This window comes from Adiantum capillus-veneris, chromosome 25, assembly GCF_014529385.1.
Source record: "Adiantum capillus-veneris isolate H3 chromosome 25, ASM1452938v2, whole genome shotgun sequence".
Lineage (NCBI taxonomy): Eukaryota > Viridiplantae > Streptophyta > Polypodiopsida > Polypodiales > Pteridaceae > Adiantum > Adiantum capillus-veneris.
The window spans coordinates 55,371,916-55,660,273 of record NC_140955.1 but is presented as its reverse complement, the minus strand read 5'-3'; the positions used below and the strand labels follow the sequence as shown (position 1 = coordinate 55,660,273).

The 288,358-nt window shown below is 42.9% G+C and overlaps 3 protein-coding genes across 3 annotated transcripts; 1 reads left to right on the top strand and 2 right to left on the bottom strand.

Annotated features, from left to right (window-relative positions):
* Positions 1-41,432: 41,432 nt before the first annotated feature.
* LOC147424927 (uncharacterized) lies at positions 41,433-42,051 on the bottom strand. Its single transcript, XM_086499604.1, has 2 exons — positions 41,872-42,051; positions 41,433-41,702 (listed from the first exon to the last, which is right to left on the bottom strand). Exons 1-2 carry the CDS (start codon positions 42,049-42,051, stop codon positions 41,433-41,435), a joined length of 450 nt encoding a protein of 149 aa, XP_086355730.1.
* Positions 42,052-53,845: 11,794 nt separating this feature from the next.
* TAF2 (TBP-associated factor 2) lies at positions 53,846-186,797 on the bottom strand. Its single transcript, XM_086499548.1, has 25 exons — positions 185,979-186,797; positions 146,215-146,620; positions 145,966-146,111; positions 142,063-142,129; positions 141,687-141,880; positions 138,178-138,331; positions 137,994-138,078; positions 112,449-112,540; positions 111,292-111,405; positions 111,129-111,182; positions 110,973-111,041; positions 105,869-105,966; positions 105,079-105,426; positions 104,919-105,006; positions 104,696-104,821; positions 104,564-104,620; positions 103,235-103,314; positions 103,117-103,159; positions 102,955-103,041; positions 102,770-102,859; positions 75,220-75,278; positions 74,929-75,019; positions 55,678-55,846; positions 55,354-55,531; positions 53,846-55,182 (listed from the first exon to the last, which is right to left on the bottom strand). Exons 1-25 carry the CDS (start codon positions 186,113-186,115, stop codon positions 53,946-53,948), a joined length of 4,269 nt encoding a protein of 1,422 aa, XP_086355674.1. The 5' UTR covers positions 186,116-186,797; the 3' UTR covers positions 53,846-53,945.
* A 94,913-nt stretch (positions 186,798-281,710) lies between these two features.
* On the top strand, positions 281,711-284,169 carry LOC147424925 (uncharacterized). The gene has a single exon (XM_086500135.1). It carries the CDS (start codon positions 282,091-282,093, stop codon positions 283,699-283,701), a length of 1,611 nt encoding a protein of 536 aa, XP_086356261.1. The 5' UTR covers positions 281,711-282,090; the 3' UTR covers positions 283,702-284,169.
* The last annotated feature ends 4,189 nt before the right edge of the window (positions 284,170-288,358 follow it).

Below are 288,358 nucleotides of genomic sequence, written 5' to 3'. Positions count from 1 at the left end.
TGCACTTATAGAAAATGACACATGGACTTTATGTTAGTTGCCTCCTGGCAAATAGGCCATTGGTACAAAGTGGTTTGACAGGTTAAAACGCAAGCCGGATGGTGAGATCGATCGCCATAAGGCTCGAATTTTTGCAAAGGGTTATGCACAGCAAAAAGGTATAGATTATGAAGAGACTTTTTCTCCCACTTGTCGTATGACTACTGTGCATTTTCTATGTGCATTGACAGCTCATTCTGGTTGGGATGTACATCAATCAGACATTGTTAAGTCTTTCTTGAATGGTGAAATATTTGAGGAAGTTTACATAACGTAGCCTCACGGTTTTGATGTACATCAATCACACATTGTTACTACTTTCTTGAATGGTGATATATTTGAGGAAGTTTATGTAATGAAGCCTCACGGTTTTGTCAAGAAAGGACAAGAGGACAAAGTGTGCTGATGTAAGAAGGCTTTATATGGGTTGAAGCAATCTCCTCGTGCTTGGTATGAGAGAGCTGACACTCATTTGGTCAAACGAGGCTTTCGTAACAGTCCAACAGAAAGCACATTGTATGTAAAGCGTGAGGGTAATGTACTTCTCATTGTGGTTCTTTATGTAGATGATTTGTTGATCACTGGACCAAATGAGAGACATATTGCTGAATTTAAGGCTGGTTTGAATGCTACTTTCAAGATGAAAGATCTGGGACTGTTGCATCATTACTTGGGCATACAATTTAAATGTGATGGTGGTATTGCCTTGTGTCAGAGAAAGTTACATAGAGACATTGCTATGTAAATTTGAACTTGAGGATTGCAAACCTATTGCCACTCCTATGGAAACAAGTTTGAAATTGAGTCTTCATGATGCTGGTGATCCTACTGATGTCACTCTTTACCAAACTGCCCTTGTTGGCTGCCTCATTTATGTATGCAACACGAGGCTGGATATTCAGTTTGCAGTCTCACAGGTTAGCAGATTTATGCATACCCCAGGGTCTAAGCATTGGCAGGCTGTCAAGAGGATTTTCGCTACCTTAGTGGCACTTTACATCTTGGCTTGTTTTATCCCAAGGGGGGATCATTGCCGCTAGACTTACATGCTTTTTCAGACTCAGATTGGGCTGGTTGTTTTGACATCCGAGTGTCCACAAGTGGTTTTTGTTTCATGCTTGGCAGTTCATGTATATCATGGTTGAGCAAGAAACAACCTATTGTGGTGAGTTCAAGTTGTGAAGCTAAGTACAGGGCAGTCTTCACAGCTACGGTTGAGTGTCTATGGCTCAGATGCCTTATGGTTGATTTGGGTGCTAGACAGGACACTACCAAAACTATCTACACTGATAGTCAGAGCGCATTGACAGTTGCGAGGAACCCAGTTTTTCATGATCGCAAAAAGCACATTGATGTGCATTACCACTATGTCAAGGAGAGGCTCTCAGCAGGAAAGGTCAGCTTGGCTTATGTGCCAACACAGGACAACCTTGCAGATCTTTTCACAAAGGCATTGTCTTGTGAGAAGCTTGAAGCTTTCCACAAAGCTTTGGACTTACTCCCCTTTGTGGACTGATCATGTCCTCAGGTCATGGCACTTCCCTTTACTCATGTGCCAACTCTTGTTCACCGCATCACTCCAGGGGGGATTTGTTACCATATACATGTGGTAGTGATGTGTGTGAACACACTAGGACCACCTGGGCATTTTTTCCCTCTTTAGGATGTTTTTCCCCCCGTGCATTGTATATATGCCCATCACTCTAGGGCTATCTATCTTTCCATTGCACACTAAGTAATACACTCTCTATTGTGTGCCTTGAGCTTCCTTCATCTTCTCCAAGCTGTGTGTTTTTCTCTGCAACCCTAATTCCAACAGTTCCCATCTTGTTTACACCTTTCGGTATGTGAAACATAAGCGAGCCCCTCCTCGCCATATAGGTTTCATTCATTTTTTTGGCATATTGAATTAGAGAAGAAAGGATTACAGAGTGTATTCATAAGAGTTCGATCCATGGTGTGAAGGATTGATTCGATATTTTGTTGCCCTCTAAAGGTCTCAGTATCATAGGGATGAAGGTCGTTCAATTCTTGTTGTTTTTTTTTATGTGTTTTCAAAAGAGCCTTAAAAGTCTTGGAGAGAAGTGAAGAGAAATAATTATGTCCTTTCAAATAGTCTTTCTTGATAGCTTCATTTAGGTTTTTCTTTTAAAGAGGTGCAACAAATGATTTGAAGTTCGAAACATAAATAATCTTTTGAAAACTTTTGATTCTTTTTTGTGTACCACAAACCAATTTTAAAATTAAGAACCCAGACACATTCCATATAAGCAAGGCCACCCCTTTGTATAGAATAAAAAAAAGGTCTTCTCACTTTCCAATTGCAAAAAGCTTTTCATTTTCTCACTCCTTTACTTTTGCATTTAGATGTTTCAAAAGGAGTTTTTGTTTTTTTGGCCAGCTAAAGGCCTTAGTATCCATATGGGTGAAAGCCTTTCAAATTTGTTTGCTTGACATGTGTCCCTTTAAAAATTGAAGATAAAGAAAGCATTTCCTTTCAAATGCTATTTCCCAAATTTGCTTTCATTTTCTTTGGCATGCTGAAAAAGACTAAAGAACAAAGGATTAAAGAGTCTCCATAGGAGTTGGATCCATATATGATGTGAAGTATTGATTACATTTTTTAATTTATACTCTCCCTTGTAAAAAGTCCTTTTATTTAAAAATTTCACCAAGATTCATCTTATTAAATTATTAAATTGATTTATTATTCTCTATGTTTATTAAATCTATCCTTTTTAATGATAGCATTGATATATATTTTTATTTTGTCTTTAATACGTTTTTTGATTTTATTACTTTATAATTTTAGCCTTAGTATCCATATGGGTGAAGGCCGTTCAAATTTGTTTGCTTGACATGTGTCCCTTTAAAAATTGAAGACAAAGAAAGCATTTCCTTTCAAATGCTATTTCCCAAAGTTGCTTTCATTTTCTTTGGCATGCTGAAAAAGACTAAAGAACAAAGGATTAAAGAGTCTCCATAGGAGTTGGATCCATATATGATGTGAAGTATTGATTACATTTTTTAATTTATACTCTCACTTGTAAAAAGTCATTTTATTTAAAGATTTCACCAAGATTCATCTTATTAAAATGATTTATTATTCTCTATGTTTATTAAATCTATCCTTTTTAATGATAACATTGATATATATTTTTTATTTTGGCTTTAATACGTTTTTTAATTTTATTAATTTATTTTATTTTGTTTTCAAATAATAATGTACAATGTGCACCGTTTATCTTATTAATTAAGTACGACTTTTTTTTATATAAACCATTTGAGATTATGGTTGGGTTCACCAGAGGCGATGAAAGACATTAAAAAAAGAACGCGCCTTCACCATGGAGGTTGTCCATTGGCACAAAAGGAAATTATACTCTGAACCCACAAAAAATTTAACAAGCCTTTCTCCCTCAGAAGAGCAGTTCTATCATGTACAAAATGTGGAACAGTGTGATTGAATTGAATCCAACAGTTACGTACTCAACAACACTACCACTACACTACAGCTCATTGGATGTCAAAATTAGTCAAAATCATACAAAATAAATTTTATAGAGCTACCTCCGTCCCTTGTGAATGAAGAGAGAGGTGGAAGAAAGAGTACAAGGTTTTTGCCGTCGACTCTTCTAAATTTAGCTTGTTTATGTATAATAAATAATAAAATGTATATTTTTATTTTCATTTTATTTTGTTTTCAAATGATAATTTGCAATGCACATCTTTCACCTCATTATTTAAGTGAAGTTTTTTCTAATATATAAACCATTTGTGATTTTATATGTATAATAAATAATGTAATTTTATATTAAACAAAAAAAAAATAACGTGATTGTAGGCACTCATTGAAACTTATTCTTTAAATCTCATTCCTCGCTTAACTTAGCAGGCCTTTGTGTCTCTTCACCTTGTTTTCATTTGTGGAGACTTAATTAAGATATTTTTCTTAATTGTGGAGATTTAATCATTTTATTTTTTCCAATTGTGGAGACCTAATCACTTTGAAAATGAAACATTTGGTGAAGGGTTTTGATTTTTAATTGTATCCAACAAGAACCAAAAAATGCAAAGTTCTTTACAGACAAGGAAAAAAGAGTGAGGCAAGTTAATGCAATGCCCTTTGTAGATATAAAAATGTGTTAATCATCTCATATTGTAATTAAATTTTAAACCCAAAGGTCTTGTTTGAAGTAGATTTTTAAATCTCTCTCTCTCTCTCTCTCTCTCTCTCTCTCTATATATATATATATAATCATCTCCTCAAATACATTAACTAGTTATGAAACAAGGTGAAGTTTTCACAGTGGCCTTCCAAAGGAAAGGGTGAGCATTGCGCGGTCACAAAGAGAGAGGCACACACACACGCACGCACGTGCACACACACGGAGAGAGGCACGCACGCGCGCGCGCACACACACACACACACACACACACACACACACACACACACACACACACACACACACAGAGAGAGAGAGAGAGAGAGAGAGAGAGAGAGAGAGAGAGAGAGAGAGAGAGATGGTAACCCCTACTGTGCATGGTAGATTTACAAAATTTAAGCTAGTAGATATTAACTGCTATTTATGATTAAAAGTGCGCAAATTTGAGCCTTAAGAATTAAGGTACAACAAAATAGCAATGGGTGTTTATTATTTTTGATTGAAAAATTTTCACAAAGCTTGGAAATTCACATGTTAAAAGATTTTCAGCTATCAATTGCTGGCCTATACATTCGCTGAAAACCTTGATAAATTAAGACCTTAAGAATTGAGAAGATATAATTATGAAACAGTGCTTTTCTCACTTTTTGTAAACAATGCACTTGATGAGTGATCTTGGCCATAGCTATATCCCACGACCCATATCACAGCACATTCACTAGTCATTGTATTTGAGAAGATAAGATTTTGAAACTTTGAGGGCATTTGTCACTTGTTAACTTTGCCTGTTTTGTACGATGTACAATTAACTCACTATGACACTCATCTTGGCCATGGCCATGTCACTCTCAAAAAATCGTCATAAGTTTGAAGACAATTTTTTTGTGAAAATTTTGTCAACATGATAGAGGTGTAGTATCATCGAGAGGAAATGAGCTCTTAGAATCTAAAAACAAGTTTGGACAAAGGTTTAGAACCCCCAGGGAAGTCACTCATCACAATCTTCTAATATTATGTGTGTTCAAGGTATTATTAATAATAATACTCCAATATACATATTATATTTACAATGTGGGCCTATTTAACCCTAATGTATACATAAACGTATACATTCTGAACTATTAATAATTCTCTCCAGTTAGCTCACATGATATGATGCACATTTTGAAAAGCGACCACCTTGACAAAAAACTATTTTAATGTGACTACCAAATTGAAAATAACCATGGAAGCCGGCAGTGTGTAAGTTATTGTGTGGGGGTTGTTTTGTTCCTAGCTCATTGTAGAGGCCAAACGGAAGGTCATGGCAGTGTCAAATATACCTTTGAAAACATGGGTGTCCATTTTGATGCAACCATTTCTCCTTTTGGTCCCCTGTTGAGATAGGTCTAGAAGCACATATCTATATCTTAACTCTTGTCATACGTGCTTTGTCAAGTGAAGGTTGTCCAGGTTATGGAGGTTGAAAGACATAATCTCTGATACCATGTTGCCTTTAGGTAGCCATAGCAGAAGAGTAGCGTAGATCTTGGAGAAGCACAAGTAGAGAGAGAGAGAGAGAGAGAGGGAGAGAGGGAGAGAGAGAGAGAGAGGGAGAGAGAGAGAGAGAGAGACACTATGTACACGAGTTGAAAAGAAGAGAGATTGTTTTATTAAATTGAGAGAACATATAGACTTATATTATCTAACTACCATATTTGCATGCAATTCTGGCCTTTGAGTTAGTGCATGATTTAAGAGGCTAAATCCATTAATGGATATGCACTTGATTTCCCCAACATCTTCTTCTTCTTCTTCTTCTCTCTCTCTCTCTCTCTCTCTCTCTCTCTCTCTCTCTCTCTCTCTCTATTTACTTCATACTTCACAATTCACATGGGATTAAAGTTTCATTTTGGACTTGGAGCTTCAACTCCTTTCATCTCCTAGAATACAATCTCTACTTTTTTCTACACTCTTCTATGGCAATGTCTTCCTCTTATGTTCTAGACTTTAAGGCTAGATACTTCACCATTGAGTTTAATCTAAGGCTAGATACTTCACCATTGATAAACTCAATGGCACCAACTACAATGTGTGAAAACTAATGCTGATGTAGCTCAAGCTTTGGAAGATCATGTGTGGAGATGAGAAGAGACCCAAAGAAGAAGATGACTATGAAGAACATCCAGGAAAAAACATTGTAGATTATCCTCTATTGTGAAGACTATCAAGTACAAATGGTTAGAACTCTCCCCACTACCAAGCAGATATTGGATTTCTTCAATTCAAGTTATGAGCACACCAATCTTATATATCAGCCCTCTCTATTTAATAGATTGGTTAATAATACCATGTAAGAGGGCCAATCCATTATGATGAAGTTCTCATATTGAAACTAGCTATCCAAGAGGAACTTAAAGATATGCTCTTATTGACATATCTACTTTCTTCATGGAGGGCATTTATCACAACTCAAGCGACTTTCAAACTGAAATTTCAAGGACTAATGGTCAAAATCCATTCAAGAGGAAGCTCTACGAGAGCAAACTAATGGTGGCAAGAAAGTGGCTTTGGCTACTTTTATTCAACACAAACAAGAAAGGTGGTTTTAATTGCCCCTTTTAATCATTCATTAGCAACAATTTTAAGTATCATAACTAGAAGGCCCGGGCCGTAATCGCCCAAGGAATGCCCCATATAATACTCTACAGTGCACTATTTGCCATAAACATGGTCATTTGGCAAAGGATTTTTTATCAAGGTCAAGGCAAGATGGACATCAACATGGTCAAAGGAAATTTTATTGATGCTAGTGGATTCATCGAACGGGCACCCACCTAGCCGGACACTGATGGATGCGGAGTGTGCAAGAGAGGGAAGGAGAGAAGGGAAAGGGGATGGAGAGAACACAGTCCTGTTGGTGAAGCATTAGAGAGTAACTACTCTCTTCTCCTTATTCTCCTTATGAAAAAATAATAGAGTAAGTGGGCGGGCGCCCGCCGGGCATGGGGCTTGAAACCCTACAATTTCCTACTTGAAGGCCAATGTGGCCCAAGTGGCTAAAGAATGTAGGAGCTACTGTGTAAAAATGTATAAAACCGTGAAGCATGATTGTAGCTTCACCCTACACCCATCATCTCTATGCAATGTGCGAACCACTTTGAGGCTAGGCTCTTTGTTAGAACATCCGCTCGGTTTTCATCCGTGTGAACTTTGACTAACTCAACACATTTGCTAGCCAAAATAACACGTACCACATGATACCGACCTCTATGTGTTCTCACTTGGAGTGAAACTCGGGGTTCTTTTCTAACGCAATCGCACTCTGACTGTCACAATGTAGCACTAGAGTCTGGTGTATACCAAGGTCTCCCACTAGACGAGATAACCACACAGCTTCCTTACTAGAACTAGAAATTGCAACATACTTTGCCTCAATGGTGCAAGACAAAGTGCAATTTTGAATACATGATCTCCAAGAAACTGCCACTCTACCAAACAAGAAAATGTAGCCAAATGTGGATTGCCTAGTGTCCACACAACCCGCATAATCCGAATCAGTGTATCCGACTATGGATGCATCACAATTCTCAAAGCGTAAGCACTTTCTAGCTGAACACTTGATGTATCTCAAGATGTGCTTCACTACTTCCCAATGCTTCCTACCTGGATTTTCCATAAACCTACTGACCACTCCCTTTGCATACGCAATGTCTAGCCATGTGCTAACCATGGCAAACATAAGACTGCACTGTCAAAGGATACAACACCTTTGCCAACTCTGCCTTTTCAGCATCTGATTTGGGACAATCATGTTTGCTATGTTTTTTATATGCTGCCATTGGGGTACTCAATGCTTTCCCGCCTTGCATATTAAAATGTTGCAAGACCTTGTGAATATACTCTTCTTGTGAAAGTTCAAGTATACGACATTTGCGATCTCTCTTGATACGCGTATAAAGAAAGTGATGTGATTTGCCCAAATATTTCATATCAAACTACTTGATTAAGGCATCCTTGAGAAGTGCAATCTCATCTTTTGACTTCCCGGATATGGGCATATCATCCACGTACAAAATCAAAATGATAAGGGAACCATCGTTCAACCTATTTGTGTACAAGCAGTGATCCTCTTGGATTCATATGTAACCTTGGACTGAATGTACTTATCAAACTTGATGTACCATTGCCTTGAGCCTTGCTTTAATCCATACAAAGATTTCTTGAGTCTACACACCAATTCTGCCCGTGTTGGCTTCTCAGGCTTTTTCATGTAAAAATCCTCTTCAAGATCCCCATGAAAGAATGCTATCTTCACATCCGTTTAGACCAGTTCCAAATCCTCAATGGCTACTAGACCAAGCACAAGATAATCATCTTGACCACTAGAGAAAATATTTCATCAAAATCGACTCCTTTTGTTTTCTTGAACCCTTTTGCAACCAATCTTGCCTTATACTTAGGCTCGGGATCATCTGTGATATACTTCTTCTTGTACACCCGTTTGCATGGCAATGCCTGTCTACTCACAAGTAACTATGTCAAATCCCAAGTTTCATTGGCTAAAAATCGAGTTATACTCAGATTGCATAGCCTCTTCCCACTTCACGCTATCGTCCATTTGATTGGCCTCTTTGTAGCAAGTGGGTTCACCACAATAAATGACTAGCAAGTACTCCCAATCCTAGCTCAAAACGCTCAGATGCATGAGTAGATCTCCAAAGTGCTTGACTGCCGGATTCCACTCTCTTTGGAGCAATGTGTGTGAGTAATAGTGGAAGGTGCATCACTAGCACGTCCAACATTCTGCCTAACTAGCGGTGAGTAAACATCCTCAAACCGTACTCTACGATACTCAATGTCTTTCACTAAATTTTTATGCATCTTAGAATCATTGAATATCACATGTGAGCTGCATATAACTTTCTTAGATTCTGGGTGCCAGAGACAATATCCTAGCTCTCAGTCTACACCATATCCAATGAAGATGCACTTGTGTGATATGGGGTCTAGCTTTTGTCTAAGCGCTTTTGGCACATGTAAGAATGCCTCACACCCAAATACACGTAATATGTCATAATTGGGCTCTTTTCTCGTCCACATCTCCTACGAAACCTTGTACTTTAGTGGTGTACTAGGTGATCGATCGATCAAATAAGCAGCCGTCATAACAGCTTCTCCCCAAAATTCTTGTGGTAAGTTGGTCGTAGACAACATAGAAGTGATATGTTCCTGAATGTCTCTATTCATTCTCTCAGCCACACCATTTTGAGCAGGTGTGTAAGGCATGGGAAAATGTCTTCTAATGCCTCTTTTATTGCAAAAGTCCTTGAACTCGGAAGACATGTGCTCGCCTCCATTGTCACTGTACAAAGCTTTAAGCTTTTTACCTGATTGGTTCTCAACCAATACTAAGAACTTCTGAAAGACACTAAAGACATTGCTAGTAGAGTCGTCTATAAACGTTAGGAATTATAATGCTCCCCCTAGAGACTAGACTGACATAGGTCCACACAAGTTTCTATGAATGCGATCTAGAGGACTCTCTAATTCCTTGTCCAAAGGTGCTAATGTCAACCTAGTCTGTTTTCCATAGATATAATGCTCACATAAAGAGAACTTGGAGTAATCCAATCTAGGGATATAACCAAAACTCTGCAAGACTTTCATTCCCTTTTGACTCATACATCCTAGCCGGCTATACCACAACTCTGTAGACGACAGCTCGGCTACACAAAATAGAATTCTTTTTCATAGAAGAGACATAAAGTGAGTACAACGAGTCAAAATTCTAGCCTTTAAGAACGACCAGATTTCCCTTCTTGATAATCCAAGAACCATGAGCAAACATGGTAGTGTAACCCAAATCATTCAGCTGGCCAACTGACATCAAACTCTTTTGTCAACTTGGGTACATGTCTGACATTGTGTAGCATAAACTCAGTTCCATTACGCATAGAAAACTTGATGCTGCCCACACTGCATATATGAAGCTCATAAGAGTTGCCTAGCTTCATCGTGCCATGTGTGGCAGTGTATGTAGAAAACCACTCCTTGTGAGGAGTCACTTGAAAGCTAGCACCTGAGCCCACAATCCAATTCTACGCATAACACTCATCATGAGCTAACAACGCATTAGGACTCAAATAGATGTGAAAATCAACACATCATTTGACACTTCATAAACTTTTTCAATGGTTGGGTACTCAACCACATTAAGCTCTTGAATTTTCACACTGCTTTTAGGTTTGTTAGACTTTCCTTTCTCTTTGCCCTTCTCACACTACATTGTGCGGAAATCTTTCTTCAAGTGTCCCTTTTTATGATAGTAATAACACTCTACATTTTTCCTGTCTTTGTCGCGACTCTCGCTATGACCTTGCCTGCGATCTTGTGAACGACCACACTGCCTTTGCTTGTCACAATTTCCACAAGCCACATACGCATCACCATGCCCACTCACATCAAGAGATTGACATCAAATCTTCTCACTGAGAAACACACTAGCAACACCACTGGAATCTAGCTTGTCATTGGGTTCTTATGAATGTGTTGAAGGTATGCCGTGATGATGGTAGCAAACATAGCAAGAAAATGGCCTTCATTTCGTCATCGAAATTGAGACCTTTTGAAGCAAGCTATGAAAACACATTGTTGAACTCATTCAAGTGATAACTAACAAAGATGCCTTCTTTCATGTTCATGCGCATCAATTTCTTCATCTAGAAAACCTTGTTTGAGGCGTTGTTGCCATCCCATGCCTGACATAGAGCATCCCATAAATTTTTGGCATTGGTTTTATCCATTATGGTAAAGTAAATGGATTCACCAAGGTGTAGGAAAATGGTTTCCAATAGCAAGCTCATTCAACATATCCCACTCATCATTAGTTTATGCATTCTCTCTTCTTGCACGCAAGGGTGCTATCAAGTCTTTGTTGATCAAATATCTTGCATACGTTGCCACCAAATGACAAAGTTTGAGCCATCAACTTTTGAATGTAGTACTCTTCTCTTTTGGAAGCACTATTCGTAGCCATGATTAAGAAAATGTAGCCAAAAACTTTACGGCGAGTTTCCTGGGACAATTTCAGCAGAGTTTCCCTAGAATAGGAGAAAAAACTCAAACCAAAATGTAGTAGAATCACTGTGTAAAAACAACTAGAAGTGCAAAGAACGCATAGAACGGACTCGCATAAAATTTCCGCTAGAGTGATTCAAAACTCAACTCAAAAAATGCATAAACTACTCAAAAGAACTATTGGGTATCATCTACTCAAAACCATTGTTGTATGACTGCCAACTCGCCATCAAAAGCACAAAAAACCGTCCAAATACATGTCATATAGCGAGGGTACCGTAAGGAGGGAACTCCAGCTACCTATATCACCGAAGGTATCTCAACATTTGAGAATACCCTAGCTCAATGAAAACCTCATCTATCAACCCTCCAAAGGCTAATGCAAAAACAAAAGGACTAGCCACACTCTCAGAAAGGGCTCTTCTCGTCCAAGTCTCAGAAAGGGCCGGAAAAAATGCCAAAATAGCCAAAAAATGGCTCCAATGGGTAGTACACGTACATGAGTGACCGTGCTCAAACAAGCACCAAGAATTGTTGCATGCAATAAAAGTGATCCCTGCAGGGATATCTACTCTCAAAAGAGCTCAATAGCACTATGTGTGCTAAAGTGAGCATGCATCTGTCAACGCATCTGTCCACAGAGAAATTGCTACCGAAATGACTACCAAAATTGCATCAAAGGCGCTGTGTCTGTCAGTGTCTGGTAACTTGGAGAATTTGTGTGTAGACGGGCTTAAAAACCCCCTGTAACCTACATGTCGATGTAGATAATGTGCCAATTTCTACTCCCGAGCAAAAATGCTCTAGTCAAATAGCCACCAAAGGTGATCGGAGTTGAATCAGTGCCATAGAGCACGATCGGTGCGCTCAGTGCCAATGTCGGGTGTCACTCCTCTATGGTAGAGACACCTCACTCGTGCATGTCGCAAGCATAATTCACCTGAAAGCCACTGTGTCTCTAAGTGTCTGGTAACCTGGAGAATCTATGTGTGAACGCGTTTAAAAACCCCCTGTAATCTGCATGTCGGTGTGCATATGTACCGATTTCTGTCGTTTGGCGAAAATGTGCTAGTCGAATAGCCACCAAAGGTGCCCGGAGTCAAAACAGTGTCGTAGAACATGTTCGGTGCACTCGGTGCCGATGCCGGGTGTCACTCCGCTATGGTAGAGGCACCTCACCTATGCATGTCACAAGCATGACCGTCCGCAGGAAAACGCTCGTCCGCAAGAACACTCGGTGTTAGGGTCGGATGTCAGAAATTCGCCGCAATGAGAGGTGATGTCGAGCCGATGTTCAATCGCAAGAATTGGTGTCAAAATCGATGTGCCGGTGCGGAGTGGCAAGTCATCGATGTTCGGTGTTGAGGTCGACGGACTAAGGTCGATACTGTCTGTGAAGTCGATGTTGGAACGGCTATTTGTCGATGTCAAAGCCGCCTCTCGTCCTCGGACGGGGGAGTTTCCTGATCCCGAAGACAAAGCCCTGGAATGGCATCTCATTCAATCGCTCGCTTTCTCTCACAAATCGGCTCTCACTCTCTTTTTTGAGAAAAATCTCTTTCTCTCACAGCTCTCTCAGCTTTGCCATCATGCTTGCTTTTTTTTTCTCTCTCTCTTCAGATTGGTATGAGTGGGGTCGGAGAGTCAGGGGCCGAGGGTCGAGGGCTACAATGGAGCGGGCAGTTGGGTTTTCGAGGCGAATTGGCAAGATCAATCCCTTGCATACCTAAGGTATGTGTGGTCAACAATTAAACAAAAACTTTAAGGCTCTGTCAAAAGGTCTGCACATTGGCAAAAATGACGAGCCTGACGAGCTGCAGGCAGAGGGTGTGTGTGTGTGTGTGCGCGCGCGTTGGCGCTGGTCAGTGTGCCTGCTCGCTATTGCTAGGGTTGTCCCTTATTCTCCTTAAGAACAAATAATAGAGTAAATTGGCGGGCATCCGCCCACAAGCCAGCCACGGGGCCTGAAACCCAACAGACATGTAGCGGGTGGACACCACATTTGTACTTCATTACTTTTTCAAGCTAGTGTGTAAATTTTGATTATAGAGTAGCAAGTCAATTTGTTGAGTTGTAATTCTATCATGATATGTGTAAAGGCCCATGTGAGCTGGCCATTGGCCATTTAAAAAGCACTAGGTACAAAATTCAATAACATTAATGTGAAAAGGAGGGCTTATCTTTTGGAGAGAAAAGATCTCTGATGTACGTACGCTCATGCAGCTTCTCCGCATTGATTTGTAATCAACATAACTAATGATTGGGTAATCCATTTTCAATTTCAAAACTTGCATTGTGTTCTTCTTTCCATGCTCTTTCAATCAAGTGTAAGCATTGTCAGTTTTGTTGTTGTTTGCGACTATGTGCCTATGAGCCTAATCTTCATAATTGAGTGCTTAAATCACTATTTTTTGAGGTTTTGACCATAGGAGAGTGTTCCTAGACCTTGGGGCGACCTTTTTGGATATTGCTGCTTCATTTTTTAGGACCTTGATCATGATTAATTGTGATTTTGGTACCTTGCTAGATTGCAACCAAACTTGGTAGGATAGTGCCCTTAGACCGTCTAGACCTCCTCCTAAAGTTTTGTTGCATTTCGAGTTTTTTCAAGTGCCGAAATGGCATGACGACCTAGAGTGGTGAGAAAGGACATATTTAAATTTTTCGATCATTGAGTGATTGATTTCTTGTTCACTTGATGTGTTTGCTTGTAAGGTTCACTTCTTGAGGACTGACAACTTCAAAGAGTTTTTGTGCCCCATCCGAGTCACTTCCCTAAGTATTGACATTATGTTCATGCCCGATAGCTATGCTATGGATGTCTGTCGCGATGACCCGCTAACATTGGTGCCATTGTCAGGAAATGATCCTCAGATGATGAGTGACCTAGTGCGTATTTACAACGTTCTTTTCGAAATATTTGTCTTTCCATACCATTTACACCTTAGAAATGAAGTAGCTAGACATGGGGTTTAATGTTTGGTAGAGTCTAGAAGTCGAGGACTTACTAGATCTATTCTCAAGAGTTAAAGAAGGTTGTGAGTGAGATAGCCAAAAGCATTTCATTCTTCAATTTTCTCGTTACTTTCAAAGTGATCTACCACTTTTTTGTTTTGACTTTATTTTGTACCATTTTGTCTTCTTCCTAGTTTCTTTCCAGCACATAGGAGTAGTAGGATACGTGGAAACCAACACCATCAAATTGGGCTCAAAAAATCGCGGAAAAAAGATTGAAAACCGTATGTTGGCTAAAAACAACCATAACTCTAAAAACTAAAAATTTGATGGTGGTAGAGACTTGAAAATTGATCCAAGCCCAAAAATTTGTGGATCAAGGGCATCACAAAGCTCGGTAGAAGCAATCTAGAAAGTTTCACTAGAATTTGTGGAGGAACATGGATCACGAGATCCATGTACCTTAGGGGCCATTTTTGTAGAAAAGTGATCAATGACATTGAACGAAAAACTCAAAAATCACATCAAAATTGGTTGATAGGGAAAAATTAATTAAAAAAAGGGTTTCAGACACAAAATTGACATATTTTGAGATTTTGTGATCCCACTTCAAAAAGAAATGGGGCATTGGCATCTGCAAGGTATAGGCAACCAATTGGCCGAGTTTCATGCTAAAATAATGTCAAAGGTGGATCACGATCCATGTACCTTTTCATCATTTGAGACTAAGATTCGACCAATGGATAGCTGATACCATTTGGAACAAATTTTCCAAAAGGCACAATAGCAAAAATTTCCAAAAAGTTGGTCAAAAGTGCCAAAATAAAAAACTAGTCCAAAATTGCACGACAACCACAAAATTCCACTTTTGATTTTGCAAAAAGTGAACCAAATTCAAAAAAAAAGTTGGAGAATAGCTTCAAAATGGCAAGGACTACTAGTAGCTAACCAAGTTTCATATAGAACATGGATTGATATAACTCATCATCATTTTTGGATGAGATTTAAATAATAGGTAGTTGAGATATAGACAAACACTTTTTCTAAAATAAGCATTTGCAAAAAAGTTAAAAAAAAGTCGTCAAAAGAGCCAAAAACAGAAGATTGTCCAAAACTACCACAACAGACTCAAGATTTCACTTTTGGTTGGCAAAAACTAATCCAAATTCAAAAAGACTTTGGGAAGCTACAAACATCATAATCTAGTAGGCTCACCAAATTTCAAGTCCAGAGGTGACCAAACATGGATCACGATCCATGTACTTAATTTGAGTTTTGAGACAAAAACTATACAATCATTTAGCAAAGACCATTGTGAACAAAACTTCCCAAAGGAGGGTTGCTCAAAAAGTTCAAAAACTGGGTGAAAAACGCCAAAAACGCGTCAAAATGGATAACAGCCAAAACAAACATGGGGATTGGCTTTTAACTGACCTAATCAAGTCCAAACCACACAAAAACCATATAGCTAGCTAGCATCAGGGGACAAAGAGCAAGTTGTGTATCAAGTTTCCTCACCTTTTACCACGAAGATACATGGATCGTGATCTATATTTCTTTGTCCCAGATTGAGACAAGATTTGCACCTTAGCTAGAGCAAGTCACAAGGAGTCTAGTAGTCTAAGTTTGGATATCAAACCCCCAGTCAAAATCCTGAGATAACCAAGTACTCTACAAAGTACAAGATCTAACCTAATTTCCATTCCAGAGGTCCAAATCCAAAAAAAATGATATCATAGCATCTACTAGTCATGTTGATCTTGATGGTACCAAGAAAAGTCAATTTGGCCTCCAAACATGGATCATGATCCATATATCTATAGTGACACTTTGACCTGAAGTTTTCTAGATTAGTAGTACACACATAAGGAAACATATCCCCAAGTCTATTTTAGGGAAAAAATGAGCAAAGTTGGGTTAAAAGACATCACGAACCATAAAGCAGACCTATTGTTGGGTATCTAACCTATCAAAACAACTCCAAATTCAAAAAGATTTGAGATTTAGCTTGTGGACATAGAGAAATCAACTCCAAATGTGGTTGAACTTGGATCACGATCCATGTACCTTCACCTCAGAATTTGTTGAAAATTGATGTAGAGTCTGTGCATAACCTTGTCAAGCTACTGCCAAAATTTGGAGTGAGAATTTAACTAAGTAACATGGATTGAGATCCATGTGCCTCTTCATAGTGGGGGTATCCAACTTGATGAGCCTATAGACATATTTGAGTACATCACAAGTCTCAAGTTTGGGCTAAAAATACCTTTGGGAGACCAAGATACAAGCCAAAGTTCCTGTGTCCTCGTTCTAAAATTGTTTTGAGTATTGTTTCAAGTGCATTTTATCAAAATTGCTCTAACGTTTGATACACAACTCCAAATTGAGTTAGGTATAGCAAGGAAGAAAGCTTGTGTGCAATATGACACACTTGAAGAAAGTTTTGATTTTAAAGATGAATTTTTTCAGGTTTCCTAATTTCAAACTTTTAGGGTACTTAGAACCAGTGTCTAGAGATTAAAGGATCACATTTCTTAAGAGTTTGGAGTGAGCCTTAGCCATGAAAAATTATTCAACACTGGGGTTTTCTACTCAGCTTGGAGATATGCATCTAGAGGAAAGGCATCCATTGATCAACAAACGGAACATGAGATTCATCAAAACCAATGAAGCCATGAGAGTTCTAACGGATTATGCTCATGAGGGCTTGTATAGGTTTACAAATGGGGATCAACATACCTTCTACAAGTGCAGAGAACCCAATGTTGGGGAAGTGACAGCCCATAAGAATCTTTATGCATTCACGTATACAGATGCCCAAGGAGTACAAGTTCTAATGGTAGATTAGTATGGATGAGAGTACAAACTTGTTGATCCAATTGGCTTAGAGAGAGATACATATAAGGTTAATTTAATCTCCATGTACTTTCAACCAAGTGTCAGACATAGATTCCAAACAATGATGGCAAAGCATATGATAGAGAGGATTCCACCAGGATTTTCACTGAGATGGAAAAAGAGAGCGAGAGATGCCCTTGTGAGAGACCCCAAATCAATTATATGAGACCATATAAGTGGCCACATGTATCAAGACAAAGTACAATCAGTCAGGGGATACATATGCTTATGTCTCACTCTTCAAACAAGTTTTAAGACTTGAATAGATTGTGGATTTCCACACTGAGTGTTGGAATTAGGGTTGCAGGAAAACACACACATCTTGGAGAAGATGAAGGAAGCTCGAGGCACACAATAGAGAGTGTTTTACTGGGAAAAAACATCCTAAAGAGGGAAAAAATACACCAACGGTCCTAAGTGTGTTCACACACATCACTACCACATGTATATGGTAACAAACCCCCCAGGAGTGATGTGATGAATGAGAGCTGGAACATGAGTAAGGGAAGTGCCATGCCCTGAGGACATGATAACTCCACAAAGGGAATAAACCCAAAGCTTTGCGGAAAGCTTCGAACTTCTCACGAGATAATGCCTTTGTGAAAAGATTTGCAAGGTTATCCTGTATTGGCACATAAGCCAAGTTGATCTCTCCTGCTGAGAGCCTCTCCCTAACATAGTGGTAATGCACCTCAAAGTGCTTTGTGCGAGCATGAAAAATTGGGTTCCTTGCAACTGCCAATGCGCTCTTACTGCCAGTGTAGATAGCATTGGCAGTGTCCTGTCCAACACCCAAATCATACATAAGGCATCTGAGCCATACACACTCAAATGTAGCTGTGAAGACTGCCCTGTACTCAGCCTCACAACTTAAAGTGGTCACCATAGGTTTCTTCTTGCTCAACCATGATATACATGAGCTGCCAAGCATGAAACAAAAACCACTTGTGGACGCTCGCATGTCAAAACAACCAGCCCAATTTGAGTGTGAAAAAGCATGTAAGTTTGGCGGCAATGATCCCCCCTTGGGATAAAACAAGCCAAGATATAAAGTGCCACTCAGGTAGCGTAAAATCCTCTTGACAGCCTGCCAATGCTTAGACCCTTGGCTATGCATAAATATGCTAACCTATGAGACTGCAAATTGAATATTCGGCCACATGTTGCATACATAAATGAGGCAGCCAGCATTAGTTTGGTAAAGAGTGACATCATCAGGATCACTAGCATCATGTAGACTTAACTTCAAACCATTTTCCATGGGAGTGGCAACAGGTTTGCAATCCTCAAGTCTAAACTTACATATAGTGTCTCTATGTAACTGTTTTGACACAAGTCAATACCACCATCACACTGCTTAAACTGTATGTCCAAGTAATGATTCAAAAACGCCAAATCTTTCATCTTGAAATTAGCATTCAAATCATCCTTGAATTCAGCAATATCATCCAATTTTCTGCGCTGTGTTTGTGACACCAAAGCATATGTCAAACAGTCAAAAACACGCATGTGATCAATAGATGGCTTTTTATCATGCCATGCTTCATATGGAGTCATAGACTGCAATGCTTTTGTAGGACACCTGTTGAGTACATAAGTGGCACACATGACAGCCTCGAGCCAAAATGAATGTGGTAAAGCTTGAGTCTTGACCATACATCTTGCCATTTTCATAAGAGACCTATTTTTCCTCTCAGCAACACCATTTTTTTGAGGCGTATACGGCACTATACATTGGTTTTTCATCCCACAACTAGCCAAAAATGCATTAAATTCATGAGACATATACTCCCCCCCTCGATCGGAATGGAGGGTGCCCATAGTACAATTTGAGACATTTTTAGCCATAGCAAGAAATTGCTTGAAGCACATGAACACTTCACGCTTACCTTTCAACGGAGTACTTGTGCACGAAGGAGACTTTTGAGACAATGTGAGGTAATGTGCTTTGTAGCACCACTGTCAAAATATTTTAATGCAGTCTGCATTAAAATCCCATTGTGCATCAACGTCAGCATCAGAGTCTCCTTCCACAGAGGACTCCACAATGGTTGCATTTATAGTGGAACCAGCATTTGCAATGGAACCACCCTCTTTCTTCTTAGCCTCGTTGGACTTCAACTTAGGACACTGCTTGATCAAGTGATCATTAGCCTTACAATAATGGCAACACATCTTCTTTTTGACATTACCACTAGAATTTCCATACGAATTGTTGCCAGTAGAAGCATTAGGAACATGTGATTTTCCACTCGCAGCAGAACCATAAAAAGTGGTTGCATTGCTGTTACCACCCTTTCTCTGAGACACAATAAAAGCCTATTCAATTGTACGTTGTCTAGTCCTTTTTTTTTTTTTTCAAAAGTGACTCTTGCAACAACAAAGTGCACAATGCATCAAAGTTGACAACTTCAGGATTTCCTTGGGTCATAAGTCTCCAAGTACTAGCAAAAATCTGGTAACAGTCTGGCAAGGCATCAAGAACAGTCTGCACAAGGGAACTATCTAAAATGACTTCACCTGCAAAAATAAGTTTCTCATTGATATCCTTGACACCAGCAAGAAAATTGTCCATATCATCTTCCTCATGCATAATCTTCGACTCCAGCTCTTTACACAACAATGCAATTTTTGCCTCATTGTCGCTTGCATAAAGACCAGCTAGAATATCCCAAGCTTGTTTTGCAGACTTCATTGAACGAATGTGAGGATTAATGGTGCACTTCACAGACAACACAATCAATGCATGAGCCTGCGCATCCTTTACATCCCAATGAGCGTGTTCTGCCATAGACAAAACAACTCTAACAACAGCAATCCTTGCAGCACGACCTGCAACATCCTCAACATTGCCTACATCCTCAGAACCAGGACGTACATCAATGCCCTACACAATATTTTAAACACTCTTTGACATAAGAACATGTTGTATCATGTAAGCCCACATAGGGTAATTGTCCCCATCCAATCTATCCTCAACAACAAACATCTTGAACACATATGTATTGTTGTCAGCCATGGTAAATGTTGCACCTGATGTGAAAACTGCCCAAAAAAGAGGATAAAAAAAGTGGGAATACGTGCTATATATCACAAACCATAGAAGACTATAAGGGACCTATTATGCAAAAAACGGCATTGACAAAAAATTTGCACAAAATGACAAAATAGCCTGTAGTGGAAATGTAGACCGAAATGAGCCCGAATCAGAAATCTTAGCAGACTAAGCTTTTCGAACTGCTCTTCGAGCTGACCCAAAAAAATTTGTCAATCTGGGAACACTCACCAAAGATCACTAAAACTGGAGAAAGTGAGCAAGTGTGTGTTGAAGGTGCTAGCAACTAAGCCCGGGAGGACGCAACCTGCTCTGATACCAATTGTTGGGATTCGGGTTGCAAGAAAACATACACAGCTTGGAGAAGACAAAGGAAGCTCAAGGCACACAATAGAAAAGTTTTACTTAGTGTGCAATGGAAAGATTGTTACCATATACATGTGGTAGTGATGTGTGTGAACACACTACCACATGTATATGAACCCCGGCGGTCCTAGTGTGTTCACACACTAGGACGGCGACACACTAGGACCGCCGGGGTATTTTTTCCCTCTTTAGGAGGTTTTTTCCCTCGAGCATTGTATATACGCCCATCACTCTAGGGCTATCTATCATTCCATTGCACACTAATTAACACACTCTCTATTGTGTGCCTTGAGCTTCCTTCGTCTTCTCCAAGCTGTGTGCGTTTCTCCGCAATCCTAATTCCAACAATTTGTATCACAGCAGGTTGCGTCCTCCCGGGCTTAGTCGCCAGCTGTTCCAGCACACGCCTGCTCACTTTCTCTGATTTCAGTGAGGTTTGGCGAGCGTTCGCAGGTTGACAAATATTTCGGGAAATCTCGTAGAGTCGAGTCTGCTCACATCTTTGATTCGGGATCATTTCGGCCTCCGTTTCCACTACAAGCAGGTCTGCATAGGCAATTTTGTCATTTTGTGCAAAATTTTTGTCAGTATCGATTTCTGCATAACAGGTGCCTTACAGTCTTCTACGGTTTGTGTTATATATCACGTGTTGTTCCCACTCAGTTTCTCCTATTTTCGGACAGTTTTCGCATCAGGTGCAACATTTACCATGGCTGACAACAACACAGATGTCTTCAAGATGTTTGCTACTGAGGACAGGTTGGATGGGGACAATTACCCTATGTGGGCTTATATGATGCAACACGTTCTTGTGTCAAAGGGCGTCTAGAATATTGTGCAGGGCATTGATGTACGTCCTGGTTCTGAGGATGTAGGCGATGTTGAGGATGTTGCAGGTCTTGTTGCAAGGGTTGCTGCTATTAGAGTTGTTTTGCCTACGAAAAACAAGCTCGTTGGGATGTATAGGATGCGCAGGCTCATGCATTGATTGCGTTGTCTGTGAAGCGCACCATTGTTCCTCACATCCGTTCAACAAAATTTGCTGCTATTAGAGTTGTTTTGCCTACGACAGAACAAGCTCGTTGGGATGTATAGGATGCGCAGGCTCATGCATTGATTGCGTTGTGTGTGAAGCGCACCATTGTTCCTCACATCCGTTCAACAGAATCTGCAAAACAGGCTTGGGATATTTTGGCTGGTCTTTATGCAAGTCGCAATGAGGCTAAAATTGCTTTGCTGCGTAAAGATCTGGAGTCGAAGATTATGCATGAGGAAGATAATATGGACACTTTCCTTGCTAGTGTCAAGGATATCAATGAGCAACTTATTTCTGCAGAGGTGAAGTCATTTCAGGCAGTTCCCTTGTGCAGACTGTTCTTGATGCCTTACCAGACTTTTGCTAGTACTTGGAGACTTATGACCCAAGGAAATCCTAAAGTTGTCAAGTTTGATGCATTATGCACATTGCTGCTGCAAGAGTCACGTTCTAGAAAAAACAGGACTAGGCAGTGTGCAGTTGAACATGCTTTTATTGCTTCTCAGGGAAAGGGTGGTAACAACAATATAGCCACTTCTTATGGTTCTGCTACAAGTGGAAATTTTTTTGTTTCTAATGCTTCTGCTGGTAGCAATTTGTTTGGAAATTTTGGTGATAAGGGCAAAAAGAAAATGCGTTGCCATTATTGTGAAGCTAATGATCACTTGATCAAGTCGTGTCCTAAGCTGAAGGCCAAAGAGGCTAAGAAGAAAGAGGGTGGTTCCACTGCAAACGTTGGTTCCACTACAAATGCAGCCATTGTTGAGTCTTCTGTGAAAGGAGACTGTGTTGCTGATGTTGATGCAGAATGGGCTTTTAGTGCAGAGTGCACTTACAATCCTGTTGTCCATGATGCATGCTTGTCAGTTGCTGCAGATTCACGTGTGTGGTATTTTGATAGTGGTGCTACAAAGCACATTACCTCACATCGTGAATTGTTCACCTCTCTCGAGTCTGTACCTCATGTGAATTCATTCACTTGTACCAACAATGCCTCTTATCCGGTTCAGGGAGTCGGAAAGAATGTGCTTACTGCTGCAAATGGTAGTTTCTTCACACTTGTTGATGCACTTTATGTACCTGGGATCAAGAAAAATCTCTTGTCTGTATCCGCACTTGCTAGACTTGGACTTGTAGTCAATTTTGTGGATGACAGATGTACAGTTCATGATCTCACTTTTGGTGATGAAATTGTTGCATCTGGCCGTTTGTGATGTGGGCTGTATAAGCTCACTTTGTATAACAAGTGTGGACAAAATTTTGCAAATGTTGTTGCAGATTCAAGGGCTATTTCAAATGCAAAACTTTGGCATGCACGTTTTGGTCATCTGAATTTTGCTAGTTTGCTGTGTTTGCAGAAATATGATACAGTTGCTTCTTTGTCGCCTCTTGAAGCACTTGTCAAACATGTTTGTGAAGGCTGTATTTTGGGTAAGATGCAACGGTCTAAGTTTCCAAAGGATGGTTCAGTTCGGGCCACATGCAGGTTGCAGCTTGTGCATGGTGATGTTTGTGGGCTCATGCAAACTCCATCCTTGGGCAATTACCTTTACTTCGTGACTTTCATTGATGATTACTCCAAGCATGCATGGGTATTTCCACTTAAAGAGAAGTCCGAAGTTTTTATGTGCTTCAAACAATTTCTCGCTATGGCTGAAAATGTCTCGAAATGTACTATGGGCACCCTTCGTTCCGATCGAGGGGGGGAGTATATGTCTCATGAATTCAATGCATTTCTGGCTAGTTGTGGGATAAAACACCAATATAAAGTGCCTTATACACCTCAACAAAATGGTGTTGGTGAGAGGAAAAACATGTCACTTATGAAAATGGCACGATGTATGGTCAAAAGTCAAGCTTTGCCACATTCCTTTTGGATTGAGGCCATCATGTGTGCCACTTATGTACTAAACAAGTGTCCTACAAAAGCTTTGCAGTCTATTACTCCATATGAAGCATGGCATGATAGAAAGCCTTCTATTGAGCACATGCATATTTTTGGTTGTTTGGCATATGCTTTGGTGCCACAAACACAGGGCAGAAAACTGGATGATAAGGCTGTCAAATATATTTTGGTGGTTATAGTGCTGAAAGAAAATCTTACAAGTTGTATCATCCGCAAATAAAACGTATTTTGGTTTCATGGGATGTAGTGTTTGTGGAAGATTCTATTCAGCTCTTGCTATCATGTACGAGAGACAGTAATGTAAGCTCACATGACATTTCTGACACTTTGTTGCCTCTTTTTAGTGGTGGAAATACGGATGTAAGTTCCAATGAGGCAAATGTACAGCCTATGGGGGTTTCTGAAAATGTTACAAATCAGCCTATTACTGATGTAGATGTACATGATGTACTTGATGAGGAAAGGGCTGAAAATGAGCAGGCTAGAGGTATGCCAAAATGGCTGGTGCACACTTTGCGTGACAATAAATTAGATGCACCTTTGTCTAGCCATACTCGTTCAGGCTCTCGCCATGCATCTTATGCATCAGATTGTTATGCTTTGGCTGTGTCTAGCCTACATGATGTTGAGGAGCCTCTGTCCTTTGATGAAGCACAAAAGTCAAAAAATTGGATGGTTGCCATGCAATCAAAATATGATGCACTTATAGAAAATGACACATGTACTTTATGTGATTTGCCTCCTGACAAAAAGGCCATTGGTACAAAGTGGGTTTACAAGTTGAAACGCAAGCCGGATGGTGAGATCGATCGCCATAAGGATCGACTTGTTGCAAAGGGTTATGCACAACAAAAAGGCATAGATTATGGAGAGACTTTTGCTCCCACTTGTCGTATGACTACTATGCGTTTATGCCTCGCATGATGCAGACATTCTTAACGACCTGCACATTAATACGCACTCTAAAAACACTTTTCACTTGCAACATTTCAAGTACACCTCCATGAAAAATGATGACTTCCATGCAGCCATTGACAAATTAAATGACCAACAACGACACATATTTGACGACATAATACGAATTCAGCCCAACAAACAAATACACCTCTTTCTCACAAGAGGTGCAGGAACAGGAAAAACATTCACATTACTGTTGTTAGTAGAAGCATTGCAATGATTTTACAACCATAGAAGCGCACTAAGTCCAGAATCTCCAACAGCATTGCTAATGGCATACACAGGATAGACAACTTTTAATATTGGTGGCACCACAATCCACTCAGCACTTCACTTGCCTCTAATTACTTCTACACAAATAAGATTGAGTGCCAAAAAGTTGAATGCGCTTTCTCTCCTTTATAAAGACTTGAGACTTGTAGTTTTCGATGAGGTCTCCTTGATAGGTTCAAGCGTGTTCTCCATGGTTGACTCCCGTTTGCGAGCAATCAAGCGCATTCACGATAAAACGTTCGGTGGATTGGATGTCGTTCTTTGCGGTGATCTATGTCAGGCAAGCCCTGCTAAGGATACCTGGATCTTCTCGCAAAAACATACGCTTTTAGAAGCAATTTTCCCATCATATTGGCACACTCATCCACAATGCTACGAACTTACACTAACAATGTGACAAAATGATCGAACATTCATAAATGTTCTTAATAGAGTTCGAGTTGCACAACATACTTCTGAGGATTTGGAATATCTTAACAACAAGTACTATAGACCTATTCCAACCAACCGTCAAGTTTCTCATCTGTTTTACTCCAACAAAGAAAAGGACGCTCATAATCTTGCCATTTTCAATCAAATGGAAGGAACGCCACAAACTTTCATCGCTATTGACAAAAGAAATAACTCATGCAACAAAACAATTAGCATTCCTGCAGATCCCAAATCCACCGGAGGATTGCATTCCACACTCAACCTAAAAGCAGGCATTGTTATCGAGTTATGTGCAAGGAACTTGGATATTCTTGATGGATTGGTTAACGGAGCAGAAGGGGAGTACAAAAACTTTACCAAAACAAGCAAAAAAACAATAATTTGGGTTCATTTCTCCAACCCTCTCATTGGAAAGAGAAAACGCTATGAAAATCAAGCATTGTATTCATCGACTATTAACAAAGAACGGACCCCACTAGAATGAGTCGTTCGTGAATTCCAAGTTGGGAAAAGCTACTTGAATATCATCTCCAGATACCAATTCCCATTGCAACCAGCTAGTGCTCGAACAATTCATCGCTCCCAGGGTCTTACATTGCATACACTAGCCTTCAATCCTGAACACATAAGAACACATGGTCTCACATACACAGCATCGTCACGCGTTTGAGACCCAACCAATCTTTACCTGCTCAAAAGAATACTAGCTTTCCTTATCAAGGTCAATTGACCTGTACTAGAAGAACTAGATCACCTAAAAGCACAAGCTAGATGGATCTCCACTCAAAAGTCATTAGAAGCTTACTCAAACACACATATCATAATTCAATCTCTCAACATTGTGTCCTTCAATAAACACATAAGAAAGATTACAACAAATTCCATCCTCATGACATCGCATGTACTTTGTTTGCAAGAGACAAGGCTAACAAAAAAAATACCGCATCCAATACCAGACTTTCTACAACACCAATTTAATGCAAAACTGGGTATTTCAATTCTCCACCGAGAAACACTAATGCACTTTGACCATGGAAATATTTCTTGTCCGGGAATTGAGATGTTGCATACAACGATTAAGTTCACAAACAACAAAATCATCAAAATAGTTTCCCTTTACAATTCGCCTTCAACAAGGCTAACAAATTTAATAGACGCATTAAAAACATTGCTTCAACAACACACTATGGAAATTCCAATCATTATCTTGGGTGACTTCAACATTGACATTAAAGTTTCTAATACTTCCTACTACCAGCTTTCCTCTTTCCTAAACAAATATAACATCCGACTGTTGGTAAAAGATGTTACAACTATCTACGGATCTTCTTTGGACCATATTTGGGCGAGCTCTGCAATCTCCGAATACGGATCAGGATCCAGCTACATGTACTGGACCAATCACTCCGCGACATACATTATGCTACCTTCTGACCACCTTTAACATAGCCACTCCCCATTCATTCATCATCCTGTAGGCCTCTGTGATCTCTCACCTTGTTATTTCACTTTTTATTTGATAGCCTCACATGGCTTGACTTTTCTTGCATTCTATAGCTTAATTTCAGTTAGTGTTTGGGAAAATCTCTTTTATTAAGCGGCCGTCGGCTGAGTTTCATCATCGCAAAGAAGCAAACCAGAAATACTAGCAAAAATTTTAAATTTCGTATTTTTGAACTCTTTTCTCACATATTTCACATGTTTTTCTTCCCTTTACCATGATTTACAATCAGATAGTCTCAAATTTCAATCTGTTCAAGGCAAAGCTAAGGCAATCATTTCCCGAACCAGAGTTAGAAAAATACATTTTTCTTAATTGATCAAAACAAGGGGAAACATGAAATTCTCTCGGTTTTTAGGTCAAAATTTGAAGCTTTTGTCGGTAATTACACTAAAACTGTGTAAATCTGCCAGTTTTCTTAAAGGCAAGCTCAGAATCTAGCTGAGATTTTATAATTTCAGCTGGTTAAAATACACTCGACCCCGGGTTTTTTTCTAACTTTGCCCTCTCCCCTCTCTGAGTCTCTCTCTCTCTCTCTCTCTCTTGTTCAAGTTTCAACTCTCTCTCTCTCTCTCTCTCTCTCTCTCTCTCTCTCTCTCTCTCACACACACACACACACACACACACACACACACATAGTGCACACTAGTGCTAAAAAAAAAACTTATTTGCAAGCACTTAAGAAAAGCTATAAATGCAAAAACTATGAGGTTTTTTCCTTAATCTTGAAGGCATTTTAGAAAAAAAAACACCAAACTCCCCAAAATTTATAGGTTTTTTTCATCCCCAAGGTTTATTGGCTTTCTAAAAGAAGCCTCAGAGGAGAGTTGAGTTAGGCATACTTTCAATATTTTTAGTGATGATTTAAACTTACCTTAAATGTTATTTGGGTTTTAAAACATTAAATGGATTTTTTTATTTCACCTTTCATTTCACATCATGACATGTCTTGACTTTCCTTGCATAATTCTAGTAAATTCTATACATACATACATACATACAAATATATATATATATATATATACACACACACACACATATATATATATATATATATAGATAGATATATGTATATATATATTAACGAGTTCTTTTTATTTTACCTTTCATTTCATAGCCTCACATGGCTTGACTTTTCTTGTAGTTTATAGCTTAATTTCAATTAGTGTTCGAAAAAGTCTCTTTTATTAAGCGGCCGTCGGTCGAGTTTCCTCATCGCAAAGAAGCAAACCGAAAATATTAGCAATTTTTTAAAAAATTTGCAAATTTGAACTCTTTTCTCACATATTTCACCTTTCCCTTTATCATGATTTGCAATGGGCTAGTCTCAATTTTCAATCGGCTCAAGGCGAAGCTAAGGCAATCATTTCCCGGACCAGGGCTAGAAAAATACAATTTTATTAATCGATCAAAACAATGGGAAACACGAAATCCTTCTGGTTTTTAGGTCAAAATTTGAAGCTTTTGCTCGGTAATTACACTAAAACTATGTAAATTTGTAAGTTTTCTTAAAGGCAAGCTCAAAATCTAGCTGAGATTTAATAATTTCAGCCGATTAAAATACACTAGACCGCGGTTTTTTTTCTAACGTTACCCTCTCTCTCTCTCTCTCTCTTTTTCAAGTTTCAACTCTCTCTCTATCTATCTCTCTCTCTCTCTCTCTCTCTCACACACACACACACACACACACACACAGACACAAATAGTGCACACCAATGCTCGAAAAAAAACTTATTTGCAAGCACTTAAGAAAAGCTATAAATGCAAAAACTATGAGGTTTTTTCCTTAATCTTCAAGGTATTTAGAAAAAAAACACCAAACTACCCAAAATTTATAGGTTTTTTCCATCTCCAAAGTTTGCTGGCTTTCTAAAAGAAGCCTTAGAGGAGAGGAGAGTTAGCCATACTTTCAATGTTTTAAGTGATGATTTAGACTTACCTAAATGTTATTTCGGTTTTAAAATATTAAATATAATTTTTTATTTCACCTTTCATTTCATATCGTGACATGTCTTTACATTTCTTGTATTCGATTGTTTTAGAATGCCAAAGTGAAGTTTTTCCTTGCGCGCGCGCGCACACACACACACACACACACACATATATATATATCACCTTTCATTTCATAGCCTCGCATGGCTTGACTTTTTTTGCATTCTATAGCTTAATTTCACTTAGTATTCAAGAAATTCTCTTTTATTAAGCGACCATTGGCCGAGTTTTCTCATCGCAAAGAAGCAAACTGAAAATACTAGCAAAATTTTTTGAAATTTACATTTTTGAACTCTTTTCTCCCATATTTCACATGTTTTTCTTCCCTTTATCATGAATTACAATCGGCTAGTCTCAATTTTCAATCGTCTGAAGGCGAAGCTAAGGCAATCATTTTCCGAACACTGATTCCAATTAAACTCAACCTAATGATTATAACAGTTTCTTATTGTTTTAGGATGCCACTGTGGCCCTTTCACTTGTTTTTTCGGGGGGTTTTGTTTGTTTGGGGGGCCGGGGAGAGAACCGTATTGGGTTCTTTAAAAATAGGCAAGGAGTGCATTCTAAACACTACTCAACTCCCCCCTTTATAAAAGACATACGTCTGCACTATTGTACAAAATGTTTTACAAGCATAAGATAAACACCATGAAGGCATTGATTAAAACCAATATAAAGAATTTTATTTTATTTTTGGTTTAAAACTTTCTCTCTATTTATCGGTGATGGAAAATGTTGAGTAGCATTGGTAAAGCACCAATTAAAGGTATGGAATTATAGACCATAACGAAAAATGTTGCTCTTTGTTACCTATTTGACTATGGTAGAAGCAAAGAGAATCGAGGATTTATTAAAGAATCAAGATGGAAATAGAAGAAGAGGATGATGAGGGAGAAACCCTACCCAGTTAGGCTCAAAAGAAAAGAGAAGAGTTGCTTAAAAAGCAAGATTAGAAGCAGCAATGGCTAGAGAGCTCCAAGAGAGGCAGATTTCAACATGTACAACACTATGGTCATCCTTAAAATGGTCTACTTGGTGCTCCCACAAAACAAACATACTTCCACATAAACTAGGCATCGTTTGATCCCATTATCCTAGCTTTGTCTTCTTGAAGTCACCAACACAGAAATTCATAGTTGCTACAAGATGCGCCTCCAAAATGATAGGCATGGGCCATATCATATTGCCACCATGGTCATAAGTGTCTTTTTATTTATAACGAAAAAAGTTCAAATATTTAAGATCTTTCATGTGATGTTTTGTTTCACATATAAGGGCTATGAACATGGCCTATTATTTGATACAAAATTATTGACGCTCATAGTGATGCATGCAAATTACACCGTGTCGCTTCATTGTTCACATGCAAGACCCCCCCCCCTCCCTCTCTCCCTCCATGGGTAAGAATCTCTCTTTCTCTTTCTCATTTGGCTGTGTTGTGTGTATTTTTGCAGGTTTGTTTGGGTTTTGGCTTTTGCACTGGGGGATTTGGCAGCCATTGATATGCATTGTTGCTCTATATATATATATATATATATAGAGAGAGAGAGAGAGAGAGAGAGAGAGAGAGAGAGGACAAGGGGATAGGTATAAGCATGAAGTGGTGCTTATGGTTCCCTTTCACAAAAGGAACATGCTTTTGTAATAGGAGTAGAAAAGAGTGGTGCAATGCATTAATTCTAAGAAGCTTATGTTGCATGCAAGCTTTGGTGCATATTTATCATACACTCCGTAACTCTCTTTATGGCCTTACTTTGAATGGGAGGTGTCTTACTCACACATGTTTTCGAATGTTTTCGAATGCATAGCAGGCTCACTTCATGGATTTTAGATGACACATAATAGATTTTATGCCATTTGTGGTTAATTGGAATCTCAAGGCCAAGGTACTTGAATCTATTCAAGTGACCCATGATTATACAAAATGAATGGTTAAAATTCTCATTGTTGTGAGAGTTTTTACACACACATGCATTTGCACACGTGTGAAAGACGACAATGCGGAAGTGTAGAGAGAGAGAGAGAGAGAGAGAGAGAGAGAGAGAGATTGCCCTAAATCAACCACCTTAAGCAATGCATTACATTATTATGCAACGGGAGCTACTGTGCTCCCTTTATACCACCTCCTCATGCTTTTTCCGACTCAGTACCATGTCATATAAGTAAAATAAATACCTATTAGATAATTATATAACGGGGGATGGGGTGCTTCTTCTTTACGACCACCTGGGGTCCTTAACACTAGTTTGGTACCTGGACAATGAAATGTCTTGTGAACATTATAATGTCCTAAAACTTGGAAAAAATCATAGGTCATTTATATGCTCCAAACAGTGTGAAATGGATTTTTTTTTGGGAAAGCTACCAATGGAGAAAACTTATATATATATATATATATATATATATATATATATATATTACAATTTCAATGGACACATGAATGTCCCCTGTTTTTTTTTTATTTTTGTCATGCCCACTCATATTGAATGATTTTTTTCCCAGGTCAAATGAAGTTTGTTTGTCACAATACTTTATGTGCCACTCTATATACTTACAAACACTACATATTCATGTAATTTAAAGCCAACAAATTTCTATATATATGATTTATACACCACTTACTAGAATTTACACACACTTTTGTAGACATGGTATTAAAGAACCTTTTATTTACTAAACGTGACGATCGATACAATGGCAGAAGTCATGGAAGAGATGCTGATGGAGATCATAGCAGACATGATTGACATGACAATGGAGATGGTGGTCGACATAAAAAAAGGTACAGAATACAAAGAGACCATGACAAAGAGGATGAGTATAGAAGAGATCATAGGCAAAGGGATGTTGATTGACGAACTCAGAGAGCACATCGCTATTGAACGAGACAATCAACATGATGGCAGAAGTCCAAAAGAGATGATAAGGTAGGCGAGCAAAGGCTTTTAAATAAGCTGAGCACTACTAAAATGACAATTGACTTAATGAAAAAAATTGTAGAAGAGATGATGATGAGGATTGAAATAAACATGATGATGATCGACAAGGGAGAAGGTATGAAAGACGAAGAGACCATGTAAGAGACGATGACATAGAAGAGATAGTAAGAGAAGTGAAGGTGATTGAAGGACTCATGAAGCACATCGCTGCTAAACATGGTGGTCCACACGATGGTAGAAGTTGAAGAAGAGATGTTGATGGACATCACAGTAGATATAATTGACATGATGATGGAGATCACGGTCAATATAAGAGAAGGTATGCAATTACAAAAAGATCGTGACAAAGAGGACAAGTATAGAAGAGACTGTAGACAGAGAGATGGTGATCGAATGACTCAGAGAGTGCATCACTATTGAATTTATGACAATCGATACAATGGTATAATTCGCAAAAGAGATGATGATGAGGATCATAGTAGAAATGATCAACATGATAATGGAGATATCGGACAACATGAGAAAAGGTATGCAAGATGAAGAGACCATGTCAGAGAGGATGATTATAGAAGAGATCATTGGTGCAATGATGGTGATCAAAGGACTCACAAAGCGCATCGCTCCTCTCCGCGATAGTCTTAGAAGTCGTAGAAGAGATACTGATGGAGATTTCAATTGTAATATGATGGACATGATGCTGAAAATTACGGTCAACATGATAGAAGGTATGAAACACAAAGAGACCTTGACAAAGATGATGAATACAAAAGAGATCGTAGCCAAAGGGATGGTGATTGAAGGACTCACAGAGAGCATTTTTGTTGCGATTGACATGATGGCAAAAGTTGTAGAAAAGATCTTGATGAAGATCACAGTAGACATGATCAACATGATGATGGAGATAGCAATCAACATGAGAGAAGGTAGGAAGGATGAAGAGACCATGACATCAAGGATGAGTATAGAGGAGATCACAGTGAGAGGGATGGTAATCAAAAGACTCACAAAGAGCATGATGATTGTCACTATAGAGATGGTACTGCAAGATTGACATCATGATAGAGATTGGGGCCGACATGAGACAAGGTATGAGAGACATGGCTTGTGTAGCTTGTGGGATTCATGATCAAAAGTTTGGATGAATATCAAAGAGATCATAACCAAAGGAAATGTGATCAAAGGACTCAGAAGGAGCGTGAATATGGCCCTGATAAACACAGAGACCAAGGTTGGAAAGATCAAAGATGATACTCTAGATATTCAAAAGGGTATCAACCAAATGAAAACTCTTGGATCATGGATGCTTTGCGTAGGTTGCGGGTTTTGTGAACACTCCGTGCACTTTATAATAACTAGGTGAGGACAGTGCCACCTCCCTTTCGTATGTGCCTATGGTTCACCTCCCTATCATATCTACCTATGGTTTTTTGGGCCACAAGCATACAAGCACATAATACATTGATCATGATCTTCTTCATCCAAATAATTTTTTTTACTATTACAAATATCTGACTTTTATTTTTCCATTCTTGCCAAGTTTGGAAGATTGGTAACTTGTTTACACATGCTTTGGGACCAATTTTTGACACAAAATACAGGTACATAGCTACCCTTTTGGGGCATATTCAATGGTGGTTTATTGCACGAGTGCGACTTGAATCAAACTATCCTCTACCAAGTGATCATGGCACATTAGTTGCAATCTAAGATGTATCTAATAGGAAGCCACATGCTAGGGTGTCCATGGTAGCTTCTTCATCACATTGAGCTTCTTATATATGTCCACTATGGACTGCAAATAGGGTGTTAAAGTTTATGCATCTCAAGTGAAAGCCCAATGTGATCCCATTATTTATGTTTCTTTTATATCTTCATTTGACTTATTTGACATGGAATTGGGTCAAAAAATCTTGAGGGAAGGTTCTCAACACTAGTTTGGTACCACAATTGGACATTATAGTGTCCTTTTTGGATCATTTTGTAGAAATACCAAGCTAAAATCATAATGAATTTCTATCAACTTACATAGTGTGTGACTTTCCCCATAGGTATACTACACAATTAAAACACTACAAAGTTGTTTTGAGAATCACTATTTGACTCATCCTAAAACTTTGTAGGCATTATTTTGTTTATGCACACATCTAGAGTAGCCAGTATATGCTCCCAACTAAAAGGTTCAAACAATTCTTCAAGAAATGGTTCTTTGACATAGTATTTATCCTCCACCGACCGCTCGAGGATACAATATTTCTTTCTTTGGTTTTTGCATTCAGATGCTCCGCACATCCAAACATGTGCTTGTTTCATAAACCAAGCAGGCAATTTTGTTCCTAATCTCGTAGTTACATCAAAGTCGTACTCCGGTTCAATCTACACCTCTGTAACTATGGTCCTTTGTGTTTACCCTTGTGTCTCAATTAGATATGGTCATAGCCCCAATTTAACCATTTTAAGTTGCCTCATGAATGGACATCCCAAAATTGACATCAAAGTTGTTGCTCTTTCCAAAATCCACTATTGGAAAGGTATGCTCGTACTTGATTTCACATGAGGATACTATGATATAGTCCAGCATACCCAAAGATCTTTCTACAAACCCATTTGAAAGTTGTAATTTCATTCATGTCTTCTTGAGAGCTGGTCTCCCCCATTTTTCCCAAATTCCTTTTGTAGCAATGACCACTCTAGTCCCACTATCCGTACAGCAAGCATTTTCGCTCCTTTGTGTTCTAGCGACAAGGTGGTGTCTCCTTCTTCTCCTTCACAATAATCTCCCACCTTGTTTACAAGTATTGGTTGTGCTTGTAGTTTCTTTGGAGCAACTTTACTCATTTATTCATCTAAGGAGATGTCTCGATGATGAATTTTGAATCCCATCTTCTCTAGATTTTTGCTCACTTCTCCCCATAAGTGGGTTTTGATTTTCAGCTACTTCAAGAGACGAAGTGTGCATTGTATAGGAGAAGACATCAATTTGTGAAAGCTTTTGGTATTTATCACTTTTGGTGTTGGCTTCCATTGAGATGATACCACTCTAATCTCAGATTTCATTTCGTGTTTTCCCATGAAAGAAGCTGGTAGAGTCTGTAGAGAGTGTGGCTTGCTCTCTTCAGATGCTATAGACCCAGCATCATCGTATAGAGATCATATATCTCCAAGATAGAACTCACGATCCATATTGATCTCAATGATAGGTGCAGACTGTAAAGTAGCACCACCATATTTCCTATTTCAATTTGTCTCCCATAAGGATTGTGGCCACCCACGACTCGTCCACTTCAGGAACTAGCTAAATCTCTTGAGTTTTGGCCTCATCCGTTGTGTTTGCAACCACCCTCGTATCCCATGGCTTTTCATTTCTTGATTTGGTAGGATCTCTTCTGTTGTTTTCTTTTAGTGCACTTAAGTTCACATTTTCTGGCACATACACTACTAGCTCAGGGATTTTCAATGTTTCTGGTTGCATAAGAGCTTGAGCTATCTCTATGAGCCTTTTGCACATTTCCATTTGTTTTGTTTCAACCTCCGGATGCAGAGATGTCTACAATCTTTGTTTTAGTGTTTGGTTGTTTTTTCAACCTCGCCTCATAGGCTTACAACATGGCATCTAAGTGCTCGTTCACTTTCTCAACCAAGATTGAACATACCGATGATATTTTCTTTCTCCATTCGTTCCCTATTTTCCTTTTCTAATTTCAATTGCTCTCTGAGTTGCTAGGACGATTTTCTCTTCAACCTTTTTGCTTTCATTCTTTCTCTTTTTTCTCCAAGTTTTTCTTCTAAACCACACTAATATACTTTTGATTTCCGTTTGAATAGGCATTTTGTGTTCAACCTCCATGGGTACGTTTCTGGCAGCTTCTTGGGCTTGAGCTTGAGTCATCATATTTATACGAACGTTGGGTTCCAACTCATATCTACTTGAAGAAGGCATCACTCCTACAAAAGTTCATTGTCGCTTTCCCCTTGTTGTTTGGATGTTTTGGACAATTAGGAATGAGATATGTAACATCACAATCTAAACAATATACAAATTTTTCTACATTTTTTGCCTAATGAGTACAATCCCTTGGCCAATGGTTGCCTCCACGCTTGTAGCATGGTCCCATTTTTGCATAGCTGGTGGTGCAACCAATGGTTGTTCCTTCCTGGCACACAATAGAGAGTGTATTACTTAGTGTGCAATGGAAAGATAGATAGCCCTAGAGTGACGGGCGTATATACAATGCTCGGGGGGAAAAACCTCCTAAAGAGGGAAAAAATGCCACGGCGGTCCTAGTGTGTTCACTTACATCACTACCACATGTATATGCCCTGGAGTGATGCGGTGAACGAGAGCTGGCACATGAATAAAGTGAAGTGCCATGCCCTGAGGACATGATCAGTCCACAAAGGGGAGTAAGCCCAAAGCTTTGCGGAAAGCTTCAAGCTTCTCACGAGACAATGCCTTTGTGAAAAGATCTGCAAGGTTGTCCTGTGTTGGCACATAAGCCAAGCTGATTTCTCCTGTTGAGAGCCTCTCCCTAACATACTGGTAATGCACCTCAATGTGCTTTATGTGAGCATGAAAAACTGGGTTCCTTGCAACTGCCAATGCGCTCTGACTGTCAGTGTAGATAGTGTTGGCAGTGTCATGTCCAACACCCAAATCAGCCATAAGGCGTCTGAGCCATACACACTCAACCGTAGCTGTGAAGATTGCCATGTACTCAGCCTCACAACTCAAAGTGGCCACAATAGGTTGCTTCTTTCTCAATCATGATATACATGAACTGCCAAGCATGAAACAAAAACCACTTGTGGACACTCGCATGCCAAAACAACCAGCCCAATCTAAGTCCGAAAAATCATGTAAGTCTCGCGGCAATGATCCCTCCTCGGGATAAAATAAGCCAAGATGTAAAGTGCCACTAAGGTAATGGAAAATCCTCTTGATAGCCAACCAATGCTTAGACCCTGGGCTATGCATAAATTTGTTGACCTGTGAGCCGGAAAATTGAATATCCGGCCTCGTGTTGCATACATAAATGAGGCATCCAACATCAGTTTGGTAAAGAGTGACATCAGCAGGATCACCAGGGTCATGAAGACTCGATTTCAAACCTATTTCCATGGGAGTGGCAATAGGTTTGCAATCCAAACTTACATAGCAATGTCTCTATGTAACTTTTCTGACACAAAGCAATACCACCATCACATTGTTTAAACTGTATACCCAAGTAATGATGCAACAGCCCCAAATCTTTCATCTTGAAAGTAGCATTCAAATCAGCCTTAAATTCAGCAATTTGTCTTTCATTTGGTCCAGTGGTCAACAAATCATTGACATAAAGAACCACAATGAGAAGTACATCACCCTCACGCTTTACATACAATGTGCTTTCTGTTGGACTGTTACAAAAGCCTTGTTTGACTAAATGAGTGTCAGCTTTCTCATACCAAGCACGAGGAGATCGCTTCAACCCATACAAAGCCTTGTTACATTTGCACACTTTGTCCTCTTGTCCTTTCTTGACAAAACCGTGAGGCTGCACATAAACTTCCTCAAATATGTCACCATTCAAGAAAGCAGTAACAATGTCTGATTGATGTACATCCCAACCAAAATGAGCTGCCATTTTCCTATAATGAGGCTTCAGTCTTACAAACATTGTACAAAAGAATTCTAAGACTGAAATTTTTTTGTACTTATCATTTCATTTCTTCCAAAGCCAGCTGTCTTTTGAATTTAAAAGTTCAATTATGTCATATTATTTATGGTAAAACAGCTACACACACACACACGGATTGGTGTAGCATGTTGTTATTTCCTTGGTATAGCTTGCTGAATATGTTGGCATGGGTACATTTGGTGACTCAACGGGCATGAAATTCACTGGGTAATTTTTTTTAAAAAAGTAGGTGGTACCTTAATGGTACATATCCCTTGGTTATTAAATGGTTAAGTGGGTTGGGCGTGTTGCCTGGCTCTGTAAAATGCTATCTTCTTATGCTTAATATTGAGGTGGTTCCACACTGGCGAGTCTGCACTACAAAACTCCCCTCTATATAAATCACTCCATGTACAGGATTCTGTCAAATGTTAGTCTTCGTTATTGGTCCAAGGAAGGTATAACAAGCATTGTTCTCTATAGTGGTCTTCTGGGTTTTCAAGAATGTTATATTTCACGAATCTTATGATCTTAGCTTTGCGCAATGGTTTGTAAGTCGTTCCGTCTTGTTTAATTGTTGATGCATATTCAGCCAAGCATAGATGATGGAGTTTTTGGTCTTTCAGCATATTTATCTATAATTTTTTGGAAGAATATGTTTGTGTCAAATGAGTCTAGTTTTTGTAGACATGCTTTCCTTTGAGAACTAATGCATGTTGATCAGGAGGGTTAGTACTTATGTATACAAAGTCACGAGTTGTAGTATGGAGTGGTAATGATAGCGCTATGTAAGATGCTTGTTGTACACTAATTTGTTGTGTGTTGAGAATAGTGTTGCCGACCTTATGTAGCCGCTCAATTGTTGTTGCGTTGTTGGCCACACAAATATCAAATTGAGATTTTATTGCTGCTATCAATGTGTTGTCAATTTTTGTCATGTTTGATGTGCAATAACTTGCTTCAAGACGAATTGAATATCAGTGTTTGCGTCCCATAGTGTTGCAATTGTGGGGTTGAAAATTTTTGTATAAATGTCCTTCATGTTTTGTTTCAAGAAGATTGTTGCTATGGATAGTGAGTTTGTTATTGCCAAAGTATTTCTTCGAATGTCAAATGCAGGCTTTGTAGCCATTCCTCAAAGGAAATTCTAGTTTCAGTGGGAAGTTTATTGAGGCTATTTTGAATGCATTTAAAAGTTTTCTTGTTTCTCATCTAGTTGTCGTAGTCATTGCTAGTTGGTCTGAGAATGATTGTGAATGGCATGGGGAACCTTCGGAAGGCAAAGCGATAGGATTTACCTTTCTTGAGGCAAGTTTTTCTATGATGGTGCGCTTGTATTTCACAAAGGTCTGATGGAAGCTTGGAGTCGTCTGTACTTATGTACCTGTCTACCAATGCCACAATAGCATCATCTGTGTCATGTTCGAATATAGGAGCTTGTTCAACCCATAAAAGACCATGATCATGCTCGCTGCCATGGCTTTGGAACTCTGTCAAGAAGAAATAATCAAGATTTTTTCCGCATAATTTGCTATCGTTAAGTAGTATTATTTTCATGGCTGTGAAGTGGTTCAGGTGAAGCGAGCTATTGTTATTGAATCTGTTATTGAATCCTCTACGAAATGAACTATTGCTTTCATCGCTATCTTGTTTAAGCGGCACTATTGTTCCAAGGCATCAACAAGTTTTTTCCAACGTTTTTCAGCTGGAGAAAATGTCACAAAGAAAGTTGGTGGCCCTAGTTGTCGAATCATGCCGAAAACCTTTTTTTTAATTTTTCTTTGTAATCTAGCGAGGTACGAAGCGCTTCGAAGTCTCTGTACCTTAGTTGTGACGACTACTTTTTCTATGTTTGTGTCCTGACAAACATGTCCAGCAGACAAGGTTCCTCCCTCAACTTTTGCTTTGCATAGGCGTATCCAAATGGAGGATAGTATTTTTTGTGTCATGATTTTCACAGATTTGAAAAATAAGTTTTCGATGTTGAGGGCAAAACGTCTATCTTTGTGCATGAGCTCCCATTTGGCTACTGTTTGGTAATTTTTAGATACATGTTGGTGGTATTTTCTAGGCTCTCCAAAGAAGATCGTAGGAAAACTGAGCTCCTCACAGAACACATCATCAAATAAACCAAGTGGATTGTTCCCCTATGATGGTGAGACATAAAAAAATTTATTGTTGTAATCAACAACTTGCTCTGTAGTAGTGATGTTGTGCAGGAGCACATCAGTGTCAATAGCTTCCTCGTTCTCCATCTCGTATGTGTTTGTGTCTAGGGGAAGTGATGAGTGTGAGATTTCTTGAAAGTGTGCAAGCCATTTATCATTTATGGTTAAGTTTTCCTTCTTATACAAAGAGGTATCAAGAAGAGCATGTGTGGCCTTTAGTGTCAGCAATGCTCTAAGAAGGCCAGATAAGTAGCAATGTGTGTACTCGAGCTTGCATTTGAGCCCTATCAAGACTGAAGCCTCATCTTGGATAAATCGAGGGAGAACTTGTTGTGTTTTTTTTATATTTGCAAGGACATTGACAACACTCCCTCGCAAACCATATTGGCCATCATAAGTTAGTTCTCGAATCTTTGCGAACGGTATGCGGATGGAGACCAGGCGTGCTTCGACATTGTTCAGTTTTGCAGGACTGGCGAAAGAGGGTCGTTAAAGCCCAATGCATGCAACCTCTCAAACGGCAGCATAGATTTGTTTGTTTTGCGTTTGCATGCACGGCAACAGAATAGAGAGGAGCATCTTTTTTGTTTTCCATCTCCAGCATGTAAGCACAGTGGAGGAGTGAAATGCGTGACTTGCGAGCGGAAAAACAAGCGGCCACACTTTTTGCATGGATATGTAGGTGTGTCATTAAGCCTCTTTAGGAATTTTTTTACAATCTTGTTTTTTGGTTGTGGATGAATGGAAGGATGTTGCTGCAATGAGGCAGTCTCTGTGAGCTTTATATGCCTTAGTCGCTTCAATTTTGTTGTAATTGCAGAGTGTGTATGGACACAAAGTGGTTGCTTTTCAATAAATAGATCTGCAATTTGAGTAGCTGGTTTATGCATGTTCTCTCTCCACAAGTGGGTTAATAAATCGCACTCTTCAATTGTCCAATGGACAAGTTTACGACGTGATTGTCAAGTCGTGAAAGCATAATAGATGAAGCCGATAATAGATCCATCTATAATTAGAAGTCCTTTTTCAAACTGTTCAATTGATTTTCCAACTACTTGTTTTTTGTTGTGTCCACTTGTAGCATTGTGAAGGATTACGGTAAGTGTTTTTCCGAATTTGTGAGTGAAAATATTGATGACTTTCATTGTGAGACTCATCGATGTTTTACAAGTATCATATAGAGCATGAAATTGTGTAGCTCTTTCAGTGAATGACCCTAGCTGTGATCCAAAGAAGAATGAAGCTGAAGAGTGCGTGATTGTTAAGTGGTTCTCAAACAAGCATTGTTGCATTGTGAGTCTAAATGACTCAAATCTTAAGTTTGTTTCCAATACACTATGGAGTGCTAGAAACAATTGTTGATTAAGAGGATGTGTTTGCATAAATAGCATGTCAATGTCTATCGCTTTTGGAATACTGAAACCAGTAGGATTTTCCATTATAGAGAGAGGAAGAGAGCAGTGTCACACAGAGAGAGAGAGAGAGAAAGAGAGAGAGAGAGAGAGAGAGAGAGAGAGAGAAGAAGAAGAAGAAGAAGAAGAAGAATGTGTGTGTGTGTGTGTGTGTGTGTGTGTGTGTGTGTGTGTGAAACCTACTCAAACCAGTAGGATTTTCCATTATAGAGAGAGGAAGAGAGCAGTGTCATAGAGAGAGAGAGAGAGAGAAGAAAAAGAAGAATGTGTGTGTGTGTGTGTGTGTGTGTGTGTGTGTGAGAGAGAGAGAGAGAGAGAGAGAGAGAAAAATTTTTGTGTATCTATGTGTACCTATTTGTATTTGATTCTAGATCAATAGAGAGAGAGAGAGAGAGAGAGAGAGAGAGAGAAGAGAAATACAAAAAAAATTTGAGTTCTCAATTCGCGGAAGAAGTGAACAATACTTACAAGCATAACCACAATACTTAGAACCACAACCAAAAGTGTGCAAAAGCACATTACAAAGAAGTAGAGGATGGAAGCATTGGTTTTTTTTTAGGATATAGTTAGAACAAGCAAGCAAAGTAAAGGGTAGCTAGTACTGAAAGGCAAACATTCACAAGACTAAGATTCAGTTTGATACGCCACCACGTGACCACTCGCGTTGATTTTGAAACGGCCAAACTGTGAGGTTGTTGCCAAGGTATCTCTTGCCTCAGAAACGGACTCAGCGGAAATTTGGTTGAAGGTTCTATCCAATGCAAGCACTAAATCCACTGCTGCACCAATAACTTGCACATCAAGAAGCTTTTTGTCTTTTGTTGCAATACGTGCTTCCAGCTTCAGTGTTGTGATTATTGTGGTCTTGTTATTGCAAGATCCACAATAAGGTGCCTACCTAAGTCTATACACTTTTGTGGATTTACAATTCCGACAATTCTTCTCCAGCAGCATACTATTGAAGTTGACGAATCGGAGGGTGCCAACAACCTAGACAAGGCAACTATCTAAGAAAATGAGAGAAGTCACTTCTAATTTATCACTATATGCTATATGAGTGTACCTCACGATTGTAGCCCAAATTTTCGGTTTGAGCCTGAAAGATGGCGGCAAGCTCCTCTCTTAGGCGTGCACTACGAACAGGCACTAGAATTGTAACATCCAGTATTGACAAGGTATTGGCCTTGGCAGGGAATGCACCGATGTTTCTTGCAACGCACATCACAGGGCCATCAACAACCATTTCTTGAAACAATTGTTGGCAATCATCTTTGCGAGAGTTCACAAACTCAGCTACTACAAGAAAAGATTAAATATGGAAACAAAATCAAAAAGAGCATCAATATATCATGGAAGATTTTAAATGTATAATAAAAGAGCAGAAAACAATAAGCAAGATAGGTCAATTCTTACAAATGCCCTATCTGAAGGGAGAGGACCATTTGCAATCAGAAGGTCACCAACAGACCCACCAAATCTTGACTACGAGTTGTGCTTTATTAAAATAACAAAAGCAAGTGTGCTCAATTAAGAACGTCCACTCGAAGATTGTTGTGCACCTATCTCATCAAGGAATGCATGTATCTTGCAATCAGGGGCGAATGTAAGAGACACCGGGAAAGGTTCCGTTGTGCTTACAACAGTAGTAGCATCGATGTACAAGGAATACGGTGCTGACCCCCATCTGCCCTATTTTTACGTCTAACAACTCGGTTGTCAATGTGAACAAAGTCAGCGAGGCGGAGCTTGTTGATGTAGAGCTCTATGTATGGATCATTGATCACCACAGTAATAATGTCGGTGCATTCTTCATCAACCAAGTCGAGCTTCAAGTAACAGTTGTATTTCAGTTGGTCAAGACCAACTTTGTAGGTCCCATATAGATTCAATATCCGGCCCTCAATACAGAATCGTGGGCTTCAGTCCAAGATATCAGTGATCAAGAATTGTGGGAGAAGACTTTGAGGAAATGGAACAAGTGCTAAGATCAATAAGCTTCTTATCTAGTTGAAATGATTCACCCAATCCATACAAGCCAGAAGGTTGAACAGAAGGCTCAATTTTAATCGGGCTCGGAACGTTGGCATTGTTAAGAGGTATGTCCTCAATAGGGTTTGGGACAATTGTTGCTTGGAGTGGCAAGCAAGGCTCAATAGACAAAGGCTCAATATCAAGATGTGTTGGCTTGTTTAGCGCATGGGCTGGAACAACTGTTTCAACATATGGTTCCTTCTTGATATTAATGTGCTCCACCACAGGTTGCTTGTTTACATAATCCAAAAGATAGCAACAAAAACAAACAACTCTATGAGTTGATGAAATCGCTCTTAGAAAGACATGCTTTTCCAATAATGAATGCTCACATGCAGAGTTCATCGGGTCATCCAAATGAAACAATGCGCGTGCATTAGGCTTGTGAGGCCTATGAAGGTCCTGCTTCGATCTTTTGTGAGGTGCTACTGATGTGCAAGCAGTTGGGGGCGCGTCAGAACGTTTACCGCTTGAGTTAGGAGTACCTTCTGCCAACCTTCAAAGCTCTGTAGAAAATTAATTATGAGCACTTAACGCCTTCCATATATAATGAAAAGTTTAATAATGATAGGTAGAAACACAAGCAGTCATTTGTCACACGAACTATTGAAGGTGACAACCTTGCCGTATAACTACTCCTTGTATATCAAACCACCTAGAAGACAAAGAGGTGCTTTCAATTATAGGAAGGTAGTAATTATATGAGAGTGGCAAATATTGTTGTGATACAAGTGTATGTATGTCTGTGTGTGTTGTAGAGAGAGAGAGAGAGAGAGAGAGAGAGAGAGAGAGAGAGTCAATGATTATGCGGCGAGAATGACGAGATATTAAGCACCGTAGATGACATGACAGAAGACAAGATAATAATTATTATCCTCATATATTACATAGGTAGCTTAGTTATGATGAAAGGAAGTTCGATACAAAATATGATGACCACAAGTCCATAGATGGCCTATTGAAAGGAGAGCATGTTGACCAAGTATGATTACTCAAGAGTGGCCTACCAATTGGCTTTTTAAAAGCTAGCAAACCTAAGAAACGCTTGTATGCACCATAGATGGCCTATTGAAAGGAGAGCATGTTGACCAAGTATGATTACTCAAGAGTGGCCTACCAATTGGTTTCTTAAAAGCTAGCAAACTTAAGAAACGCTTGTATGTATTCGCAAATATGGAGAAGAGGGCATGGACCTAGAACATTGATCTTTGAACTACATATTAGAAGGATTGTAGTCGTGCAAGCCTATGTTCATGGAGAGAAGCCACAATGTGGAGACGCGAAAGAAATCTTAGGTGTGTCGCACAGCACATGCATATGAAATGATCAAGCCATTTCAACCTTTGAGCCATATAGTAGAAGGATTGTAGCGGTGTAAGCCTATGTTCATGGAGAGAAGGCACAATGTGGGAATGCGAATGAAAGCCTCGTTGTGTATGCTCATTGCTTAAACATGTCGAGGGTTATGAAAGCTAGATTTTTAAAAACCAAGAGCGGCTTGGTGGAACGTGAGCAAAAAGCCAAGACTACACAAGCACTCATCAATAACAAGACAAGACGACAAGATGAGAATCCGCGAAGCAACCATCACATTTCCATAACAATAATCAAAGTAAGCATAATTAAACAATAATATCGAACAATCTTTCATAATGCCGATCAACAATAGATTCGATGATACAAATTCTTAAAGAGTTTGGCCAAGCAAAAAACGGTAAATAGAACAAGACAAAAATCTTCATTAGGTCTCACCGCCTTCAAAATCCATTCTGTCAGTACCATCAGACTCTCCAGTGCTTACATACCATTCTCGGCCTTCATGAGCAAAAGAACTCCCACTGTTTTGTTTGGAAGCCATTGCCAAACAAAGTAATTTTAGCACAAAGTATTTTCACACAGTTCTTCACATACACAAAGGCACAACAATGCCTGCTTTTATAGACTTTCACAAGAGGTCTTCAAAAGTGACATTCAATTCAGCTTCAACAAAGGCATTTGTTTATTGTAGGCTGAAAGAGCACGTTTGCCATCTTGGCAAATTGAAACAAAGGAATTTCCTCTTGGCAAAGTCAAGGTCATGGCATGTGGAAAAGAAAGGTCATGGCATTTAATGCCTTGTAAAGCTATGCATCCTCTCCACCACTGATAGGATTGGACAACCACCTTGTATTTTCTATGGACAATCATATCACATTCATGAAGCACTTTATGTCACCTATACTTCCATTTAGAATGACATTGTAAGAGTTGCGTCCCACTGGGCGCATGCAGTGCATAGGAGGTAGATCACTATGCGCTACAAACCCCCGACTTGTGGGACGGCTCTCACATGCCTTCTCATGAAAGCATCTCAATGAAAGAATGTGGGGACCTACCAGTTTTCGTCAACAAGGCACGAGTCTCTCTATGCACTATACAATGAAGCAAATTTTTCAAATTTTGGCATAGACAGATAGAGAGAAAGCACGAGTAGCATGGGCAAAAAGAGAAATATTGAGAGGGATTGCGCGTCCTCTTGCGCGTGTGCGTGGGGGGGAGGGGGAGGGGCGCCCTCCCTTTTTCCTCAAGGCATCTCCTATGATTCTGTGTTTTTTTTAAATAAAATTAAGCTGTAAGACATATTCAAATGTATAGGTGGACATTGGTCCAATTGTCTTGGCCCTTGGAAAAATTCAACCTTGACTCTCATAAGTTAAAATTACCAAAATACCCCTCTAATTTGTGGAAATTCCCAAAATACCCCCAATATTTGGTTATAAATTCCCAAAATGCCCTTCAAATTTTCCAAAATTCCCAAAATACCCCTGGTCGTGAGATTAAATTTCTCCAAAGATAAAAACATTTCTAGCTTTTTATAAGAAGACTTATTGTGTATCAATACAAGATGCCTAAACTAGAATTTGACTTTGTTACGTATGCTTTGGAGATGAAATGCTTCATTATTTTGAGATATAATTGTCTTTTTTGCAAGGTAATTTGTGAAAAATTACATGTTAAGCACTAACAAATGGATGTCAATTGTCAAAAAGGAATAAAGATTAGAAAATTTTAAACTATTCAACCAAAACAAGGGTATTTTGGGAATTTTTTAAATTAGAGGGGTATTTTGGTAATTTTCCCTAATCATTAATATCTTGCAGACAGGTAATTTGTATCTTATTTGAGACTATGCATGTGCAAGTTGTTGGGGGCAGGGCTAGAAAAATACATTTTTCCTAACCGATCAAAATAAGGGGAAACTTGAAATTCTCACGGTTTTTAGGTCAAAATTTGACGCTTTTGCCGGTAATTACACTAAAACTTGTGCAAATTTGCCGGTTTTCTTAAAGGCAAGCTCAAAATTTAACCGGGCTTTTATAATTTTAGCCGGTTTTTAATGCTCACACATTGGTTTTGGGGGGGTGGGGGAGGGACTTCGAGTTTCAATTGTCAAAAAGGAATAAAGATTAGAAAATTTTGAACTATTCAACCAAAATACCGCTCTAATTTGTGGAAATTCCCAAAATACCCTTCAAATTTTAAAAACACCCCCCAATATTTGGTTGTAAATTCCCAAAATGCTCTTCAAATTTTCCAAAATACCCCTTGTCATGAGATTAAATTTCTCCAAAGATAAAAACATTTCTAGCTTTTTATAAGAAGACTTATTGTGTATCAATACAAGATGCTAAAACTAGAATTTGACTTCATTACGTAGGCTTTGGAGATGAAATGCTTCATCATTTTTAGATATAATTGTCTTTTTTTGCAAGGTAATTTGTGAAAAACTACATGTTAAGTACTAACAAAGGGATGTCAAATGTCAAAAAAGAATAAAGATTAGAAAATTTTGAACTATTCAACCACATAGAAAGAAGGGTATTTTGGGAATTTTTGAAATTTGAGGGGTATTTTGGAAATTTCCACAAATTATCATCATGACTACTCTTCAACCAAAATAGAAAGAAGGGTATTTTGGGAAATTTTTGAAATTTGAGGAGTATTTTGGAAATTTCCACAAATTATCATCATGACTGCTCACACATCTCGACTTGCAATATAACGGTCATCGAAAGAGAATAAACTGAGATTACTTCATATGGTTACTTTTCTCTCTCTCTCTGTCTCTCTCTCTCTCTCTCAGGTCATTGTGATTAGATTGCTAGGCAGTGTCGTGCTTGGCATTGCTTTGGTTTCCATTAATCACCTTGTAAGGCGCACTCGCAGCACGCTTCCATATGCGCCCCTGGGGCATGCGCTGCGCGGCTACAGCCCTCCCCTCTTCCAGGCGCTACAGGCGTCCCGTCCCGTCTTCCAAGCGCTGCAGGTGTCCCGTCCCTCTTCTAGGCGCATGCGCTGCAGGCGTCCCCTCCCCTCTTCCACGCGCATGCGCTGCATTTAAGGTAGCTGGCCACGCACCATGCATCTCCACCCTCGAAAACGAACGGCCAGCAAAATGCCCGTTTTCTCCACCAGACCCCTATGGCCTCTGCAGGCCAAAAAGAACTCATTAATATATATATATTTATTTATTTATTTATGTGTGTGTGTATGTACACACATATATGTATGTATGTATGTATGTATAGAATCTACTAGAATTATACAAGGTGAAACTTCACATTGGCATTTTAAAAACAATCAAATGCAAGAAAAGTCAAGACATGTTAGGATGTGAAATGAAAGGTGAAATAAAAATATCCATTTAATGTTCTGAAAAACGAAATAATATTTAAGGTAAGTCTAAATCACCACTGAAAACATTGAAAGTATGCCTACCTCATCTCTCGTCTAAGGCTTCTTTTAGAAAGCCAAAAAGCAACGAGCAACAACATGACCCAAGATAGGAAAAATGATATTGATGGAAAAATGTTATTGATATTGATTTGCAAGGCCGATTGAAAATTCTATAATGTTGATGGACTGTTGCTACTAGAAAAAACGTTAGAGGGTGGTACTATTGCCAATGAAGTGTTGGGCACTAGATTGTTGATGATAGTAACTTACTTGCTTGGTGACCCTGGGATTATTTTCATATGGTATGCAAGTGAGGTATGGCCAACCTCGTTAGAACCCCAAAACTTGGTAAATGCTAGCTAAAATGTCACTAATAAGATGTTGTTAAAACTCATTATAAGAGGTGCTTCACATGCAGGTAAATACCTAGGATGGGTATCGTAGGCTAGAATGGAGCACTCCCCAGTGCGTACACCTAGCAAACACCGGTCGTGCTCATGTGCAATCAAAGGGTACGCAACTACTCTTACCTATCTGTACATGCAGTTCATGCATACTTCAATCAATAAACATGGAAAATGAGGTGCATTCATTGATCATGAGTTAGGAAACCATAAATTCATAGACCATCTCTTCTCTTTTTTATGACTAGAAAAGGACTATGCTTTCCAAAAGATTGTGGATAGAATGCACATGAAAAAGGTGACGGAGTGCCAAACTTTTCAACTAGTGCTAGCCAAAAATGTGATCTAAACTTGGCTTTTCTTCCTAAAACAATCAACTTTGGCAAACCATAAAGAGAATACCAATGCTTGATAAACAATCATGCTAATGCTTGTGTTGTGATTGTAAGTGCCAAGGAATGAGCACACAAAACTTGTTGATATGATCTACAAGGGTGAAACACTGTGTAATCCTTGAATGCAATCTTTCTATCTATCCTAAAGTGATATTCATACTTTTGAGCTGACCCATGAGTGGATTATGTTCATTGTGTAATATGGCTTTCGTATGAGAAGGTAACACACAAAGACAATGACAAAAATATAAGAGATCGTCATGAATGAAAGACTCAAAATATGCATATTGAGTTTTCATGCTATCAAAAGATACTTCCTGAGTGGGTACTATGGACCTCGACTCAGGAGCTAAGATATGTCCTTTGCAACTAACTGCATTTGCAATTGGGTAAGCTTTATAGAAACATAATCAATCAAACTACCTAATTGCTCAAAAGTCTGGGCCCATCGCTCCTAAATGCACTAGGTAGAGATTGGAGCCACTTGAGGGCTTGATGATCTCTATGAATTATTAAATCTCTAGCCTATAAAAAATGCTTCTCATGTGGGTAGAGAATGAATGACAGAGAGAGGTTCCTTTTCATGAAATGACTGATTCTTTTTTGAACTATTTCACTATTTATTGAGTTGCACAATACAATTGTACCCGTCCAAACCAAAGAGGAAAGCGTCCTTGAGATCCTTGTCTCACTTACACATTTGCAAAATACGGTTAGAAAAGGACGTAATGAGAGTCCCATTTTTTTTTAGACCGTGCCAAAATCCTCTTTCATCCAATCAAGATATTGTAAGACAGTGGCTTGTAATTCGTGGGATGCTGAAGATGCATGGCCATCTGCGCCTCTTGCTAGGCTTGATACCAATTAATGGCATCACCCAACAATTACATGATAGCGCTAAAAATTTTATCGTTACTACTAGCAAAGTAAGCATTGAATTGATGCGATGAAGAGTAAATTGCAAAAGCATCCATCTTACCCTCATACACATTGAAAGTCAACTTTTTCATGACTAAATTTTTGGAGTCACCATCTCTAACCGGTCTACATAATGACTCGCCAACCTCTTTGGGTGAATCACTCTTGGAAGAAAGAACTTGAAAGACCAACTCTTACATGCATTGGTCTCTTAGTGCTTCATGCTCGAGATCTATATCAGCCGCAATGCGTTGAGCTTCACATTCCCTTCTTAGAACCATTGTTTTCCTTTCGACTACGGTCCACTCAGCTTCCTGGTGTAGCATCAATTCCACCCTTTTCCTTTCAATTGTGGCTCATTGAGACTCTTGTAGCATCATCTCCCTCATGACTTCCATCCGAGCCTCCATAGGGTCTGGTGCAATCCATGGTGTAGATGGGAATGGAGGATCTAGAAATGGCCCTCTTGGTGTAGATACTTCTTCTCCCCACCTAGAGCTTCATGACCTTCACACAAAGTATCCATTCCGCTTCTTGTGACGACCATGCACAAAGTATTGGGCGCTTGAAAACTTGGGGTTCTTTGTACTTGGTCTACTTGCAATATGGCATAAGAAGGCTTTTCTCTTACACAAGCTTGTAATCCGTGGGATGCAAATAAGTACCTAAACCAAGTACTATAGGCTAGAATAGAAACACTTTCCACTATGTGCATCTAGTAGACACTCGTTGTGCTCATGTGCAATCAAAGGGTATACAACTTCTCTAAGAGACTGGGCATGCAGGTCTTGCGTACACGCTCACAAGGGTGTCAAAACACTTTCTAGACTCTCCTAAACTTGAGAAGTAAGAGTTAGCTTGTCCGCATGTACATATGGTTTAGCTTGATAGAGTAATCTTTATTAGTTTCTCTACATCATATGCATCGAACTCTCCCACCTTGTGTGGGATCCCTTTCTCGGCTGGATCATTTCGGTTCATAAATGGACTTATTGGCGTATATTGGTTCATAAGATCCACTTGCTATAACAATAGTCGCACAAAGAGCCTATTTCACAAGCATGCATTCTAAACAAGTTGGCCTTCAAATAATCAAAATTTCTAAGAAACAATTGAATATCATTGAAGATGGTATGATCATGTTTGTGAACATTGGCATGTTATGTTTGTGAAAGAGATACTATACAGTCATATCCATGGATAGGTGAGTTGTAGTCTACTTCTATTTTTAAGTCCTCTTAAAGAATTTTATTCGACTCTCACATAGCTTTCATTTACACAAATCTAAAGTCCAAGCAAGGAGAGTATGTTGAACCAAGAGTAATTCGTTTCCTGCTTCCATATTTGATGCTCAAGGATCGATACAATCACACTACAGCCTAGAAAGACTAGTTGGAAATTTGTCAATAGAAAAGAGTTTCCAAGCAATAAACATCACAGTGCATCATCCATACTGATATCAAGTGACCATACATGAGCGCACAATGTGCTGGCAAGAATCCCACAAGTGCATGTCCAAGTCTTTACAAAATCCATTGTGAACACTAGTTTGGTACCAAAACAGGACACCTAAGTGTCCTTCGAATGATGCAAATAAAATATTATTTGCATTAGGGAAGTCATCTTCAAAATCCCTCTTATGGAGTTAGAATATGTGACCTAGGGTGTCTTCAAAAAATGTAACCTTGCAGTTTACGATAAGGAATCACACCTTAGACTTGTGTTAGACTGGGACTCGATTTTGAAAGAACTACCTCATAAGCCAGGAGAGAAAAAATCACTAAGCCTTGTGAATATATCCCAAGTAATTATTTCGTGTGTCAAATATTTTGCCAAGTTTCACATGAAAAAACAATTCAATTGAGTGTCTAAAATAGTAGGAAGTTGGGTATGTTTAATACACCACTTTGTAGCATCCATTTGTATCAAAACCAATACATGGTTTTAATCTGTTCGCATGCTTTTTGAGGTGCAACAATGCCTACTTTACCCATTGAGAGCTTAAAGCCCCTTAGTAAGCAACACATGTTGATTGCTTCAAAATGTCAAAATTGTACACAACAAAAATTATGGATTTACATATGGGGTCATATGCACAACATTCCCGAATAAACTTGCAACATTTTGTCTATATAGCCAAGGTACATTGTACAAACATAATTTGGGCACCTAAAACCTTTCCTTCATGGTTGTTGAGATAGAATTTAGAAACTTCGAAAATTCAATGCTATTGAAAAACTAAGATAGCGCTCAAGTAGCAACATTTACTAAAGCTTGGGACCCCAAAAAAAATGTATTAACTTGATTTTGACCTATATATATTCTTTGATTGTCAATTTGCACTAACACAACCCTAGTTTTATGGAAGGACCTTTGGAAGGCCAAAATTTTCCTCGTTTTCAACATCTTGGCAACTATGAGATTTTTGTTATAGCTCACAACTTAGGAACTAGGACCTACAACTGTTTTAAAACCCCAAGTTCTACCAATTGACTTTTAGGAACGTAAAGAAGATTCACCAAGAAATTACAGGCATCATATGGGATTTTTGACAAAAAAGCTTCAACTTTCAAGTGAGAATATCTTGTCAAATTCCTAACATAGCTTGTGTTTTGACATGATGAAAAATCCCCTTAACTTTTTGCCTGGTAACCGACCTACGAGGGAAACAAGGGGCAAAAATGTTGCTTCTAGGTTACACCAAAAATTCCAAAGTTTTCGTGAGAAAATAGGACACTTCATTGTTCAATTACTAAAATAGTGTTAAGATTTTTGCTCAAAGCCATTGCATTATACGACAAACTACCCACCCAAGCAACAAATTTAAAAGGCCAAATACCTTATCCAATCAAATTAAGGCTAAGAATTCTCTTGTGGGCTTTACCTCCTTTCTAGACGCTCCTACGCTATAAACTTACTGACAAAAATCCATGTACAAAGTCAGTTTGTGTTGTTTTACTCTGATGAGAATAAGACTAGAAGTATAGCTTCACCATATGAGCCTTAAGTAAGATCAAATCATCACTAGGGCACAAACATCATAATGATTGCACATGGATCCTTGAGGACAACCAAGTGATGAAGGATGTTATACATGTACAGAGGTCCTCCCTAGAACCTTTTTGAAGCTCATCCAAGTGGCTTCAAATGTGGGCAATTTTACCGTTTAAAAACTTGGCCCTCATTCTGTAGATTTTAATACACCTTAGCAAAGTTTGTACTTGGGTGCAAGTTGCAACCCTTAGGGTCTCCCTTCAATGAGCAACTACAGCTCGCACATCATTCAATACCCCGTGTTACTTAGTCCTGAGGGAAGGCTTGGCGGTCCTAATCATCGTTGGGAGATCTCAAAAGAGTGAACGGACCCTGAAGCAATTTCTCACTTTCAAAATTCTTCGAGAGAGAACAAAAAAGTGACTGATATTTGAAACATTTGTTATCACAAAAAAATATTATCTTTCTTGAAAATAAGTGTACCAATGAACTACATAGATTATAATATTTTTCAAAAGCATAAATAATAATGACAAAGAAACAGACTTGGAAGCATTGTAAAAAATTGAGGGGGGGGAAAAAGTGACCGAGAGTGAGAGAGGAGATGTGTCACCCAATACTCAATGCCCCTCTTTAAATAGAGAGGTAAACAAATGTCAACACAATCTCACAAGGGCGTACAAGAAATAGTAAAAAGGAAAGTTAAGTACCATGTGACACTTATGAACAAGCTTTATCCGATGGTCCACAATTGCACACACAAAATGCAACCCTGTACTACGGCCTTATGCAGTCCCATAAGAAAATCAAGTATATCACGTAAGTAAGATTCTCAACATGTGAACTTCTTAGAAAACAGCGAGCACGCCAAAATGTAACACAAACGCAAATACCCTAAAGGCTGTAGTATAGAGTTTGAAGAACAGATTCATTGATACATAATAGGACTAGATGCCATGATTAAGGCCTCTTCAAGTGCCCCAAGATGCTGTTTGAACATTCCCACAAAGATCAAGTTTTCAGGAGCTAACACATTGAGAATCCGCCTTCAAAGACACTGTTATTTTGAACATGCCTCTTGACTTACGTAAGCCAAGAGAACACCCATACGAACATTGTAGGGAGCAAATGCCCACCAAGGATCAAGAGGACAACTGCAATGCATTCTCTAGTTGCATGAGCTAACAACCAAAGAGTTGCTGCAAAGGGACGCCAATATATCTCCAACATGGATAAACTGGGAAAGATATAGTATATCGGATACACATTCAATTGATCGATCGATAGCTACAGCGACATACAAACTTTGTTGAAAAGTTCCGTTTCATTAACACAAGGAGACGGTCATTATCCAATCATACGACAGATAAGGATATGGGATTAGAGTATCGAGAACAGCTCGCTCAAAGCTTTCAGCGATGTGATCAACCTTGAATGTAGTCCATGCACTTGGTAAGCTGCGAGTCTGACATGAAGGCTCACCTCACAACATTCGTGTATACCGCAAGACTCAGGGTGAATGAGACAAAACGTGTGCGTGTTAGAGAGAGAGAGAGAGAGAGAGAGAGAGAGAGAGAGAGAGAGAAAATGAGAATGAGAATGAGAATGAGAATTACAGTGCACTGCACTTAAATTGCAATGCGTACCTCAGGATTACATGTGGTCAGCTCATGACTATTTTACAACCGCTTGATTTTCAAGCGAACTACAGTGTCCGAAGTGCCTACTGAAGGCCTTGGTGGCAAAATTTTGATACCAGAGATGGGTGCAGCTGGTATGCGTGCAGCTTCTTCCTCATTTCTTTGAGGAGGCTGCTGTTGTTCTGGCTTTGGGCCTTGTAGTTGTTCCTGCTGCCGCAGTTGTTCCTGCATTTGCTGCAGACGTTTTCTCTCCTTCTTTAACCGCTTTTTCTCTCGATACTCGGGGTCATTACGCTTGTCATGAGAGGATGCGCCATGCTTGTGCTTATCCTTTTCCCTCTCCCGCTTCTTGCTCTTCCGCTCCTCTTCCATTCGCTTCTTCTTTTTCTGCTTGTTTGCGGCACCATCGTCTGCATCACTTCCGTTAAATCGGAGGGACCCCTCATTTTCGGGCTTCACCAATTGACCATGCAATTTAGTGTCAGGGGACCGTCTTCCTTGCGAATACTCAGATTCTTGAAAGACATCATCATGCTGCTGAGAGACAGAAGCCTCCATAGCCGATGCACTTCTATCAGGAACATCTACATTGATAGCTCTACTTCCTCCGAGAACATCTAGAGTGTCGGTTCTTTGACAAACTGCAGCTTCATTCAAGCTAATAGACTTCTGTCGCTTTCTCACTTCACCATTTTTACCAGAACTCCTGTCAGTAGAAGACCGCTCTTTCTGCACTGCAACTCTATCAGAACCATCACTTTCCTCCTTGACTACCATATTACCATACATAATACTATGCGGGCTCTCAATAGCTGGCGCCTCTTTCTTCATATTCATATCAACAGAAATGGAGGAGCTCTGTACAGCTCCAGTACCTTGAACCTCATCTCTAGTATCTTCAAGAACATTGTCCTGGGTTGATACTGTCGGTTTTAACTTCAGTTTCAAAACCTTTACTCTTCTCTCACTCTCCTGCTTTCCACTGGATGTTGTGCTCATTGTCTGGAAGGTATCTCTCATGGGTTGAGCTCCAGTGTTGACGAGGCGTATTCGAAATTGTTCAGCTGGAGTATCCGGTGTTTGCAATTGCTGTGGTTGTATGGCCAAACTTCTGAATTGACCTGCTGGAGTTTCAGGCTGTTGCACTTGCGGTGCTTGTGCCGGTGCTATGTTAAGCTTCTGCTCCTGAGTAGACGGATTCTCGACTGGGACTGCTTCCTTGACAGCTTGTTCATTCCTTGCATTTCGCATTTCCAGGCGAAACAAAGTAGCTGGCCTGAAAAAAAACATGGACCTCTATGCTATGCTTACCATCAAATTGAGCACTGAAAAGAGAATGTCTCTCAAGGAAATATGCACGCTAAGAAACCAATGCAGGTTGTCTCATTGTAAAGAAAGCATTCCATAAAGGGGGTAATCAAAGAAGAGCATTGATCTAAGAGCATACCTTCCAGCAAGAATTTGTAATATGCAGAATACATGATGCCGTAGAACGGCATTGCCAAATGCTTCCCTGCTCTGCAGAAGAAAAATAAGGCGAAAGAGTGTTGTATTCTGCACAGAATCTTTCAATTCTTCCAGTAAAGCACTAAGGCGCACAATAAACGCGAACAGATTTGTTTGCACTGCAAAGGATAACAAAACGTCAAATGGACCAATCAAGAAGTTTAAAAATTCTAAGAGAAGAATCCACGAGACACTCAAACCCCTTCTGCAGCTACCAATTTGAATCTGCTCAGTATCTATGTAAAAAGCATAAATGCTAACGCACCTCTCATTGATGGGTCCTCATCAACCAGCTGGAATGCTAGATTAATCCCTGAGTCAAGCCCTTTAAAATGAATCTCTAACTCAAGCAATGCTCTCAAGACTACTGATCTGACTTTCCAATGAACTGTTTTTGTATCTTTAAATGGCAACAAAATTTCTTCAATCTGATCCTGCATAGGTTGGCAAATATTGAGACCCAAACCAAAGCCTAAACAACACTCACACATCCATGGCAAGCAAGGCTCTGCATGTCACAACACAAAGCATACTCAAAGGCAGAAAAATATTTAACAAGCGAGACCCGTCAATGTAGTGGGATAGGGCCTTCAATTATGAGCAAAAATCACACATAATAATCCAGGCTGAAGCCTAGTAATCATCCTAATTGACATAAATTAGTCAAAATTAAACTGAGAAGAGCAATTACATGCTAATCTAATATGCAAGTGCAAAGAAACTGAATGGACAATCGCAATTGGCTAGGAGAGAGTGCCAATGCAATCTAGCTTAGAGGGATTATGCATGGGATCTAAATAGATTAGGAAGCACTAATTTAAGCCATACTTTGATACCACTTGATAGGTTAAGGTGGATAGGTTAGTGTGCCATTCATGGCATAAGCATGATTAGGATAGAGTTAGCTTAGGGCTTGATATTGGGCACACAGTACAATAGAGTATACTTGCAAAATAATAAACTTGATTTTTATTGCGCATAATGTGCCTCTATATAGGCATATACAAAGAAGTAGCCTTTTGCCACATGAAGCATATGTGTGGCTGCTTATGCACAAACACAAGTGGCTATGATTTACACATGAATTGTAAGAGGTTCTTCACATGGGTTATTGACACGTCACTTTTCTAGATGGAAGAGATGTCCCGAAAGCTATCCTCAAAGGTGCCCACATCTAGCCTATAAGAGAGATGCAGTTGAAATTTAACCAATTTGCAGAACCTTTCGAGGGGGCCTAAAATTAGAGAGTATATAGCTTATAAGTTGTACCACCAACTTATGGTACCCCATCCGAAGGGGCCCAAGGGACAAAACGACAAGAAAATTGCGCAAGGATGCTGACGCGACAACGTTGTAAAAACAACCGGCGTTTTTCGTTGATTGCTGACATGGCATCGTACAGATTTGCGAGATTTGCATTGGCTGCCTTGAGCGCTAGCTTTTAGAACTTGAAGCTTTTCTGGTACTACTCTTGAAGCTCTCTGTTTGGGCATCCCTTGTAGTGTTCTTAAGAGCCCTTGGGCATAGAAACAAGGGACCCGGGGACGTGGCCCTTTTTGGTAGGGACGCAACGGGGGACGCGGGACGGGACGAGGGGACGCGACGGGGACAAGTCCCTCACATGGGACGCAGAGGGGAAGCGGGTCCCCACTGACACTTGCAAGCGGGACGCGGACAGGGGACCCCACACCCTTTTTTTAGGCTTTTCAGAGTCTTGAGCTATATGCCAATGTCTCCCACCAAACTCTTCCAACCCACTCTTCACTTGTACATCATTACTTTTTCCCCTTTGAGTAGATGATTGATCATCACATCAACATGTGCAGCGCGTGCTCGCCGCTTTCTTACCGCATGTTATATTTTGGTATTTATGAGTGCAAACCCCACTTTTTCTTTGCAATCTTGTGCTCCTAGTGTTGTCTAGTATAAAACAAGTGTTTTTTGACATGCGTCCCTCGACCCGTCCCTTGTTTTGCCACCTCCCCATCCCCGGGACCCGTCACGTCCCCGTGTGACTATGCCCTTGGGACCTCACTCCGTAAGGTATCTGGATGCAGAGTCTGAGAGCAGAGGTCCCTCGAGGGTTGTACCTTGTTGAGATCAATAAATAAAGAAATACCAAAAGGGGCACCGGTCTTTGCGGCCAATGCTTCTGGGCACAAAACTCCGTCGTGCCGGGTCAACTCTCTCTCTCTCTCTCTCTCTCTCTCTCTCTCTCTCTCTCTCTCTCTCTCTCTCTCTCTCTCTCTATCTATCTATCTATCTATCTATCTATCTATCTATCTATCTATATAGATAGATAGATAGATAGATAGATAGATATTGATTTCTTGCTTGGAGTTTCCAAGCCTGTTATAATGGTATCAGACCTCAAAAAGATTCTTCTTCTTCAGAGGATCCGACCCCTTCTGCGACGCGCACAAATTCTTGAGGAGAACATGACAAAACACTCGGCCCCAAACTTATTAGCCACTCCCACCCTTCATACATCACGCATCCGGCGCCCTCCCGTCTTTATCACTTTGTCTTAAAATGCATAAGCCATAAAGAACCCCAGATTACACATGTTCTCGCAGACAATCTAGCAGAAATAACACCTCTCAAGGGGGGAAGTGAAGAAAAGTTGCAATTTGGCGGGGGAACTGAAGAAAAGAATGAAAATTTGGACAAATTCTTCGAGGCAAAGTTTGCCAGAGCGCAGTACAAATGTCAACTGCACGTGTGCACGTGTAAAAAGACTAATACTCAAGAGACCCAAGATTTGGGAAATACCTAAAGAATTACCCGATTGACGAGATCCATTCGCGATAAATGAGGCCATTGATTCTTCTTTCAAGTCGGGAGGAAAGCTGAAAGGACAAACGAGGGCACAAAAGCACAACCTATACTCATAGGAAAAAAAAGAGCTCCACAGAACTCTTGAATACAAGATGAACCAGAGGACTACCAGAAGATAAGTTAGAGAGTTCCAAAGCAATCGACGAGCACGCAAGAAAAGGAAAGACGAAAGCTCAACTAATACTAGGTTTTGGAGGAACCGTTGAACCTTATCAGATGGACCAAAGTATCGTGTTTTGCAAAGCATGGAGCAAAGTGCGAGACCAGAAAGCCCTTATCTTCTCTAATGGAGGAGCCAAGGCCAACTTCATTTCAACCGAATTGGCGGCTCGACTTGGAATTACGCCCGAGGAAATGGGGCCAATGGTCGAGGTTGTTCTAGCGACCAGGATGGAATGTTTCCATTACACTTGTCATTGGCAAGCGATGTTTGCATTGTCAGGGGTATTTAGGACGTCAGCACTTTTACATCATGCCTTTGGAAGGGTGTGACATCCTCCTAGGAATCCCTTGGTTCAACAAGAACAAAGTCGTGGTCGATTATAAGACAAGGAAGGCCATCTTGAAGAATGAGAAGGGCAAACTTTAAAGAGATTGTACTTGATGTAAAACAGAAAGGCGAGTCTGTCCCACTTGATGAAATCCGATCTTTTTGTTTATTCGATCTTCATGAAAGATGTTGCTAATTGGACTACTTTCTTATTTTTAATGATTAAATCTCTTTTTTAGGATATTTTATTATGTGCACTAAGAACTGTTAAAAGATAGTAGCTACAAGAACTGCCATCAAGAACGGACAAACTCAGATGTGTCATTTGATGGGTGACGGTAAACATCGCGAAGGAGTTTCCGTAAGTTCGGTGGAAAGGGCCGGGTTACGAGTGCCCCTGATGCGTCACATGATGGGTGACGGGTGCATCAGTAAGGGGGCATCCCGTAGGCTAAGGAGGAAATCCGAACTGAGTAAGAAAATACGCGTAAGAACGCAAGCATAAGAATAAAGATGGGTTTAATGAAGCTTTTTACGAAAAGCAGGAACATTCGCGGGAAGGCAGATGCTTTCCCGCGAGGAGTCTGTGTCTGCATTGCATCTATGTCGTATCCTGCACCCGCGGACGCCTGGAATGTGTTCGCGTAGCATTGTTTTCACTAATTGAGTGAGTTTTTAAAGTTTGAACAAGTTCACACTTTATTTTATAAAGTGGCCGGTCACTTTTAAGTGACCAGCCCTTTTATTAATAAAATAAAGCAAGCAAGGCTCTTAAAAAAAAGCCGGAAACAGCAGAAAGTGCTACCGCTGGGATTCTGGAGTAGAGGCTGGCGACAGAAAGTGCAAGTGTTCGCGTGACGACTGAGTACGGAGGTCGACTCACCGAGCAAGGAGCGACAGGTATAAGGTGTTGATACGCATTGAGAATTGTTGCTTTGTGTGGTTTGTTTTGCAAGAATCTCCCGTCTTACGGGAAGTACGGTTTCACGCCTAAGTCCCTTACGGGAAAGTACGGCTTCGCGCCTAAGTCCCTTACGGGAAGGAACGGCCTTGTGCCCAAGCCCTTTACGGGAAAGCACGACCTTCGGGTCTAAGACTACAGAACGGAGGGGTTTCCTCGCGTTCTCGTGCTTGTATAAGAATTCTCCCTGAATAAAAGAATACTATTAACGGGATGGGACCAGCCCATCTTCTGGTCCCCAATACTGTGTCGATCTTCTCCCTTCTCTCCCTTTTGCAAAGTATTTTATTTTTCAGATTTCTAAGTGCTCGTGTACGCTCCCGTTTTGTGACAAAAGAACTAAGTGATAATCAAAGGTCAAATATGTCTGACCTTGAAAACTAACGACAATATTTTTTGCAAGCTCAGCCTGCCTGTTTCTTGAAGGCTTAATAGGAGTGTTACCTCTTGCACGTCCAAAAGATCATACGATTGATTTGATCTTAGGCTGTACACCACCGAAACAGCCACCCTCCAAGGGCGACATCTTACTTGCAAGGAATTGCACAGACATGGTGGTCTAATTTCTCTACGACATGGGTAAAATTCAAGAGAACTTTCACGTCAACTTGGATATCAGACAATATGAAAAAGAGATGTCATTATAACTTGGCATTGTTTGAATGATTAAGAAAGATACATTGGGAGACTACTACGAGAGCATTGTCTGTAACACAAGTTTGACTCCATTCAGAGAATTATGGGACACGCTAAGCAAGGATTTGGGATGCATACCGGCTCATGGATAGGACAATATCCATCTTGTTAGGGCAAGTCTTCCAATTATGAGAACGAATTGAAGAAGTCGGATAACAGATCATCATTCCGGAGTAATACGAGAATCAATTGGTAACGCATCTAAGGATTCCAATGAACTTAGGGAACCTTATGCAAGATCATCAGAGGATTTCAGAAAAGAAAGAGAAAAATAATGAAAGAGCTTCAAGAGAAGGGTTTCACTCAGTCGAGTACACCACCATCAAGACCAGATTCCCTATCCCAAGGATCGACGATATACTCGACACACTTCAAGGGTCTACTTGCTTTAGCACAATGGATTTGAAGTGCGGATATCATCGAATCCGAATTGCTCCTGGAGACGTCTACGAGAGAGCTTTAAGGACAACTTTTGGTTTGTACAAATATTGGGTGATGCCATTTGGCGTTACGAATGCTCTGGCTACATTCATCCGCATTAATGGATAGGATTTTCAGGAGTACTGATCATTTGTGGGCACTTTCTTTGATGACATCATCGTCTTTTCCAAGTGTGAGGAAAAGATGAGCGACGCGAATTTCGCTTTTGAAGAGAATGCTTTTTTTTAACAAAAAAAAAGGAAACTTGAGAGAGAAGAGCTTTTGAGCTCTTATGCTTTTTATTTTAAAAGCTTTTGGGGCTCTGCTTTTGGGCATCCCTTGTATCTTTAAATAAGTGGTGAGGGCTTCACTTCTCAGAGCATCTGGACGCAGACTCTGAGAGTGAAACCCTAACCGCTCTCTTGTACTTTGATGATTGATTAATACAAAAAGAAATACCGAAAGGGGCGCCAGTCTTTGGGACCAATATCTCTAGGCACGGAACTCCGCCGGGCCAGTGTATATCTATTGTGATCTGTGACTTGTTTTGAAGTGGTTATTTGGTGCTGTCGCGGTTGATTCTTGACTTGGAGTGTCCAAGTCTGTTACACTTGTCACAGAAGTAGCTTTGAAAAAAAGCACATGAGGTGGGCTAATATTCTATCACAGCTTCATTTCTAGATGGTCCATGTTCAGGGACAGAAGAATTTAGTGGCAAATGCGTTGTCTCGCAAGCCCTTGGTTCTCGCTATTTCCACGATCAATCATCTAAGCTTCGAAGATATGATTGATCAATACGCCACTGATCTTGATTTGCAGATATCTTTCACCGGATACAGTGGGGAGACAGTTGCAGGCTATTCCATGCGGGACGGCTACTTGATGTGGAAAATGATGTGTCTTACACAATCTTTGAGGGAAAAGGTTTTGAGAGAATGCCATCGTCCACCTTTTTTGGGCCACCGTGGCATAGATACCACCTAGCAGGGTGTTGAACGTTACTTCTATTGGCCGAGGCTCAAAAAGCATGTGGACGAGTTTGCTCGCAATTGCTTAGTATGCCAAAAGGCCAAGTTTGAGAAGCATAAGGCACCAGGAGTTCTACAGCCTTTACCCTTACCACCATGTCCCTGGGAAATCATTGCCATGGATTATTTTTTTTATCTTCCCAAGACTCAAAATGGGCATGATGGCATTTGGACAATCATCAATAGATTCAATAAGCAGGCCCATTTCATTCCGATAAATAAGACAGTTAAACTTGATCAATTGCTGAGACTATTTGTTTCAAAGATTTTTTTAATGCATGGCATGCACGAGTCTATTGTTAAAAACAAAGACCCCCAATTTACTAGTTCGTTTTGTAGGGCAATCTAGGCAACCATTGGCATGCGGTTGAAGCTCTCATCCTCATTCCACCCAGAGACAATCGGGCAATCTGTGGTAGCCAATTTAGTGGTTTTGGATTTGTTGAAGTCTTATAATTAGGATCAGAAGACTCAATGGGAGAAGTGTTTGCCCTTGGTAGAGTTTGCCTATAACAACATAGCTCATTCATCCACGGAGGAGGACCTAGTAGATACTCCTCGGATACTAGAACTTTACCTTGAGGCTTTCAGTCTAGCTTTCACTATTCCGAGCGATCCTCGAGATCAACAGGGTTGAATCTGGTGCAGACGGGACTATCCCAAGAAGAGAGTCACTCCGTTTCTTTGTAACAGGTTACCCAGATGGAATAAAGTCACTCATTTTTCTTTGGATTTCAGGGATAATAATGGGCTGATAGTATTCTGTTGCATGACTTCATGAACGAAATACCTCAAGCTAGGAACTCCTGATATGGATCTCATTTTTTGTGCTCTCTCATGTGAGTAGTGTCTAAGTGGATGTTTAAAAGACACAATGTTTCGGTCTTATGATCCTTACCTTGAGGCTCTTGGTCTAGCTTTGACTATTCCGACAGATCCCGAAGATCAGTACGGTTGAATCTAATGCAGATGGGACTGCACAAGATTCGAGTCTCTACGCTCCTTTGTCACAGGTTACCCAGATGGAATAAAGTCACTGATTTTCCTTTGGATTTTAGGAATATTGATGGACTGATAGTATTCTGATGGATGACTTTATGAAAGAAGTACTTCGAACTGGGAATTCCCTACATGAATCTAATATACGTGTGCTCTCTCATGTGACGAGTGTTTGAGTGCATGTTTGAAAGACGAAAATGATTGCAGCATTTTGGTCTTGTGATTCCCGATGAGATGGACATGATAGCAATAAGAATTAGTCAATCTCGACATCAATGAGATCTGGGATAGATCTAGATGCAATTGCTAAACATATTGCTGATAGATCATGATCCGATATCTCAATGGATTAATATGTGATGAATGTGATTTGAATGTTCAGTGACTCTCGTCTTTGTGCAAGTGCTGGATTTGTGTTGTCTAGTGCGTTGGTACTTAGAGTCAATCTCTACTGACCTAGTTTCTCGCTTATGTTGGTTTTGCAGGCGTAATCAAATGCGATTACAATTCTTTCAAGAGGAGGGTATGTCACAAAGTGATGACGTAGCATGACTGTCACGAGGACGTGCCAATTATTAACCATGTCACAGAGATGTGGCAACTGCTAACCTTGGTTGTTGGTTTCTTTCCAATGGGGTTTATTTTATTTGTTTTGAGACCCTCTTTTTGAAGTAGCAAACGGTTGGACATTGTATGGCCAATGTGAACGATACATTCACCCGCAGACGGGAAGTGGTCGGCACTGGAATTCGTATGGTAAGAGGATGTCTAGGCTCAGAGCAAGATCATATAGGTCCCTCCGTCGCACTTAGCAAGTTGGTGGATACTACAAGGTGAACTCAATTAAGGCGTAAAGTCAAGGTGGGACTACCAACAAAAAGTATCCGACAGTTGGGCCACATTGCACTTTTGGATGCGGTTCCAATGAGGATAGATGGTCAGAAGACAAGTGGGAGCCTAACGGAAGCATCTCCTAAAATTTAGGGAGCTGCTATTTTGGGCCGTGAAATGTGTTCGCATCATTACCTTCGGTATGACTAGGGGAACATTTTACAACTCTGCCGCGAAGTCAACTGGACAACCGGTCAGGATATTTTTAAGCGGCAAACCCGAAACGGGAAAATGCTTGAAAATGCGCCAAGTGTCAGTTTTTCATGGACTTTCCTCCTACAGAAAAATGGGCGCTGATTTTTAAGCTGGGAGAGGCCTCATTTCAGCTTTTGTCACAGGTTAAGAGCTATGGAGTGCTTCCTTTCCCTCTCATGTACAGTGTGGTGCTTGGAGTGATGCCCTGCACGCTACACACTGCTCTCTCTCTCCCCTACGAGCAGTATGTTATGCCCCACTAGTGGGCTTTTCATTTGACCAATGTACAGTTATGTGGGTTCATGCGCGATTGCCGAGGCAAGAGCCTCTTGCACACGTACTGGATTAGCTAGCGGCTAATCCCCCGCAGGTACAGGTGAATTCGGAGAGGTTTCACGCTAGAAATCTCGTCCGATTCAAAGGGCAAGTAGCCCTATAGGTGCAGGAGCTCGAGGTCTTGCTACTGATGCGACCGGCACGCGAAACGGAGCCCAAAAACAGGGAATTACAGCCTGCTGTGTATTTTTGCAGGTTTAGGGTTTCGGCCCTAAACGGACCCTAATACCCCCAGGAGGTTCGGGGACGCAAGGGGACCGCTGTACAGGTGAACTGGCGCATTTTCGGGACAGAAAACAGAGAATTAGGCGTGCTGCAGATTCTCACCAGGTTTTGCAAAGTGTCCGTATGCGTCGGGAAAGTCACCTATTGTGTGGGAATACTGACTGTGAAGCGTCCTAGTACAGTTATGCTGCCGAAATCGGGCCAGACCAAGCGTTTCTTAGCCTAGATTGTGCGGGGCAGCTTGCGGAAGATCACAGGTTTTATTCCCTTTGATAAAGAATAAAGAAATACCAAAAGGGGCGCCAATTTTGGGGCCTACTGGTTGTCGGTGTAACTCGGAGCATTCTAGCTTCCGAGCCGTGTGTGTGATTAAGTGTTAATTCCCGTCGCAGGGTCTCCTTTGCAAAGTGCTCTCTGTGTGTCTAAAGTAAAGAATTTCGGGTGAAAGCCAACGCCTACCGCCCTACAGGCCGGTTTCATGGTTCCATTGCCGGGACATCAATCACTTTTTCCTTAAAGAGTGAGTCTGGATTGTTTTGGGATAAAGACACGAAGTGCAGGAACACGGGGATTACACTATGGCCGACAAGGGGAAGGGAATTATGGAAGAGGGTTCCTCTTCAAAGGACAGGCAGGAGATTCCTATGGTTTTTGAGATTGGCGAGAGCTCACGGCCACATCAGTCTGTACATCCTGTCAACATGAATGTCCCTCCAGTAGTACAGGGCTTTATGACAAGGCAACTTGAGGATGGTGCGTTCAAGACTCACTTAGTTGCCGCGGTGAATGTCTTTTCGCAGCTGGTGCAGAATCCAAGGTTTATGGAATTCTTGCAAGTGCCACCAGTGCAACAGCAAAACAGGCAACCTACGCCGCGTACGGAGCTTGTTGATGCACAAGCCCAGGTACTTCATGTGACGCAGGAGGAAAGGGAACTGTCACAAATGTGGGCACCACGTGCCAATAGAAAAGAACAGACTGAACACACTTTTAGCACTTCAATAACAACTGTTCAATAACAACTGAACTGAGAGAGAGAGAGAGAGAGAGAGAGACGACACGCGACACGGAGTGGCGAAATTCCACCCCAGAGAGTATTGGCCCCAAACCTTGGCGCCCCTTTCGGTATTTCTTTATATTACTGCTGATTCGCAAAGTACAACAGCCGGGGAGCACCTCCTCTGCAATCTGCGCACTGAAGAGTGCCAGAGAGGGCCCCCAAGGCTCATATTTAAAGGCCCAAAGCCTAAAAGCATCAAATATGAAAAGCTGACCCCAAAAATCACTTTCAAATCCACCGCGAATTCCGGGACGTCCGTACAAGTGCCACATCATCATATTTTGATGTGCAAAGTCTTTTGAGTGTGTTCTGCTTTATTTTTAAAGCCTTTATGCCACTTGGGGCCCCATCGGACGGGGTCCCCATAAGTTGGTAGGGCTTCTTTTGTTGCTTGTTCTTCTTAGGGTTTATAGAATTAGGGTTTGCAGGTTTTAGGGTTAGGGTTTCCAGAATTAGGGTTTGCAGGTTTTAGGGTTAGGGTTTCCAGAATTAGGGTTCAGCAGTTAGGGTTTCTGGCAAAAATTAGGGTTTGCAGGTTTTAGGGTTAGGGTTTTCACAATTAGGGTTTCAGCAATTAGGGTTACCACGTCCTCACTCTGTGACACTTCTTCTACTGCTTCTTAGGGTTTAGGCCCCTCGGCCGGCATCTGTAAGTTGGCTCCATTCTTTAGGCTTTGACACGTCAGCAGTTTGTTACAGGAACACTCGCATGTTGTGGAGTCACGGGCTCCAAAGTAGGTTCCTCTCGTGCTTGAACAGGTGGCTAGAACGCCTATTCCACAGGTTATGCCAGTTCAGCCCGCCACCTTTCAGAGCCAGCATGCTATCTTGAATGGACAGGCAGCTGGATACCAGGCTATGCATTCAGTTTTTCCACCACCCTCGGTACATCCTGGGTATTTCGGGGGTGGATCAGTGTTCCAAAGAATGGCTGGTTATGCATATGGAAGTCAGCCGTACATGCCAGGAATAGTGTTCGGGGGTATGCAAGGCATCATGCCAAACCCCATGTATGGTAGTATTGGCATGCAGCACAGTTTTCAGAGCAACCACGGCCAGTTTAGGGTGCTACAGGGTCATTTTGGCATGGCTGGTTTTTCTGGACAGCAGCCAGATATCGCACCTCTGACGCAAAATGTGAATGGCCAACACGTGCCGATCATGCCTACTACAGTGCCCATGTTGCAAACCATTCCGTATGACAATTTGGGGGCACTAGAGAAGCCGAAGGCTTACAAAGAAGGTGGTGCAGCGGTAAAGTTCAGTACCTTCAATGGTTTCGAGGACAAGACAAAGGCACTCACTTTCCTCTAGCAGTTTGATACAGCTTATGCGGGAGGGAATTTTACAAAGGCCTCGAAGGTCAAGAAAGCTGCCACTTTCTTAAAGGACAATGCGCTTACATGGTGGACGACATTGTTAATGCAAGGACAGGCACCCGCCACTTGGGTTTACTTCAAGCAAATGTTTGCATCTGCTTAGCTATCAAATGAATTTGAAGCCGATGTCCTGACAGATTGGCACCAGCTTACTGCAGCTTCGTGCAAGAGCTTGCTGGAGTACAATAGGAGGTTTTGTAAAGTGTTACTCTCAGTGAGCTCCTACAGATTTGTGCCATTGACAGAGCAGATAGAGAAGTATTATTGTGGGCTGCCTAAAGGGCTTCGCGATTACTGTACAAAGAACAGAGTGGCTACCCTTACTCAGCTTATGGAAGTTGCGAACACTGGTCTTGCCTTGTTGGAAGGAGAGGACAGTGGATTTCCGAGCAGTCACAAAGGAGGGCAGCAAAAGAAAAATTCAGCGAAGAAGCCTTTTGTGAAAACCGCTCCTGATGCGTCACAGGGGTCAGAAAAGGCCACCAAAGACAAGGATTCAGCCGGGACTCCCGGAGCACAGGCAAAGAAACAGAAAAGTAAGCCTTTTGTGCGCAAGTCGCTCAAGGAAAAGAAGGTCCTAATGGCTAAGAACAAATGCTTTATATGTGAGCAGCCTGGTCACTTTTCTATCAATTGTCCACAAAGGAAAAGGCCAGCTGACTCAAAGGATAAAGAAGACCAGAAAGGCAAGAAGCCAAAACCCACAGCAGGTTTAGTGCCAGACATGGTGGGTGACAGGCCCAGCACAGATGCCAGTGAGTTGTGCAGGGCATGGGGTAAAGTTAGGGATCAAACGGCACTCATCTTTTTTGATCCAGGTGCCAAAGCCAACTTTATCTCACCAGAGTTAGCTATGAAGCTGGGCATCAGAGCTGAAGAGATGGGGTACACAGCAGAGGCAGGGTTGGCATGTCCTGGCCACTCAGAGTGTGTTACTCCCATCATTGGAAAACTGCGTCTGCATATTCAGTCGTATGTGGACACTGAAGAGTTTTACATCAAGCCGCTGGAAGGTTGTGACGCCTTGTTGGGGATCCCGTGGATGTTCCGAGTGCATGGAGTCTTGGATGCCTACAACGAAAAGATCACTGTACAGCATAGGGGCAAAACTCACATCTTGGCTGTAAAGCTTATAGGAGAGTCAATCCCTATTGTATCTGCTTCTGCTATCACTTCTGTAATAAAGAATCATCTTTCTGTGTACTTGATTTTTGCACGTGATGTCTCAGATAGTGATTAGTCAAATTTATCTGTGTTAGATAAAGAAAGGTCAGCATTTTTGCAAAAGTTTAGTGACTGTTTTTCTGATTCATTACCGTCGCAATTGCCGCCAGAGAGACCTGAGGACCATCGGATAGATTTGGTGCCAGGGTAAATAGACCTCCCTACAGGGTTAGTGCGGCGCAGCAGAAAGAGATTATGGGCCAGGTTGAGGAGTTATTAGAGAAGGGCCTGATTCAACCTAGTTCTTCACCCTTTTGCTCCCCAGTGCTCCTAGTGCAGAAGAAGGATGGCTCATGGCGCATGTGTATTGATTACCATGCGTTGAATAAGAATACCATCAAGAATAGGTTCCCTATTCCTAGAATTGATGATATTCTCGATCGTTTAGAGGGTGTTGTAATTTTCAACAGGATAGACCTTAAGAGTGGGTACCATCAGATTCGTATAAAGCCAGAGGATGTGCACAAGACTGCGTTTAGAACGACATTTGGTCTTTATGAGTTTCTAGTGATGTCGTTTGGGCTAACAAATGCTCCTGCCACGTTCAACAGAATGATGGACCGGATTTTCCGCTCGCATCAACAGTTTGTTGGAACGTTCTTCGATGACATGATAGTGTATTCGAAGAATGAAGAGGAGCATAGGCGTCACTTGACCATTGTGTTCGAAGAGCTGCGCAGTCACAGGTTACTTGTCAATCCTAAGAAAAGTGAATTCTTCCTCGAAGAGATCCACTTTCTAGGCCACATAGTCTCAAAGGATGGTGTTAGAATAGATCCCGCAAAGGTCGAAGCTATCAAGACATGGCCAGACTTGAAGACTGTGCACGATGTCAGAAGCTTCTTGGGATTGTGTTCCTACTATAGAAGGTTTATCAGAAATTTTGCAGAGATAGCATCGCCTCTTCACGCATTGCAAAAGAAAGAAGTCACTTTCAGATGGACCCAAAAAGAGATTTCAGCTTTTAGTCTCTTAAAGGAAAAGTTGACTTCAGATCCAGTTATTGTTTTGCCAGGTCTCAGGAAGTCATTTGTGGTCCAGTGTGACGCGTGTGGCAGTAGCATCGGAGCAGTGCTAATGCAAGATGGACGGGTAGTAGCTTATGAAAGCCGAATTTTGCAAGGGCCAGAGAGGACTATGCAAGTCTATGAGAAAGAGCTCTTGGCCGTGATTCATGCGCTTTCTAGCTGAAAGCACTACCTCTTAGGTGCTGATTTTATTGTCCAAACAGATCACCAGACCTTGCGATACTTCTTGACACAGTCAAAGTTATACTTCTTGACACAGTCAAAGTTATCCGAAAAGCATATGCGATGGGCAAACATTCTTTCCATGTTCCACTTCCAAATTATGCATGTGGAAGGCAAGAAGAATGTTGTGGCTGATGCGTTATCAAGAAAGCCACAAATTTCAGCTGTGTCAATTCCTTATCATTATAAGTTAGATGACATGAAGGAACAGTATACTGCTGATGAAGATTTTGCAAGGATCTTTGAACAGTTACAAGAGGGCCAACATCACGAGCACTACCTCCTCAGAGATGGTTTTATGATGATGCATGGCAGTCTTTGTGTCACTAGGCCACTGCGACATAAGGTCATGGAAGAGAGTCATGTCCCACCGTACGCAGGGCATCATGGCATTGATACAACAGTTAAAGCGGTAGAGTCATTCTTCTATTGGCCTACCTTGAGGAGAGATGTGGATGCCTTTGTGCGAGCATGCATAGTTTGCCAAAAGGTCAAGTTTGACAGGCAAAAGGCACCAGGGTTGTTACAGCCACTGCCGATTCCGGATAAGCCATGGGAAAGCATTGCTATGGACTTTATCTTTGATCTTCCAAGGACGCCAATAGGGAATGATGGTATATGGACCATTATCTGCAGCTTCAGCAAGCAGGCCCATTTTATCCTTGTCAAGAAGAAGATAAAATCTGATCAGATGGCACGCTTGTTCATGTACAATGTGTTTAAGTACCATGGTATGCCACAATCGATTATCAGTGATCGTGATCCTCGCATGACCAGTTTGTTCTGGAGAGGATTGTTTGAGAACATGGACACTACGCTCAAGTTTTCGTCTTCGTTTCATCCACAAACTGATGGACAGTCAGAAGAGGCTAATTCTATTGTCTTAGATCTGCTGAAATGCTATGTGTCAGATAATAAGGGCAAGTGGGAACATTATTTGCCTATGCTTGAGTATGCGTACAATAATACGGTGCATTCGTCTACTGGCAAAGCACCTTTTGAGATTGTTGAAGACGGCAAAAAGGTTCCTCCCATTTTGCATACAAAGGACAAGATCTTTGAGGCAGATCGATATGTTGAGAACATGGATGAGATGTATAAGAAGATTAAAGTTGTCTTGGAGAAGACTCAGGCAAAGCAGAAAAAGGTTGTTGATCGTCACCGTCGTGAATTGCTACTATCACCTGGTGATTGGGTTCTGTTAAGGTTCGAAAAGGCAAGGTTAAAGAAGATGAAGGGCAAGGAACGGCTGTTTCCTAAGCTCAGCATGCGTTACTATGGGCCTTTTCAAGTGCTTGACAAGATCAGCGATGTGCCTTACAGACTGAAACTGCCTGATGCGTGGAAGATTCATAATGCGTTTCACGTGAGTCTTCTAAGACCCTTCGTGGGTGATGTGCCAGAAGATATGCCAGTTGAGGATCAGCCAGGAGTTGAGGAACTTGATGAGATACTGGTACCTGACCAAGTTCTGGCACATAAGGACAGAAAAGTTAAAGGACAAGTTGCAAGACGCTATTTGGTGAAGTTCAAGAACTATCCGCCTATGGATGCAAAGTGGATAGAAGAGCATGAATTTTCAGAGTCACCAAATGTATTGCAGCTTTACCTTCAAGCCTTTGGGTTACAGCCTACTTATGCCCCAACCCAACGTGTGCAAAGGAGAGGTAATGATAGAGCTAGTACATCAAATGTACATATGAATTCAGTGCCATAGATGGAAATGGCAAAAGTATGAAGGCCTCATTAAGTCATTTGTATCTATGTATGTTACGACCTTTCTTGCGGATACATGCGATGATAAAAGAGTGTTGATAGCACAAGATCATCAATGGCGTGTATTTATGGTATGCAATCGAGGACGTTTGCGATTTCAAGAGGGGGGTATGTCACGAGGACGTGGCAGTTATTAACCATGTCACAGAGATGTGGCAACCGCTAACCTTGGTTGTTGGTTTCTTTCCAATGGGGTTTATTTTATTTGTTTTGAGACCCTCTTTTTGAAGTAGCAAACGGTCGGACATTGTATGGCCAATGTGAACGGTACATTCACCCACAGACGGGAAGTGGTCGGCACTGGAATTCGTATGGTAAGAGGATGTCTAGGCTCAGAGCAAGATCATGTAGGTCCCTCCGTCGCACTTAGCAAGTTGGTGGATACTACGAGGTGAACTCAATTAAGGCGTAAACTCAAGGTGGGACTACCAACAAAAAGTATCCGACAGTTGGGCCACATTGCACTTTTGGATGCGGTTCCAATGAGGATAGATGGTCAGAAGACCAATGGGAGCCTAACAGAAGCATCTCCTAAAATTTAGGGAACTGCTATTTTGGGCCGTGAAATGTGTTCGCGTCATTACCTTTCGTACGACTAGGGGAACATTTTACAACTCTGCCGTGAAGTCAACTGGGCAACCGGTCAGGATATTTTTAAGCGCCAAACCTGAAACAGGAAATGCGCCAAGTGTCAGTTTTTCATGGACTTTCCTCCTATAGAAAAATGGGCGCTGATTTTTAAGCTGGGAGAGGCCTCATTTCAGCTTTTGTCACAGGTTAAGAGCTATGGAGTGCTTCCTTTCCCTCTCATGTACAGTGTGGTGCTAGGAGTGATGCCCTGCACGCTACACACTGCTCTCTCTCTCCCCCCTACGAGCAGTATGTTATGCCCCACTAGTGGGCTTTTCATTTGACCAATGTACAGTTATGTGGGTTCATGCGCGATTGCCGAGGCAAGAGCCTCTTGCACAAGTACTGGATTAGCTTGCGGTTAATCCCCCGCAGGTACAGGTGAATTCGGAGAGGTTTCACCCCAGAAATCTCGTCCGATTCAAAGGGCAAGTAGCCCTACAGGTGCGGGAGCTCGAGGTCTTGCAACAGATGCGACCGGCACGCGAAACGGAGCCCAAAACAGGGAATTACAGCCTTCTGTGTATTTTTGCAGGTTTAGGGTTTCGGCCCTAAACGGACCCTAATACCCCCAGGAAGTTCGGGGACGCAAGGGGACCGTTGTACAAGTGAACTGGCGCATTTTCGGGGCAGAAAACAGAGAATTCAGCGTGCTGCAGATTCTCGCCAGGTTTTGCAAAGTGTCTGTATGCGTTGGGAAAGTCACCTATTGTGTGGGAATACTGACTGTGAAGCATCCCAGTACAGTTATGCTGCCGAAATCGGGCCAGAACAAGCGTTTCTTAGCCTAGATTGTGCGGGGCAGCTTGTGGTAGATCACAGGTTTTATTCCCTTTGATAAACAATAAAGAAATACCGAAAGGGGCGCCAATTTTGGGGCCTACAGGTTGTCGGTGTCTGCTCGGAGCATTCTAGCTCTCGAGCTGTGTGTGTGATTAAGTGTTAATTCCCGTCGCAGGGTCTCCTTTGCAAAGTGCTCTGTGTGTGTCTAAAGTAAAGAATTTCGGGTGAAAGCCAACGCCTACCGCCCTACGGGCCGGTTTCAATGACCATCTAGGCGGACTCCGGAAGGCAGGTCCAACTCTTAGAGAAAGATGCAAATGAAGTTTTACCAATTTGCAAAACCTTTAGAGGGGCCTAAAATTAAAAAGTCTGAAGCTTATAAGTTGTATCAACTTATGGTACCCCATCCGAAGGGGCCCCATGGACAAAAGAACAAGAAAATTGTGCAACATTGGAAACGCGACATCGCTGTACAGACAGGCCGTGTTTTTCGTTGACTGCTGACGTGGCACCGTACGGATTGGCGTTATTTGTGCTGGCTACCTTGAGCGCTAGCTTTAAGGCCTGGGATGCTTTTGGAACTTGAAGCTTTTCAGGTACTGCTTTTGGGGCTTTGCTTTTGGGGCATCCCTTGTACTGTTTATAAGAGCCCTTGGGGCCTCACTCTGCAGGGCATCTCGACACAGAGTCTAACAGCAGAGGTCCCTCGAAAGTTGTACCTTGTTGAGATGAATAAATAAAGAAATACCGAAAGGGGCGTCAGGCTTTGGGGCCAAAGCTTCTAGGCGCGGAACTTCTCTCTCTCTCTCTCTCTCTCTCTCTCTCTCTCTCTCTCTCTCTCTCTCTCTCTCTCTCTCTCTCTCTTATTTTATCATTTTGTCATTTCATTTTGTTACTCTTGACTTTGTATCAGATCCACCACATTGTAACGCTATGGTCTCATAGGTCATTTTGGCCTTTTGAAGACGTTAATATAACATTTCGTTTCGTTTCTCTCTGTGCGTGCATGCGTGTGTGTGTGTTAAAGTTCAAAGATTTTGAAGTTTCTGATCATGTGTTGCTATTGATTTCTCGCTTGGAGTGTCCAAGCCTATTACAAAGGCTATGGCAAAAAGACAAGTCTAAGAAGAGGGAGACTATGGTGGGATAGGCTAAGGCGGTTGGAGAGGCCATGGCAAAAAGAAAGTCTAAATTACCGAGTATTGCAGATTCTTGCGGATGCTCGAGTCAGCCTGTCCTCAAGGAAATCAAAACATACGTACAAGGACTGTAAGCTCAGGGTGGTCTGTGGGAATCATAGGATATAAACCACGACGGTGGTGAATAATGCCAAGTAATCCAACCATGTGACACTATAAGGAACGTAGTGGTATATACCCATCGTCTCAAGAAAACGTGGCTGCCATGGAGGAGCTGGGTGAAGCATCCCACTAACTACGAAGAGTGTGAACTATGTCTAGATACCACTAATTGTATCCACAGAAGTGGGATCCTCTTTAACAGCATTAGCTAAAATGAGCTCGCACGGGTGAGACTCAAAAGCATGTATAGTATCTGGCAGCATATCCAATGTGCGACAAATGTCTGTCAACAAGGAAATGGGATCTTTTCCTTCCCCCCAACAAGTGAGGTGGGAACTTCTGGACTGTAACAACTAGAAAATTAAACCCCACAAGACAAGACCTGTGCAGACACCCACCCGACATAGGAGGTCACACACTGCACGCCTTAACATATGCGCATGTGGGCAACCCAACGACAGTGGTTAATAGCCTCATCTACATGTAAGGTGCAGCACGAACAAGAACGCTCATAGCCAACATTGCCAGCCCAAGTGCCCACCAGGAAACCAGCATGAACGATCAAACACATGGCATAGAGTAAACCGAGGCTGATCTGCAAATCCCAGAGGAAGGACCAAAATCTAGGCCAAGATCCAGCCAAGACTCCAATTATGTAGGCCAACAAGCCAAACTCTTGCTGCAGCAGTAGAATATGGCGACCAATGCTAGAAGAATACTTAAGAAAGGAGACTACCTGGTGGATTTCCGCAGTTGAGGGCCAGCAGCACTCCGCAGGGTCCATAATTTGGATTCAACAGAAAACCCTAACTCTAAATTCCATCACCACACCCCCTTGTCTGGTTACATGTAAGTCAATCAACTCCCATCACAAACACCCCCCACGCAGTTGCTTTTTTCCACACGACACAACTGAAAATTTGTACAAAACTAATCTTACTTTAGCATGCCCCCATGTGCACACCTGAACGTATGCACACCCCCACAACCTCGACAGAAGTTCAGAACAAAGATAAACATGATTACCATCCTACCAGTGGCAGCACAACAGAGAACTTTAAAGCCAATTTGGTCAGTGTCTGAATGCAGCTCGTAGTCAGCAGATGGTTGTAGCTAGGCATTATTCTGGAAAAAAAGAAAAAAAACATTGTAAATGGAAACTTGACAGATTCACAACAGCTACTTAAGCTCTACCTCCTGCTGCACCCTCTTAACATACCATTTTTTGTCTGACCTCTTCCACCTACCCAACCTAGCCCATCCCTACTTTCCTATACTTAAAAGAAGATTTGTCATTCCCTTCCTTATGCTCTCAATTACAATACCTGTCATACTGCAGAAATCTATCAAAGCGCTTTAATATCCGTGATAATGCTCGAATACTCTGGTTCAAAAGAAATAAACAAAACAATAGAATATGAGCGGTCTGCCGCGAGGGGTGGGGGTAGCGGCAAGTGCGGGATGAAATGTTATGCTGAACAGAATATAAGAATGTTACTTCAGTTCATGACCTACACAAAAGATTATTTCTTCTCTATTTCACCCAACATATTACTTAGACCTTCAACTAGAGGTGGCAAGCATTCAAAGGAAATCGCCAAGGTAGCAACAAGAACTCGGTTGTCAATTGTACTCAAGTATGATAAGACACAGTTGTAAAGGAGCATGAAAATACACGCATAATTTACATCCCTTGACCTAATAGATGGAGGGTTCTTTTCACCTGAATTAAATGACAGACAAAAATAAACCTTCCATCTAGACAGTAACATTCACATATGCTCATATGGGATTATTGCCATCAGCATGGGGCTTATCCAGAACAAAAATATGTAAAAGACATTCCCCCCTCCCCTTGTAAGCTCCTCTTTTCAAACAGCTTCCATGCGAGCTCAAGGTTTTCAGAGCACATAGTCTCAGACACATATTGATGCATTAACGAAACACTCTCCATGGAAGAATCAGGGAAACGGATTGCACACATTATGAAAAAAACCAATCCTAGGGCCAACACTCTTAGGTCTCCGAATTCCATTTACTTCAAGGAGAGAGGTGCAATGACACAATTGCACCCAATCAATGCTTACTACCGTCCTTTCTGCACCAGACATGTTATTTGATAAAAACATCCGTATGTATTTGGCTAGTCAAGCTAGGGGCTGGCCTCAGATTTTCTACAATAGACTTATGACTCCAACTGATCCTATTTATCACTCGCCTTAAATTGGGGACCGAGGGGTACTAAACATGCAAACCGCATAGAGCAGGGGAGCATCCATTGCATTTTCCCTGTGCTTTTGAGATACTTCCTATGGTCGGACTTATAGATCAGAAATGTTTGGGTTGCAGATGTAGCCCTACACTTTAGCTCACGACCAATGTATTCAAGGGAGCCATGTGAACAGCTTTGAAGCCTCCTTTGCAGGCTTCAGAGAGTCAGCAAAGCTTCTAAGCCAGCTTTATCACCTGCAGCGTAAAGAAAGCTAGCCCCAGAATAAGTGTATCCTTTATTCTTGCTGTCCTGAAGCATACACACACATGCAAACTTGAAGCTCAGCTCAAATTTTAGAAGGATTCCAACATCAGCTTGTAAGATGCCTTCTTTAAAACACAGATGCAAAACAAGCACTTTTATGTATTGCTAGTTTTTTCAAAAAACAGTTAGAAGCAAAGAAAAGGAGTCTAAGATTGCGACGGGAACAAAGTGATCACAGATCATGACGAAGGCATTTAGCCTGAGACGGCCATCAGAGCTAAAGCCAGCCGCTAAACACACAACAATCAGACATGGGACATATTTTACTTTGTTTAGCCTCATTGCTTGACAGGCAATGAGGCTAGACAAAGTTTGAGAGGACTTACACCTAGCCATCGTTTTTTGAAACCGGCCATAGGGCGGTAGACATAGGCTTTCACCCGAGACTTTACTTTACTTTAATACACAGAGAAACTTTGCAACTAAAAACCTATAACGGGAAATGATACTTCAAAGCACACACGGCTCAAAAGCTAGAATGCTCAGAGTAGACGCCAACAACCTGTAGGCCGCAAAAACTGGCGCCCCTTTCGAACTCGCTAGAACTCGCTTCCAAAGACATAAACCCTCTGTTTCCAGTCCAAAAACAGCAATTACAGCTTGCTGTATTTACTGGTTTTTACCATGTTGTCAGCCCTAAATAGTCCCGGAACTGTCCTCTAACAGTGGGGCACTATTCCCAATGCTTCTGGCATCCATACGGCTGCAAACAGTCCAAAAATAGCGCATAACCAGCGCTGAAAATGCACCTATAACTGAGGTTATCACCCTCACCAGTGCCTACTTGGAGTAGCAATTAGGTCAAGGATACTACGCTCCTTGATTAAACCTGTCTGTGTCCCATGTATAATGCTCTCTAGAACTGGTTGAATCCTCAAACTCAAGAGTCTTGGCAAGAATTTTGTAGGCTGAGTTGAGGATGATGATGGGTCGCCACTTTCAAATCTCATCCAAGGAAATGACACCCTCACTCATGCTGCCAGGCATCTCTCATGTGTGCAGGATGTACTAAAAAGCGCTGCAGAGATCTGAGCCAAGCAAGTCCCAATACTCTAAGACAAAACTGGGAGTCAAACCATCCTCATTTGGGCAGCTATCACGGGGAAGTGCTATGAGGGCCACATGGAGGTCCTCTAGTTGAAGAGGCTGCTTAAGCCTCTGGCGTATCTCTTGAGTCACAAGACAAGGCATCTGTGCCCATACCTGCTCTTTGCAAGCATCCTGACGCTCTGATTGAGGCTCTGCTGAAAGCAGGTCCCAGTAAAATTCGGTAGGAATTGCTCACATGTCCTCAAGCTCTGAAGCAACTGACCCGTCAGGCCTCCTCAACTCGCTGACCCTTGCATGCGTATGCCGGGGTCACACTGCCTCAAAGAAAGCCCGTGTCACTCTGTCACCCATTTGGGTCCACTGAGATGCCTTCCGATGAAAGGCAAACTCATGGCGCCTCTCCTCTGTGCTGGCAAGCTCCTGACGAGCTTGCTGCAACCGCTCCTCCAACCAAGTACTGTCTGGATGCTGCTCCTGTATCCTCTGCAAGGAAGCAACGCCCCAGCGGCGGCGCTGCTCCTCTCTCGTTGTAGCCAGGCAGGCCATGGACTCCTGAAGAAAAAGCTGATTGAGCTGAGCAAGTCCAATAGCCACCCTGTCAGCAGGAGAGTCCTGCATGGCTAAGCCCTTTGTCCAAAGAGCCACCACTCTCTCTCTGAGCGTAGAGTCCAGCAAAACCCTCTCAGGAATACGAAGCATCGTGCTCTCTTTCCTCTGTCTATCTGTCATTATGAGGATCACTGGTGCATGGTCTAAAAAAGTACCGGCCAGAATACAGACTGTCCCACCCAAGTCACAAAAGTGGTCACTAGAGTGGAAGAGATCTATCCGAGATAGATTCACTCCTCCCACTCTACGGTCCCAACGAGAGAAGGCCAAACTGTTAGGGGGCCTCACAAAGCTCCACACATCTGAAACCCGCAGTGTCATACAAAAGCTCTCCCAAGCTGCCAACTCACCTCCATGCACAGTAGTATGGCTACCTCCAATCCTGTGAGAGGGGTCCTCCAACATGTTCAAGTCACCCAATCAAGGTAGGATGAAAACGTACATACGGATCCGGATCCTATCGTACGAATTTACTGTACGATCTGTACAGTACAAATCGATCCGTACCTGGCACTTTTTTTTTTGGAAAAGCGTGGCTGAGGGTTTTTGATGCATTTTTGCTAACTTCTAAGCAACCAAAGCAGTTCTCATTTGAGCTTTGATATGCATGTTCAATCATCAATGTCGTCTAAACTTTAAAGTCTCTTGCAGTAGTTACACAATATGTGGTTGTCTTGTAAAACATGTCTTCAAATGTCTCTAGAAGTTGTTGCCCTCTCTTGTTTTTTTTACAAGAGTACGTATTTTTACGTACATAAATTTTTCTCTTGTACGGAACAACGTACAATACGTACATATATGCCACCTTGCCCCCGATGCACCATTGCTCTGCCTGTGGCAGAGACTCAACAGCATAAGACCAAAATTCTGCACGTGCACTCGCCACATTGGGCGCATAGATGTTGAGGACGCCCACGAGGCAACCCTGAACCAGCATAGTGATCCATTGAGCCTTGCCTGACACAATAACCTCTCTGCTCACTATGGCTTGCATACATACATCTCCGTCGATGCCTCCAGATCCAAATGCAGCTGACCAAAACGTCTCATAGCAACCACGCAAAATTTGACCACATCGTCGAATGGGACTCTCACAAAGATGATGCTCTTGTAGCATAAGAATGTCAATCTTACCACCCACAAGGCATCTCTAAAGCCCCTGACGCAACCGACCCCTCTGACACTGAAACTGGGGCCCTCTTAATCCCTGCACATTCCATGAGATGATCCTCATGGAGTCAAAGAGAGAAAACAGCTGCTGCCACAGCAGCCAACCTCGCTATCTTTGAGGCCGGTTTGGATGGGGAGTAGTCCGCATTCGAACGACCTCTAGACAAGCCAGATAGGAGTGACTATTGCAAAAGGAGATGCTGCAGTGGGGCTGTCCCTCTCGAGCCACACGGCTCGAAATGAAGGCACTACCAAGAGATCGCCTCACGGAAAACGCGTGTCCAATCCCCTGCCTCTGAGGAGGAGTGGAGGAGGGGTGGAGAGATGAGGCTGAGGGCTCCATCAGGGAGAGATGAGGGGCGGAGAGATGAGGCTGAGGGCCCCACCGGGGAGAGAGGAGGGGCGGGAGGCGGCGATGGAGGTGGGGAACGCGGGAGGGGTGGAGGAGGCGGGGAGGCGGACCAACATCATCTCGAGGGAGGAGGAGGCGGAGGAGGAGATGAAGTGGATTGCGCCTCCTTAGGCGGGTCTTGTTGAAGGGGGTCAAAACGGTTTCAGTCGGAACCAAGTGTTGCTCAGCTGCAACAGGTCGACCACCAAGGGGAGCAATGGGGCAAGCCCACCCCTGTCGGCGGCGGCTAGACACTTGTGCCAACCGTCAGTTGTCTGATCGTTGGTCTCAGTCGAGGTACCAACATGTGTGTCGTGAGTGTCTGGCTGTTGAGCATGCTGAGCCTTGGAAGACTGCGCATGAGCTGTGGGTCGAGGTCTCTTGCGAGGAGAGGCCTTTGCCTAATGGCCCATCTGTCTGCAAATGAAGCACTGATTCGGGAGGCCCAAATACTCCACGCTCTGACGAAACCAATTATCACTCACCCGAGGTAGTAGGATGACCTTCGGAAGAGTGTTGGTGTCTCGAACCAGAACACGTATTGTGGGGGTGTCGACCGCCTTGGCAACTACAGTGGCTGTCGTGCGAGGTGTCTCCAGGACGGTCCCAATCTCTGAGCCTATCCTGGACAAAAGTCGCAAGTACTCCCTCCTTAAACCGGGAAAACGGACAGAGATGGGTAGGTCTGTCTGCTCTACCAGAACATCAATAGCTGGATTGAAACCATGCCTCCACTATCGAAAGTGGGCTCAAACTGCTCGGATGACCAAGAGGCTCATCACAATGCCCTTGGTTGCCATCTCGGAGGTCTCGAATTCTATCTGAAAGTAGCCGCGTTGGAGGAACTAAACATCCAAGATCTTGCCCACCTCTGCGAGAAGGCAGGCCTGGAGAAGATCCCACACCTCTCCTTTGCTGGGTCTGGTGCCGAGAATCTTGCTGATGACAGAAATCACTTAAAGGCGTTCTACCTCTGCTGCGAGGCTCGCTTGCTCTGTCGGCAAGAGAGCAAGTTGGATGGTGGGCTGTGTAGGGTTGGGCGAGGGGCCCTCCTGACAGTCCCTCTCAGGTGGAGCATGAGCCTCCATCAATGTATGCTGCCTTGAAGAAAAGGCGAAGAGTCATTGATGAGTGGTGGCCTTCTGTGACCGAGTACGTCGAAGGAGATGACGACTTCAGCCGAGTGGAAAACAGGGGGGGGGGGGGGGGGAGAGTGGCGATGCGGAGAGCGCGGGATTGCGAGGCTTGGACATGCACGCTGAGGCATGGTGAAAGGGATTGAGGCGTGGCGGGCGCGCTCGGGCTGCCTGCGCGCTTGTGTTGACTACGAGCAGGGCAGGACAGGACATGTCAGCGCGAGACCAGCTCGGGGGGGGGGGGAGGGCGAGGGCGAGGGCAACAACGAGCAATTCTTCGCAATATACAATTGAAGAGCCGCAACTCTCCTTTCTGCGGCTACTTGCAAGAGCCTACAAGAGTACAATCGGAGGTTTTGTAAATCATTGCTCTCAGTAACCTCCTACAGGTTCGTGCTATTGACAAAGCAGATAGAGAAGTATTGTTGTGGGTTGCCTAAAGGGCTTCGTGATTACTGCACAAAGAACAAAGTGGCTACCCTCACTTAGCTTATGGAAGTTGCCAACATTGGTCTTGCCCTATGGACTAACGAGCGGACATGCTTGCAGGAGCTATGTCTCCCAAGCACCAAATAGATTAATCATCCATCTTGGATTGGTGTCGTAGAGAGAGGACAGTGGATTTCCGGGCAACGTAAGAGGGGGGCAGCAAAAGAAAAATTCAGCAAATAAGCCCTTTGCAAAAGCAGCTCCTGGAGCATCACAGGGTCAGAAAAGGACAACAAGGATAAGGACTTAGTCGGGACTTCTGGAGCGCAGGCAAAAAAATAGAAAAGAAAGCCTTTTGTGCGTAAGACGCTCGAGGAAAAGAAGATCGTGATGGCTTAGAATAATTGCTTCGTATGCGAGCAACCTGGTCACTTTGTTGCAGATTGTCCACAAAGGAAGAAACCAGCCGATTCAGATGATAAAGAGGACAAAAAAGGAAAGAAGCCTAAGCCCACGGCAGGTTTGGTTCCAGATATGGTGGGTGACAAGCCAAGTACAGATGCCAGCAAGCTATGCAAAGCTTGGGGTAAAGTCACAGATCAGATGGCACTCATCTTCTTTGATCCAAGTGCCAAAGCAAACTTTATCTCTCCAGAGTTAGCTATGAAGTGGGCATCAGAGCTGAAGAGATGGGGTACTCGACAGAGGTAGGGTTGGCATGTCCTGACCACTCAGAGTGTGTCGCTCCCATTATTGGAAAACTCCGTCTGCATATTTAGTTGTATGTGGACATTGTAGAATTCTATATCATGCCATTGGAAGGGTGTGATGCGCTACTGGGAATTCCGTGGATGTCCAATCGAAAGATTTTTAAGCGGGAAGCCCAATGCAAGGAAATTGCATGCATGTGTAAAGTGGCACTTTTTGGCCAAGTTACCAAAACTGTGAGGAGGGGGCGAGTTGAAATCAGCAAGGGGCGCATTAGTTTCGTGGGATAGTTTCCTGCGACGGTAAATTACTCTTCTTCTCGGGTGTGTATGTGGGTGTCTGTTAATAAAAGGAGGAACCTTTCTATCACCCAAGTGTGGTAGATTGGTTATACCATTTCCCTCTTGAAGAACAGGTCTTGAGTTCGACTCTCCTCTTGGATAGATCTTTAAGGTCACTTGGGATAGTTTCCAAGGATGTTAAAATACTCTTCTTCTCGGGTGTGTGTGGGGGTGTGTGTTAATAAAAGGAGAAAATGGTAGAACCTTTCTATCACCCAAGTGTGGTAGATTGGTTATGCCATTTCCCTCTTGAAGAACTTGTCTTCAGTTCAACTCTCCTCGTCGGATAGATCTTTAAGGTCTCTTGGGATAGTTTCCTACGACGTTAAAATACTGTTCTTCTTCATCTTCTTCTCTCTCTCCCCTACATGCAGTATCGTGATGCCCCACGAGGGCTCTTCATTTGACCTATGTACAATTGTGTGGTCTTATGCTTCTGTGCCGAGGCAAGAGACTCTTTGAGCAGGAACAGGATCTTTACATTTTGGGAGGCTTCTGCCCTCGCTCGCCTCCGTAGTGAGGATCTCGTGATACTTCTTCTCGACTTTGAGAAGGCCTATGATAGAGTTGACTGGGACTTCTTGGAGGCCACTCTACGCAGGATGGGCTTCTCAGATGCTTGGATCAGAGGTGTCTCAGCTCTCTACAGACGGGCACACAGTCTCGTACTGTTGGCAGGTGGCAGAGGAGATCGCTTCATGCTCACACGTTCAGCCAGACAAGGCTACCCTCTTGCCCCCTTTCTCTTTCTATTCTATACTGAGGCGATGAGCAGATTTTTGGTTTCACAGCAACGTGGTTTACGTGGCTTGGCGCTCCCTATTCGGGGCCACGAGTTGCTACATGCTGAGTTTGTAGACGACTCAGCTTTGTACTTCGAGGGCCAAGAGGCCAACCTTCAAAGGTATGAGCAAGCGCTTGAGGCCATTTGTTATGCATTAGGCGCACAGATCAACTCGAGAAAGACAGTGGCGTTCTCGGTTGGTAGCGCTCTTATGCCAAATTGGCTGCCAGGTGAGGGTTTCAGATAGATTCCCCCGAGACTGCAATTCGATACTTTGGCTATCAGGTTGATTTGGACTTGTCCCCTGAGCAGAAAATTGCTCCCCTCCTCCTCTCCATCAGAAGGAGGCTATTACATTGGGGGTTCGCACGTCTTTCCTTGGCAGGCAGAGTTGTAGTGGCCAGCCAGGTGTTGTTGGCTACTATGTGGTACATCACTTCTTGCTGGCAATTTTCGAGTTCCTGCATCAGTCAGCTACAGAGGCTAATCAGGAACTTCCTTTGGTCAGGGCACGACACTCAGATAGCCCGAGCCAAAGTGGCCTGGCAGGTCATCACTCTTCCTTGTTCTCAGGGAGGGTTGGGGTGTCACAAAGTGATGACGTGTCTGCCCAAGAGCATGCGGGAAACCCTAGGCCTGACTGCTGCTGAAAAGCTTGATTCTCCAAATCCTAACCCTAAAACCTGCAAGCCCTAAAATTTGCCAAAAACCCTTAACCCTAACCCTTAAACTTGTCCTAAACCCTAACCATAACCCTAGGCAGCAGGGCAGAATTACCGAAAAATGCGCTGGCATGCTGATGTGTCACCGTACGGAATAAAGCTGATTTTTTTGCGCTGATTTTTCAGTCCAACGATGCAAATTGGGCTGTTTTACTTGCTCTACGCAATTTTACTTTATTGCTCCACGCAAGGGGGGGGGGGGGGGAGAGAGAGAGAGAGAGAGAGAGAGAGAGAGAGAGTTGCACTGCTTTATTTTATGGAAAGCACACAGAAAGAGAGAGAGCTTCTGAGAGAAGCATTTTGCTTTTAACTGAAGCTTTTGGGGCTCTGCTTTTGGGCATCCCTTGTAATCTTTAAATAAGCGGTTTAGGGCTCACTCTGCAGAGCATCTGGACGCAGAGTCAGAGAGTAAAACCCTAACCGCTCTCTTGTACTTGGACATTGATTTTAATACATAAGAAATACCAAAAGCGGCGGCAGTCTTTGGGGCCAATATCTCTAGGCACGGAACTCCGTCGGGCCTGTGCAAATCTATTGTGATCGGTGAATTGTTTTGAAGTGGTTATTTGGTGCTCTTTGTGATTGATTCTAGACTTGGAGTGTCCAAGTCTGTTACAGTGGTATCAGAGCACGGCCGATTTCTCTTCTACGGGAAATCTGATCCCTATTTTTTTTTCGAAACCTTCTGATCACAAGCAATATTCAAAGAAAGAATTAGAAGAGGTGGTTGATGCACGGATTGCTCAGCTTTTTGACACACAAAAGAAAGCCAAAAGGCACGGCAAAAAGCAGAAGAAAGGCACTAACTTCCCGGGTTATTTGGGTCGTCAGTCAACATTTGACAAAGCAAAGAAACAGAAGAATCGTGTTCACTTTGAAGGAGTACTTCTTCTTCTTCTTCTGACAGTTCTTCTAGCTCTTCAGATTCGAGCGAAGAAGACAGAAAGCCAAAAAGCGAAGCAAGAAACAACGCTTCGGAAAGGGCAAGAAAAAGGCAAAGAAGTCTAGATCTCGCCCAATGATTGACAGTTCTACTGAGGACTCGTCTACAGATAAGAAGAATTTTTATAAAGCCAACCAGTATGACTTTCTGGAAGATAAAAGCAAGAAAGTCCGAGAGTTTAAGGAAGGTGGACAGTCGATCAAATTTGACACTTTTACTCAGATGCTTCGAAGGCTGTCTTTTATACAGTAGTTTGGCATCGCTTTTGCAGGAGGACGCTACTCAAAGCACTCCAAGATTCGGAGAGCTGCCTCTTACTGCAAGGGGAATGCTCGCACCTGGTGGTCCATGCTTCTTTTAAACAAGACTGCGCAAGTTAAATGGCTGAAATTTAAGAAGCTTTTTATTTCTTCTTGTTTGACGCAAGAGTATGAACGCGATATACGAGCTGCTTGGAACCATCTTCGGATGACCATGAGAGATACAATAAATGCTTACTGTGAGAGATTCTGGAGCTCTTTTCTACCCGCCTCTTCATTCAAGAAGATCTCATTCAGAGAACAAATTCAGCGATTTACCTTGGGCCTACCTACAGAGATCCGAGATCACTGCTTGGAACAATAGTCAGCTTCTATTCACGAGTTCATGAGTCATGCGAAAGGGGGCTTTGCCATTCACTCTGGCAATCTGACCTACCCCACCGATGAGGTCATGACACAACGAGCCGAACAGACTTCAGCGAATGAAAGTAGAAAGAGAAAGAGGAACCCAGAAAAGAAGGATGCACGACCCAAGCCTACTCCTGAGGAGAGAGCTCGCTTCATCACCGAGGGAAAGTGCTTTGGATGCGGGGAACATGGACATATCTCCGCGAAGTGCCCTAACAAGGCACCAAATGAACAAGATGAAGAAAGGCCAGAGAGTTCAAAAGCAGCTGAGACGTGGCAGAAAAGCCAGCTAAAAAGTAGAAGTGGTACCACATCGCGTGGGACATGAACCGAATCAAATGAATAAAGTATAAACTTTGCCGCTTTTAGGGCAAAGTGAAGAATCAGAAAGATCTTTTGAAGGAGCCAAGGCCAACTTATGTTACTTGGAACTGGCGGCTCAATATGGAATTACGCTCGTCAGACTGACACCACAGGCGGAGATAGTTCCACAGGCACCCGGATAGGGGATGTTGCCATTACACCGAGCCTTGACAAACTTTGTTTGCAATGACACGGGTGTTCAGGGCACGTGAGTGACGTTCTACTCGGAATCCCTTGGTACCACAAGAACTACGCCATGGTTGAGTACGGGCCGAGAAAGCGACTTTGACAAATGAAGGGCTCAGAGATTGTACTTGATGAACTTCAGTTTCTTTACTCATTCTTAAGAGAGAACTGAAAAATGAATAAACGTCAAATATGTTTTGACCTGAACAAAAGAACGCCAAGATTTTTCTCCACATTGATGTCGTTGCTTATTAGAGGGCCTAAAGATCATACCATTGATCTAATACAACACCAACGAACCCGCCACCTTACCGTGTGAGCCGAGCACAGAATGAAGAGATAATGAACCAAGTGAAAGACCACTTGGAAAAGGGTCTTGTCCAACCTAGTCATCAGATTAGAAATCGCACAGGGAGACGTCTACAAGACAACTTTCCAGACGACTTTCGGGTTTTTTGGTGATGCCTTTTGGCTTAACCAATGCTCCTACGACATTTAACTGGATGATGGACACAATTTTTCGAGAGTAAACGCTATTTGTTGGCACTTTCTTTCATGATATCATTGTTTTCTCCAAGAATGAGGCAGAACACAGAGATCATCTACTTCAGCGATACACTTTTTGGGACACATTGTCTCACCAGCAGGAGTGCAAATGGATCCGGCCAAAATAGAGATTATCCGTGATTGGGCCGATTTGAAGAATGTCCATGAAGTTAGAAGCTTCTTGGGACTGTGTTCGTACTACAGGCAGTTCATTCCAAAGTTTGCAGAGGTTGCTTCCCCTTTGCATATCTTGACACAAAAAGGAGGCCTTTCTTGTGGGGACCCACAGAGGTGACTGCCTTTCAAACATTGAAAAAGAAATTGACTACAGGACCAATTTTGACTTTGCCGGACTTGCAGAACTCATTTGGAGTATATTGTGATGCTTGTGGTCGTAGTTTGCGTGCGGTCTTCATGCAAAAAGGCCATGTCATTGCTTACGAGAGCCGATTGTTCTCAAGGCCGGAGATACGCACAGATTTATGAAAAAGAGCTTTTGGCGGTTATCCATGCTCTTACTCAGTGGCGGCATTACCTACTCGGAGCAGATTTTACTGTCTTTACAGACCATCAAAGTTTGCGGTACTTCTTGTCACAGAAGCAGCTTTCAAAAAAGCAGAAGCGGTGGGCGAACATCTTGTCACACTTTCACTTCCAGATTGTCCATGTGCAGGGACACAAGAATGTGGTGACAGATGCTTTGTCTCAGAAATCGTTGGTTCTAGCTATTTCCGCGATAAATCATAGAAGCTTTGTAACTTAATACTGAAGCCAAAGGATATAGAGAGAAATAAATAGAGAGAGAGAGAGAGTGAGTGTGAGAAGATCGACACAGTACTAGGGACCAAAAGATGAGTTGGTCCCCCCCCTAAAGAGAATCCTTTATCAGGGAGAATCTTTTTACAAGCACAAGAACCGGAGAAAACCCCTCCGTTCTAGTTCTCTGACTCGATGGTCGTTTCTTCCCATAAGGGAAATCCGAGAGACAAGCTCTCAATCCTTTTTCCGTCTGTACTCGGAGTCGAGATTCCGTAGACAATTTCCGAATTCCCTTCCCGGAATTCCGAAGTGTAGGCCGTAACCTTCTCGCTTCTCCTTCGCGGTGAAGTACCTGCAAACACACGCAAACACGCGACAACAATTCGTATGGCCAATCCACAATAGATCTTGCGACGGAAAAGCGACTTTCATGCTTCATAATCTCGTGATCTCTTGCGTTATCTGGCGACAGAGTCTTCTCTTGCTGACGTTGGTAACTCCCTTTCAGTGAGGGCATGTGGTGCTTTTATAGCTCCTTGGCCACGGCACGAATAGCTGCTCGCGTAGAGATCGCGCCCGTGTTTGTTTTTTCTTCTTTTTTTTTCTTTTTTTCTTCTTTTGGTGCTGCTCTACCCGAAATAGAAAGAGAGAATTCGCTGACTGGTTTTGTTGCTTTATTTTCTAAGTGGCTGCCCACTCGTTAAGTGGACGGCCGGCATATTTTAAAATTGGTCTGAACCTGCCCAAAAACTCAATAAAACCTTATAAGTTTAAATCAATGCTTTTCAAAACACTTCCCATGCATCCCTGGATGAAACCACATGCACAAATGCAATGCAGACATAGATTCCTCACGGGAAAGCGTCTCCAGTGAGAAAAACCCTCTCACTTAAAATTCCAATAATTCATTTAGAATTATTTTCTTGGTGTTCCAAGCGAGAAAACCCTCTCACTTATAAATCCAATAATTCATTTAGAATTATTTTTCTGTCAGATAAAGCCAATTTAGCAAACTATTATTCGCGATGTCTTCCTTCACAAACAAAGTCTATGATCACCTTAGAGAAGTTTCTTGTTTGGAGTCGTCCCTCAACGTAGGCAGACGGTTCCAATCCGAAGATTCCTTGTGCACGGCGGCACTTCATTCCAATCTTTTCCTCCTGCGAGTTATTACCACTAGCAGTGTTTTCTAGACGCCCATTAGAGTCTCTTCCTTACAGAATCATAAAAAATGACGCCTTGCAAAATCTCAAGCAGATAGGATTCTAGCCATAGCATTTTCTGAACGTACGTTCAAACCTGGTTCACAATAGAGCGAACCCTCTTTGATTCTTACCATTTCGAAACAGTTGGCGAACTATATTCTTACGAACATAATAGTTTGAATTTATTCCAGCAGCGTGTAAATGCTACTTGACCTGCTCATAGAGAAACATATACCGCAACCAAAAGTTGCTACTGTAATGGTAGAAGCACATAGCGTACTCAATGATCAACGACCATCAAAAAACCTCTTCTCGGTAGAGAAACTCAAATTCCTTCTACCAAACACATCTCAAATAGAGATTCTCGTGTCGGAATATCCTTGCGCGCAAAAAGGCGCTCAAGAGAGTATAACAAACTCTCGTCCAATTCCTGATCTCATTCCGTTCAGCAGAAAAAAAAAATCAATTGGTAGATTACCCACCTTAGCATAGGTCTGCATCTTCGTGTGTTATCCATGTACCAAAAGGTGTACAAAATTTTTAAGTTGTGTGAAAGTTTCGGTGAACCTGGGAAATTACCTTCCCTTCGTAAGATCCTTAGAGCGAAGACACTCAACTTGACGATCCCTTGGCTCGATCTTAGAGCAAAACCCCCTCGTCAAATAAACTAGGATTTCAATCCTTGGATTCCTCGAGCACAGGCCGTAGTCGTCGCTTGTTTCTTCCCTCGTAAAGAGAGTGTTCATTCACTTGTGCAAAAAGCACTACGATATCTTCCCTTACCGGGTAGGGGGTGTGGGCTTAAAGTACTCAAGTTTCATGAAAGCTTTTCTTTGCTTGAAAGCTCAGAATGGTTCCTTCATAATTTACCCACAGTAGGAGGTATCTATTCGAGAATTACCGGATCCCATATCAATAGTTGACCTTCCGGCTAGTTAAGCAAACCAATTCATCTTAGAAAACAATGTTTCAATTTGATCCTGCTCTCATAAACACTCGAGAGTGAGTAGTCCCGGTTAGACATAACCATGGTCCATACCTCGTGCAAAAGAGCAAACAAACACAATGCACTTTATGATTTCCGCAAAGATGTAACTTTGATCGAAAACTTGCCCCCTCACTTAAAGTTCGAGGGTCTTCTATTCAAGAACTCGAGAGTTAGATTGAATTGCCTTACTCCAAACTTCCTGTGTTCAATGGTTCCCGTCCCACTATGGGGATTGGATTCTATGTACACTTTCAACTTTTATTGTTGACTCTACATACTGCTGCAAAGTATTTTACAGATGCATCTACAAAATTCGGGCAAAGTCCATTGTTGAATTTCTTCATCTTTCCTCCCTCAGAGGGGGTCGAGAGGGGAGCTACCTTGGCAAGAGTGAGCAACTACTTGCTTTGTCTCGCTCATATTCCTATTAGGCAAACCGATCCCAATCTTCTTTGATGCCTTCCTCAAAGCGTAGAGGAAAAAGAAATTGTTGAAAAATTCAGCCTTGAATTAAATCTAAGTCTTGATATACGTTCCTTGCAGAGCTTTGGTATACCACCAAGTACTTGCAATCCCCCTTGTGGTGTTTGGTCACATGTCTCACCTTCAACGCTTTTCAGAAATTGCCGCTTGCAAAGGCAACTTCAAACTGTCGAATGAAAGCGGTAGCTTTTGGGACATCTTCCCATCCGTAAAAAGTATCAAACTTGACCGAAGTGTTCTGAGGTCTAAAGACCTTCTTCATATCCTTCCCGAAATGACGCGATTTCTTGGCTATGGTTTTGGATTGATGTTCATGGATATTTTCTAGATTCTAAAGGATCTTGAGCATTCCGCTCCTTGGATTCTCTAGGATCTTGAGCATCATGCTCTTGTCGCCTTCTCAGAGAATCCCAAGTCTTGTATCGACTTCTTGCAAAGAGAACAAAAATTTCCAACTCTGCGAGCTTTTCCTGCAGGACTTAGGTTTCCGCCTGCTTATTTCTCTCTTGGCTTGTCATGGCTTCTTCCCGTATCTTCCCAGAGTCGTCCTCCTTTACAGAGAAAGAGAGGAGACCATGCTCTGATACCACTGTCACAAACGGGAGCGCATAACAATATAAAATATACTCGGATAAATAGAATTTATCACTTAATACTGAAGCCAAAGGATATAGAGAGAAATAAATAGAGAGAGAGTGAGTGTGAGAAGATCGAGACAGTACTAGGGACCAGCAGATGGGCTGGTCCCCCCCTTAAAGAGAACCCTTTATTAGGGAGAATCTTTTTACAAGCACAAGGACCGGAGAAAACCCTTCCGTTCTAATTCTCTGAATCGATGGTCGTTCCTTCTCGTAAGGGAAATCCGAGAGACAAGCTCTCAATCCTTTTTCCGTCTGTACTCGGAGTCAAGATTCCGCAGACAATTTCCGAATTCCGTTCCCGGAATTCCCAAGCGTAGGCCGAAGCCTCGCTTCTCCTTCGCGATGAAGTACCTGCAAACACACACGCAAACATGCGACAACAATTCGTATGGCCAATCCACAATAGATACCTGTCACTCTTGCGACGGAAAAGCGCTTTCCGTGCTTCATAATCTCGCGATCTCTTGCGTTATCTGGCGGCAGAGTCTTCTCTTGCTGACGTTGGTAACTCCCTTTCAGTGAGGGCATGTGGTGCTTTTATAGCTCCTTGGCCACGGCAAGAATAGCTACTCGCGTAAACATCGCGACTGTTTCTTTTTTCTTTTTTTTGGCGCTGCTCTACCCGAAATAGGGAGAGAGAATTCGTTGGCTAGTTTTGTTGCTTTATTTTCTAAGCGGCTGCCCACTTATTAAGTGGGCGGCCGGCATATTTAACATTGGTCTGAACCTACCCAAAAAATCAATAAAACCTTATAAGTTTAAATCAATGCTTTTCACAACACTTCCTCTGCGTCCCTGGATGCAACCACATGCACAAATGCGACGAAGACATAGATTCCTCGCGGGAAAGCGTTTGCTCTTCTCGGAAAACTCGTTCAAATTTTCCGCTTTTTAAGAAAAGCTTCTCAAAACCCATCTTTATTCTTGTCTTGCGTCTTTACGCGTATTCCTCTTCCCAGTTCGGATTTCCTCTCGACTATGGATATTCCCTTTCCGATGCACCCGTCACCCACCTTGTGATGCATCGGGAATACCCGTTACCTAGTCCTTTCCTACCGAAATTACGGTACAATCCCCTTCACGATGCTCTATGTCACCCATCCTATGACGCATCAGAGATGTCCATTCCCGGATGGTCGGATACTTCTTACTGATGCTCCCTGTCACCCATCTGATGTGACGCATCAGAAGTACTCGTTCCTAGTGGCCTTACAGATATTCCCGTTCACAGTGCTCCCGTCATTTCTTTGAATGACGCACTAGGGATACTCTGTACTCGGATGTCTCCAGTGAGAAAAACCCTCACTTAAAATTCCAATAATTCATTAAGAATTATTTTCTTGGTGTTCCAAGCGAGAAAACCCTCACTTATAAATCCAATAATTCATTTAGAATTATTTTTCTGTCAGATAAAGCCAATTTAGCAACAAGCTTCGAAGATATCGTTGCCTAGTATGCCACAGATACAGATTTTGAAGATATTTTCACACGGATAAAGGATGGGGAGACAGTAGCGGGATACTCCATTCGGGAAGGCTACTTGATGACAAAAAAAACCATGTTCTGCATTACAAAGCCATTGAGGGAAAAGGTTATGATTGAATGTCACTGTCCACCTTTTATGGGTCACCGCGCTACCACCATGAACGGGGTAGAGAGATACTTCTTTTGGCCGACTCAAAAAGGATGTGGAGAGTTTGTGTGTAGCTGCTTAGTATGCCAGAAGGTCAAGTTTAACAGGCATAAGGCACAAGGATTGTTACAGCCTTTACCCATACCCACCCACCCCTAGGAAAGTATTGCAATGAATTTCATTTTTGATCTCCCTAGAACACAGAATGATCACGATGATTTTCCGATTACATGGCATGCCTGAGACGATTGTCTCCGACAGGGACCCCAGATTTACCAGTTTTTTGGAAGGCAATTTGGGAGAACATTGGCACGCGGTTGCAGTTCTCGTCATCGTTCCACTTGCAAACTGACTGGCAATCTGAGATTGCCAATTCAATGGTTTTAGATTTATTGAAGTCTTGTGTATCTCGGATTTGAAGACTCAATGGGAAAAGTACTTACCTTTGCTGGAATTTGCCTACAATAACACAATACACTCTTCGACGGGGAACGCGCCATTTGAGATTGTTGAAGGTGCAGCGAAGGTTCCACCCTTCCTAAGCACGAAAGATAAGATTTTTGAAGCAGATGAATATACGCGAGACTTGGATACGGCTTTTGCCAAGGTTCACGAGACTTTGCAGAAGTCTCAAGAACGACAGAACAGGCAGCGGATTGCTATCATCGGGACTTGAAATTGAAGGAGGATGATTGGGTGCTCTTACGTTTTGAGAAGGAACTCCTAAGAAAGAAAAAGAGAAAGGACAAAGGAGAGACTTTTTCCAAAGCTTAGTATCCGATACTACAGACCTTTCCCGATCACTGAAAAGATAAATGATGTCTCCTTCCGACTGAAACTGCCAGATACTTGGAGGATTCGCAATGCATTTCATGTGAGTCTCTTGAAACCTTTTAAGGGTGATATGCCTCATGATGGGGAGCCTGATGAGCAACCCTAAGTGGAAGAAAACGAGGAGATCCTTGTTCCTGAACAGCTTTTCGCACATAAGGATACGAAAAATAAAGGTAAAGTGCAAAGGCGGTTCTTGGTTAAGTTCAAGAACTATCCTGCATTGGATGCGAAGTGGATGGAGGAGGAGGACCTGGCAGATACTCCTCAGATTATGAAACTTTACCTCGATGTTTTCGGTTTAGCATAGTCTACTCCAAATGGAACCCAGAATTCAGCTTGGCCGGATATCTGGTGCAGTGGGATGCACAAGAGGGGAGTCACTCCGCTCGTTTGTCAACAGATGCCTCGATTTTGATACTAAAGTCACTAATAACTCGTTGAGCTTCAAGGATACTGAAAGCTAACAATATTTTGCTGGATAACTTTATGAAATGGAATTCCAATTTATGATATTGATTTGTTCTTGACTTCTTTTGAGTGCAGAAACTGATGGACGAAATGACTGCAGTATTTTGGTTTGATTGATCTTGAATAGACATGGTTGCAATAGGGGTTAGTCAATCCGACATCGATGAGGTCCCGATTGGATCTAGATGCGATTGCTAGCTACATTGCCGATAAATCATGGTCTAAGATCCGAATGAATTTTGAATGTCATGTAATGTCCTCTAATGTCAATGATGTCCTATGATGTGTGTGATGTGACTGTCAATTTAGTACATGTGCTAGATGTGTGTTCCTAGTACGTAGGTACTAACAGTCAGTGTCTGCTAAGACGGTTTATGGCTTCTGTCTATTTTGCACGCCTAATCGAGGGCGATTACAATGCTTTCAAGAGAGGCGTTTGTCACAAAGTGATGACATGTTTGCCCGAGAGCATGCGAGAAACCCTAGGCCTGACTGCTGCTGAAAAGCCTAATTCTGCAAACCCTAACCCTAAAATCTTCCATAAACCCTTACCCTAACCCTAACCCTAAAACCTGTCCTAAACCCTAACCCTAAAACCTGTCCTAAACCCTAACCCTAACCCTAGGCAGCAAGGCAGAATTACCGGAAAATGCGCTAGCATGCTGACGTGTCACCGTACGAAATAAAGCTGATTTTTTTGCGTTGATTTTTCACTTTACTTGCTCTACGCAATTTCGCTTTATTGCTCCACGCAAGAAAGAGAGAGAGAGAGAGAGAGAGAGAGAGAGAGTTGAACTACTTTATTTTATGGAAAGCACACAGAAAGAGAGAGAGCTTGTGAGAGAAGCACTTTGCTTTTAACGTACGCTTTTGGGGCTCTGCTTTTGGGCATCCCTTGTAATCTTTAAATAAGCGATTTAGGGCTCACTCTGCAGAGCATCTGGACGCAGAGTCTGAGAGCGAAACCCTAACCGCTCTCTTGTACTTTGACATTGATTTAATACATAAAGAAATACCGAAAGGGGAGCCAGTCTTTGGGGCCAATATCTCTAGGCATGGAACTTCGCCGGGCCAGTACAAATCTATTGTGATCTATGAATTGTTTTGAAGTGATTATTTAGTGTTGTCGTGATTGATTCTAGACTTGGAGTGTCCAAGTCTGTTACATGGGGGTCCGGGGATCATAGACCCAACACAGCAGGGCAAAGCCCTTCTTGGGAAGTTTGTTGTCACAGGATCTAGGGGCGGAGCTCTGGAAGGAGTTTTTGCTTCAGCAGCTTAGTGCTAGGGTGCCCTAGGCTGGAGGCCCCTGGCGACCTTCAACCAGATGGATCTTCACAAAGATGCGCACAGTTGTTTTAAGCAAGAGATTGGAGGACCGTTTTGTTGTGAGTCTTCTCCGCTCCTAGGAGCGGCTGCGGAGAGGTCTGGAGCAGTATCAGTCTACTTACACTGAGAAGCACCTGACGCAGCCCCTTGTTTGGAACCCCATGGTTAGCACTGAGAGGCCACTTGGTTGGTAGTAGGCCTCATGTTTCTTGGGGTCCCATGGCAGAGGGTCCAGCACGCACTCTAGGTTACTGGTTACAGTTCGAGGTAGTGCAAAGGATGTGTTAGTGTAGACATGTAGTAGTGTTAGTGTGTATACACGCTTCACCAGGGGCACTTTTCTCCCACTGGGTTTTTTCCCCTGGACATCTGGTGTGAAAGGACACCTTATCTCTTAGGGTCTCATATAAGCTTTGTAGCTCTGAGTTTGTAAATACTCTATTATTCTAATACAGAGAGATAGACTACAGAGATCTCGTACACAAGGTCTGTGTCTTCTCCTTCTCCATCTTCTTCCTACTCTGAGTTGCTATCTTCCTTCGGTTTCCTGTTTCATCATCTTCAACAATTGGTATCAGAGCAAGGTGATTTCCAGAGCCTCTACTTGCGTTTTCGCGTCCGCGCGCGCAATCGTAGTTTTCAGGCAGTTTTCGGAAAATTTGCTCGTGGGAGCATCCTCGACGTTCCAGGAGTGTTCTCACCAAGTGACCTAATGTTTTACCCCCCTTTTGAAGCCGTTCGAGCCCTCATAATTTTGTTCTGAGCAACGTAGCAGAAGTTACTTTTCGGAGGCGTTTAGAACAAGAGGGTGTGCTTTTTGTTAGATTTTCTTCAGGTAAACAGTTCTTTTGGGAAGCAGCTTGTCTTAGCTTTGTGCTGAGATTTTGTGTAGAGTTTTGTTTGCAATGGAGAGGAGATTTGTGAATCTCTTGGAGGTTCTTTTGCTCTCTTGTGTACATCCACAGTATGGCTCAATCTACAGAGAAAGAGATTTTTGGTGCGTTTCCATCCGAAGACAAATTAGATAGTACCAACTATTCTCTTTGGTCTTTTATGGCCAAAAATGTTTTGGTTGGTAAAGAATTGTGGGATTATATATCTGGAGATGAAGTTCGTCCAGATAGCATTGCACCTGCCACGCCTGGTCGTGGTGCAGCTGTTGGTGCAGGACCCTCACAAGTCACTCCAGAGCAAAAGAAATGGGATACTAAAGATGCACAAGCTATGGCTATGATTGCCTTAACCATAAAGAGGACAATCACACCACATATCAGATCTTGCAGAACTTCTGAGAATGCTTGGGACACTGCAAGCTATGTTTGGAGGAAGAAACGCTGCCAGAATAGAGTTTTTAAAGAAACAACTTGACAAAATACAAATGGACGAAGGTGACGATATCGTCGAGCATCTTACAAAAATCAGGGATCTTAAAGAGCAATTGATTAGCATTGATGAAGTGATTCCAGAGAAGGACTTGGTTTCCAAAACACTCAATTCACTACCACCATCTTATTTGACTTTTCAGACTTCTTTGACTCTGTCTTTGCGAGCTAATCCTGAGCCTCGTCGTTTTGAAGAGTTAGTGGCTTTGCTATTGCAGGAGGATCAATCACGTAAGAGCAAGTCTTTACAGGTGGATGGTATGGATCATGCTCTTGTTGTACAGAACAAAAACAAGGGTAAAGAGAGTGCTCATCACTCCAAGTCTGGTGCAGGACAGTTTTCAGAGAAGTCTAAAGGTGATTCCGACAAGTCCAAGAAGAAAGGTAAATGTCATTACTGCAAGAAACCTGGTCACTACATTAGTGAGTGTAAAAAGCGAATTACTAAAGAAAAGAAGAAAGAGTTGAGTTTGGTTTTTTCAGCTTCTGGTGATTCTTCTACAGCTAAAGAAGAGTCTGCAAACTTTGTGCATAATTCTTATGCTTTCTTAGTATGTTCAGATTTTTATGCTTACAATGTTGACGAGACACAAATGATTTGGTACTTTGATAGTGGTGCATCCAGGCATATTACTTCGAGGAAGGATTTGTTTTGTTCATTGGATGCAGCTTCAGCAGGAAAGAAGGTGACATGTGCAAATAATGCTTCTTATCCAATCAAAGGCGTTGGTAAGATTTTGATTACCATTTCAGATGGTTCAGATTTATGCTTGCCAGATGTCTTATATGTTCCAAGGATCAAGAAGAATTTGTTGTCTGTATCCTCTCTTGCAAAAAATGGTCTTCGGGTCATTTTTTAGGATGACAGATGTGTTGTACGAGATCGAGAGAATGGTTATTCTCTTATAACTACAGGTACGCTCGAAAATGGACTATTTGTGCTAGATCGTTATGAAAAGCAGATTCAGGTATGTATTGCAGAAACAAAGACCCAGGCCATGCAGGATGCTGAGTTGTGGCATGCTAGATTTGGGCATTATGGCAGTTTGATGACTTTACAACGTCATAATATGGTGCATGATTTGTCTTTATTGGGATGCCACCAAGACATGTATGTGAAGGTTGAGTTCTTGGAAAGATGCACAGATTTTCATTTTCGCAGGATGGTTCAGTTAGAGGGACACGAAAGTTGCAGCTTGTACACAGTGATGTATGTGGTCCTATGAGGACGCCATCTATAGGAAACAGACTTTATTTTGTGACCTTCATTGATGACTTTTCCAGGTTTTGTTGGGTGTATCCACTCAAAGCAAAGTCAGATGTGTTTGCAATTTTTCAACATTATGTCGCCATGGTTGAAAATGAAGCAGGTTGCAAAGTACAGACTCTTCGTACCGATCGAGGAGGTGAATACATGTCAGGTGCATTTAAGAATTTTTTGGAAAAGAAAGGCATTAAACACCAATGCACTATGCCATACACACCACAACAGAATGGTGTTACAGAAAGGAAGAACAGGTCTTTAATGGAGACGGCTAGATGTATGCTCAAGGCTAAGAGTTTGCCTCATAAGCTATGGATGGAGGCAGTTGCTTGTGCAACACATGTTTTGAACAAGTGTCCTACTCGTGCCTTGAAGACCATTACTCCATATGAAGCTTGGTATGACAAAAAACCTTCAGTCAGTTATCTTCGTGTTTTTGGTTGTCTTGCTTATGCCCACATCCCTCAGCAGTTACGTGGGAAGCTTGATGATAAGGCAATCAAATGTATATTTGTTGGGTACATTAGTGGAAGTAAAGGTTATAGACTTTACAATCCTGCTACAAACAAGATTTTTGAAAGTCGTGATGTAATTTTTGCAGAAACTACTGCTCAACCTATGGTTGCTTTTGATGTACCTCACATGCAAACACATGATGTATTTGAAGGCTTGCTTCCTTCTTTTGTGGAGAATCAAGAATCACAACAAGTTGATAATCTTGATCAATCTTTTGATCAGCATGTGACACCCCATGATGTAGAGGAAATTGTGCGTGAAGAGCAAGAAGTTCTCAGGGAAGAAAGAACCTTGCCTAAATGGGTTCAAAAAACTTTGCAGGATAGTAAGTTGGATGCACCGTTGCCACGAAAAACACGTGCTGGTACTACTTTTGGCAGAGAGCAAGTAGATTTGGCTTGCTTTAGCACTCTTTGTGATGCAGATGAGCTTGATTCATTTGAACAAGCTTTAGAGTGTGTTCAGTGGAAAGATGCTATGCACCAAGAAATTGATTCTATTCATAAGAATCATACATGGGATCTAGTGGACTTGCCTACAAGTAAAAAGCCTATTGGTACAAAGTGGGTTTTAAAGGTAAAAAGGAAACAAGATGGTACTGTTGACAGGTACAAAGCAAGGCTTGTGGCAAAAGCCTATGCGCAACAGAAAGGCATAGATTACCTGTGCTCCTACTTCTCGTGCGTCCACATTTAGATCACTAGTTGCAATTGCTGCTCATCATGGTTGGAAAGTGCATCAGTTGGATATCAAAACTGCTTTTTGAATGGTGATTTGCAGGAAGAAGTTTATGTAAGTCAACCAAGTGGTTTTGTTGTAAAAGGTCTAGAGCAAAAGGTATGTAGATTGCGTAAAGCTTTGTATGGTCTCAAACAAGCTCCAAGAGCATGGTATGAAAAGATACATACTTATTTGATTGGCCAGGGATTTCAGAATAGTCCAACAGAAAGTACTTTGTATGTCAAAAAGAGAGATAGAGTTCCCATTATGCTAACACTTTATGTAGATAATATGCTTCTTACAGGCAATACTGCAGATGAAATTGAAGCGTTTAAAGATGCTTTGAGAAAAACCTTTGCTATGTCTGATCTTGGTTTGCTACATTATTACTTGGGTATTCAGTTTGTGCAATCAGAGGATGGCATATACATGTTGCAGGCAAAATATTTGCATAAAATTTTGGACAAGTTTGGTATGCAAAATTGTAAACCAATCTCTACACCCGTAGAAACTAGATCAAAGTTGAGCATGCATGATGCTGGAGAACCTTTTGATGTACATACTTATGCAACAGCGGTTGGTTGCTTGATATATTTGGCAGGCAACACTCGTCCAGACATTCAATTTGGGGTTTCACAAGCAAGCAGATTTATGCACAGCCCAGGTATGCATCATTGGCAGGCTGTGAAGCGCATACTTCGTTACCTTTCAGGTACCCCTAATCTTTCCATGTTCTTTCCAAGGGGGGATATGTATGGAAAGCACGGTCCTATGCAGCTTCTTGGTTACAGCGATTCAGATTGGGCGGGTGATTTTGACACACGACATTCCACAAGTGGGAAATTTTTTTTCTTGGGAAATGCATGTATATCTTGGCTAAGCAAGAAGCAACCCACAGTGGCTACATCCACTTGTGAAGCTGAGTACAGGGCAGCTTTCACGACAACAGTTGATTGTGTATGGATATGCAAGTTATTGGCAGATCTTTGTGAGTGTCAACAAGCACCCACTACCATTTTCACTCACTGTCAGAGTGCTATGGCAGTTGCAAGGAATCCAGTATTTCATGCAAGAACAAAGCACATAGAAGTTCACTACCACTATGTCAAGGAAAGGCTACATGCAGGGGAGATCACACTAACTTACTGTCCTACACAGGATAACATTGCAGATCTATTTACGAAGGCGTTATCACGAGAAAAGTTTGAAGCTTTCCGAAAAGCTTTGGGCTTACTCTCATACACATGATGATCTGCTACCTTGTACGGATTCACACGATCACTACAGGGGGGATTTGTAGACATGTAGTAGTGTTAGTGTGTATACGCGCTTCACCAAGGACACTTTTCTCCCACTGGGTTTTCCCCCTGGACATCTAGTGTGAAAGGACACCTTATCTCTTAGGGTCTCATATAAGCTTTGTAGCTCTGAGTTTGTAAATACTCTATTATTCTAATACAGAGAGATAGACTGCAAAGATCTCGTACGCAAGCTCTGTGTCTTCTCCTTCTCCATCTTCTTCCTACTCTGAGTTGCTATCTTCCTTCTGTTTCCTGTTTCATCATCTTCAACAGTCAGGACATCAAAGAGCCAGTACCAGCTACGTGGTTCACTCCTCTTGAGTCAGCAGGGCCCGAATGGATGGGAGCCTTCATGCGACTGGAGGTTCTCATCGCAGTTCGGGATAGCTCAGAGACTGTACCCTCCCTGTTCTTCGAGCTACAGGGTGAGAGTTATTTACATCGAGTTTCAGTAGAGGCCCCTCACGTGGCAGAGTGCTATTTTCAGAGGATCCGAGTTGTGGGCATCTATGAGAGGACTTGTGTCATAGATCCTGACCCAGCACCTCTTGAGACTGGCCACTGGAGGCTGTGGGCCTAGGAGAGTTGTTCCCTGGCACGTGTGCAGTGGGATCCTGGAGAGTCGTTTTAGAGGGACCCCTTCTCCTCAGCCGACCACCCAAGTATTCCTTTCTTTCAGTACACTGTTTGTCTGGAACGTCACATATCGACAGCGCGAAGAGAGGCGCGTCCTGCTGCAGCACCTCGTTGGCAGGAGGGCGGTCTCACAGTTGAGTTCTTGTCAGCTCTTTGGGCGAGTTTATGGGCCTCCAGACAGCCGCAGCGAGTCACTTTGTTCTAGTGGCTGGTTGCACATCGAGCTACCGCAGTTGAGAGCTGGCTTGTACATAGTGGTCTTTCGGCAGCATGCGCAACTTGTGACCATCCTGTGGAGAGTCAATGTCATTGTCTTTGGGACTGTCCTTTGGCGCAACAGGTTTGGCTTCGAGTCCTTCGATTGATGCCAGCTCTTTCCTCAGCACGCAGTGCACCTGGGGAGCAGCTGCTTGGCCCACTCTTACGGGCCCGGCACTTCAGTTTGAGTTGTCCTCCACCTGCAGGATGATAGTGGTGCAAAGGGGTCGATCTACACTCCAACCTGCTACGGAGCTTACTCCATAGGAGTGGAGCAGAGATAGAGAGAGGAGTGTTGGGAGCTTGTCTGCGGCCTGACACTTTGGTTCATCTTGCGGGCCCGTTGCTTCCGCATCTTTGAGGCTCGCCCTGTACCACCAGCACAGATAGTTCAAGATCTTTGGCTAGAAGAAACTTTGCAAATAAAAACCTAAAACAGGAATTAATACTTCAAAGCACACACGGCTCAAAAGCTAGAATGCTCCGAGCATACGCCGACAACCTGTAGGCCCCAAAGACTGGCGCCTCTTTCGGTATTTCTTTATTCCTTTAGAGGGTAAGGTTACAAAACTAGACTCCTAGGGATCTTCACCTATATACATCTAGATCACACCTATTTTGGCAAAACTTCGACACACAATAGCTCTTAACATGTGACAAGAGATGAAAAATGCGTCCCCCTTGCTGATTTCAACTCGCCACCTCCTCACAGCTTTGGTAAATTGGCCAAAAAGTGCCACTTGGGGCTTATGCATGCAATTTCCCCCGCTTAAAAATCTTTCAACTGGTGCATTAGTTGGCTTAGCGACGGAGTAATGAAATGTTCCCCTTGTCGTTCTCAAGCTAATGACGCGAACAAATTTCGTGGTCTAAAATAGTAGTTCCCTAAATTTTAGGAGATGCTTCCATTGCTCTCATTAGTCATCTTTCACCACACTGGGACCACATCTTAAAATGCAATGTGGCCAAGTTCTCGGGTGATTTTCTCTACGTGACCCCACCTTGGCACTATGCCTCATTTGAGTTAGTTTCCTAGTATCCACCAACTTATTTAGTGCCACGAGAGGACCTAGATGACTTTGAACTGAGCATAGACACCCTTTTACTACTCAAATTTAGTGCCGACCAACTTCCCGTCTACGGGTGAAACTACAGTTTCACACTGGCCATACAATGTCCGGTTATTTGGAACTCCAAAAACAAGGTCTCAAAAAAATTAAACGAAAATCATCGTAAAAAAACCAACAACTAAGGTTAACATTTGCCACATCCTCGTGACAGTTTTCTCATACATCAATTAATAGTCAACGAGAGTCGACTATGGAAGTATGATTCCAGCATGATTTCAACCCTTGCATTAAATCATACACAACACTAAATTTTTGGAATATCCTATATAGAAATATTTAATGTCAATTATGACCAAATGCAAAACTCATGAGAGAGATTAACCCCAATCTGTTTCATGGGTGAAGAGTCATCAAGGATAAAAGTGAGCTTCACAGAGTGCATGCATATAAAGTCAAACGAAAGAGTTGAAAATTCTTATCACATAAGTGAGAATTCCAAATGTTTGCAAGCAGCTGAAAAAGAATCATGCAAGTATCAATGCAACTTTGCACCTAGCAGGGCCAAGAGCAGTGATAAATAGGTATTTTGAACTGGCCTTTTCTAGCTCACCAGGGTGGTCATGCACAAGACAGGCAGTGTTCAAGAGAGAGCGATTAGCAAGAACACAGCAGTGTGGCTATGCTTAGGAGTATCATCAGGCACACTTTCGACAGAGAAAAGACTACTAAAAAAAAGCCCAATAAACAAGTTCATTTAAATAAACGACCATTCTCAAAAAAAATTACAAGGAGAACAATAATTGTACCTGCTGACCAAACTCTAAACTGGCAACTGATGTTATGATGGAAGAAATCCAAAACACATCCGAAAATTGATTTCCACTGTTGTCATTATGCTGCACCGCAACAGTACACTCAATTGCATGTAAATGCTTCACAGATGATGCTCAAAAACTGACAACAACATTAAACAACACCTTCAAGAAAATACCTTCAGAAGCTGAAGAATAAACTCTACTGCCTCGGGAGGGCTTTTTCCATCAGCTCCTCTCACACTAGCAACAGCTTGGGGAATTGCCTGAAAATACATTAGAAGGTTTCATCCTTAGACAAGGAAAAGGCATTAACTTTTTAAAACAACTGAAAAACTGACCTCAAGCACAAAGTACTCTGGTAAATCACGGAAGTCATTAGGCCTGCATGAGATAATATTACAGCTAGTTAAATCTAGCAGCCACCACATTCAATACAAATCTTGCAGACTATGGTACCTTGGCAGCCCCATATCCGGATCAAACTTATGACCTTTATAAAACCCCAGCAGATGGGAAAGCCCAATCCAGCCGTTAGCCTGTGAAAAAATCACTGGTGCATTAGTAGGCCTCTAATCAGTCATGAATATCTGTGTAAGCATAGAATTTAACAGCATATGTGTTATCCTCCACCTAATTCAGTAGAGTGTTAAAAGCATACACGAGGCAAGGAAGTTTTGGGCTTATGCCTGTTTTCTTTAGGTTTTGTTTGACGATGACAAGACCCAAAGGACCTTGCAAAGAAGGGCAAGTAATAATACCCTCTCTTCCCCAACTCCATCTACATCAATTATCTCCTCATCACCCTTTTTGGTTCCAATAATTAGAATTTTGTTAGCAACTGAAACATTTGAGAAGGGCCCACAAGGGTAGCTATCATTCGTTGACGTGTCCTGCTCAGACCCAGGTGCCCTTTATAGCTAGAAGATCCATCCTGATACTTTCATAATATCAGAGCCAGCGTGGCTATTTATGGTCTTTAATTTTGCCTAGTTCTTAAGGTCACAAAGGTCTTCGCAAGAATTTACATGATTGCATACAATTTTAATCCAGAAAGAGTGTGCACAATCCTAGCGTTAAAATACGACCTGATATTGAGTGTTCAGGGTGACGGATATGTGCACACACCTAGACGTCTGTATTCACCTTTAAAACAAAGTGCAAGTTGTAAACTTGGGATAGCCACTCATGAACCTGTATCAACTCCTGGGCATCGGGTCATACAACTTTTGCACCTTCCTTACTAATGTCATCAGTGACAAACATCGTGTATAAACATATATGGGATTAATTATCGGTTTAGGGCGATGGTATCTAGAACACCAACAATTAGGACCATCTGCCCTTTACAGCTCAGTCAAAAAGGAGATATGGCATGGTGCTGATGACAACCAAATTGGGATCTAAAGGCTCATCAATCTGATCTTTTAATGGTGCATGATAGTTCACAAGATGGTGGAGTTGACGCACCTCTTCAGACTACATTAGCGCATTAAACATAATCATATTAGCTCTATCTACACATATAAGGTCTATCTAAGCAGAGTTTCAAATGCCTGGAGGATGAGATGGTGGGTAAAATTGGTTACGCACAAGAGTGGTCTCTAACAAACAGGGCTGTATCATATTTACACTTTGTATGGTCTAGGCAGAAGGTTCCCATGTGGTTATGTACAACCAAAACGACTTACAAATAATGCAGCCTAGAACAAAACTCATACCACCAAAAATTAACGACGAATAACTCCCTCATAAGCATTTGCGAGCAGCCAGTAAAAGAAAAGCAACCTCTTTAGCGGTCCTTGCTAGTGCAAATGCTGCTTCTATCCTGACTCTGAAAAAAATCTGCATTTGAAACTTCTCATTTAAGCATGCTGCTCAGAAACGTTAAAACAGAACCACGATAATATGATGTATGACCTTTGTATCATTTAAACAGCTATTCAATGCATTCAGCACACCGAATGTAATTTGTGAAAGCGAACTCAAAGCGGAAATAGCTTGCAGCTGTGCAACCACATCTTTGTCTTTCTCCAATTGGTTTATCTGTCATCATAAAATAACACAGGCTCAACCACATTGTGTCTACAATATAAGAAGAACTTCGTTGAATGTTAATTAAAAAGCACGAAATGAATCTTACCCACATTTGCTCTGGCTGCTGAAGCTGAATATCAGACAGGTACTCCATTTGCGGATCAGCACGAAGCCAGAGTAAAGGTGATTCAATGCTGCAAGAAGATCAACTTCAGCCCAAATAGCTTGAAATGCATTGCTACAATTGACGATATTGATGGGAGTACCCTTGTCGAGAATCCACAGTAGCCAATTGCTCTGCCTCCTCTGCCCCATCAGCCTTGCTTCCTTTTTTTGGACGTTGAATTCTTCTACCGGCAAGTTTTGAGTGACAGTGTATTTCGAGAAGCTGGTAAGTATCCCCTGACATTGGCAAACTGGGATGATCATACATCCCATCAATCTCATGAACGCGAATGCTCATCATGCCAGGCCAGCCAGCATCAGTCCCCCTTGCTCTATCAGGAACCTCATCACCTCCTTTAAGTTCCATCACCTTCTCAGATGATGCTGTACAGCTTCTGAAAACAGCTAGCTCGATCATATTTCTCCTTTTGTTGTACTCAAACCCCATCCTACCAACAAAAACAACTGTCAAAAGAGCAGTAGAATCAATGGAAGCTACAAAAGCACACACTTCAAATAGAACTCAGCCTCCAAGAAAGGATAATAACAAACAGCCAGAAATTGTGATGAGAAGCGCCTTTGCTTGATGGAATTTAAACAAAATTGGGTTGACATACATAGGCATTACTTCCTAAGGCCTAAGTCCTGTCTTTATATAATAATAACTAACTGATAAGCCCTCTTCCCACTTCCTTCCTCAAGCTAAGTGACTGAATTTTAAGGGTAGCCTTTTACTTGTTTGATAGGGATTTGTGGCCTTTCTATACACTGTAATGCCTGTCCATAAGTGAGCACATCCAAAAATCTTCCAAGGTCCTCTCCACTCAACAGTCTAAATGGTAGGTATACATCCACACACAACAAACACAAGCTTGAAGTTAAGAGAAGAACCTCAAGACTGGACAGCCTTGGAATTCCACCCAACGAGGAAAGAACTCCTTTAAAAATGGGCGCTCAAGGTTTCCTAGCCTGTTTGCAAAATGCCGAAACTGGTGCCAAACATCCAACAACATGAAACAGGAAAAAGATAAACAAAATGTTACAACTTGATCACGTTGTATTAAACCTTGTAAGGAACAAACTTTCAACATTCACCATTTCACAAATATAAGAATACATTACTGATTTCAAACTCTGAGCATGGTCACTACAGACCACCTCACTCCTCTCAAGGATTTGTGAAGGTTAACTTCCATCTTTCAGGGGCTCCGAAATTAATAATTTAACTAATATTTCTTAGCACCCTTGGATATTAGCATTCCAGCGTGTGCATGCTACTTAATAAAACACTAATATCACCTATTTCTAGAGATGAATAAGGAGTTTCAGAAATGTGAGGTATGGAACGGGTATCACACATGTGAAACATCTTCATAAACGTTCTATAAAGAAAGAAACAATTATAAATATACAAATATATACTCGTGTATGTTCATAATTATGAATGTATGAGAGAGAGAGAGAGAGAGAGAAGCTTATTGACCGTCTGCTAGACGCCGAAGTGGCCCTATGACAAAGAACTTTCGCACAATTATAAATATACTCAAGTATGCTCATGTAAGAGAGAGAGAGAGAGAGAAAAGAAAGAAAGAAAGAAAGAAAGATTTTTAACGTCTATGTCAGGCCGAAATCGGCCTATGAGACAAATCAAATGTACATGGCGTGTATGTCATCCGTCTATCGGAAAGACAAATGAAACAAAACTGATACAAAACTGAACTGAATGTAGGTAATGGAGTATCTGAGGAGGGATGGGGTTCTATCTCTAGGGGTATATGCATGTCTATATGCTCAAGGTAGTACAATCATGAGAATGCATCAAGCTCTCTAGCTCCATCCTGTACCAATGGGGGGATGTAAGATGTGGTACATGGGCGGGGCTGGTGCCAAGGCTACCCGGATGAAAGCTGTCGGGTCGGCCCTCATCTGAGCTACTCGCTCCTCAGTGGCACGGCGCTCCCGGGCTCGGATCTCCTCGATCTGTCGGTGGTGGGAGCTCACGCCCCTGTAGCCTGTGACTCGTGGTCGTCGTCTAGCTCGGTTCACCTCCGCCTGTGGGAGTGTCACTCCTCTCTGAGTATCTGGTGAGGTAGGGGTGGCAATCCTCTGAAAGAAGTCTGTGAGCTGCGACTGTCTCCCCTCTGTCTGTGTAGCTATGCGTGGCTGTAGTAGTGTGTCCCGATGGCTCTGTATCTCTAGTAAGAAACGTCCGAGCTGTCTCTGATCTCGAGAGTCCATGATCTCTCGGAGAGTGGGCTGTCCTCTGAATAAGGCCTCATACCTGCCTCTGATCTCAGTGTATGCTCTGCATCTACATACAAAGTGCTCCTCACTCTCCACCTCCTCTGTGCATGCTCTGCAGACTCGCTCCTCCCTGGGAACACCAGTATGTCTCCCGATCTCAATCTCTAACCTGTGTGAAGCCACTCTCAGCTGACCAATCGCCACCCGTGAGCTATGTGGCATATATGTGTCCATATAGCGTGGTCTCTCTCTCTCCATATAGAGAGAGAGAGAGAGAGATGAAATGAAATGAAATGTTATATTAACGTCTTCAAAAGGCCAAAGTGACCTATGAGACCAGAAAGTTACAATGCGGTGTATCTAATACAAAGTTAGATTAACAACATAAATTAAACTAGGATACCAAAATATAAATATTGCGGGATCCTAAACTAAGCTGATAGGTGTGAAAGGTGAAAGGCATGAAATTTGTGAACTAAGCAGTACAATGTGTAGACAATATGGGAGGGAAGTAAAGATCCATCTTCATTTGCACTCTGGACGACGAAAAAGTATGGCTCGAAACCTTTGTTGTAGCCTCCTTCGAAACTATGGAGCTCCTCTTCTCCATCGGGGTTGTCTAGATCTCCCTAGCTCTAATGCTCGGTCTATGAGAATGCCAGTAGTGTGGGCAGACCTCTCCACTGTTGGCCGCTCCTCTGTCTGTTCTTCTGGATGTACAATATCTAGTGTAAAGGTTGCCAACCATAATAGTGCGGTAGTTATCAAGCTCTGTAGGGTCACCAGCCTTAAAGATGGGCACAATATTAGACAACATGTCACAAAGTGATGACGTGGCGGACAGCAGAAACCCTAATTTCTGGCTGAAACCCTAAATTCCTGCAAACCCTAAAATCAGCCAGAAACCCTAATTTGCAGCAAACCCTAATTTTAGGCTGAAACCCTAATTCAGAAACCCTAAAACTGTCAGGGGTGCCACGTGGCAGGGCCGTACGGATTTCCGGATTTTGCGCCGCAAATCACGCTGACAGCTTTTGGCTTGCTTTTTGGGCTCCACGCCAAGAGAGAGAGAGAGAGAGAGAGAGAGAGAGAGAGAGAGAGAGAGAGAGAGAGAGAGAGAGAACCTGTTTTTTTTTGTTTTTTAAAAAAAAAGATACTCTTTAGGAGAGAGAGAGAGAGAGAGAGAGAGAACTGAGGCTTTTTAATTTTTAAAAGCTTTTGGGGCTCTGCTTTTGGGCATCCCTTGTACCTTTAAATATGTGGAGAGGGCTTCACTTCTCAGAGCATCTCGACGCAGAGTCTGAGAGTGAAACCCTAGCCACACTCTTGTACTTTGATCTGATTAATATAAAAAGAAATACTCAAAGGGGCGCCAGTCTTTGGGGCCAATATCTCTAGGCACGGAACTCCGTCGGGCCAGTGCAAATCTATTGTGATCTGTGAATCGTTTTGAAGTGGTTATTTGGTGTTGTCGCGGTTGATTCTTGACTTGGAGTGTCCAAGTCTGTTACACAACCTCCAAGCCTCAGGTAATCGCTCACACATGGCACGATTGAACAACACTGCGAGAACCTCCATCAAGATATCCCTGGCATGTATAAAGTGCTCCGCTACTAGATCGTCATGATCATATGCCTTCCCGGTCCTCATCATGTCGATGGCCCTTTGTACCATCTCAGATGTAAAGAAAGTGCTCATAGCTGGCAAGGCTTGGTAGGGTCTGGAAGGGGTTCCTGTCCAAGGGCCGTATATAATGAAGTCGCATATTGGCCCCACACATCAAGTGAAGTAATCACTGGGGGTCGCCATGCCTCTCCTGAGTCCCTACTCAAGAACATCTGATATAAGTCTCGCTCCATCTGAGCTAGGTAAGCTCACTTCTTCCATCGCACAAGGCTTCGGAAAGCAATCCGAGACTATCTGTATGTGATGACTCTTAAAAGAAGATCCCTCTGAAGCTGGGCTCTCATCTCTCTGCACTCCTCATCATACCAACTATTATGGGGGCATGGTCCCAGAATGTCGTCTCTCGCCCGACTCAGTGTGTGGGTATGCCACAAATGCAGCCCCATGCAGTGTCTCAGTCAGTAGAGTGGTGCACTCCTACACTGAGAGACTTGTACCATTTGTGCCAGTTGTGGCTTCCAATAGACGGTCCCAGATTTCCTCTATAAACGGAATCAATCTCTGGTGTAAATGTATAGCGGGTGTGTGACCTGCCTCCTAATGTCTGGGTTGTACTATACTGAAATTTTACGGACAGTGTCAAGAGAGCTTGATCTACTGCTATGCTCACGGGCGTGGCTCCCACTGTGAAATCTTGAATGCAAGGGACAAAGCTCGGTTGTGTCATAACATAATCCAACGTACTGGCCCCAAGTCTGTGTGGAAAGCATGTGAAACCGGCTGCTCCAGGAAATCGCTGTAAGCCATTAAGTATGGCTAATCCATGTGTAGTCGTCATTTCCATGAGGTATCTCCCATACTCCGTCTCCTCTCTGTCATCTGAGCATCTATCAAGTCCCAACTCACCCACATCCGGCTCTCTAAGCATCTCATCTCAAGTGTCGTAGAAGACTGTCTGCGAGTTGCCCATTCGGGCATTGAAGTCCCCTAGGAGAATGATATCACCATCCCTAGAAAACTCACATATGTCATCATCTAGTATAGAGAAAGGCGACTGCCCTCTGGATGCAGCATACACTGATGTACTGGGAGGAAAGTAACATATGGCAATATATAGAAATCGACCTCTGTCAGCTCTCAATCTCACCCACATATATCTAGCATGATCATCTCTTCGAACAATATGCAGTAATGGTTGTAGTTCCTCTCTGAATAGCACTGCTACTCCTCCTGAACCTCTACTCCCATGCTCAGATCTCGCATTTGTCCTGTGAGCTGTCTCCCATCTGTATCCCACCACATGTGGCATCACCTGTCCAGGGGCCTGATGAGTCTCTAAGAGAGAGAGAGAGAGAGAGACTTTATGAACGTCTTCTAGAGGCCGAAGTGGCCCTATGAGATAGAACGGTGAACATGTGTGTGTCCTCTGTGTACCCAGAAAAAAGGACAGAAGTGCTGAAAATAGAGGCCAAAGTCGGGCTATGAGACAAACCCTCTACATGTGTGTCCTCTGGGTATTCAGGAAAAAGGACAAAAGTCCAGAGAGAGAGAGAGAGAGAGAGAGAGAGAGAGAGAGAGATACATATTGAACTACAAAAACAGAGGTGAAAGTTCCCAAATCTCAGCACAAAACACTCAAAAAACGACTAAATACATTGCAAGATATTAATCACCAAATCCTCGATCAAGAGATGTCAGCACACCAAAGTATTAGAGCCTAAATTCAGCCAACAAGATTTAACATTAAAAAATAAAAGGTTTTAAATTCCAGGATGGAAAAAAAGGGGTTTCATACGAACAAAACGTTTCAAAACAATTTGCACAACAGCAAAACTAGTATCCATGCAACAGTCAGAATGTCAACAGTAGAACCAAACCATAACTTTTTTTTTAAATGGGTGATGATATTGGAACTTGCCCTCAATAGAACATCATATCCTCTTTCTTTCATCGATAGGGATATAACCATGTAATTATTAACTGAATAGCCAGAAATACGTGATAATAGGCAGTGCTTTCTAGGTTAGCTCACTAAGCAGAAACAATCAATCTTGACAGTTGTCAAAATAAGAATCTCTCTCAAAGAAACGAAAGTTTTCACGTTATCAAACATGCTGAAGCACACCTCCTTCGCACTCAGAGTTCTTGACTTGCGCACTGGGTCTTGAGCCCTCAAAATAACCCTCTGGAGAATCTGCTAGCATACGAGGAATGTTTTCCATTAAACCAATTGCATATTTATATGATGCTTACAATCAGGGATGACTAAAGTCAAATTAACCTTTCGGAAGGCATCAGGCCCCATTTGCTTCTCTAACATATGAATAACAGCTACCTGTTCACAAGGTCAACAAAACAAATAAGCTGAACATTTTGGTGCACCATGATGACAAACAGAAAAGCATTTTCAAGTTTGGCAGCCTCAAACAACAGTTCAAACTTACAGATTTCCAAGAGTAGATGTGGTTAAGAATGCCAAATCGTTGAGTACCATGCAGTGAAGGGCAGCTTAGAGGAGGCACCATATCAATGTCAGCTTTGCACACAGCCTCATTTGCCTTTAGGGACATAAAATTTCCACACAATTATTATCTTAAACACCATGGACAAAAGAATCTGGATTCCAGATCTTTCAAATTTGCAGTATTCGTTACATTTGATATGCAATCAAAACTTCATAACATGGAAAAAAAACTCTTACACCACTTCAAAAACCACAACCTTCTTGAACCCAACCATGATCCTAAACTGAATGCAAGATGGAGGAATCAGCATAGTGGAGAGCCAAAAATAGAATATTTAAACATGGAACAATGAATGCTAAAAGTAAATGGCTTCACTCTCTGTACAGCTCACCATTACTGAGAATCATGATCAAGACAAAAACCTGCCAAAAAAACTATGGGCACCGAGTTGAATTCTCTCAAACTAGCTTTCTCGCCTTGCTTTCCACACAATTTTTATCTTAAAAATTGTGGACAAATCTGGATTTCAGATCTTTCCAAATGGCATTTAAAATTTGCAGTATCCGTTACAATTGATATGCAATCGAAACTGCATAACATGGGAAAAGAGCTCTTACACCACTTTCAAAAAACACAACCTTCTTGAACCCAACCATGATCCTTAACTAAAAGAGAGATAAAGGAATCAGGATAGTGGACAGCCAAAAAGAGAGCATTTAGACAGGGTACGATGAATGCTAGAAGTAAATGGTTTCTCTCTTAACAATATGGCAATTCTTAGTAGTGTATCATATACCCAAACCAAGTGAAAAAATGCATATACCAACAGAAGGGGACTTAATGTGCATTATTCAGGGTGACAATTGAAGATACTGTCCAAAAGAGGACATTGATTACAATCCCTATTAGACATAACCACAAGACAAAATGACTGCAACCTAATACAGCTAGATCAAGAGAACCAAATGCAAGACTGAATTCAAGAAACAAAGAGAGCTTGATAAAAAATGAACCACTTCATAGCATAGAATCTTTATATAGTTCTTCTTAAACACAACCCTAAAACATGTACACTGAAATCAGTTACTCCAACAAGAAAAAGAGTCATTGTTTGCCAGAAAGAGGTAAAGTACAACCTTGAAATGGCGGTAGTAAGCTTCGTTATTTCCAAAGTGCCGCTTGATAAACATATCCGTGAGAAAGACACACAAACCATCCAGCAACCATTCTACAGCCGTACCAAACACAGAAACCTCTAAACCTCTCTCTCTCTCTCTCTCTCTCTCTCTCTCTCTCTCTCTCTCTCTCTCTCTCTCGCACACTGCCTCTCCAGCCAGAAATTCAGAAAATTCAGCAAAAAAAATCAGATTGCAAATTTTTTGCAGAAATTGCAAGGGTACGCAAAATGTATGCTTGATGCGAGAAAATGTATGCGTAATGTGGAAACATATGTGCGCATAGTGTGGCTCTCGTTTTTTTGGCGGTGATTAAGCATGAGGAAGCAAAATGATAAGATTGACCCCTTAGAGGATGCCATTCAAAATTGCAAAGAAGAAATGACAAAAACCATTAGCAAGATGAACGGCAACCTATTGGGCACAATAAAAATGCTCGAATGACGCGTGTTGATCCAAAAAAGCACACTGGAAGATCGTGTGACGGCTCAGGATGAAGAGATTGCGTCACTCAAGAAGGAACTCGCTGAAGCACAATCAAGAAACACGCTTGAAGAGGGAGAATTGCAAACCTCAGTAATAGAAGAACTCAACACGATCAAGAAGCAAGTACGGGCCATCAAAGAGGGAGAAGAGCAGCACAAAGAAATGACGACTTCTTGGGTGGATGTTATTACAAAGACTCAACAGAAGATGAAGCCGAGCAATGGATTGAGGTTGCCAAGAAAGGAAAAGGCAAGGAAATCACATCCACGTCCACACCCACTATTATTAATCTGACACTAGAGGAGGAGCAAAGAAGACGTATGCGCGCTTTACATGTGAGAATTTGCGGCCTTATAGACAAAGATAATGTGGACAAAGAGGTAAAAGAACTCATGGCTTTGATGGGGGTTCATGAGCCAATGCACACAAGAGCTTGGAGAGTGGGCAACAAGAAAAATGGAAGCAATGGGGAAACCTCAAAAGAAAGGGCACTCATCCTCCCTTTTCCCTCCGTGGAAGCGAAGAACTTTTTGAAGAAAACGCCAACTCTTAAGAAGACGGTCATCTTTCTCGGAATTGATCTTACCCTCTCGCAGATCGCTCATATGCAGGAGGTAATGCTGGAGATTAGAGCGGCAAGGGAAAAAGGCAAGATTGCCTTTTACCGAGATGGAAGAATGCTAAAACTGGAGCTACGCTCCACATGACGATGCGAGACCTATGGGACCACACTCAAAGTTGCCACCTAGAATTGTAATGGATCTATGCGCCTTGATGTGGGTCCTTTTGAGGATAGTTTTAGTGGAAGAGACATCATCTTCTACTCTGAGCCACATCATGCCCCTGGGCAATCTATGCCTCACATCAGTGGATACACATGGGAGACAGCCTGCAGACAGGAGACGCGATCATAGCACATAGGGTGGGGCTTACAGGGACTGGCAATGTTATTCAAAGAGGAGTTGCAACCATAAATACATATAGCCCGCAGGGATGAGCAGGCTAGCTACATGTGGGTGAGATTGAGAGCAGAGACAAGCAGATATCTTTACATTGCTATTTGCTACTTTCCGCCGAGTATGTTAGTCTATGCATCACGCAGAGGACAGTCCCCCTTTTCTATTTTGGATGATGACATATGGGCGATCTCTATAGATGGTGACACTTCAATGCTAGGACTACTCATCACCAGACAGTATTTTATGATACTTCAGAGGAGATGCTCAGAGAGCTAGATGTTGTAGAGACGCGCTTGTCCATACTATCTCACAGGACATGGAACATACTTAGCATGGACGACACTTGATAGACGTGGGAATTGGCCATCTAGTGACACAAGACGGGCACCACGTGCCAAATAGAAAAGAATAGACTGAACAGACTTTTAGCACTTCAATAACAACTGAATTGAAAGAGAGAGAGACGACACGCAGTGCGGAGTGGCAGAATTCCACCCCAAAGAGTATTGGCCCCAAACCTTGACGCCCCTTTCGGTATTTCTTTATATTGCATCAACACAATACAAGCCGGTACTCCAGACTCGGCACCTTCTCCAGGAAGCATGCCAGAGAATGAGCCCTAACCTCATATTTAGAGGCCCTTGGCCTAAGAAGCAATTACATTGAAAGCCTTCAAACTCAAAAGCATCTGGTCCAAAAGCAAAGCCAAAAGGTTGCCATTGCAATTTACGAAAATCCATACAACCTACAACGTCATCAGCCAGCGCAAAACACGGAAAATCATACAACCTACCACATCATCATGTCTTCGCAATTTTTGGAAATCTACCACGTCGTCAGTTTTTGTGTGTGTGTGTGTGTGTGTCTGTGTGTGTGCGCCATAGTTACCCGGAACGCAGAAAGGGAACGGCGATGGGATCCCTGCGGAATGGGGGAACGGCTAGGGGTCCGGAACGGGAACAGCGCGGAACGGGAGGTATAAAAAACACCCAAATAGTGCATTTTTAGCTCCTTGTGTTTAAATACAAGGAGTATTAGAGTGCTTTGACTCTAATACTCACAAAAAACTCGTTTTGAAGACCATTCAACCTTGCTATGACTAGATGATGATGTGAGAGAGAGAGAGAGGGAGAGACTCGAGAGAGTGAGAGGGAGAGGGAGAGATTTGAGAGAGTGGGAGGGAGAGGAAGAGAGCTTGAAGGCGTGAAGTCTTGAGCCTTGAGAGAGTGAGTCTTGAGAGAGAGAGATCTTGAGAGTGTGAGATTGTGAGAGACCTTGCACAATTCAAAACAAAGGCCAAACATTTACTTCAATTTTTTCAATTTTTGCCAAATTTGTTTGTAGCCGTTGGCCGTTCCAAGGGCGTTCCGGAACGGCCGTTCCGGTTTGCACTGGCCACCCGGAACGTCAAACGTTCCGGGACGTCTCGGAACGTTCGGGAAGGGAACTGCTCCCCGGAACGCCGGAACGGGAGCTTTCCGGGACGTCTCGGAACGTTCGGGAAGGGAACTGCTCCCCGGAACGCCGGAACGGGAGCTAGGGGGCGTTCCCCGGTAACTCTGGTGTGCGCAGATCCTGCTGTATTTTAATCCTTTGTCACTTGGGGCCCCATCGGACGCGGTCCCCATAAGTTGGTAGGACTTCTTTTGTTACTTGTTCTTCTTAGGGTTTAGGCCCCTCGACCGGCATCTGCAAGTCGGCTCCCTTCTTCAGGGCTTTGATACGTCGGCAATTTGTGACATCTCCCCTTCTTGAAAGAGAGTAATCGTCCGCGATTACAACATATCTGCAAAACAAGTTAGCTCAAAATTTTCCAAGCATTCCGAGGGACAATCAGTTTGCTCTTTTTTGTTTAGGAGTTACCTTCTCCTTTCTGATCTTTTGATCAAGGGGTTAGCTTCTCCTCTCGGCTGTTTTGATCAAGGAGTTAGCTTCTCCTTTCTGCTCTTTTGATCAAGGAGTTAGCTTCTCTTTTCGTCTAGATCGGAACTCTTCTTATTCCGGCGTAGTAAAATTAACCATCACACCCAGACCATACTAATCTTCCACGATTGCCTTGATGCACTAAAAAAAAATTACATACCCAGGCAATCTCATCCAATTAGGAATATTCAATAATTGGCACATCACAATGCAACAGAAATGCTTACATATGCATGTTACAAGACTCAACGAACAGCGCCGCTGTAACAGACTTGGACACTCCAAGTCAAGAATCAATCGCGACAGCACCAAATAACCACTTCAAAACAATTCACAGATCACAATAGATTTGCACTAGCCCGACGGAGTTCCGTGCCTAGAGATATTGTCTTTGGGGCCCCTTTCGGTATTTCTTTATGTATTAATCAATGTCAAAGTACAAAGAGTCGTTAGGGTTTCACTCTCAGACTCTGCGTCCAGATGCCCTGAGAAGTGAGCCCTAAACCGTGCATATAAAGATTACAAGGGATGCCCAAAAGCAAAGCCCCAAAAGCCTCAGAACAAAAGCAATCTCCTCTCTCTCTCTCTCTCTCTCTCTCTCTCTCTCTCTCTCTCTCTCTCTCTCTCTCTCTCTCTCTCTCTCTCTCTCTCTCTCTCTCTCTCTCTCTCGCCAAGGCGTAAAGGACAAAGCAAGAATTGCGTCGCTGGCTTCTTTCCCCACTTCCATGAATCACGCCGCAAATCTCGGAACTGCTGTCACGTGGCACTGGCGCGAAATTTTAGGGTTTTAGGCAACAGTTAGGGTTAGGGTTTCCAAAAATTAGGATTTCTGGCAAAAATTACGGTTTGCAGGATTTTTTAGGGTTTCTGGCAAAATTAGGGTTTCTGTTGTCGATAGCCACGTCATCACTTTGTGACAGCCGCACTGAGCACTCCCCCAAGACAAACGGTCTACGGTATGAAGCTAGTTAACGACTACCTCGTCACTCCCCCCGCAAATAACCTTAAAGGATCCGGGCCATGAGCTCAGAGGACTTTACAACCAAACGCTCCCCAAACCGCAATTTGCGTCGCTTGGTTGGAGGTTCAAGCATACAACCAAACGCTCCCAAGGCATTGGCCTGCGTCGTTCGGAGGTTTTCTAGCATACAACAAAACGCTCTCGAGGCATTGGCCTGCGTCGTTCCGAGGTTCAAACAATACCAAAACAGTATTTCTCACTTCTCCACCCCAGGGTCAAACAATTAAAACCAGAGTCAAACGATTCAAATCGGCACCAACACACGTTTAAAACAGATAGCATCCATTTCAAACAAAATTCAAACAATACTTTCTCAAACAATGTTCAAATGTATCTAACTAGAAAACAACTAGAAAGGTCATTCAGGGTTTGGTTCGGACAACCGAACTTTGAGGACAACGGGCTTGCCCTTCTGCATCACAGTGATGGCTCGGTTCCGGACCTGGAGAGTTGCATCATTCTTGTCATGCCAGGGCATGCCCAAGAGAACGTCGCAATTGCCAAACTTCATAATGTGGAAATCGGCTTTTCCATGATAATCTTGTATAGTCACTGGAAGTGCACCAATGAGCAGTACCACTCTCTGAGTTTGCCCCGTGGCTAGCTCAGCTTCAAATTCTCCACCCTTTGCATCATAAGCAAAGTGCATCTGCTTCAAGAATTCTAGATGGATGAAGTTCTCCATAGCTCCGGGGTCAAAGAAAATAAGAGCTTTCAAGCCGTTGACTTTTCCATAAGCTCTGCATAATTCATTAAAACTCTCGAGGTGTATACCATAAATATCGGGTACTAGTCCAATAGCGGGTCTAGCCTTCTTGACCGGAGGTGGCCCCCTAGATCTGTCTGATGTGGGAGCAGAAGGTTGCATTGAGAACGTCGAGGCTCGGTCAGGACATGTATTGAACGTATGCCCTGTTTGGAAACAGTAGAAGAATCGGCCTTCTTGTAACAAGGCGTCTCGTTGACGTTGTGTGTGACGAGGCCGTTAAGGTTGGTTTTCACAAAAGGTTGGTTTTCACAAGATTCCAGAGAATTTGTTCGTTGTTGCCGAGAGTTCTGTTTAGCAGCCGGAGGTTCTTCTATGGTACTTTCCTTTCATGAGCTTGTAGCCGACCGCAGCATGGTCCATAAGCTCTTGCATGGTAGAGACTTGCTTGGAGAGACAATATTCCTACAATGGTGATGGGAGTCCAATGGTGTAGCGCTCGCACTGGTCCTCCAAGGGAATGAACTTAAAAGAAGGACACCGGGAGGTACACGTCGAGAAACCTTTGGTTATAGTCGTCCATGGTTTCGGTGGCGAGCATTTTCAAGTTGCCCCACTCTACCAAAATCCGGACTTCAAACATCGAAGTCATGTAACTACGTGCAAAAACAGTCTTGAAAGCTTGCCAGGTCCTTGGAGCGTGCTACCACTTGGGGCATCAGAGGGGGTAACATGTAGCTCAAAAATTGTTGAAAACTTTGCAACATCGGAAGATTCTGCTAAGGATGCCGCAAAAGAATGTCGTGAAGCTCGTTGAGAAACTGCAAATATTCTGTTGAATCCATGAATTCCAAGTCTTGGGTTCTTTATGGCTTATGTCCTCTAAGACCCAGCGATGAAGACGGGAGCGTGTCCAATGCGCGATGAAGTAAGGGTGGGAGTGGCTAATAAGCCTGAGTTGGAGGACGCAGATACCTCAAAAAAAATTCCAATAGCTCTGTCTGCTATTTTTTAGGACCGGTATGCTTTCAGAAAAGCACACGCTTGATGCTCTGATACCACTGTCACAAGACGGGCACCACATGCCAATAGAAAAGAACAGACTGAACAAACTTTTAGCACTTCAATAACAACTTAATTGAAAGAGAGAGACGACACGCGACGCGGAGTGGCGGAATTCCACCCAAGAGAGTATTGGCCCCAAACCTTGGCGCCCCTTTTGATATTTCTTTATATTGCATCAACACAGTACAAGCCGGTACTCCAGACTCTGCACCTTCTTCAAGAAGCATGCCACCCTAACCTCATATTTAAAGGCCCTTGGCCTAAAAAGCAATTACAGCAAAAAGCCTTCAAACTCAAAAGCATCTAGTCCAAAAGCAAAGCCAAAAAGCTGCCAGCGCAATTTACGAAAATCCGTAAAGCCTGCCACGTCATCAGCCAACGCAAAACGCAGAAAATCGTATAGCTTGCCACGTCATCATGCCAGTGCAATTTTCGGAAATATGCCACGTCATCAGTTTTTGTGTGTGTGTGCAAGTCTTGCTTTATTTAAATCCTTTGTCACTTGGGGCCCCATCGGACGGGATCCCCATAAGTTGGTAGGGACTTCTTCTGTTACTTGATCTTCTTACGCTTTAGGCCCCTCGGCCAACATCTGCAAGTCGGCTCCCTTCTTCAGGGCTTTACACGTCAACATTTTGTGACATCTAGAAGGGCCTACAGAGATTTCCCGCTATGGGAGGTTTAACATGCTTTCCACACGGACATGGAGCCAGCACAGTGGATTATGTCATGCAACAGCCGAGCGTCATCTCTAGTATCCAGGATCTCACGGTCAGACCCAGACCTGTTCGGGTTGCAGTGGATCATGCCCTTCCGACTATGACCATCTCTTTTCAGTTTAATGTAGCACACAGTCCACGGGCAGCAACACCTACTCGCTACACCTTCACACGGGAGGCGGACTATGTATATATAGATGGGATCTGAATACGACTGGGCACTGAGGAGCTAGGGTGACCTCTGAAGGAGCTTACTACTATACTGACACACAAATTACATGATGAAGTAGCAGAGGCATACCCACACAATCAGCTTGAGCAGAGACGCCATTCTAGGAGCATGCCGCAAAACAGTTGGTATAATGTGGAATGCCGCGAGACTAAAGCCGGACTTCAAAGGGAGGTGCTTTTGGGGGACATCACTCACAAACAATCACAAATTCACTTTTGACGTCGGCATTTTTGGCTTAACTAGAGTAGAATCTATACCAGCTATCCTTGAGTCAAGACTCACGTGAGACATGGCGGCTCTTTCATGAGCACCCCCCCCCCCCCCCCCCCCCCCCCCCCCCCCCCCCCCAAAAAAAAAATTACCTCTACAGAGGCCTGGGGCCAATACATTTCATCTTTGTACATAATTCCTGGACAAATGTCCCTTCCCGACCCTCCCGATCCATGCTCACACGCATGTGCTTTTTTCACCGCCGAGATGGTGAAGAAGGCCATTGACAGGATGAGGACTGGGAGAGCATATGATCATGATGGCTTAGTGGCTGAGCATTTCATGCATGCCAGAGATCTACTAGCAGAGCTTCTAGCAGTTATGTTTAACCATGCCATGTGTGAAGGCATGCCTGATACTTGGAGCCTATCTACTATTGTATCTATCTTCAAGTCAGGAGACCCTATGGAGCCTGGGAATTATCGCACTATCATGATTGGACACACATTGGCACGATTGTATGCATCCATTCTTGAGCAGCAGCTCAGTAGATGGGCAGAGAGGAAGAGGATGCGCGTAGCCAAGCAGGCAGGGTTCAAGAGAGGGTTTTCTACTCTTGACCATATCTTGACACTCAGAGTCATCATTGAGGAGGGCAGATCACATGGGAGGCAGATCAATTGTAGCTTTGTGGACTTCCGCAAAACATTTGACACAGTACCCAGAGCTAGATTGATACGCAGACTACAAGAGATGGGAGTACCAACAGACCTCATTTGGGGGTTCATGGCATAATTCAGGTCAATAGTGAGGCATGTACGCACATCACAAGGTCTATCTACACCGGTTCACTCCACTATTGGGGTGCAACAGGGCTGCGCGCTCTCTCCTACTCTATTCGGTATGTATGTGGATGAGGTTTCTAACTACATTGAGAGCAATGGTGATAGAGGTGCACAGCTGGCAGGGACATGGATTCCACTATTGTTATATGCTGATGATATTGTGTTGATGTCCGACTCTCCGAAGAGGATGCGTCACTTGGATGCTTTGCATAGGTTTGCCCACAAAAGTGCTTTGTCTGTCAACCTTGGTAAAGCCAAGGTTATGGTGTTTAATACCACCCCACAGTGGATCAGGAGGTCAACGCCTACATTCACATCCAACCAGGAGACCGTGGTGTATACAGATGATTACACTTACCTTGGAGTGGTTTTTAGCAAACCAGCAATTTCATTGAGCAGCAAAGACCAGATTGACTAGAGCCCATGCAGCATTGGGTAGATTGGAGAGGGTGTGTTCGCAACTTCAGTTTCAGGAGCCTCAGACAAAGCTCTGGCTCTTTGACACTCTGGTGGACACTTTGGTGGCTTCTGCATTGCTCTATGGAGCTGAGATATAGGGACCTTCATTGGATCATCACGGGAGGTCAGGTCGCATTGATGGATAGGGGGACATGGAGAAACCTCTAGTGTCTATCATCTCGCGGCTCATTAGAGCCAAGGCTTCACTACCACTGCCATTATCCGAGCAAAGCTAGCAGCCCCCCAACTAGTGGTTGAGGGCTCACCAAATCAGTCTCCTTCATACACCGCATGTGGGAACTTCCGAGACACAGATATGCCCACCTTGCACTTGGGTCCTCTCGATAGTTAGCCATGCAGGGAGATACAGCATGTTGGTATGGGGAGATGACATCATGATTTAAGGCGAATAGGGTCAGCACAGACAGGTTGACACCCTTCGAGTACTCACTGGATGCACCATCTCTCACTCTTACACAGTCCGAGATCACCACGCTCATCCGCAAGGACTTGACTCAGCTAGACACCAGGAGGACATGGATGCATCCAGCACAGGAGTTGGGCACGAAGATGGCTTTCTACAGAGAGCATCTTCGCCAGCTTACAGAGGGCGGTTTAGTGACGAGACCCAGATACATGGACAACCACCTCTTTCATGGGATACGGATTGCTATTGGCCAGATACGCACATTGTCACAAGGACGTGGTAATTACTGACTTGAGTTGTTGGTTTCTTTCCGATGATTTTTGTTTAATTTTTGGGACCCTTTTTTTTGAAGTTGCAAATGCCCGGCTATTGTAAGGCCAGTGTGAAATGGACATTGTATGCCCGGACATTGTATGGCCAGTCTGAGACGACCGATAACCGAGAGTTTCACCCGCAATCGAGAAGGCCAAGTCACCATGAGTTGGTCCGGCTAATCGATGCTTGAATCCGAGCAGTAAAAGGGTGTCTAGGCTCAATTCAGAGTCATTTAGGCACCTCGCCACACCTATAAGTTGGTGGGTACTAGAGAATTAACTCAAAAGAGGCATATGGGACACATGGCGGCTCCAGATCATTCTGCGAGATCTGTATGAAGAGGGGGTGCCCAAATTGAGAGAGGAGGCTAATTTTGTTCATTGGGGTGCTACACCGTGTGAGTAGTGGGTGCAGGTGATCACAGCTTTAATGGAAAGCTTTCCTTCTCCCTTGCACTATGTAGCGCGACGATTTGCTATCGCGCATCTCTCTCCCCCCCTCCCCCCCCCCCCCCCCCCCTTTGCACATATGGTAATGCCCCACTAGTTGGGCTTCTCAGATGACCATGTACAGTTCTGGGGGTTTTATGCGTGTTTGCCAAGGCCAGAGCCTTTTGTACAAGAACCAGATTAGCTAATTGCTAATCCCCTTCAGATACGCACAGTTCCATCGCGAAGCATTGAAAACCGAGAGTTTTCTCATGTGAAAACTCGTCCGATTTGAAAGGGAACTGTCCCATTGCGTGCGGGAACACCTGAGACTCGCGTAGGCGTGCTCGCTCCACACGAAACGGTCCAAAACAGGGAATTACAGCCTGCAATGTTTTTCTGCAGGTTGTACAGACGCAGAGCATCTGGACGTAAAGTCTGAGAGTGAAACCCTAACCGCTCTTTGTACTCTTTGATTTTAATACATAAAGAAATACCGAAAGGGGCGCCAATCTTTGGGGCCAATATCTCTAGGCACGGGACTCCGCCGAGCCAGTGCAAATCTATTGTGATGTGTGAATTGTTTTGAAGTGGTTATTTGGTGCTGTCGGGATTGATTCTAGTGTCCAAGTCTGTTACACCCATTGCGAGCGGGAGCACCTGAGACACGTGTAGGCGTGCTCGCTCCACTCGAAACAGTCCAAAACAGAGAATTACAGCATGCTGTGTTTTTTTGCAGGTTTAGGGTTTCGCACCTAACCCGCAGGGAATTGCCAAAGGAGCCTCAGAAAGGCCTTGGGATGTGTGTTCAAGGCAATAGGCACCTAGCAGAGGCAAAACAAAAAAATACAGCATGCTAAAATTGACCTGCAGCTCACTGGAAAGCTTCCATACCACAAGGAAAAGTGTCCTTGACTTGTACTTTTGACCTACAGGGATATTTGCGCCGTTACGCTGGCAAAATTGGGTCAAAAACCAGGGTTAGGTGAAAGCGTTCGCATCGTTTATTTGTCAGGGGAGCCTCGGGAAAGCATTGGGTGCTTGTACAGGACAATTTAGAGAGATTTCCCTCAAGGAATCTCGTCTAATTCAAGGGGCAAGTGACCCTACATGTGCGAGAGCTTGAGGGCTACCCAGAAAAGTGATCGGCACGCGGATCGTAGCGCAAAACAGAGAATTCAGTGAGCTGCAATTTCTCACCAGGTTTTGCAAACAGCTCGAAAGTGCGTGGAAAGTCAATGCTTGCATGGGATTTTGTCAGTGGGGACTTCTACTGTGGTTATGTTGCCGAAATCGGGTTGGAGTAGAGGAATTTCAGCCCGATAAAAGTGGGACAGCTTGTAGAAGTTTACAAGTTTTTCTCAAGTATAATAAGAATAAAGAAATACCGAAAGGGGCGCCAGTCTTTGGGGCCAAGAGCGTGTCGTTGTCTGCTTGGTAGCACTCTAGCTACTAGGCCGTGGTTTGTCTTGAAGTGTTGAATTCCAATCACAGGCTTATTCGTGAAGTTCCTTTGTGTCCTAAAGTCGAAAGTAAAAGTTTCGGGTGAAAGCCAAAGTCCACCGCCCCACGTGCCGGTTTCAGGGTTCCATTGCCGGGACAGAATTACTTTTTCCTCAAAAAGTGAGCCTTGGTTGGTTTGGTGAAGACACAGAGCACAGGAACTTGGAATTACACTATGGCTATCAGGACGGATGACACCAAGGAAGATGGTTCCTATTCATAGGATAGACAGAAAATTCCGCATGTTCGTCCTGCCAAAAAGTGGTCAAATTAAAGCTGATTTTCTGCTGCGTTTTTAGGGTTTGCAAGTATGAACCAAGATGAGAAAGGGAGAGGTCTCACGATGGTAGGCTGGCCACTAGGTCTCCTGCGGGAGTCATATGGGTCTTCCAGGTGACACGCTGCTCGCTGATTATTTGAGGCGATTGCTTGGATTCTATGACGCATTGGTAAATCATCTTGAAATTTGAGCTTACTTGGTCATGGGTGATCCGTCACAGTATTGTGGAATCATGCCCGTTTACAGAGGCAAGAGACTCTTGCACAGGTAAAAGTTACGGGACCCGTTGCTAGATGCTATTTGTTGAAGTTCAAGAATTATCCACCTATGGATGCAAAGTAGATGGAAGAGCATGAACTGTCAAAGTCACCAAATGTATTGCAGCTTTACCTTGAGGCCTTCCGATTACAACCTACGTATGCCCCAACCCAACGTCTACAAAGCAGGGGTAATGATAGAACTAACACATCAAATGTACTCATAGATTCAGTGAAATAGCAGTGTACATTGTTTGACAATGGTATGAAGGTCTGATTACGTCATTTGTGCACATGCTTTGACAGTCTTTCTTGCGGATACATGCGATGATAAAAGGGTGCTTACCACACTAAATCATCTATGGCATGTATATATGGCAAGCACTTTAGGACGTTTGAGATTTTAAGAGGGTGGTATGTCACGAGGATCTGGCAATTGATAACTTGAGTTGTTGGTTTCTTTCCGATGATTTTTGTTTAATTTTTGGGACCCTCTTTTTGAAGTTACAAATGCCCGGACGTTGTACGGCCGGTGTGAAATGGCCAATAGCCGAGAGTTCTACTCACAATCGGAAAGGGCAGGTCACCACGAGTTGGTCGGGCCAATAGACATTGGAATCCGACAATAAAAGGATGTCTAGGCTCAATTCAAAGTCATTTAGGCCCCTCGCGACACTTATAAGTTGGTGGATAGTAGGGAATTTCTCACAAACTGCTGACGTGTCAAAGCCCTGAAGAATAAAGCCAACTTCCAGACGTCGACGGAGGTGCCTAAACCCTAAGAAGAAGTCTTGCCAACTTATGGGGACCCCGTTCGATGGGGCCCCAAGTGAAATAAAGGATTCAAATAAAGCTGGACTCTCACACAAAAGACGCCTAAACCCTAAGAAGAAGTCTTGCCAACTTATGGGGACCCCGTTCGATGGGGCCCCAAGTGAAATAAAGGATTCAAATAAAGCTGGACTCTCACACAAAAGACATGCACAAACTGATGCAGTGGCAGATTTCCAAAAAAATGCGTTGACATGATGATGTGGCAGGTTGTACGGACAGTTCCATCACGAAGGTATGCGAAAACGGAGAGTTTTCTCGTGTGAAAACTCGTCCGATTTGAAAGGGAATCGTCCTATTGTCACAAACTGATGACGTGACTACCGACAGCAGAAACCCTAACTCTGCCAAAAACCCTGAAGTTCCTGAAAACCCTAATTTCTACCAAAAGCCCTAATTTTGCAAAAACCCTAATTTCTGGAACCCTAATCCTAACTGCTGGCTGAAACCCTAAAATGGCTGGAAACCCTAAAAGCCGCCACGCGGCAGCAGTGTACGGATATTTCCGGAAATCACGAAGGTGGGGGGAGGGGGGGGGGGGGGGGGGGGGAAATTGAGCGACGCAAATCCAAGCTTTTGGCTACACTTTGGAAGATAGAGAGAGAGAGAAAGGCATAACTGCTTTATTTTGTTCTCACTGAGAGAGAGAGAGAGAGAGAGAGAGACTGCTTTTCAAATGAAAGCTTTTGGGGCTCTGCTTTTGGGCATCCCTTGTAATCTTTTATATACACGGTTTAGGGCTCACTCTGTAGAGTATCTGGACGCAGAGTCTGAGAGTGCAACCCTAACCGCTCTTTGTACTCTGACATTGATTTTAATACATAAAGAAATACCGAAAGGGGCGCTAGTCTTCGGGGCCAATATCTCTAGGCACGAAACTCCGTCGGGCCAATGCATATCTATTGTGATCTGTGAATTGTTTTAAAGTGGTTATTTGGTGCTGTCGTGATTGATTCTTGACTTGGAGTGTCCAAGTCTGTGACAGTGGTATCAGAGCATGGCCGATTTCTCTTCTACGGGTTATCCGATTATTTTTCCGCAGCACCTATGGCTTCTTGCAAGGATCAGTCGACTCCCTCTACATCTAGAGATGCGGCCAGGGATCACAACGAAGATTCCGGTAGAGAGTATGGCCCGCCTCCGCCTCGGCCTACTTCGAAGGCTTTGTCTTTGATACAGCAGTTTGACATCGCTTTCACGGGAGGACGCTATTCGGAGCACTCCAAGATTCGGAGAGCTACCTCTTACTTTAAGGAGAATGCTCGTACTTGTTGGTCCACCCTTCTTTTAAACAAGACTACGCCAGTTAAATGGCTGAAATTTAAGAAGCTTTTTGTTTCTTCTTGGTTGACGTAGAATATGAACGAGATATATGAGCTGCTTGGAAGCATCTTCGGATGACCAAGAAAGATATAATCAACGCTTACTGTGAAAGGTTCTGGAGCTCTTTTCTACCCGCCTCTTCATTCAAGAAGATCTCGTTCAAATAACAGATTGAGCGGTTTACCTTGGGTCTACCTACAGAGATCAGAGATCATTGCTTGGAACAGCAATCAACTTCTATTCAGGAGTTGATGAGTCATGCGAAGCGGGGCTTTGTCATTCACTGTGGCAGTCTGACCTACCCCACAGATGAGACCATGACACAACGAGCCGAACAGACTTGTGGGAATGAAAGTAGAAAGAAAAAGAGCAACCCAGAGAAAAAGGATGCACGACCCAAGCTTACTCTTGAGGAGCGAGCTCGCTTCATTAGAGAGGGGAAGTGCTTTGGATGCGGGGAACATGGACATATCTCCGCAAAGTGCCCTAATAAGGCACAGAAAGAACAGAATGATAAAGACGACGACAGGCCTGAGAGTTCGAGAGCAGCTGAGGAACGTGGCAGAAAAGGCAGATCGAAAAGTAGAACTGGTACCACATGTGGGACCTGCACCCAATCTAATGAATGGAAGTACAAACTTTGCCGCTTTTGGGGCAAAGTGAAGGATCAGGAAGCTCTTTTGCGGGAGCCAAGGCAAACTTCTTTTCACTTGGAATTGACGGTTCGATTTGGAATTACGCCCGACAGACTGACGCCATAGGCGGAGGTAGTTCGACTGGCACCGGGACGGGATGTTCCCATTACACCGAGCATTGGCAAACTTCGTTTGCAATGACAAGGGTGTTCAGGGCACGCGAGTGACGTTCTACTCGGAATCCCTTGATACCACAAGAACTACCCCGTGGTTGACTACCGGGCCGAGACAGCGACTTTGATAAATGAAGGGCTCAGACATTGTACTTGATGAACTTCAGTTTCTTTACTCATTCTTTTGGGAGAGAACTGAACGATGGATAAAGGTTGAATATGTTTTGACCTCAACAAGAGAACGCCACAATTTTTTCTCCACACTCATGCCGATTGCTTCTTAGAGGGCCTGAAGATCAGACCATTGACCTGATACCTGGAAGCACGTCACCGAACCTGGAAGATCATACCATTGACCTAATACCTGGAAGCACGTCACCGAACCGGCCACCTTACCGTGTGAGCCGAGTACACAATGAAAAGATTATGAACCCAGTGAAGGACCTCTTGGAAAAGGGTCTTGTCCAACCTAGTACTTCACCGTATTGCTCTCCACTGTTGTTGGATTTAAAGAAAGACGGATCTTGGAGAATGTGCATCGATTATAGAGCTCTCAACAAAATCACCATCAAGAACAGATTTCCGATTCCTAGGATCGATGATATACTCGACAGGTTACAGGGATCCTCGTGCTTTAGCAGGATTGACTTGAAGACTGGATATCATCATATCCGAATCACGCCAGGAGACGTCTACAAGAGAGCCTTTCGGACGACTTTTGGGTTATTTGAGTTTTCGGTAATGCCTTTTGGCTTAACCAATGCTCCTGCGACATTTAACCGGATGATGGACAGGATTTTTCGAGGGTATAGGCTATTTGTTGGCACTTTCTTTGATGATATCATTGTTTTCTCAAAGAATGAGGCAAAACACAGAGATCATCTGCTTGAAAGATACACTTTTTTCGGATACTTTGTCTCAGCAGCAAGAGTGCAACTGGATCCGACCAAGATAGACACTATCCGTGATTGGCCCGATCTGAAGAATGTCCATGAAGTTGGAAGCTTCTTAGGATTGTGTTCGTACTACAGACGGTTCATTCGAAAGTTTGCAGAGGTTGCTTCCCCTTTGCATATCTTGATACAAAAAGGAGTCTCTTTCTCGCGGGGATCCACACAGGTGACTGCCTTTCAGACATTGAAAGAGAAATTGACTACGGGACCAGTTTTGACTTTGCCGGACTTGCAGAAGTCATTTGAGGTATATTGTGATGCTTGTGGTCGTAGTCTGGGTGCGGTCTTGATGCAAGAAGGCCATGTCATTGCTTACGAGATCCGATTGTTCTCTAGGCCAGAGATGACAGCACACAGATATGAGAAAGAGCTTTTGGCGGTTATCCATGCTCTTACTCAGTGGCGGCGTTACCTACTCGGAGCGGATTTTACTGTCTCTTTGGACCATCAGAGTTTGCGCTACTTCTTGTCACAGAAGCAACTGTCGGAAAAGCAGATGCGGTGGGCAAACATCTTGTCACAATTTCACTTCCAGATTGTCCATGTGCAGGGACAGAAGAATGTGGTGGCAGATGCTTTGTCTCGGAAGCCGTTGGTTCTGGCTATTTCCGCGATACATCATAGGAGCTTCGAGGATAAAGATACAAATTTTGCAGATATTTTCACACGGATACGGGATGGGGAGACAGTAGCTGGATAGGGAGACGGTAGCTGGATACTCCCTTCGGAAAGGCTACTTGATGAGAAAGACTATGTTGTGCGTTACACAGCCCTTGAGAGAAAAGGTTATGACTGAATTCCACTGTCCACCTTTTACGGGTCATCACGGCATTGCTACATTCATGAAGGGGGTAGAGAGATACTTCTTTTGGCCGGGACTCAAAAATGATGTGGAAGAGTTTGTGCGCAGTTGCTCAGTATGCCAGAAGGTCAAGTTTGACATGCATAAGGCACAGGGATTGTTACAGCCTTTACCCATACCCACCCACCCCGGGGAAAGTATTGCAATGGATTTCATTTTTGATCTCCCGAGAACACAGAATGGTCACGATGATTTTTCGATAACATTGCATGTCTGAGACGATTGTCTCAGACAGAGACCCCAAATTTATGAGTTTGATTCATAAGGCAAATTTGAGAGAACATTGGCACGCAATTGTAGTTCTCGTCCTCGTTCCACTTGCAGACTGACGGGCAATTTGAGATTGCCAAATTCATTGGTTTTAGATTTATTGAAGTCTTGTATCTCGGATCAGAAGACTCAATGGGAAAAGTACTTACCTTTGGCGGAATTTGCCTACAATAACACGATACACTCTTCGACGGGGAAGGCGCCATTTGAGATTGTTGAAGGTGCTGCGAAGGTTCCACCCTTCCTAAGCACAAAAGATAAGATCCTTGAAGCGGATGAATATACGCAAGACTTGGATGCGGCTTTTGCCAAGGTTCGCGAGACTTTGCAGGAGTCTCAAGAACGACAGAAAAAGGCAGCAGATCGCCATCGTCGCAACTTGAAATTGCAGGAGGATGATTAGGTGCTCTTACGTTTTGAGAAGGCACGCCTAAGAAAGAAAAAGGGAAAGGAGAGGCTTTTTCCAAAGCTTAGTATGCGATACTATAGACCTTTCCAGATCACTAAAAAGATAAATGATGTCTCCTTCCGATTGAAACTGCCAGATACTTGGAAGATTCACAATGCATTGCATGTGAGTCTATTGAAACCAGTTAAGGGTGATGTGCCTAATGATGGGGAGCCTGATGAGCAACCCGAAGTGGAAGAAAACGAGGAGATCCTTGTTCCTGAACAGATTTGGCATCTAAGGATACGAAGACTAAAGGTAAAGTCCGAAGGCGGTTCTTGGTTAAGTTCAAGAACTATCCTGCATTTGATGCGAAGTGGATGGAGGAGGAGGACCTAGCAGATACTCCTCGGATTGTGAAACTTTACCTCGATGCTTTGGTTTAACATAGTCTACTCCAAGCGGAACCCAGAATTCAGCTTGGCCGGAGATCTGGTGCAGTGGGATGCACAAGAGGGGAGCCACTCCACTCCTTTCTCAATAGATGCCTTGATTTTGATACTAAAGTCACTGATGTCTCATTGAGCTTCAGGGATACTGAGAGCTGACAGTATTCTACTGGACAACTTTATGAAATGGAATTCCGGATTATGATACTGATTTGTTCTTGACTTCTGTTAAGTGCAGGAACTCATAGGCGAAATGACTGCAACATTTTTTGTCTGATTGATGTCTAATAGACACGGTTTCAATAGGGGTTAGTCAATCGGACATCGATGAGGTCCCGATTGGTATGTGATTCCTAGCTACATTGCCGATAAATCATGGTCTAAGATCCGAATGAATGTTGAATGTCATGTGATGTCCAGTGATGTCTAGTGATGTTCTGTGAGGTCGTGTGATGTGACTGTCGATTAGGTACATGTGCTAGATGTGTGTTCCTAGTACGTAGGTACTAACAGTCACTGTCTACTAAGACGATTTATGGCTTTTGTCAGTTTTGCAAGCGTAATCGCGGTCGATTACAATGCTTTCAAGAGGGGGGTATGTCACAAAGTGATGGCGTGGTTATCGACAGCAGAAACCCTAATTTCTGCTAGAAACCCTAAATTTTGAAACCCTAATCCTAACTGCTGGTTGAAACCCTAAAATGAATGGAAACCCTAAGAGTAGGCGGCCATGCCACGTGGCAGTAGTGTACGGATATTTCCGAAAATCACGGTGGAAAAAAATTTTAATTTTTTGAGCGACGCAAATCCAAGCTTTTGGCTACGCTTTGGAAGATTGAGAGAGAGAAAGGCATAATTGCTTTATTTTGCCCTCATTGAGAGAGAGAGAGAGAGAGAGAGAGAGAGAGAAACTACTTTTGAACTGAAAGCTTTTGGGGCTCTGCTTTTGGGCATCCCTTGTAATCTTTTATATACACGGTTTAGGGCTCACTCTGCAGAGCATCTGGACGCAGAGTCTGAGAGTGAAACCCTAACCGCTCTTTGTACTCTAACATTGATTTTAATACATAAAGAAATACCGAAAGGGGCGCCAGTCTTTGGGGCCAATATCTCTAGGCACGGGACTCTGCCGAGCCAGTGCAAATCTATTGTGATCTGTGAATTGTTTTGAAGTGGTTATTTGGTGCTGTCGGGATTGATTCTAGTGTCCAAGTCTGTTACACCCATTGCAAGCGGGAGCACCTGAGACACGTGTAGGCATGCTCGCTCGACTCGAAACGGTCCAAAACAGAGAATTACAGCCTACTATGTTTTTTTGCGGGTTTAGGATGTCGCACCTAAACTGCAGGGAATTGCCAGGGGATCCTCAGAAAGGCCTTGCGATGCGTGTTCAAAGGCAGTAGGCACCTAATAGAGGCAAAACAGAAAATTAGAGCATGCTGAAATTGACCTGCAGCTCACTGGAAAGCTTCCATACCGCAAGAGAAAGTATCCTTGACGTGTACTTTTGACCTACAGGGATGTTTGCGCCGTTATGCTGGCGAAATTGGGTCAAAAACGTGCAATTACAGCCATGGACAGGTTTGGACAGTTTGGTGTGGGTTCGGTGAAAGCGTTCGGATCGTTTATTTGTTAGGGGAGCCTCGGGAAAGCATTGGGTGCTTGTACAGGACAATTTAGAGAGATTTCCCTCAAGGAATCTCGTCTAATTCAAGGGGCAAGTGACCCTACATGTGCGAGAGCTCGAGGGCTACCCAGAAAAGTGATCGGCACGCGGATCAAAGCACAAAACAGAGAATTCAGCGAGCTGCAATTTCTCGCAAGGTTTTGCAAAGAGCTCTAAAGTGCGTGGAAAGTCAATGCTTGCTTAGGATTTTGTCCGTTGGGACTTCTAACAGTGGTTATGTTGCCAAGATCGGGTTGGAGTAGAGGAATTTCAGCCCAATAAAAGTGGGACAGCTTGTAGAAGTATAATAAGAATAAAGAAATACCGAAAGGGGCGCCAGTCCTTGGGGCCAACAGGGTGTCCTTGTCTGCTTGGTAGCACTCTAGCTGCCATGCCGTGGTTTGTCTTGAAGTGTTGAATTCCAATCAGAGGCTTATTCGTGAAGTTCCTTTTGTGTCCTAAAGTCTGAAGTAAAAGTTTCGGGTGAAATCCAAAGTCCAATGCACTACGGGCCCGTTTCACACATCTTCACACCAGCTGCGGATTGAGACTGGAGATACACCGGAGTACCAGCAAAGGCCAGGACATGCCCCTTCTGTGACATGGAGCATGAGACAGAATTGCACTACACATGCCGTTGCCCCATCTACTACGAGATACGAGGCCGCTTCCATTGCTTGTTTAGAGAGGGTTTTGGACCACTCTCCAAAGTCATGGGATACGAGGATCAGAGATGCCTGGGTTTGTTCTTGCTTGAGCTGGGCACACACAGAGATAGCCTGATGAGAGGAGAGGCTAACCAGTCTCAGAGACGGATCGCAGATTTCTTTAGAGCAGACACTGGACAGCCGGAGGAAACATTCATCTCACACCAAAGGCACACAGATCACCAAGCGATTGAGCTGGGGGGATCCAGACATCCACGACTGCGGAGGACTACCAGCATCGACGGATGTTGCATCAGAAGATTCGGATTACTTTGGCCAGGCATGCACAACGCCCGGTGAGACTACTGACCATGGAGGAGATTAATGAGATCCCCCAGCGACCGATATTGGATCTCCTGTGGATAGCTAAATCTGACCATGGAAGAGATTGATAAGATCCGCTGACCGATGTTGGATCTCCTTTGATTTAGCTATTTAGCTATCCCAGCCAGCTGCTTAGTTTGCTTAGTTCACATCCAGCAACTTAGGATTCCATAGTATTTTTGTTTTATTATGTTGTTATTTTGTTACTACATTGTAACTTCCTGGTCTCATAGGTCACTTTGGCCTTTTGAAGACCTTAATATAACATAACATTTCATTTCATTTCATTTCTCTCTCTCTGTGCCGCTCGTCTCTGTTCTATCAACCTCCCCAGGGCGAGGGGCAGTCCTATGGGGGGGCGTTAGGCCCAAGGCTACCCTCACCTCTCTCTCTCTCTCTCTCTCTCTCTCTCTCTCTCTCTCTCTCCCTCCTCCAGCCTCGCGCCCCCCCCCCCCCCCCCCCCCCCCCCCCCCCCCCCCCCCCCCCCCCCCCCCCCTCCCCCCCCCCCCCCCCCAACCCCCCCCCCCCCCCGGCGGCGCCCCCTTTGCAAAAAATTCAAAAATTCAAATTTCAGCCTTTTTCTCAGAATATGCAGAAAGCGGGCACTTGTTGTAATTTGAAGAAATTGCAGAAAATGTACGCCATGTTTGCTTGATGTGGGAGAACATGTATATGCATAATGTAATCTCCTTCCGCCGCAAAATACCTCTCGGTTTTGGTAGCGACCAAACATGAGCAAGCAAAATGATAAGCCCGACCCCTTTGAAGATGCAGTTCAAAAGTGCAAAGAAGAGATGACCGTTTCATTAACAAGATCAACTGCAACCTATTAGGGACAATAAAAATACTCGAAGATCGCGTTTTGGCCCAAGAAAGCAAGATCGTTGCAATGGGAGATCGTGTGACAGCCCAAGTCGAAAAGATTGCGTCACTCAAGAAGGAGCTCGCTAAGGCACGATCACGAAACATGCTTGAAGAGGGAGAATTGCAACCCTCTGTAATAGAAGAACTCAACATCAAAGAGGGGGAAGAGCAGCATAAAGAATGACGACTTCTTGGATGGACGTTATTACAAGGACTCAAGAGAAAGCAAATGAGGCTGAGAAACGGATTGCAGTTGCCAAGAAAGAGAAAGCAAGGAAACAACGTCGACACCCACCATTATCAACCTGAAAACTAGAAGAGGAGCAAAGAAGACGTGTACGCTCTCTACATGTGAGAATTTGCGGCCTTATAAACAAATTAATGTAGACGAAGAGGTCAAAGAACTCATGGGTTTGATGGGGGTTCATGAGCCGATGCACTCAAGAGCTTGGAGAGTGGGCAACAAGAAAAATGGGAGCAAGGGGGAAACCTTGAAAGAAAGGGCACTCCTTCATTTTCCCTCTATGGAAGCAAAGAAGGACTTTTAGAGAAAGAGACCAACTCTTAAGAAGACGGGTATCTTCGTCGAGGACGACCTTACCCTCTCACAGATCGCCCATATGCAAGAGGTGATGCCAGAGATTAGAGCGGCAAGGGAAAAAGGTAAGATTGCTTTTTACCGAGATGGAAGAGTGGTGATATTGGAGCGACGCTTCACATGACGGTGCGAGGCCTATGGGACCACACTAAAAGTTGCCTCCTGGAATAGTAATGGATCTATGCGCCTTGATGTGGGTGCTTTTGAGGAGAGTTTTACCGGGAGAGACATCATCTTCTACTCTGAGACACATTAGGCCCCTGGGCAGTCTATGCCTCACATTAGTGGATACATATTGGAGACAACTGTAGACAAGAGACACGATCAGAGCGCAAGGGCGGGGGTGGCAGTGTTATTTAGGGAGGAGTTGCAGCCATTGATACATATAGCCCGCAAGGATGAGCAAGCACAATGGATTATGTCATGGCAAAACCAAGTCTCATCTCTAGTATCCAGGATCTCACAGTTGGGCCCAGACCTGTTGGGGTGGAAATGGATCATGCTCTTGTGTCATTGACCATCTCTTTCCAGTTCAGTGTAGCACACAGACCACGGGTAGCAGCCCCTACTCGCTACACCTTCACGCAGGAGATGGATTCCGTATACATAGACAGGATCTACAAACGCCTATGCACTGAGGAGCCAGAGCAACCTCTGTACGAGCTTACTACTATACTGACACAAACATTACATGATGCAGCAGCAGAGGCATACCCACACACCCAGCCTGAGCAGAGATGCCGCTTAGGGAGCATGCCTCGGAACAGCTAGTATGATAAGGAATGCCACCACATTGGAGGTAGGCTTCAGAGGGAGGTGCTTTTGGGGAACATCACTCACAGACAGTCACAGATTGACTTCGGACGCCTAGTGCGGCGGAAGAAGAGGGCATTTTTTGCTTGACTAGCGCAGGATCTACTTCAGCTATTCTTGAGTTAGGACTCGCGTAAAGCATGGCGACTCTTTCATGAGCAATCTTCCCCCCACCCCAAAAAACCCCGACCCCCGCCATTACCTCTATAGAGACCTGGGGTTAGTACACATCATCTTTGTACACAGTTCCTGGACAGCCGCCCCTTCCCGACCCCCCCAATCCATACCCACACAAATGTGCTTTTTTTATCGCTGAGATAGTGTAGAAGGGCATTGACAGGATGAGGACTGATGGCTTAGTGGTTGAGCATTTCATGCATGCCAAAGATCTACTAGGCAAGCTTCTAGCAGTTATGTTTAATCGTGCCATGTGTGAGGGCTTGCCTGATACTTGGAGCCTATCCACGATTGTACCTATCTTCAAGTCAGGAGACCCTATGGAGCTTGAAAATTATCGCACTATCATGATTGGACACACGTTGGCACGGTTGTACGCATCCATTCCTGAGCAGCAGCTGAGTAGATGGGCAAAGAGGGAGGGAAGGTATGCAGCTCGGCAGGCAGGGTTCATGAGAGGTTTTGCTACTCTTCACCATATCTTGACACTCATGGCCATCATTGAGGAGGGCAGATCCCATGAGAGACAGCTCTATTGTAGCTTTGTGGACTTCCGCAAAGCTTTCTGACAAAGTACCCAGAGGTAGATTGATGCGCAAATTACAGGAGATGGGAGTACCCTCAGAGCTCATTTAGGGGATCACGGCATTGTACAAATCAGTAGTAGGGCATGTACGCGTTACGCGCCTCTGAGGGTCTATCTACACCGTTTCACTCCACCATTGGGGTGAAGCAGGGCTGCCCGCTCTCTCCTACTCTATTCGATATGGATGTGGATGAGGTTTCTAACTACATTGAGAGAGATGGTGATAGAGGTGCACCGTTGGCAGGGACATGGATTCCGCTATTGTTATATGCTGAATATAGTAACAGGGAACGGGCGCAATGGAGGGTGGACGTACCGAAACGGCGTTCCAAGCCTCTGCAATCGTGGAAACGGCGACAGGAATGAAACAACGTTCCAGTTCGGAGGTGTAACAGTGGAACGTGGCCGCAGATTTGAACTTTAAAAAATAGCGGCAGATTTGAAATTTAAAAAATGGGCGACAGTTTTAGCGTACTGCCCATTTCATTTGAACTTTGGGGGTGGTTCACACTAGAGGTGTGTGTGTGTTGGGGGGGGGGGGGGGGGGGGGGGGGGGTTCTTTTTTCCTATAAAAGCTCACCCTCACCCCTCACACTTTTATAGCCCTCACTCACTCTCGAGTCTCAAGCTTGAAGCCACTCTCTCGAGTCTCATGGTTCACCCTCCCTCTCAAGCTTGAAGGTTGAAGCCACTCTCGAGTCTCACTCACACCCTCTCTCAAGCTTGAAGCTTCAAGCCACTCTCACCCTCTCTCTCAAGCTTGAAGGCTTCATCCCTCTCGCAAGCTCCATTCCTTCATCGCATCCCTCTCTCAAGCTCCATCCCTCTCTCAACTTTCAAGCTCTATCCCTCTCTCGAGTTTCAAGCCTCAAGTCTCAAGCGCCATCAATATGGCACAAGCTTCCACATCACATGAAGGTCCCTCGGTTGGTAAGAAGGATGAGCCTTCACGGTGGGATGAGGTGCACTCCGAAGTCTTGGCAAAGAAGGCGGTGCAAGATCATGGACGAGCAAATATGTGGCTTCCAACGCAAATCCAGGACAAGCAAGGTTCGAGGACACCTCCTTCACGTAGTGGGGGAGCAAGTGAAGCATTGCAAGAATGTGGCGGCCGAGAAGAAGAAGGAGCTTTCAAGGATGCCATTATGAGAGCCAAAGCAAATGATCCAACCCAAGCGGCAAGCCACTGATCCCAATCACTTGGTTTTTCCTTCTTCTACCACTTATTCGCAAGCTTCCATTGGCGGTAGTAGTGCGGCAACTCAAACATCATTTAACAATTACTCCCTTTCCTAGAGTAGGGCATAGTCCATAAAATAGGGGTTGGTTTCTCATTTATGAGCTTTCAAGACTAGAAATAGGGAATCAAGATACTGTCCCTCAAATCTGAAAGACGTACCTCCCAAGACTCGTCTCTTTAAAATGAGACAAAGAAACATGTGTTTTTTAAGAGCCTTAGATAGGGATGTTTATCCTGAGAATCGGGAGCCAAAACTCCCAAGACCATGGGATGACAAAGACATGGTAAACTGTGGACCAGATAATAATCCACCTATTCACTTAATTGCTTGAAATGGAGAGGAAGGTAGCACAGGCTTGCCTCTGGAAACTAACAGTTTACTGTTGAAAGGGAGTGCATTGTTACACACTCAAAAGGATCTTTGAGAGGAGCAATTGTGCTGACTAGTATCTAGGTAGACACACCACTTACACTAGCAATGTCTCCAGCAAAAAGTTCACCCATGTTGCATTCAAACAACCTTCAAAATCAAAAGCTTTGCCAAAACTAGTACTGAGACCCCTTGCTAAGGCTAGCTCACGGATGACCTTCAGTCCAGACAAAGCCATAGCCTTTTGTCCATTACATAATATAGCCAAACGGTTTATTTACGACAGGCAAGAACTTTCTGAGATGAACGTGATAATTTGGATGCACTATATCATATGTTCTTGTACTGTCAAAAATATGCAACAACTGCAGTCGTCCTTAACAAGCAACCAAACAACACAAGCACTTCACTTCTTGGATCAATGAAAGAAAAAAATCGATACCATCACTTGGGGACTCTGGAGATATGTAAACTCCAAACCATTGTTGGGCAAGAGCATGTGCTAGTTTGATGCGAGTATTCATTGTCTGTACCCGAAAAAAATAAAATTTTAATCAACAATTCAGCACAAACTGCACATTCAAGTGACCGCATTACTTACAGACATTGCTAGGCAAGCAAAATACCTGATCAATTACCCTCTCATCAACCATTAGATGAGAACTGAGAATGGTTATCGCAGCTCCAACAGAAGAAGAAGTTGTCATCAACTCAGAATCAACAAAAACATGACTATAGGAACCAAAAGGAAAAGAAGCCCCCAAATAATCTTCATAGAAACTGCACTTTGCCAAGAACAATGAGTTTTCTGAGGTAAGATTTACCTAAGACATTTTGAAAAGAGAATAGAAACTACACTGCCAATGAGAACTGGGGAACAAATGACCTAGGTGTCTTAGAAACTGTGATGCAAGTGCATAACATGATGGCGGAACACAGCCAGAATCCAAAATCCCTGGAAAGTTTGAGGTGCCAACAAAGCCAAATACAAGTTGAGAGAAAAGAGACACAAATTTCTTCAAGGATTGATTTTCTGCATGGAACAATAAGGCTGGAGAGGGCCACCAGAGAATATTCGCTTCAATAAATTGTAAAACTTCGCGTGAAAAGGAAAGGTTTAAGCACAAAACAATCTATATATCTTGCTCACTTAACAGTTTCATTCCTCTGCTCACCAGAAATGGGTTGCTTAGAAAAAGTCAATAAATTCGATGCTCTACACTTTCCCAACAAAGTCCATGCTCAATGCAAATACAAGCAGTTGAAAACACCAGAATTTCTTACACGTAAGAATCCTACCGAGTGTCAAGAATGTATGTTTTTAATGTATCTTTTGCAGGGGGATCAACTTAGGCCCAAGGGTGTGAAAGAAATTGAATGTCACCTTTCCGGTCAAGCTACTTTTCTATTCTTTACTGTTAATTGGTGCAGGATCCAACTTAACATTCGGACATATTCAAGTTTTTGCTTCCTGATGTTGCTTTGTGCACCATGCTTTCCTCATAAATGATGAGGCAGTCTCCTGTTTGGTCAATTGTCTTTTTCATAGTGGCAATGTCACCACATTGACCATGTCATAATAACTAATATCTAATTCTCCTAAATGATTTTCTCATATTAAACTGATCATTTAATATGGGAAAGTACCAAGGGAGAAAAAGCTAGAATATTGGTTAAGCTGGCAGACCGGTCACAGTAGGATCCAAAGGAGGAAAAATAGGGATCCAAAGGGGGGCCATCTGCAAAAGGACAACGGGCTTCAAAGACCCTAAGGTTCAGCCCATTAAGACTTCCAAAATGCTAAGGTTCCAAAATTCAAAGGTTAGGTCCAATGGTCAAAACCTAGGGCAAATTGGATGCTTATGTGAAGACCCTGAAGTCTTCACATATCCCTAGATAGGAGGGGGCGAGCCTTTCTTGTAGGGGATGAGAGAGAAACACACACTCTAGCAAGCTCCCCTTACACAAAGGGAATAGGGGACACATGTCAGCTCCCTAGCCCAGTTGCCCCCTATGGTGATTGCTAAATCTTCCTAGGCATTGAGGATCACAGTTTGATCTATGCCCGTTATACTTTCAAGGAACCAATTCCGCAATTTACCATGCGGTAGCAGACAAATTCAACTTTTCAAGTTGATTCCAATCATTCTGTACACGGTTGACTATGTAGATTACCGTTACCTGCTAGTTGAGCAGTTCCTACAAAGGGTCTAACCTTGGGTGTTGCCTTCGCAATCCAAACCAACGAAGGTGCATTCAGATCCTATTGGATGGCCATAGAGGTGGACCAATGAGAATTAGGCTAGAGTACATTAGGTTAATTCATTTGAAAACACTTGATAAAAGAACCAATAGAAATTAAGCTCTCTAGAAGACTATTGGAAAATCTTCCAAGGGGTCCAATGATCAGTAGCCCAATGGCTTGCCTGATTCCTATTGGCCAAAAGACTAAGGGATCCAATGAGAGTTTAATTGCATTATTTAATTACTAAAGCTCTCACAAAAGGGGAAAGGGAGACACATGTCACAAGGCTATCACTTATACTTCTCAATTACCATTGGCTAAGCTTTGCAGGGTCCAATGGGATGCCAGCATGAGTAAAATGCAAGAGGGGTCGACCAAGAGAGAGAGGGGGCTGATTTTGGCAAGGCATTATCACACACACACACACACACACACACACACAATCTCATGTGTGAAGCAAAGAAGACTCTCTCTCCTTCTCAAGCTTTAATGGAAAGCTCATCATCTACTCGAAGCTTGTGAGAAGGGAGGCCTACACGAACAACTCTTGGCTTTGTGATGCAAATCCAACTAAGAGCAAAGCTACAATGCATGCTCATTTCTCTACCATGCTAATTACTAAGCTATGCTAAGCTTTTATGAGTGATTATGTGAGGAGATATACTTCTTTCTCAAAAGAATACTCCTTCCTCTCAATCTACTCTCATACCCCGCTAGCTCTCACCATCTTCAAAGGTGTGTGAGGTCTTGGGTCTGAGACCGTGAGGGAATTGATGTTGTGTTTAACAAGTGTTAGCTTGGTGCTTGAAGCTTCCATCTTCATTGCACCAGCAAGTTATTGAAGGAACACAGTATTGTATTGTAAAATGTCTCCCTTGATGGGAGAAACCTATAATACAAAGCCTTTTGGAGGGGGGACCGGCTCCAAGTAAATCCGGTCCTCAACTGTTGTCAATAGCTTAATTTCTCTCTCTTTGTGAAGTATTGTTCATGCCTATCTAACTAGGTGTTATACTTTTGTTGCTCTCTCCATCCAAGCACTCTTGCTATGCTCATTAGGAATCTACTCTAATGAAATGCTCACTATGTCTATGTTATTTCCGCTACACACAAGTTACTAGACCATTAAATGTTACAGACCATTTGGCAGCCCGCTAATGGAACACATAATGAAGTGCCATCCATTATGCATGTTGGGCCAAACACGAAGAAATTTGCGAATACTCATCAAAAAGCATCGTGATGCAATCATTGACCTTCCACATGCCCAAAAAGAGAGGTGGCATGGCTGGTTGGTTATTTTTTGGCAAGGAAAAGTACTCACATTGGCATGCGCTGACTCCTCTTTCTTAAGACAAAGGCCCTTAATAGCCTTTTGGGTCACTCTTTATCATTGATTTGAATCTGAGACTCTCTAGGAACCAGAGTCACAAACTCACCGTGTGAGAATCTGTTGTACCCACACTCCAGAGCTCTTGCTCTACTAGAAGTAAAGAAATACTGCAAGCGGATCTTGTAATTGGCCTTCGGAGTTTCTGCTGTATTCGTATGATTCTACATCGACACTATGGAAAACCCTCTTGAAGTCTGGGACAACCAGCTATTCTTAAATAATAGATTGGCCACCTCCAAATATATTGAATGCACAGCCACAGACGAGAAATTTGCATGAAAAAAGTCCTGTAAAATATTTTTAGTGGCCACCTTATATTCTTTTGACATGAAATAGGTATTTTAGCCAACCACTAGCTTGCAACTTACCTTCTCAAATGCCTAAATTCAAAGCACGTTAAATATACTAAAATCAAGGTGCTGATACCTTGAATATAAATCCACCCTATAAAAGTAGGAAGACTCCAAAAAGGAGCTTGAATTAGGCTCTAAAATCACCTGAACAGAGAGGAGAAAAAGCTGACAGTACATTGCAGGTGTGCCACTTTGGTAGGTATGCAGAAATGTGATATAGATACATTCTGTTGGTCCGGCTGAGATTTAAGTGGGGCAACCACCAATGAGATAAACCGCGCAGCTACTGGGATGTCAAGGCTGTATACATAGGTGACAAGATGACTGCCCTTTTCAACCTGAAAATCAAACCTCAGATCAGAAACGTTCCTGCAACATATCGTCCAAAATTTCCAAGCAAGATCTGGGATAACAAAACAATAAACACCCAAACAATGCAACAACAAACACCGTCTAGAAAGCGCTAATACACTTGATTAGTAGCTAGAGAAAACTAGGTTCATCAGAGCCAACAAGACACCTTGTACAGCAATTTCCCTGAGCTAACTGCCTTGTATTTTGAGTCCACAGTAAACTCCATTTCATAGCTGCAAAGACAAAGATGCTAGCATAAGAATCTCTCTCTCTCTCTCTCTCTCTCTCTCTCTCTCTCTCTCTCTCTCTCTCTCTCTCTCTCTCTCTCTCTCTCTCTCTCTGGGGATGGGTTTGTGATTTGACCTAGCTATATGGACACTTATCTTTCGCATGGTTTGCGTTGTGCCATTGGCCAGATACGCACGTCCTCACATCAGCTCAAGATTGAGACTGGCAGATTCAGAGGGACACCAGCAGATAGCAGGATATGCCGCTTATGCCATTTAGAACCAGAGACAGAAGTACATTACATATGTCATTGCACATACCATATGGATATTGAGGCACTTACCAGATCCGTCTCCTTTGTGCACAGCTTGTGGGATACTACTAGAGACAGATATGCTAGACTGGCCCTTGAGTCTTCCAGACAATTAGCTCTTCAAGGGGACACTTCATGCTGAAATGCACAAATGACATCATGGTTTCAGACGCATGGTTTCACCATGGACAGGCTGTCCCCTTTCCAGTACTCTCTTCAGGCACCCTCAATGTCTCTTACACAGGTGGAGATTACTAGACTCGTTCATCAGGTCCTAATCCAGGACCTGATCCCGCTCGACACCAGGAGGACATGGATAGAGCCGCCACAGGAGTTGGGCACGAAGATGGCTTTCTATAGAGATCATCTTCTCCACCTAACAGGAGATGGGTTTGTGATTCGACCCAGACATAAACACACATGTCTCATGGTTTGCGGTGTGCCATTGGTCAGATACGCACATCCTCACATCAGCTGGAGATTGAGACTGGTAGATTTAGAGGGATACCAGCAGACAGTAGGATATGCCGCTTATGCCAGTTAGAGCCATAGACAGAGCTACACTACATATGTCATTGCATAGAGTAGTATGAATACGGGGCCATTTCCATTGCTTATTCAGAGAGGGTTTCGGTCCTTTCTCTAAGATCATGAGTTATGAGGATCAGAGATGTCGTGGGCTATATCTACTTGAGTTACACAGATATAGAGACACTTTACTGGGAAGAGATAGAGAGAGAGTCCCAGAGATAGATTACAAATTTCTTTTCACTAGATATGGGACAGCCAGAGGAGCAGTTATCATTGCAAAGCTCGGCCCACACTTATTCGGCCACTACCAGCACCCTCATCGACCGAGCACTGGAGCTACAGAGATCCAAACGGCCACGATTGAGGAGAGGGGCTACACAGCATCGACGGAGACTACAACAGAGGATTCGAGCCATACTCTCTCGATATCCAGAGTGCAGATGAGGATGGATTGAGCCATACTCTCTCGATATCCAGAGTGCAGATGAGGATGGATTCTAGTGGTAGTATCTAGTTCTTTTGTACCCAAACATGGTATTAGATGACCATTTTGTAACAGATTGGTCTCATAGGTCATTTTGGCCTTTTAAAGACGTTAATATAACATCTCTCTCTCTCTCTCTCTCTCTCTCTCTCTCTCTCTCTCTCTCTCTCTCTCTCTCTCTCTCTCTCTCTCTCTCTCTCTCTCTCTCTCTCTCTAACCCTAGCCTCTTATGACTCCTGTCTCCCTTGGGTGAGGGGGCAGCCCTAGGGGAGGCCACAGAGCCCTGCTCCCCACCTCCAGTAGTAACCCCGCCCCTGCTATGCTCGCGTGCACTCTCGCTCTCTGCAGCCTCGATCCTGCTCGCCAGTTTCTGCCCCTACTCGCCCGGCCACCCGCCCAAGCTCAGCCCCGTTTCAGCCTCTGCACAGGCCCGGCCACTTGCCCAAGCTGAGCCCCGCCAGTCTCAGCCTCCTCTCACCCGGGTCTCGACCTGCTAGCACAGAGATGCTTCTTTTCTTTTAATTTAATTGAGTATCGGGTCTCACAGAGAGGCTTCTTTTACTTAAACTGAGTATAAACCCTTAATGTGATTTTCTTTCTTGATCAAGTGCCCACCATGGCCACTCGGGCCTCTTCTCGCGGGAAGCCCACATTTGTCGGTGTCGTGGCAACACCCCCCAAGGTGGACAGCATGGCTCGGCTTCAACATGAAGTCTTAAGACTTCGCAAGGAAAATGACGCCTTGAAGGAAAGACTCGCAGCCATCGAGTCTCGCCTCACAATTGTGGAGGACTCCAACAAGGGAAAGACGGAACAAAAGGAAATCCAGCTCAATACGGAGACGGAAATCATCCTCACAGAGAAGGTAAAAACTCAAGTGCAAGATGTCATTTTCCACAAAGTTGAAGATCGGGTGGCGTCCATGCTACGCGAACAACGACAAGATGCTATTGCTCTCAATGTCCGCATTGGCGGGCTCCCGAGCGATTGGCAAGGAAAGGAGGACCCCAAGTTCCACGAGTCTTTCGCTCGCATCCGAACAACAACCCCCATGATACAATGGGATCCAGCGTCAATCACCACTCTCGCTCACGAGCATCGCACCAACCATGCAATTCTTACCTTCAAGACCAAAGCGGATCGAGTCAAGCTCCTTGAGCAATCGAAGCTTCTCAAAGACACAAAAATTTGGTTTGCCGAAGATCTCACACCCACCCAGCTCAAACAAAAGAAGGCAAAACTACAGAAGATGCGAGAAGCGCGCATAGCAGGAAAATGGGCAATCTACCGAGGAGGTAGAGCCATTATTCAAGAGTTTCGAACTCCCAAACCGGTTCCCTCCTCAACTCCTTCTACATAGATTTTGTTCATCTTATCTTATCTTAACTTTCTTTTTGGACCCTCAGTCCTTAACTGAGATGTATCACACAATCCCCTCACGTTTGTAATGTTTTGTTTTTGGTCCCATAGGTCATATCTGACCTCCGTGGACGATAATACAATCTCTCTCTCTCTCTCTCTCTCTCTCTCTCTCTCTCTCTCTCTCTCTCTCTCTCTCTCTCTCTCTCTCTCTCTCTCTCTCTCTTTGGAAAAAGTCAAGGCTGTATATTACTGAGTACAATATAATCCCCAGTGGATGCCAAAATAGCCTATCACGTGGGGTGTACAAGCTGAATGTAAGGAGGAGAGCCACTATAGTGACAACTCGACTAGAACAATCTCATGGTGGTCGGTGTGATGAGTGGAGGAGAAACCACCGAGGAGGGGCATAATGCCACGTAATCTGGCCACCTGTAAGTGTGAAGAAGAGTGGGGATCCTGCCCAATGCCGAAGGAAGGCAAATCAGCGAGCCTTGGCTGATCGAGATGTACCTCAGGAAGAATCCCACTGTCAAATCAGGGTGTGAATGATGTCCAACCAAATGGCAGTGAGGGTATCCTGAAGGAGCTGTGGAGCTGCACTTAGAATGTGGAGACAACGAGCTCTCCAAACATTCCATAGTGTAATACTGAAAAAACTTCATCACGTGTCTGAGAATCCCCCTGCCAAGCAATCTGTGGTAGCATAGCCAAAGTCCCTCGCCGATAACCAGTCGAGGTAAGCATAAAGGTTGGATCTGTGTCTGAGCCCTCGTAGAAAAGATGCGGGCCGGGCATCGGCATCAACCATGATCTCTCTCTCTCTCTCTCTCTCTCTCTCTCTCTCTCTCTCTCTCTCTCTCTCTCTCTCTCTCTCTCTCACACACACACACACACACACACAACCTAATTATATGCATCATGCTCAAACAATCACATACAGAGATACACAAGCATGTTTGCATGCAAAACTTCGAACAAACTGGAGTTTATGTTCATTATGTGAAACCTTCCTATCTTTGTAACGAAAAAGAAATAGAAAGGAGGGAATTGTGCTTCTATGTAAAAATTTGTCAGCCTTTTGCATGTGAATGTTGAAATTATGCAGAAGCGTGTTTTTCACATGAATGTATTTTAACAGTCCTGACATCAACCTGCATCTATGAAAATCCAAATCGACGCAAGGAAACCAGCAGCGTGCGCGATGTTGCTGATTGCTTGTATGAAACAAATTTTCTAGAAAATGCCCTCCTGTAGGCAGCTTCTCTAACCAATACTCCACGTGAACAAGTTTTACTCTCTGTACACACCATCAAAGAATCAAAACTTTACAGAAATTTTGAAATATGACATGAAACATATATGTACAAATTGTACGAACTAGAAAGAAAGAACAGAATTACTTCTTCAGGTTGGGGCAAAGACTCCTCTTTAGGAACATCTAATATGATGTTACCATTGGCTCCAACTCCATTTGAATCAGCTTCCAACGCATTCTGTGTTACATCATGTTTTCCATGAGATGCAACTCGCGCCTCTGGAACAAAAATGAGAAGCTCAGGTGCCAGTTCCTTTTCTAATGCACTCAAATACTCTGAATAGCTAGCATCTGCAGCTTCAGTTGCTGAGACAGGTAGCTGCTGGACAGAGGCTCTAAAGTTTGCACACTTAAAACTCTCCGGCTCTAATGCTTGCAGCACTTCGTACTCTGTAGGAACTCCGTCACACAACACTCGTTGAATATTCAAACCCTGAGCATGGAGACCAACGACTCCTCTCGTTGGTGCCACAACCTTGAGTTCTGCATAGCTGCTATTACAAATAGACATTCAGAATAATTGCATCAAAAGAACCAAACCTTGAATAGAAACACATCAGACCCAAATAATGTAAAGGAAGAACTTTTGCTCTTGCACTTGTTATTAAAAGGACTAAAATAAATAAATTTCGACATGATTCTGAGGAGTGTACAGTGAACAGTGACAGAATACAGAATTTGACAGAATCTACAGAGATTGACCTTCCAAGAGTTTCAATAAGACTGTACCAAGATCCATACAGTTTGTAAACGCAAAACAAAAAAATGGATTATGTTAACTGTCAGCATGGATCACATCCACCAACATATAGTCACCATGAAGGGAAAAATTGGCTCCAAAATTAAAAAACTCTTATGAAGTCCGATGGATGTGAATACGGAAACCATATGAAGACTAAGACTCGACACTTGCAGGCGGCAGAAAGCACGCAATCACAAAACATTGTTTCATGAGACACTAAAAATGGCGTACGCAATTTGACTAACAGTTTTTTTCTCAAAACACAAACCTCACACCAAGGACATTGGATGTTGCTAAATCGGCCATTTTTTAAACAAATCTAGTTTAATGAATATCTTCTTTGTTTATAAGTAAGACCAAGTTATGAACTTGTGACTATCTGGTCAATCACAATGTGGGTGACGTGAGCACTAGCAATGTTTCGTGCTCTGTGTAGCTTCGGGACTGATGAGTTGTTAAGAGTTTGGCATCTTTGAATTCGAGGTCTGTCCCAGTATCTTTTTCACACAAAAGATGGGGAGTGGGTGCTGTTTTGTGGCTGTCCGGTCATTTTGTACAGGTCCGGTTATGTTTAGCCATGCGAATTGTTACAGGCTTGGACTCAAAGCGAGAAATCGATAGCAACACACGAACAATGAAGGAGTACGAGCGGAAGTGCGACGCGAGAGAGAGTGCGAGAAGAAGAGCACGACGATATGGTGAACTCGCTCTACTGTAATGTGTAGAGCATAGTGAGTTCTTATTAGGTTTTTACAAAAGAATATGTGTACATACCTGGTGACCCGCCCACTTACCTGGGCGACCACATTGGGCTTTATACCCCAACAACCTCCCACTTAAAGTCCAATGTGGTACTTTAAGTGTGAGAGAAGCTACTATACAAGCTAATATACAAGAGATGTAGAGAAGTGATGTACTACCCTACACCTAACTGCTTGCGAAAATGCGCAAAGCTCTCTGAGGGAAGTCCTTTTGTAAGTAGATCAGCAAGATTTTCTGTGGTGTGAACTTTGACAAGCTGAAGTTGCTTATCCTCGAGCATTTCCCTGATGAAATGATACTTCACATCCACATGCTTTGTCTTTGAGTGATAAACTGGATTGCGAGCGAATTGTATAGCACTTTGACTATCACAATATAACCCAGACATCTCTTCTTTGATTCCCAAATCTGTTACTAGTCGATTAAGCCAAATTGATTCTTTGCATGCCTCTGATGCTGCAACATATTCAGCCTCTATAGTAGATTGAGTAACACAATCTTGTAATCTAGAACGCCATGATACTGCTCCACCAGCCAATGTAAAGACATACCCTGACGTAGACCTTCGGTTGTCTAAGTCACCTGCATAATCTGAGTCTGTAAAACCCTTTACACTTAGCTCCTGACTCCCATAGCATATACGCATACTCTTTGTAGCTTTCAGGTATCTCAATATTCCTTTCACTGCCTCCCAATGTTTCTTGCCTGGGTTTGACATGTATCGACTTACTACTCCCACTGCAAATGCAATGTCTGGGCGAGTAGCAATCATTGCATACATCAAACTACCCACTGCAGACGCATATGGAATCTTATCCATTTCAGCCTGTTCTTCCTCAGACACAGGACAATCTTGTTTGCTAAGTTTCACATATGGTGGCAATGAACACTCAATGCCTTTCCCTTCTCCATATTGAAACGTTGCAAAACCTTGTCAATATACTATGTTTGAGATAACCAAATCAACTTCTTTGATCTGTCTCTCTCAATGCGCATACCAAGTATATGACTTGCCTCACCCATGTCTTTCATGTCAAACGATTTTGCCATCTTTGACTTCAAAGCTGAAATTTCTTCCAAGTGCTTGCCAGCAATCAACATGTCATCCACATACAAACTAAGGATCAGCCAACTGCCATCCTTAGCCTTCTTTGTATATAGACGGTGATCGAACTCACTACGTTTGTAGCCTTGAGAAAGCATAAACTTGTGGAATTTATGGTACCATGCCCTCGGTGATTGTTTTAAGCCATAAAGACTCTTTAACAACTGGCATACCCAATCTTCCTTGCCTTTCTCAACAAACCCTTCTGGCTGCTGCATGTAAATTTCCACATCTAAATCACCATGCAAGAACGCTATCTTGACATCCATTTGGTGCAACACCAAATCTAATATGGCAACCAATGCAAGAAAGCATCTCAATGTAGTCATCTTGACCACCGGAGAGAAGACTTCATCAAAGTCAATGCCTTGTTCTTGCTTAAAGCCCTTGGCAACAAGCCTTGCTTTGTACTTTGGCTGACTATCATAAGCGGTGATCTTATACCTGTAAACCCATTTACACGGTAGAGCCTTTTTGCCCCGTGGTAATTTAACTAGCTTCCATGTCTGGTTTTTATGTAGAGCTGTCATCTCTGACTGCATGGCCAATTGCCAATTCCCGGAGTCCTTCATTTGCACTGCTTCCTTGTAACATGAAGGCTCATTGCAATCAGTCAACATGACATAGTTCATAGATGGAACAAACCTATCAGGAGGTCGCGTGACACGTCCAGATCTACGCACAATAGGTGGCTCAGGCTCAGCCACAACCTGTGGTTCCAATCTATCCTGTCCTTGCTCCTGTTGAGCCCTGACATTTTGTCTTGCACGTGCAGGTCCATCTTCTTGGAAGACAACTCTTCTAATCTCCTCAACCCTCTCTGGTTTAGAATGATATTTGGATTCATTAAAGTGAACATCATTGCTGCGGACAACCTTTCTGGATTCGGGATCCGAAAGTCTGTACCCCATCTCACCAGAATTACCATAGCCTAGAAAGATGCACTTTCTACTCTTTGGCTTAAGTTTGTTCCTAAATTCCTTTTGAACGTGAGAACCTTGCAAAACCTTGCTAGGAGATCTATTTACAAGATGAACAGCTGTTGATAGAGCTTTAGCCCAAAACCCATTTGGCAGCTGTGCATTAGACAACATACTTCTGACCTTCTCTTGTATGGTCCTATTCATCCTCTCAGCAACACCATTTTGAGGAGGATTGCAAGGAGCAGTAAGTTCACGTTTTATACCTTTTGACTCACAAAAGTCCTGAAAGGCCTTTGAAACATACTCTCCACCATTGTCAGTGCGTAAGCATTTAAGCTTCTTGCCACTCTGATTCTCCACAAGTGTCACAAACGTTTTGACAACACTAAACGCTTCATCGTTGTGCTTGAGAAAGTAAACCCATACTTTCCTCGAGTAATCATCTATAAATGTCATAAAGTAAGAAGCTCCCCCTAGAGATAGGTTAGGCATAGTCCACACAAATCACTATGAACAAGTGCCAACTGTGTATCTCTTCTACTGCTTCTATGCTTATGTGGCTGTTGTGTTTGCTTACCATACACACAATGTTCACAGAATTCAAAATCATTAAATGAAAAGCCAGGCAAATAACCAGAACGAGACAAGATTTCCATTCCCTTCTTGGACATATGTCCTAACCGGCTATGCCACAAAGAAACGTTCGGCTGCTCGGTTACATTGATTACATTTTTAGAGACATTTGATACATAAATTATGTAAAGTCCTCCAGACTTTACTCCATGTGCTACTGTCATAGAACCCTTGGATATCTTCCACATGTTCTGTCCAAAAGTAGTGACGTAGCCAGCATCATCAAGTAAACCTGTGCTGATCAAGCTCTTTGTAATTGCGGGAACATGTCTCACATTCTTCAGCGTAAAAGAAGAGCCATTCTGAAACTTCAATTGAACATCTCCAACACCTAAGATCTCACATGTCTGCCCATTGCCTAGCCGAACATGATCTTTAGTGGTCACATAAGAAGTAAACCACTCCTTGTTTGGAGACACATGAAGTGATGCCCCTGAGTCTATAATCCAGTCACTCAGTGAATTTCCATCAGATGCTGTAAGAAGAGTTGAGTGCATTGTATTCTTCAAGAAGTAGATGTCTCCTGACACCAGACTGTCATCCTCTGCAACAGTGTTTGTCACATTTATTTCTTGAATTTTCACTAAGGACTTGTTCTTCTCACCATGGTCTTCAGCTTTCTCTTTGCCTTTTTCTGCTTTCCATTCTCTGCAGTCTCTTTTCATGTAACCCTTCTTGCCACAATGGTAGCATTCTATGTCACTCTTGCCTTTAGCACTGCGGGACTTGCTACGAGACTGATTCCTCTTTCCACCTTTGAACTTTTCTTTGGTCCTTCTCCTGACAACTAAGGCTGTTCCTTTGCCTTTGTCCATTGTCTTTCTATTGGTTTCTTCAGTAAGCAGACTTCTTTCTACACCTGCTATGTTCAAACCATCTGGAGGTGCAGAATTACTCAAAGCTGTGCGAAAAGTGTCCCAACTTTCCGGCAATGTGATCAACAGGAACATAGCTCTAACAGGTTCATCAAACTTGACACCTTGAGTTGATAACTGACTATAGATTGTGTTGAATTCATTCAAATGATTGGACATAGGTGTCCCTTCTTTCATCTTCAAGTAAACAAGCTTCTTAAGCTAGTATACCTGTGAAGCTGCACTCTGCTTCTCATAAAGATCACTGAGCTTTAACCATGCTTGATAAGCCGACATCTCGTCTGCTACATTGAAGTAAACGCTTTCTGCCAAAGTCAGCATAATGGTAGAAAGTGCCAATTCATCCATTTCGCTCCATTCATCTTCGTCCATATCTTCTGGTTTTATCCCCTTGAGCTTTATAGGTTTTATCTGCTTCTTTTGTACCAACACGTGCCAAATCTGCTTCTTCCACAATGGGAAATTGGTTCCATCCAGCTTCTTGATATTGTAAAGAGCAGTGTCCTCTGATCTAGCCATAGCTACGCTTCACAGTGGTTTACTTTCCTGGGAAAAATTCGGCAGAGTTTCCCCTGTAAACAGACCTCTGAACCAATATCAACCTGTCAAATGAACCAAGAAAGCTTTAGATTCTGCATAAATTTCGACAGAGTCTCCTTTGTAAAATGGCTCTGGTGTACTCAAAAACAGACCAAAAAACAGCTCAAAAAACACTGTCTCTCTGACACTGTAAGCTGCGGGTAAACCTGTCTTGCACCTATACTGTCTCTCACTGTCCTGTCACTGTCCTGTAAGCATAGACTGTGACAATGCCTCAACGGCAGTAAAGCAAAAATGCAATCCCAACTGTCTAACTCACAGTCAATACATCCTAGCTGCCTATCTAAGGGTGCTCGAGGGATCGCTCCAAGACTTGTATCACCGAAAGGATCTCAACATTCGAGAATCCCCCAGCTCAATAAAACCTCACTCGACCCTCAACAAAGGCTGCAGTAAATCTGACAGTACATAGACTTCCCACAAAGTCATACATCCACAAATTTCCCACTATATGCTGTAACCGCTGCGGCGGTTGTTTGTTGCGTGACTCACAGCCAGCAAACTCTCAACAAACATACATCATCTCTGACAATACATCCCATGTGGAAGTACCTGCAATGTCAGGATGAAATCTGGAATATCAAGCAGCAAACACAAGCTACCTGATGAACTAGTGGATGTCGCCTACAGTCTGTGTGTAGATGCGCCCGTGTCGTATGTGACACGCCTCCAAGAACTGCGAGCCGTCCTTCGATGTGTAGACAGCCACAAATCAACACTCTGGGAGTGTCGATATCCTCAACACCTGCAGTCGTAGGCCGAAAACCCCAAATTTGCAGAGTCGGATCTGCACCCGTCGAGACCACGTAGTCGAAAATGGCCTGCACAGACCTTTGTCGAAGCCGAACGAATTTCACTCCAATCTAAGCTGGTGACTCTAGCCTCCTGCAGTGCTGCCCCGGGCCTTGATCTGAGCTCTGATACCAGTTCAAAGAGTACGAGCGGAAGTGCGACGCGAGAGAGAGTGCAAGAAGAAGAGCACGACGATATGGTGAACTCGCTCTACTGTAATGTGTAGAGCATAGTGAGTTCTTATTAGGTTTTTACAAAAGAATATGTGTACATACCTGGCGGCCCGTCCACTTACCTGGGCGACCACATTGGGCTTTATACCCCAACAAACAAGATATGCAAATAACTGGACTTAGAGAGAGACACACACAGAGAGAGAGAGAGAGAGAGTCGGTAAGGTACGTTGAAGTTCCATGCACTAGCCCCAAAGACTAGCGCCCCTCTCGGTATTTCTTTATTATTGCTTCGCAAAGGTACAACTCCCGAGAGTACTCTTCTCCGAAACTCTACATCCACATGCTCTCCAAAGTGAGGCCTAAAGGGTCCTTATAAAGAGTACAAGGGATGCCCAAAAGCATCAACCTAAAAGCTCATGCTCCCAAAAGCATTTTGCCTTGCACAAAACTGTCAACATTCAGCCAGCGCAATAGGCGGAAATCTGTACAGCCTACCACGTCAGCTGTAATGGGAGGCACCACGTGCCAACGGAAAAGAACAGACGGAACAAACAAAACAATTGAACTGAAAGAGATGCACGGCACACGAGACACGGAGTGGCGGAATTCCACCCCATGAGAGCACTGGCCCCAAACGATGGCGCCCCTTTCGATAGTTCTTCATATTGCTTGAAGAGTGTACAGCTCGGTGGCTTTGCTCTGCATCTGCCCGTGGTAGAATGCCAGAGTGAGAACCCACCATAGGTATTTAAAGGCCCATGGCCATTCAAAAGCAGTTATAAAAAAAGCATCAAACTCAAAAGCATCTGATCTCCAAAAGCCAACGCTATTCGTGGAAATCCATACACTGCCACGTCAGCATGTCAGCACGTTTTGAGGATGTCTGTACAATCTGCCACGTCAACAAGCAACTGCTTTTTGTTGACGGTCCGTACAACAATGCCACGGCATCAGTTTTAACACCAAGTCTTTGTGTGTGTGTGTGTGTGTGTCTCTGCTCATCTTTTAGGCCTTGTCGAATGGGGTGTCGTAAGTTGGAAAAAAATTATAATTAAACCCACTCAGAGAGGAGCTATCAGTTGGTAAAGACTTCTTCTTCTGCTGCTTCTACTAGGGTTTAGGCCCCTCGGCCGAGATCTACAAGCCGGCTAGGGTTAGGCTCGAGGAGCCCTAACCCACTGGGTCTTCAATGGCTTGACATGTCAGCAATCCGTGACATCCCCCCTTCTTGGAAGAAGAGTAATCGTGTGCAATTACATTATATCTACAAAACAACTAAAATTAGCTCAAAAATATCCGAGGGTCTTTCGAGAGACATTCAGTTTTCTCATTCCATATTAGAGCTCGTGATATTCTGGCGTAGCAAAATTAGCCATCACACCCAGATCGAGCGCATTTGTAATGTGTGTCTTGATGTACTAAAATTACATACCCAAGCAATCTCACCCACTAAGGAATATTCAGTGATTGACACATCACAATGCAACACAAATGCTTACATATGCATGTTACAAGATACAACAAACAGTTCTGTTGACCACTCCTCCCAAACAAATGGTCTTAGGCATGAAGTTACTCAACAACTACCTCCTCACTCCCTTCGCAGTCACAAATTGCTGACATGTCATACCACTGACCTAAGCCAACTTACATATCCTCGCAGAGACGGGCCAAATAAAGTTTACCAACTTGTGGGGCCCCCCTTCGATGGACCCCAAGCGACCCAAAGATACTAAAATTAAGCAAGACACACTCCCAGAAGACCTTGCGTAAATTTTCATGGCGTGGCATGACTGTAAGGACAATCCCGCAAATCGCTAACAATGCCATGTGGCAATAGTACGATAATCCCCGTTTTGCGTTGCGGCTCGCTGACGTGGCAAGTGTATGGATTTCTTGGTTTTACGAAGGCAGCTTTTAGGCGAGATACTTTCAAACCAGATGCTTTTGGGTTTGAAGCTTTTCACTGTAAACTACTTTCATGGCCAAGGGCCTTTAAATATGTGCCAAGGCCTCATGTTTCAAGCTCGGCTAACGCCGAGAATGCTTATTCACTTTAATTTAGCAGTTTTCTTGATTTTGCTTGACGACCTATATCAAAAATAATTTGGAGATCCTGTTGGAGTTTGTTTGAAATGAATGGTATTTGTTTTATAACTGTCTTGCTGCCGATTTGAACTATTTGACTCTGGTTTTAATATTGGTTTCAATGATTGGTAATTTACTCTAGAGCGTAGTAGTGACAAATGTTGTTTGATAATGAAGAACCTCGGAACGACGCAGACGGGATGTCTAAGGGAATGTTTCATTATACGTAGAAAAACCTACGAACGACGCAGACAGGATGTGTAGAGAGTGTTTAGTGTAGAGAGTGTATAGAGAGCCTTCTTTCTGTCATCAAACCCTGTAAAGGTCGTGAAAGTTACACCTTTGCCACCTTCTTTGTACGGAGTTGGCCTCTCCAGCGGCGTCAAATTGTCATATGGAAGTGACTGAAACATGGGAACACTGTTAGGGTTCATTTGTGTTCCTTGGCCGCAATTAAGTTGACCTGGAAATGCCATATTTGGCTGCTGATTTGTAATTCCAGCCATACCAAAATTTGTCTGTGGCATCCCAAATTGGCCCTGAGTGCTCAGAAACCCTGGTAGCATGCGCGTGACACCATACATGGGGTTAGGCATCATCGTTTGAGCACCCCCGAACACTGTTCTTGGCGTGTAAATCTGATTTCCACGTGCATGACCAGCCATGCTCTGGAATACCGATCCACCTCCAAAATAGCCAGGGTGTACTGAAGGTGGTGGGAAGACTTGTTGCATAGGCTGTAGGTTGCTTCCCTGCCCATTAGAACCAGCTATAGGCTGCTGAAAGGTGGCGGGCTGAACTGGTACAGCTTGAAAGACTGGCATCTCAGCCACCTGTTCTTGCACCTTAGGCATAGGTCGTGGAGACTGCATGTTCTCCGTCAAGTGAACAGGTGTTTCCATTGACTGTGCAGTATGAATCACCTGTGCTTGAGCCTTAACAGGCTTTTGAATATGATCCAATGACCCAACTTGCTGAGACGGAACAGGAGGTTGCAGAAAGGCTAAAAACCTCGGGTTCTGCATTACTTGTGTGAACATAGCCATAGCAGTAGCCAACTGGGTCCTGAATATATCATCATCTGTTTGTGGTGGTCTTGAGGACTCACCCACTGCATGTGTCTGTTGACCTTGTGAAGAGGAAACCTCTTCGGTCACATCATCTGGTCTGTCAGCCATAATGGCTATTTCCTGTGTCTGGTCTATGATCTCCTGTGTCTTCAAGCCTAAACTGACCTAGCCTCACTTCTATGGGAAAAAGTGATTTAATCGCGTCGATGGAACCATGAAACCGGCCTGTTCAATCCAAAAAGGGCGGTAGCCTTTACTTCAAACCTTGATTTAGCTTTCACCCATTATTAGTCATCTATTATACCTGCGCTATAGTGACACAAGAGAGGGGAATGGGATACAGATGCTAGAATGCACCTGTATGAGAAGACCGACACCAGATTGGCCCCTAACTTAGGCGCCCCTTTCGGTATTTCTTTATTGTTTAAAAGAGGGAATAAACGTTGTGGTTCTTTCCAAGCTGCCCCGCACAACCTTGGCTGAATTTTGACTGTTCTGGCCTGATTTCGTTAGCATAACTGTACTAGAACCCTTCACAATCAGTATTCCCACGCATTGACTGACTTTCCCGACGCATACGGACACTTTGCAAGACCTGACGAGAATCTGCAGCACGCTGAATTCTCTGTTTTCAGCCCTGAAAATGCGCCAGATCGCCTGTACAGCGGTCCCCTTGCGTCCCCGAACCTCCTGGGGGTATTAGGGTCCGTTTAGGGCCAAAACCCTAAACCTGCAAAAATACACAGCAGGCTGTAATTTACTGTTTCGGGCTCCATTTCGCGTGCCGGTCGCATCCATAGCAAGTCCTCGAGCTCCCGCACCTGTAGGGCTACTTGCCCTTTGAATCGGACGAGATTTCTAGCATGAAACCTCTCCGAATTCACCTGTACCTGCGGGGGGGATTAGCCGCTAGCTAATCCAGTACCTGTGCAAGAGGCTCTTGCCTCGGCAATCGCGCATGAACCCACACAACTGTACATTGGTCAAATGAAGAGCCCACTAGAGGGGCATAACATACTGCCAAAGGGGAGAGAGGGCAGTGCGTAGCGTGCAGGGCATCACTCCTGGCACCGCACTGTGCATAGGGAAAGCAAGCACTCCATAGCTCTTAACCTGTGACAAAATCTGAAAATCAGCCTCCTCTCTCATTTTAGGCGCCCCCTCTCTGGCCAGGAGTAGCAGAATGCTTACAGAGTGCCACATGGCACATTTTCCGACTTTGGGCATTCCCGGCTAAAAATATCTCAACTGGTGCGTCAGTTGAATTTGCAACAGAGCAAGAAAATGTTCCCCTTGTCATTCCGGAGGTAATGACGCCAACACATTTTCAGGTCCCAAAATAGCAGTTCCCTAAATTTTAGGAGATGTTGCCATTGTATCTTTCTAGGTCATCCGACCCTCTTTGTACACTGCGGCCACATCCAGAACTGAAATGTAGCCTCTGTAGCAAAGGATTCCACTTTGGCTAGTCAATGACCCCACTTGGCTAACCATAGTCCTTGTCCAACCTTAGTGCTCTCTTGCCCTCAGGCCTGGACACCCTCTGAACAATTCCACACTAGCTATGCAATGCAGGGCAGTTAGATTTCCTGAGGGGTGTTTCCAAAAGGTGAAAGTAAATAGATAATAAGAAAGAAATCAACAAAAAGGATAGATAGTAGTCACACGCTGGTGACACGCAGAGCGCCTGTCTCAGAGGAGTGCTCAGCGGCGGCGTTCGTTGCGTCTTGTAACATGCATATGTGAGCATTTGTGTTGCATTGTGATGTGTCAACCACTGAATATTTCTAAATGGGTGAGATTGCTTGGGTATGTATTTTAATAGGGCGAGATTGCCTGCGTATGTAATTTTAGTGCATCGAGACACCCGTTCAAGATCGACGCGATCTCGATGTGATGGCTAATTTTGCCCCGCCATAATATCAAGAGCTCCAATTTAAAATAAAAAAACTCAATGACCCTCGAAATGTCCCTCAGAACAACCCTTGAAAGTTTTTGAACTATTTCAATTGTTTTGCAGATATGTAGTAATCACAAAGGATTAGTCAGTCTTCTTTCAAGAAGGGGGATGTCGCAAACTGCTCACGTGTCATACCACTGAAGCCGTGAGCCAACTAACAGATCCTCAAATGGTACTTTTTCAAACAAAATTAAGGGTTTTGTTCGGACAGTTGAACTTTGAGGACGACTTGCTTATCCTTTTGCATCAGGGTAATAGTATGGTTCCGGATCCAGAGAGTCGCTCTAGTGAACTCAAGCTTACCTTTTATAAGTTTGTAGCCAACTGCAGCGTGGTCCATAAGCTCTTGCATGGTTGATACTTGCTTGGATAGACAATATTCCTCTAATGGTGATGGAAGTCCAATAGTGTTATTGCTCGTACTAGTCCTCCAAGGGAAAGACACCAGAAGATAAGACGTCGAGAAACCTTTGGCTATAGTCTTCCATGGTCCTTGTGGCAAGCATTTTCGTGTTGCCCCATTTTGACAAAATCACGACTTCAAATAGAGAAGTCATATATATAATTGCATTCAAAATTGTCTAAAAAGCTTGCTATTTCCTTGGAGCATGCAATTGTGTTGCGGTTGAACTCCACCACTGCATAGCATCATCCTTAAGAAATCCCGTTGCTCGAGAAATCTTGAATTCTTTCGTATGTTTCCCCAAAGCATAGATGTTGTGGAACTCTTGTAGGAACTACAATGCTTTCTTCCGATCTTTCACCCTAGAAAAGGTGAAAAATTTTACTGTCATACCGCCATCTTTGAAATCCTTCGGTTTGTCACAAGAAGGGCACCACGTGCCAATAGAAAAGAACAGATTGAACAGACTTATAGCACTTCAATAATAATTGAAACTGAAAGAGAGAGAGAGAGAGAGAGAGAGAGAGAGAGCACACGCGACACGGAGTGGCGGAATTCCACCCCGGAGAGTATTGGCCCAAAACCTTGGCGCCCCTTTCGGTATTTCTTTATATTGCATCAACACAATACAAGCCGGTACTCCACGCTCTGCACCTTCTCCCAGAAGAGTGCTAGAGAATGAGCCCTAGCCTCATATTTAAAGGCCCTTAGCCATTAAAAGCCATTTACATGAAAAGCCTTCAAACGTAAAAGCAATTGGCCCAAAAGCAAATGCCCAAGAGCTGCTAGCACAAAAGCAAAATTCCGTAAAGCTCTACCACGTCAACGGTCAGTGTAAAATGTGGAAATCCGTATAACTGTGCCATGTCAACATGTCAACGTAAACTCCAAAAATCCGTATAGGCTGTGAGCACAAATTCCGTGGATCTCTACAGCTGCCACGTCATCTTCTCCCCGCACGTGTTGTAACAAACTTGGACACTCCAAGTCAAGATTCTACCGCAACACAGCAGAGATTCACTTCAAAACGGTTCACAGTTCACAATTGATTCGACACGGCCTGGTGGAGTTCGATGTCCGATTGACTAACCCCTATTGCAACCATGTCTATTCGAGATCAATCAGACCAAAATGCTGCAGTCATTTCGTCTATCAGTTCTTGCACTCACAAGAAGTCAAGAACAAATCAGTATCATAATCAGGAATTCCATTTCATAAAGTCATCCAGCAGAATACTGTCAGCTATCAGTATCCCTGAAGCTCAAAGAGACATCAGTGACAATCGAGGCATCTGTTAACAAGGAGCGGAGTGACTCCCCTTTTGTGCATCCCACTGCTCCAGATCTCCGACCAAGCTGAATTCTGGGTTTCATTTGGAGTAGACTATGCTAAACCAAAACATCGAGGTAAAGTTTCACAATCCGAGGAGTATCTACTAGGTCCTCCTCCATCCACTTCACATCAAATGCAAGAAAGTTCTTGAAGTTAACCAAGAACCGCCTTCGGACTTTACCTTTCTTCGTATCGTTATGTGCCAAAATCTATTCAGGAACAAGGATCTCCTTGTTTTCTTCCAATTCGGGTTTTCATCAGGCTCCCCATCATCAGGCACATCACCCTTAACAAGTTTCAAGAGACTCACATGCAATGCATTGTGAATCCTCCAAGTATCTGGCAGTTTCAATCGGAAGGAGATATCATTTATCTTGTCAGTGATCTAGAAAGGTCCGTAGTATCGCATACTAAGCTTTGGAAAAAGCCTCTCCTTTTCCTTTTTCTTTCGTAGGCGTGCCTTCTCAAAACGTAAGAGCACCCAATCATCCTCCTTCAATTTCAAATCGCGACGATGGCGATCCGCTGCCTTTTTCTGTCGTTCTTGAGACTCTGCAAAGTCTCGCGAACCTTGGCAAAAGCCGTATCCAAATCTCGTGAATATTCATCCGCTTCAAATATCTACTCTTTCGTGCTTAGGAAGGATGGAACCTTCGCAGCAGTTTCAACAATCTCACATGGCGTATTCCCCGTCGAAGAGTATATCGTGTTATTGTAGGCAAATTCCACCAAAGGTAAGTTCTTTTCCCATTGAGTCTTCTAATCCGAGATACAAGACTTCAATAAATCTAAAATCACTGAATTGGCAATCTCAAATTGCCCGTCAGTCTGCAAGTGGAACGATGACGAGAACTGCAATTGCGTGCCAATGTTCTCCCAAATTGCCTTCCAAAACAAACTCATAAATCTCGGGTCTCTGTCGGAGACAATCGTCTCAAACGTGCCATGTAATCGAAAAATCATCGTGATCATTCTGTGTTCTCGGGAGATCAAAAATGAAATCCATTTCAATACTTTCCCAGGGGCGGGTGGGTATGGGTGTCAAACTTGACTTTCTGGCATACTGCACACAACTCCTCCACCTCCTTTTTGAGTCACGGCCAATAGAAGTATCTCTCTACCCTTTCATGGTGGTAGAAATGCCGCGGTGACCTGTAAAAGGTGGACAGTGGCATTCAGTCATAACCTTTTCCCTCAACGGCTGTGTAACGAACAACATAGTCTTTTTCATCATGTAGCCTTCCCGAAGGGAGTATCCAGCTACTGTCTCCCCATCCCGTATCCGTGTGAAAATATCTGCAAAATCTGTATCTGTGGCATACTGATCGACCATATCCTCGAAGCTCCTATGATGTATCGCGGAAAAAGCCGGAACACGGTTTCCGACACAAAGCATCTGCCACCACATTCTTTTGTCCCTGCACATGGACAATCTGGAAGTGGAACTGTGACAAGATGTTTGCCCACCGCATCTGCTTTTCCGAAAGCTGCTTCTGTGACAAGAAGTAGCGCAAACTCTGATGGTCTATAAAGGCAGTAAAATCCGCTCTGAGTAGGTAATGCCGCCACTGAGTAAGAGCATGGATAACCGCCAAAAGCTCTTTCTCATAGATATGTGCTGTCATCCTCGGCCTAGAGAACAAACGGCTCTCGTAAGCTATGACATGGCCTTCTTGCATCAAGACCGCACCCAGACTACGACCACAAGCATCACAATATACTTCAAATGACTTCTGCAAGTCCTGCAAAGTCAAAATAGGTCCCGTAGTCAATTTCTCTTTCAATGTCCGAAAGGCAGTCATCTCTGTGGGTCCCCACGAAAAAGGTACTCCTTTTTGTGTCAAGGTATGCAAAGGGGAAGCAACCTCTACAAACTTTTGTATGAACCGCCTGTAGTACGAACACAGTCCCAAGAAGCTTCTAACTTCATGGACATTCCTCAAATCGGGCCAATCACGAATAGTCTCTATCTTGGCCGGGTCCATTTGCACTCCTGCTGCTGACACAATGTGTCCCAAAAAGTGTATCTCTGGTAGGAAAAATTCACTTTTCTTTGCGTTAATCACTAACGTGTGATCTCGTAATGCCTGAAAGATTTGAAGCAGATGATCTCTGTGTTCTACCTCATTCTTGGAGAAAACAATGATGTCGTCAAAGAAAGTGCCAACAAATAGCCTGTACTCTCGAAAAATCCTGTCCATCATCCGGTTAAATGTGGCAAGAGCATTGGTTAAGCCAAAAGGCTTACCAAAAACTCAAATAACCCAAAAGTCGTCCGAAAAGCTGTCTTGTAGACGTCTCCCGGCACTATCCTGATCTGATGATATCCACTCTTCAAGTCAATCCTCCTAAAGCACGAGGATCCCTGTAACTTGTCGAGTATATCATCGATCCTAGGAATCGGAAATCTGTTCTTGATGGTGATTTCGTTGAGAGTGCTATAATCGATGCACATTCTCCAAGATCCGTCTTTCTTCAAAACCAACAACACTGGAGAGCAATACGGTGAAGTACTAGGTTGGACAAGACCCTTTTCCAAGAGGTCTTTCACTGGGTTCATAATCTTTTCATTCTGTACTCGGCTCACACGGTAAGGTGACCAATTCGGTGCTGTGCTTCCAAGTATCAGATCAATGGTTTGATCTTCAGGCCCTCTGAAAAGCAATCGGCATGAGTGTGGAGAAACATCTTGGTGTTCTTTTGATCAGGTCAAAACATATTCAACCTTTATCCAGTGTTCAGTTCTCTCCCAAAAGAATGAGTAAGAAACTGAAGTTCATCTAGTACAATCTCTAAGCCCTTCATTTATCAAAGTCGCTTTCTCGGCCCGGTAGTCAACCACGGCGTAGTTCTTGTGGTACCAAGGGATCCTGAGTAGAACGTCACTCGCGTGCCCTGAACACCCCTGTCATTACAAACAAAGTTTGCCAATGCTCGGTGTAATGGCAACATCCCATCCGGGTGCCAGTCGAACTACCTCCGCCTATGGCGTCAGTCCGTTGGGCGTAGTTCCAAATCGAGCCGCCAATTCCATGTGAACAGAAGTTGGCCTTGGCTCCTTCAAAAGAGCTTCCTGATCCTTTACTTTGCCCCAAAAGCGGCAAAGTTTGTACTTTCATTCATTTAATTCGGTTCAAGTCCCACGCCATGTGGCACCAGTTCTGCTTTTCTATCTGCCTTCTCTGCCACATTCCTCAGCTGCTCTCGAACTCTCAGGCCCGTCGTCGTTCTTATCATTCTGTTCTTTCTGTCCTTTTTAGGGCACTTCGCGGAGATATGTCCATGTTCCCCGCATCCAAAGCACTTCCCCTCTCTAATGAAGCGAGCTCTCTCCTCAGGAGTAAGCTTGGGTCGTGCATCCTTTTTCTCTGGGTTGCTCTTTTTCTTTCTACTTTCATTCCCAGAAGTCTGTTCGGCTCGTTGTGTCATGGCCTCATCTGTGGGGTAGGTCAGACTACCAGAGTGAATGGCAAAGCCCCGATTCGCATGACTCATCAACTCCTAAATAGAAGCTGAGTTCTATTCCAAGCAGTGATCTCGGATCTTTGTAGGTAGACCCAAGGTAAACCGTTCAATCTGTTCTCTGAACAAGATCTTCTTGAATGAAGAGGAGGGTAGAAAGAGCTCCAAAATCTTTCACAGTAAGAATTCACTGTATCGCTCTTGGTCATCCGGAGATGGTTCCAAACAGCTCGTATATCTCGCTCAAACTCTTGAGTCAGCCAAGAAGAAATAAAAAGCCTCTTGAATTTCAGCCATGTAACTGGCACAGTCTTGCTTAATAGAAGCGTGGACCACCAAGTGCGAGCATTCCCCTTAAAATAAGAGGCAGCTCTCCGAATCTTGGAGTGCTCTGAATAGCATCCTCCCGCGAAAGCAATGTCAAACTGCTATATAAAAGACAAAGCCTTCGAAGCATCTGAGTATCCTAAAAAGTATCAAACTTGATCAGGTGGCCACCTTCCTTAAACTCTTGGACTTTCTTGCTTTTTATCTTCGAGAAAGTCATACTGGTTAGCTTTGTAAAAATTCTTCTTGTTCGCATAAAAGTTTCCGTCATCGGAATCTGAACTGTCCGTAGACGAGCCCTCTGTAGAAGTGTCACTCACTGGGCGAGACTTAGACTTCCTTGCCTTTTTCTTGCCCTTTCCAAAGCGTTGTTTCTTACTTCGCTTTTTTTGCTTTTCCTGTCTTCTTCGCTCGAGTCTGAAGAGCTAGAAGAACTGCCAGAAGAAGAAGAAGAAGAAGAAGAAGAAGAACTGGGTACTCCTTCAAATTGAACACACTTCTTCTGTTTCTTTGCCTTGTCAAATGTTGACCAACGACCCAAATAACCCTGGAAAGTCAGTGCTTTTCTTCTGCTTTTTGCCGTACTTTTTGGCTTTCTTTTGCGCGTCAAAAAGCTGAGCAATCCGTGCATCAACCACGTTCTCCAGTTCCTTCTCCGTATATTTTCTTGGAGGCAGAAGGTTTCTTGAGAGCGGGTTTCGGGAGTGGTGTTGTGGTTCTCTGCCACTCCATCTATACCTCTTCCAAAGAGGTCTGGGTCACATATTTTGCCATCTTCGGGTCCTTGGCAAAATTGAGCATCATCTTTGTTGCATCGCCAATCAATCGACGACGCTCCATCTCTCTTTGCTCCGCCTGAGTAGGCCGAGGCAGGCCATACTCTCTGTCTGAATCTTCGTTGTGATCCCAGCCCGCATCTCCAGATGCAGAGGGAGTCGACTGATCATTGCCTGAAGCCATAGGTGCCACGGAAAAAAAATTCGGGGATCGGATTCCCGTAGAAGAGAAATCGGCCATGCTCTGATACCACTGTAGCAGACTTGGACACTCCAAGTCAAGAATCAATCACAACAGCACCAAATAACCTCTTCAAACAATTCACAGATCACAATAGATTTTACACTGACCCGACGGAGTTCCGTGCCTAGAGATATTGGCCCCAAAGACTGGTGCCCCTTTCGGTATTTCTTTTTGTATTAATCAATCTTCAAAGTACAAGAGAGCGGTTAGGGTTTCACTCTCAGACTCTGCGTCCAGATGCTTTGAGAAGTGAGGCCCTCACCACTAATTTAAAGGTACAAGGGATGCCCAAAAACAGAGCCCCAAAAGCTTTTAAAATAAAAAGCATCAGTTCTCTCTCTCTCTCTTAGAGAGTCTCCTTTTTTTAATTAAAAAAAAGCAAAATTCGCGTCGCTCATCATTTTTCCAAAAAAAAAAATAGCCTTGCGATTTCCAAAAATTAGGGTTTCTGGCAGAAATTAGGGTTTGCAGGAATTTTAGGGCTTTTGGCAGAAATTAGGGTTTCTGTTGTCCGCCACGTCATCACTTTGTGACACAAATAGCCCCAAAAGCTTCAAAAACTGCCAATTTTCAGCTTGCGTAAATTCTGTCCAGCTTTTGGGCAAAAAAAGCAGTCTGTACAGCTACCGTACAATCAACGCAAACAACGGGCGTCTGTACACTTAGCCACGTCAACAAATCAGCGCCGCAATTCACCGGTTCGTACACCCCATGCCACGTCAGCAGATCCTCGCCATTTCCGAGAGCTGGCCATACCGAGGAGGGTGTGTGTGTGTACTGCTACCCCATATACAGGCCATGCTACGTCAATGGTTTGTGACACGTATGTGGGCTTCCTTTATTTTAAGGTCTTAATGTCACTAGGGCCCCATCGGACGGGGTCCCATAAGCTAACACGACTTCTTCTTCTTCTTCACTTGGGGTTTAGGCCCTTGGCTGGGATCTGCAGGTTGGCTCCGTTCCTCAGTGGCTTGACACCATAGTGATCTCATACGGTCCCGTACGTTTTGTACACGTACGATGATGTGCGGTACTAAACGAACTAAAAAATATTAAGATGTACGATGACGTTACGTACGTTCAAAATTAAAAAACAAAGAATTCTTACGTCTAAGGCTTAGGCCCTTGGGTTTAAACTTTACACTTAAAGAAACTTGACATTATGAGATCTTCAATGGGAGCTTGAGAGGGAGAGACCCAATGGAGAGAAGATGGAGAGGCAAGACTCTAGTCTCTAGAGCTTGTCACTTGAGAGCTAGAACATGGAAGCATTGAGCATTGAGAGCTTGAGAGCATTGAGGGCTTGGAAGTGTTGGAGAACAAGATGAAGAGGCATTGCTTAAATAGGAAGAGGCTAGAGCATGAGAGAGAGAGAGAGAGCATGGATGATGACTCTTGATGAGAGTGGGAGAGCGTGGGGGAGAGGGAGAGCATAAGAGATGTGGAGCCCTAGCACATAGAATCCAATGTTTGAATGTGGCTTAAGTGCTTGAATTGACGCTCCAAAACGGCCCCAAAAGTTGCCCTCAATGGTCCTTAGTCAACAGTCAAGAGCTGCCAATGGCTATAAACAGCCATTTAAATTTTTTTCGGCTGCTCAATATAATCCACTCACAATTGTGAGTTTTGCTTTTTTTTTTTTTTTTTTTAACGTACGAAACGGACGAGACGATACGGGACCCACAGTACGAAACGAGACGTTCCGTACGTCGTACGAAAACTACCCTGCTTGACACGTCAATAGTTTGTGACATCCCCCCCTCTTGAAAGAAAGTAATCGTCCACAATTACAGCATTTCTGCAAAACAACTCAAGTTAGCTCAAAAACATTTGCGAGGGACAATCAGTTTGCTTTTTTTGTTAAGGAGTTGGCTTCTCCTTTCGGCTCTTTTGATCAAGGAGTTGGCTTCTCGTTTCGTCCATATCGAAACTCTTGATATTCCCACATAGTAAAATTACCCATGACACCCAAACTGCATTGATCTTCCACGGGTGTCTTGATGCACTAAAATTACATACCCAGGCAATCTCATCCAATAAGGAATATTCAGTAGTTGGCACATCACAATGCAACACAAATGCTCACATATGCATGTTACAGACACAACAAACAGCGCCGCTTAGCACTCCCCCGAGACAAAAGGTCTGCGGTATGAAGCTACTCAACGACTACCTCGTCACTCCCCCCGCAATAACCTAAAAACATCCGGGCCATGAGTTCAGAGAACTAGTACAACCAAACGCTCCTCAAATCGCAGCCTGCGTCGCTTAGAGGTTCAAATACCAAACGCTCCCCAAACATCCCGTATGTGTCGTTCGGAGGTTTTCTAGCATACAACGAAACGCTCCCCATACATCTCATCTACATCAATCCGAGGTTTTCAAGCATACAACGAAACGCTCCCGAGACATTCCATATGCGTCGTTGTGAGGTTCAAACAATACCAAAACAACATTTCTCACAATACCCGGAAGTAAAATCACCAATCATTAAAACCAATATTACAACCACAGTCAAACAATTCAAATCGGCACCAATACAGGTTTAAAACAGACACCATCCATTTCAAACAACTTCCAAACAGGATCACCTAACAAGTTCCAAACAGAACTCAAACTTAAAAAGCAATCTCGACATCAGTCGAGCTCGAAAAGCGACTCACTTTCCATCCTGAAACCTGCACGAAAAATTAGGGTTAGATTCCTTTCATAAGGGCGTATCCAACCACAGCATCGTCCATCAGCTCTTGCACAGACAGTGTTCCTCTGGCGGCAATGGTAGTCCCAAGACATAATAATCACACTGGACCTCCAAGGTTATCAGCTCGAGAGAAGACACCTACTGAGAGATGTCGAGAAATTTCAAGTTATAATCTACTAGTGTTTCCATGGCAAACATTTCAGCATACCCCACTCTGCCGGAAGTTGCACTCTGACGGAAGCTGTCTGAAATCATATAACTCCAGGAAAAAAATTTCTTGAAAGCTTGCCAACTCCTTGGAGCATACGGCTTGGTAGCTATAGACATCCACCACTGCATCTGAGAAAAACAACAGCTCGAAATAAATCTTGGATTCTTCTCTTGAAGTGATCTTTATGGCTTATGCCCTATAAGACACGAACGGTGAAGACCAGAGCGCGCCCGATACGCGATGAAGGGAGGGTGGGAGTGGCTAATAAGCTCGGGGTCAAAGCACGAAGATTCTTCAAATAAAATTACAGTAAATTCCAATAGCCTTGGGAAGCGCCGGTTTGCTCTGTCTGCTCTTTTGTAGGACCAGTATGCTTTCAGAAAAGCACACGCCTAATGCTCTGAAACCATTGTCACAAGACGGGCACCTCGTGCCAATAGAAAAGAACAGACTGAACAGACATTTAGCACTTCAATAACGATTGAAACCGACAGAGAGAGAGAGAGAGCACACGCGATGTCAGCGTGAAATCCAAAATTCGTACAGACTATCAGCATGAATTCTAGGGATCCATAGAGCTGTCACGTCATCTTCTTCGTGTGTGTGTGGGGGCTTCCTTTACTTTAATATCTTTATGTCACTTGGGTCCCATCGAAATTGGACGTGAACTTAACATCTCTATCTGAAACGATTGACTTTTGCAAACCACAGAGGAGATACCAATGCTTAATGAACAACTGTGCTACATCTTGTGATGTGACTGTGGCCTTACAAGGAATCAATATGCAAAATTTGATGAAACGGTCAGCAATTGTCAAACATTGAGTGTAAAGGTAGTCACAAAATCCATAGAAATATCTTGAAAAGGCCCGTCGAGAATAGGCAACGGTAGCAAGAGGCCTTTCTGCTTACCTCGAGGAGCTTTTACCTTTTGACAAATGGTACACTGTGTGACATAACAAAACACATCTTTTCGCATTTTAGGCCAATAAAAGAATCTTTCTATTTTTTCCAAAGTGGTGTTCATTCCCTTGTGCCCACCCGTAAGAGAGTCATGAGCATCGTGCAATATGGCTGTCCTGAGAGAGGACAACACACAAAAAAACAACAAACCTTCACGAATGAGATAGTTGATGGGCCCTTGGGAAGCAAGAGCCTGCAACCATTGCTTACCAAACTCGGAATCTGCATACTGGTTCTTCATGCTGTCGAAAGAGACACCCCGAATAGAAATTATTGATCTTGACTCGAGAGCCAAGATCTGTCCTTTGCAACTTAATGCATCTGCAACAAGGTTAGCTTTACCACGCACATACTCGATCAAACCACCAAATTGCTCAAAAAATTGTGACCATCGTGCTTAGCGATCACTCCAATGTTCACTAGGCATAGACTGGAGCCACTTGAGAGCTTGGTGATCTGTGCGAACTGTGAACTCTCTACCATACAGAAAATGCTTCCAATGCTTGAGAGAGCAAATGACATATAGAAGTTCTTTGTCATAAACGAAATAATTCTTTTCTGCACTATTTAACTTCCGACTGAGAAATGCAACTGAACGGCAATGCTGCTGAAGCACAGCACCGATGGCGACATTGCTTGCATCCGTGTCACAAAGTGATGACGTGGCGGACAGCAGAAACCCTAAAATTCCTGCAAACCCTAATTTTTGCCAAAAAACCCTAAATTCCGAAAATCGCGGAGACGGATTATTATTAAAAAAAAATGGAAAATGATGAGCGACGCGAATTTTGCTTTTGCTTTTTTTTTTTAAGAAAAAAAAGAGAAAAGACTCTCTAAGAGAGAGAGAGAACTGATGCTTTTGATTTTAAAAGCTTTTGGGGCTCTGCTTTTGGGCATCCCTTGTAACGTTTAAATTAGTGGTGAGGGCCTCACTTCTCAGAGCATCTGGACGCAGAGTCTGAGAGTGAAACCCTAACCGCTCTCTTGTACTTTGATGATTGATTAATACAAAAAGAAATGCCGAAAGGGGCGCCAGTCTTTGGGGCCAATATCTCTAGGCACGGAACTCCGCCGGGCCAGTGCAAATCTATTGTGATCTGTGAATTGTTTTGAAGTGGTTATTTGGTGCTGTCGCGGTTGATTCTTGACTTGGAGTGTCCAAGTCTGTTACAGTGGTATCAGAGCACGGCCGATTTCTCTTCTACGGGAAATCCGATCTCCGAATTTTTTTTCCGCGGCACCTATGGCTTCAGGCAATGATCAGTCGACTCCCTCTGCATCTGGAGATGCGGGCTGGGATCACAACGAAGATTCAGGCAGAGAGTATGGCCCGCGTTGGCCTACTTAGGCGGAGCGGCGAGAGATAGAGCGTCGCCAGTTGATCAGCGATGCAACAAAGATGATGCTCAATTTTGCCAAGGACCCGAAGATGGCAAAATATATGAACAAGACCTCTTTGGAAGAGGTACAGATGGAGTGGCAGAGAACCACAACACCACTCCCGAAACCCGCTCTCAAGAAACCTTCCGCCTCCAAGAAATATACGGAGAAGGAACTGGAGAACGTGGTTGATGCACGGATTGCTCAGCTTTTTGACATGCAAAAGAAAGCCAAAAAAGTACGGCAAAAAGCAAAAGAAAGGCACTGACTTCCCGGGATATTTGGGCCGTCGGTCGACATTTAACAAGGCAAAGAAATTGAAGAAGCGCGTCAAGTTTGAAGACCTACCCAGTTCTTCTTCTTCTTCTTCTGACAGTTCTTCTAGCTCCTCGGATCCGAGCGAAGAAGACAGAAAAGGTAAAACGCGAAGCAAGAAGCAACGCTTTGGAAAGGGCAAGAGAAAGGCAAAGAAGGCTAAATCTCGCCCAGAGACTCACAGTTCTACTGAGGACTCGTCTACAGACAGCTCAGATTCCGATGACGGAAAGTTTTATGCGAACAAGAAGAATTTTTACAAAGCCCACCAGTATGACTTTCTCGAAGATAAAAGCAAGAAAGTCCGAGAGTTTAAGGAAGGTGGCCACTCGATCAAGTTTGATACTTTTCAGGATACTCAGATGCTTCGAAGGCTTTGTCTTTTATACAGCAGTTTGACATTGCTTTCGCGGGAGGACGCTATTCAGAGCACTCCAAGATTCGGAGAGCTGCCTCTTACTTTAAGGGGAATGCTCGTACTTGGTGGTCCACGCTTCTATTAAGGAAGACTGTGCCAGTTACATGGCTGAAATTAAAAAGGCTTTTTATTTCTTCTTGGTTGACGCAAGAATATGAACGAGATGTACGAGCTGCTTGGAACCATCTTCGGATGACCAAGAAAGATATAGTGAATTCTTATTGTGAAAGATTCTGGAGCTCTTTTCTACCCGCCTCTTCATTCAAGAAGATCTCGTTCAGAGAACAGCTTGAGCGGTTTACCTTGGGTCTACCTACAGAGATCCGAGATCACTGCTTGGAACAGAATTCAGCTTCTATTCAGGAGTTGATGAGTCATGCGAAGCGGGGCTTTGCCATTCACTCTGGCAGTCTGACCTACCCCACAGATGAGGCCATGACACAACGAGCCGAACAGACTTCTCGGAATGAAAGTAGAATGAAAAAGAGCAACCCAGAGAAAAAAAAGGATGCACGACCCAAGCTTACTCCTGAGGAGAGAGCTCGCTTCATCAGAGAGGGGAAGTGCTTTGGATGCGGGGAACATGGGACGTATTTCCGCGAAGTGCCCTGATACGGCACAGAAAGAACAGCATGATAAAAACGACGACACGACTGAGAGTTCGAGAGCAACTGAGGAATGTGGCAGAAAAGGCAGATAGAAAAGCAGAACTGGTACCACATGGCGTGGGACCTGCACCGAATCTAATGAATGAAAGTACAAACTTTGCCACTCTCGGGGCAAAGCGAAGGATCAGGAAGCTCTTTTGAAGGAGCCAAGGCCAACTTCTTTTCACTTGGAATTGACGGCTCGATTTGGAACTACGCCCGACAGACTGACGCCGCAGGCGGAGGTAGTTCGACTGGCACCCGGATGGGATGTTGCCATTACACCGAGCATTGGCAAACTTTGTTTGCAATGACAGGGGTGTTCAGGGCTTGCGAGTGACGTTCTACTCGGGATCCCTTGGTACCACAAGAACTACGCCGTGGTTGACTACCGGGCCGAGAAAGCGACTTTGATAAATGAAGGGCTTAGAGATTGTACTTGAAGAACTTCACTTTTCTTACTCATTCTTTTGGGAGAACTGAACGATGGATAAAGGTTGAATATGTTTTGACCTGAAGAAAAGAACGCCAAGATTTTTTTCTCCACGCTCATGCCGATTGCTTTTGAGAGGGCCTCAAGATCATACCATTGATCTGATATCTGGAAGCACGCCACCGAATCGGCCACCTTATCGTGTGAGCCGAGTACAGAATGAAAAGATTATGAACTCAGTGAAAGACCTCTTGGAAAAGCGTCTTGTCCAGCCTAGTACTTCACCGTATTGCTCTCCAGTGTTGTTGGTTTTGAAGAAAGACGGATCTTGGAGAATGTGCATCGATTATAGCACTCTCAACGAAATCACCATCAAGAACAGATTTCCGATTCCTAGGATCGATGATATACTCGACAGGTTACAGGGATCCTCGTGCTTTAGCAGGATTGACTTGAAGAGTGGATACATCAGATCAGGATAGTGCAAGGAGATGTCTACAAGACAGCTTTTCGGACGACTTTTGGTTTATTTGAGTTTTTGGTGATGCCTTTTGGCTTAACCAATGCTCTTGAGACATTTAACCGGATGATGGACACGATTTTTCGAGAGTACAGGCTATTTGTTGGCACTTTCTTTGACGACATCATTGTTTTCTCCAAGAATGAGGCAGAACACAGAGATCATCTGCTTCAAGTCTTTCAGGCATTACGAGATCACACATTAGTGATTAACGCTAAGAAAAGTGAATTTTTCCTTCCAGAGATACACTTTTTGGGACACATTGTGTCAGCAGCACAGCAGGAGTGCAAATGGACCCGGCCAAGATAGAGACTATCCGTGATTGGCCCGATTTGAGGAATGTCCATGAAGTTAGAAGCTTCTTGGGACTGTGTTCGTACTACAGGCGGTTCATACAAAAGTTTGCAGAGGTTGCTTCCCCTTTGCATACCTTGACACAGAAAGGAGTACCTTTTTCGTGGGGACCCACAGAGATGACTGCCTTTCGGACATTGAAAGAGAAATTGACTACAGGACCAGATTTGACTCTGCCAACAGATGCCTCGATTTTGATACTAAAGTCACTGATGTCTCTTTGAGCTTCAAGGATACTGAGAGCTGACAGTATTCTGCTGGATGACTTTATGAAATGGAATTCCTGATTATGATACTGATTTGTTCTTGACTTCTTGTGAGTGCAGGAACTGATAGCCGAAATGACTGCAGCATTTTGGTCTGATTGATCTCGAATAGACATGGTTGCAATAGGGGTTAGTCAATCGGACATCGATGAGGTCCCGATTGGACCTAGATGTGATTGCTAGCTAAGTTGCCGATAAATCATGGTCTAAGATCCGAATGAATGTTGAATGTCATGTGATGTCCTGTGATGTCAGGTGATGTCCTGTGATGTCGTGTGATGTGACTGTCGATTTTGTACATGTGCTAGATGTGCGTTCCTAGTACGTAGGTACTAACAGTCAGTGTCCGCTAAGAAGGTTTATGGCTTTTGTCGGTTTTGCAGGCGTAATCGCGGTCGATTACAATGCTTTCAAGAGGGGGGTATGTCACAAAGTGATGACGTGGCGGACAGCAGAAACCCTAATTTCTGTCAGAAACCCTAAAATTCCTGCAAACCCTAATTTTTGCCAAAAAACCCTAAATTCCGGAAATCGCGGAGACAGATTATTATTTAAAAAAAGGAAAATGATGAGCGACGCGAATTTTGCTTTTGCTTTATTTTTATAAAAAAAAAGAGAAAAGACTCTCTAAGAGAGAGAGAGAACTGATGCTTTTGATTTTAAAAGCTTTTGGGGCTCTGCTGTTGGGCATCCCTTGTAACGTTTAAATTAGTGGTGAGGGCCTCACTTCTCAGAGCATCTGGACGCAGAGTCTGAGAGTGAAACCCTAACCGCTCTCTTGTACTTTGATGATTGATTAATACAAAAAGAAATACCGAAAGGGGCGTCAGTCTTTGGGGCCAATATCTCTAGGCACGGAACTCCGCCGGGCCAGTGCAAATCTATTGTGATCTGTGAATTGTTTTGAAGTGGTTATTTGGTGCTGTCGCGGTTGATTCTTGACTTGGAGTGTCCAAGTCTGTTACAATCCGTCCATACCTCAAAGGGGTCATCCCAAGAGGCAAGGATGAGACGCGACGCTTTCTGTCACAGCAAACTTGAGAGTTGCGAAAGCCTCAATGGCTGCCTCGGGCAAAACCACGCGCTGCCAGCGAGTTTTTACCCCTTTCCAAACATCTGTCATGGGTGCGGCAATGCGTGATAAATTCTCAGTGTGCGAACTATATGCTTGATATAAACCAAGAAAAGGACACACAACATATGCAGTTTTGGGCAAATCCCAATTACGAACCTGTTCTACCTTCGCAGGATCGCACCTGACACCTTCTGCAGAAATGATGTAGCCCAAATAAGTAACTTCAGTGAGAAAAAAACTCAGATTTCTTAGTTGCAATGTACAGCTGACACTCATCCAAACATGCTAAAACCCTTTCTAGAACCTTTTCATGTTGTTCTCTAGATGCAGAAAAAATAAGAAAATCATCAAGAACATGTTGTTCCCACAATGCAAAAAAAATGAGAGTATCATCAAGAAAGATAAACACACACATGCCAACCATATCGCCAAAACGGTCTACCATGAGACGGTTAAATATACCCCCGGCACTTGTCAATCCAAATGGCATAACCACATACTCCCCCATTGCCTCGCTCTGTGCAAAAGGCGGTCTTGTAGATGTCGCCTTTGAATACCGGTACCTGATAGTATCCACTTTTGAGATCGACCTTACCGAAAACCTTTGCCCCATTGAGCCTATCGAGGATATACTCAATGCGAGGCATCGAAAACTTGTTCTTGACGGTCATCTTGTTCAAATCTATTTAATCAACACACAAATGAGACGAACCATTCTTCTTGCAAAAAAATAAGATAGGAGCAGCAAAAGGACGTATGAATCTGGCCACCAACTCCATGAGTTGCCGCTCTAATTCTTCTAGTCTTGTTCAAACGGTAGGGAGACTTACTAACTAACTATGCCCCCTGCATGAGTTCGATGCGATGGTCCTCCGACCGCTCGAGAGGGAGACGGCGTGGAAGATCATCCTACAAAAAGAGGTGCTCATACTTGGTAAACAAGGCTGAATACCTGTCTGCAGCCTTAATGCTTTGGGTAACTGGAGAGGCATAGAGGAATGCCGCTTGTGCTCGTCTTCGTAATTCACGCTTCGCCTACACATGAGAAGGTAAAGAATGCAAACCCTTCTCACCACGAATGATCATTGGAGAGTCACTTTTGGAATTTAAAGTGAGAGTATTGTCTGCCCAATCAATGAGAGACTATGCGCACGAACCATCTAATGCCCAAAATCATTATCACATCTTAAGAGAGGAGACACGACAAATTTTCGACGTAAGGAAGCTTGTTGAACAATAAAGAACACATCAAGGCACTCTTGCGTCCATACCGAGAGTGAAGCCCGACACCTCGAGAGGAGTTGTCTAGCTACCCTCCACGCGGGCTCTCTCTGCAAGAGTGTCGCGGGCTCTCTCTACAAGAGAGTCACCAATCACATCATGCATACTGCCTAAATCAAACAATATGACAAAACGCTGACCCTTCACATGACCATAACATTTAAAGAGACACTCATCAATGTGTGTGTCAGAAACATGTGGAGACTCAGATTGGTTCACTAAAGTGCTTGGGAAGCTGTCGGTGCTTTGGGTTCTTTAGGTGGTGCTGTCTTAGGACATGCTTTTTTTATATGACCCTTGACGTGACATTGATAACATCGACCTTCCTTAGCATAAATGACATGTTCTTCTAGCGTTATGTATCCTCCTATAATTCCTTGTGCATCTTTTTTATCAGGGGTTAGCTTAGGTTTAGCAGGTGTTTTAGCTTTACCCTTAGATTCATTTTGAGAGTTCTTTTTCGAAGGATTAGAGGCAGGTGTTTTAGCTTTACCCTTAGATTCATTTTGAGAGTTCTTTTTCGAAGGATTAGAGGAAGATGGGCTAGAAGAGTTACCATTCTTACCGTTCTTACCGTTCTAAGGAGTCTGGGAGGTACTGTGAGAAGACTTGTTCTCCTTAGGCTTTCCTTTGTTGTGCTTCATCTCCTGTGCGAGAGCAATCGCTAGCGCCTTATTGAGATCCACTGGGTCGAGTACTTCGACATCAAACTTGATATACTCGTCCAACCTGAAAAGGAATGCCTCTTTGCGCTCATCATCCGATTTGCGTAATTGGGTGCCGAGCTACAAAACACAGTTAGAGAAAGACATGACTGGCATACCAATTTGCTTGAGATTGCACCAATCTTCTTTAAACCGCGCTAAGTACTAAGGTGGCATAAACCGCGCCTTGAGCTTGTCTTGGAAGTCGACTCAATTGAAAGAAAGGGGTACGCCTTCCTCGGCTTCCTCTAGATGCGCGGCCAACTGTGCTTCTGGCCATGCGTGATATAATTAATGGCATCACCGGTAAGATACATGGCTACCGTAAAACTTTGCTATTTCCTTTTTTCTTAGTTGTCGCAAAGTAAGCATTGAATTGATGCAACCAAGAATAAATAACATCTTACCGTCATACTTACTGAACGTCAACTTCTCAATGACTGGACTGTTGGAGTCCGCATCAACTTGAGCTACCTGATATATTGCCCACATCTTTGATCGGCTCGGATTTCGAGGTGAGTACCTGTAGGACCAACTCTTGCATGCGTTGGTCTCTTTGCGTCTCACGCTCTAATTCCAAGGCCGCTCGTATTTCTTCGGCCGCTATGCGTTGAGCTTCGCGTGCGTACTCACGCTCACGCTCCAAGGCTGCCTTTCTTTCTTCGCGGTCGCGATCCAGGGCAGTGCGTTCCGCCTCTTGTTGTAGCATCATGCCCATCATCGACATGATCAAAGGCTCCATAGGATTTGGTGCAACCTGTGGCATAGACGGGGAAGGGAGAGGATCGGAAAAGAATCCTCCTGGTGGGAAAAATTCTTCGTCACCAACTCACTCTCATCACCTTACGCAAAGTATCTATTCCGCTTCGAGAGCTACCATACACTGAGACCTTGGGTATTTAAGTTCTTGAGGAACTTGGGTTCTTGCGGTTTTTGGGTTCTTGAGGTTCTTGGGTTCTTGAGGTTCTGGAGTTCTTTAGCTTGCAATCGGTGTTTGAGAAGTCTTTTCTCTTACCCGAGTTCGACTCTTCCCTGCGGGCACACCCCTTGGCGGCCTTGTGCTCACACCAAAGTTGCTTTTTCCCACCTCACGTCGATTGGCCGGCCGCTAAGTGCACAGTCCGCTAAGGGGAGGCTGGATAAGCCCTTCTTTCCTGAAACACGATTAGGAATCGACACGCCCAAGCAGACTTGAGTTACGTGCGACCACAAGAAGCAAAAAAATTCTTGTGGTTCTTTCCTTGAGTGATACAAAACACTACCAAAGCTCTGATACCAATGTAAGGTGCAGCGGAAGTGAATGTTCATATTGCTCAAGATGAGTGCCCCGAACTGTGCTCAAGGGTTCCTTTTACTTACAGAAGGGAGAGCCTTCCGTCCTTTAGAAAGAGAATACAATGATCACAAACAAAGTGAAAGCTACTGTGAATAAAAGTGTTGAGACTGAGAGAAAAGAGAGAGAGAGAAGAATACGACACCAGGCGCTTCTCAAACCCTCCTCCAAGGGCCCCCCTCTCTATGGCGAGAGAGGTCTATGCTATAGATTGCACAAATCTGGTACAATGGTCTAGATGCAATGGACTTGCCGATGATGTCGACGACAATGATGACAACCACGAGGACGGGCTGAAAACTGAAAACGCTAGGGCTGAAATGCTGAAATCTGGATGATGCTAACTTTCTGCTAAATGCTGACACTATGTCGACGAGGATGGCGATGACGACGACTAGATGACGATGCGCTGAAAAAGCAGATGCTGAAATCTGAAAACAGTGGGCTGAAACTGTAAACGCTGGCTGACTCGACGGTACGGCGAGGATCTGCTACGGGTAGGTGAGATCTGCGAGGCTAGGGGCTAGATCTGGAGAAAACGCTAGGGGAGTGTTGCAAAAAACGCTAATGGAACTGGGCTCCAAAAAGCTGGCTGCTTCTGTTGACTGAAAATGCTAGAGTGTCTTCTGTCGGTCTTGCTGAGGAGAGAACACTGCAAGTTGTTGGAACTTCTTCTGTCTCTTCTGCTAGAAATGGGCGCCCCCTGTCTGCTTATATAGCTGTTGAAGGATGGGTCGAGCAAGCTCCCCTACAGCCCACGACCCTCGTAAATGGTAAAATAAATAAATAGAAATGCCCAAAAATGTTATGTCCCAAAACTAGCCAAGACTTGGTTCTTCTGCTTGGATGATGCATATGTTGGGTGGTACTGGGTGTGCAATCAAAGGATATGCAACTACTCTCAAGTGCCTGGACATGCAAGGCCTTCTCACAGGCTCACAAAGGTGCCAGAATACTTCCTAGGCTGACCCGAACCCTGGACCTGAGATAGCTTGTCCACATGCACATAGGGTTAGATGTGCACGTGACTAGTACTAAAGAAAGACGAATCTTGGAAAATGTGTAATGACTACAGAGCTCTCATAAAATCACCATCAAGAATTGATTCCCTATCCCAAGGATCAATGATGTTCTCGACAGACTACATGGATCTTCTTGCTTTAGCAAAATTGATCTGAAGAGTGTATGCCTTCAACGGATCCTTTCTAGCGAAGTGAACAAAGAACTTTGCACAAAAATCAACCCACATCGCAGGTTTTTCTATCATGTTACACCACCAGATGAGTGCGGCACCTTTCAAGTACCGAGGAAGCATCTGCATCCTTTGTGCATCTGATTTTTCATGGAAATCAACATAAGTTGTGTAACAAACTGCTGACGTGTCGACCTACTGAAGAACGGAGCTACCGGCCGAAGGGCCTAAACCCTAAGAAGAACAAGCAACAGAAGAAGTGTCACAGAGTGATGACGTGGTTGCCCAAGTGCAGAAAACCCTAACCCTAATTTCTACCAAAAACCCTAATTCTGGAAACCCTAATTGCAGAAACCCTAATTCTGAAAACCCTAACCCTAAAACCTGCAAACCCTAATTTCTGCCAGAAACCCTAACCCTAACCCTAAGGCAGCAAACAAATTACAAAAATTGCGCTGACATGATGACGTGGCAGGCTGTACGGATTTCCGTAAATTGCGCTGGTAGCTTTTTGGCTTTGCTTTTGAACCAGAAGCTTTTGAGTTTTAGAGGCTTATTACTATAACCGCTCTTCAAGCCAAGGGCCTTTAAATATGAGGCTAGGGCTCATTCTCTGGCATGCTTCAGTACGAAGGTGCAGAGTCTGGAGTACCGGCTTGTACTTTGATGATGCAATATAAAGAAATACCGAAAGGGGCGCCAAGGTTTGGGGCCAATACTCTCTGGGGTGGAATTCCGCCACTCCGTGTCGCGTGTCGTCTCTCTCTCTCCATTCAGTTCAGTTGTTATTTGAAGTGCTTAAAGTTGTTCAGTCTCTTCTTTTCTATTGGCACGTGGTGCCGCCTTGTGACAAGTTGTCCATTGGCGAAGCCAATTATTAACTGCAACTTGTGTACACTCTCTCTCCTCACCAAAAAATTGAGTGATTCGTCCAACCTGTGGATGCACGTTATCGGCAATTTGCATCGGCAATTGTCGACTTTCAAATTCGCTCACAAAAAATGTCATAGTCGTCAATTGAGCTGTGTTTTCGAGAGCAAAATATGAGTATCAAAAGGCCATGTAAAGCCTCTCGAGGTGACAAATATTAATGTTTATATTCCATGAAAATGGCGCACAAAAACAGAAAATAATTTCTTATCTGGAGTGCCCACATCTCGTAATCAAAACTGGAGGACTCCATCGCGAGAAAAACGAGAAATATCAAAATTCGACTGAATTCGGACTTTGAGAGAGAGAGAAAGAAGCGGTGGGAGAGAAGCAAGAGAGTTAAACTTTTCACTCTCTGCAAAAACTCAAGTTTTTGTAATTGAGTCTTTTTTAATGTGCAGGTTTCAGACCTTTGTTAAAAAAAAACTCTAAATGTCCTGCCCATTTAAAATAAGAGGACCATTTAATAAAATAAACAACCTATCATATAGCGTTTTAAAAAAAAAACCACGCAAGGAGACGAGTGTAAGAAAACTCCAACGCTTGAAGAAACCGAACGCCAGGGAAAAAGGCAGATGATGCATGGAAAGAGGTAAGGCTGTCGAGGCGTGTGTTAATTCATGCCTTGCACACGATGGGCTTCCATGTTGGAGGCTTCTGCAATTGCTGCCCCTGCTTTCCACACCAGGCTTTTCTCTCTCTAGCGTTTAAGTTCTCTTTCCATGCGCTGTGACCACACCGTACGAGCCTCTCTCTCTCTCTCCGCTTCGCACAGAGAGAGAATATAGAGATGGATTAGAAAAGTACTGCATGCTGAAATTTCCTTTAGATTAGCCTAATTCTCCAATTTTCGTCGAAAATCAGCAAGACTAATAAAGAAACCTCTGATTTTTGTCAAAAATCAGCAAAATTCAGCAATCATACCTATTAAATCTCTGATTTTTATCAAAAATCAGCAAAAACAACATAAATTTTTCGCATGCACACATGCTCATGAGAAGAAAAAGCAATTGATCACTGAAATTACACAAAATTGAGGTTCTCCGACCCGAAACAATCTGTAGGTGTGCACACGGTCCTTCTTGCAGCCAAGCCGGCTCTGATACCATGAAACGAAACCACGAAGTGGATCTCCCGGCTACACAGACTGCCTGCAAAAAGTGGACACGCGTCAAACGAACCACCCGACCATAGCCACCATCCGGCAGCTCCCCCGTCCTGGGCCAACATCCAAGGACGTAGGAGTGCACCTGTAAGACCGAGCGTCCCATACCACCCGGCTTCACCTCCTCGAGGTGACCTCGCGCACTCCTAGCCTCACGAGCTAAGCACTGGCACTCTACCAGTGGGGGTCGATAACTACAAATGACATCTTGGCCTCCTTTTTATAATAATGGCCGGCCACACTCGCCGGGTTCACACACGTCCGCCCGGACACTAGACGCCCATCCCGACGACATCTGGGCTAGATCCCCTCTACTGTGAGCGGGACATAACAAGATGCGATGGGCTAACATCCTGTCACAGTTTCACTTTCAAGTTGTCCATGTTCAGGGACATAAGAACTTAGTCGCAGATGCGTTGTCTCAAAACCCCTTGGTTTTGGCTATTTCCACAATACATCACCGAATTTTCGAGGGCATGGTTGACCAATAAGCCACAGATCCCGACTTTGCTGACATTTTCACTTAGATACACACATAATGGGGAGACAGTTTGAGGCTATTCCATACGGGATGGCTATTTGATGCGGAAAACAATGTTGTGTGTTACACGGTCTTTGAGGGAAAAGGTTTTGACAGAGTGCCATTGTCCACCTTTTACGAGCCACCACGGAATAGATACCACCTTGAAGGGTGTTGAGCATGGCCGAGGCTCAAAAAGGATGTGGATGACTTTGTTCGCAGTTGTTTAGTATGCCAAAAGGTCAAGTTTAACAGGCATAAGGCCCCAATACTTCTACAGGCTTTACCCATTCCTTGCCGCCCTCTGGGAAAGCATTGCTATGGACTTCATTTTTTATCTTCCCAAGGCTCAAAGTGGGCACGATGGCATTTGGACAGCTATTGACAGATTTAGCAAGCAAGCTCACTTTATTCCAGTAAAGAAGACAGTCAAGCCTGATCATTTAGCGAGACTTTTCATTGCACTGGTTACATAGCATGCCTAAGACGACAGTTTCAGACAGAGATCCTCGATTCACGAGTTTGTTTTGGAGGGCAATTTGGGAGAACATTGGCACGCAGTTGCAGTTCTCATCCTCATTCTACCTGTAACAAACTGTTGACGTGTCAAGGACTAAAGAATGGAGCCAACTTACAGATGTGGGCCGAGGGGCCTAAACCCTAAGAAGAACAAGTAACAGAAGAAGTCTTGCCAACTTATGGGGACCCCGTCCGACGGGGCCCCAAGTGACATAAAGGATTAAAATAAAGCACAATCCGGACACCAAAAACTGATGATGTGGCAGATTTTCGAAAATTGTGCCGGCATGATGACGTGGCAAGCTGTACGGCTTTCCATGTTTTGCGCTGATTGATGATGTGGCAGGCTGTACAGATTTCCGTAAATTACGTTGGCAGCTTTTGGCATTGCTTTTTGGACCAAAAGCTTTTGAGTTTTAAAAGCTTTTTTTACTGTAACTGCTTTTCAGGCCAAGGGCCCTTAAATATGAGGCTAGGGCTTATTCTCTAGCATGCTTCCTGGAGAAGGTGCAGAGTTTGGAGTACCGGCTTGTACTGTGTTGATGCAATATAAAGAAATACCGAAAGGGGCGCCAAGGTTTGGGGGCCAATACTCTCTGGGGTTGGAATTCCGCCACTCCGTGTCCATGTCATCTCTCTCTCTCAGTTCAGATGTTATTGAAGTGCTAAAAGTATGTTCAATCTGTTCTTTTCTATTGGCACATGGTGCCCGTCTTGTGACACTACCCACAAACAGATGGGCAATCTGAGATAGCCAATTCAGTGGTTTTGGATTTATTGAAGTCTTACATCTCGGATCAGTGAAAAAAGCACTTGCCTTTGGTGGAATTTGCCTACAATAACACGGTTCACTCTTCAATGGGGAAGGCGCCATTTGAGGTAATCGAAGGTGCTAAGAAGGTCCCTCCTTTTCTAAGCACCAAGGATAAGATTTTTGAAGCAGATCAGTACACGAGCGATTTAGGCACTGCTTTTGCCAAGATTCGCAAGGCTCTGGAAAAGTCTCGAGCACGGCACAAGAAGGCAACAAATAAACATAAACGCGACTTGAAGTTAAAGGAAGATGATTGGGTGCTCTTATGTTTGAGAAGGCACCCCTAAGGAAACGAAAGGGAAAGGAGCGGCTTTTTCCAAAGCTCAGCATGAGGTATTCCGGGACCCAAGTCTCTAGAATTAAAGCCAACACCCACACACACACAAATCTTGCATAGAAACGTGAAGACATAGCAGTTGTACAACCGCCCGTGATTTGCATTGATGGCGTGTGTAACAAACTGCTAACGTGTCAAAGCCTAAAGAATGGAACCAACTTACAAATGTGGCTGAGGGGCCTAAACCCTAAGAAGAACAAGTAACAGAAGAAGTCCTACCAACTTATGGGGACCCAGTCCGATGGGGCCCCAAGTGACATAAAGAAAGAAAATAAAGCCGGATCCGGACACGCAAAAACTGATGACGTGGCAGATTTTCAAAAATTGCGTTGGCATGATGACGTGGCAGGTCGTACAGATTTCCATAAATTACGCTGGCAGCTTTTGGCATTGCTTTTTGGACCAGAAGCTTTTGAGTTTTAAAGGCTTTTTACTGTAACTGCTTTTCATGCCAAGGGCCTTTAAATATGAGGCTCATTCTCTGGCATGCTTCCTGGAGAAGGTAAAGAGTCTGGAGTACAGGCTTGTACTGTGTTGATGCAATATAAAGAAACACCGAAAGAGGCGCCAAGGTTTGGGGCCAATACTCTCTGGGTGGAATTCCGCCTCTTCGTGTCGTGTCGTCTCTCTCTCTTTCAGTTCAGTTGTTATTGAAGTGCTAAAAGTCTGTTCAGTCTGTTCGTTTCTATTAGCACGCTGTGCCCGTCTTGTGACAACGTGGCAGGTTGTACAGACTTCCGCAAATTGCACTGGCGGATGGTGACGTGGCAGATTGTACGGACAGCCCTCTATGCAAGCTTTTGGAGACTAGATGCTTTTACAACTTGATGCTTTTCATGTAATGCTTTTGGATAGGCCCAAGGACTTTAAATATGTGCCATGCGCTCATTCTTTGGCATACTCCCGCATGGAGGTGCAGAGGATGGAGTACGGGCGTCGTACTCTGGTGAAGCATTATAAAGAAATACCGAAAGGGGCGCCAAGGTTTGGGGCCATTGCTCTCCTGGGATGGAACTCCGCCACTCCCCATCTCATGTGTTGTGCACTCTCTCTCTCTCAATTCGGTTGTTATTTGAAGTACTTAAAGTAATGTCGTATGTTCTTTCCGTAAGCACATGGTGCCCTCCCGTGACATCCATGAATCAAAGGCTAGTACTAGCCCTCCCGTTACATCCATGAATCGAAGGCTAGTGTGTGTGTTTATTTGCATCTCCGGATCCCTATTCTCACATGTATATGTGTGTAGGATTGCACGTGTTCTCTTGTAGGAAAGGATCCTATCAGAGTCGAGCCAGATCGTGGTCAATCAATCTATACTCCGGATCAGAGTCAAGTCCGTGTCATAACCGCACCTTCATGTGATCACCATATCTTCCGCTGCCTATTTTGACATGGTATCAAACCATTGGTGGTTCAAACGTCTCGTCTATTGTGACAACCTTGGATACTCCAAGCGAGAAATCAATAGCAACACACAAATAAAAATTTTAAAATCATTGGACTTTAATATTAAATAGAGAGAGAGAGAGAGTCGACACGGCCCAGTGTAGTTTTGAGCCCAGAGGTACCCGGCGCACTCTGTGTCCAGATGCTCTGTAGAGTGAGGCCCCAAGGGCTCTTATAAACTTACAAGGGATGCTCAAAAGCATAGCCCCAAAAGCATTCAATTCAAAAGCGTCTGCTCTCAAAAGCTAGCGTTGGGAACGTAATTTTTGAGAACTCATACAACCTGCCATGTCAGCACAGCAACACAATTTACGGAGAATCCATACAGTCCTACTACAACACCATTCAATGGGTTTTTTGGGTGCCCGTAACAGCCTGCTATGTCAACGGCCAGCGCTAGGGTTTTTATTTCCTTTTTATGTCCCTTGGGCCCCATCGGACGGGACCCCATAAGTTGGAATACCTTATAAAATCATTTTATTTGAAGGGATTGTCCGGGTGGTCATGCCACGTCATCACTTTGTGACGTCTGCAAAGAGTAGAGACCGACATTTCCCACGCGTCTTTCGGGGGTAGCGGTTGGACGATATACTAACCAAGTACTAATCAACTTTGGAGATTAGTTGCAGATAACCTCGTCCACAAACCCTCACATGAGGGTTGCATTTTGCTCACTCCAACCCCATGGGCCATCTTCCTTCCGAGAGCTAAGGAGGTGCTAGGGTTTGGCATCTCTCTGAATTCGTCGTGTCGGTCCCAGCATCTCCCATGGGGAGGGGCAAAAGATCACTTTGCGGTTGTGCCCGGCCGAATCAAATAGAGGTTTTCTCATGCTATGTAGGTTCTTACAAGCTTGAGATATTTTATCGCAGCCTTGCCTCTTTTTTTACTAGAGCCCGAGCTGATCCAGCTGCCCCCTATTTCCCCCATTTTCTTATTTTGGCCTATTTTCTCAGGTCATGGACCGAATATGTGAGTCAAGCAGCTTCTATAGAGGAGTACATATGCAAGAGCAGGAAAAAATGCTGATTAACCTCCCTTTAGGGCTGCCCAAAGAGGGCGCCCTTGGTGGGGAGAACTGCATGCTCATAAGGTACCGATGCAGCCTTGCATTTTTTGCAGCAACTTGCCTGACATTTGTGGGGCAGCCAGTGGCCACGGGCGGCTTGAAGACTCTTCCTCTGACGAAGTCTCTTGTGTTGGGCAATGTTGAACAGAGTTTTCCCCTACCGTTCTCCTCTTTAGAGCAGCGGCCAGCAATTCAGAGGCAATGGGATCTTACAGATGCAGACCAGCTCTTACAAGGAGCACACCATGGAGGGAGAGTTTCCATGATCTCCAGAGGACAGTCACACATCAGGGCAGCCTTGAGCGAAATCTGATATGCAAAATTATTACTCGTTGTTTTATTCTATCATGCCTTTATTGTAAGAAAAATACTTTACAGCCACTTGCTTTGATAGTAAAGGTTCCATTTACTTAAAGAGGATCTACCGTTATTGCCTTTGAGCATTGCGAAGCATAACCAGCATTATTGCCTCGAAATAAAATAGAGCATTGGGACCATTCCAGATGTGACAAAAAGTTGTTAAAAGATTCTTACACCATGATGTGGCCTGAACTTGTTACATATCTTTTCTAATACAAAATTCCAGTTAAGCTTACCCTATTTGCTGCCTTATTCCATAAGAATGCTCTGCCAGGATTTATTTCAGGCTTTTTTCTGGCACTTCCGCATATCACATTTAAGCTAAGCTAAAAAGAACCTTGCATGAAGAGAATGCAAATGATTGATGAAAAAGAAGAGAAAAGGAGCTACTAAAGCAAAATAAGTTCCTGAAACGTCTTCTGTATAAGAAGTGTTTTAACATTTCCAGCTCCTCACTGAGGATCAAGGAAAAACCTACTCTTCCTGCGTACCTAGAATGCAAACTCTCTCTCAAATACATAGTTACCCGAAGCATATCTTCACAGTTGAGCTTAAACAATCTCCTTGTCAATAACATCGACCAACTGATAAAATTAACTTTGAAGAAGAGGAAAGAAGAGGCTGACCCGTGTAGCCGATGGCTAGGGACATCAATTTTGAGGCACAGCTTCTCGTGGCGGACTACTGCACAGGGAGGGCGATCAGATTCAATCAGACCCTGGTCTTTCGATTCTCCGGTTTTCTTGTTTCGGAGTTTAGCCATGCATCGGGTCAGTGCTCTGCAAACAGTTCAGCTCCCCCGGGAAAGGACACAGAGGGAGGGGCCAACTTGTTGCAGTAATTAATTGTGATTCTTGAACGTGAACAATATGGACCTTCCATCCACAAGTGAACTCTCTTGCAGCCCTGACAGTGAGCCGCTATGCTCCACCAAACAATAGAATCCTTGTACTTTGCACTGTGACTTTCCGTAAACCTGCCCTGTGTATCCATAGCCAAATTGTCAAAACTTTTCACGATCAATGCACCTCATTAGGCAAGCAAAAAAGTCCATGTCGAATTCGATGTGGAGGTTCGCAACGAGAGAGAAAAATAAATGCTCGGTGGAAGAATGGTGTCTAGGGCTACGCACTCTGCAGCGCTGGCTAGAAATGGAGAAAACGACGGGTTTCAACGTTCGATTCTGAAGAAGACAGTACTGCGAGGAAGAACGAAGAGGAGAATAGGGTTTCTAAGAGGAAAGCAGGCCCGACAAATGAAGGCACACGGGAGCTGGGCAGAGAACGCCAGGCGGGAGAGGAGAAGCGGAGCTTGGAAATCTTCAGGGGAGCCGCGCTCTCGCTCGCTCTCGTCTTTGAAGATACACAACACACAGACGGACGCCTCTCTACAGAGTGAGGGCAAAACAATGGAATCCAAGGGAGGGGACAGCACACTCGCTTATAAAGGGGTGGCACTCCTCCTTATATAGACACCCTTGAGCTCTGCCTCTTCGTTGGCTTCCAAAGTGACTTTTCCAGCAATATGGGTAGAGGCTATTCACATTCAATACCACTGCGCTTTATATAGGCAAGTAGTACTCGCTTTTGCTAAGGGTGCTTCCCCTCTCGAGTTCCCTAAGTGACGCCGTTCTCTCGCTGCGGCATTTTACTCAATCGGCGTTGTCAACAAATTTGCATAAATGGGATTGCATAGGCGGTTACATGACGCAATGGAAGGTTTCAATAGAAGAGGTGGTAGCATAGAACCCCCTAAGAGTGGCAAGTCTGCTAATCAACGCAAGTGAATTTTGTGCCAATGAACACCTCAACAAGGACTGCGGCAACATTCGTTAGAACTCTATGAAATCATGACCTTTAACATTAGCTAACAAGAATTGAGTTCACGCTTTGTCCCTTTGGTGAAGGCTTGGTTCAATTTGTGCATTTTACTTGTTCAGGACATACGTGGCACAGCCATCTCGCATGCCTAGTGCAAGAAAGGTCACGCTCATCACTCACCAATTGCACTTATGTCGATTGGTGATCACAAACTTATTGTTGCATTTTTGTGTCGGTGGAGTTAAGCACAACATCCGAAGCTCTTCTACTAGTAGCCAATCAATCACCAGAAGCAATGTTTCTCTAAGGTTGTCACTTATGCAAAGCTTTGTAGCTCCCCAACAAACCATTCTACATGCAAACAAAGGAAGATCAAGTTTCCAACAGTATCGACTTGGATACAATTTGAGTGGCCTTCAAGAATAAAGCCTCGCTTCCTCTCTCCTTCATATTTCAAGTTTGACACTTTCAACATAAGAAAACATTCTGGCTTTGAAACCCCTCTTTCACTCTAGAGAGAAGTAGAGATGAGCGAGTGTCTAGGTGAAACAATTAAGGATTCTTTTATACTTTGCAATCTAAACGCAACCAAAGAATGATAGGTTTCCCAACTCTAATAGGTTTCCCTTAGGAAGAAAATCTCCCATGATTTTTTATTGGTATCCCAAATTTGACATTACCAACAAGGAGGTATGAGAACTCATCAGCAATGCAAACTTTGAAACTCCTCTCTTGATATGTACATTGAAAGCACATAATCTCTAAGAGTCCCTTTCGATCTAATACAATATTATCACGACGAGTCACACTATGAAAGGATGGGTGGTTAGTGGCATGCCGGTTTTCCCTCTATCTCACATTCGTATCAAAGACTAGGGATGATTGTATCTCTCTAATTTTTTTTGCATGAGAAAAGAAGTGGGGAGGAGCTTTGAGCATAGGAAAATCGTGGGCCGCATGCAATATTGCATGCCAGGTATCCCATGAACAGGGGGCTCAAGGAAGCCACCAGAAGGAGGGCGAACGACAAGAGGGACAAGGGAGAGGGGACTCTCTCTCTCTCTCTCTCTCTCTCTCTCTCTCTCTCTCTCTCTCTCTCTCTCTCTCTCTCTCTCTCTCTCTCTCTCTCTCTATATATATATATATATATATATATATATATATATATAAAATATCTTGGCACAAAGACCATCCATTCAAGACTATACATATTTGCATGCACACGCACACGCGCACACAAACACACACACACACACACACACACATATATATATATATGAGAGAAGGAGAGTGGACAAATACAATTCAAATATGAAAGAGACAATGATATAATTTAGTGGAAAGTTGTATTGAGTAGAGAACTACCAAGGGATACAATCCAAGTACTTTAACTACTCAATTAGGTAATTTATAGTACTTTTTATTGTCTACAGACGATACTCTAAACTACTTAAACAGGTACTGTGAAAGTACTTAATGCACAACAAAGGTAATTTTCAAAAGACTGAGTGGCTAATCTCAAACCCAAACTAAAGTCTAAAATCCCAAGTACAATGAGTGTGTTTTCTCCAACTAACAACACTCAATGCAAAATGATCTAATGCTTCACAATGTCTCTCAACTCTCATCTATGTTCTCTCTTTTCTCTCTATAGAACTAGTGTCCCGATACATTTTTATATAGCTATAGCTCTCAATCTTGAGCATAAGTTGTGGATCTCTTTTGTAGGTAGATGCACCGTAATGTAGGCGGGAATGTGGGGAACATTTCTTCTTCACACTTCATGAAGAGATTACAATTGTATCTCTTGGTAGGTAGCTCCCAAATTAGTATGTTGGCTCCTATATGCAATCTGCCACCACATGACTAGCATTGTTGTTCGTTGCATATCTCCACCTGTAAATTATATCTTCAAGAGCCCTTTGGTGTGGCTCTTCTACACTAGAATAGACTATTTCCTCTTTGTAAGGGTCTATGTACCGATGTCTATGATGTGAGATATCACCTCCTCGATTCATGTTAGTTACTCTTACCTTTTACGTACTTTTCACCAATCTTCTAAAAGCAATTATTGTAGAGTCCTCCAACATCTATAGTTGATGACATACAGATTCATGACCATTCAAAATGATGTTAGAACCATGCTAAGCTACCATGCCAACATGCTTGACCCTTTGTTTCTACCTTATCGAAAAAGACGTGTTGAACTTGAAACTTTTACACTTTTCCTCAAGTCCATAAGCATCTCTACTGAGAAAACCTGAAATCTAAGAAAACTTAAAATGAAACAAGAATAGAAGAAATCCAAAAAACATTAGTGAAGTTGAAGACTTTGTAAACAAGCCTTCCCTTATTCATGAGCCTTGCATGAGGAGCCTTCCCTTGTTGTTCAACTCCTTCCCTTAAGGGAAGCTCCATCATGCCAAGTACTTATCTATGCTTGAACATAGACAGCTCTTTGCCTAGAGCTCAGCTTTTCTTCAAATGTGGCTTCTCCATGATCCAATGCACTAAATCCATGTTTGATTGCTTGCATACAAAATTTCTTATTGCCATTGCCTTCTACCACATTTCCTTGCATGTAGTAGCTTCAACATTCTCCATAATAGAGTTAAGAAGAGCAAAATCACATTGCTTAAAGGTTGATATGGGAATCCATTCTCTCTTTGTGGATCTCCTTACTTGATGGTATGTCACCATAGTATTCTCGCTTCCATCGGACTTGAAAGATTTCTTCCTTCTTCCATGTCAAGCTCTTGAAGCATGCTCGACTTTGTATAGACTCTTCCCTTGTTTGCATATGAGATGCTTTGAACCTTCAATCATGCATCCTTGTCTTTGGTATATATTTCAACTTTCTTTCCAAGCACTTTGTAGGTGCATTAACACTCCTTGGTTGCTTCACTTCTTCCTCAAGCTGCCCATTGAGGAACGCATAGTTTTTTTTTTTTGCCGGATTCTTTTCTTCTTGGTTATTCAAGAATGCAAACCCTATGATAGGTTTTGTACTTTTCAATACCAATAATGCAATAAAGAAACTCTATTCAATGTGATAACCAAGATCACAAAGTTACAAATAGTCCTCTACACGTGCTCTTTGCTAGTGCCTATAGAGTAGCTCAACAACACCACCACATTAATTTTCAACTCTCTTAGCAAGAGGAAGCGCTATTGGACATATGGCTCCAAGAATGCACATGAACATGAAGAAGAAACTTACAAGCACACAACACAAGAAGTACTATTACTGAGTGAGACAAGGCTTTCCCTAGAATGATAGGCATGTATACAAGCCATGATATGCATAAGTTGCCAAACATGAAATAAAAACCACTAGTAGACACTCATGTATCAAAGCAACCAGCTTAATTCGAGTCTAAAAAAGCATATAAACCTAGTGGAAATCTACCCTCCTAAGGATTTAAAAATCCAAGACTTTACATTCAAACGATTGTGAGCTACCAATGCACAAATGCTATGAATGGTAATCATACGACAAGTGGGAGCAAAGGTCTCCTCAAAATCATTTCCCTTGTTTTGAGCATATTATATCGAACAACACTATCATCAGGTTTATGTTTTAACTTGAAAACCCACTTAGAATCGATGGCCTTTGTGCTAGGAGGCAAGTCACACAAAGACCTTGTGCCATTCTTCAAAATAGCATCAAACTCAGATTGCATTGTAGACAATCAATTTTTTGAATTTTATGCCTCATCAAATGCAAGGGTTCTTTCTCATCATACATATTAGGCACACCCAAACATAACATTTGATGTATACGAGGCATGCTGAAAACCTTAAGGAGTACGACTAGACAAAGTTGCACTCAATTTACTACCTTCCAAAGTTTGCACCGACCATCTCGCCATACCTATAGCTTGCTTGTTTTTAGCCCTATCCCATCAATTACACCCTGTAAATCTGCATCAAAAAATGCCTAACATGTAACATCGTTCGAAACATATATAGGTTGCATATGTGATTTGCATTAGAACTTACATTTGTACTCCCATAATTGAAAAGAGGAAACAACATTTCATATACATTTTGTGAGCTCATATCTATGTTCTTTGTACATGCTAACGAGGGTTAAACTACATCTTCAACAAAAACAACATCTCAACTAATCAAGATATGCTTAGAAAATGATGCAATTTATATCATTTATTTCTAGAATGTAACAAACAAAAATACCTTTTAGAGCCTTATCATCCATTTTTCCCAGTATTTTTCTTAGGCATGAAAGCATAAGTAAGATAATTAAATATGAAAGGCCAAAGGGTGGATTGGCATATGGTTCTCCTCCCAACCTCCCTACTTATAGCCCTTGGCCCTTGCAAGTCAGACCTCTTAACTTATGCCTGGCCCTTGGCTCCTAGCCACACTGAGCCATTCAATCCCTAGCCCTTGGCTTGCTGCCCGATCCCACCATTGTCCTGACACTATTGCCCCCTTGGAGAAGCGCTTTTGTCCTCAAAAACAAAAATGGTGATATCTTCCCAATAACACTATGTTTCTTCGCAGTGGCACCCTTCAAGGATCTAGCTGTCTGTTGGACTGGAATACGGTGTAGTAGGAAGTTCAATGAAACCAAGAGTAACATCTTGATTTTCCACATTGTTGTCCATTTGCAACCGTGTTGTGTTACCGGATACCATCCAACATAGTTTGTAGAATCCATTTTAGAATGCATACCAGCATGTTAAACGAGTTATCACAACAAAGATGTACCCAAAAGAGTACCTCTTTCACTTTCCATGAAAGTAACTTGCTGACGTAACTCATCAGTCAAGTTTAAGTTTGACTTGTTATCTTCTTGTATCAGAAACAACCTCACCATAACCAGTGGTCAAGGTTAAGAACCTGAATTATACTTGAAGAGACTAAACCTAGTCGCAAACTGGCTTTAACTTACAATAAGCAAACTTCAACTAGAGCAATAAATGCATACTGATTGGATTTCTTGGTGCTAACATGCACACTTTGCATATGCTTTAGCACAAGCTTACACTTTCTAATCTGCTAATCTGCCTATCCCCTTGGATAGTGATAGTAGCATAACTTTTGTAACCTGCCTATCCCCTTGGATACTAATAGTGTGAGGTGTGTGGGATTCCCCACGGTTTACAAGCACTCTTCCAAATGACTGGTAAATGGAGATCACAATGTCGTACAACATTGCTAAGAAAATAACAATGTCCTGAATAAACATCTTGGTTAACTTGAAAAATCCACAAGCACCCAAACCGAGCCATGACCTCTATTGGATTTCTTGGTAGATCCAAACATAATCGCATAGAGATACTGCACATAAAGTACAAAATGGTGCATAATACAAATGTGATGAATATGCATGCCATTGCAAATCAGCCTTTGTTAAACACTAGGGCCCATAACACCTAGTGTGCATGCATTTAGCAAAAAATAGATTTGAACCTGTATATCCATGACCATCCTTGCCAATACTTACGGTGAATGTGATGCTCATAGCACACATTAAAGAGGAGTGTAAATAGTTCTGAAAAGAAAATAAATACATTCTATTGGAATCATTTGTAAACCTTGCTAAAATGTTTGAACCATAATAGAAGGTGAAACATTAATCACCTTTAGGGACAAACAATGAAACCTTTTCATTAACAACTCATAGCCTTGCTATATATATAAACAACCATCTATTAATGTTGTTTAGCAGCACTTGTACCTCAGCAAGTCATTCTGAGTATCTGACAATATCTGGCCACTAAAATTTTCCCTAATACGGCGTGTTGAAAATGGTCTAGAAAACGGGTTCGACCAGCACCTAGGGACATTGTCGCGTGACACATAATTGAAGTAGCGGCACCAGTGTCTGTCCCAGAGACTCATATTCTCCACATGTGGAATATGTCTCATGGAAGGGTGTCTGAAAAAAGAACATCCTTCAAGTACAAGATGTACGTGGGTGTGGAGGTAACTGTAAACACGCATGCGATGTGTGTGACAGAGACCCTCATTATCCGTGCTCCACATTGGCTAAACCGAACTCCTTGAGTTCCAAGACCATGTTGTATCCCATGTAACAACATGTGCCAAATCAAACCCTATAAGTGGGTCCATAACTGCAAAATGCAAAAACTTATTTTGGACACTACAATCCAAATTGCTTGGCTCTAAGATGACCATGTCATGTCTCTTAAGAGGAAAAATGGATGAAAACATAGTTTATGCATCCCTCGTGGAAAAGTAAACAAAAAGAAACAAAACCAAATCAGATGCATACCTAGAGGTTGAACATAGTATTCACTTATTCGTAGCGAAAGGTACCTGCCCAAATTTCTTGCCTGCAAAGGCTTGGGAGTGCTAACTGAAAATTAGTGAGGTGCAAGTAATTGCCTTTGGATTATATCCACATTGTGTGGTAAGACTTTTGCAGGGAAACTGCTCAAGTAGTAGCCAACAATATCTGAATTCAACTTTGGAAGTTTAAATTATTCACTACCCTTTGGCAACTTATGGACTTCTTTCTTGAAAGTGCAAGTGTGATGGGTCCAAGAATTGACCATCAACACTTTAATAAGTGATTGAGTAATCACGACCTGGGTCTTCCCCCAAAACTGTACTCGTATAGACACTCTTAGTGCTATAGATAAAATAGAAGGTCCACTCAAGTTTGAATCGTATTCACCATTGGATCTTCTCTAGAGCCAAAAATCCATAATCTTGGTTGTTGTGAATAGACGTGTTATCCAAAATGCATGCTCCACATCTATACACCTTAGTAAAGAGAAGCCTTTAAGAGTTGAAATCTTTCAAAAACTCAAGTTGATTTTCACACAAAAGTGTGTAGTGTTAAACTAATGCCCAAAAAATTGCTAATGGCAAGACTATGGCTTGTCCATTAGAATCGATGGGTACTCAATCAAATAGAAATGTTCGATCATTGATTGGATTACAAACAGATGACTCTTAGCCATTCCAAAATAGGTGGCAATAGATGGCTCTTAGCCCTTCCTGTTGTCTCTTAGCCCTTCATGTTGCTGTATTAACATAGAAAGATTTCAATAAAATCATGCCTAGTTTCACCTTTCCTGCATAAAAGTTGGAAAGAGAGAGAGAATGTTGAGCTGATGAAAATCTCGTATTCTAATATGTTGTATGCCCCTTGCATATGCTCTAGTGCAGACTTTGTTTGTGTCAGAGCTTACCTACAAGCGTACCACAGTGTGTGTGTGTGTGTGTGTGTGTGTGTGTGTGTGTGTGTGTGTGTGTGTGTGTGTGTGTGTGTGTGTGTACAACACTCTCGTAGAGAGAGGTACCATAAGGCACATCATGACTGACTTACCTTGTATGTGATCGTGACTATAACAGGGTGCATATGTATGGCACTTTGCCTATGAATAAACTTTAACACAAAATGTTATAAAACATCAATAACTGGGCTCATCCTTGACAAAGTAGCTAGTGCTATAGCGGAAGCGTATGCAATGATGGGTGTTGTACATCCATCAAGTAGTATACCATGCATACATAGAAAAAAATAGAATAATAAGCTAGTGGCTTCAATGATAGTCTCAATCATGTGAGCTTCTAGTGTACGTGCTTGCACTATCACAATGGTATGGATACATCACAATGCAACATTGCATAAACTGTGAGCTTATATCCACACAGTGCTAAAGATGTGTGTCATTCTCATTGATCTAAAGTCAATCGATAATACCTTCACCTAAGAGAAACCTTTTTTCACATGAAGGCTAGGAAAGCACTTTGCATTGCACAATAAAGAAATCAATTTGAAATGGAAGGTTAAATTGCAGATAAAACAAGCATGAAATCTACTAACCTTATCGCCCCTCTTGAGACGAGGAGCTGTCGCTTGAAATTGATTTGTAGCCGTATATGCTGAGAAATTGGGAGCTATTGGATGTATTCCACATGCCATCATTTCTTTAGTCATACCGACCTCTAAGGGAAAATCAAATAGACATTGTGCCAAGTATTTTGAAGTATGCTAGCATATTCCAGTCTTTGGAAACTTCGATGCAAGATGCCTTGAAGTGAAGCCTTGCTTCGCCTAAGTTCATCAAAGGATGAGACAGAATGTATCCTAAGTGCTCATAGCTAATAAGTGTTACTGGTGACATACATATGTCAAAGCAGAAAACAATCGACCTTGTCAGAATTTGAAAGAGAATTGACCTTGCCAAATTGTGCAGCTTATTGAGAATCATGAGATTGCCCAATATTGATAGAGTGCTGCTAGTTTTAGAACTCTCTCCTCTCTTTGGCTAATGCAGATTTTGTCATTGCAGCTCTTTGAACTTAGCTATCAAGTGTCATCTATTGCCAAATACTGCTTGATCAAAACAACATTTGCTTTGTCAACTTAGCATTGTGAAAATTCCAGCAAAAGTTAATAAGTTCAAAATAGAAACTTATAAGTAACATACTTACCGACTTCCCTTGGCATTGAAAGTCATAGCGCCTTGCTTTTTCATCAAAATTTAACCACTGATGAGCATGTTCTATCAAGGTATTGAGGAGAAGCCATGTTTTCAATCAAGAATGTTTCGTACTGAAGCCTTGCTTGAGTGTGGTCGTCAAACCAACCTTATGAATTCCTTATGCGGACTTGCCCTACCATTGAAAGAACACGTCATGGCTGTACAAATTTGATTAGAAAACTTGGAACCACCGTGATCGGCCTTACAGCATGTAAATTTCCTTCTTGAATTCGTAAGGAATCGGCATTTGACCATTTGTCGCATCTTGTAGCCTTGCAATCTTCACAAATAAAGTGTCCTCAATCTCGACACCCTTCCAACTCTATATTGTGCTTTGCACGGTCCGTGCATGCGGCATCGAGGATTCGCACTTCACATAGCCGTGCTCGATTAAGATTGTGATCGACCATCAACAACTATGAAGCTTTGCTTCTCATGTAGCCCTTGTTCATCTTGCATGATTGTGCAAGAATCAAGCTTTGCATAATTGTGAATTTTTATAAATTTTGCTGAGGTTGCAAAAATTCTGCAATAGTGTGCCTTGACAGTCTCGTCGAAGCACCAAAGAAGAGGATGGGAGGCCGATCGTGGGCACCCCTCCTTAATCTTGTTATTCAATGGGTGTTGCCACCGTGGGCGGCCAAGGTGAGAACACAATGAAAAGAAAGAAAGAAAATTTATTGCCTGCACAATGATGGCGGCAGTGAAACTGTGCAAGAGAGAAATCCGGACTCAGAGGTCCTCCTTCTGCGAATCGGGGCTTGGCCCTGTGTCGAAAAACACTGTGTGTTGTCTCCCGGTCCCCTTGAGTCTGGGCCCGTCGTTTTTGTTCATGTCCGCCCATGATGCCTTCTCGCTCAAGCAGTCATTTCCACGGTCCTCAACCTCCTTGGCTTTGTGTAGGGCAACCTTCCCACACAATCCCTCTGTCAAGGCTGCCTTTGCTCCTTGTTAGGGACTGTGCCCGCGGCCCTCTCCGGCTTGTCTTCCACGCCTTAGCTTTTTGACCTTGTCCTCTGTTAAGCGGCCATGCCTGCACAGTCGAGCTGCGGCTTCTTTTTCTCCCCCATGCAAGGCATGCAAAACCCCTCCCATCTTGAGGACCACACCCTCCATGACGAGAGAGAGAGAGAGAGAGAGAGAGAGAGAGAGAGAGAGAGAGAGAGAGAGAGAGAGAGAGAGAGATGCAACAAGCCATGCAAGTCTCCCTTCCTCCATAGCTCTCCCCCCTGAGCTCTAATACCAGTGGAGAGAGAGAGAGAGAGGGAGAGAGAGAGAGAGAGAGAGAGAGAGAGAGAGAGAGAGAGAGAGAGAGAGAGAGAGAGAGAGAGAGAGAGAGAGAGAGAGAGATGCAACAAGCCATGCAAGTCTCCCTTCCTCCATAGCTTTGCCCCCTGAGCTCTGATACCAGTGAAATGCCAAAGGGTGGATTGGCATATGGTTCTCCTCCCAACCTCCCTACTTATATCCGTTGGTCCTTGCAGGTAGGACCCCTTAACTTATACCTGGCCCTTGGCTCCTAGCCGCACTTAGCCATACAGTCCCTGGCCCTTGGCCTGCTGCGCGGTCCTACCATTGTCCTGACAAAATACATGCAAGTGACCAACAGATGGCTACTTGCCATGCAAAGATTCATATAGATTTGTAGACTATAATGATTTAATGGGACACATGTTTAGTACATATGCACCACACATGACAACATAAAGCCAAAATGCATATGGAAAAGGTTGACTTTTAACTGTACATCATGCCATCTTCATAAGTGACATATTTTTCCTCTCAAGAATGCTTTGCCAAGGGATATATGGCACTATACATTGGTGTTTTATCCCACAAATCACTAGAAATGAATTGAATTCCTTAGACATAAACTCTCCCTCAATCAAAATGGAGGGTGTCCACATTACAATTGATTACATTTTTAGAAACTACTTGAAGCACATAAGCAATTTGGACTTTGCTTTTGCATTAGGCGGAGGTGTAGCGAGCCTACAAAAATACATGTATCGCATTTAGACAAGCAACATAACAAATGTGCATATCTTTGATGGTGATTGTGTGATGCAAGAGAGAGGGAGAACACAAGAGCATGAACATGTGCACCTCCTAGAGCAGAGTGCTACGCTTGCCGTGAGAGAGAATAGACGAGATGTACAGCAAAGAGGAGAGAAATGACGTGAGCATTGGGGCAAAGGCTACTCCCCCACATGGGTCCCTTAATGCACCCATGTGAACCTATGTATAAATTTCCAAAAGAGTCATAAAGATAGAGAGATAGTTTATAAATATACATAGTATCCGTAAAGCATCTTACATCCTTCCTTAGATTTTGAAAGATGATCCAACGATATAAATTACTTTTGACTTGCCAACCATTTAGTATATACATATTAGTGTACCATTAAAAAAACAATTTTAACCCATGTATGCCTAGAGTAATCATCAATAAAATTCACAAAGTACAAATGATTCCCCAAAGATGGAATATGTATTGTAAACCACAAATTTCACTATGAAAAAGCTACAATTTGTGAATAGCCCGCACAAAACCATCCTTCGAAATCTTAAACACTGCATTTTGCCCAAATATAGCCTTCACATACATGTTTTAATGGTTTCTCAAGAGGGGGAAAAAAAAACAACCATATCAAATTTGTACAAACGTTGGAAATTGGCAACATTTAGATGACCAAAACGTGCATGCCAAAGTTTTGCATTTGAAACATCCTTTGAATCATTGTTGTCAACCATGGCTAGTGATTGATGCAAAAATTGCATGTCTAGAGGAAAAATTGCACAAAACCAATCTATGCTTTATAATAGACTTCCAAGTGTCTATTGCTCGACGATCCTAAGTGTGTTCACACACTACCATAACATGGTAATCAATGCAAGTATACATATGAGAATGTCTCAAAGGACAAAACAAAACATTGACATCCAACTACTTGATAGTGACATTCTTCTTGCCGCAATGCCTCACAAGGACATGACACCCTTAAGGAAGGGGGAGTTATTTTTTGCACACTATAGAGAGGAAAATTAAACCATAAAAGAGAAGGCCCGATTCCCACATAATTTTCTCAAAGGTGGTGTTATATGATGTAAATTAGGCTCACGAGGAGATTCCAAGTTGTATGAGCAATGAGACTGGTGAATCCTAGGTGATTAGTTATTGATTAGGGTGCTTACTAGTTTGGAGCACCTAGGCAATAGGCTTATGAAACCCTAGGTGTAAGAAATATTTTATAAGATGTGAAATCACATTTTAGGAACAGAAGAAAGCTTGGAGCTTTGCAATGTTGTGTCCCATTCTTCTTCACCATCAATCTCTTTTCTACATACTAACTATGATTATGTGTGTGTTGCTTGCTTTCTATTCTTTTAGCATGCTTTCTTTTCTTGCAATACATAATGTGGTCACTCTGTCCAAGTATGTGTGTGTGTGTGTGTGTGTGTGTGTGTGTGAGAGAGAGAGAGAGAGAGAGAGAGAGAGAGAGAGAGAGAGAGAGAGAGAGAGAGAGAGAGGAATTAGAAGTGTGTGCATTGGGAGACTATAGCTTTGCGTGCTTTTTAATTAGTTTCATTTGTTTGTGTGTGCTTGTTGAGAGAGAGGCGTGTAGCAAGAATGGTAGATAATTGAATATGCATGTGTGTTGAGAATGGTAGAGGAGAGGAATCAAGAGATTGGCACTTCCATGGCTTCTCTCTTAGAGCTTCTACTCTTCCATTAGGGCCTCTTCATATATTACCAAATTATAACCTCTCTCACTCTTGTTAGATGCCTCCATGCCCTAGTTGGGTAGCACAAATTCCTTGGATTGAAAATTTGAGGTTGTTGGTCTTGTGTATGTTTGGATCTATGTCATGCTTCAATGATGACACACCTTTTCACATTAGCTATGCCAAATAGGCTTGTGTCAAATTTTAATTTTTGCAACAAATTCTAAAACTTACTCAAACATCATGGAAAATTGCATCTCAAGCACATCTACAACAAGAGTGAACAATATACCCATCCTTTACTTGTGCAATCAGCCTTTTATTCTTCTTATATTCTACTATGTATAAAATATTGAGTACATGCACTACACTAGCTAGATATTTAACTTTTCCATATATCTAGACAATGACACATTCCTTGTGTGCACAATAGAATGTGCGTTATCATCCCACTTTCTTCGTAAATAGATGGGCGAAGCATCCTTTGGATGATTGGCTTCAAAGTGCCCAATCATTGTGTCCTTCACACTCATAGATAACCAATACATAACCTTTTCTCTTTCTTGATCCCAATGGTTTAAAGCTTTCATCTATTGAGAGCAAGGATTCTTCACTTTGAGCATTGGTACATCGTCATGCTCACCTTCAACATACTCCCAACAACCTTTACACATTAGGATATTCATCATTCTAAACTTCCAAGCATGACAGTTGTTGTCTATAGCTTCTCATTGACAACCAAAATTGATTAAATGATTGTAGACATGTTTGCTAAAACTTAATAACACACACAAAACCTATAGAGCAACCTAAGAATAACCTAAAAATAGCCTAAATTTCCCCAATTACTACCAAAAAATGCACACATACACCTAATATGATGTTTCACACTACTATATAATAGTTGTGAAAAGTATAGCGCTAATCAAGCTTCTTGAAGCACCAAAATAACAGTCTTGTAAAATCCCAAACCTCATAGTTCTTGCATGCAATTACGCTCTAGCTCCCAAATGGAGCCAAAACACGCCCAAAATGGAGATTGGACTACATAAGTTCAATCCAAATAACCCCACAAACTCTAGAACAAAAATCACCAAAATTAGAGATTGTTGTTGATGCCTCCTGAAAAATCTCAAAGGAGGGTGTAGGAATGCTTGCTACCCATAACTGCTTATCCACAACCACGCTTTCATACCATGTACATAGGTAGGCAAGGAGAGAGATTTAGCTCATGCTAGCACACACATACACAACCAAAGGAGCCGACATTGGAGATGGGGGTTGAATTCTAATTCTCCTTCTTCACTAAAAAATGAAAAGATGGTCTATAAAGACATAATGAATGGCTATGTATGATGGTCAGTCTATGTGCAATACTTGTGAGTGAGCTAGCAAGACTGTGGAAAGACGAGATGTCACTCTTGATATAGGTAGACCATGCTAGCGAAGTCTAGCTATAGTACCATTGGCAACGATGCTCATATCCGCAACCTCGTGCTAGCAATAATTGTGGCAAGAGGTCATGCAAGCAAACCACATGTTGATCTTGATGTCTCAGCAATATAGACAAGAAAATAGCAAGATAAACTTAAAAGATTTCTCACATTGTCTGAATGCAAGCTCTAATATGTGTAAAGCACGACAAAGATGCAAATGCGTGCAATGTGGCTGCACGCGTGTGTGCTATGAGGAAGGAGACTCTATGTAGGTGGAGAAAAAAGAAAAAAAACAAGTGAAACTATATCCTTATTGCTTTATATAGAAAGAATAAGGAGGTCAATGGTTAGTGACTTAGTGTGTAGCTAGAAACTGGATGTCCAGCTTTGGGGGAAGGCACATGCCACCTTTACCTAATAACCTCCCACTTAAAGATGAATGTGCCGATAAGTGGGTCCTACCAGCTAAACTACTAGTATGTACAAGAGATATATAGGTGAGAGTCTCTCTACCTGCATCCATTGGCTCACTCACTCGATTTGCATACAATCATATCGGCCCTAGTGATAGGTGAGCATGCATATCTATGCTGAAACCTATATACAAAACTCGCAGACATCCCAATATGGTCTGCATAGCTTAAAAATTTATCATGCTAGCGTCAATCATCGTACGACTGACAATTACCTACTATAAATGATTCCAATGTAATTGCAAGGTCGGGCCTCGACACATGTAGGTCATAGATGAGACACTAGAACACTGATGAAGTATGCGCAATCTTGGTTTTACTAGCCTCCCTAGCACTATTTACATGCATCAAATATACCAAGCCACTGTGGACTCTCTTGGAAATCACTAGTGATTTGCAATGAATCTGGAAAGACTGATCTCTAAGAAGTATTTGTCAAGCATAGTTTGCTACTTATCTCATTGAAATCAAGCTCTGTTTCAATTGAGGAACATAACATACATATCAAAGTGTACGTATGATGCACTACTCGCAATGAAATACATACATCTCTTGCTCCTGCAATGTCAAAGGCCAAACCATTGGCCAAGTGCACTCGACTTAGAAAAAGTACTAAACCACTCATGACATGTGTTAGTAGATGGACCAAATGCGCACTCTCCTAGTCGACCACCTCGTCATAAAGCAACCAATTTTGTACGCACATTATTTTTCCAAGAAAATCCTTGCAAATAAGAGGGACTCTGATTTTTCGATGAATGATATCAAGCCCAAATTCTATAAAATTTGAGTTGTGATGATTGATTCTGAGTCTGAGCCTAGTAAGCTGGCCACCGGCCAAAAGAAACCCTAGGTACAAAGCCTAAGTTTGTAAGTTTGAACACAACACTTATCACTATCAAAGGTTTTTGGAGAGTTTGAAGCGTACGAATGTGAGCGGCTACTCTCATGCGACTTGTAGTCGATTCTTCTTGAGCTCTGGTAATCCAAATTTGTTTCCAATAATTTCATTGTGTTTGAGTGCATAAATGGTTGTTGTTTTTATGTTTCAATCGTAGGAGAGTGTTCTTAGACCATAGCGCGATCTTTCTGGTGGATAGTTCTATTGCAGTTTTCAGAACCTTGATCATGATGGATCGTGATTTTGGTACCTTAGCAGATTGCGACAGACTTCGTAGGATAGTGCCCCTAGAACCTTCTCCTAAATTTTCATTGCATTTCTAGTTCAGTTAAGTCCCAAAGTCGTGTGACGACCGAGAGCGGTGAGACATGACATATGCATATTTCTCGAGTAGAGAGTGATAGATTTGTTAGTGCTAGAGATGGGTTTGTCCCGTAGATTCACTTATTGAGGTTGACACCCTCAAAGAGTCTTTGTACCCTATGCAAGTCACTTTCCTGAGTATTGATAGTATGTTAGTGTCAGACAGTTATGCTGCAGACATTCGATCGTGACGCCCGCTAACATTAGAACCATAGCACCATTAGCACATAGCGATCCTTAGGTGGTGAGTGACCTAGTCGTAGCTTTTACTTTTGATACCTTAGATTTTGATTTCCATTCCATTACACCTTAGCAGTCAAGCAACTAGATGCAAGGTTTAGTGCTTGGTAGAGGCTAGAAGTCAGAACTTGCTAGATCTACTCTTGGGAGGCATAGAGACTTGTGAGTGAGATACAAAAAGCATTTCATTTTGTATTTTTCTCGATGCTTTGAAAGTACTGTTCCATCATCCATTTTACTTTCGATTTTGTATTGTTTGTTTGTTTCTGTTCATAAAATTTATTTTAAGACACAGGAGTAGGTTAGTTTAAAAATTTAATAAACAGAGCCAAGGAAGTTGGATTCAAGTTCTAAAAGCAAACACCAAATCTATGAAGCAAGAGCTTCAAGCATATCAAGTATGGAAGGATTTGGCATATGTCAAAATTTGGGCCAACTTACGACGGATCAGAATTGTAAAATCACGAGCAATTAACAACCGGGCGTTGAAATGATGAGCCGTCTGAGCCGTAGGTGTTATGCCATGAGAAATGTGAGCAAGCAAGGTAAGTATGCACATATCATTTGGGGTAAGCCAATCACATATAGGCAAATTGGGCAAGGTAGACCTCGTTGCAGTCAGACACTGAGAGAGAGAGAGAGAGAGAGAGAGAGAGAGAGAGAGAGAGAGAGAGAGAGAGATAGATAGTTCTATTATTGTCCTCGGAGGTCAAATATGACCTATGGGACCGAATGAACATGTCACATGGTGTGAGTGGAGGTCATAAGTGACTCTCGATGCTCAAAAATGATTGAAATGAGCGTCGCAATATATATATATATATAGATAGAGAGAGAGAGAGAGAGAGAGAGAGAGAGAGAGAGAGAGAGAGAGAGAGAGAGAGAGAGAGAGAGAGAGAGAGAGAGAGAGAGAGAGAGAGAGAGAGAGAGCACTCTGTCAAATATTCACAGCCACATCAAACACCCACACCTAACCAAATTTGACAGGCATGCTTCTCTTCAGTGCTAGAACCTTTGTGGATTGTCAAAACAACAAAACACTTGCACAAAAGATTGTATCAATCAAATCAAAGCAATGATCTGTGCAAATTATGAAAGGTCATTTGGGGAGTAATTAAATTCCAAATTCAATTACTTTTTCATGAGAACCCTTACTGAGCAGAAGCTGGCCATGTAATCAAGCTTTCCAAAGGGGGTGGAACATGGATCACAATCCATGTCCCCCACCTCAGAAGTCAGAAAAAAGTGAAATGCTTGAAAGCGCTTATCCACTATTGTGATCATAGTTGTTAACATGCCAGAACATGGAAAATTTTGTTCAGTCAGATTAACTTTGCCGTGAGAAGTGTGCCATGCAAGTTTCGGGCAAAATGGGCCCTAGGACAAACAAAAATCAAGGAAAATTGGAAAGTTAGTCTCAAAATGGTAATTTTGGCCCATGATGAGAGAAAATGATGACAACTAGCTTTAGGGGGCATGCCAAAAGCCTTCCCACAAAGTCTTGTTCAAAATGGTCACTAAACATGGATCACTATCTATGTACCCCTTGAGCACATTTGTCAAAAAATGATTGCACATTGTTTGTAATGGTTAATGACTGTGATATTTGGCAAGAATTTAGTGTTTGATCTTTTAAAAGTGACCCACATGTCAAGTTTAGCAATTTCAGAGTGCCAGATTCAAAGATTATGAATTTAAGCAAAGTATTGGTGTTGGAAGGGATAGTGGTCTTAAAGTATCTCAATGAATGCAAAACTTGCATGAAAAGTGGGCCAAATCTACTAGATGGCTTGGGAGGTTGAGGATTGAGACCCTTTTCCAGCTCTCAAGCATCACAGAGATAAAATCTCATACATAATAACCACTAGGACGGATCAAAAATGACATCCAAGACCAAATATGGCAAAGTCGGACTAAATTGTGCTATAAACTAGGAATTGCAAAGATTTCACCGTTGTATTAGGATAGGCTATCGGAAAATGTGCACCAAGTTTCACCTCAAAAGGCTCCCAAACACGGATCGCGATCCATGTATCTTTTTCAAAATTTTCAGCTAGAATAATACCATCATGTCCTAAATGTCAAGGAAAGCCTAACCCTAGAGTTTCAAGCCATGTGGATTCAAAAACCCTAACCAAAATGCAAAATTTCTCTAAGGCCGTGGAAAAATTTCCAAGAAATGGCATAAAGCTTCAATAGTGATCCAAATTCCAAAAATTTGAACCGTAGCATCCCCATGCCATGCTTAATCAAATGGTGTCATCAGATTCTAAAATATATTCCAACATGGATCACGATCCATGTACCTCATAGCAAAATGTGGCATGTAACCACATGAACTAGGCATGTAGTTGTCCTAGATGCACTGGTGAAGTTTGGTCAAGTTTGGACTTGTTTGATCAAGTTATAGTCATTTTTTATTTTATGGAAAAGTTTGGGTTTTTTCAACTTTTTTGCCTAGTTCAGAAGCTAATTTGCTGTTTTTTTGATGCTATAATGCCTCACAAAAGGCCACAGAAGCAGTGGGAGGTTGCACCCTATGAAGTGGTTGACATTTCATCAAACGAGAAAGCCCACATTTCAGAAGAAGAGCTAGCAAAGATACTCGCTAACGTGTTCATCAACAAGTCCAAGCTGTCGACGCGACCAAAGTGAAGGCCAGATCTTCCCCAATGAGTTGGGACACTGCATCAACAGGAGGTCATAGAAGGGTCAATGTGCTTGTAGTTTGACCCTTTCCTTCGGCTACGTCCTTGGGGAACAGAAATTCAGAGAGCACGTGAATTGATGAGCTCTATTCAATACAATGGAGAGGCTACCTTAACATATAAAAATGGAGCCACAGTGAAAGTTCGAATCACCAATGAGCATCAACGAAGGCCTCCACGTACCACCAAGCAACCACAACCTCCTCCACAAAACCAAGGCAACTAATACTGACAAGGCATTCTTCAAGCAACAAGGCCACAAGTTTACATACAAGGACCTTATCTATTCAGAGAGGGAGCTACCCTCGCGGCTCATTTCTCAACATTTGAAGGTGCAAAAGCCCCCGAGATACACCGAGCCCAATTTACATATTGCAGTGGGCATGGCCATGAAGCTAGCCGAGCAATGAGTTATAAGATGTGACCTCAACAACTATATCTTTGAGAATTTGGTAGAAGCTAATTTGAAGGGAAGCGACTGCAACAAAACGACATTAATGCTGGCCCATTATTGACACGGATTGCCTTCCAGGCTTTAGGAATGATAGACCATCTACCGCCTCCAGAGTCTCAACTCGATTTACTACAAAATCCAAACACTCTATCAAAGTGGTGGGGGGATCTTCCTCAACTCCAACCAAAAGGAGAACTAGAGGCAAGAGTTCCAAAGCAATGGTGATAGATAGTCAAACCACGGAGTCTAATGTACAATTCAATGGTGAAATCAAGTCAGAGAACAGAGTAACACGATCGAAATTCTAGTCTACTGTTGAGGAGGAGGAAGAAGAGGACATCACCATTCCCTTGGTGAGAAACTCAAGGAAGCCAAAGGAGCAGATTACCATAACTCAAACGCAAAGATCTATGGAGGAAGCTCAACAGTTGCGAGAGGAACGATGCCAAAAGCTGGCACATGAGAAAAAAAAGTTGATAATGGAAGTCCTGAAGCTGATAATGAAGAGAAAGCTAACCTTGATAAGATACTAGAACAAAGAAAATCCAAGCGGTTAGAAAAGATCAAGCATTACAAAAAAACAAAAGAGATGGAATAAGTGGAGCTCGCCAGCACCATGTGGCAACACATTCACAAGGTACTCAAGAGGAAGGCCGAGCAAAGATCCAAAGACAATTTAAAGAAATAGAAGATCGATGATTTAGAGTCTCTATAGAGCTCCCCCAAGGGCCAAGACAAAACAACTAAAGAACCAACAAGGGAGGAGACGACATATTATACTCAAGAAACCTACACGGAGAGCGAATAGCGGTTTTCTCCTAGGCCAACAACATCGCCACCTGCTGCCGAAAATAAAGAAGAGTTTGAAAACAAGGATACACAGCAAGAGTAGGCTCAATCTGAGCCTGAGCCAAAAAATCTTGCGGAGATTGATGAAGGTCAAGAGCAGAAGGAGACCACTCTTGAGGATCAAGAGAACAAAGAAGTTGAAAAATTTGATCAGTCTCAACCAGAAGACAAAGACCAAGGCAAAGCCCAAGATCAATATGAGAAAAAGGAGTCGGAGGTTGGGACCTCTCAACAACACACCAATCAAAGAGAGGCCTAGTATCTCCGCACTTTCGCATAGTAATTGAGGATAATGGCCCCCTAAACAAAGAACTTCAACTAGAGAATCACCTCAAAGCTATTAAGCTCCGGTTTCATTGCCAGAGAGTGGTATCCACCCTTCGAGACTTGGATACCCAAGATGCTAAAGCAGAGGCTCATGCATCAAATGAAGAAAATAGAAGGTTGCAACAACAGATTGAGAGCTTACAAGAAAGTCAAAACAAGCTGCAAGAGGAGCTGACGAAAAAATAGAGAGAAGCTGCCAATTATTACAAAATACTTCAGGAGAACATTCAGCCAACAACTAGATGCAAGTGGAAAAGCAAGCCTTTGAGGAACAACTGGAAAAGGAACAACAAAAATATACAAAGCTGGGAGATTCTTATAGTGTGGTCAAGCACAACATGACACAGCTCTTGGCCATGCAAAAAGATACACCGACTTCGACTTCTACATAACAAGCTCCACCTGTTGTTCTCGAGGAGTTTAATACGGTCAAAGCGGAGTTGACATGGGCCAAATTTGATAGACAGGTAATGATAGCTGGTCATATGGCCATCCAAGGACAAAGCAACCAGGAGATTCAGACTTTGAAGGACCAATTAACAAAAGCACAATCAAATCTAGCTACTCAGATTGAAAAGCATGCACAAAAGCTCAAAATGAAAGATTCGGTAATTGGTGCGCAACAAGCAAAGGCAATGCTACTAGCCCAACCAGCTCCTGAAGCAAAATCCATACAAGTAGACCTTCCCCCCATTAGAATTGCCAAGTACATCTACTGAGAGTGGGCTACATGAATGAGGGAACGGAGGAGCTTATGAACGCGGAAGACAAAATCAAAAGGCGGATAGTAGAGATTCCGGACTCATTCACACAAAGATTACATGCAATATGAATTGAAGGTCTTGGAATCTACCGCATTGTTGAAGATTAAGCCACATGAAGTGGTGTAGAACTTTGGCCACAAGATGATTCCCTTACCACTCATGAAGCAAGAAGCACTCTTATGGAAACAAAAGATTTTGTTAACATTAGACCCAAACAAGAAGGGGGATTACAAAGATGTACCAGTGTCAGTAGACCAAGTGCTAATTGATAACATAGTGACCATTTCATTAAGACCAAGTTCTTATAACGAGCATAGAGAGAGAGTACTTAATGGAGAAAGAAACATAGCAATTTACACCTAGCTAATTTGGCATTGACAATACTTGAAAAGAGAGAGAAATAGAACAATTGACCACAATTGAGGACTGGATTTACATGGAGCCGGTGGTCCCCCCTCCATAAAGGCTTTATATTATAGTTTCTCCCATCAAAGGAGACTTTTGTACAATAAAATTCTTGTGTTCCTTGACAAAACTCGTTGGTGCAATGAAGATGGAAGCTTCATGCACCAAATTATGTTTGAAAATCACACCTGGTGTCCCAAGCCTCAGTCCCAAGACCTCACAGACCTTCAAAAATGGGGAGAGCTAGCAGGGAATGAGGATAGATTGAGAGGAAGAAGAGGTATCTTATAAGATAGAAGTATTCTCCTCACATAATCACTCTAATAGAATAGCTTAGCTTAGTAATTAGCATGGTAGAGGAGATGAGCATGCCATTGAAGCTTGGCTCTTGGTTGGATTTGCATCACAAAGCCAAGAGTTGTTGGTGTAGGCCTCCCTTCTCAAAACCTTGGAGAAGACGATGAGCTTTCCATTAAATCTTGGAGAAGGAGAGAGATTTATTTGCTCCACACATGAGTTGTGTGAGTGTGTGTGTGTGTGTGTCCATGCCTTTGCAAAATCAGCCCCCTCTCTCTCTTGGTCGACCCCTCTTGCTATTTGCTCATGCTGGCATCCTATTGGCCCCCGTAGAGCTTAGCCAATGATAATTAAGAAGCATAAGTGATAGCCTTGTGACATGCATCCCCCTTTCCACTTTTGTGAGAGCTTTAGGTATTTAAATAATTCATCTAAGCTCTTATTGGACCTTTTTGTCTTCTGGCCAATAGGAATCAAGCAAGCCATTGGGCTGTTGAATGCTCATTGGACCCCTTGGTAAACTGTCTAATAGTCTTCTACGGGGCTTAATTAATATTGGTTCTTTTATCAAGCATTTTTAAATTGATTATACTAAATCTACTCTAGCCTAATCCTCATTGATCCACCTCTATGGCCATCCAATAGGATTTGAGGGGAGGTTGGGGGCAACTAGCCTAGGAACGTGACATGTGTCCAGTATTCCCTTTGTGGTGAAGGGGGAAGCCTTGGATTCTGTGTGTATTTCTCTCTCATCCCCTACAAATTGGGCTCGCCCCCTCCTTCCTAGGGATGTGGGAAGACTTTTATTTTTCCCCATGACTAACCAATTCCCCTACGCTTTGGCCATTGGATAAAAGGTTTAATTTTTGGAACCTTAGCCTATGGCAGTCTTATGGAGTTGAACCTTAGGTCTTTTAAGCCCCATTGAAGCACATCGCTATTTTGTAGGCTATCCCCCTTTGGATCCCTATTTTCCCTTCTTTGGGTCCCTAACAGAGACCGGTCTGCAGCCTTACCAATGTTTTAGCTTTTACTCTCCTGGTACTTCCCTATATTAAATGATCAATTTAACATGAGAAAATCATTTGGGAGTATTATATATTAGTTTTTATGACATTACCTCTCTCTTGAAATCATAGTTGTCCTCAAATATGAAGTAGAGAAGATAAAGCCTAGTCATTAGTCCGTTTTCTAGCGGGTAGAGAACCCCTATTTTACCCTACGACATCTTTCCAAAATGGATGACTAGTCCATTTGGTGCTTGAGAGCCTTAGCTGCCGCAAGCATGTTTGCACATTAGTCCGTATCAATATCTCTCTTGAAATCATAGTCATCCTCAACTATGAAGTAGAGAAGATAAAGCCTAGTCATTAGTCCATTTTCTAGCGGGTAGAGGACCCCCTATTTTACCCTACGACATATTTCGAGAATGGATGACTAGTTCATTTGGTGCTTGAGAGCCTTAGCTTCCGCAAGCATGTCTGCACATTAGTCCATATCAATCTTCCATGGTAGAGTGACAAGCTCTACTTGGTGTTCAGGAGACATCGTCTCCACAAACATGATCCTAAGCATGCATACTCATTAACATGTGTGCACAATAAAGAAAAAGAGAGTCTTATAAGACAAAAACTTTGTTCATTTAAACATATTTACATTTGCTTACTCTAGGGAAGCATTGTAAGCATTGACAAGGTTTAGGTTATCTTTAATTGTATGGCTTGCATCCATCTAGCAACTTAAAAAGGATAGTTTTTAAATTTAATAAGATATCATTGGATAATCTTACCACCTCGTAATACCTTGTCTTCATGACAGAGAATGGACTCGGGCTGCAGCACCTCTTCTTGGTCCTCGATGTTGGGTTAAAGGCCCATGTGCCCGGCTGCCCGTTGTTCAGCCGCCCATGTACAGCCATTCATTTACTCATTCATAATAACTATACTCATAACTACACATTGTAGTGTGAGTACCGCCCCGCCACACACTGTGTCTATCTCCTTCTTCGTGCTGGCTCTCTGTGTGTGTGCTCTCCGATCCCAACAAGTGGTATCAAAGCTTGGTAGTGAGAGCATTGAGAGCTTCATCATCATTGTTGAGTGTGTTGAAAATTGTTGTTGTTTCATTGCCGTTTTTCGGTTTCGCGCATGCGCGCATTTCTAAAGAGTAGAAGGTTTTTCCGAGCTTGGCATTGGAAGGTTCAGCACTCCGCGAGTATTTTCACCAGGCGTCCTGGTTTAACCCTCCTTTCGGAGACATTTGTGCCATTAGAAATCCCATCCGAGCTACAGACTAGGAGCTGCGTTTTTTAGCTCTCTTTGGTAGTTTTCTGCTGCCAGAGCTTCCATAGCCATTACAGGTGCCATTGCTGTAGTGTCTTCCACGTACGTGAGCCCACAACTCATTTGAGAGTGTGTAGACTCTTCTTGGAGTGGCCTCATACACACAGATAGAGTGGGAGTTTGGCGGCATTGTCTTCTTCGACTACATGTACAGGTACAGGTACGGGTACATGTTACAGGTTACAGGGAGATTTGGATACAGGTTTCTTCTGTGGTTACAAAACATGTATTTTGACTGTGGGACAGCCATGTATATGGTTGTGGTTTGAGTGGGAGCTTCTACTCTTCTGGGCAGTCTGTTTATGCGTGTTCTTGAGCTATAGGTTTACATCATCTATGTATGTTGATGGATGTGGATATGGCAGTTTGACAGACACTCTTTATGCATGATATTGTGGAGATTTGGTTCACTTATACATAGAGCGGGTTTGCTCTTGCTTGCAGTGTTGCGGTTTGAGTACGGACAGGTACTTGGTTGACAGTAGAGATTGGACTTCGTTGAGCTTGTGCATTGGTTATATGCTCACTTGGATCCATTTATGCTCATGGATTTGTGTAAGCTTGGTCAGCTTATGTCTCTATTGTGGTTATTCAGACATGGAGTATGTTTATGCCTCTATGACAGCTCATTGTTGATGCATTTTGTGGCACGGTTTGCCTAGGCCGGTTGAGTTACAGGTGTCACGGGTTTATGCATTTGTTTGTGGATTTCTACGTATGTTTTTTGACCATATTATGGGCTGATTTATAATCTATGCGTTTGCTCTCTGATTGAGCAGCAGGTGTTGTCAGATTTGCAACACTACTTTGTTGTGGTAGTTTGTTGGTTGGTTACAGGTTTCTCATTGTTGCATTCTTGTTGTAATGGGCACTAAAGAGGACACAATTTTCAATATTGAGAAGTTGGATGGTGCTAACTTCTCATATTGGAAAGATCAGATTTGGGATGTCTTGGTGCAGAAGAAACAGATTCGACCTCTAAAGTTGCAGGGAGTTAAGCCAGAGAACATGGAGAGGGATGATTGGGAGGAGTTGGATGAGATGTGCAGGTCTACCATTAGTCTTTCCCTTTCAAAGTCTGTTTATTACAATGTGAAAGATGCTCAGGGTGGAGCCTATGAGCTATGGCAGCGGATTTGCGATATGTATGATAAGCATTCTGCTGCTTCTATGGTGTATTGGATTAAAAAGCTTATTGATTTGCGAATGGAGGAAGGTGCTTCCATGAATGCGCATTTGAATGAGTTCAATACAATTTTCAGCCAACTTGCTACGTAGAAAATTACGTTTGAGGACAATGTAAAAGCTATGTTTTTACTTGTCACATTGCCTGAGTCATGGGACACATTTAGGACAGCCATAAGTAACTCGGTTCCTGCGGATGAGTTGACAAGTACTAATGTGGAGTCTAGTCTTCTCACGGAAGAGATTAATCGAAAGAATAATGCAGGTAGTAAGTCTTCTAGTGCAATGGTTGTCAGAGGCAGGACTATGGACAAGTATAAGTCCAACAGGGGTAAATCTAGAAGCAAGTCCCGTGCAGGCACAAGTAAAAAGGATGTGGAATGTTTTCATTGTGGTAGAAAAGGCCATTTCAAAAGGGATTGCTACAAGTGGAAAAGGGAAAATGGAGATGGTAAGAAGAAAGACCATGATGCTAAGGACAAGCCTAAGTCCAATGTCAAGATTGAGGAGTTAAATGCAACACAGGGAGATGACCATGTATGTGCTCCGACTAGTGCTACTAGTGAAGAGCTTGGTGATGTGTTGCTTGCATCCTATTTTGATGATTCTTTTCTTCTCACTCATGAGAGTAGTATGCCTATGGATTGAGTCATTGACAGTGGTGCTTCTTTTCACGTTACGCCTCATAGGTCGTGGTTTCATGACTATGATGCTTCGAGCACAGGTACTGTCAGGATTGCCGATGGGCGTTCTATGCAGATTCATGGCATTGGGGATATTCATTTGGCTATGCCAAACTCTACTACGTTTGTCTTGCAGCGTGTGCGTCATGTGCCGGCTCTTGCAAAAAGCTTGATTAGTGTGGGTCAGTTAGATTCACTTGGTTTCAATGTATCTTTTGGTGATGGAGGTTGGAAGCTCACTAAGGGCAGCCTTGTTTTGGTTAAAGGTGCTAAGAGGAATACGTTGTATTCCCTTTGTGTAGCTAGTGTGGCTGATCACATTGTGGGGATCACTGAGCAACCTCCTGCTTCTTTATGGCATCAGCGTTTGGGGCATATGTCACTGAAAGGTTTGAAGTTTTTGGCACGTGCGGATTACATTCCCGTTTCAGATTTTGGTGGTTTTGAGTTTTGTGAGCATTGCCTTTATGGTCGACATGCTCGGTCTTCTCATAAGAAGAGTGTTCCACACATATCTTTGGAAAAGCTAGCTTTGGTGCATAGTGATGTATGTGGGCCGATGCCCAATGCTTCTCTTGGAGGTGCTATGTACTTTGTTACGTTCATTGATGATGCTAGCAGGAAGGTATGGGCATACCCCATTCGTAAGAAGGATATGGTGTTTGATATATTTAAGCAATGGTTGGATCTTGTTGAGAACCAATCAGGTTGTAAGTTGAAGTGCTTACGTACGGACAATGGGGGTGAATTTATGTCTCATGCTTTCACTACATTATGTGTTGAGAAGGGTATACGGCGTGAGCTTAGTGCTCCCTATACACCTCCTCAAAATGGTGTGGCAGAGCGCATGAACAGGACTATACAGGAGAAAGTCCGTAGTATGCTTTCTATGGCTGGTTTGTCAAATGGATTTTGGGCTGAAGCAGTTGCCACTTCTGTGCATTTGATAAATCGTTCACCTAGTGTTCCTTTGGGCTTCAAAGTGCCTGAAGAGGTATGGACAGGTTTGCCACCTTCGTATGGTCACCTTCGTGTTTTTGGTTGTGAAGCTTATGTACATGTACCTAAGGCAAAACGCAGCAAATTGGATCCAAAGAGCAAGAGATGTATCTTCTTGGGTTATGGTAGCTCTGGTGAGATGGGTTATCGATTGTGGGATCCTATTGATAGGAAGATTGTGCGCAGCCATGATGTTGTTTTTCATGAGGACTCTATGTATAGAGCATCACCGCGAACGGTTGAGGTTCGGCGTGTGATATTTGAGGAGGATGGTCATCGGTATGATGGTCCCATGGTTGCTCGTGGGCAGCCCATTGACCCTCAAGTGGGAGATCAGCCCTTGTTGGGAGATCATGTAGATGTGGGACAACCAGATGCACCTCCTGCACAGTCTTTGAGGCGTTCAGAGCGGCGTGCAAGACAGCTCAGCGTTTTGTGCCTTCTATGGATCATGTATTGTTGACTGATTGCGGGGAGCCATCATGCTATGATGAGGCCATGTCTAGTATTGACAAGCTCAAGTGGGATTAGGCTATGCAGTCAGAGATGGATTCGTTGATCCAAAATGAAACGTGGGAGCTTACTCCTTTGCCAAAGGGTAAGAAGGCACTACCATGCAAGTGGGTTTACAAGATAAAATTGTGTTCAATGGATGCAAAGCCTAGGTACAAAGCAAGGCTTGTGGCTAAAGGATTCAAGCAACAGAAGGGCATTGATTTTGATGAGATCTTCTCCCCAGTGGTGAAGATGTCTACTTTGCGTATGTTGTTTGCTTTGGTAGCTACAGAAGACATGGAGTTGAAGCAAATGGATGTAAAGACAGCTTTCTTACATCCGGACTTGCACGAGGATTTGTACATGGAGCAACCAAGTGGGTTTGTTATTCATGGTTCAAAGAAGATGGTATGCCGGCTTCTTAAGACCTTGTATGGGTTGAAGCAATCATCTCGTGAATGGTATCGTAAGTTTGATGCATTCATGAGTTCATTGGGCTATGTACGTAGTTATGAGGACCCATGCCTCTATACTCGCAAGGCTGCAGATGGTAGTCTTATTGTTTTGGTTTTGTATGTGGATGACATGCTAATCGCAGGGAAGTGTATTTCTGATGTGGATGCCTTGAAACATAGGCTACATGAGACCTTTGCCATGAAGGATCTTGGGGATGCCACTCATATTTTGGGTATGCGGATCACTCGTGATCGTTCTCGCAGGATGCTCTTTCTTAGTCAGAAAGAGTACATTGACAGGGTGCTTGAGCGTTTTCATATGGAAGGGGGGAAGGCCATTAGTACCCCGTTGCCTCCATATGTAAAACTCAGCCATGATGATTGCCCTCAGACAGATTTGGAGACTACAGAGATGTCTCAGATTCCCTATGCGTTAGCTGTTGGTTGGTTCCTTGATGTATGCCATGGTGGCTACGCGTCCAGATCTTGCTCATGCAGTTGGTGTGGTTAGCAGGTACATGTTTAACCCGGGAAAGCGTCATTGGGATGCAGTGAGAGGTATTCTCAGATACTTGAGAGGGACTTCAGAGTTGTCCCTATGTTATGGTGAGAAGGATATGTCTGTTTGCGGATATACAGATTCAGACTATGCAGGGTCAGTGGACTCGAGGAAGTCTACTAGCGGCTATGTGTTCACAGTTGCAGGTGGACCGGTTTCGTGGGCATCACGTTTACAGCCATGCGTTGCTTTGAGCACTACAGAGGCTGAATATATGGCTGCCAAGGAGGCCGTATGGCTCTCACGACTAGTGGGAGATCTTGGTATGGCTGGTGATGCTCCGATTCTACATTGTGATAGCCAGAGTGCCATAGCGTTGGCACGGAATCCTATCTTCCATGCGAAGACAAAGCACATTGAGGTGAGGTATCACTTCATACGAGAGGTGCTAGAGGACAAGCGCATAGAGCTTGTCAAGGTACACACTGACGATAACCCTGCTGATCTACTCACGAAGTCGTTAGCCTCACAGCGGTTTGCACACTGCAGATCGCTGATGGGTATGGCTTGACTTCTTTTGTTGTACTTTGGCCACTTTAAAGGCACACTGCCTTTAAGTGGGAGATTGTTGGGTTAAAGGCCCGTGTGCCCGGCTGCCCGTTGTTCAGCCGCCCATGTACAACCATTCATTTACTCATTCATAATAACTATACTCATAACTACACATTGTAGTGTGAGTACCGCCCCGCCACACACTGTGTCTATCTCCTTCTTCGTGCTGGCTCTCTGTGTGTGTGCTCTCCGATCCCAACACTCGATCTCCGGTGGGTCTTCAATAATTGGTTCTTGAGGTGGCTCTCCTTTGTAAGGCTTTAGTAGGCTCACATGGAAAGCATTGTGTATAAGCCAATGGCTGGGCAACTTTAGTTGATAGTCCATCTCTTTGATTGGTCTAAGAATATGGAAGGGACCATAGTACCTTTTTGCTAACTTAGCATAGTACTTTTGGTGTCACGTAGGATTCTTGCCCGTTGTGTGCCTTAATTGAGCCTTGGGAAACTTAAGCAAGACCCAATCATTTTGTTTAAAGTCTAGGGCTCTTCTGTGCTTATTAGCAACAGCCTTTTGCTTTTGCTGAGAGATGGATATAGCATCCTTAATCTTTTGGAAAGATTCTTGCAGGTCTCGGCTATATTCATCTACAGCGAAGATCTTCCCATGTACCTTGAGTAGCAAGGGACTTTTTGATCTTCCTTCTATCACCTCAAAAGGTGCTTTTCCCGTGGAAGTAAGTACAGTGTTATTATAAGCATACTCCACTAAGGGTAAGTACTTCTCCCATTGGGACTTTTGATCTACTTTTGTGACATAAGCTTTTAGTAGATCAAGAATGGTTAGGTTAGCTATTTCACTTTGGCCATCCATTTTGGCCATCCGTTTGGGGATGATAGGCTGACGAGAAGTTTAGCCTTGTACCTAAATTTTCAAAGAGACCCTTCCAGAAATTATTGGTCATTCTAAGATCTCTATCCGACACTATGGACATTCGCAAGCCGTGGTACTTGAAGATTTGTGATATAAAGAGGGTTTCCATTTGATGGGCTTTGATAGTCTTTTTCACATGTATGAAATGTGCTTGTTTGCTAAACCTGTCTACTATCGTCCATATTCCTATGTTCCCATGGATAGACTTGGGCAATCCAAAGATAAAATCCATGGATATGCTCTCCCATGGTGAATTAGGGATTGGAAAGGTTGAAGCAATCCAGCTTCCCTCTATCAAACTTCGTCTTTTGGCATACCACACATTTTGAAACATACTCTTGTATGTTTGCTTTCATGGTAGACCAATAGAAATATGTTTCTATCCCCTTTAGGGTAGACTAAATCCCTCTATGTTCCACATAAGGAGGAGCATGCGATTCATACATTACTTTCTCATGGAGTGAGTTAATAACACATAGTCTATTGCCATAGAGAAGATAACCATCTTGTAGGGTAAATAGTTCTTCCTTCTTCTCGAGTGCAAGGGTTGAAATCACATCTCTAAAATCGAGATCAATAGCATACTCATCTATCATAGAAGATAGACCATTGTGAGTTGCTATGGAAACAGTATTCACTCTCGGTCATCTTGAGAGTGCATCGGCTACTTGATTATGCTTGCTAGCAACGTGAGCAATATGAAAATGAAATTGCTAAAGAAAATTTACCCACCTCATTTGTTTGTCAGAGAGCTTTGGTCTACGTCATGAAGTATTTAAGGCTTTGGTGATCCGCTCGCAGAATGAAAGGAGTCCCCAAATAGTGCTTCCACGAATCTAGAGCATGTATAATTGCTAAGAGTTCCTTCTTATATATGCCTAGAGCTTGCTCAACAGGGTCGAGCCTTCGACTTTCATAGGCTATGGTGTGCCCTTCTTGAAGCAAAACAGCTCCAAGGCAATCACCACAAGCATCGCATTGGAACTCAAATTGCTTTGAGAGATCCGGTAGTGTAAGCACATGTAGAGAGATAAGCTTTTCTTTAAGCTTTACAAAAGCATTGTTCTCCTTGGTGGACAATATATACCTAATGTTTTTCTTTGTTACGTCATGTAATGGTCCTGTGATTTGTGAGAACTTTTCTGTGAAGCGTTTATAGTATGCACACATACCTATAAAGCTTCTTAGCTCGTGTAGATTTCTTGGATTAGGACATCCTTTTATTACCTCTAGCTTTGATGGATCCATTTGGATGCCATCTTGAGAGATAACGTGACCTAAATACTGAATCTCTTGTAAGAAAAACTCACTTTTCTTTTGATTAATATAAAGTTTATTCTCTCGTAAAACTTGAAATATTACCTGGAGGTGTTGCTTGTGTTCGTCTAATGAATTAGAGTAGATGATTATATCATCAAAGAACACTCCACTAAAAGTTCGATGAGGCCTGAATAGCTTCTCCATCAAGCGTTTAAATGTGACTAGTGCATTGGTCAAGCCAAAAGGCATGACAATGTACTCGTAATGACCAAACGTAGTGCAAAATGTGGTCTTTACTATGTCTTGATCAACTATCGTTATTTGATGGTAGCCACTTTTTAGGTCAATCCTACTGAAGTAGGTCGACCCTTGTAGCTTATCAAATAGGCCTTCTACCCATGGAACGGGAAACCTATTTTTGATAGTGATCCTATTTAGTGGCCTATAGTCGACACACATAGGATATGTGTCGTCTTTCTTTTGCACTAATAATACTGGTGAACAAAATGAAGATGAGCTAGGCCTAACCATGCCCTTCTCAACTAACTCATGCAGTTGCCGCATAATCTCCTCTTGTTGAGCTTGAGAAACTCTATAAGGAGGTTTATTAGGCGGTGAACTTCATGGAAGAAGTTCAATTGCATTGTCATCGTTGCCTTGTTTAGGAGGTAGTTCACAAGGGACGTCGTCAATAAAAACATCTTGAAATCCCTTGAGAAAGAAAATTGGATAACTCTAATTCCTTGTGATTATTTATATTTTCTTTTGCTAAAACATTAGGTTCATTTTGAGAATCTTTAACAAAAATCATGTACACGGAAATAGAGCTCTTTATTGACTTATTGAAAGCTTGCGTATGTACAATGTTACCCAAATCCTTAGCATCTATGTACATATCTTTTTCCCTGAACCTAAAGTAGATTTGCCTTTTAGAGAATTTAACCTTGGCAGCCATGCAATCAAACCATGGTGCCCCTAGGATTACATCATCGTGCTTGAAAGGAGAGATAAACAAATCCTCCTTGTCCACATAGCTTTAGACATGGAGCCTCAATTTCCCAAATGAGGCTTCTTGCCCCTTGAAAGCACCAGCAACAGGTAGGACATCTCCCATCTCATATGCTTGGATGCCTAGCTTGGTGGCCAACTCTGTGGATATGAAATTGTGAGTAGAACCAGGGTCAAAGAGAATAAAAGCATCATGTTCTTTTACCTTTCCCCAAGCATGGCATAGAGGAGATCCTTTGTGGTGAGCATCCTCTTCTTGGATCTTGACCAAAGTAGCTCTAGGAGGCTCATTTTGTGTATTCTTGTGGGGACAAGCAAGATAAGCATGCCCTTGCTCCCCACACTTCAAACATCGGTTATCTTTACAATAACACTCCATCTCTTCAGGAGAGACTTTAATTTTGCCTTTATAAACTCCCTTCTCCTGTTAACCCTCACGCACATTCCTAGAGTCAGGGACCGGGCTTGTCGGTCCAATAGGAAAAGGGTAAGAGTGATCGCCGATGAGAGGCGCACTCTAACTCGAACATTCAAAGGTAAGTTGGCTTTGCATGGACGTCCAAGTGTGAATGGGGCGAGCTCATATAAAAGTCACCTAAACCTAAAAAACACTCATTCTCTTATTTGTGCAATTGAAGAGTGCTCTTGCTCCATCTCCATCTTCTTCTTCTTCATCTCCTTGTGTATGAGAGTGTATCGGCAAGTCCCTTGCATTGACACATGTGACAGACGCACACATTTTTGGTGCCGTTGCTGGGGAATGCCTTGCATTAAGCTCAAGTAGAACTCTATGCTACTTTGTGGTGCATTTTGAAATGTAGGCTTTACCATGTCGTAGACCTTGTCTTCATGCCGAAGGATAGCTTCAGGTTGTAGCACCTCTTCTTGGACTTCAACTTCGGGGAGTCTTCAATAATTATTTCACTTGGTGGCTCTCCTTTGTAGGGCTTGAGTAGGCTCACACAAAAAGCATTGTGTATGAGCCAATGGTTGGGCAACTTGAGTAGGTAGGCCGTCTCATCGATAGGATTAAAAAATTGGAAAGGACCATAGTATCTTTTTGCTAGCTTAGAATAATACTTTTGATGGCCCGTAGGATTTTTGCCCGTGGGTTGCCTTAATCGAGCCTTAGGAAACTTAAGCAAGACCCAATCATTTTCTTTGAATGTTAAGGCCCTTGTGTGCTTGTCAACAATAGATTTTTGCCTTCGTTGAGATATGGATATAGCCTCCTTAATCGAAAAGATTCTTGTAGGTCACGGCTATACTCATCGGCGGTGAAGATGTTCCCATGTACTTTGAGTAGCAAGGGACTTTTAGTCTTCCCTGAATGATCTCCAAAGGTACTTTTCCCGTAGAATTATGTACATTATTGTTGTAGGCATACTCTCCAAGAGGTAAGTATTTTTTTCATTGTAAGCGTTGATCGACTTCGGTAACGTAAGTCTTGAGTAGATCGAGTATCGTAAGATTGGCTATCTCACTTTGGCCATCCGTTTGTGGGTGATAGGCCAAAGAGAAATTCAATCTTGTTCCTATATTTTCAAAGAGACATGTCAGAAATTATTGGTCATTCTAGGATTTCTATATGACACGATGGATGTTGGTAATTCAGGGTGTTTGAAAATCTATGATATGAAGACAATTGCCATTTGGTGTGCCTTAATAGTCTTTTTGATAGAAATAAAGTGTGCTTGCTTGCTAAACTTGTCAATTATTATCCATATTCCCGTATTCCCATGGATACACTTGGGCAATCCAAGGATGAATTCCATGAATATACTCTGCCATGGTGAATTGGGAATAGGCAATGGCTGCAGTAATCTAGGTTGCTTCCCTCTATCATACTTGGTCTTTTGGCATACTACCCATTTTGAAATATACTCTTGTATATCCACTTTCATGGTAGGCCAATAGAAATACGTCTCTACTCCTCAAAGAGTACGTTGAATACCTCTATGCCCCGCATAGGGAGGAGCATGTGATTCATACATAACTTTCTCATGAAGGGAATGGGTAACACATAACCGATTTCCATGGAGAAGATAACCATCTTGCAAAGTGAATGGTTCCTCTTTCTTCCCCAAAGCAAGGGCTGACATTATATCTCTAAAGTCAAGGTCAGTAGCATACTCATCTGTCATAGAGGATAGATCATTGTGAGTAGCTATAGACACCACATTAACTTTTGGTTGTCGTGAAAGTCAATCGGCCACTTGATTGTGCTTACCACCAATGTGAGAAATATGAAAATTTAATCGCAAAAGAAAATTTTCCCACCTCATTTGTTTGTCGGAAAGCTTGGTTTGCATCACAAAATACTTGAGACTTTGGTGGTCGGTTTGTAGAATAAAAGGAGTCCCCAATAGGTAGTGCTTCCATGTGTCTAGGACATGTAGAACAACTGAAAGCTCTTTCTCATAAATGCCCCAAACTCGCTCATCCGTATTGATCCTTCGGCTCTCATATGCTATGGCATGCCCTTCTTGAAGCAAAACTGCTCCAAGGCAATCGCCACAAGCATCACATTGGACCTCAAATGGCTTTGAGAGATCCGAAAGCATGAGGACTGGTTGGGAGGTAAGCTTTTCTTTGAGCTTATCAAAAGCATTTTTCTCCTTAGCAGTACATACATACCTAACGTTCTTCTTAGTTAAATCATGTAGTGGTCCTGCTATTTAAGAGAATTTTGCTATGAAGCGTCTATAGTATGCGCACATACCAATAAAGCTTCTTAGCTCATGTAGATTCCTTCGATTAGGCCATGCTTTTATTACCTCTAACTTCGATGGATCTATACAAATACCATCTTGAGAGATGATATGACCGAGGTATTGAATCTCTTGAAGGAAAAATTCGCTTTTCTTTCGATTGAGAAAAAGCTTATTCTCCCTCTATGCTTAAAAAATCACTTGGAGATGTTGCTTATGTTCCTCCAAAGACTTGGAGTAGATGATGATATCATCAAAGAACACTCCAGTGAATTTGCGATAAGGTCTAAAATTTTCCTCCATTAGAAGATTGAATGTAGCTGACGCATTAATCAAGCCAAAAGGCATGACTAGATATTCATAAAGATTAAACATTGTGCAAAATGTGGTCTTTAGGATACCTTCATCCACTATCCTTATTTGATGATAGCCATTTTTAAGGTCAATCCTATTGAATTAGGTAGAGACTTGTAGCTTATCAAACAGACCTTCTACCCGAGGCACGAGAAATCTGTTTTTGATAGTGATATGGTTTAGTGCTTGATAGTCCACACACATACGGTATGTACCATCTTTCTTTTTGCACTAAAAGGACTTGAGAACAAAAGGGAGAAGAACTAGGCCTCACTATCTCTTTGTCTACCAATTCCTGTACTTGCCTCATGACCCCCTCTTGTTGAGCTTGAGAAACTTGATAAGGAGGCTTGTTGGGCAGTGAGCTTCTTGGAAGGACCTCAATGCAATGGTCATCATCCCCTCGTTTTGGAGGTAAGTCCATAGGGATATCATCGATGAGCACACCTTGGAATCCTTTTAGAAAATATTTGATGAAACATTAGGATCTTTTAGTAGACACTCTTTGACAAAAATCATGTACGCAAAAACTGAGCTCTTCGTTGATTTATTGAAAGCAAGAGGATTTACAAGTGGAATAGTGTAACCACGCTTACTAGCATCTATATACATGTTCTTTTCCCTGTAGGTGAAGTAGATTCTCCTTTCAGGGAACTTCATATTGGCAGCTATGCTATCAAACCATGGCGCCCCTAGGATAGCATCCTCATGTTGAAGAGGAGAGATGAAAACGTCTCCTTTGTCGACATAGCTTTGGATATGAAGCCTCGAATTCCCAATCAAAAGAGTAATGAAGGCTTGTTGTCCCTTGAAACCTGTGTCAGTCGTTACCATATCTCCCATCTTGAAAACTTGAATGCCTAACTTGGTGGCTATCGTTCTTGCTCCCCACACTTGAAACACTTATGGTCCTTGCGAAAATCTTCAAGCTCTTCAGGAGAGAGTTTGTTTTTGCCTTTGTAAACAGTAAACTCCCTTCTCCTTGGAGCAATTTTTGTTGTTGTTGTTGGAAGTGCCTTGGAAAGAATTTTGAACATTGGTTTTCCCCTAGCATCATTTTCGTCTTTGTTTTCCATGGGCTTGACATTCCGTCTAGCCCCTTGATGGAAATTGATGCGTGAAGCAACCATGGTGTGGTGGATTACTTCACTAATAGTACCAGGCTGTTGAGACTTGATGTATTCCACCATCTCTTCAGGGAATCTCGCACAGAATTTTTGCCTTTTCTCGACAAAGTCTATCTTTTGATAGACAATAGCCTTGAGATGTAAATCCCAAAACTTGTCTATATACTTGTGGATAGACTCATGAGAGAGAAGCTTCAAGTTGCACCATTCGGTAAGCACTTTGTCCTTTGCATTGCTTGCAAGGAATTGCTTCATGATGGAAACTCGTAGAGTTCTCCATGTCTTTGGGGCTTCAGCGTTGCCACGAAGGCTAGCCCACCATTGACGAGCTGATTTTTTAAATTGCATAGCTACATGGCGTAGCTTGGAGGACTCTGTAAAGTCCTCATCTCCAAAGGCCACATCAAATTGCTGGATGAAGGCCAACACTTTGTCAGTAGCACCAAAGGTGCCATCATATGTGAGAAAAGAGATACTCTTTCCTCCCTCCTTGAACTTCTTTACCTTTTGTGACCTTCACCATGCAGGGAATGATTTACGATGTCCTCCCCTCTTGTATTCTCTAGGAGAATAGCCATATGTTTTGTCGAAAGAGGAGGAAGGTGAAGAAGAAGGAGAAGAGGGTGACCTCTTTCTAGCCCTTTTCTTCCTTTGTTTCCTCTCTTCCCTTTCAGAATAATGAGGAGAAGGACTGTGTATTGATCTTTTCCTCTTGGGAGGAGTGGGCGATCGTCTAGACCGCCGTCTTTGTGGAGCCATATCTTCAGAGGAACTTAAGGTTTCATTGCTTCCTTGCTCTTTGGATTCCTCCTCTCGTACGGGAGAGAGTCTTCTTTTGGGGATCTCTTCAAGAGGCCTCCTAAGCTCTCTCTCCTCTTGGAGAGGAAGGAAGACCCCATAAGCGCAAAGTTGTTGAGTAACTTTGGCTTGCAAAGCAGGGTTGCCCATAGCTTGCTGCCGAGGGCTAGCTCCTCTTGAACTTCTTATGGCTCAATAATGGTAAAGCCGTAGGAAAGTCTAAAAGGACTCCATTATTAAGTCCAAAGCTCCCAAATGGGCTCAACAAAACTGATAATAGATTCTAGTTCCATTTACCCTAATATAATTAACAAAATCAACCATTCATAGGCTACTTAAGGACCTCTCTTCTTATGCAAGAAAAGAGAAACCAAATGCTCCGATACTAATGTAATGGAATTGGCCTATCAACTTGAGAGTACTGGAAATTAGAGAGAGTACTTTGTGAAATTACTTTGTGAGCATAGCGGGTGAACATAAATGATGGTAGCAACATAAACATAACATTTAGTTATCTTGGCATGAACAATACTTTTGCAAGAGAGAGAATTTAGAGAACATGAAAACAATTGAGGACCGGTGTTCCTTGTGACCTACGTGATGCAATGAAGATGGAAAGCTTCATGCATCACAAGAATAACATAAACTTTGAGGAAAGCATTAACCATCCCAAGCCTCAGTCCCAAGACCTCAAACACCTTCGAAGGTGGAGCGAGCTAGCAGGGAATGAGGGTAGGGAAGAGGAAGAAGAAACATTTCATAGGAGAAAAAATTAATTCCTCACTTATCATCACTCTTCTTGCTAGCATAGATAATAGCATAGTAATGAAGAAGGAGAAGATGACAAGCTTAAGCATCGAAGCATGGCTCTTGGTTGAATTTGCACTCCATAGCCAAGAGTGTTGGTGTAGGCTCTCAACCTCTCTACTTGCTTGGAGAAGGAGAGGGAGCTCTTGCACTTTGCACTATACACCATGTGTGTGTGTGTGTGTGTGTGGGAGAGTATACCCCTAAGCAATCCCCCTACTTGATTTGGTTGACCCCCCCCCTCGTAGCTCATGCTTGAAGCTCATTGGACCCCTCCAGACAAAACTAAGCCAATCACAAGTAAGAGTCATACCTAGCAACACGGGTAGCCTTGGGACAAGTGTCCCCCTTTCCCCTTCGAGAGAGGACTTGATAAATGCAAAGTCAATTAATTAAATCTCCTAATTTATCATTAGACCCCTTGGGTGCCAACCAATAGGCTTCAGGCACACCATGAGGGCAACATGAGAAGGAACTTGACAAGTGTCCCTTTTGCCTCCTTTGTACCAAGCATGCCTTGTGTGAGTGTGCGTGTGTTCTCTCTCATCCCCCCCTCTTGTAGGGCTCGCCCCCTCCTTGTAGGGATTGAATCTTGACTTTTGCACACCTCAAGCCACTCAACCCTGGGCCTAGTTCTCACCACAAGCTTGGCCCTTAAGCTCCTTAAGCTTGGGTTGGGTTCTCACCTCAAGTACAACCCTAGAATCTCAAGCATGACAAGCACCTCAAGCATCTCAAGCACCTTAAGCTTGGTCCGGGTTTCCACCTCAAGCTCCCTAGCTTACCTGCTAAGGTCAAAGACTTTTACACTAATTATTGGAGGTCTTCGATGAAGCTAACCCTAAGGTCTTATGCTCCATTGGTTAGCCTTGCTCTTTGATAGACCATCTCTCATTTGGGCCCCTTTACCATTGGCCACGTGTTGAGATTGATCTATAAGCACATGTCTATATCTTAACCCTTGTTCCCATTTATTCTCCCACATTAAATGATCAGTTTAATATGAGAAATCATTTGGGTTGGTTAGATATCAGATTTTATGACATCAAAGGTGCGAAAAGAATGCAGAAGCTCTAGCCAAAGGACTAAATGTACCTTGTTACATCTTACAATGAATTACATAAAATGCAAACATTGATGAAATTGTTGCAAAATGATATAATGAAGTAAAACTTGAGATGCCAACCCCACCGTAACTGGTGATCTACGTTGAAAATTGTACATAAGCATGGAGGGACTAAATCTAGTCGTATGCTTTGCACTATGATAAGCAAATTCCAAAATAGGAAGATAATCTGTTCAAACCATAAACCCTAACCCTAAACCCAATCATTTAAAGACAGTCCTCCAAAAACAATTGTTAAACTTGGGGTTACGATCACTCACAATATTTTTGGGCAATCTTTATAATGTATACAGATTTTCTATAAACAACTTGGCCAAAGCTGAATTTTCAATGTGGACTTGGTTGGAGTAAACTTACAAAATTTAGTCAGCCTATCTATAATCACCGATACCAAGTCATGACCTTGTATGGTGGTTGGTAGACCCATAATAAAATCCATAAAGACACTCTCCCATGTACCATTGGGAATCTCCAAAGAATGCAAGAGACCTTCTCCCTTCAGGTGCTTTGCCTTATTATCTTGACAATTTTGGAAATTCAAGATATAGTCTTGAACATACCCATGTAAGCTTGGTTGATGAAGGATTGAATTCCTACTAATTTCCTCCTGCAAGCATTGGAAGCTTACTTCACATTTTAGGGTCCGGATAAATTACATCCCCTTCTGAGTTAACTCATACAAAGGAAGAGCCTTCGTTGCAAACATGTGAATGAATCTTTGATAAAAGTTAGCATACCTTGGGAATGAACTCGATTTAGATACATTTATCGGTGCTCTAGCTTGTTGAACTCACTTGATCTTATTATCAGCCATCTCAATACCATTTTTAGAGACAAAAGTTGGCCTTTCCATACCATGAATACCGACTTAAAAGGGTTCAAACAAACCCAATTCTCTTTGCATCTCAAAACCATTTCAAGAAAAAGCAGATGTATTTCTTCAATGGAGAATATTGTAAAATCATCCATAAAGATAGCTAGAAACTTATGTAAAAAGTCATGGAAGATCTCTATCATACACCTCAGAAAGTAGTCGGAGCATTGCGTAATCCAAATGGCATTACCAGATACATAAATGCTCCTCATTCAGTGATGAAAGTAGCTTTTGCTCAATATGTTGGTGCAATTTTGAGCTAATTGTAGCCACTATAACCATCCATGAAACTATACATTTTGTGGCTAACAATCTCATCTAATAGCATGTTTGTGAATGGGAGTGGAAATGGATCTTTGATTGTCTAAGCATTGAGCTTTCGATAGTCCATGCACACCCTCAACTTCTCATTCTTGTTAGGTACCACCATAATTAGAAATAACCAGTCAATTCTTGCCAATTCTATTATGAGCCCAGCTTTTAGAAGATTATCAATTTCCTCTTTCACCTTTTTAGCATAATTGGAGTTCATTCTATATCATTGTCGCATCGTTGATCTTGCATCTAGCTTCAGTGGTATCCAATGTTGGCATAGGTTGCTAAGTTCAACCAAAGCTTGCCGGATAAGAAGATAGAAGAAGGAGATCTGGTGATGAAATACGTGTCACTGTGCTCTTGTGCAAATACATCTTTATACGTATGAAATAATGCTTTGGATTTCTCTTTAATCTCTGGCCTCGGATGCTTGTTGATCTTGACTATTCTGGGGTTTTTCTTTGAGTCGAGATTCCATTCCTCTATCTTTGGATCATGTGGAAGTAGCCAATTTAGAACACCTCCTTTTCTTTTGGCCAAAAAATTAGCTTCCTTTTAAGTTTGAATACCGGTTGCATATTCATTGAATGGTTCTCCTAACTCGGCAAGTCTAGATTCCATATCTATCCGCTCAATAGTTTGGTCTAGAATCTCCAAATTAGCCTAGTTGTATCATGCTTCTGATGATTTTAAGTCCCGCTTCTCCTGGTCTAATTGGTGGTGCTTGCCCCATCAAGCTAAAATGTCCTCCCACCAAGGTTGGTCAGGGTATTTTTGTCTTTGTCTTTCACCCAGTTCTTTATTCATCAAGGCATTAGTCAGATCAATCTTTGCAATTGGAAAAATATTAATGGACACAAGCATACACTCGATCTTCTTCCTTCCTTACTTTCTGTTGAGTTCTTCTAGCCTCATTGCCTTTTTGCAACTTCTAGTATTATCAACCTTAATTTGAATTCTCTTATTGGGCCCTTGAATAGTCAGTGTTTGACTTACATGATCGTATATAGCTCCATCAGTCCTAAGCGAGGGTCTACCCAATAGCATACCATACACCCCTTGTACATCCACTACTAAGAAATTGGTGTTGAAATTCTCTTTTCCCACTTTGATCTGCATGTTCTCTAGCATGCTAGTAGCTTGAACCACTCTTTGACCAACCATTCTGATTCAAAAAGGTGTTGGCTTCAGATCCTGGATACCAAGTTTTTGTCTAAGATGCACTCCCAAGATGTTCACTCCTTCCCATCATCCAATTTAACTCCTGACAAGGGTCCCCGTTGCTTTCTAATCTTGTAATCCACTTGAATAATAGGGACCTTATCATCTCTTATGGCTCATATATCCACTACCATGTCCTTTGCTAATGCTTTTCTCTTCTTCCTTATGAACTTCGCAGCTTCTAGTATGGTTATTTTGATATCATCCAATTCAAATATGAGCTTCTGTATTCGCTCACATACTTTAACATATATTTCATCCCGCTCATTACTAGAACTATTGTTTGAGACGGGAGACTCCTTTCCAAATGACTATTTTTGGAGTGCCACTCCGCTAGCCTCCTACATCTGAGGGTTGGTTGACCCTTTGATGGAGATTTAGATTGCTCCTTAGCTTTTTCCTTCCCCAAGTCACTATTTCCAGCTTTGGCCAAATCTGTCCTGACTTGCCTCACTCAATTAAATTTTTGAATGTTGCTATTGCAAATTCATCCAGTCCATTTTTAATCTTTTTTTTCACTAGACTATCTGATAGGCTTATCTTCTTGAGCTACTAAAGACTGAGATGGACCTTTGGATGGTCTTGGTCTCCGAGCACTCCGGTTGCTCTAGCATGTTCTTCACCAGATCTTCTCTTATCTTTGCCAGCAAAGTCCTTTCCTCCTTCCATTCATCGACCACTTTTTCCTTCTAGGTAGTTCTCTGCTATTCCCAATTCTCCGTTTCTCTGGTTTTCTTCACCTCCTTTTCATACTCATTTGGGAGATCCTCGATCACCACTTCTCTACTTCTGGTGATTACACGAACTGGGACTGCTTCTACTAGCTTTGACTTAGTTCCTTTGGGTTTGACATTGTCAAGGCATTGGGCTACAAAATGACCATATTTTCCATACGGTATAGCAGCTAAAGTTCCTCTTTCCAAAACAATTATGCCTCTCTCTAGACCATTGCCACCTGATATCTTCCTCTGCCAGGTTCAACACTTGTACTTGCCTCATTTTCTCTGGAGCCAGCTGCTCTATCTGTCTTCACCACCTTTAGGTTGGTTAGTGCAATCATCAATAAATATTTACCCTTGCAGTTGTTCCAGACATGTTCATATGCCTTACAGTACGTACAATGGGTACACTCATATGACGTGTGATCCTTCAATCTAGATTTTGAACACTACGTCTTCAACTTCCCAACTGAGGGTATGGTCTTGGGCATTTCAACGATATGTTTTGAAATTCCCTCTAGCTTCCTTGTCCATTATCCTTTCTTTTTTCCTTTAACCTGCTCATCAGAATTATTCTCAAATGAACTAGAACTAGAACCTGATTCAAACTCCTTAATTGATGTGTCATTGTTGGTCGAATCTCTTCTACTCTTATGGCCCTTTTACTTCTTAGCTTGTTGTTTGAGCTTCAATTCTCTTTGGACTAGATCATTAAATTTCTTGGTTGGCACTGGAACCTCCTATTCTCTAAGCTTTTTTGAATCCACCGAGAAACTAGGCTCTCAATATTTCTTTGATGGGGGTTCATGCAACTATCATGTCAATCCTTGATCTTTTCAACCTTAACTTTGAACAAAAAGTTTTCCTTGCTTGATTCTATCCAATCCACAAACAATGTCCTCATTGCCAATATTATCTGAATATTCTTGTTGGAATTAGGGTTGCAGAGAAACACACACAGCTTGGACAAGACGAAGGAAGCTCACGGCACACAATAGAGAGTGTGTTACTTAGTGTGCAATGGAAAGATAGATAGCCCTAGAGTGATGGGCGTATATACAATGCACGGGGGAAAAAACCTCCTAAAGAGGGAAAAAATGCCCGGCGGTCCTAGTGTGTTCACACACATCACTACCACATGTATATGGTAACAAATCCCCCCTGGAGTGATGCGGTGAACGAGAGCTGGCACGTGAGTAAAGGGAAGTGCCATGCCCTGCGGACAGGATCAGTCCACAAAGGGGAGTAAGCCCAAAGATTTGCGGAAAGCTTCAACCTTCTCACGAGACAATGCCTTTGTGAAAAGATCTGCAAGGTTGTCCTGTGTTGGCACATAAGCCAAGCTGATCTCTCCTGCAGAGAGCCTCTCCCTGACATAGTGGTAATGCACCTCAATGTGCTTTGTGCGAACATGAAAAACTGGGTTCCTCCCAACTGCCAATGCGCTTTGACTGTCAGTGTAGATAGTGTTGGCAATGTCCTGTCCAACACCCAAATCAGCCATAAGGCGTCTGGGCCAAAGACACTCAACCGTAGCTATGAAGACTGCCCTGTACTCAGCCTCACAACTCGAAGTGGCCACACTAGGTTGCTTCTTGCTCAACCATGATATACATGAACTGCCAAGCATGAAACAAAAACCACTTGTGGACACTCGCGTGTCAAAACAACCAGCCCAATCCGAGTCCGAAAAAGCATGTAAGTCTGGCGGCAATGATCCCCCCTTGGGATAAAACAAGCCAAGATGTAAAGTGCCACTAAGGGAGCGGAAAATCCTCTTGACAACCTGCCAATGCTTAGACCTTGGGCTATGCATAAATCTGCTGACCTGTGAGACTGCAAACTGAATATCCGGCCTCGTGTTGCATACATAAATGAGGCAGCCAACAGCAGTTTGGTAAAGAGTGACATCAGCAGGATCGCCAGCATCATGTAAACTCAACTTCAAACCTGTTTCCATGGGAGTGGCAATAGGTTTGCAATCCTCAAGTCCAAACTTACATAGCAATGTCTCTATGTAACTTTTTTGACACAAGGCAATACCACCATCACACTGCGTAAACTGTATACCCAAGTAATGATGCAACAGCCCCAAATCTTTCATCTTGAAAGTAGCATTCAAATCAGCCTTAAATTCAGCAATATGTCTCTCATTTGGTCCAGTGATAAGCAAATCATCAACATAAAGAACCACAATGAGAAGTACATCACCCTCACGCTTTACATACAATGTGCTTTCTGTTGGACTCTTACGAAAGCCTTGTTTGACCAAATGAGTGTCAGCTTTCTTATACCAAGCACGAGGAGATTGCTTCAACCCATACAAAGCCTTGTTACATTTGCACACTTTGTTCTCTTGTCCTTTTATGACAAAACCGCGAGGCTGCATTACATAAACTTCCTCAAATATGTCACCATTCAAGAAAGCAGTAACAATGTCTGATTGATGTACATCCCAACCAAAATGAGCTGCCAATGCACATAGAAAACGCACAGTAGTCATACGACAAGTGGGAGCAAAAGTCTCTTCATAATCTATGCCTTTTTGCTGTGCATAACCCTTTGCAACAAGTCGAGCCTTATGGCGATCGATCTCACCATCCAGCTTGCATTTCAACTTGTAAACCCACTTCATACCAATGGCCTTTTTGCCAGGAGGCAAATCACATAAAGTCCATGTGTCATTTTCTATAAGTGCATCATATTCTGATTGCATGGCAGCCATCCAATTTTCTGAATTCTGTGCTTCATCAAAAGAGAGAGGCTCCTCAACATCATGTAAGCTAGACACAGCCAAAGCATAACAATCTGATGCATAAGATGCATGGTGAGAGCCTGAACGAGTACGACTAGACAAAGGTGCATCCAATTTACTGTCACGCAAAGTGTGCACCAGCCATTTTGGCATACCTCTAGCCTGCTCATTTTCAGCCCTTTCCTCATCAAGTACATCATGTACATCTGCATCAGTAATAAGCTGATCTAAAACATTTTCAGAAACCCCCATAGGCTGTACATTTGCCTCATTGAAACTTACATTCGTATTTCCACCACTGAAAAGAGGCAACAAAGTGTCATAAATGTCCTGTGAGCTTACATTACTGTCTCTAGTACATGACAACAAGGGCTGAACAGAATCTTCCACAAACACTACATCCCGAGAAACCAAAATACGTTTTGTTTGCAGATGATACAACCTGTAACCTTTGCTTTCAGCACTATAACCAACAAAAATACATTTGACAGCCTTATCATCCAATTTTCTGCGCTGCACTTGTGGCACCAAAGCATATGCCAAACAACCAAAAACACGCATGTGCTCAATAGAAGGCTTTCTATCATGCCATGCTTCATATGGAGTAATAGACTGCAAAGCTTTCGTAGGACACCTGTTAAGTACATAAGTGGCACACATGATGGCCTCAAGCCAAAAAGAATGCGGTAAAGCTTGACTTTTGACCATACATCGTGCCATTTCCGTCAGTGACCTGTTTTTCCTCTCAGCAACACCATTTTGCTGAGGTGTGTAAGGCACTGTACATTGGTGTTTTATCCCACGACTAGCCAGAAATGCATTAAATTCATGAGACATATACTCCCCCCCTCGATCGGAACGGAGGGTGCCCATAGTACATTTTGAGACATTTCCAGCCATAGCCAGAAATTGTTTGAAGCACATAAAAACTTCAGACTCCGCTTTAAGCGGAAATACCCATGCATGCCTGGAGTAATCATCAATGAAAGTCACGAAGTACAGGTAATTGCCCAAGGACAGAGTTTGCATGGGCCCACAAACATCACTATGCACAAGCTGCAACCTGCATATGGCCCGAACTGAACCATCCTTTGGAAACTTAGAACGCTGCATCTTACCCAAAATACAGCCTACACAAACATGTTTGACAGGTGCTTCAAGAGGTGGCAAAGAAGCAACCATGTCAGATTTCTGCAAACGCAGCAAACTGGCAAAATTCAGATGACCAAAACCTGCATGCCAAAGTTTTGCATCTGAAATAGCCCTTGAATATGCAACAGCATTTGCAAAGTTTTGTCCACACTTGTCATACAAAGTGAGCTTATACAGCCCACGGCAAAAAAGGCCAGATGCAACAATTTCATCACCAAAACTGAGATCATGAACTGTACATCTGTCATCCACAAATTTGACTACAAGTCCAAGTCTAGCAAGTGCGGATACAGACAAGAGATTCTTCTTGATCCCAGGTACATAAAGTGCATCAACAAGTGTGAAAGAACTACCATTAGCAACAGTAAGCACAATCTTTCCAACTCCCTGAACTGGATAAGAGGCGTTGTTGGCACAAGTGACTGAATTTCCATGAGGGATAGACTTGATGTGAGGTAATGTGCTTTGTAGCACCACTGTCAAAATACCACACATGTGAATTTGCAGCAACTGACAAGCATGCATCATGGACAGCGGGATTGTAAGTGCACTCTGCGCTAAAAGCCCATTCTGCATCAACATCAGCAACAATGGCTGCATTTGTAGTGGAACCAACAATGCAGTGGAACCACCGTCTTTCTTCTTAGCCTCTTTGACCTTCAACTTAAGACACGACTTGATCAAGTGATCATTGGCTTTATAATAATGGAAATGCATCTTCTTTTTGCCCTTATCACTAGAATTTCCAAACGAATTGTTGCCAGTAGAAGCATTAGGAACATAATTTTTGCTACTCGTAGCAGAACCATAAGAAGTGGCTGCATTACTGTTACCTCCCTTTCTTTGAGAAGCAATAAAAGCCTGTTCAACTGCACGCTGCCTAGTCCTATATTTTTTAGAAAGTGACTCTTGCAACAGCAATGTGCATAATGCATCAAACTTGACAACTTCAGGATTTCCTTGGGTCATCAGTCTCCAAGTACTAGCAAAAGTCTGGTAGAAATCTGGTAAGGCATCAAGAACAGTCTGCACAAGGGAACTGCCTGAAATGACTTCACTTGCAGAAATAAGCTGCTCATTGATATCCTTGACACTAGCAAGGAAAGTGTCCATATCATTTTCCTCATGCATAATCTTCGACTCCAGCTCTTTACACAGCAAAGAAATTTTAGCCTCATTGCGTCTTGCATAAAGACCTGCTAGAATATCCCAAGCCTGTTTTGTAGATTTTGCTGAATGGATGTGAGGAACAATGGTGCGCTTCACAGACAACGCAATCAATGCATGAGCCTACGCATCCTTAACATCCCAACGAGCTTGTTCTGCCGTAGGAAAAACAACTATAACAGCTGCAATCCTTGCAGCAAGACCTGCAACATCCTCAACATCGCCTACATCCTCAGAACCAGGACGTACATCAATGCCCTGCACAATGTTCCAGACACCCTTTGACACAAGAACATGTTGCATCATATAAGCCCACATAGGGTAGTTGTCCCCATCCAACCTGTCCTCAGCAGCAAACATCTTGAACACATCTGTGTTGTTCTTGTCAGCCATGGTAAATGTTGCACCTGATGTGAAAACTGCCCGAAAATAGGAGAAATGGAGCGGGAACAACCTGTGCTATATAGCACAAACGTAGAAGACTATAAGGCACCTGTTATGCAGAAAACGGCACTGACAGAAATTCTGCACAAAATGACGAAATAGCCTGTGCAGTACTGCCTGTAGTGAAAACGGAGGCCGAAATGAGCCCAAATCAAAATTCTGAGCAGACCAAGCTCTTCGAGCACTCCCAAAATATTTGTTGACTTGCGAACGCTCGCCAAAGCTCACTAAAATCGGAGAAAGTGAGCAGGTGTGTGCTGGAGCAGCTGGCGACTAAGCCCTGGAGGACGTGACCTGCTCTGATACCAATTGTTGGAATTAGGGTTGCAGAGAAACACACACAGCTTGGAGAAGACGAAGGAATCTCAAGGCACACAATAGAGAGTGTGTTACTTAGTGTGCAATGGAAAGATAGATAGCCCTAGAGTGATGGGCGTATATACAATACACGGGGGAAAAAACCTCCTAAAGAGGGAAAAAATGCCCCGGCGGTCCTAGTGTGTTCACACACATCACTACCACATGTATATGGTAACAATTCTAGGCAAAAAGATTTGATCAATTTTAGTAAGTTATGAGTGTGTTGGGAGCAAGGGTGGGCTTCCACTCTTGACCATGAAATTCATCCATTGACCTTGCCATGATGGAGAAGGGAAAAGAGGGAGATAGAAGTTTTGTTGTTGACATAGAAAGAAGGGATGGAGATGTTGACATATCTACACATAATAGTACACAGAGAAAAGAAGGAAGGGGGAAAACTCTTACACACTCTTACACAAGAAGATGACACAGAGAATCTCCATAGCCCAAGACATAGGTTAAGAGAGGGGAAAGGGAAAAATTGAGAGCACCTACATAAGAAAGGCCTAAAGATTGTAGCCCCAAACCCCCCCGACACCTCTTGTGGAGTTTGATATTTAATATTTGATATTGCTTAATAGTGCCAAAAATTGGAGGCCCCTCTTTTACACTTAGTTCCACTTTAGTTTATGAGTGGAGTATATCACTTTATTGCATGAACCTCTTAGGGTGAGTTCTCACTATCTTGTTTACAAAGCAGCCATAGTGGCTTATTGATAAAAGATCTAAAACAATGTGCAAATATGAAATGGCCGAGAATAATTTATTGCCGACTCCTTCTCCTCAACTCCCATAATTCCAATCTACAAGTCATAAACTCACCATTAGTAAAAATAAAAAGTTAGAGAAAAATGCATCCATTTATGAAGAGTTAGTATTATAAAATTCATCTAATATTTATGGCTAAACCTGTGTACAACATCATGGATAGAAGCACCATCCCATCAACAAGGGAGCCAAGTGAAATTTGGCCTCCAAAATGTGCTCAAAAGTTAAGGGCTTCTGCAAAAATTTTCAAGAAAACACAAGAAAATGTAATAAAATTAAATTAATTTACTTGGTTGCCAAACCTAGTAGGCATCCTTGTGAGCCTTTTGACGGTTTCTGTCCGTTTTCGAGAGGTTTTATGTCACAAGTGAGAAAGGATGTCATTGTGCATCGACTTGGGAGGCCATGTTCAATGGCCTTGGTGGGTGGTCGGAAAGAAATTTTAAACTTGTAGCTCAAAGAAATAAAAGGCGGCTGCAATTAAAGGGTTTGTTGTGCGGCTAATAATAATAAAGAAGATTTCTTTATTTCTATATCTATTTTTCTTGTGTTCGACTGCCAACTAAGGAGTTGAGAGAGGGTGTAAATCGAGGTTTAAATGGGTGGACGACTAATTGTATGATCAAGCTAAGCCACACTTTTTTTAACTAAAAGTGTGTGAACACACAATTTGTGAAGTTGGCTGCAAGCAGAAGGCCGAGAGTGATGGCGTGGGAGGAAGGGAGGACGATGGAGGCTGTTTGCAGGCACTCTCGGGCCGCGAGGTAGACAAGAGAAGTTGTCGGATAATAATGGCACCCCCTTTGATGCCACTCTTGTAGGCTTTGGCGGAGGTTGACCTAAAAGTTTTCACATGCAAGAGGGAATTCCCATGGTGTTGGCCGGCACAACTCAAAGGGCTTCAATGCTTGCAAGGCTTGGAATCTGGAGTTTCCAATCTACTGCTTCCACCTCTCCTCAATTATCCACCTCTTCTTCTTGATTGGCCACCTGTCCTTAATTCTCCACCTCTTCTTCTAGATTGGATGCCTCTCTCAATTCTCCACCAAATTTGTCTCTTATAATCTCTTTCAATGGAATCCGATGTCGAGTCAGAATTATGAAATTTCTCAAAGTTCTTCAGAATTGCCTTCTTCTCAACTCCTCGTCCGTATATCTTCATAGATCCACAAATTTAACAATTGCTTGAATTAAATGTTGCACATACTCAAGTTGCAATTGTCGATAGACGATAATATTGCCGATTAAGCTTCCCTTTGCAAACCCGATGTTGCCTATTTGATAATTCCTCTTCAAATTTGATAATAAAGTGCCGATTAACTCGAACCGCTTCACTTCGATACCACTATTGTGAGCAAGGGTGGGCTTCCACCCTTGGCCATGAAATTAAACTGACCTTGCCATGAAGGAGAAAGGAAAAGAGAGAGATAGAAGTTTTGATGTTGACATAGAAAGAAGGGAAGGAGATGTTGACATACATACACATAACAATAAACAGAGAAAAGAAGGAAGGCAGAAAACTCTTACACACTCTTACACAAGAAGATGACACAGAGAAACTCCATAGCCTAAGACATAGGTTAAGAGAGGAGAAGGGAAAATTGAGAGCATCTACACAAGAAAGGCCTAAAGATTGTAGGCCCAAACCTGCGGCACCTCTTGTGGAGTTTGGTATTTAAATTTTGATATTGCTTATTGGTGCCAAAAATTGGAGGTCCCTTTTTTACACTTAGCTCCATTTTAGTTTATGAGTGGATCATATCACTTATTGCATGACCCTCTTAGTGTGAGTTCTCACTATCTTGTTTACAAAGCAGCCATAGTGGCTTATTGATAAAATATCCAAAACACTATGCAAATATAATATAGCTGAGAATAATTTATTGTCGACGCCTTCTCCTCAACTTCCAAAAATCCAATCTACAAGTCATCAACTCACCATTAGTAAAAATAAAATGACAACACTGTAATTAATCATTACATGATGCCAACTATCCCAATTGTAGTTAACCACATACAACAGAGGGTGCCTAGTCTCGTGACAAAGCAAGCATGCTAGGCAATGATAGTACCATCATCTTGCTATATCTTTCAGTGTATGTGGAAAGTATTCCCCCACTCATCTTCATCAATATCTTTTAGCTCAACATATTTCTCAAATGCCTAATTGTGCACATCAAGATCATTTTTTTTGCCCCCTTTAAACATTGAAAATACTATTTTCAAGTCAATGGAGTGTTTGTGATATCTGGTCTGTCTTTTGAAACCAATTTCCTATCTATGGCTTGTCCTTTACTACAATGATCCGTGTCAGCATCCCATTTGTCATTGTTATCTATCTCAATAACAATATCTGGTTATGGCTTCCTTTTTTATTTCCTTTATGCCGATCTACGGCTTTTCTTGCTGCCCTCACTATCATCTATCTGCTTTTGGCTCTTGCCCTTATCCTTATTCAAAGATCCAATCGAGTAAGAGCACCTCTCTACTCGTTCCACATGTCTTTGCCTAGACTGAGTGGAATGCTATGAATCCTCTCACTCCTCAGAGTCTTGCTTGTCCAAGTTCACATCCATCTTATTTCCGTGTTCAATGTCATTGTCAGAGCCTTTCTCTACCTCCTTTGGTATGGTATTGACATGATCTTGTTCCTCCATGAATCTTGTTGTTGGATTTTGTCCATGCCTGATTCTGAGCATGATTGAATTCTAGCTATTTCGAATACCCAACTAGGAGATAGATTCTCTATCAAGAGCTATTAAGGTCACCACCATGATTGCCAAAATGGAATGAGCTGGTCACTTCGAACAGCTATTTCAGGTTGGAGTATTAGAGTTAGTCAGATCAGATCAAACAAACAGACTTCAAATACAAGATCAATGACTAAAATGGAAATAGAAGCAAGAGAGTAAGATTGGAACTGCAATGCATTTTCAGATAATGAGAGTAAAACTCGTGTAAAGTACAACCATGAGAGCAATGATCAAAGCAAATGCCAAAGAGTGCAAGTGTAGAACTAGATTATGGAATGGCTAGTGACAACAAGAATAGCCCACAAAATGAGTAATGGGCCCTATTTATAGGTATGAGATTGGCCCTTCGAGTAATTGTGCATTGTATAGTTACGGCAATAATTGCATCTGGTAATTACCAATTTCTACTACTCATTTGGTTCTCAACTAGAGTCTATTACCGTTGTCTACAATGCAAATCAAGTAATGAAAGATCGTTTTGACAACCTGCTAATGCTTAGACCTTGGGAAATGTATAAATTTGCCGATTTGTGAGACTGCAAACGGGATATTTGGCCTAGTATTGCATACCTTGTAGAAGGGATGGATGTGAAGCTAGTGTCGCATGACTTGATAGTGATAATGACAGTGATAGCTTGCAGACAAAATATGGATAAACCCCAACCGCATTCTTGGAGTCATCTTTGAGGATAGCTCAAACATACAAGCCTAGACATTTAGCGAAGAAATACTGGAGACTGTACACACTGTGGAAAGATGGGGCATCCCTGTTCCAAGTGTAAAAACATTAACAACATCCAGAGAGTAGCATTGTAGAAGGGATGGATGTGAAGCTAGTGTCGCATGACTTGATAGTGATAATGACAGTGACAGCTTGCAGATAATATATGGATAAACCCCAACCGTATTCTTGGAGTCATCTTTGAGGATAGCTCAAACATACAAGCGTAGACATTTAGCGAAGAAATACTGGAAAATTAAACAATGTACACAACACTGTGGAAAGATGGGGCATCCCTGTTCCAAGTGTAGAAGCAACAGCAACATCCAGAGACTAGCATTATAGAAAGAATGGATGTGAAGCTAGTGTCGCATGGCTTGGTAGTGACAGTGATAGTGACAGCTTTCAGACAAAGTATGGATGAACCCCAACCTCATTCTTGGAGTCATCTTTGAGGATAGCTCAGTTTGTGTAGACAACTTGGTTCTAAGAGACTCCTGGTTCAAGGGGAGGTGTCTTTGGCCTTTGTGGAACCATAGTCCATCGAGTCATTACAGCATGTGTGGTCTAGCCTTTGTGGAAGTTAAGTTCTTTGTAGTGGATCACTAGTCTACTCCAAAGTCCAAGGGAAGGTTTGTTGGGATTGTGGCCTTTGGCCTATACCGACAATTCGTGTTTGAACCGTCTCTTCTACAATCAACAGGCTAGTCATCATATGAGCATGTGAAAGCACATGCTCTAGTACACTTGGCACATGAGTTGCACAAGAGTCCAAAAAGGTGGTAACATTCAAGAAATCACACTTGGATTATTTAGCATATAATTTTTGTTGCCGAAGAAGACCAGACACCTGCTTTAGATGTTGTGAATGTTCTTCTTAGATGCACCATAGAATAGGATGTTGTGAAGAAGACAAAGCAATATCTCAAAGAGGTGTCTTTGTGCACCAACTCTACCACACACACAGGGCATGCCGTTGACCTGCACCAATTTGAGCATGGTTGCTCTTGACGGGTGCACGCTGGCTTGAGGGTCATTTTTCATCTCTGTATCGGCTTGTTTTAGGCATTCTCCACAGTGCTAGCTATTCATCTCCGTAGTGTGACTCTAGTACACGCCATCACTAGTGTTTGTGAGCCTTGGATTAACACCCAAAGGCCACCCAAACTTTGCAAAAAGTGACCTTAGGGTGGTCAAGGGTCGGTTCTCCCACAGGGTCCTCAAGCACACCTGTTGCAAGGTCCTCGAGCTTTGCTAGTTCACGGGCAAGGCCTTGGACTTGGAGACATCTTTGACAAGGAGTAAATACATTGGAATTTAGAACAAGTTCCATGCAAATCAAGTAAGGGAAAGTAGATTAAAGCAAGCATGACTTCTTAAAGCTCGCAAAGACATCGTTGTAGATTCCAAAGCTAGAAAGTAACCAACTAGAATTCGGCATTCAATATCCCCAAAGGACCAAAACATCTAAGGGATGGGGGCCTTAGGATGTGAACCCAAGGCTCACGAATAGAGAGAGATGGTAGGTAGCACGCAGTTGAGAGACAGACAAATAGAGAGAACTAGAGCCATGCCATGGTCGATGGAGATTGGGTGCAAAAGCAAAAAAGGCTGGTCAAGCCCTCACAAACCCAACGAGCCCACTCGGTGACACTTTGGTGCAGGTCGAGGGCATGCCTTGTGTGTGTGGTAGAGGTGTTGCACATCTCTACAACTTTGATATCTTGATTTGTCTTCTCCACATATGGCTTCACTATGCCTTATGCATGCATGCAACCCAAAAAGCACTCACTAAATTAAACTTTGATGTCAATGAGAGGCCAGAGGGAAGGGAAACCCATGCAGCCGTTCGCCTCACTCCTTTTCTCTGCAATTACACTTGTATTGATTGTTCATTGATGCTTGGAAGAAGAGGAGAATGATATATGATGAACAAAGAAGCCGCTAAGTTGGTTGAATCATGGAGTTTTTAGCCTTTAATGTCCTATGTATACTCAAGCTTCTCTTTATTGCAGAGAGCTCAAAGAGCATGACTCATGATAACCCTTTTAAGGGGGAGTTGGACTTATAAAATCCAGCCCTCTGTCATAAAATCTAATATCTAACCAACCCAAATGATTTTCACATATTAAATTGATCACTTAATGTGGGAGAATAAACGGGAACAAGTGTTAAGATATAGATATGTGCTTATAGATCTATCTTAACATGGGGCCAATAGTAAAGGGGCCCAAATGGGAGATGGTCTATCAAGAGCAAGGCTAACCAATGGAGCATAAGACCTTAGGGTTAGCTTCATTGAAGACCTCCAATAATGTGTGTAAAAGTCCTTTGACCTTAAGTAAGCTAGGGCTGAGCTTGAGGTGGGAACCCGGCCCAAGCTCTAGGTGCTTGACCTGCTTGAGGTGCTTGTCGTGTATGAGGTGTTTGTCCTGCTTGAGGTGCTTGATTAAGGTGCTTGAGGTACTTGACTTACTCCATGCTTGAGGTGCTTGACTTGCCGCTTGATTAAGGTGCTTGAGGTGCCTTGACATGCTTGCCTGAGATGCTTGTGGGAATACCCTCTAGTCCAAGTGCTTTGTCATGCTTGATGACTAAGGTGCTTGAGCTCCTAAAGTCAAAAGCATCCCTACAAGAGGGGGGGGCGAGCCCTTTTCCTAGGGATTAGAGAGAGAACACACACTCACACTCACAAACACTCTCATTGTGTACTATGCAAAGTGCAAGAGCTCCCTCTCCTTCTCCAAGCAAGTAGAGGTTGAGAGCCTACACCAACACTCTTGGCTATGGAGTGCAAATCCAACCAAGAGCCATGCTTCAATGCTTAAGCTTGCCATCTCCTTCTTCTTCATTACTATGCTATTATGTATGCTAGCAACAAGAGTATGATAAGTGAGGAACTAATTCTTTCTCCTACGAAATGTTTCTTCTTCCTCTTCCCTACCCTCATTCCCTGCTAGCTCTCTCCACCTTCGAAGGTGTTTGAGGTCTTGGGACTGAGGCTTGGTATAGTTAAAGCTTTCTTCAAGTTTAGGTTATGCTATGATGGTGATGCATGAAGCTTTCCATATTCATTGCTTCACCTAGGTCACAAGGAACACAAAGAATGTATTGTAACAAGTCTCTCTTTATGGGAGAAATCATAATACAAATGCCTATTGGAGGGGGGACCGGCTCCACATAAATCCGGTCCTCAACTGTTGTCATGTTCTCTAAATTCTCTCTCTTGCAAAAGTATTGTCTATGCCAAGTTAACTAATTGCTATGATAATGTTGCTATCTTCAATTATGTCAACCCGCTATGCTCACAAAATCATTTCTTGAAAGTACTCTCATTAAATTCCGCTACTCTCAAATTGAATAGGCAAATTCCATTACATTGGTATCAGAGCATCTGGTTTCTCTTTTCTTGCTTAAGAAGAGAGGTCCTTAAGTAGCCTATAAATGGTTGATGTTGTTAATTATAATAGAGTAAGTGGAACTGGGATCTAATATCGGTTTTGTTAAGCCCACTATGTGGGGGATGGTGCACACCTCGGGAGCTTTGGACTTAATAATGGAGTCTTTTTAGACTTGCCTACGGCTTTACCATTATTGAGCCATAAGAAGTCCGAAAGGAGCTAGCCCTTGGCAACTATGCTATGTTAGACCTACTCCTCTACTCTCTATAATTAACCACTTTGAGCCGTGGGTGTAGATACTTAAGAGCCGATTTTCAAAGGCTAAGAGGAGTGGCAACTAAGGTTTTGTATTGCCAAAGCATACACTAAGTATAAACATAAATTTTGTTAACATGGCTGACAATAATCAAGAGAGTAGAATGAACATTGATAGATTTGATTTTGCACATGAAGGTGCTAATGATGATGCTCCCATGTTTGTGAATTATCTCATCACTAGGTTGCAACAAGCTATGGGCAACCCTGCTTTGCAAGCCGAAGTTACTCAACAACTTCGTGCTTATGGAATTTCCCTTCCTCTCCCAGAGGAGAGAGAGCTTAGGAGGCCTCTTGAAGAGACCCCCAAAAGAAGACTCTCTCCCATTCGAGAGGAGGAATCCAAAGAGAAAGAAAGCAATGACAGTCTAAGTTCTTCTGAAGATGTGGCTCCACGAAGACGGCGGTCTAGACGATCGCCTACTCCTCCCAAGAGGAAAAGAGAAACCTATAGTCCTTCTCCTCATCACTCTGAAAGGCAAGAGAGGAAACAAAGGAAGAAAAGGGCTAGGAAGAGGTCACCCTCTTCTCCTTCTTCTTCACCTTCCTCCTCTTCCGATGAAAGTTATGGCTATTCTCCTAGAGAATACAAGAGGGGAGGACATCGCAAATCATTTCCTGCATGGCGAAGGTCACAAAAGCTAAAGAAGTTCAAGGAGGGAGGAAAGAGCATCTCTTTTCTCACCTACGATGGCACCTTTGGTGCTACCGACAAAGTGTTGGCCTTCATCCAGCAATTTGATGTGGCCTTTGGGGACGAGGGCTTCACAGAGTCCTCCAAGCTACGCCATGTAGCTATGCACTTCCAAAAATCAGCTCGTCAATGGTGGGCTAGCCTTCGTGACAATGGAGAAGCCCCAAAGACATGGAAAACTCTACGAGTTTCCATCATGAAGCAATTTCTTCCAAGCGATACTAAAGATAAAGTTCTTACCGAATGGCGCGGCTTGAAGCTTCTCTCTCATGAGTCTATCAACAAGTATGTAGACAAGTTTTGGGATTTACATCTCAAAGCTACTGTCTTTCAAAAGATAGACTTTGCCGAACAAAGACAACAATTCTGTGCGGGATTAGTTGAAGAGATGGCCGAATACATCAACTCTCAACGGCCCGGTACTATTACCGAAGTAATCCACCACACCATGGTTGCTTCACGCATCAATTTCCATCAAGGGTCTAGACGTAATGTCAAGCCCATGGAAAACAAAGATAAAAATGATGCAAAGGGGAAATCCAATGCTCAAAATAATTCCCAAGGCACTTCCAACAACAACAACAACAACAACAACAACAATCGGTCCAAGAAGAAGGGAGTTTACAAAGGTAAAAACAAACTCTCTCCTGAAGAGCTTGAAGCTTTTCGCAAAGACCATAAATGTTTCAAGTGTGGGGATGTTAACCCTCGTGGCTCACGGACACCCTATCACCTACGACGGACACCGTTACCGTATTATTTATTTAAGTAGAGTCAGGCACCGGGCTTGTCGGTCCAATAGGGAAAGGTAGAGTGATCGCCGATGAGAGGCGCACTCTAACACGAACATGCTAGGGTTAGTTGGCTAAGCATGGGCGCCCAAGTGTGAATGGGGTGAGCTCACATAAAAGCCAATTAAACCTAAAATTGAGTCATTCTCTCATTGTGCAATAAAATCTGCTCTTGCTCCATCTCCACCTTCTCCTTCACCATCTCCTTGTGTGTGTGCGTGTGTGTGTGTGTGTGTGTGTGTGTGTGTGTGTGTGTGTGTGTGAGAGAGAGAGAGAGAGAGAGAGAGTGAGAGTGTGTGTGCGATCGAGCGTTGCGACGGCACGATGGCGGTGAGGCGGTTGAGCGCGGCGTAGCGGCGTCTCCCTCTTCTACGCGGCGCGGGAATCCTTCATTCGCAACTACGCAGGAAGGTGAGTGACACACCGTTCTTCCTTGTGAGCTTGTCTGTTGTATGACTGTGTGCTAGGAGCCTTTGTGGCTCGCACACGGCACGTAGCAAGTCCCTAGCCTTGACATTTTTGGCGCCGCTGCCGGGGAGCTGCTGCGCGTGAAGCTCCAATGGCGACCTGTAAATTGTATTGAAGCTATTTTTTATGCAGGAAAGGCTCGGCTTAAGTTTGATTATTGTTGTCTGCATTCAAGTTTTCTGTGTTCTGTTAAGGTCTGTTTTGCTAGTTCTATTAAGTTCAGATTTCAGCTTACACAGTTAGCATTTCTTGCATTTTTGCATTTTCTGCATTTTCTGTGTTTTCACTGCACAGTTCTGTCAAGTTTCAATTTCTGCATTTTCTGTGTTTTCTGTTTTGTGCACAGTTAGGCGCACATTTAGTTAATTAAGCAGGTTAGTAATTAGGTGAACCATTGATTAGCAGGTCAGTAGGTAGGTGGGACAGTAAATAGTTAGGTGAGGTCAACGCGCACCAAAACGCGTACCAAATAATATCTCAAAAAAAAAAGGAAAAAAAAAATCGTTTTCGAAAAAAAAAATCGAAAAATAAAAACGAGGGGGTGGTTAGATTTTCGAAAATAAAAAACGTGAGTTATTAAAACGGACGGGTTGGTTTGTATAAAAGTTAGATCGGGATCGGTTCCCCAAGCCCAAGCCCAAGCCTCAGTGTTCAGTCTTATGATATATACTAGACTCACTCTTATATATATACCCTACCTCCTCAAGAGGGAATGAGAGCATGTGGGACAAGTCCTCCACTCTCCTCCCGTCTCTTCCCACTTGCACCCTTAGACTTGCTATTTGGAGCCTAGTTCCCCAGCTAGGAAAAGACTGTTTCGGGCTTTTCTGGAGCAAAATAGAACCAAACGGTGGGCTGTAAAGCACAGCGCGTCCCTCCTAGCGATACGCTCGTTTCGAGCTATCACACGGCCGATTCCACGACACGCTTTAAAAAATCTAGCAAAAAAACAAACAAAAAACACGCTAAAAACTAGTCACAAGGCCTCCTAGAGCAGCTTTTTGACACCTTAGGGTATCAAAAGCACATGTACTTACGCTCTGGGCGGGTGCTAGAACACGAGCATATTGAGGGTGCCTCTGTTCATACGGACACCCATTACCCATCCACGATAGGCTCTAGACCCTCAGCGGGGACACAAGGTAGCACCACCCAAGACCCTAAAATAGCCGCTAGTGATTCCTCCTCCGACTCAGAAATCATGGAAGCATACCCTACCCAAAACACTGAGAGAGAAGGCCATGCACCTCCCGAAGCTCCACAGCCTAGTACTAGTATGTTTAGCCGTTTCATGGAAACATTAGGTAGAGCTACTCGCTCGGAACCTGATGCAAATGAAGCACACGAAGGGGGTGGGGAAGTGGACTCTCCTTTCACATCGCACGTGGACCCCACACCCCCAAAGAGTGTCCATGTGGATATCCTGCCAACTTCTTACCAAGAAGGCCCTGTTGAGTTTCCTCCTTCAGAAGTTCCCTCTAGAGTACCGTTGGTGACAAGTAAAACCACGGGGAGCAACATTGCTTCTACCTCACAAGAAACCGTTAACACGTCGACTCTAGAAGGATTGTTCATTAATGATCATTGGACATACGACCTCCACACTGAGGTGTTGACGGATCTACACTCTGGCCACGCCTACCATGTAGGATGGATAGAGATTGTACAATCCACCTCTAGTACCACAAGCATCGAAGATCAACAGAAAATGATCTGTAATGTTATCCATGGCATTATTCAATCGGAAAGGCAAAACCGAGGGGTAAATATACTCTCAACTGGCCCCATGAGATTTCTGGATACGAGCAAGGCTCAACAGCCTACTCTATCACAAATGGAGACTCCTCTAATGAGCCCCATGGACCCATCTTACGTCATTTCACCTGGGGTCTCTAAGCAATCTGAGCCTCCGAGCGACAACTTTAGCTTCCCTAACTTGGCTCAACCCTCTATTAAGGAAAACATAGTGCTCACTCCAGGGATAAGCCTGACAGAGAATGTACCGATGACATCTACGGTTAGCGCAGTGCCACTACCTAGTGTCGTAGTACCTAATATGGGGCCTCGACCGTATGTGCCTCTAGCCCCTTATGCACACATGGCCCCCACACCTCCAATTGTACCACTTGTTTATGCTCCTCGAGTGCTGCTCCCTAGCCCTTATCTGAGTGGACCTATGCCCGGTTATGTTCCATATCGTGCATCATCCACACATATGCCAAGACCGGTACCCGTCCCTCTCCCACATATGATTCCAAGAGTACCTCCACCGGCCCTGCCTCCTCACATAGGTGACTTGGCAGCGTTTGCTCAAACCATAGGTCGATCTATCGCGGAAAATATGCGTAATGCATCTGATAGAGAGCCTAGAAGTAAGGCAGTACAAATTGCCAAACTCACGCAAAAATTCAATGGGGACGAAGATGCTAGAAAACACATTGAAGTGTTTGAACAAGTATGTGATTCCTTAGGGGAACGCAACGAACTACATAAGTGCAATGCCTTAAGCTTGACATTAAGTGGGAAGGCTGGAGATTGGTATAGAACCCTAAGGGTGGACGAGAAAACAATCTACCCTACCCTTCGAAGGTTGTTTCTAAAGGAGTACATACGAGAAGGTGTGCTTTGGGGTGTAGCATCTCAGCTACAGAAGGCCGAACGTAAGGAAGGAGAGTCACTAAGGGACTTCATTAGTCGTCTAAAGCACTTAAACTCTCGCTGCCCTGTAAATGAGCGCTTCAACAATAACCAACTGCTTGATCGATTCATTCGAGGGTTGAGGAATGAAGGAATCTATAATGGACTAGTGATTAGAGGTATCACAACCTGGGAAGATGTCACTGCCAATGCAATCCAATTAGAGGACAACTTGATGATAGCAGGCATGAGGGTGTCTACTGACACGAGATCCACTAGCTCACAAGCCATTGAGTATGAACCCATGACTGCAAAGCCCATTGCCAATGAGCCAAAGGTATTTGAGACATTCCTAACAGACCTCACCAAGGCAATCCAAGAGTCTCTTAAGGATAATCGACCCCCTCAAAATAGTCACATGTATCCAAGAAGGGAGCAACAATGGTGTTCCATTTGCTTAGGTCCACATAGCACTAGTGAGTGCCCTACGTTTAGAGTAAAATTTAATGGAACTTGCAACACATGTGGTACGTATGGTCACCAAGCTAAGGATTGTTTAATGATCAAACGTATGATGGCAAATAGACCACCTATAGCCTGGACGGATGCGCCTCGAGCTCCTGTATTGATGCCTGCTCCACCTGTTGAGCAACTACCGCAACACATGGTCCCTAGATCTCAAAATGTTGTACAAGCTACACCGCTACCACCTCCTGTGCTAGGATCGGAGCCCCCGCATCCAAGAGTCGCCCCTATGAACCAAGTGGGTTGCGAGCCATCTAATGCTTATGCAGATGGCTGTGAGGAGGAAATAGACACTAGTATTGCCTACGGACTTGATACATTGGAAGAGTGTCCTATATACTACATGGACGATTGTTGGGGGCAAGTCAAGCCGGTTTATCAAGCTGCTGCTCTCGCATCCAGAGGTCAAAATATCAACACCCAGGCTAGGAGGCCACCTCTTCAATGCTACGAGTGTGGTGGACCACATCGAGCAGCGCAGTGCCCTATTAGGCTGCAAAAGAATGCTGCACATATGCAAATGAATCAAGGGAGCACATCTGCAATGCCAATACTCACATGTAATCGTTGTGGCATAGATCACTTGATTGCCCAATGCCCCTATAACCCAAATGCGCCTAAAATCACACCCCTAAATTTGGTCGAAATTGCTAGTGTGACATCGCCAATACCACCCGTCGCACCCGCTTATGCGATTACACGGTCCATGCTTCAAGGGACAGGCCATATCCTCGAAGAGAGAGATACCGTGTCAGTTATCCAAGCAAAGAAAAAGAAGACACGAAGGAAGAGGTCGCAGAATACGGGAAATTCAAAGCCAAGTTCCAAAACAAACATAGGAACAGGAGATGACCCCGTGTATATGAATGACCTCAAGGATGATTCAGATTCAATCGAGACAATGGAGACTAGAACCAATACCACAAAGGGAAAGACCGACAAAGAAAACCGTAACATGGAACCAAATGAAAACCGAATAAGAGAAAACCATAAAGAGCCTCTGAAAACACCACAAGTGTTTCCAAATCCAATCCAAGACCCCCAAGATAAACCGCAAGGGCAAAAAGGGAAGAATCGTAAAAAGAAGATTGGGACGTACCTAAACCCAGTAGACGAGATTGAGCAGGTGAAACATCTAAGAGGTTTAGTGGAGGAGACTCAAGGGGAACTAGAACCAGAACCCATGCATGTCAAAATTCATGACACAGTGTTTCCCACGCAAGTTCATCCACCCCACATGAACCATAGACCGTTAGCCATATCTAGTATCATCCAAGAAGGGAGTGAGGACGGGACATTAGAAAGTGAGCATACACCTTTCTTGTTGGAAAGGATGTTTAACGAAGGAATACCTGATCCCATTGAGGAATATGAGATTCCATCCTCACCAGTTCCTAGTCAAGGACCTACACCCTGCAAAATGCCAATGAATGTTGCCAAACTAGTGGACTTCATGTCTTCTGAGGTCCGAACCACGACCATAGCAAAGCTGTATGGAGATCCTGAGTTATTCCTTGCACTTCGAGCATTCCTTAACGGAGAGCTACGAACGGGATTACCGCAGTTTGCGCAACCAAATAGGCCTGACTCGATTATGATTGATGAGGAAAATCATGTGCAATCACTTGACTTAGATGGACACGAGTCTGTGATCGAGGTACCCATTAACGAATTAGGGCAGTATTTTGAAGGTGACGAGTCTAATGCGACCCTACCCATCACTACCAAGGGATTAACTATAAAGGGAATTCTTGATGGTGGTGCGGGAGTTAGCATCGTTACAAAAGATTGTTGGGAATCCATGGGAAAACCCCGCCTCAGTGTTACTAACATTGTGGTAAAGATGGCAAATGCTACCATAGCCAAACCTATGGGGATGCTCAAGGATCTTAAGATCAAAGTTCTAGGACACAAGGTACGACATACGTTCATTGTAATGGATTTCTCTAAACACCCTATGTCATATGAAATGATTTTAGGACGACCATTCATGAGGGAAGCACAAATGGTTCATGATTGGTCTAAAAATCATGTCTATTTGCAATTCCAAGACTCTGTCCTTAGAGTGGATTTGGTGACTGGTAAGGTACACCCCTTAGGGAGTAAAACCATTATTGATCATCGCTCTGACACCACAGTTCACTCGGCCCCACTACAATATTGTTACACTTGTAAGAAGGATACAGACATTGGCCAAGATTCTCCTTACATGGATGTGTTACCGGGTATGACGGAATCAGACAACGTAGACTGGGTGCACCTAGCTGCAACCATAGATACCTAGGGAAATAGAGGAACCACTTGGGTCACACCAGAGGGGGAAGAGGTACCACAAATTGCACCTCTGAACATGATAAGTGCCATACATGCATCTTCTAAGGGCAAGGCAATTGTGGACCAATCTGACAGTGACACCGATAGCTCAATAGAAGACTTTAACCAACACGACTCAGACACTGACTTCCAGAGTGAAACGGATTCAGAATCTCATGAATTAAAGAGTGGAGCAAGTTCAGAGTCAAAACATTCGGAAGGACCGAGCACATCAACCCATGATAGCTCCTCCGAGAGTGAAGAGGACACCAACGAGGACTCCTTTAGTGAGCCAGATCTAAATGCAAATCAAAAGCAGGTCTCAAATAAGAAAAAGAAAAACCTTAAGAGGCGTCGATATCGAGCCAATGTACGTGCTAGGATAAAAAAGAAGAGATCCTCAGCAGAATGGCTCAGTTATATAGGAGCATGTGATGCTCATCGAAAATTGGTAGACAATTGGGGTGAATATCTCCAAAATGTTATGTGGTGTAGACCACGACCCCATGACATAGCCCAATTAGAGATCATAGACAAGCCAAAGTTGAGCCGCACTGCAAGGAGGCGTCAAAACCAAGAGTTAGTTCGACAACACAAGAAAGCAGAAATGGAAGCACAAACCAAAGCACAACCAGAATCCACAGACTTGCATCCTGCACCAGAACATTTCAAATCTTACACCACAGGGGAAGCAAAGGTTGTGTACACAAAAGCCCAAAGAATACCTATCGATGGGAATAATGGAATCTATGATGGTCCGGCAATAGTTAAAGAAATAGAATTAGCCGACCCCGGTGAAGAATCAAAACATGTTTTTATTGCCCAAGACCTCACAGAAGTTGAAGAGGCGGTCCTCAAAGAGCTTCTCAAGGAATTCAAGGACATATTCGCTTGGACATACCATGATATGAAAGGTGTTCCACCTTCTGTGGTCCAACATACAATCCCTATGATTAGCACTGCGAAGCCCGTACAACAAAGACCCTACCCGATGAATCCTAAGTACGCAAAGATCATTCAAGAAGAACTAGAAAAGCTTATCAAATGTGGGTTCATATATCCTATTGAACACTCTGAATGTGTGTCTCCAATAGTTATCGTGCCAAAAAAGAATGGGAAACTCAGGGTGTGCGTGGACCTCAAAAAAGTTAATGCAGCTAGTAGAAGAGACCATTACCCCCTACCATATTCCGAACATGTACTCGAAAGAGTTGCAGGCAAGGAAGCTTATAGCTTTCTAGATGGGTACTCAGGCTACAACCAAATCACGATAGCGCTAGAGGACCAAGCTAAAACTGCCTTCATCACGGAATTTGGCGTGTTTGCATTTCGTGTGATGGCTTTTGGCTTAACAAATGCCCCTGCTACATTCCAACGATTAATAAACACTGCTTTTAAAGAATATTTGAGAGAGTTTTGTGAAGCTTTCTTAGACGGCCTTTGTGTTTACTCTTCTTGGAAAGAACATCTATCATGTTTGCGGAAGGTGTTTGAAAAGTGTAGGTTATATCGTATCTCATTCAACCCGTTCAAATCCAATTTTGGGTCAAGCACGGAGTTATTTTAGGGCATATAGTATCCAAGAATGGTATCTCAACCGATGAGAGCAAAATTAAAGTGATTCTAGAGTTACCACCACCAACCAATTACAAGGGAGTTCAAAGGTTCATGGGACACGTGGGTTATTATCGACGGTTTATTTTATTTTTCGCTGAGATAGCACGTCCTTTGTACAAGCTTCTCATTGAATTTAAATGGACTGAAGAGTGTGACCAGGCCTATGAACAATTGAAGAAAACACTAGCAAGTGCTCCGATTTTAAGGACACCTAACTGGGATGTCATTTTCCATGTGCATATTGATGCATCAAACTTTGCTATTGGGTGTGTTCTCACTCAACCAGGAGAACATAAATTGGACTATCCCATTAGCTTTGCAAGCCGTCAATTGAACGATGATGAAAGAAACTACACCACTACAGAGCGAGAAGGTTTGGCAATGGTTTATGCAGTAAAGAAATTTCGCTACTACCTTCTGGCAAATAAGTTTGTATTTTATGTGGATCATCAAGCGTTGCTGTATCTGGTAAACAAGCCATGCTCCACAGGAAGAATCACACGATGGTTGTTAATTCTTCTGGAGTTTGATTTCACGATTGTAGTGAGACCCGGTAAAAGGCACGTCATGGCTGATCATTTGTCTCGCATACCCAATGGTGAAGCCCCTACAGGAGTTGATGATGAATTACCCGATACTTCCCTATTCATAGTTGAGACTATGCATGAATGGAGTGAGAACATTGTTAACTTTTTAGTTAATGGTTTTCCATCCAAGGAACTTCGTAAGGATATCGCTCGAAGGCTAGTAAAAGAATGTGAACCCTATTGTTTGATTGCCGGAACTCTGTATAGACTAGGCAAGGACGATATTCTTAGGCGTTGTGCCCGCGAGGATGAATATTTGTATATCTTGCAAGAAGCACATATGGGCATAGCAGGAGGACATTTTTCAGGAGACCTGACTGCTAGAAAGGTGCTGCAATCAGGCTATTGGTGGCCAACTTTATTTAAGGATGCATCACTTTTTACAAAAGGGTGTGATGAGTGCCAACGTTACAAGACCACACAGCGCAAAGACAGAATGCCCTTACATCCTATTAAAGTAACCCAACCATTTGAAAAATGGGGCTTAGACTTTGTAGGTCCAATTAGTCCCGCAGCTCGCAACACTCAATCTCGATATATTCTAGTTGCTACGGACTATGTAACAAAGTGGGCTGAAGCTAAGGCTTCACAAAAAGCTGACGCGAGGACAACAGCTAAGTTTCTTTTTGAGAACATTATCACAAGATTTGGTTGCCATTTTGAAATTGTTAGTGATAATGGTACCCATTTTATAAATGAGGTAATAAGAGAGCTTACCACGACCTTTATGATATCCCACCATAAGTCTACACCTTATTACCCGCAAGCTAATGGACAAGCCGAGAGCACCAACAAGACTCTAATCTCTATTTTAACCAAGACGGTAGAAGCTCATCGCACTGATTGGGATTTGAAGTTGACATCTGCTCTATGGGCTTATCGTACTGCTTATAAAGTGGCTATTAATTGTACGCCATTCAAAATGGTATACGGCCAAGAAGCTGTTATGCCTTGGGAGTTTGTCATTCCTAGTCTTAGGGTAGCTTCGCAAGAAGGATGGAATGGTAACCCCTTAACCGAGTGTTTGTATATCTTAGAAAAACTAGACGAAGAGAGACAGTTGGCTGTGCAAAATGCTCTTGTGGAAAAGGATAGGAGAAAGAAGTGGTTTGATCGCCATGTGAAGGACAAGGACATCAAAGTTGGTGATAAAGTCCTTATGTATGGAGTACGTAAAGAGAAGAAAAAGTTGAAATATGCTGGTAAAGGACCATATAGAGTATGTGAAATTACCCCACAAGGTACCCTTCGTGTGGAAACTCTTGATGGAGTTGAAACCATTGGATTCCTCAATGGGAGTAAATTCAAAAGATATTATGATCCTTTAAGCCAAGAAGAACTACGGGCCATTCATCAAAAGAAGGCCGCCAAAGCACAAACCGAGTTAAACAAGATACAAGCTCAAGCTGAGGCTAAGGAGCGACAACAACGAATAAGACAAAAACGAGAGGCTAAACTTGGAGTCACAAATGCATTCCACGTGGACTCTGACACACCTCTACGATACCCTATTGAGTTAAATAGTGCCTATGGAAAAGTGCTATATAACGCCTTATTGGACACGGGTGCTAAATATAATCTGCTATCCTATGGGGTGTGGTGTCAGTTAGGGAAGCCACCTCTATCTGAGAGTATTATCCAAGTCAAGGGTGTCAACAAGAAAAAAACTACGGTTTTTGGAATCTGGCACACTTCTGTCAGTTATGACAATGGAATTGTAGCTCAAGACTTTTTGGTCATGCCTACTGGAACTATGGAGGGTAATATAAACCTAGGCCGCACGTGGATGATAGCCACCAAATGCACTATTGATTGGGGGACTGGGGGTGTTACAACGCAAAAACCAACTCTTAGCCCTACCACTCAAGCCATAGTCCCTGAGATATTGCCTAAGGAAATAAAACCCAAGACATTGCATGTCCAGGAGGTTGAACCATACGTCCCCATAGCCCAACTCTCTAGAGCTTCAACTGATGTAGTTGAAAGAAAGCTTGAGACACACAAGAACCATCCTAATATAACAGAGAAAACATACAAGTGGGTCCCTAAAGCCTCTGTAGTGAGCATGGTTGATGCAAAAAAACGGAAACCTCGTAAGAACCGTCCCACTCACTCCAAGAAATGTAAAGAAACGTTGCGTTGGATTCCTAAATGACTATTGGAAGCCCAAGGATACTGTGAAGGAAATGATCAAATCTGGGTGCCCAAACGTAAAGTGTACTCTTACCTATCACCTGGCCCATGTAAACCCAATCCTGTGGCTCCAAAACAAATTGAAAATCGCGGAAAGGAAAAAATCATGGAATGTTACACACCCGCTCTAGAGCTAGTTTGGGTACCAAAGAAAGAACGATTTGTTCCACCTAGCTCAGGAACAGGGAAATCAAATGAAGCTTCTTGCTCTTCATGTAGTTCCTATACGCAAATAGAAGCTTCGACACAACCTCCACCTACCACTGTACATATCCATACAAGCACGAAAGAGTTTGCACCTCCCGGGGTAAGTTCACCACCTACAACAACGTTGCAAATAAAATCATGGGAGAGTACCTTACCACCCTTGCAAGTAGATGAAACGCATAGGGAGGTCGAAAACTATTGGTTAAAACCTTCACCCATAACAACTTGGAACAATTTGTTTCAAAAGGTGACGACCTCATTCCAAAAGGTATGATCTACCCAAGGAAGGGGGGAGTGTTTGCTAACATCAATCATTCACTCGCTCCCCTCTCAACCTTCCTCCCTGACCTCTCAATTCCAATCTTAGGGAATGTATATATATAGCCTATACTCACAAAAAACAAAAATAGTAAAGAGCAAGAGTGACTAGCAACGAGAGAGCACCCTATCAGATCTTACATATAAGTCCAAATTCACCGTGTCAATTCAAGCAACACACAAAAACAACTCTTATGTTTTAAAGGCCTAACCAAATCTATCTGTCTTGTCAGAAATGGCTACTTCACCAGAGGCATGCACTTCTATTTTTTATGAAAGGTACCCTTTGTCTTTTCCTCAAGTGTTCTACGTATGCTACCCTATACTTTCTTGCGAATGGGATTTGATAGAGAGCCTTGCATGTGAGAGAAATTTTGAGGAGTTAGAATGGCTGATACGTCTATGGCTAACTAGTGATCCCTACCCAGTAGCGAATGTGTCTCCAATGGCACATGCTTATTCTTTTGCACAAGATGAGTATCCACACATCGCGAGGTTCTTGATTAGCATGCTTGCACAAGAGGATGATGAAGAGGAACTAATAGAGACCGAGGAAGACTATGGCCTCACGGACAACGATTTTATTTATCTAGATGATGAGGATAGAGGCCTAGCCTTAGGGTGGCCACCCGGTTTATATAATATCCTCTTTCCTTGATTCTAAAAGGCGTGACAGATAGATAGGTTAGGGGTCTAGATTGTGTTTTGTGTTTGTTTTTTAGGAGTTTTAATTTTTCACACTGACATGCCTCCTAGAGGTATAGTGCCTGTTTTTGGATGTGTTAGGTAGGACTTATATGGATCTCCATCCACATGGCTGAGGACATCTGCTTCAACGAAATGAGCCACTCCATGCCTCCAGGTGTACTACTTTCCATGATTCATGTTGGTGGATATGAGTAATTGCTAATAATGATTTTTCATTCTTTGTTTGAGTGCAATAGTTATGATTGTTATCTGCCATTATAGATGTATAAATTTGTCTTTGCTTAAGTTGATTGAACTCCAGTTTAATCTTATGGATGAGCCTGGAGATTAGGAGACCGTGACTTTAGGTTAACTCATTTACTTGACTACTAGGCCTAGTTAATAAAATTATCCGAGTATTTGAGACCTTAGGAATGTTTTAGGCAGAGAAAGGCTTGCTCACTTAAACAACAAAAAACACTAGTGCGAATACCAAGGAAATGGAAGAAAAAAAAACAAAAAAACAACATAAGTGCCACAAATGAAAAATCTTACGCTGGAAGAGAAATCCTGGCTGGAATTGGTACTTCACTCACATGTATTGTCTATGGTACTAGAGCCCTAGAGGTTCCCAGTGTGGGCGCTTTTCCTTGAGAAGCAAAAAACCCCGGACATACAAAATAAGCACACACGTCACATGATTGTGACCCAAAGTAAAAAAGTATAAAAAAAAAGAAAAAAAAAGAAAAAAAGAAAAAAGAAAAATTAAAAGACTTCCATTGAGCTTACAGTTAACATTTCAAGCTTTTGTTTGCAGTTGTGAGAGCGAGTTGGCTAATCAAAGCTGAAAAGCATAATTAGGGAATCTTGCATTTAGATAATCTTCTTAGCTTAGCTAGTACTAGAGTAGTTGTTTTAACCTTAGTCATAGCTAACTAATTGATAGATTCACCCATAAGCTCAAAACTCTTGATTAATTAATTTACTCAAAGTGCAATTTATTTGTTCTTAATGGCAGTCTAACATTTCATAAATCTTGCATTTACTCATTTCCACATGTACTTTACATTCCCCTCATGATTTATGGCAATATAATTCCGCTTGCTAAAACAGTGACTTTGCCTTGCAGATTCAAATCTAGATGCTCTACAACATGGACATACCAAGCTTCAACTCAATAGCTTCCAAGGATGGAATCTACATCAGGAAGGGGGGCAATGTTAACCCTCGTGGCTCACGAACACCCTATCGCCTACGACGGACACCGTAACCGCATTATTTATTTAAGTAGAGTCAGGCACCGGGCTTGTCGGTCCAATAGGGAAAGGTAGAGTGATCGCCGATGAGAGGCGCACTCTAACACGAACATGCTAGGGTTAGTTGGCTAAGCATGGGCGCCCAAGTGTGAATGGGGTGAGCTCACATAAAAGCCAATTAAACCTAAAATTGATTCATTCTCTCATTGTGCAATAGAAGCTGCTCTTGCTCCATCTCCACCTTCTCCTTCACCATCTCCTTGTGTGTGTGCGTGTGAGAGAGAGAGACAGACAGAGAGAGAGAGAGAGAGAGTGTGAGAGTGTGTGTGCGATCGAGCATTGCGGCGGCACGATGGCGGCGAGGCGGTTGAGCGCGGCGTAGCGGCGTCTCCCTCTTCTTCGCGGCGCGGGAATCCTTCATTCGCAACTACGCAGGAAGGTGAGTGACACACCGTTCTTCCTTGTGAGCTTGTCTGTTGTATGACTGTGTGCTAGGAGCCTTTGTGGCTTGCACACGGCGTGTAGCAAGTCCCTAGCCTTGACAGGGGAGCAAGGACATGGCTATCGTTCTTGCCCCAAGAAGAATACTCGCAATGAGACTCCTAGGGCTTCCACCATCGAAGGTCCAAAAGAGGATGCTCATTGCAAAGGATCATCACTCTCCTATGCTTGGGGAAAGGTAAGAGAGCATGATGCCTTCATCTTGTTTGACCCTGGCTCTACTCTCAACTTCATATCAATAGAGTTGTCCACCAAGTTGGGCATTCAAGCTTTTGAGATGGGAGATATAGTAACAGCTGATGCAGATTTCAAGGGACAACAAGCCTCCGTTACTCCCTTGATTGGGAAGTTGAGGCTTCATGTCCAAAGCTATGTCCACAAAGAAGACTTTTTCATCTCTCCTCTCCAACATCAGGATGTTATCCTAGGGGCACCATGGTTTGATCGCATGGCTGCCAACATGAAGTTCCCTGAAAGGAGAATTTACTTCACCTACAGGGGAAAGAACATGTATATAGATGCTAGTGAGCGTGGGCGTACTATTCCACTTGTAAATCCTCTTTCTTTTGATAAATCAATGAAGAGCTCAGTTTCTGCGTACATGATTTATGTCAAAGAGTCTCTAAAAGCTAATAATGTTTCATCAAATGAAAATGATAGGAATCAAGAAGAGTTAGACTTGTCTACTTTTCTAAAAGGATTCCAAGATGTATTCATCGATGATATTCCTATGGACCTACCTCGAAAAAAAAAGGGAATGATGACCATCGTATTGAGCTCCTTCCAGGAAGCTCACCGCCTAACATACCTCCTTATTGAGTCTCACAAGCTCAACAAGAGGAGATTATGAGGCAAGTACAAGAATTGGTAGACAAAGGGATGGTGAGGCCTAGTTCCTCTCCCTTTTGTTCTCTAGTTCTTTTAGTGCAAAAGAAAGATGGTACATACCGTATGTGTGTGGACTATCGAGCACTAAACCATATCACTATCAAAAACAGATTTCCCGGGCCTCGGGTAGAAGATCTGTTTGATAAGCTACAAGGCTCTACCTACTTCAGTAGGATTGACCTTAAGAGTGGCTATCATCAAATAAGGATAGTGGATGAAGATATCCTAAAGACCGCGTTTCGCACAACATTTGGTCTTTATGAATATCTAGTCATGCCTTTTGGCTTGACTAATGCACCAGCTACTTTCAATCGTCTCATGGAGAAAATTTTTAGACCATATCGTAAATTCACTGGAGTGTTCTTTGATTATATCATCATCTACTCCAAATCTTTGGAGGAACAAAAGCAACATCTCCAAGTGATTTTTCAAGCCTTGAGGGAAAACAAACTTTTTCTCAACCAAAAGAAAATTGAATTCTTCCTTCAAGAGCAATTTGAGAGTAGCGGAATTTAATGAGAGTACTTTCAAGAAATGATTTTGTGAGCATAGCGGGTTGACATAATTGAAGATAACAACATAATCATAGCAATTAGTTAACTTGGCATAGACAATACTTTTGCAAGAGAGAGAATTTAGAGAACATGACAACAGTTGAGGACCAGATTTATGTGGAGCCGGTCCCCCCTCCAATAGGCATTTGTATTATGATTTCTCCCATAAAGAGAGACTTGTTACAATACATTCTTTGTGTTCCTTGTGACCTAGGTGAAGCAATGAAGATGGAAAGCTTCATGCATCACCATCATAGCATAACCTAAACTTGAAGAAAGCTTTAACTATACCAAGCCTCAGTCCCAAGACCTCAAACACCTTCGAAGGTAGAGAGAGCTAGCAGGGAATGAGGGTAGGGAAGAGGAAGAAGAAACATTTTGTAGGAGAAAGAATTAGTTCCTCACTTATCATACTCTTGTTGCTAGCATACATAATAGCATAGTAATGAAGAAGAAGGAGATGGCAAGCTTAAGCATTGAAGCATGGCTCTTGGTTGGATTTGCACTCCATAGCCAAGAGTGTTGGTGTAGGCTCTCAACCTCTACTTGCTTGGACAAGGAGAGGGAGATCTTGCACTTTGCATAGTACACAATGAGAGTGTTTGTGAGTGTGTGTGTGGGTGAGTATACCCCCTAAGCACCCCCCTAGCTTGCTTGGGTCGACCCTCCCTTGTAGCTCATGCTTGAAGCTCATTGGACCCCTCCAGGCCTAGCCAATCACAAGCAGGAGCCATTACAAGCAACAGGGATAGCTTTGGGACAAGTGTTCCCCTTTCCCCTTTGAGAGAGAGGACTTGATAAATGCAAAAACAATTAGATAATTGAAGTAATTTATCATTGGACCCCTTTGAAGCCTAGCCAATAGGCTTCAAGCAACACATGAAGGTAACATGGGTAGGGACCTGACATGTGTCCTTGCTGCCTCTTCAAGTTGGGGCTTCCCTTGTGAGTGTGAGTGTGTTTTCTCTCTGTAATCCCTAGGAAAAGGGCTCGCCCCCCCTCTTGTAGGGATGCTTTTGACTTTAGGAGCTCAAGCACCTTAGTCATCAAGCATGACAAAGCACTTGGACTAGAGGGTATTCCCACAAGCATCTCAGGCAAGCATGTCAAGGCACCTCAAGCACCTTAATCAAGCGGCAAGTCAAGCACCTCAAGCATGGAGTAAGTCAAGCACCTCAAGCAGGACAAACACCTCAAACACGACAAGCACCTCAAGCAGGTCAAGCACCTCGAGCTTGGGCCGGGTTCCCACCTCAAGCTCAGCCCTAGCTTACCTAAGGTCAAAGGAATTTTACACACATTATTGGAGGTCTTCAATGAAGCTAACCCTAAGGACTTATGCTCCATTGGTTAGCCTTGCTCTTGATAGACCATCTCCCATTTGGGCCCCTTTACTATTGGCCCCGTGTTGAGATAGATCTATAAGCACATATCTATATCTTAACACTTGTTCCCATTTATTCTCCCACATTAAGTGATCAATTTAATATGAGAAAATCATTTGGGTTGGTTAGATATTAGATTTTATGACATTACCTCTCTCTTGAAATCATAATCGTCCTCGACTATGAGGTAGAAGAGATAAAGGCTTAGTCATTAGTCAATCGCACTTAGTGGGTAGAGGATCCCTTTTTTACCCTACGACATCTTTCCAAAATGGATGACTAATCCATTTGGTGCTTGGGAGACATAGCTGCCGCAAGCATGTCTGCTCTTTAGTCCATTTCATTCTCCCAAAGTAGAGTGACAAATTCTACTTGGTGTTTGAGAGACGTCGTCATCACAAACATGATTCTAAGCATGCATACTAGTTAAATTTGTGCACAATTAAAAAGAGGACTAGTCATATAAGACAAAAACATGAGTCATTTAAAAGAAATTTGTACATTTGCTTACTCTAATGTAGCATTGTAAGCATTGACAAGGTTCATACTATCCTTAAGTTGTACTCCTTGCATCCATCTAGCATCTTCAAAAGGATAATTTTTAAACTTAATAAGATACCGTCGGATTATCTTACCATGTCGTAGTACCTTTTCTTCATGCCGAAGGACAGCTTCGGGTTGTAGCACCTCTTCTTGGTCTTCAACTTCGGGAGGGTCTTCAATAATTGGTTCAGTTGGTGGATCTCCTTTGTAGGGCTTAAGTAGGCTTACATGAAAGGTATTGTGTATAAGCCAATGGTTGGGAAACTTGAGTTGATAAGCCGTCTCATTGATGGGCTTCAAGATTTGGAAAGGACCATAGTATCTTTTTGCTAGTTTAGCATAATACTTTTGATGGCCCGTAGGATTTTTGCCCGTCGTTTGCCTTAATCGAGCCTTAGGAAACTTGAGTAAGACCCAATCATTTTCTTTGAACATTAAGGCCCTTCTGTGCTTATCAACAACAGCTTTTTGCCTTTGTTGAAAGATGACTATAGCCTCCCTAATCTTTTGAAAAGATTCTTGTAGGTCACGGCTATACTCATCGGCGGCGAAGATCTTCCCATGTACTTTGAGTAGCAAGGGACTTTTAGGTCTTCCCTCTATGATCTCGAAAGGTGCTTTCCCCGTAGAAGTATGGACAGTATTATTGTAGGCATACTCTACTAGAGGTAAATACTTTTCCCATTGTGAGCGTTGATCTACTTCGGTAACATAAGTCTTGAGTAGATCGAGTATCGTAAGATTGGCTATCTCACTTTGGCCATCCGTTTGTGGGTGATAGGCCGAAGAGAAATTCAATCTTGTTCCTAGATTTTCAAAGAGACCTTTCCAGAAATTACTGGTCATTCTAGGATCTCTATCTGACACGATGGATGTGGGTAATCCATGGTGCTTGAAAATCTGAGATATGAAGAGAGTTGCCATTTGATGTGCCTTAATAGTCTTTTTGAAGGGAATAAAATGTGCTTGCTTGCTAAACCTGTCGACTATTGTCCATATTCCTGTATTCCCATGGATAGACTTGGGTAATCCAAAGATGAAATCCATGGATATACTCTCCCATGGTGAATTTGGAATAGGCAATGGCTGGAGTAATCCAGGTTGCTTCCCTCTATCATACTTGGTCTTTTGACATACTACACATTTTGAAACATACTCTTGTATGTCCATTTTCATGGTAGGCCAATAGAAATACATCTCTACTCCTTGGAGAGTAGGTTGAATACCTCTATGCCCGGCATATGGAGGAGCATGGGATTCATACATAACCTTCTCACGAAGGGAATGGGTAACACATAGCCTATTGCTGTGGAGAAGATAACCATCCTGCAAGGTGAATGGTTCCTCTTTCTTCCCCAAAGCAAGGGCTGACATTATGTCTCTAAAGTCAGGGTCAGTAGCATACTCATCTATCATAGAGGATAGATCATTGTGAGTAGCTATAGACACCGCATTAACTTTTGGTCGTCGTGAAAGTGCATCGGCAACTTGATTGTTTTTACCAGCTATGTAAGCAATATGGAAATTAAATTGCGAAAGAAAATTTGCCCACCTCATTTGTTTGTCGGAAAGCTTGGTTTGCGTCATGAAATACTTGAGACTTTGGTGGCCGGTTCGTAGGATAAATGGAGTCCCCAATAGGTAGTGCTTCCATGTGTCTAGGGCATGTAGAACAGCTAAAAGCTCTTTCTCATAAATGCCCAAGACTCGTTCATCACTATTGAGCCTTCGGCTCTCATATGCTATGGCATACCCTTCTTGAAGCAAAACCGCTCCAAGGCAATTACCACAAGCATCACATTGGACCTCAAATGGTTTTGAGAGATCCGGAAGCACGAGGACTGGTTGGGAAGTAAGCTTCTCTTTGAGTTTTTCAAAAGCATTTTGCTCCTTAGCAGTCCATACAAACTTAACGTTCTTCTTTGTTAAGTCGTATAATGGTCCTGCTACTTGAGAGAATTTTGCTATGAAGCGTCTATAGTATGCACACATACCAATAAAGCTTCTTAGCTCATGTAGATTCCTTGGATTAGGCCATGATTTTATTACCTCTAACTTTGATGGATCCATACGAATACCATCGTGAGAGATAATATGACCATTGTAGTGAGCTCCTTCCAGGAAGCTCACCGCCTAACAAACCTCCTTATCGAGTCTCACAAGCTCAACAAGAGGAGATTATGAGGCAAGTACAAGAATTGGTAGACAAAGGGATGGTGAGGCTTAAGAAGAGAGGTCCTTAAGTAGCCTATAAATGGTTGATGTTGTTAATTATAATAGAGTAAGTGGAGCTGGGATCTAATATCGGTTTTGTTAAGCCCACTATGTGGGGGATGGTGCACACCTCGGGAGCTTTGGACTTAATAATGGAGTCTTTTTAGACTTGCCTACGGCTTTACCATTATGGAGCCATAAGAAGTCCAAAAGGAGCTAGCCCTTGGCAACTCTGCTATGTTAGACCTACTCCTCTACTCTCTATAATTAACCACTTTGAGCCGTGGGTGTAGATACTTAAGAGCCGATTTTCAAAGGCTAAGAGGAGTGGCAACTAATTTTTTGTATTGCCAAAGCATACACTAAGTATAAACATAAATTTTGTTAACATGGCTGACAATAATCAAGAGAGTAGAATGAACATTGATAGCTTTGATTTTGCACATGAAGGTGCTAATGATGATGCTCCCATGTTTGTGAATTATCTCATCACTAGGTTGCAACAAGCTATGGGCAACCCTGCTTTGCAAGCCTAAGTTACTCAAAAACTTCGTGCTTATGGAATTTCCCTTCCTCTCCTAGAGGAGAGAGAGCTTAGGAGGCCTCTTGAAGAGACCCCCAAAAGAAGACTCTCTCCCATTCGAGAGGAGGAATCCAAAGAGAAAGAAAGCAATGACAGTCTAAGTTCTTCTGAAGATGTGGCTCCATGAAGACGGCGGTCTAGACGATCGCCTACTCCTCCCAAGAGGAAAAGAGAAACCTATAGTCCTTCTCCTCATCACTCTGAAAGGCAAGAGAGGAAACAAAGGAAGCAAAGGGCTAGGAAGAGGTCACCCTCTTCTCCTTCTTCTTCACCTTCCTCCTCTTCCGATGAAAGTTATGGCTATTCTCCTAGAAAATACAAGAGGGGAGGACATCGCAAATCATTTCTTGCATGGCGAAGGTCACAAAAGCTAAAGAAGTTCAAGGAGGGAGGAAAGAGTATCTCTTTTCTCACCTACGATGGCACCTTTGGTGCTACCGACAAAGTGTTGGCCTTCATCCAGCAATTTGATGCGGCCTTTGGGGACGAGGGCTTCACAGAGTCCTCCAAGCTACGCCATGTAGCTATGCACTTCCAAAAATCAGCTCGTCAATGGTGGGCTAGCCTTCGTGGCAATGGAGAAGCCCCAAAGACATGGAAAACTCTACGAGTTTCCATCATGAAGCAATTTCTTCCAAGCGATACTAAAGATAAAGTTCTTACCGAATGGCGCGGCTTGAAGCTTCTCTCTCATGAGTCTATCAACAAGTATGTAGACAAGTTTTGGGATTTACATCTCAAAGCTACTGTCTTTCAAAAGATAGACTTTGCCGAACAAAGACAACAATTCTGTGCGGGATTAGCTGAAGAGATGGCCGAATACATCAACTCTCAACGGCCCGGTACTATTACCGAAGTAATCCACCACACCATGGTTGCTTCACACATCAATTTCCATCAAGGGGCTAGACGTAATGTCAAGCCCATGGAAAACAAAGATAAAAATGATGCAAAGGGGAAATCCAATGCTCAAAATAATTCCCAAGGCACTTCCAACAACAACAACAACAACAACAATAACAACAACAATCGGTCCAAGGAGAAGGGAGTTTACAAAGGTAAAAACAAACTCTCTCCTGAAGATCTTGAAGCTTTTCGCAAGGACCATAAATGTTTCAAGCGTGGGGAGCAAGGACATGGCTATCGTTCTTGCCCCAAGAAGAATACTCGCAATGAGACTCCTAGGGCTTCCACCATCGAAGGTCCAAAAGAGGATGCTCATTGCAAAGGATCATCACTCTCCTATGCTTGGGGAAAGGTAAGAGAGCATGATGCCTTCATCTTGTTTGACCCTGGCTCTACTCTCAACTTCATATCAATAGAGTTGGCCACCAAGTTGGGCATTCAAGCTTTTGAGATGGGAGATATAGTAACAGCTGATGCAGCTTTCAAGGGACAACAAGCCTCCGTTACTCCCTTGATTGGGAAGTTGAGGCTTCATGTCCAAAGCTATGTCCACAAAGAAGACTTTTTCATCTCTCCTCTCCAACATCAGGATGTTATCCTAGGGGCACCATGGTTTGATCGCATGGCTGCCAACATGAAGTTCCCTGAAAGGAGAATTTACTTCACCTACAGGGGAAAGAACATGTATATAGATGCTAGTGAGCGTGGGCGTACTATTCCACTTGTAAATCCTCTTTCTTTTGATAAATCAATGAAGAGCTCAGTTTCTGCGTACATGATTTATGTCAAAGAGTCTCTAAAAGCTAATAATGTTTCATCAAATGAAAATGATAGGAATCAAGAAGAGTTAGACTTGTCTACTTTTCTAAAAGGATTCCAAGATGTATTCATCGATGATATTCCTATGGACCTACCTCGAAAAAAAAAGGGAATGATGACCATCGTATTGAGCTCCTTCCAGGAAGCTCACCGCCTAACATACCTCCTTATTGAGTCTCACAAGCTCAACAAGAGGAGATTATGAGGCAAGTACAAGAATTGGTAGACAAAGGGATGGTGAGGCCTAGTTCCCCTCCCTTTTGTTCTCTAGTTCTTTTAGTGCAAAAGAAAGATGGTACATACCGTATGTGTGTGGACTATCGAGCACTAAACCATATCACTATCAAAAACAGATTTCCCGTGCCTCGGGTAGAAGATCTGTTTGATAAGCTACAAGGCTCTACCTACTTCAGTAGGATTGACCTTAAGAGTGGCTATCATCAAATAAGGATAGTGGATGAAGATATCCTAAAGACCGCGTTTCGCACAACATTTGGTCTTTATGAATATCTAGTCATGCCTTTTGGCTTGACTAATGCACCAGCTACTTTCAATCGTCTCATGGAGAAAATTTTTAGACTATATCGTAAATTCACTGGAGTGTTCTTTGATGATATCATCATCTACTCCAAATCTTTGGAGGAACATAAGCAACATCTCCAAGTGATTTTTCAAGCCTTGAGGGAAAACAAACTTTTTCTCAACCAAAAGAAAAGTGAATTCTTCCTTCAAGAGATTCAATATCTAGGTCATATTATCTCTCACGATGGTATTCGTATGGATCCATCAAAGTTAGAGGTAATAAAATCATGGCCTAACCCAAGGAATCTACATGAGCTAAGAAGCTTTATTGGTATGTGTGCATACTATAGACGCTTCATAGCAAAATTCTCTCAAGTAGCAGGACCATTACACGACTTAACAAAGAAGAACGTTAAGTTTGTATGGACTGCTAAGGAGCAAAATGCTTTTGAAAAACTCAAAGAGAAGCTTACTTCCCAACCAGTCCTCGTGCTTCCGGATCTCTCAAAACCATTTGAGGTCCAATGTGATGCTTGTGGTGATTGCCTTGGAGCGGTTTTGCTTCAAGAAGGGCATGCCATAGCATATGAGAGCCGAAGGCTCAATAGTGATGAACGAGTCTTGGGCATTTATGAGAAAGAGCTTTTAGCTGTTCTACATGCCCTAGACACATGGAAGTACTACCTATTGGGGACTCCATTTATCCTGCGAACTGACGACCAAAGTCTCAAGTATTTCATGACGCAAACCAAGCTTTCCGACAAACAAATGAGGTGGGCAAATTTTCTTTCGCAATTTAATTTCCATATTGCTCACATAGCTGGTAAGCACAATCAAGTTGCCGATGCACTTTCACGACGACCAAAAGTTAATGCGGTGTCTATAGCTACTCACAATGATCTATCCTCTATGATAGATGAGTATGCTACTGACCCTGACTTTAGAGACATAATGTCAGCCCTTGCTTTGGGGAAGAAAGAGGAACCATTCACCTTGCAGGATGGTTATCTTCTCCACGGCAATAGGCTATGTGTTACCCATTCCCTTCGTGAACCTTAGGGTCTTTGAAGCCCATTGTTGCACATTGCTCTTTTGCAAATGGCTCCCCTCTGGTCTGCCAACTTAACCAATATTCTAGCTTTTTCTCCCCTAGTACTTCCCTATATTAAATGATCAGTTTAGCATGAGAAAATCATTTAGGAGAATTAGATATTATGGCGTTGCCTTTAGGAGACTTTTGGACATTATGGCGTTGCCTTTAGGAGACTTTTGGACATTGTCCTTCCCCTTAGGCTCATTATTACGGTCTGTTCTCCGAGGGCTTAAGATTTCTCTTAGCCCCTTGTTGGAAATTGATTCGTGAAGCCACCATGGTATGGTGTATGACCGCAGATATGGTGCGTGGCCTTTGGGAGTTGACATACTCCGCCATATCTTCAATTAGACCTGCACAAAATAATTGTTTTTGCTCTCCAAAATCCATCTCAAGCATGTCAAGCACCTCAAGCATCACAATCATGAAGCACCTCAAGCACCTCAAGCACCTTAGTCATCAAGCATGACAAGCACCTCAAGCACCTTAAGCTTGGGCCGGGTTCCCACCTCAAGCACATCCCTAGCTTATGAAGCTAACCCTAAGGTCTTATGCTCCATTGGTTAGCCTTGCTCTTTGATAGAACATCTCTCATTTGGGACCCTTTACCATTGGTGCCGTGTTGAGATAGATCTATAAGCACATGTCTATATCTTAACCCTTGTTCCCGTTTATTCTCCCACATTAAGTGATCAGTTTATAATGAGAAAATAATTTGGATTGGTTAGATATTAGATTTTATGACATTACCTCTCTCTTGAAATCATAGTCATCCTTGACTATGAGGTAGAAGAGATAAAGCCTTAGTCATTAGTCAATTTTACTTAGCGGTAGAGGATCCCTGTTTACCCTATGACATCTTTCCAAGATGGATGACTAATCCACTTGGTGCTTGGGAGACATAGCTGCCGCAAGCATGTTTGCTCTTTAGTCCATCTCATTCTCCCAAAGTAGAGTGATAAATTCTACTTGGTGTTTGAGAGACGTCGTCATCACAAACATGATTCTAAGCATGCATACTATTTAAATTTGTGCACAATTAAAAAGAGAACTAGTTTGATAAGACAAAAACATGGGTCATTTAAAAGAAATTTATACATTTGCATACTCTAATGTAGCATTGTAAGCATTGACAAGGTTTGTATTATCCTTAAGCTGTATTCCTTGCATCCATCTAGCATCTTCAAAAGGATAATATTTGAACTTAATAAGATACCGTCGGATAATCTTACCATGTTGTAGTACCTTGTCTTTATGACGAATGATAGCTTCGGGTTGTAGCACCTCTTCTTGGTCTTCAACTTCGGGAGGGTCTTCAATAATTGGTTCACTTGGTGGATCTCCTTTGTAGGGCTTAAGTAGGCTCACATGAAAAGCATTGTGTACGAGCCAATGGTTGGGAAACTTGAGTTGGTAAGCCATCTCATTGATGGGCTTCAAAATTTGGAAAGGGCCATAGTATCTTTTTGCTAGCTTAGCATAATACTTTTGATGGCCCGTAGGATTTTTGCCCATGGTTTGCCTTAATCGAGCCTTAGGAAACTTAAGCAAGACCCAATCATTTTCTATGAATGTTAAGGTCCTTCTGTGCTTGTCAGCTGCAGCTTTTTGCATTTGTTGAGAGATGGATATAGCCTCCTTAATCTTTTGAAAAGATTCTTGTGGATCATGGCTATACTCATCAGCGGCAAAGATCTTCCCATGTACTTTGAGTAGCAAGGGACTTTTAGGTCTTCCTTGAATGATCTCGAAAGGTGCTTTTCCCGTAGAAGTATGTACAGTATTATTGTAGGCATACTCTACAAGAGGTAAGTATTTTTCTCATTGTGAGCGTTGATCTACTTCGGTAATATAAGTCTTGAGTAGATCGAGTACCGTAAGATTGGCTATCTCACTTTGGTGTTCTGTTTGTGAGTGATAGGCCGAAGAGAAATTCAATCTTGTTCCTAGATTTTCAAAGAGACCTTTCCAAAAATTATAGGTCATTCTAGGATCTCTATTTCACACTATGGATGTTGGTAATCCATGGTGTTTGAAAATATGTGATATGAAGAGAGTTGCCATTCGGTGTGCCTTAATAGTCTTTTTGGCAGGAATAAAGTGTGCTTGCTTGCTAAACCTGTCGACTATTGTCCATATTTCCCTATTCCCATGGATAGACTTGGGCAGTCCAAAGATACTCCTCGAAGAGTAGGTTGAATACCTCTATGCCCCGCGTAGGGAGGATCGTGGGACTCATACATAACTTTCTCACAAAGGGAATGCGTAACACATAGCCTATTGCCATGGAGAAGATAACCATCCTGCAAGGTGAATGGTTTCTCTTTCTTCCCCAAAGCAAGGGCTGACATTATGTCTCTAAAGTCAAGGTGAGTAGCATACTCATCTATCATAGAGGATAGATCATTGTGAGTAGCTATAGACACCGCATTAACTTTTGGTCGTCGTGAAAGTGCATCGGCCACTTGATTGTGCTTACCAGCTATGTGAGCAATATGGAAATTAAATTGCGAAAGAAAATTTTCCCACCTCATTTGTTTGTCGGAAAGCTTGGTTTGCGTCATAAAATACTTGAGACTTTGGTGGTCGGGTTGTAGAATAAATGGAGTTCCCAATAGGTAGTGCTTCCATGTGTCTAGGGCATGTAGAACAACTAAAATATCTTTGTCATAAATGCGCAAGACTCATTCATTCGTATTGAGCCTTCGGCTCTCATATACTATGGCATGTCCTTCTTGAATCAAAACTGCTCCAAGGCAATCACCACAAGCATAACATTGGACTCAAATGGCTTTGAAAGACCCGGAAGCATGAGGACTGGTTGGGAGGTAAGCTTCTCCTTGAGCTCATCAAAAGCATTTTTCTCCTTAGCAGTCTATACATACTTAATGTTCTTCTTAGTTAAGTCATGTAGTGGTCCTGCTATTTGAGAGAATTTTTCTTCTTAGCAGTCTATACATACTTAATGTTCTTCTTAGTTAAGTCATGTAGTGGTCCTGCTATTTGAGAGAATTTTGCTATGAAGCGTCTACAATATGCGCACATACCAATAAAGCTTCTTAGCTCATATAGATTCCTTGGATTAAGCCGTGTTATTATTACCTCTAACTTCGATGGATCCATACGGATGCCATCTTGAGAGATAATATGACCTAAGTATTGAGTCTCCTGAAGGAAAAATTTAATTTTCTTTTAGTTGAGAAAAGGCTTATTCTCCCTCAATGCTTGGAAAATCACTTGGAGATGTTGCTTATGTTCCTCCAAAGACTTGGAATAGATGATGATATCATCAAAGAACACTCCAGTGAATTTATGATAAGGTCTAGAATTTTTCTCCATTAGATGATTGAACGTACCTAGTGCATTAGTCAAGCCAAAAGGCATGACTAGATATTCATAAAGACCTAACCTTGTGTGAGACACAGTCCTTAGGATATCTTCATCCACTATCCTTATTTGATGATAGCCACTTTAAAGGTCAATCCTACTAAAGTAGGCAGAGTCTTGTAGCTTATCAAGCAGATCTTCTACCTGAAGGAGTACGAGCGGAAGTGCGACGCGAGAGAGAGTGCGAGAAGAAGAGCACGACGATATGGTGAACTCGCTCTACTGTAATGTGTAGAGCATAGTGAGTTCTTATTAGGTTTTAACAAAAGAATATGTGTACATACCTGGCGGCCAGCCCACTTACTTGGGCGACGACATTGGGCTTTATACCCCAACAACCTCCCACTTAAAGTCCAATGTGGTACTTTAAGTGTAAGAGAAGCTACTATACAAGCTAATATACAAGAGATTTAGAGAAGTGATGTACTACCCTACACCTAACTACTTGCGAAAATGCGCAAAGTTCTCTGATGGAAGTCCTTTTGTAAGTAGATCAGCAGGATTTTCTGTGGTGTGAACTTTGACAAGCTGAAGTTGCTTATCCTCGAGCATTTCCTTGATGAAATGATACTTCACATCCACATGCTTTGTCTTTGAGTGATAAACTGGATTGCGAGCCAATTGTATAGCACTTTGACTATCACAATATAACACAGTCATCTCTTCTTTGATTCCCAAATCTGTTACTAGTCGATTAAGCCAAATTGATTCTTTGCATGCCTCTGATGCTGCAACATATTCAGCCTCTGTAGTAGACTGAGTAACACAATCTTGTAATCTAGATGCCATGATACTGCTCCACCAGCCAATGTAAAGACATACCCTGACGTAGACCTTCGGTTGTCTAAGTCACCTGCATAATCTGAGTCTGTAAACCCCTTTACACTTAGCTCCTGACTCCCATAGCATATACGCATACTCTTTGTAGCTTTCAGGCATCTCAATATTCCTTTCACTGCCTCCCAATGTTTCTTGCCTGGGTTTGACATGTATCGACTTACTACTCCCACTGCAAATGCAATGTCTAGGCGAGTAGCAATCATTGCATACATCAAACTACCCACTGCAGACGCATATGGAATCTTATCCATTTCAGCCGGTTCTTCCTCAGACACAAGACAATCTTGTTTGCTAAGTTTCACATATGGTGGCAATGGAACACTGAGTGCCTTTCCCTTCTCCATATTGAAACTTGCAAAACCTTGTCAATATACTCTGTTTGAGATAACCAAATCAACTTCTTTGATCTGTCTCTCTCAATGCGCATACCAAGTATATGACTTGCCTCACCCATGTCTTTCATGTCAAACGATTTTGCCATCTTTGACTTCAAAGCTGAAATTTCTTCCAAGTGCTTGCCAGCAATCAACATGTCATCCACATACAAAATAAGGATCAGCCAACTGCCATCCTTAGCCTTCTTTGTATATAGACAGTGATCGAACTCACTACGTTTGTAGCCTTGAGAAAGCATAAACTTGTGGAATTTATGGTACCATGCCCTCGGTGATTGTTTTAAGCCATAAAGACTCTTTAACAACTAGCATACCTAATCTTCCTTGCCTTTCTCAACAAACCCTTCTGGCTGCTGCATGTAAATTTCCACATCTAAATCACCATGCAAGAACGCTGTCTTGACATCCATTTGGTGCAACACCAAATCTAATATGGCAACCAATACAAGAAAGCATCTCAATGTAGTCATCTTGACCACTGGAGAGAAGACTTCATCAAAGTCAATGCCTTGTTCTTGCTTAAAGCCCTTGGCAACAAGCCTTGCTTTGTACTTTGGCTGACTATCATGAGCGGTGATCTTATACCTGTAAACCCATTTACAAGGTAGAGCCTTTTTGCCCCGTGGTAATTTAACTAGCTTCCATGTCTGGTTTTTATGCAGAGCTGTCATCTCTGACTGCATGGCCAATTGCCAATTCCCGGAGTCCTTCATTTGCACTGCTTCCTTGTAACATGAAGGCTCATTGCAATCAGTCAACATGACATAGTTCATAGATAGAACAAACCTATCAGGAGGTCGCGTGACACATCTAGATCTACGCACAATAGGTGGCTCAGGCTCAGTTACAACCTGTGGTTCCACTCTATCCTGTCCTTGATCCTCTTGAGCCCTGACATTGTCTTGCACGTGCAGGTCCATCTTCTTGGAAGACAACTCTTCTAATCTCCTCAACCCTCTCTGGTTTAGAATGATATTTGGATTCATTAAAGTGAACATCATTGCTGCGGACAACCTTTCTGGATTCGGGATCCCAAAGTCTGTACCCCATCTCACCAGAATTACCATAGCCTAGAAAGATGCACTTTCTACTCTTTGGCTCAAGTTTGTTCCTAAATTCCTTTGGAACGTGAGTATATGCCTCACAGCCAAAGACTCTGAGATGCTTGTATGAGGGCATTTTGCCTGACCATACCATCTCTGGCACTGAATCCTTCTGCAAAACCTTGCTAGGAGATCTATTTACAAGATGAACAGTTGTTGATACAGCTTCAGCCCAAAACCCATTTGGCAGTTGTGCATTAGACAACATACTTCTGACCTTCTCTTGTATGGTCCTATTCATCCTCTCAGCAACACCATTAGCCATGTGTACACAACCAAGTCTCCCACTAGAAAACGTGCTAAACCACTCACGATGCGACGTGGCATGGAAAGTAGCATCTGAATCTAGTAACCAATGTGAAGACAATGTGCAATCCGATATGCAATCCGTAGAGATAAGATCGTCTGAAGACAAGCTAGATGTCAATGTGACATCACCGTCACAAGCATACTCAGTAACCACCGTACTGATCTCACTAGCATCTGTCATGCCCAAATCTGCATCACACATCTGTCGCCTCCGTTGTCTCAAACGCCTGAAACATCGACGCCTAATGTGCCCTCTATGTCCACAATGCCAACATGTCAAGTCTCTATGCCATCGAGACTTGCGTGTGGGACCAATCTCTCCCATGGACATAGAAGTGGGACTAGACTTCCCTGTAGACATGGATGTCTCGTACATAGCATGTAAACTCTGCCATAAAGCATGAGTTGTAGTCTCCCTCGAGACCTGCCAGTCAACAGACTCAACCAGATGCAAATGAATCGTAGACATTGCTAACTCATCAAGATCCTGCCAATCATCATCACGCATAGACTTGGGCTTCGCCGATAAACCACGCAAGGGTTTATCCTGCCCCAAATCCGCCAATGCAACAAGCATATGCTCCTTCCAAGCAACAAAATCTGCAACATCAAACTGTGTCAGACCATAACGCTGGAAGTCAAGTGAAAAATCAGCCATAATGCCCGCAAAAGAGCAACCAACAATGAGTAGCAAATGTCAACCAAATCAGCCCTAAACTGGCTTGAATCGCATCAACAAAAGTCTGCAAATATGATTGCAAAACAGCTTCAGAATTCATCTCTTAAACAACTGCATAAAGAAGTCACAAACGTGTCCCAGATCAGCCTACAACTGAGCCATACATGGACACCTGCAAAGAGGAAACAATGGCTGAAAATTCAGCGTCCAAATAAGCCCTCAAACCTACCTGTAAACTTGTAAACTTGTAGCTGAAACCTGCTGAAAAACCTCAAGCCATTAGTGCTCGAATCCGGCTACCTAGCTCGTAGCCACACAAGCATACATCACAATACTCACTCCTGTGAGTGTGCCAAGATAACTGTACGCCTGTCAAACCGTGAGCGAATCACCAACCCCACACTGTGCGGTATCGATGCATACACACGCGCAAATCTCCCACCTGCAGAGAACACCGCACGCAAATGCTGAGTGCAACCCGCAATCTCTACCTAGATCGCATAAATGATATGCATAAAACTCCTGGGAATATTTCGCCAGAGTTTCGTCAGTAAAACTGCCACAAAACCAGTAACCAAACTGGCTGCACGCTCAAAACCATGAGCAACCAAAGCGCATCAAACCGCACTCCAAATGCATGCACCAATCTCCACACTTTGCATACATCATTGCAAACACCTGCAAATCTAGTACACAAATATCTGCTCTACCTGTGACTGCCAAAAACATGCTCGAGGCATACATTGCTGAGCTCAAAATGCAATCACATTAGTCTCCCTGAGCATCAAACCACATAAGGCATACATTGTATCCTCCCACATGTGAGGAAACTTGCAGCAAATATCACTCTCACATCTGAGAGCAAACCATGTGTGGAATCCTCGACACACAATAAACAACTGCTGCTGCAAAAAATTCAGCGTTCAGAATTTTAAAATTCTGATATGAAGAGCGCGTCCGGAGCGTGCCAAAACCCCAAGGTAGACTCTTGGATCACATGTATCCGAGTCCGGGTGTGAAAGCTATGCCAAAAAACCTCCGTTTCGACCCAACAACGCAGCATAAACTGCCAAAAGAGGGCTGAAAAATGTAGCTCCTCAATCGTAGCTCGAATGAAGTTTTTGATGGCTTGAATGGCTTCGAAAAGGGGATAAAACGTCAGGACACCTGGTGGAAACACTCTCGGAAAGCTGAATTTGCCGATGCCGAAGTCGAAACCCTGTTTGCACTCTTGAAAGTGCGCTCGCGCGCGGACACGATTTTGGGAATGAAACTGGCTCTCCGCTGTCGTCGTGACTGTGCACACACGCGCTCCCTCCGCACCTACGCTCTGATACCAGTTGAAGGAGTACGAGCGGAAGTGCGACGCGAGAGAGAGTGCAAGAAGAAGAGCACGACGATATGGTGAACTCGCTCTACTGTAATGTGTAGAGCATAGTGAGTTCTTATTAGGTTTTAACAAAAGAATATGTGTACATACCTGGCGGCCCGCCCACTTACTTGGGCGACCATATTGGGCTTTATATCCCAACACTACCCGAGGCACGGGAAATCTGTTTTTGATAGTGGTATGGTTTAGTGTTAGATAGTCCATACACATACAATATGTACCATCTTTCTTTTGCACTAAAAGGATTGGAGAAAAAAAGGGAGAGGAACTAGGCCTCACCATCCCTTTGTCTACCAATTCCTGTACTTGCCTCATGATCTTCTCTTGTTGAGCTTGTGAGACTCGATAAGGAGGCTTGTTAGGCGGTGAGCTTCCTGGAAGGAGCTCAATGCGATGGTCATCATCCCCTCGTTTTGGGATATCATCGATGAGCACATCTTGGAATCCTTTTAGAAAATTAGACGAGTCACTCTTCTTGATTCCTACCATTTACATTTGATGAGACATTAGGATCTTTTAGAGACTCTTTGACAAAAATCATGTACGCAGAAACTGAGCTCTTCATTAATTTATCAAAAGCAGGAGGATTTACAAGTGGAATAGTACGATCACGCTCACTAGCATCTAGTTCTTTCCCCTGTATAGCTGAAGTAGATTCTCCTTTCAGGGAACTTCATATTGGCAGCCGTGCGATCAAACCATGGCCCCCCTAGGATAGCATCCTCATGTTGGAGAGGAGAGATGAAGAAGTCTTCTTTGTCGACTTAGCTTTGGACAAGAAGCCTCAACTTCCCAATCAAGGGAGTAACGGAGGCTTGTTGTCTCTTGAAAGCTATGTCAGCCGTTACCATATCTCCCATCTCAAAAGCTTGAATGCCCAACTTGGTGGCCAACTCCGTTGATATGAGTTGTGAGTAGAGCTAGGGTCAAACAAGATGAAGGCATCATGCTCTCTTATCTTTCCCCAAGCATAAGAAAGCGATGATCCTTTGCAATGAACATCCTCTTTTGGAGCTTTGATGGTGAAAGCCCTAGGAGTCTCATTGCGAGCATTTTATCCAGGGAGACATTTTACAATACAATACTTTGTGTTCCTTCAATAACTTGCTGGTGCAATGAAGATGGAAGCTTCAAGCACCAAGCTAACACTTGTAAAACACAACATCAATTCTCTCACGGCCTTAGACCCAAGACCTCACACACCTTCAAAGTGGTGAGAGCTAGCAAAGTATGAGAGTAGATTGAGAGGAAGAAGGAGTATTCTTACGAGAAACAAGTATATCTCGTCACATAATTACTCATAATAGCTTAAAATAGCTTAGTAATTAGCATGGTAGAGGAGATGAGCATGCATTGGATCTTGGCTCTTTGTTGGATTTGCATCACAAAGCCAAGATTTGTTGGTGTAGGCCTCCCTTCTCACAAGCTTAGAGTAGATGAGCTTTCCATTAAAGCTTGAGAAGGAGAGAGAGTCTTCTTTTCTTCATACATGAGATTGTGTGAGTGTGTAAGAGATAATGCCTTGCAAAAATCAGCCCCCTCTCTCTCTTGGTCAACTCCTCATGATTTTTACTCATGCTGACATCCCATTGGACCTTGCGAAGCTTAGCCAATGATAAATTAAGAGCATAAGTGATAGCCTTGTGACATGTGTCCCCCTTTCCCCTTTTGTGAGAGCTTTAGGTAATTAGATAATGCAATTAAACTCTCATTGGACTCCTTAGTCTTCTAGCCAATAGGAAGCAGGCAAGCCATTGGGCTGCTGAATGCTCATTGGACCCCTTGGGAGACTGCCAATAGTCTTTTAGAGAGCTTAATTTCTATTGGTTCCTTTATCAAGTGTTTTAAAATGAATTAAACTAAATGTACTCTAGCCTAATTATCATTGGTCCACCTTTATGGCCATCCAATAGGATTTGAATGCACCTTGGGGGCAACTGGGCTAGAGAGCTGACATGTGTCCCCTATTCCCTTTGTGTAAAGGGAGTCTGCTAGAGTGTGTGTGTGTGTGTTTCTTTCTCATCCCCTACTAAAAGGGCTCGCCCCCTTCAAGACAAGGATGTGGGAAGACTTTTGAGTCTTCCCACAAGCATCCAAACTTTCCTAGGTTTTGACCATTGAACTTAACCTTTGAATTTTGGAACCTTAGCATTTTGGAATTCTTAATGGGCTGAACCTTAGGGTCTTTGAAGCCCATTGTTGCACATTGCTCTTTTGCAGATGGCCCCCCTTTGGTCTGCCAACTTAACCAATATTCTAGCTTTTTCTCCCCTGGTACTTCCCCATATTAAATGATCAATTTAACATGAAAAAATCATTTAGGTGAATTAGATAATAATTATTATGAAAGTTATAAACCTCTTTCATCACATGAAGAATATGCACATTGTTACCCGACTCTTCAATGATATGCTCGAATGTGATTAGGACCCAGATAGCTACTAGTAAACTTCCCGATTTATACACATCTCAAAGGTGCCAATGCTGTGGATGCTTACAAGATTTTCCAAGAGGCCTTGGATAAGAAGCTTAGTGTGATACTTGCCACATGTATGCCAAATAATTTAGAAAGCTCATGAAAGTGCTTGAGGAGCTTACTATCCAGAATGCCGTCTCTTTGAATGAGGAAGCTCTATTTTATTTCTCCAAATGTAATCACCTATGCTCTTGATGTAGCAGCCTAGCAAGACCCTCACATGGGTGACAGAATTCACGATGAGATCAGGGGATGCTAGAGAAACATGTTGTGCTTGGCAATGCTTCTATCAAGATGTATGCTCATTTCTACAGTAGGTGGGTGCTTCCCATGCAAAGTCCAGAGGAGGGGTTGTCCGCATTCTCACACCCCTCACCACAGTGCTGGGGTGGTGGGTGAATGACCATGTCAGTGCCATGCTGGTGTTTCCAATACAATGATTAATGGACAAGCTACCTGGTTTGCGTACCAAGTAAAATTCCATGTCCGCCTACTGGAAGTGGGTGCCGCCCTGCAATGATTGCCGAGCCTGCATACTCCGATTGAAGAGCGATACCCTTACTACTGTCGCCGTGCAATGAGACTGCCGCCATGCGTGCTCTGACTGAAGAGCAACGCCCTTACTCCTCGTTGTGCAACGTCAAGTGCAATGACATGCGCTTGCTTGGTCAGCTGCTAGTACGGATCCTGGACGTCAATGAGGCTGGGGCGGATCTGAAGGAAAACAGTAGTCCCCAAGCAGTCCACGACACTAAGTAACACATGACATTAAAGAGAGGGGGGTGGTGGGATCGACGGCCCGTAAGTGGGTGTGGGAAGCCCGAGGCAGATTAAACCCGGACGCGCGACAAGTCAACGCGAAAATGTGGGCGGGCGTCGACTCGATTTGAACGTAGGGCCTCGTCGCCCAAATTGAGACGCATGGGGTGACCATCCCACCCGCGCGCACATGCTGTTACCATGGCCTATTTTTTTGGGTTTTATTATTAAAACATAGGCGCTGCCCGGGTTTAGTATGTGGCCGGGTTTACGGCTGCAATCTCCCCGATTTTTGTGCGCGCACTTCTCTGTCCTCGACCCCCTTACTCCCCCCCTCTCTTTAATGCTATGTGTTATTTAGTCATGAGGCCAAGCAGTCAACACTAGTACTCCGCCGGACGGCATCATCAAAAATTGTCTCCCGCATCATGAAGTGGGGCGCCGCACCCACTGTGCGAAAGTGTGCATCCAGTCACCTCAGGTGAACAAAAGCAGAGCTCTCCTACATTGTATTTATGCCTTCCAAAGTGGAGCAGTCCATTCCAAAGAGGGTGGGTTCTCAAGTCAAAGTGTGGCCAACGGGCCATACTCTTCGCTAAAGCAACAAGTGATTACTTTTATAAATTGATGTAATGCTCTTGCCAAGGATTTGCACAGAAGCAACAATTTGAGGATAGGCTAGAGATGGATTGGGAGTATTCTGGCCACAAGAAAAATCCTTGTTAAAGCTCATTTTGTAGAAAGATCAATTGTTGATGTTGGTTTCACTCCGTGAGAGCACAAAAACATTAGCCCAAGTCTTTTGAAGGCTTTGTATCCCAAACTAGTGCTTGGAATGGGTGTCACGGATAAATTGGAGACACTTTCACATATGTCCGGCGTGGAGGCACCCCGCTTGAAAAGACCTAGACTTGTAGAAGCCATTCCCATGACCACAATCATAATTCAAACACGCCTTCAATCAAGCATTTCCATCAGTTGTTGCTGCTGATACTAATGCGCTTGGAAGAGATATTTCTTTGTACTTGTCTCTAGCTTGGAGAAGCGTCGAGAGTGCATATGGCACTTCATCAATGGTTGCCTCCATCCACGAGTTCATGTAAGAGCATGCATTCGTACCTCAGGAAGGGAAGACGATCGTTGATGGTCTTTGGAAAGAATCAACAAAGGCATAATTTATTTTTTTACTTACAAATATTGAAGGCGAGGGATTCAACTCCCTCCATCGTACTCGAGGGTTTCTTTTGGGGTTGGAAGTATTGAGGTTGCTTAGAAAGAGGTCTCTTACCACTGTCTTGATTCGCAGAGAAGCATTGCCATTTAACATGTACAAAGGTACACAAGTTTGTCTTGAAAGGAGCTAACCAGTTACAACCTCCTATTTTACAGCTTGACGCTTATTTCACCAAGGTATTGCATGAGATTCTATTTTGCAACATCGACGGTTGACATACAACAGGGAAGTATTTCCCACATTCATCGCCACAAAAGTGAGCCACATGGAGGGGCAAGTTGAGGCTCGCTATATTTACTTGGTCAGCCTAACAACTGTTTCTGAAAGGAGGGTAGAGGATGCTTCACATAGCTTAATCCGAAAACGCCACTATAGATTGCTACTGAGGACACACACATGATGAAGGCAATGATATTTGTATTAACTCTTGTTTTGTGTATAATTAGAAAGGATATATATTCACAATATGTACGATTCGATTGCACAACCATGACTCTAGCTCGACAACCCTGCAAGGTTCATTATCTGCATCCAATTCCCATGCCTATGCGTTTGCTTGCCGTGACACATAAATGCTACGGGGTAGGGCATGACATTTGTTTCTTATATTTTTTGGAGGACCACAATGCCAACTCTCCACCATACTTTTGTATGGCACTTCTGCATGACGTGCACTGTATTATTATCATTTTCATTTTGTGCCTTTTGTTGTATAGGGAACGATATGGGACATAACTTGCTTCTTTCCAATGCTCATCAAGTCCCAATCTGAGCTATTATTGGTGCTTTTCAATTGGTTTTACTCATTTCCTCGTGTTCCATAACAAAACCGAGGCAACTTAGTCACAACCGACTAACCGAGTAATCAGCTGCGCTCCAAAATCTATCAGATTATGTACGACAAAGGCCCACCAAGCAAGACCCCCACCATTGCATGCGATCGCAGTTGACGCCCGCCATTGCATGCGAATGCAATTTCTTTCGATAGGTTTGGGTAAACCATTGCACGCCCGAAACACCTCATACTTGCCTGCTTGGATTGGGGTTTTCGAGGAGAGAGAGAGAGAGAGAGAGAGAGAGAGAGAGAGAGAGAGAGAGAGAGAGAGAGAGAGAGAGAGAGAGAGCCTTCACTATGCACCCACTCAGATTGCACAAAACAAAAACTTCGCTGAGTTGTAAAGGAAACGACGGAGGCAATGAGTGTCATTGCAGGTGCTGGAGACATCGTGTGAACCTACCCTTACATGAGCGTTTTCCTTTCGATCCTATTTGAGCATGCGCGTGTGATATAGTGATCACTGATGAGGCATGCGGAGCCTCGTCACTAAATGACACCTCCCTAGGGAGGTGGGATCAATGGCCCACAGTAGGCGTGTCGAGGCGGGTGGAATCCCAGCCGTTCGATCGACATTTGAACTAGGTGTGAACTAAGAGTGAACTTGGAGATATGTGCACCACACCAAATTTGGTGTGAACTCGACGTGAACACGGTGTGAACTGGGGAGGGCGTGCACACCACACCAAATTTGGTGTGAACTAGGTGTAAACTTGTCCGCGACGCCGTGATCTGTAAACTTATCCCACACACAACTTCCAATCAGTGCGCATTAGCCTAGTGGTTAGAGTCAAACCCATGGGGGACAGAGGGTACTGGATTCAAATCATGATTCCGAGAATAGTGAGAATCTTTTGCATGCCGCAAGCAATCCAACGGTCATGATCAACCGAGCCATTGATCCCACCTCCCAAATGGAAGTGTCAATCAGTAAGGAGGCATGAGGAGGGTGGGGTCACTGGCCATTGTCCCAGGCTGTCACGTCGTGTGACATGTAGGGGATGAGACTCGAGTGCCAGCACACAGGCTATCCAAGCGGAGGCTATATATAGGCTCACCAGTTGTATTTTGCCCGCAGAACTCATGACAACAAGCACTGAGCAGCTCTCGAGATGGGGACCCTGCAATGCATTGTTACAGGTCTGAGGACGAAGGAAGATGCAGCGAAGGTGCCTGCAGGGCCAGTGCAGGCTGCGAGTCTACTCGGGTCGTGTCTAGACCAGGGAAGATGCACGGAAGGTGCCTGCTGCTCTAGTCGCGTCGTGACTGGACCAGTTGCCTGCCTGTTACTTGCCACGAACCATCCTATCACTTGCTATATATACAGCCCTCAGACTACCTACCTTCCTCCCCCCCCCCCCCCCCCCCCAAACAAAAAACACCCACGTTCAGTCTTCTCTTTTGCAGCTCCTCCACGCAACTAATTCCTCTGCATCGACGACCACCGCCAGTGGCGATCTGCAGAAGCAGCCCGCCTTAATGAGCCCCAGCCAAATCAGAGAGCGCTTCGAGGCCAGTGTCACCCGTGCCAAGAGTGGCGCCCTCTTGGTCGCCGCCCTTCACCTTCTCTCTCGCTTCTTTGGCTGCTGCGCTCTCACCTGGGCCACCGTCGTGCTCCTGGGCGGCTTCTCCACTTCCCTTCGTAGTCTCGATTTCTTCCTCGTGAGTGCTCTCCTGCTCCTCGAAGGCGCGCGCCTCTTCATTGTCCAAGTCTTCAGCAAGATCTTGTCAAAAACTTTGTTTCGTGAGAGCCATCGTCCCGAAGAGTTCCTTTTCAAGGATACACAGTACGACAAAGCCAATTGCCTAGACATCCTTGGCCAAGCCATCAGCTTCATCTTCGTCTCTGTGAACCTCGTCATCACCGTCGGCCGATTCAGCCTTACTGGTGGCTATGCCCTCTCTGGTGATGATTCTAGCAAGAACTGGAATACTGTGTATGCGCTCTACATCTTCTATGTGCTTGTCATGGTAAACTCTTCCCTCGCCATCTTATCTGCCCTCATTCGCCCTTCCCTCCGCAGGAGATGCGATTGTCAGCCCTCTGACAAAACTTCCATCCAGCAAAATTGTTTACTGAGCTTCCATGACGAAGTCTACAAAACAGCATTGGGCATGGGCTTTCCCGAGGCAGATCAGCTTGACATTCTTGAGTTTGCATACACAAAGCTCTCGAGCGACTTCAAGCGCAACATTCGGCCTCCATTGATCAAAGCGCAGAACAAGGATCTAATTTGCTATCTCTATCATAATCAGCAAGGGATAGCACTCACTTGTGAGTATCTCAAAGGGGCAGATGTGTGGAACATGCTAGTGGCTGCGAATTTACCTGGGTTTTGGGCAGAGGAGCAGAGGATTGAGCATCAAATTGCCCTGTTTTGGGCACTACGAAAGAGGATGTATGGGGCCGGAAAGGATGCCGAATCTGCACTGAATAGCATAGAGTGCCTCGCCCAGACATGGTCTGCCATGCCCATGTCCAAGCCCTACCCTTTTCTCATCAATCACCCTGCCTCGACCATCAATATCGTTGACACACTGGTGCAATTGCTTCTGGAGCCCATTCGACCAACCCTCCTCTTTCAGCTTCGGGCCTTTGAGGCTTGCTGCCAAAACACACAAGTTCTTCAGCATCTGTATGGAGGACGGAGCCCTCAAGAAGCACAAGAGTTGTGCCAGCAGCTCCAGGCCACGATCGCGGGTGGGCAACATGAAATCGCAGAGGTAATGCTGCCAGAGATGTGCCGCAAGTTGTTCAAATATGTGAGCGAGAAGGGGATATGGATGACGACAAAAATCTACGCAGGAAATGCATTGCTTTCTCTGCTATGCTATGGGATGGGTGAGTTAGGGGAGGACGTGATAAAAACCTTGCAAGGTCCAGTGGAAGAATTCATAGACCCAGCAAGGGCACGCGGAGAGGAGGGCAAGCTGCCCTACTTCTGGTTCAATGATATGATTGTGGTGGAGAAGATAAGGAGGAAATTGCAACTGCCGAGGTATTTATGGTGGGAAGGGGTTCGGATTAGGAGTCCTGATGGTGCGGAGCTCTCTCTTGAGAGAGCCTTAGCTTTACTTCAAGATTTGTGACTCAGTGAATGTGCATTCTCAACATCTGGGGTATGAAGCACAGGTCAGATGGTCTCTATTTCCGGCATTCGACCTTGAGAGACCCAAGGGTATTGCAAGCTTGGGACGGTCTCTATGCTTGGGATTCGAACTTGAGATGTGGCTTGGAGCTTGAGTTGTCGGATTCAAACATGAGATGCTACTGGGAATTGAACAATCTGGTACACTACTTGCCTTGAAACTATAATCTTGCACACACAAAAGCTGGTGTACTGCAACCACTTATAATGTACACTGAAAACAACCTGAGATGCTACGGGGAATTGAGCACAAGTCACTCACCTGGAGCGCCAATCTGGTACACTACTTGCCTTGAAACTAAAATCTTGCACACACAAAAGCTGGTGTACTGCAACCACTTATAATGTACACTCAAAACAATGTAAAATGTTTGTCAATATTATAACTAGTGAATATGTTTTTTGGCAAGGTTGGTGAAGGTTTAAGTTTCTGGATTTCTAAAACATGCTTTAGTGAAGAATGGAGATAATTAAGTACACATTTGAGTACGTACAATTTTTGGTACTATCTTGGCATGCATATTGGCCTTCTTAAAGAAGCTTTAGTCTATTCATCTATTTGTGTGCTGTACACCCACTATTGGGCACTGACAACGTTAGTGGGGATGTTGTAGTATTTAATCAATACTATGCATGATGGAGCTGATGGTTACATTGTCTTGTGGGTGACTACCATGAGTCTATACCATGTACATTCCTGTGAGGGTGAATCTGGATTCATTTAGCTGTATATATGTCTAGGTGTTTATCTATCTGTCTATGGATCTCCTGTATACTTAAGCTTGACTAAGCCATGTTCATTACATACTTATATATCATTCATACGAGGGTTTTAAATTTAGTTCTCATAGGTCTTTATGGGCTTTTGCATACATTGGTAGATTAATTAATTCATTTCATCTCTCTCTCTCTCTCTCTCTCTCTCTCTCTCTCTAAATTGTTGTTATATCTGTTGATGGACAATCATAGACTTAATAGAATATGCGTGACACTTCCTTGTGAAGCGAGCCCTCCTAGAGTGCTATCACATCTTCCACCGTTTTTGATACTTATGGACTTACCTTTGCATGTGAAGCCTTGAAATCTTCTTTGTTTCTTATTTTGTGGAAGGGTCCTTCCATTTCAGAGCTTCACTAGAAGACCGACGTGAGTCTTCACCTTGTTCATGCAGAAGGCCAACATGAGTCTTCGCCTTGTTCATGTGGAGCTTTGAAATCTTCTTTGGTTCATAATTTGTAATGGGTCCCCTCACATAAGTGCCTCGTAAGACGTCTTGCTTTTTATGTTTTCCTGTTTTAGGATGGCAATGCGACACTTCATCTTGTTTCATTTTGCTATTTCTAGAAATTTACTAAGGTGGATATGTTTTCTTTTGCAAAATTGGGGGAGCTTGAAATTTGTTGATATGGGTCTTGATTTAGCAATCAAATTACCTCAAGTCTAATTTCGGATTTTGTCAGGTTACTTGACATTAAGCTACATATGAGAAACAAGCACCATTGAGTCTATCAAATGGCCTGTTTTCTGCTTTTTAAGTCTCTTTGTTTTATCACAACAAGCGATTAGTTTCTATTGCATACAGTTGGCAGCAAGTTGTCAGTTGACATATTTTACGATTGTATGCATCAAAACATGTGGAAAGCCCATAGTGAAAATATAATATGAACGCTGAGAAATCAAAATCGAAATGAAAATTTCTGAAAGCCAAAAAGTAGGGATCATTGTTCACAAAATGAAATGTGGTAATTTTTACTGCCACATCTGTCCTTCACATTGCAATTAATAAAACAGGTAATTAAGTAGCATTCCCTATTTAGGCTTTTGGCTAAGGGGTATTTTGAAGGGGAGAGAGGGGGGTTGGAGTATTACCCTACTTCAGCTGTCTTGAAGAAGACCTGTTAATTGTTGAAGATCTGTTACTCAGAATTTACCTGTCTCTCGTGGACACCCGCCTTTCTGTAGGGAATTTTGCACATGGGATTGCCAAGGATATGCAGCCGAGTTTTAAAGCTTTTGAAAACTTCGATATAATAATGCGTGCACACATAAATCCAAAAATGTCAAAATTTACTAGAAGAAATTTGTGTAAAGTTTGGAGATGGAACATGTATTCTGGCGATGGTTGGTGGATTACTAGTTGATCATTTTGGTCTTGATAATTGGCAAAATTTTCAATATTATTATGTTTGAAGGTGTTTCCAATGAGCTGAGTTCCAAAGCAGCATTCATCACCCTATCCTCCAAGGCAGCCTAGCAAGTCTTAACAGCCCCTTGTTATGACTTCCACATTGACAAATCTTTTTCTAATGCACTAGGCCTTTGGTTGCACAGCGAAATAATGTCTCTTTAGAGACCCTTGGTTGACAGCCAATTCTAAGGACTTACGAAAATTGGGTGTTCAGAAGACGTGGAGCATACACCCCTCTCTCTCTCTCTCTCTCTCTCTCTCTCTCTCTCTCTCTCTCTCTCACACACACACACACACACACACACACACACACACACACACACACTTTGGTTGCAAGTATGAGGAAACATGATGCAAGCGCAAAGGGAGAGGCTACCACCATGATCGAGAGAGAAGCCATTTCCAAAGTAGGAATCATCCATGAGGTCTTCCCTGGCATAGATACATCCAAATTGTAGAGGTGGGATTCTTGCCATGGAGTAGTACGTAGGAAAATACTGTGCTGGCATCACATGCGAAAGGATACTCAAATCTAGAGGAACATGTCCAAAAGAAGTGTGTGATGTATGAAGAATAGGCATGGGTCCCTCTTGCAAACAACCTATCAAGTAGCCGAACAAGGCAATTTCAGGAAAAGGGAGTGCATAGATCATTGATGGGAAAGTGGTAGGCACACCGATCTGCATCCACAAGCTATATCACAAGAAGTTTTGGACAAGTTTCTCACAATAATTCCCACATTGTGACTTACTTCAACATCATGAACTTTTGTGAGCGATGCACCACATACCTAGCTAGGTAAAATTGGGGGCAAGGGACCGCCGGCCCGGGGTGCCTTGCCCCCGGGCCCCAATCGTACCTAGCTAGGTATGCGGTGCCTCTCTCACATAAGCACACGATGTTATGCATCGTATGAAGAACACTAGAAAAGACTTTCTTTTCTTACATAGAAAGTTTCTAAATCTTCTTGTGAAGACGAGTGCATGTAGTAGACACCGTTGCCCTCATCATCACGAGGGCAAGGAAGCCATATGTACAAGATCTGCAACTCCTTGAGAGATTCATCCATTATGCAAGACTCTAAATTTAGAAACCTCACTTCTCAAGTTGAAAATGTAAGGCTAGAATGCAATTTCAAAATCATGTCGGAAAAGCACCATACTTATGTAAATTGGGGGTAAAGACCTGTACAGTAAGAAGGAAATCCGAGAGAGACTAACATAAGTAAACCCTATCGGACACTGATGGAGTGTAGGCTTGATGTTGTCAACACCAAAAAATGCGGAAAAAGGAGGCATGAAAATAGAGATTTTAGCAATTTATGCAGAGGAAGACAGCATGCACCATGAACCAGCTGAAAGTCAACAAAAAAAAAAAGGCCACAACTTGCAATAGGAGACCTCGAAATCTAATCAGCAGCACAACCAGCAAGGCCTTGGTTGAAATATATCCCATCTGCAGTAAAAGGTGTCTGAGAGGAGAAAGCGCAAGGAAAGGTTGCCAAGCAAGAATAGGTCCACACATAATCTTCCACAAGCTGAGAGAGAAGAAGACGTGTGAGAGAGAAGGAAATGAAGGAAGGTAAAGAAGAAGTAGAGAGATTAAAGGGGGGAAAATAAAACATACCGTCCAAGAATTGGAATGGTGCTCGGGGTAAAATTCTCTTGTATTTACCCTCCCTTTCTGCTGAAAGGTAGTGCCAACAAATCAAATTCAAACAAATGTCAATAGAGATGGAAACTTTCTCAAGAGCTTCTCGAAGGATATCGATAGCAAATCTAGCAAGTACAGGCCTAATTCTTTATATCATGTCCAAGTGTGCAGCGAAGGAAGAGAGGAAAGAGGCAATGCCACATAAGACAGCAAAGAGAAGAGAGATATATTGAACGGGGATTTTCATTTTGCGAGCTTCTAATTTCTTGCTTTTGTAAATAGTTTGATTTTTTCAAGGTTTCATAATTAAACATGGCATAGTCTCAGCTTGTTTAAGACAAAACATGCACACAAACTATATACGTGAAGTGAAATTTTAGCAGAAGACAAAGCAAAATCATTTTAAATCCAAAACAAGATAAAACTCTGTATCACACACCAACCAAGCGCACACATGGTATGCTCTCTTAAGAAGAAACGAAACAAGTACATGCATGCAATCTCCTACTAAATTTTTCCTAGAGTTTCTTTTGTACAAACTTAGCTTTTTAAACAAGATTTACCATCCCCCCTTTTTGGAGCATCCACGTGGATTTACGACAAAGATATCATAGCAAAGAATAAACCAACATAATCACATGCCAAGTACCTTTAAAAAAGTCACACACACATTGGTCTCATAATAACTCCCAAACCAACATAAACACATGTCAGATACTAACATCTCATAATAACACTATGACACCTCTCATAGAGT

Bases quoted from the DNA above. Each gene is read 5' to 3' on its own strand.
- LOC147424927 (XM_086499604.1), bottom strand. From the start codon at position 42,051: ATGGTTGTTGATGGCCCTGTGATGTGCGTTGCAAGAAACATCGGTGCA. The intron at 41,703-41,871 runs GTACACTCATAT...AGACTTAGGTAG, and splicing joins ATTTGGGCTACAATCGTGAG to GCACCTTATTGTGGATCTTG.
- TAF2 (XM_086499548.1), bottom strand. From the start codon at position 186,115: ATGGCTAAACTCCGAAACAAGAAAACCGGAGAATCGAAAGACCAGGGT. The intron at 146,112-146,214 runs GTAATTCTGTTC...TGGTGTGTACAG, and splicing joins CTTTGCCCCAACCTGAAGAA to AGAGTAAAACTTGTTCACGT. The intron at 55,847-74,928 runs GTAGGATGGTAA...CAACCTATGCAG, and splicing joins TCTCTGTTGTGCTGCCACTG to GATCAGATTGAAGAAATTTT.
- LOC147424925 (XM_086500135.1), top strand. From the start codon at position 282,091: ATGAGCCCCAGCCAAATCAGAGAGCGCTTCGAGGCCAGTGTCACCCGT.